This window comes from Mauremys mutica, chromosome 3, assembly GCF_020497125.1.
Source record: "Mauremys mutica isolate MM-2020 ecotype Southern chromosome 3, ASM2049712v1, whole genome shotgun sequence".
Lineage (NCBI taxonomy): Eukaryota > Metazoa > Chordata > Testudines > Geoemydidae > Mauremys > Mauremys mutica.
The window spans coordinates 157,128,351-157,416,708 of NC_059074.1; the positions used below are offsets into that span (position 1 = coordinate 157,128,351).

The window sequence follows — 288,358 nt, forward strand, 5'->3', positions numbered from 1 at the left end:
AGAAGATAAGGATATAAACAGCCTCAGCTGCCTCTAACTTCAACGTTAAACCTCTCTAGGGCCTGGAAGTGAGCAGGCGGGCAATGGGCTGACCGGACAGCTGCCTCATTAGATGCGGGCAGACGTTCCCCACCCTTGGGTGCCCCTGGGCTGCAGCGACTCACTCAGCAGCAGCCCCGCCAATGGGCGGTATATGCGGGGGGACCGTCCTCCCCCCACTATACTGCGCGGCTCGGGCAGGGGGCGCCACGTGACACCCTCTCTTCCCCGCGCGCCTCCGGGGCCGTCCCTCCTCCCATTGATACACTGTAGTGAGCCGGAACGTCCCGAGCCCTGCCAGGCAGCCTCAGTCGATCGCCGAACGGCGGCTCGGGCGGGTGGATCGCGCGGCACTCGGCTAGCGCGCCGGGCGGGAGGCGCGGCGGCGGCTGTGGGGCGGTCGGTGGCTCTCGGCGCTGCTGTTGCTGCTGCTGCTGCGCTGCCGGCTTCCCGCGCGCCCCCGGCCGCCATGGCGGAGCCGGCGGACAAGCTGTACCGGGCCGAGTACGCCAAGAGCGGCCGAGCCTCGTGCAAGAAATGCGGGGAGAGCATCGCCAAGGACTCGCTGCGCCTGGCCATCATGGTGCAGGTACCGCGTGGGCAGGGGAGCCGGCCCCGCCCACGGGCCCCGCGGCCGCCGCGCCGCCTTCCTGGCAACCCCCGGCGGGGCCGTGCGGAGCGGCCCCGGCAGCTAGGCCGCCGGCCACGTGTTGCTTTCAGCCGGTGGCCTGGGCCAAGTGTCCGCCCCGGTCCTTCCCCTCCGGGCAGCGCCGGTTGCAGAGCGGCCCGGGTGCGGCACGCGCCGGGCTAGCGCAGCTCTTGGCGGCACGCGCGGGGCTGGCCCTCCCCGGCACGGCGCTGGGCAGCTCGGGGAGCGGGGTGGGGGGATTTGTGCGGGTTCTGAGTCCGTTCGTTCGCCCCGACTTGTCCTCAGACGTCATCGTGGCAGGGATTTGTGCCCACGGGCCAGATGGCGGCTCCCTGGGATTTGGGGGGGGGGCCGCTGGAGATAATTTGGACTCGAATCTGAAGGAGTTGGGGCAGGGTGGTGGTGTGTGCTCAAGTGCGGGGAGTCGGTAGCGTGTGTGTGGGCCTGCTTTTGCAAGCTAGCTGCAGTGGAGCACATCTGCTCCTCAGAAGGGAACGCTGATGTGGTATGTGATCTTGCACATCAGACAGAAAAAATGACTTGATCGCCCACTACCCTTACTTGGGTGCATTCGAAGTGCATCGGCTGAAATGAGCAAGAATGCAATATGAAAGGCAGACAACTTATTAAAATCTTGCAAATGATTGCGTTGTCACAGCTTTATCTTGCTGTGGTTGTTTGATGGAAGAAAACAAGGAAAACCTTAAGTTATGTTCTAGATGGCTTCCATTTTAAATTCATCGTCCTGTTTGTTTGAATTTAATTACTTGAATTGAATTTGTTAGCAGATTTCGCAGGAAGATGCGATTTCTTGAGTTGGGGGAAAGCAATAGAAATTCTGTCCCTTGTTCTCACAGTCCATGTGATCCTGGGCTCTAACTGTTCATTAACTTCCTGTCTGGGGAATATTTGTCCATTTCTCCTCACTATATTGTTTTGTGAGTTGCTTATCATTTGCTGAACACATTACAATGCTGTTTACCTCAGTCTGCAGCTTGGAGACCTTTATGTGGAGATAAATAATTGCAGATGGGGAGGGCTGGAGATCAAAATGATGCATTCAGTTGAAGTGTAAGCTCAGTCTCCATTATTGCTGAAGAGCTGTGGAGGCTTTTTCACTTACATTCTTTAGTTTTCCTGGGCAGCTTAATGTGTGTGTTTGACAATGCTATTTGTTACTGGCCTAAATCTTCCCTCCTGTGAGTTTAACCTATTTATAGTGGCAACTTGCATGCACCCCTTCCCCCTCCATCTCTGCATTTTTAATGAAGTCTGCATCACCGCCCTAACAGTGCATTCTCACACCTTGCTCTGCTTTTCCTCATGGCCTGATGAAAAGTGTGGAAACTTGTGTTTGATTAATGTGGTTTAAAAAAACAACAACAAATCTGTAACTAGCCTTTCATCTCAGACCCTGTCTGTACTTTTAAACATAACCATGTTTAAATACGGCTTGCGTTCAGCTGCCTTATAGAATATTGCTTTTCATCTGTCTGGAAAGAAAAGAAACCTGTTGGGTAAATAAGTTTTAGCTTAGGGCTTCTATCCTAAGACTTTTTTTCTTGAAATTTCCCACCATTACCACCTCGAGTGCAGTTCTGCTTCTACTAGCAACAGTGTAGTGCAAGCGTAGGCCCAGTACTAGTATTATAAACACTGCATCATCTAGTCCTGCCTGGAGAAGTTTAGTGGTGATGAAAACACTAGTGGCAGCTGATGCCTTATCTACCAAAGTGCTCCCACTGGTGGTAACAACAGTGGGAACTAGTAAGGAGAAAAGGCTAGTACAGACAGACTTAGGAATTTACCAAGGTTAAAATATGCTTATGATTCCTCATGACTTTTTTCAGTCCACACAGGCAGGAGGAATACATATTAATAGGGCTGTCAAGCGATTAAAAAATTAATTGTGATTAATCACGCTGTTAAACAACAATAGAATACCATTTATTTTAAATATTTTTGGATGTTTACTACATTTTCAAATATATTAATTTAAATTACAGGAGAATACAAAGTGTACAGTGCTCACTTTACATTTATTTTTTATTACAAATACTTGCACTGTAAAAAACAACAAAAAAGATTTTTCATAGACTCATAGACTTAAGATCAGAAGGGACCATTATGATCATCTAGTCTGACCTCCTGCACAATGCAGGCCACAGAATCTTACCCATCCACTTCTATAACAAACCCCTAACCTATGTCTGAGTTATTGAAGTCTTCAAATTGTAGTTTGAAGACCTCAAGCTGCAGAGAATCCTCCAGCAAGTGACCCATGCCCCACGCTGCAGAGGAAGGTGAATAACCTCCATTTCAATTCACCTCATACAAGTACTGTAGTGCAATCTCTTTATCATGAAAGTTGAACTTAAAAATGTAGAATTATGTACAAAAAAACCTGCATTCAAAAATAAAACAATGTAAAACTTCAGAGCCTACAGGTCTACTCATTCCTACTTCTTGGTCAGCCAATCACTCAGACAAACAAGGTTGGTTACAATTTGCAGGAGATAATGCTGCCTGCTTGTTTACGGTGTCACCTAAAAATGAGAACAGGCGTTCCCATGGCACTGTTGTAGCTGGCGTTGCAAGATATTTACGTGCCAGATGCGCTAAAGATTCATATGTCCCTTCATGCTTCAATCACCATTCCAGAAGACATGCTTCCATGCTGATGATGGGTTCTGCTTGATAACGATCCAAAGAAGTACAAACTGACACATGTTCATTTTCATTATCTGAGTCAGATGCCACCAGCAGAAGGTAGATTTTATTTTTTGGTGGTTTGAGTTCTGTAGTTTCTGCATCAGTGCGTTGCTCTTATAAGACTTCTAAAAGCATGCTCCACATCTCGTCCCTCTCAGATTTTGGGCAGCACTTCAGATTCTTAAATCTTGGGGTCGAGTGCTGTAGCTATTTTTAGAAATCTCAGATCGGTACCTTCTTTGCATTTTGTCAAATCTGCTGTGAAAGTGTTCTTAAAACGAACATATGCTGGGTCATCATTGAGACTGCTATAACATGAAATATATGCAGAATGCAGGTAAAACAGAGAAGGAGACATACAATTTCCCCCCCCCCAAGGAGTATAATCATATATTTAATTGATGCATTATTTTTTTAATGAGCATCATCAGCATGGAAGCATGTCTTCTGGATTGGTGGCCGAAGCATGAAGGGGTATACGAAGGTTTAGCATATCTGGCATGTAAATACCTTGCAATACTGGCTACAAAAGTGCCATGCAAACGCCTGTTCTCACTTTCAGCTGACGTAAATAAGAAGTGGGCATCAGTATCTCCCGTCAATGTAAACAAACTTGTATCGGTTAACAATTGGCAGAATAAGTAAGACTGAGTTGCATTGTAGGCTCTAAAGTTTTACACTGTTTTGTTTTTGAGTGTAGTTATGTAACCAAAAAAAAAATCTGCATTTGTAAGTTACACTTTCATTATAAAGAGTTCACTTCAGTACTTGTATGAAGTGAACTGAAAAATACGATTTCTTTTGTTTATCATTTTTACAGTGCATAGATTTGTAATAAAAAATAATATGAAGTGAGCACTGTACTCTTTGTATTCTGTGTTGTAATTGAAATCAATATTGAAAATGTAGAAAAACATCCAAAATATTTAATTTTTAATTGGTATTCTATTATAAGTTCAATTAATTGCAATTAATTTTTTTGAGTTAATCGTGTGACTTAACTGCAATTAATTGACAGCCCTACATATTATGTCATAATCATAGTTTGGCCACATCCGTGATTAAACCTGGTTATTTTTGTAGCATAGAGGTATTTTATTATTCTTCTTTTCTTGGAATGAACACATTCCTAACTGGCTCTTCATTCCTTGTTTTTTCCTTGGTACCAAGTGCTATTTGTAGGCTTGGATAAGGCTGCCTTCTGGAATTAATGCTGTGTAATGTGCACAGTTAAGTTTCATATTAGAATATTATTGAAATTTGGAGGTCTTTTCCAGGGTCCTAATAGAAGGACTCTTTCAGTCTTTTTGAGAGCAAGCAGGAGGAATTGGGGATAGGATTAAAATACACTTAATTAATTTGACATTTTTGCACTATGGAACAGATATATCAGACTTTTGTCTAGAGCATCCATGTAACTTATAGTAGTTGGAATTTACAGTAAAACTTTACTAATCGGGACACTGGATAATTCACAGACAAATTAGTATTCTCCCTTCACGCCACAGCAGAGATTTAATAATGCCATAACAAAGTCTCAGTCTTAGTAATTAAGACTTGTGTTTTACAGAACACTCACTGGTGTGTTATAGAGTATTGCAAATAATTAAAACTAAACTGCAATTATCAGATTACAAAATAAAGTTAATGTAAAGGACTGTCCTCTTACATTTATTTGCTTAGTTGATAAGGGCTTTGTCAAACTCCCACAAAAGTCAAGGGAAAGAGTCCTGTTGACTTGAGTGGAACTTGGATCAGGCAAAATTCATTAATTCATATATAGCTTCTAATCATTAGTGGGAGTTAATGAGGTTGGACCATATTTGAGGGTCTTGGATTATGAACACTATTGTTCACAATAACTCTGAGGTAGAGTGTTATTCCCATTTTGCAGATGAGGAAACTGAGGCACAAGGAATGAGGGTAAGTGAGAGGGGGGCCAGAGGGCCATGGCCCTCCCACTTTTGGACAGTGGATGGACCAGGCCCGTGCGCTTTTTGCCACAGGACCCCACCTCCTTCCCCTCCTCTACCCCCTGAGGCCCAACCCCCCAGCCAGGCCAGGGCGCCTGGGCAGTTGTGGGGAGCTGTGCAGAACCTCCACCTGCCTGGGTTGTGGGGGGCTTGAGACTAGCCCCCGGCCCATGTTCCCGCCCCCAGGCTCCCTACCCAGGGCAGGTGGAAGGTCCATGCTGGCTCCCCACACCTGGGCTCTTACCGTGACTGGGCTGCAGCTCCAAGGCCCTGCCCCTTGGCCTGAGTCAAGTCAGGGTAAGACCCACACTGTGAGGAGCCTGCGTCCCTCCACCTGCCCTGGGCGGCTGGCTGAGGGGTGGGGCCTCCAGGAGAAGAGGGGGTGGGGCGGGGCCTCTGGGGGAAGAGAATTGGCCTTGAGGGGGGCTGGGGCCTGTGGCCCCCCCACTTTTGGGAAGGCTCCGCCACCCCAGTAAGAGATTTATCCAAGGTGTTGCAGCAGGCCAGTGGTAGAACTGGGAATAGAACCCAAGAGCCAGCTGCTAGACTCAGACCCCCATGATTCTGCTGGAAAAACAGTGGTATAAAAGGCTGGAAAGGTTCCAAGAGGCTTTGGCCATTCAAGGTGGCAGAAGTCGGTCAGATTTGGCATGTTTTGCCAAAATACGGAGAGGTAGGAAAGGCCTGGTATGAAAAGCACCATGATGAAAAGGCAGCTGCTTGCTTTGTAACTTGCAGGACATTTTAAAAATCATTCTGGTGTATTTTTTGGAAAATGTACTGTTACTCTGTGCAGCTTTCTTGGCTTTCTCAGACCCATTATGGAGAGAGGCCTAATTTCTGTTGCTGAGGCCACGCCTTTGCTTCTACTAAGGGCTTGGCTACACTTACAAGTTGCAGCGCTGGTGGAGGCTTTCCAGCGCTGCAACAACACCCCGTCCACACTTGCAGGGCACAACCAGCGCTGCAACTCCCTGGTTGCAGCGCTGGCTGAAAACCCATCCCGGCAGGGGTATAAGGAGTGCAGCGCTGGTGATCCAGCGCTGCCCAGCAGGTGTGGACACTCACCAGCGCTTTACCTGTCCTCCAGGGAATAAGTAGTTATCCCAGAATTCCTGTTCAGCCACTCTGCACATCAGTTTGCACTCTACTGCTCTTGCCTCAGGTGACCCGCCCTGTAAATGCCCCGGGAAATTTAAAAATCTCCTTCCTGTTTGCTGCAGCCAGGTGTGGAGTGCAATCAGTTTTAATCAGTTACAGGTGACCATGCCTCCACGCGGCAAACGAGCCCCAGCATGGAGCACTGGTGAATTGCAGGACCTCATCAGTGTTTGGGGTGAGGCATCTGTTCAGGCACAGCTGCGCTCCGGCCGTAGGAATTACGATATCTTTGAGCAGATATCAAGGGCCATGCTGGATCGGGGCCATGATCGGGACGCAGTACAATGCAGGGTGAAAATTAAAGAGCTGCGGAGTGCCTATTACAAAGCCCGAGAGGGGAATCGACGATCCGGAGCTGCTCCCACGACCTGCCGTTTTTACAGGGAGATGGATGAGATACTTGGGGTGACCCCACTGCCAATCCCAGGATAACGATGGACACTTCTGAGCAGGCTGGGGGACAGGAGGAGGAGGCGGAGGAGGCGGCGGAGGCGGAGGCGTGGGGGGGGAGGAAACCGCGAGTGAAGCTCCTGGCATGGGGGAAGAAACCGCAGATTCCCTGGAGGCATGCAGCCAGGAGCTCTTCTCAAGCCAGGAGGAAAGCACCCAATCGCAGCAGCCAGCAGTTGCAGAAGGACAAGCAGAGGAGCGTGTTACCGGTAAGCGGCTTTTATTTTCTGGGTGAAATGTTTCTGGAGAGGAGGGGGGGTTATGGATGCATGCATGCCAGCCTCTAGATGTGGAATAGCCCGTTGATGTGGTCTATCACGTCGCGGTAATCTGCCTCAGTTATCTCAGCAAAAGCTTCATCCAGAGCGTGGGCAATATGCCTGCGCAGGTTTATAGGCAGAGCCACTGTGTCCCTTGTCCCAGTGACGGTGACGCGTCCGCGCCACTCTTCTGCCAGTGGTGGGGGGACCATTTCTGAACACAGGCAAGCCGCATAGGGTCCCGGGCGGAATCCACATTGCTCTAAAAGAGCCCCCCGCTGTTCCCTAGTGACTCGCAGTAGGGAAACATCTTCCAGGATTAAGTCCTGTGAAAAATGTTGGGAGACTCTTTAGTGAAGAGATAGGGAGATAAGATCACCCCTGCATCTGCATCTTCATTTCACTCAACCCCTCTAGCACTCCAGATTACCCGAAGCAACCAGCTCCCCTCTTACACCCAAGCCCCACTTCTCCCCATATAAGCACTGCTCACTCACCATGTCGTGGCTTCTGTAGTGTTATGCGTGTGGGTAAAAGAATGCTTAAATAAGAACTCACTCCCTCAGTGTAACAATTCATGTCTGGAGATAGTGGATACAATGCTGCCCGTGTTAAATGTTGTCATTTCTGTTTCTACAGTGACCTTGACTACTGGACTGCCCAGATGTTCAACATCACAGAGGCTTCAAAATTTGAGAAAAAATCCCCGAAAGAGCAAAGAAGACATGCTGAAAACTGTTCTTAATCAGTCTGCTCGAGAGAGTAAGGACTTGAAGGATTGGCGAGAGAAAGAAAGCAGGACACGCAAGAGAAATGCAGTGGCCAAGAGGAAAACCACGGAGCGGCTGCTAAGCATCCTGGAGCGCCAAGCGGAGTCTATAGAGTCACTCGTTGCCATGCAAGCAGAGCACTACCGTGCTACTCCCCCAATGTCAGCTCAAACCACCTTTCCCCAGCATCCAGGTTCTTACCACCACCAGCTGCCTCCAACACCTGTATGTTCCCCAACCAGCCCTGATACCTACCACCACCCTTACCCTCTGCATTCAACCCCCATCACCATGCAGTATATGAACCCTGAAGTGCAGGATTCATTAAACAGCAATCCAGACAGGGCATATGCAAACTTGTGACTGTACAGTTCACCAACCCACACCCCTGCCCTCTTGTGTTCATGAAATGTTGTGTGTCTGTCTGTCTGTCAAGGAAGTTTTTTTCTTTTCAATAAAACAATTCTTGGCTTTGAAAACAGTCTTTATTATAGCAGATAGTGAAAGATACCTTAGCCCAGTAAAGAAAGAGGCACTACAAATCATATTATTATTATTATGGATAATAGAATAACAGTGTAAGCAGTGCAATTCACTCCCATGCAAGGCAGCAAACATTATTGTTGGCTTTCAGCCTCAAATTCTTCCCTCAAGGCATCCCTAATCCTTGTAGCCCTGTGCTGGGCCTCTCTATTAGCCCTGCTCTCTGGCTGTGCATATTCAGCCTCCAGGACTTGAAGGTGGTCCATGCCTCACTGAATGTTTCACCCTTCCCTTCACAAATATTATGGAGGGTACAGCAAGCGCATATAACCGCGGGGATGCTGCTTTCCCCAAGTCTAGCTTCCCATACAAGCAACGCCAGCGGGCTTTTAAACGCCCAAAAGCACACTCCACAGTCATTCTGCACCGGCTCAGCCTGTAGTTGAACCGGTCCTTGCTCCTGTCAAGCTTCCCTGTATAGGGTTTCATGAGCCAAGGCAGTAACGGGTACGCGGGGTCTCCAAGGATCACAGTGGGCATTTCGACATCCCCTACTGTGATCTTCCTGTCTGGGAAAAAAGTCCCTGCCTGCATCTTCCTGAACAGGCCACTGTTCCGAAAGATGCGTGCATCATGCACCTTTCCAGGCCAGCCTGTGTAAATGTCAATGAAACGCCCGCGGTGATCCACAAGCGCCTGGAGAACCATAGAGAAATACCCCTTCCGATTAACGTACTCTGATGCCAGGTGGGGGGGGGCCAGAATAGGAATATGCGTCCCATCTATCGCCCCTCCACAGTTAGGGAAACCCATGTGTGCAAAGCCATCCACAATGTCCTGCACGCTCCCCAGAGTCACGGTCTTTCTTAGCAGGATGCGATTAATTGCCTTGCAAACTTGCATCAAAACGATTCCCACGGTCGACTTTCCCACACCAAACTGGTTCCCGACCGACCGGTAGCTGTCTGGAGTTGCCAGCTTCCAGATTGCAATAGCCACTCGTTTCCACCGTCAGGGCAGCTCTCAATCTTGTGTCCTTGCGCCGCAGAGTGGGGGCGAGCTCAGCACACAGTCCCATGAAAGTGGCTTTTCTCATACGAAAGTTCTGCAGCCACTGCTCGTCATCCCAGACTTCCATGACGATGTGATCCCACCACTCAGTGCTTGTTTCCCGAGCCCAAAAGCGGCGTTCAACGGTGCTGAGCATTTCCGTAAATGCCGCAAGCACTTTAGTGTCACACGCGGCAGGCAAATCCATATTGATATCATCGTCGGAATCCTCACTGTCACTTTGGAGCTGAAGGAATAGCTGGACTGCCAAACGTGTTGTGCTGGTGACACTCATCAGCAGAGTCCTCAGCAGATCGGGCTCCATTTGCCACAGAAATCGCGATTCACACAGAGAGTAACAGAAAGACACTCACAATGGCGCCAAACGCTGCTGGAAAGAGTGAATGCTGGGATGTGAAGCGATGCACCACGGGGCGCTGGCAAACAGGAAGCGGAATGACCCGCACACTTCCTTCCCCTTCCCACAATACTCAGCGCCAAAACGGCGCCAAAACGGGACGAGGTGCTCTGTGGGATAGCTGCCCACAATGCACCTCTCAATACAGCGCTGGAAAGTGCTGCAAGTGTGGCCACACTGCAGCGCTGGTAGCTGTCAGTGTGGCCACACTCCAGCGCTGGCCCTTCCACAGCTGCATGACCAGCGCTGTAACTCCCAGCGCTGCAACTTGTAAGTGTAGCCAAGCCCTAAGTAAGATTACATTCCAGAGCTGAGCACTTCACAAATTCCTCAATAGGAGACATTTCAGATAAGTGCCAACTATCCTGGCTATTGCTAGTGTGATTGCATTTGGATCCAATGGAAGTAGCACAATAAGGAGATCTCTTCTCATTAGGGCATTGCTTGAAAAATCTGTCCTACACCCACTAGCCCAGGGGTTCTCAAACCGGGGGTCGGGACCCCTCGAGGGTTGCGAGGTTATTACGGGGGGGGGGTGTCACGAGCTGTCAACCTCCACCCCAAACGCCGCTTTGCTCCAGCATTTATAATGGTGTTAAATTAAAAAACACTTTTTAATATATTTATAAGGGGGTTCCCACTCAGAGGCTTGCTATGTGAAAGGGGTCACCAGTAAAAAAAGTTTGAGAGCCACTGCACTAGCCTGAGGACTGAGCCTATTAGCCACTGTGAGAAATACTTGCAGCCTTCTCCCACTTCCCAAGAGGCACCGATACACTTCTAGTCATTGCCATTAGATCTGCATATCTATTTTTGGTCCCATAGTAAGGATATTTGTATTTTAGCTCTGTAAAATACAAAACCTCAGTTTATTAAACTTCCTTTGCATTTTTTCTTTCTTCCTTTCCCCTTCACTCCTCTTCTTTCACTCCTACCACAATATAGCTTGGTATCTTTTCCACCGTCTCTTTTGATGTCTGCTCTGTTTCCTCTCTTGCCCCCAATTTATACCATTCCTTTCTCATTTTCCGCCATTGTTTGATGTACTCCCTCCTTCCTCCATGTTGTTTTTCAATCTTTACCTCTTCCCCATGCTCTTATTCTCCCCACTGTACTCTCAGCTTCCCACCATATGCATGTAACTTATTCACCAGCGCCTCATTCCGCTCCCCCTCCTCTACAGCAAAAGGTTCCTGCTTCTCCTTCAGTAAAACAATGATTAGAGCCCTGCTCCTCAGCAGCTCTTCCAGGGTCCCATCTCCTTCACAGCTCCCCAGCCTGGGTATCTTCTGGTTCCTGCACTTGTAGGGTCCCTGCTCCTGAGCAGCCCCATATGTTCCTTCCTAGCTCTTCCATCAGCTTGGGAGAGAGGGAGGCAGGCATTTATGCAGCTCTGTGCCCATACAGCCTGGTCAGGTGCCCCTTCTAGATCTTGCACCATGGACCAAGTGAGCTTTTTATCTTGTGCATTAGAGCGGTGCTACAAAAGGAACTTTTGTGGTTCATTCAAGAAGGGCTGCATTGAGGTGGGGTGTGCAACGAGCCCTAAGATTTCATTTCCCTTCATCTTCAGAATGGAAACTGCATATAACCCTGTGCTTCAGTCTGAGCCCACCTGTGATTAGATCACACTTGTGACATCTCCAGATGTCATGCAAATCCTTAGTGTATCATATGAGACGTGCCCCTTACTTAGCTTTCCCTTCCTGCTGAAGGGAACAGTCTGAGTGAGAAATGAAAGGAATTTAGGGAGGAGAACCAAGTCAATGTCAGCATCAGCACTTCTGCCATTGCAAGAAGTTCCCTACAATCTTAAACAACCATAACAGGACAGAATCTTAATTGCACATCCCATCCACAAATAGCAGCTCCAGAGTACAACACCTCATACCAACATGATACAGGTTGATTCACAGGCCTAGAAAACATGAATTATGAGGGAAGATTTGAAAAAAATGGGTTTATTTAGTCTGGAGAAGAGAAGACTGAGAGGGACACAGCAATTTTCAAGTACATAAAAGGTTGTTACAAGGAGGAGAGAGGTAAACTGTTCTAGTTAACCTCTGAGGATAGGATAAGAAGCAATGGACTTAAATAGCAGCAAGGGTAGTTTCGGCTGGACATTAAGAGAAACTTCCTAATTGTCAGGGCAGTTAAGCACTGGAATAAATTGCCTAGAGAGGTTGTGGAATCTCAGTCACTGGAGATTTTTAAGAGCAGGTTAGACAAACTCCTGTCAGGGGTGGTCTTGGGGCTTGACTACACTTGAAAGTTGCAGCGCTGGGAGTTACAGCGCTGGTCGTGCAGCTGTGCAGGAACAGCGCTGGTGTGTGGCCACACTCACAGCTACCAGCGCTGGTGTGTGGCCACATTTGCAGCGCTGTTGGGAGTGATGCATTATGGGCAGCTATCCCAGCGTTCAAGTGGCAACAACGTGCTTTTCAAAAGAGGGGGGTGGAGTGGGGTCTAGTGTGATAGGGAGCGGGGGGAGAGAGAGAGGGGGGATTTTTGGAGCCAACACTGTGTGTTTAGCTTCCTGCCTTGAAAAAATCAGAAAATGTTTCCAACCCCTTAGTCTTAACTCTTAATTGCAAACAGCCTGCCTCCAACACGACTCCCTGCTGTTTCACTCACTCCCTGCCTGCCTCTCATTTGATTGTTTACAGCCAGGTACAGATTGAGCAAAGCAAACAGGAGCTCTGTTTGTTTTTTTAGATAAGCAGCACTGGCAACGGAGCTCCAGCTCGTTCACAACAAAACAAAGAGAGACTGCATAACAAAACAAAGAGAGTAATTTAGTTAAAAGCATTCTGGGATATCTCCTAATACCCTGGAGGCCAATTAAAGCGCTGGTGTGTGGCCACACTTGATGAGCAGCGCTGGATCACCAGCGCTGCAATGCTTATTCCTCAAGCAGACCAGGTGTTCAGCCAGCGAGTTGCAGCGCTGGATGTGCCTTGCAGGTGTGGACAGTTACTAATTGCAGCGCTGGAAAGCCTCCACCAGCGCTGCAACTTGCAAGTGTAGCCAAGCCCTAGATAATACTCAGTCCTGCCTTGAGTGCAGGGAACTGGACTAGATTACCTGTCGAGATCCCTTCCAGTCCTACGATTCTGTGATTCCTAAATCATGTACAGAAACACTCAATGACTCATGGACACCTACAATGGTTCCTTAGAGGACTTTCTGTTTAAGCGCTGACCTGGCCTGACACTGCTTGGCAATCAGATAGTTTGTCTGGCTGAAAGTAAGAGACGCACACAACAGCTGATCAAGAACAAAATCCACAGTAATTATAATATGACTGCTATGGATGATATAAAAATAGTGTCCTCTGTAGAGATGAGAGGGGAATTCATTACTTTTAATTCCAGGAGGGAGCTGTGTAGAACAAATGGAGAGAGGGAACAGGGTCTGTTTGATGATGAAGGCAGGGACAACGGGAGTCAGGAGTCTAGGTTCTATTCCTGAATCTACCACTAATTCACCCCGTAACTTTAACTTCAGTGCCTCCATGCCCCATGAGGAAAACAATGGCTCTGTTTTACTGTATGAGCGACATCTGTAAAAGGGTAATGAAACACATTTCCCCCCCCATTCCCCCACACACATACAGCATGAAAAGCCCTACGGACAGTAAAAGCAAAGCATTACTGAGCAGATATTGATGTAGTCTGATGGTTTTAAATGGAAATTAAAGCTAATGTTGTTTGCAGAGGAATGAGACACAGTGCTTCTCAGATGTAAACCTCTCAGGTTAGGGATTACTTCCCAAAGATCACATGTCTATTTTGCATATTAAAAACCAATGGGCACCGTTACCTAAAAGTAAGGCCTGGTCTACACTAGGGAGGGTGTCGATGTAAGATACGGGAATACCGTAGTTGAAGTCAAAGTATCTTATTCCGACTTACCTCCTGTCCTCACCGTGCGGAATCGATGTCCACAGCTCCCTGTGTCAACTCTGCTACTGTCGCTCGCTCTGGTGGAGTTCCGGAGTTGACGGGAGCACGTTCGGGGATCGATATATCGTGTCTAGATGAGACACGATATAATCGATCCCCAATAAATCGATCGCTACCCGCCGATACAGCGGGTAGTCTGAACATACCCTGAGAGATCACAGTCTCCTCTTCCTGAGGCTGCAAATGTTGCCAAAGCATCCTCTTCAGTACTTAGCAGGGTGCTTAACAGTGCTGCTCTGGCAGAGTGTGGGGTAAAACCAAAGGGCTGTGAGATGGAGCCCTCTTCCTCAAATGCAAAATAATTCTGGGAGTGAAGATCTGACATAAGGGAGCTGGGTTGAAACCTCAAGGCACCACTGGAAAAAGGAAAAGTTTCACATCAGTGACAATCTGAAGTATACTTCTTATCTGAATACACTGTATGCATACAAAGTACTCCCCATTCACCTACCCCTGCACCCAATTAACTCACTAACAAGCTTGGAAAAACAGGACCCTCAGTTACTTTATGGGCATGTATGCAGCTAAGGCAGGTTGTAACCTCCCAGCTAAAATTAAGATCTCCCTGTTCATGGAGAGCTTGTTTTCAGATGGCTCTGCTGAACACTCCCCCAGGTGCCATTTCTCACTCAGGGTATGTCTACACTACGGGATTATTCCGATTTTACAGAAACCGTTTTTTAAAACATTGTATAAAGTCGCGTGCACGCGGCCACACTAAGCACATTAATTCAGCGGTGTGCGTCCATGTACGGAGGCTAGTGTCGATTTCCGGAGCGTGCACTGTGGGTAGCTATCCCATAGTTCCCGCAGTCTCCCCCGCCCATTGGAATTCTGGGTTGAGATCCCAGTGCCTGATGGGGCAAAAAACATTGTCGCGAGTGGTTCTGGGTACAGCTTCACCCTTCCCTCCGTGCAAGTAGCAGACAACCGTTTCGCGCCTTTTTTCCTGGGTGAACTTCAGACGCCATAGCATGGCAAGCATGGACCCTGCTCAGCTCAAGACAGCAGTCATGGACGTTGTAAACACCTCGCGCATTCTCATACAGTCTATGCTGAACCAGGACTTGCAAAACCAGGCAAGGAGGAGGCGGCTATGGCAGCGCGATGACGAGAGGGATGAGGATATGGACGCAGAATTCTCTCAAACCACGGGGCCCTGCGCTTTGGAGATCCTGCTGGTAATGGGGCAGGTTCTAGCCATGGAACGCCGATTTTTGGGCCCGTGAAACAAGCACAGACTGGTGGGACCGCATAGTGTTGCAGGTGTGGGACGATTCCCAGTGGCTGCGAAACTTTCGCATGCGTAAGGACACTTTCATGGAACTTTGTGACTTGCTTTCCCCTGCCCTGAAACGCCAGAATACCAAGATGAGAGCAGCCCTCACAGTTGGGAAGCGAGTGGCGATAGCCCTCTGGAAGCTTGCAACGCCAGACAGCTACCGGTCAGTCGGGAATCAATTTGGAGTGGGCAAATCTACTGTGGGGGATGCTGTGATGCAAGTAGCCAAAGCAATCACTAAGCTGCTGCTACAAAAGGTTGTGACTCTGGGAAATGTGCAGGCCATAGTGGATGGCTTTGCTGCAATGGGATTCCCTAACTGTGGTGGGGCGATAGATGGAACCCATATCCCTATCTTGGTACCGGAGCGCCAGGGCACCCAGTACGTAAACCACAAGGGGTATTTTTCCATGGTGCTGCAAGCACTGGTGGATCACAAGGGACGTTTCACCAACATCCACGTGGGATGGCCAGGAAGGGTTCATGATGCTCGCGTCTTCAGGAACACTACTTTGTTTAAACGGCTGCAGCAAGGGAATTACTTCCCAGACCAGAAAATAACGGTTGGGGATGTTGAAATGCCGGTAGTTATCCTGGGGGACCCAGCCTACCCCTTGATGCCATGGCTAATGAAGCTATACACAGGCAGCCTGGACAGTAGTCAGGAGGTGTTCAACTACAGGCTGAGCAAGTGCAGAATGGTGCATTTGGCCGTTTAAAGGCGCGCTGGTGCACATTACTGACTCGCTCAGACCTCAGCCAAACCAATGTCCCCTTTGTTATTGCTGCTTGCTGTGTGCTCCACAATCTCTGTGAGAGTAAGGGGGAGACCTTTATGGCAGGGTGGGAGGCTGAGGCAAATCACCTGGCCGCTGATTACGTGCAGCCAGACACCAGGGAGATTAGAAGAGCACACCAGGAAGCGGTGCACATCAGAGAAGCTTTGAAAACCAGTTTAATCACGGGCCAGGGTACGGTGTGACTATTGTGTTTGTTTCTCCTTGATGACCCCCCCCCCATTGACTCATTCCCTGTAAGCCACCCACCCTCCCCCTTCGATTACCGCTTGCTTCCTAAAGAAATAAAGTCACTCTCGTTTAAAAATCATATATTCTTTATTTATTAATTATAAAAAGAGGGAGAGACCTGACAAGGTAGCCCGGGTGGGGTTTGGGAGGAGGATAGGAAGGAAGGAAAAGGCCACTTAAAAAATTTCAAAATAATGACAGCCTTTTGGTTGGGCTGTCCACTGGGGTGGAATGGGCGGGTGCACGGAGCCTCCCCCCATGCGTTCTTAGTCGTCTGGTGGGTGAGGAGGCTAAGGAACATGGTGAGGGGAGAGGATGGTTATACAGGGGCTTCAGCGGCACTCTGTGATCCTGCTGCCGTTCCTGAAGCTCCACCAGATGCCGGAGCATGTCAGTTTGATCACGCAGCAGCCCCAGAGTTGCATCCCGACACCTCAGATCTTCCTGCCGCCACCTGTCCTCACGTTCGTCCCTCCTGTCCTCACGTTCGTCCCTCCTGTCCTCACGTTCGTCCCTCCTGTCCTCACGTTCGTCCCTCCTGTCCTCACGTTCGTCCCTCCTGTCCTCACGTTCGTCCCTCCTGTCCTCACGTTCACTGGCATCTTTCCTGTACTTTGATACCACGTCCTTCCACTCATTGAGATGAGCTCTTTCATTGCGGGTCACTTCCATGATTTCTGAGAACATTTCGTCTCGCGTCTTTTTTTTTTCCGCCGTCTTATCTGAGATAGCCTTCGGGAAGGAGGAAAGAGACTTGAAAAATTTGCAGCTGCAGGAGGGAGGGGGAAAAAAGGGAGAGGAGCATTTAAAAAGATAGATTTTACAGAACAATGGTTGTACTCTTTCACGGTGAACAACACTATTCACCTTAAATAGCACATGTGATTTCACTACAAGGTCGCATTTTGCATCTTAATATTGAGTGCCTGCGGCTTTGGTGTTAGAGATCACACAGACGCAGGTCTGGGCAGCAGAATTAGTCTTGCATGCGGCCATGGTAAGCCATTGTCTTTTGGCTTCTGCAGCCTTCGTATATCCAGCGCCCTCCTTTCCCAAATAGCAAGCAAAGCCCGTTGAGTGCTGCTTATTTCCTGTTAAACTGCAGCAGCAGAAACTACCCCCCCATCCAATTCTCTGGGATGATCGCTTTACCCTTCCCCCCACCGCATGGCTGGTATCATGGAAGATCACTGCTAGCCAAACGCAAAAAAGCTCAGCGCCAATCGCCTCCCTCTCCTCTTCCCCCCGCTTGGCTATGTGCAGGGAAGGATTTCTTTTAAGCCACAGGCAAACAGCCCAACCATCTCTCTCCCTCCCCTTAATTAAATTCCCGTATTTCAACCAGGTTACCATGAACGATATCACTCTCCTGAGGATAACAAAGCGAGATAAAGAACGGATATTGCTTGAATGCCAGCAAACACCGGGACCATACGCAGCTAGGCTTTGTCATGCAATGAACCAGATTACTTGCTACATGCATGGCGTGCTCAAGTGTCCTACCACGGAGGACAGAATAAAGCTGCGCTGCCCAGAAACCTTCTGCAAAGGCTTTTGGAGTATCTCCAGGAGAGCTTCATGGAGATGTCCCTGGAGGATTTCTGCTCCATCCCCAGACATGTTAACAGACTTTTCCAGTAACTACTGGCTGCGAATGCATCCCAAGTCCTCAGGGCAAATTAAAAAACGCTTGCTTTTAAACCATGTTTTATATTTACAAAGGTACACTCACCAGAGGTCCCTTCCATGGCTTCATTGTCCGGGATAGTGGCTTGGGAGGGCTGGGAGGGTAATTCCATCAGGGTGAGAAAAAGCTCCTGGCTGTTGGGGAGAATGGAGTGCTGTGTGCTCTCTGCAAGCTCGTCCTCCTCTTCCTCCTCCTCATCTTCCCCGTCCGCAGAATCCTCAGGCATGGCTGAGATTACCCCCGCCTCGGAATCCACGGACAGGGGTGGGGTAGTGGTGGCGGACCCCCCTAGAATTGCATGCAGCTCAGCATAGAAGCGGCATGTTTTTGGCCCTGCCCCGGACCTTCCGTTTGCTTCTTTGGTTTTCTGGTAGGCTTGTCTGAGCTCCTTAACTTTCACATGGCACTGTACTGAGTCCCTGGTGTGGCCTCTCACCATCATAGCCTTGGAAATTTTTTCAAATGTTTTTTCATTTAGCCTTTTGGAACGGAGTTCTGTTAGCACTGAATCCTCTCCCCATACAGCGATCAGATCTAGTACCTCCCGTGCAGTCCATGCTAGAGCTCTTTTTCGATTCTCAGGAGACTGCATTGTTACCTGTGCTGATGAGCTCTGCGTGGTCACCTATGCTGGTGAGCTCTCCGCACTGGGCAAACAGGAAATGAAATTCAAAAGTTCGCGGGACTTTTCCTGTCTACCTGGCCAGTGCGTCCGAGTTCAGATGGCTGTCCAGAGCGGTCACAATGGTGCACTGTGAGATACCGCCCGGAGGCCAATACCGTCGAATTGTGGCCACACTAACCCTAACCCGACATGGCAATACCGATATCAGCGCTACTCCCCTCGTCGGGGAGGAATACAGAAATCGGTATTAAGAGCCCTTTATATCGAAATAAAGGTCTTCATTGTGTGGACGGGTGCAGGGTTAATTCGGTTTAACGCTGCTAAATTCGGTATAAACTCGTAATGTAGACCAGGCCTCAGAATGGTGCAATCATGATTCTGTCAATGTTTTGTTTTGAGTAATGTGGGAAAGGGAAGAAAGAAGGTTAAGAACTAGTTGTAACATGAGTGAAGTTCTCCCTCTGTGAAGCCCCCTTGTGACCCTGCTCTTAGGTTAGGTCAGTGGTATTAGTGGTACTGACATAGGATTCTGAATTCTTGTGCCTTGTCCTAAATCCCTGCATGTGGTTAGAAAGAAAGTGTCTAGGGAAATATACAGAAGTGACTTTTTTCCTTTTGGTTCTATCTGAATTTTCTCACTTCATCCTAATGTTGCTTTCTTCTTAGTCACCCATGTTCGATGGTAAAGTCCCCCACTGGCATCATTATACTTGTTTCTGGAAGCGGGCCCGACTCGTGTCCCATGCAGATGTTGATGGTTTCCCTGAGCTCCGATGGGAAGATCAGGAGAAAATCAAAAAAGCAATTGAAACTGGAGGAGCTGCAGCAGGTAAGTGAAGCAAAAGTGATGTCTACAGAGATTCAAGATACCAAGATACCATGTCCATTTAGAACCATCCTATCTATACTTGAGGGGATGTGATTATGGGTACTGGGCTTTTTTGCTCGCTGGCTGTGATGTCCCTTCAGATGGCGAATCAGAACAATCACTGGAACTTTCCTAATTCTCGATAATGACTAGGAGACTGTGTATGCTGAACCCTGTGAAATAGTTAAAAAGTGACCAGTCAGTCTAAAAAGCAAGGACCACTGCATCACTAAATATACTTTATTCACTTACTTGACTAGTGTAGTTTAGCTTCAATTAGCTGATACTAGTAAATGATCTGTAATACACTATGGAAAAGTAGTGATGTCTCAGTAACCTGAGACCTAGTGTGAAATCATCACACCTACCAATATATCAGATCCAGAAAACATTAATAAGGATTGTATAAGCACTGTATTAAGAGTTCAGTGCAATTAACTAAATGGTCAGGGAAATTATCAGATCCAGATTAGAAGTGGTTGGGTATGTAGAGGGTTCCTAGGTGCTACAGTAATACAAATAATGAATAATAGAGCAGACTGAAGCCATCAATGTCCATACAACACAGGAATTGTGGGAGGTTTGTAGGTTGAAGTCAGTCTCTCTGGCATATAACATCATATCAAAGAAAATGCATCTTGTATATGGAAAGGGGAGTTCTGTTTGAGGTGTGGCTATTTGGTTGACGCCAGTTCTGGTCAGGTCTTCAATAGCAGTATTTATTTTATTTTATACTACTTCTAGAACAGACAGACAATGAAGAATAAATTCGCACTACTGGGGTTCTTTTGGGTAATGTTGATCACTAATTTGGCTCCTGGACCACTGAGGTCTGAGTATCACTGTTCTAAAATATACAGTTACATAAACAGACTTCCACAGTTCCTCCTTGTACATGTACAGAACACTTGACTTTTTCCAAGTGCTTTTTAAACATTAACTGGTTAATCCTCACAGTATACATGTGAGCTATAGTAGTTAAGCCATATCCTCTCTTGTGACATATGGGGATACTGAAGCACAAAGGAGGTGATTTACCTCAGAGCAGCATATTAGCTCAGTGACAGAGCTGGAATTAGAGCTTGAGTCCTCACTTTACTCCTTTGACAGGTCAGGCTTGTGTTCTTCATCTCTAATAGGGGTTGTTTTGTAAATGTGAAGTTGCAGGAACTAGTGTTGTTGCAGCATTGTATGCTTCTTGACAAGTGCAGGTGAGAGACTGAGATTGTCTTCCCCAGTAGTGAAGCCTGAGGTATAGGTGAGTAACCTTAGAAGTTTATTATGAGTCTGCAGAGTTCCTAACGCTTCCTGTAGGATTCTGAATTGCAGGGAGAGCATTGTGGGTTTTGTCACTATACTTATTTCTCTAAATGTACTGAGCTGTGGCTGATTTGGCTTTGTTTCACGGCTAGTCTCTCACTATATTTGTGCTGATTGCGGGGGATGATAAACAGTTGGGGAGATTTTTTTTTTTAAGAAATAAAATGAAGAACTTTAGAAGTTGAATAGTGTTTTTGCCTCTGTTCTCCAGGTAAAGGCACTGACCAGGAGGGAGGTGGCAAGGCTGAGAAGAGTTTAAATGACTTCGCTGCAGAATATGCCAAGTCTAACAGAAGTACCTGCAAAGGTTGTGAACAGAAAATAGAAAAGGTAGAGACACGCAGCTATTAGGTTGTGTTCCTCTTCCAGTCCAGGGTGACACAATTAATTCCATGAGTTCTGAACTATTGTTCTTTCTGTTGTTCTCCTTTTATATTATGGGGTTAAACGTTGCAGTACTTTCTCAGAAGAAATGCTCTGTTCTGAACAATTTGTCAACCCCAAGCTGTTCCACTGCAGTAAGGTCTCAAATGTGACCTCTTCAGAGCCTGGGATTTAGACTTGCTGACTCTTCCTTCTGTAAAGGAAAGAAAGCATTTAATTGGTCCAGGCATTGGAGCTGATTGGCAGATTACTGCTGGTATTCCTGCAGAGGAAAAGCCTGGAGAGAAGCTTTGGCGTACTGTAAATGTGTTTTTGTTTAGGAAGGCCAGTGGGTACTGCAGCTCTCCACTGACCCATCCCATCACTGTTTTGTAGGGTATGTCCTGTTCTTCCATATACAGGTATTTAAGAAATGCTGGCGAAATGAAGTTCTGAACCTGCAAGTACTTGTTAATGTGAATAATCCCATTGATTACTTATATGCTTAAATTTTCACGTGTGTTTGCAGGATTGGAGTCCAAATTTGCTTTTGAAATGAGGATTTCTGAGTGATTGTTTTGAATAGTATAGGCTGAACTGTAATTCAGAATATGATCTGATCAAAAATCAAGCTGACTCTGGGTCAGACTTCATTAGTCCTCACACATTAATTTCTGGAGAACCAAAGTTTTATAATTTAAAATTCCTTGCATGGAGCCTGATCCTGCAGGATTTGCTTGCTTGACCTCTGTAGGGCTACTTGCATGAGTAAAAGTTCTTGGATTGGATCCAAAATGTGGTTAGCTATTTTTGAGTTATTACTGAGCAAAAATTATTTGACTGAATTTTATTCTTTGCTCAGACTGGTTATGGGATTTCCCACCATTTTTTTAAAGAAGTAAGTATGGCTTGAGACTAAAAGTGAAAAGTTTAACTTAAAAAGGGAATTTTCAGAGTAGGGAAACCAGGGAGATTAGAATGAAAACAATGATGTAAATTTCAGCATGTGACTGCTAGCAGGCGATTGGTGGAACAGTTTTTGCTGTTCTGCTATTTAAGAAGCATTACTTTCATTATAAAATCACCAACTTATTTCTCTGAATTAACATTCAAGTCCTTCCCAGAGCGGCATCACACCACGCTTGTACTGTTTGTTTTTCTCCGCTTCAGGGCCAGATCAGAATTTCCAAGAAGATGGTGCATCCTGAAAAGCCCCAGCTGGGGATGATAGATAATTGGTACCATCCTGACTGCTTTGTGAGCCACCGAGCAGAACTGGGCTTTCTCCCTGCATTTGGAGCCAGTCAGCTCCAGGGCTTTGGGATGTTGAAAGCAGAAGATAAAGAAGTTCTGAAAAAGCAGCTGCCTGCCATGAAGAGTGAAGGGTATGTGGGGGATGTAAGAGAGCCTGCTGGCTAGAAGATCCATGAAGACACACTGCATGTCTTCACAAATTCCATGTTTTATATAGATTGGACTTTTTAACCTCTGTCATACCATTTATTGTTTGTATAGCAGTAGTGCCTAGAGGCCATAATCAGGGGGATTTAGAGCCCTGTTGCACCAGGCACTGTGCACAGATAAAACAAGACCCACCCTTGCCCTTAGGAGCTTGCAATCTAAGTATCTCCCTTGGATATACAGAGAGTGCAACAAAGCAACTGTGACTTTGAAAACTGATCTAATATTTTGTGCCATAAACTAGCAATCATGGGAATGAGTGACAGGGACTGGATCACTTGATGATTACCTGTTCTGTTCAATCCCTCTTGGGTACCTGGTATTGCTCACTGTCAGTAGACAGGATACTGGTCTAGATGGACCTTTGGTCTGACCCAGTATGACCATTCTTATGTTCTCGTGAGTTCAGTTGTAAAGACTCTGTGCTGCACTGTCTTGTGGTGGTGTTGGTGTTAATGTTGGTCTCTTTATTTCTGATCTGTTGATTGAGAAGTGATTCCTTAAACTTTTGTTCCTCCTGTGCCACTGACTCATTGGGCTGTCCAGTTTCTCCGTTGATTACAGTCACTCACTAGCTGTGGTACTTTTCAGGTGATGCCAGCGCATTCAGTATCTTCTGTCACTGTCATATGCCTGTTCTTCCCTGGCCTTCCTCCCTTAGGCATCCACTTCAGTACTTGCTTAGCATGTCTCCCATCTTCCATAGGGTGTATGTGTCCCAACCACCTGAGCTTTCTTTGATATTTTCTAACGTGCCCTGCTCTGTCAGCTCCCGTGCTCTCGCATTTGTTGTTTTGTCTTTCCATTAAATGTGTAGTATCTTCCTCAGCTCTCTCTGACGGGCAGCCTCCAATCTCTTCTTAATAGCCGCTGTCATTGGCCAAGCCTCTGCACCATACAGTAGCATGCTCAGTGCAGTCACATGGTATAATCGGACCTTTAGTTTGGTATGGAGACCTCTGTTTGACCAGATGTTGTTTCACCTTTCAAAAGTGGTGTTTACTTTTCCTAATCTTGTATGAATATCTTTATCGCACTGACCTTCAAATATATTCAGACTTCCAGGTGGTGGAACTCTTCTACCCATTGGACTTCTTTTCCATCCACATAGGCCTTTGCATCTGCTGTCCACTTTCCTACATTCATAATCTGGTTTTCTCTGCATTTACTTTCAATTCAATTGTTGCTGCTTCCTGTTCTACCTCTGGTATAAGGCAATCATTCTGTTCCACGTCCTGTTTGTTAAAGCAGTGTGACTGGGAAAGTGATGGTCGTGTAACTCATCTCTGCTAACTCATTTTACACCTCCTGCAATGTCTTTTGTTACCTGCTTCATCACCCAACCTATGGCTAATGCAAACAGGATTGGTGATAATGCGTACCCTGGCCTAACTCCAGTCACAATATCGAACCACTCCCCTGGTCTGTATCTGATCTTACTGTGCATCTACTTCTGTCATATAAACTCCTTATTATGTTGATCATAGCTTCTAGCAATATTCCACAGGGTCTCTCTGTGGGTATTATCAAAAGCTTTCTTGAAGTCGATAAAGTTAAGATGGATTTTTGCCAAGCAGTAATTTTTTCACTGATCTGTTGACGAGTGAATATCTGTTCGCAGCATGATCTACCTGGATGGAATCCAGTCTGTTCTCCTAGTAATACTTTATCCACTACTTTCTTCATTCTTTTCAGCATAACAGTAGCCAATACTTTGCACTGTTATCGATCCCAGGCAATAACTTTGCCAGTTAATGCACTGAGTAAGATCACCTTTTTTGGCAATGCCATGCTGATACCATCTTTCCAGTCTTGCGGCACTTGTTCTTTCACTCATATTTCATTAGAGTTTTGTTAGCTGCTGAGTCAGAATTTCACCTCCCACCTGTAATTCCTCTGCTTGAATTCTGTCAACCCCAGGATCTTGCCACTATTTGAGGCCTTGCATGGTTGCTTTAATTTCATCAGGTGTGTTTGGTCCCTTTTCCATTTTTAACTTTGCATTGGCATTTCTCTTGACCCTGTGTATGATCGTTGGCCTTGGAGAATTTAATATGGAATGAAAATGTTCCTTCTGTCATCTGGCTTGTTCTTCATGTGTTTTCAACATCTGTCCATCAGAATCTCTGCGATGGTTGGGTTCTTCGAAAGGTCTTCCATTATTCTACAGAGCTGCTTGAAATCTCCTCTCTGTGCTGCATCTTCTGCTTCTGCAGCCTTCTCCTGAACCCAGGCATCTCTGTCTTGCCTGCATCTCATCTTTTTTGTCCTTTTCTTTGTTTCTTGCATCTGCCTCTAAGAGTTCTGCCTGTGTCTTGCACTATTCCTTTTTTGCCTTAGAGCTTTCTGCTTCTCAGTTGCTGCCCATGTTCTGGGTGTAAACCATGCATCTTTCTTCCATCCTCTCCAGTAGTCCACTACTTCCTTTGCTGTCTCAACTACCATCTTCTTCCACTTCGACCATCTGTCTTCCAGACTTTCATCAGCCTGGTCCTGTAAAACACTGGAATGGTTGCTAAATTCAGTCTGGAGTCTGATCTGCGTTATTGTCTTTGAACGTCTCTATTGCTGTAACACTCTCTTTATCCATTTTCCTGATCTTTTTGAGTTTTTAAGCTGAAACGTGGCTACTAAAAGATTATGGTCTGAGCCAACATCTGCTCTTCTGACATCCCTCAAAGAAGGTGTCCGTTTCTTAGATATACACACGGTCTATCTGGTTGACAGTCGCATTGTCTAGTGATCTTCATGTAAGCTTATGAATCGTCTTGTGCTGGATATGACTGCCTCCTGTTTTAGGGTGTTTGTGCCAGAGAGAGTCAAGAGCTTGTTTGCCATTATTAGTTCAGATGCCTTCTGCTACTATGGCCTTGACTTCTTCCCAGACAGTAACGTCGTTGCCAATTTATGCATCAGAGTTGCCTGTCGTCAACTTGGAAGTGCCTAGCTATGACATCAAGACTTACATTCTACAAGCAGGTGCAGCATCCTGTTCACTGTCACCTGCTGCATTTTGTTGGTGCATGTTCTTGGATTCTTGTACACTGGACGTGTCTTGTTTGTAGCCTCGCTGTTGTTGTTCTGTCATTCACTGGTTTCCACGCCAGCAGAGTCTTTGCTGTGATTTTATCCAACACAATTCCTACACCTCTTTCATGTGTTGCTCCCCCTGAGTATAAGATTGTAGCACCATCAGACACAATCTTGCTACTCCCTGCCCATCTCGTCTCACTGACACCAAGTATGTTCAGGTGGTATTTTTTCATTCTTATTTCTTGTGTAACCTGTGCCAGCTTTTCCATGCAAGGGGACATTCATTCCACATGCCTACTCTTCTTCTAGATTTGATCGTCAGAATTTGAGATCTCAAGATCTCCGCTTCCTTCCAGCTTTCATTGAGATCTGTCATACTTGTGTCTTGGGCTCTGTCTACACTGACTGCCCTCAAGTTTTGGTTTCACTGAACTGTTTTTGTTGTGGATAGGTTTTACCTGAGGGGGGGTGTCACAAATTCAACTGCAGAACCTCCTCCTCTTTTACTGGGCTTGTAGTCATCACTGTTGCCAACAGAGGCAGAGTAGGAATTGATTGTCAGTCTTTTTTTTTTTTCCCCTCGATCACTGATTTGTGTGACAAAAATTGAATCTAATTAAATTTTAACTTACCTTGGGTAAGCTGGCATGATTAGACACACCTTTTTTTACTTACTCTTCAGTGGTAAGATTGAAGCATTATTACTCAGTATTCAGCATTCCAGTACAATACATATACAAGAGACCTTTTGAAAACTGATATCTAAAGGCAGAGCAACTGCCATTCCTAACCGCAGCCTTTGTGAGGAATGGAGGAGGGGAAATAACCTTATCTTACAAGTCAGTGGTGGGCAGCCTGTGGGCTTCCTATAACCTGTAGGTTGCCCACCACTGCTACAGGTAGTTCATAGGGATGGCTTGGCAGCACTAGGAATATGGTGTATGACAGGGGTTCTCAAACTGGGGAGCGCAAAGTTATTACATGGGGGGTGGTGAGCTGTCAGCCTCCACTCCAAACCTCCCTTAAGGGGGATTGTACTCAGAGGCTTGCTATGTGAAAGGGGGCACCAGTACAAGTTTGAGAAACACTGGTCTGTGCTATACATTATTTAAGTCCCTCCCACACCAGTCTGCTCACCTTCCTAACCAACGCTTTCCCAGATGCAGTGAATTCTCAGAATATCTGAGTTACAGCAAAAAGAACAGGAGAACTTGTGGCACCTTAGAGACTAACAAAGTTATTTGAGCATGAGCTTTCGTGGGCTACAGCCCACTTCATTGGATGCATGCAGTCGAAAATACAGTAGGAAGACGAAGACACACACACACACACACACACACACACTCTCTCTCTCTCTCTCTCCCCTCCCCCCCCCCCCCAAGAAACAATGGGTGTTACCATACACACTCTAACGCGGGGTCGGCAACCTTTCAGAAGTGGTGTGCCGAGTCTTCATTTATTCACTCTAATTTAAGGTTTCGCATGCCAGTAATAGATTTTAACATTTTTAGAAGGTCTCTTTCTATAAGTCTATAATATATAATTAAACTATTGTTGTATGTAAAGTAAATAAGGTTTTTAAAATGTTTAAGAAGCTTCATTTAAAATTAAATTAAAAAGCAGAGCCCCCTGGACTGGTGGCCAGGACCCGGGCAGTGTGAGTGCCACTGAAAATCAGCTTGTGTGCCGCCTTCGGCACCCGTGCCATAGGTTGCCTACCCCTGCTCTAACTAGAGTGATCAGTTAAGGTGAGCTATTACCAGCAGGAGAGAGAAACTTTTTGTAGTGATAATCAAAATGGCCCATTTCCAGCAGTTGACAAGAAGTTGTTAGGAAAAATGGGGGGGGATAAAAATATTTATTTCCTGAGTCCCAGCCCAGTGCAATCTAAGCACGACACCCGATTTTCTGAATGTGCTCTGGCTTTTCATTTCTAGTCTTAGGGGTGTAAAGTAGGTAGATTGATTTTCTGGACACGTTGCCTGACAATACCACATAGCAACAGCACAAGAAAAAGGTTGTGGCTGTGTGCTAAAAGGTTCACCTTGTAGGGAGCACTGATGCTTAGTGCTGAGGGCTACATTGGCAACCTGCCAAAAGTCTGTGGGCCACATCTCATTTAAACATCAGATAGCGTATGTTCTAAATATAGAAAGAGTAAATGCCCATAGCCCTAGAATTCTCTTGTACATTTATCTTTGTAGAGTAGAAATTGCTGTTTGTTTGAGGCAGCTTTTACTGGGGAAAGAGAGGCTGCCCTCCAGATGCCACCGGGCAGGGTTGGTTTAACTGCAGTGTTATATTAACCACTCACACAGGGAACAAGAACAATCAGTTGATGCTTTGAAGAGGGCAGATTGAGGTGATGGTCTTTGCATTTCTCCCTTTTCAGACTGGCTGCTGATTTTACCCCAGAATCTCCACTGCTGTTAGTATTTTTCATATGTTCTTCTCTCCGCAAGGAAGGTCTGAGCTTGGATCGCTGATGTGGTGATCAGCAGAACCAGGATACAGTATGCCAGTCCTTCTCAGCCCTCTTCCTCCATCAGCTTTTCAAACGTTTAAATAAACCCCTTATATCCAGTAGGAAGGTGAGGAGAAAGTGGAACGTTTCTGGTGGTGGCTTATGTCAGTTGGTCATAGGCGCCAGTCTTTTTAAGCAAGCCTCTTGCTATCTGCTGTCCAGATGTTAACTTATGACCCACATTAATTCCTCTACCAGGAGAGAGTAATCCAGTGCTGCATATGACTCTGAGGAGAACCATCCAAAGACTTCATTAGCTGATGGAATGTGTGGGCACAGTGCCTTGAATGCCGCGTCTTTCAGTGGTGTATTAGGCTTCTGGCTATTCATGTGCTGACTCTGATTGCGGGAGAAAGTCTGATTACAACCTAAGAGTGTTGCTTAACTTTCCCCTTGCCAAAAAGGAAACATTTTAGATATTAGCATGTTGATTCAACAAAGCACTTGAGCATGTCCCTGAAAGTTCAACACGTACTTCTTCCCTAGTCAAATAATGTAATGAGCTGAAGCACAAAGTGCTTTGCTGAACTGGGCCTGAGCTGATAACTTTTTGCACAGCTATGTTTGGTGCAGGTGACAATTTTGCAGAACTTCCAAAAGACTTTAATCGTTGCAGCTAGTACATAAAGCCTGCTGCCATGTAGGAGGTCACCAGAGAGGTTCCTGGCTTGACTCACTTGGTGAAGGGACTGGATGGACTTGTTCACTGTGGTGGCAGTTGAAGGCCAGGCTCTCTCTTAGCTTGTGCTTTTCTTGATATTCAGTTACCCAAGTGAGTGAGTCGCAGGGATGTTGGAAGGAGCATGTGGCTTCTTTTGTAAAACAAGTGATCTCCAGAATGTGGTGCACCTCTTCTGCCTCATTCTGGGCCTCCCAGCTGGAGGTGATGGTTGGTGTGCAGGCATTTTACTGTGTAGCCATCTTCTGAGGCCAACAAACCCTAGTCAAGCTAATGTCCTCACTTATCTGAACATACAACTCAGTTGGAGAGAAATTGAGAGGAAGTGAATGCTTTCACATGCTAATTTGGTAGACTTGGTGTTGAGGGCTCTGGGGATTAGCTATTTCCCCCACAAGTGTGATTCCTAATTAGTAACAGATGCTTTTTAAAGGGCTGCTGCTGAGTCACAGTAAGTGAAACCAAAGTTTGTCTAAACTGTAGATACTTGACAGGTTTTATAAAGTCTAAATGCAATGGAAATATTTCTATGAATCTTTGAATTTTCATGAAAATGGATCCTTTAATAAAAACATTTCCCTGCATTATTTATACCCCCAAACACTTCAAGATTGGGCTAGTTTATTTCCATTGTCAAAGCTGACAGAAGTGCAAAGAGAGTAAACCATGTAAAATGGTAATAAATAGTTTCATAGGGAATGTTAATTTCACAGTCTAGGGTGGTAGAAACACAGGTACAGTCACTTTGTTCTTAAAAATACAACAAACATGGCCTTGAATAATAGGGGACCTGGAAGGATTGAACCAAAGGTCAAAAGTACTGGTATATGCATCCTATCTTGAGCTCTGGTTATTGTGGGTCCCTCTCCCTTGAGCTGTGTGAAATCCCCCCTTTCTCCCCAAAAGAGCGAAAACACTCTGAATTTTGGAACATATGTCAAGTCCATCATGGCCAAGAAAATGACATGTCCGGATCTGGACATTTTGTAAATTGTCTTCTGTGGGGCCTTTTGTCCTTTTTGAAGTCCTCCCCAAGTCCTTTATTGGCTTTCTGAGCCAACATTGTATACTAGAATTCCCAACAGCCAGTGCAACTCCAGCCAACTTCAGTTACACTGTTTGTGCAGAATTGTGTCATAACACTGTGAGAATAGTGTCAACTTAAAACCAGGGGGCCAATATAAACTTTTTTCCTGTCAGATACTACATGAGTTTTAATCGAGGCCTTTGAAAGAAAACTGGCCTGCCAAGGTCATTGTGTTTGCCACCCTTGACACTTTAAATTCATACAGAGTCTAAAATGAAAAGCCAGGTATTGGTGATAAATTATCCATTAATGTCCCTACTCTAAGGAGTTGTATCTGTGCCAGTTATTACATTGATCTGAGAAAATGTATTGATTCCTACTGACTGTTTATTTTTTAAGTGAAGATGTTTCAGATATTAATCTGTGGCTGTATTAACTATCTCTGGAGGCTCTTGGGTGATGCAATTTAATTTTTTATATATACTTTTGCCAATCTGTACAGGTCTCCAGTGGAAAACTGTTTTAAGCAGGCATAGTCTGGTCATGATTTTCCATTGTGGAGTCTAGAATTTTTGAGCAGATGATGCATTTATATTGCATTTAAGATCTAGCAAGAAGGAAATTTTTAAAATTAACTAATGTTGCACAAATCAAAAAGTTAGTCTGTACGAAGTGTTCAGTTTCAATCCACTGTAATCAGACTGAGCTCTGGTAGTCGCTGCCAAACACTTATGAATGACTTCTCTTTGTGTGTGTTTCTCCATTAGAAAGAGAAAAGGAGATGAGGTGGATGGAAATGTAACCTCAAAAAAGAAACAGAAAAAAGAAAAAGACAGAGAATCCAAGCAGGAGAAGCTGTTGAAGGTTTGTTGTTTGAGCTATCCTAAACGTCTAAAACTTTCTTTCCAAAAGGGAATGTAGTGCTGTTGAAGGGTGCTGGGTTGACATGGCATGTAGAGTCCTATTTATTCACAGCTACAGGATCTAGAGTCTTATTTATTCACACAAGTAGAGTGTGAACCGCAGCAATGCAAGCATCCCTCATGCTGCCCTGTTAGTATGCTTCATCTGTAAAGTGGTGAGATGCTAGTTCACTATGCAAGCCCATTCAGACCTTGGCCCCTCAGAGATGTAAAGAAAAAAATTGCCAGCAGCTTTTCCTGAAATTGAAGTCTTAATAGTGTGGCCATAACATAGCTTACACAGAGCAAAAAGGCCTTTTAGTTGTCTGCTGCTTTATTTTGCAATTATAACTTATTACATCCTTAGCAGAGGACACTGTTTCATAGTCTACAGACCAGGAAGGTTTTAACTGCTACAGTTCAGCATTCTGAGAATCAGAGTTGGTTTTGGGTTAAACTCTTAAATTCATCATGGTTTTTGTTCTTAGTATGATGAACTCATTTGTCTTTTCTACTGAAACTAGAAATTATTTAACGTACATATCTACTACCCATTATCACCATGGCACAGAGAAAACCACACCTAAACACACAGATGACAAAAACCTGTGCATTATTAGAAATGTCTCAAGTGATATTTTAGTGTCCAACATTCTGTCATTATCCATCCCTTTTCTCCCTCTCAATGGAAAGCCCCAAAAGAAGAGTTTCTAGATTTTTTCCCTTATTGCCTGGAAGGCTGACCTTTATAGTCCCTTTTTATAGGGGAGTGTGTGTATGTGGTCTTGTAGCTTAAAACGGGCAGTACGAGTCAGGATTTGTGGGCTCCACTTCTGTCATGTGACCTGTTGTATTCATTGGGCCTAAAGAGTCAGGGGTGTTTAAAATGACCCCGTCACTGTCCAACATTAAACAAGGTTCAGGATTTGGTTTGCAGAAACCGCCGCCTGCTCAGTACTGCTGCAAACATCATAAACCTCTTTTTGACTTTTTATTAAAGATACAGAAAAGAAGGAAAAACAGTTAAAGCATTTGAAATGTGAAGTATTAAGTAAGATTTTCATTTGAACATTTATTGTTCCCTTTCCCTCCAGCTGGATTTTTAAAAGGACTCCCCTAAACCCCAATTTGACAATCTCTTAGATGGTATTAAAGATGGTGGTAACTGTCCTTCTGAGGAAAACAGCAGTTAGTTGAGATGGGCTGGAACAGTTGTTGTTGTTGTTAAAGTATGATCCCATTTCCTAGAAACAAAACGAGACAAACACACAGCAGGGGAGAGAAAAGCACAGCAGAGGGAGAAAATGCATCTTGTCTCTCTGGTGCTGACTTTCGCTTGCAGCCTCACAGCTGGAAAAACACAGGCACAGCACACAATCTCATCAGTCACACCGAAACCTGACAACTTGTAACCCCATCGGGCGGTTTGCGGGTGTTCCCTTTAGTTGCCTCTTTCTGGTGTGTGGAAAGCCTGACAGTAGCCTGCTACTTCAGGATTGCTCTTCTTGGACAGTGACTGCAAATATCCAAGCTGCCAGGTTTTCCTCAACAGGACCAGACAGAGTTGATTTGGAGCATCAAAGACGAGCTGAGGAAAGTCTGCTCCACTAACGACCTGAAAGAGCTGCTGATAGCCAACAAACAGGAAGTGCCTTCTGGGGAATCTGCTGTGAGTTGGGGTTTTATTTCTGTTATGAATGTGACTCTCTGTCTGTCTGAATCTGTGAGGAACGTTCGTTCAGAACCATGTTGCTAATGACAGCCAAAGGTCTGAAGCAAAAGCCTATTGTAAAATCTCAAGAACAGAAAAATCAGTTGGATTGAACACATGGCAGAGGTTTGCAAACTGCTCCATGCCCTGCTGGTGGTCTGTGGGGAGCAGGCTGGGCATGTGACATCAGATCTACTCTTTCTTCTCAGCAGTTTAATTACAGTAAAAGAAGCTAAAACTACATTTAAGACTTTCCTAATGTTACTTATTCACATAAATAATTACTGTAGTTGCCACACAGTGTTTTGAATGGGATAGGAAGTGGCCTTTGCAATCTGTGTTGGAAGGTCTGAGCCATCTCTGACATGGAATATTTACATTTCCTAAAACAGTGCTAAAGCCTCCAGGGTGCTTGGGCGGAGGGGGGAAAAACAGAGGGATCGGGGTGGGATGGCTACAGTAGGTCTCTAGGATTAAAATGGTCAAGGATCATTTTCCAAGGAGGAAGACTGGATTATTATGGACTATGCATTGACAGCTAAATACGGTGTAACCAAATGTAACACTCATCTTCCAGCAATGTTTTTAACTTATTCTAGGGGAAGCATGCTTAGCACTTTACAATAAACGTGCTAGCTCGGACACAGAGCAGAAGCCTGGTCCTGAGGAGATGACCGTCCACAGGCACAAGTGGGTGCCTGTGTGAGGGCAGGCAAACTTACTGACGTGGTCATGGCTTTGTGCCACAAGTAGTTTTGAGGACTGTGCTTTTATTTATAAGCTAGTTATAGATTCGACAAGTCACACTGTTTGTCTTCAGGCCAAGGTATTCAGATGTGTGCGAGTTTGCTGGACTCTCTGACACAGTGTGCTGTGTGTGTGCTTCCACTGTTATCCTGGCATGATTTGTTTGCTTCTCTGTTGCTTTAGATCTTGGACCGAGTAGCAGATGGGATGGCGTTCGGAGCTCTGTTTCCCTGTGAGGAGTGCAAGGGGCAGTTTGTGTTCAAGAGTGATGCATACTACTGCTCAGGGGACATCACTGCCTGGACTAAATGTGTTGCCAAAACACAGACCCCCAACAGGAAGGAATGGATAATCCCAAAGGTAGATGCAGCAGACTTGACTATCTAAAACTTGACCTTTTAATTCTTAAATTACTCTATTGCTCGTGGAAGGGAAGAATAAATATTAATGCCCACAGCTTGGTATTAGAGGGCAGGACATACTTCAGCTTCTGTGCACCTCTGCCTCTGAGAATGGGAAGAGCTGCTCATCGCTAATGCACAGGGGAGATTGTTGTACAGTAGCAGTGGGATGGAGAGATGTTATTTCTTCCATTCCAGAACTTTGGGCCTCTCCAATTTGTTCTGCTGCTGCAAGAGTGACTTGTGGTTTGTGTCTGTGATTTTTAGTGTAATTCCTAATGACTGGCTGATTTTGCTGTTTTAATTTTTCCTTTTCAACTGAGGAAAGCAATTCTAATTCTGCGCTCTCAGAATTTCAGATGCTAATGTCTGAATTCCAGAACACTGTAAGCAATTACCGTCTTAAAACAAACAGCTATGCAGTTTCCTCTGCTTTCCCTCTGAATTGGGAAACACATTTTCAGAGACGGTGTTCGTGACTTTTAATGATCAGTGCTTTAACCAGGGCTTTAAAAAAAAAACAACAACAAATCCTGCAGCAGAAATGTTGGTGAAATATCAACTGAAAAAATCAAGGTTTTTCCTCCATGTTTGTTTTAAACACTACATTGAGGAGAGAGAGCAAATGTGTCTGGGGAATTAGGTTTTTGTGTAATGGGAAGCAGTGTTCTGTAATAGTTAGGGAAGGGGATGGGGAAGTGCTAGGACTCCTGATTCTATTCCTGACTGTCACTAAATCGCTGTTTTGACCTTGAGCAAGTCACTTAACCTTTCTGTGCCTGAGTTTCCCAATCAGTAAAATGGGATAATTACCTACCTCGCATGGGAGGTTGTGTGGCTTATGTAATGAATTGATTGTGAACCATGTTGAGATCCATGTAAGAATCTTTCAGTAGTAAATGCCAAGATCTGACCAATAGTGAATTTAGTCTTTTAACTTTGTAACAGTATTAGTAGGTTTTAAAGTCTTCTTATGATGCTGCCCCCCAGGAGTTCCGGGAAATCACCTACCTGAAGAAATTTAAGTGTAAAAAGCAAAACAGAGCATTTCCTCCAGAGGCTGTGGCTGTGAACGCAGTGCTTCCAGCAGCAGCTTCTGCTCCTTTGACAGAGAAGTCATCTGTGCCAGCAGGTAAATGACTCGCTAGGCAATGTTCAGAGCCAGGAGAGACTGGTTTGAATGGGAATGTGTGTCTATCCAGTTGTTGGAGCCAAATAACATTCACTTTATGCTTTCCCTAGTGTGGCAGTGGGGAGGGAATGGCAGGTGTCAGTGCAGCCTATGGGATTTCTCCTGGCACTCCACTGGCAAGGAGGCATTGATTGGTTTTTTGAGAAGCCATGGCTTCAGTGTGTGACCTGCTCACTCTGCAGAGCTCCTTCCTGTTGCTCTGCTCAGTCACTTGTATGCCGTACTGCACTTCAGGATGGGGAACGTTGATGGCCAATCACATAGTGTCCCTGAAGTGCTGTGCAATATACTGTACCCCTCCTTCTACTCCAACATCAGGCTGAATCGCCATGGTGAGAAGCAGAGGCAGCCTCTTCTGTTCCTCACCCCGATGTGGATAGATCCCAGCTTCAGTCTGTGGACAAATGCATTTGAGATCCAGGTTGTGCTTTGACAAGTCACCTAGGAGTTTTAAACGTTGAACTGCCCCTGGGGATCCCCTTTCCCTATCACGTTTATAACTGTGTTTGTGCAGAGCTTATCCAACTCCTTGGGCAGTGTGATTAGGGTTCAAATGAAACATTTAATGAGGTGGCTTCTTGCTTGATTTTGTGAAGAACATTCATAGACCTTAGAATCACATGTTCCACATCCAACATTAAACTGTTAGGGGGGTAGCGTGTTTGAAATCATTTATTTGCACGTGGCTTACCAGTCATTGGCTTCTCTCACTTAATGGTTGTTTCCTCTAGCCTCTTGATCCCAGACTCCTCCAACATTCCCTATCTACCTATCAATAGTAGCTACTTTGATTTATTCAGCCCTCAGCACTTGTAACAGTCTTCAGTATTACTGTGATGTGTTTCAGCATTTGTGGCTGTCTAGACCGCAAAACCTATTACAGGTGTGTTTGATCTGTAACATGATAGTGCTAGAGCTGTGTTACCACTTTGATCCTGAGTGGTTACCGGGCTAAGACAGCTCAGTGCCATATCTGCTTCACAGTCTGGTCCCATCTCGACATCCTGCCTCTCCAGTTCCTCCAAAGCAGCTTTTCAATGAAGGAGGTGCCCTTTGTGGATTAAATGTTACCTTTGGGTTTCTCTTGGGTCCTCCCTTCACTGTACATGGAAAAGGGAAGCTGTGTTAGCACTTCATAGCCAACAGTGTGCAAGCAGTGTCTGCTGGGAAGGTGCCAGTATAGTCATGTCCTCAGTCTAAAACCCTTTGCATTTCTTCACCTCTCTTCTCAGGAAACTTACTGTACATTGGCTTATGCTGGCTTGTATGTTCTCTGTACTAGGGGAGGATGAATGGTTGTGACAATCGTTCAGAGCAGTATCAGATTCAGGATCTGTGGGTTTAGTGCTCAATGCTCTTTATTTATGTGATGTTTTTATTCCTGAACAACTAGATAAGCCATTATCCAGCATGAAGATTTTGACCCTTGGAAAATTATCCAGGAACAAGGAAGAAGTGAAGGCTATGATTGAGGACCTGGGCGGAAAGGTGACAGGGACAGCGAACAAGGCTACCCTGTGCATCAGCACACAAAGTGAGGAACCATGCTGTATCAACAGCAACCTTAGGGCTTGGGAGTTAGGAGATTATAAAGGACATAGTTAAAATCCTATGTAAAGGCTGGAACTGACATTCTGTTGAGTCATGTTTGGATAGTGGGTTTTTTTCATATTTTTGGAAAAGTGAATAAAAATATATTTTGTAAGCAAGACTTTCTATAGCGCTCTTAGTTCTGAGTGATCTAGTGTTTTCCTGACTGCAGTAGAGCTGATGTCAGGAATAGGTATATTTCCTGTTGTGGGTTTTAAAGGACGAGACTGTGTTTTAATTGTGAGGTGGCTTCTTTTATGTAATGGGTAGCTGAGGTTGATGTAGGTATCTGTGTGTCAAATGCGGGGTGCGGCGTAACTATTTAATAGCATTCATTCATAGCGTGGTTGTGACTATTTCAATGTTAGGTCCTGCTCCCACTGAAGTAACAGCAAAACTCCTGTTGACTTCAAAGGTGCAGTATCAAGCCCTTATGGTGTAGGGGAGAAATGTCCCTGATAGACAGTTGGCCTGGAGGGTGCTACAACGGGCCTCATCAGAGCAGCTCCCACCAAGCCCTTGGCTCAGTTGGGAGGTGAGGCAGGGTTTGAAATCCAGAAAGTCACCGTGCAACAGGTAACTTTGTTTTAGCCTAGACTAGGCTGTTGGGGAGTTTGTTTTGGGCAGGGTGTAGCACATGCAAAACACCTCCTTAAAACATTACAAAGCTTGCACCAGCACAGCTGGGCTAGAATCAGAGCCTCTCGGAAGAGCTCTGTGCTATCTGTGTCACTGGAACGTTTGCTCCAGGAAACTTGGATTACAGCTTCCCTGGATTACAGCTTCTTATCCCCCTCCTTGCAGAGGAAGTTGAGAAAATGACCAAGAAGATGGAAGAAGTGAAGGAGGCCAAAGTCCGGGTGGTCTCAGAGGAGTTTCTGCAGGACGTGAAATCCTCCAGCAAGGGCTTCCAGGAGCTCCTGTCGCTGCATGCGCTCTCGCCTTGGGGTGCAGAGGTGAAGCAGGAGCACACGGAGACGTCCCTGGGGGGAAAGTCCAGCGGGCTGCCAAATATGAAGAGTGCTGGGAAGGTCAAGGAAGAACTAGGTAAAAAAACACAATGGCTCTTGTCTCCACAGGAGTGTTCGTTACCGTGTGTTTAAGCTTTACCCTTCCTTGGCATGCCTCTTGTGTGAGGGTCTGAGGGCGAATGGGTGGGCTCCTCACACAGCACAGGTGCCCTGGCTACAGTCCAAACTCACCCCTTTCCCCAAATTGGGCCATTATTCTTTCTTCAAGTAACAAAGCCCCAAGGCCAGACCAACCTCGGTGTCCAAACTCCCTCCCAGACGGGCTGTTCGTAGAGTTTCTCCCTGCCATATTGCCTGCCCCTCTTCTAGCGCACTCTTGCCTGGGGGAGAGAGAGAGAGAGAGAGAGAGAGAGAGAGATGGCCTGTTGTATTCCTTAGTTTGAAATAATGCTGGGGGAGCCAATGAAAAAACTCTGCTTCTTATACACTGAGACACTCTGCTGGTATAAATCTACACAGCCCTATTGGCTTCATAGAGCGGCCCCATCTTACACCAGCAGAGAATTTGGCTCTGTCAGAATGCTCTGTGACTTACTCAGGGTCATATGGTGAGTGGCAGGACCCAAGATTCCTGGGTTCTCAGTCCCATGCTCTACTAGACACCCAAAATATAGTGACTCTTTCAACAAACTAAATCTGTTAATACTGGTGACAGTCCCCATCTGAGCAATAGGCAAGCTCAGGTACAAACCATAGGCTTTGGTACAGGGTCCAAGATAAGTAAGTAAGTTCAATGTACATAAATTAAACTTCAGAAACAATTGTACTGAGTTCAGTCTTGTAAATTATCATCATTCTAGCTAATGTGCGAAAGTTGTATGTGCACATTGTCGAGAGACCATGATCATGGAGCACATTTGAGACGGTTAAGGAGGTTTGTATAATGTGTCTGTTTAGAGACAGCCAGTGCTACACAATACCTTCCTCTTGCATCCATTTGTCTGGTGTGTGAATGTGCTGTCTCCATGGAGCCTTCCAACCTTTGATTGCTCAGAGGTGAGGAACAGAGTTTGTGACCCCCAAACTTAAAATTTCCACCACGTTATATGTTGCAGTAACAGCCTGGCCCACAGCGATAGAATCTGAATGTATCTTTCATAAACAATTGTCCAGGTTTTATTTATGAAAGCAACTCTCATCAAAATTCTAGCAGGATAACTAAAACATTCCACCTGTTTGATGCGGGGAGGGGAGAAGACAGGTGTCACCTCAGTAGACGGTCAGTCCCCAGGTTAGATCACGTAAGGTGCAGTGTAGCTGGAAGTCAAAGTGCAGTGACTTCTAACGTTGCTTTAAAAGATCAGTGTGTTTTATACAGGTGGAACCTGTTAGTGTGAATCCAGACAGGATGAAAACTACTCTCATGCTTTTAAAGAACTTGAGCATTTATTCAAGGAGAGTTCTTCAGACAATCCTGTTTTATCAGATTAAAAATTTAAGGTCTTCCCATCTCTTTCTTCAGGAACCAGCAAGTCTGAAAAGAAAATGAAATTAACAGTTAAAGGAGGAGCAGCAGTGGATCCTGATTCAGGTGAGTGCAGAAAACCAGCTGTGCTTCCAACCATCCTAGCCAGAGTCTGATCAGTTTGAATCCATGCGTTCCCATAGCACTCCCTGTCAGTACCCAGCCCTAACCCGGGGAAGCTAATGATCCAACCAGTGGACCAAATTCTATGTTTTAAATTCTTCTCTGCAAATGAACCATGATAGCCCAAACCTGAGACACCAGTGCTCTTTGGTTCCCACTGAGGTACCTAGGAGTTGTGGATTCTCAGCAGCTTTCACCCTGCCTCATAGAATAAACGTTTGCTTGGTGAAATGTTAAATGCGGGTGGTCATCTTGCATATGCATAGAGATAACAATGGCTTTTCCATTGTCTCCATGCATAAGAACGGCCATAATGGGTCAGACCAAAGGTCCATCTAGCCCAGTATCCTGTCTTTTTACAGTGACCAATGCCAGGTGCTCTAGAGGGAATGAACAGAACAGGGTTCTTTTTTGAACCCTGTTATAGTCTTGGCCTTCACAACATCCTCTGGCAAGGAATTCCACAGGTTGACTGTGTGTTAAACCTGCTGCCCATTAATTTCATTTGGTGACCCCTAGTTTTGTGTTATGAGAAGGAGTAAATAACACTTCCTTATTTACTTTCTCCACGACAGTCATGATTTTATAGACCTCTATCATATTCCCCCTTAGTCGTCTCTTTTCCAAGCTGAAAAGTCCCAGTCTTATTAATCTCTTCTCATATGGAAGCTGTTCCATACCCCTCATAATTTTTGTTGCCCTTTTCTGAACCTTCTCCAATTCCAATATATATTTTTTGAGATGGGGTGACCACATCTGCACACAGTATTCAAGATGTGGTTGTGTGATGGGGTGTCGACTCCCCACTGCTTGCGCCTCCCGCTGGTTGCTCTGGGAATTAGCTCTTGTCAGCTGCGGAACGCCCTCTGTATGTGGTGTCTCGCCCATCATCTGCTCTTCTGGTTTGGGACCCACGTTGCTCCCCGCTCGGCGGCATCCTCTTCAGGACACTGCCCTCAGGCAGTGCCCATTACTCCACTCTCACCCCTTGGGCGGGGGGTGAAATATAACGGCAGTCCTTCACCTCGCACCTGCCTCAGTGGCCAACCACAACCCCAAAGTCTATCCCCTCATTTCAGGAGGAGGTTGCAGTCTGTCTCGGCCCCACTCCTCTGTGGACAGGTGCAGTGCAAGGGGGGAATGGGGATACCCAGGCCCACCCGCTACTTTGGGTCCCGACCCAGGGACCCTCTAGCGGCAGCCTCTCTCTGCCCTCCTTCACTCCCCTCTTGTCCGCCTATCTTCCCTGGGCTGCTTCCCCTTTGGCCCCGTGCACATTCTTGACCATTTTTAGCAGGGGCCGCAGCCTGGCAGTTAACTGGGCCAGGGCTCTCCTCTGCTCCCCCAAGCCTGCCCAGCACTGCTTTGTCCAAGGTGCTACCTCTTTACCTCAGGAGCCAGTCCTCCTCCCTTGCTAGTCAGAGAGAGATTGCCTTCTCTCTTGCTAGGCAGCCTCTATATAGGGCCCAGCCCGGTCCTGATTGGCTCTCCACGGGCCTTTGCTGATTGGCTGCTGGCCTACACAGCCTCTCTGGCCTGTTCCAGCCCTTTTTTTCAGGGTGTACCACGGATTTATATAGAGGCAATATATTTTCTGTCTTATTATCTATCCTTTTCTTAATGATTCCCAACATTCTGTTTGCTTTTTTGACTGCCTCTGCACATTGAGTGGATGTTTTCAGAGAACTATCCACAGTGACTCCGAGATCTCTGTCTTGAGCGGTAATAGTTAATTTAGATCCCATCATTTTATATGTATAATTGGGATTATGTTTTCCAATGTGAATTACTTTGCACTTATAACCACTGAATTTCATCTGCCATTTTGTTGTCCAGTCACCCAGTTTTGTGCCCGTGTGTGTCTTAACATCTCTTGGTTAAGTCTGCATACACAAAATTAGTATGAATAAGGAAAGGAGATACAAAATGACTACCTCACCCTGGCTCTAATTCACTACCTTTCTTCATAGGTTTGGAGGACTCTGCTCATGTCTTTGAAAAGAGTGGTAAAATCTTCAGTGCCACGCTCGGCCTGGTAGATATTGTCAGAGGAACCAATTCCTATTACAAACTGCAGCTACTGGAGGATGACAGAGAGATCAGGTGGGTTTAATTACTCATAGAAATGCGGGGGGGTTTACAATACTTTTTTTTTTTTTTTTTTTACAAATGCCAAATAGAAATAGAAATGTCTTCATGACTTCTTAAAAAAAATTCTGTGATGTTGTTTTGTTCTGTATGGAAAAGTTCCTTTGTAGTTCTGGAAACCCAAACACAGCAACATCGCGTAAGCACATGAGAACATGGAAGTGAAACTGACCAACCTAGTTTCGTTTTTGCCGAACGGAGTGAGTTGAAAAAAGTAAACCTACAGGATGAAATGGAAATTAGGAATTGATAAGCACCTGAGCAAGTCTGGTTTGTGCTCAATTCCACTGATAGTGAAAACATCTCAGATTGAGCAGTTGGGGTTTTTTAGATATAGAATTAGGGTTAATTAAATGATGTACCACCCAAACTATAATGTACTGGGACCGGTGTCTCAGCTTTCAAGAGCAGCAAGGCAGGATTTGGCACGAGTGTGCCCATTTTAATTTTGGGACATTGTTTATGAAGAGATGTGCAGGTTGCATTTTTTCCCTCTAACTCCTGTTTGGTATGAGCTGACTGCAAAGCCTGTGGAGGCTAGCTCAGTTTCAGACTGCTCCACAGCTATGTAAGCATGTAGAAACCAGTACCCTGAGGCTTGGCAAGGTGCATGGAAAAGGGCCAGGAAGCATCATGCCCAGTCTTGGCCAAGCATACATCAGAATTGCTACTTCACCTATTAAATTGCCTTGTTTCTCTCCTTTGATGGTCAGACACTTTGGATCCTTTGTCTGTGCAGTCACAAGAGTTGAGGCTGTCTCTTCCTTCTCCCTCCCAACTCCCAAGAGCCACCAGAATTTCTCTGAATAACCGTCTCCTCTGGCTCCACTATAGGCCAGTTCAGCCTTGATGTAAGCAGGCACAACTCTGACTCTCTCAAATGGAAGTTGAACCCACTTACAGTGCTGCTGCTTATGACACACTTAATGAGTAGCGGTGAAATCTGACATTTGTAGCCATGCCCCTATGTTTTTGAGTGTGATATAAAGTTGGGCATTGATAACAAAAAAAGCACTGAAATCCTAATTAATTTTACTCTGCAGTATTGGCATCTTTAGCCCGCAGTAGAGCCCAGACATGTTAGTTGCTTGCAAGATAGAGGCTGGTCCCTTTCCCAAAGACATGTAATGTAAAACGACAGATGAATAAAGGGTGGGGAGAAAGGGATACAGCACACAAGCAAAGCAATCCGACTAATGTATCAATATTAAAGGTTTTCTGGTGTGTAGGTGGGAGGACTGGATGGCACAGGTGACTAGTGATGGACTATAGAGCTGAACTGGCAGACTAGAGAGGAGGTTCTCGTTGGTAGTGAGCAAAAGGTGTTCTACCATTTGCTGTTGTTGGGTGTCAATGATGAAGTATGGTTAGTTTCAATCCAGGTCCCATAGGTAGGGCCCTACCATATTCACCGCCATGAAAAACATGTCACAGACCGTGAAATCAGATCTCCCCCATTAAATCTAGTTATTGTAGGGGAGGGACACGGCTGGGGGCACCCCAGCTGGGGTCTCCTACTGTGCACCAGGCTCTAGCTGCTAGTCCCAGCAGGGCTGGGGCAGGACGGGATTTCTTCCCCTGTACGGCCGCACTCCCAAGAGAGACCAGACCTACCTCCAGGTACCTCCCTCAGCTTCAGGAAGCTACGCAGCTGTGCTGCCTTTAGTTCCCAGATCTGAAGGCAGCGCAGAAGTGAGGGTGGCAATGCCGCGAACCCCCTACAACAGCTCTACGACACCCTTTTGGGTCAGGACCCCCACAGTTACAGCACCGTGAAATTTCAGATATACACGTCTGAAACCATGAAATAGACTATTTTAAAAATCCCACAACCCTGAAATTAACCAAAATGGACCGTGAATTTAGTAGGGCCCTATCCATAGATCAAGTGCCAGCATCCCAGCCGCAATGGACACCAGGTGGCAACTTTGTTGGCGTCTCCTGAGATTGCAAAGGGTTGCCTGGCTCTCTGCCATAGGCTTGTCTATACACAGAAGCGGCTCTATTTTAACTATACCAATATTGCTAAAGTCCTCCCAGTGTGGACACCGTTATACCAGTATAAAGGCTCCTTTGTAATATAACCGTGTACCCCTTTGATTATTTCAGTAAAAAATCACCCCCCATCTGAAATAGTGAAATTAATACAAAAAACTGCATTAGACCAGGCCTTGGAGAAGGTCCCACCAAGTCAGAGTTGAAGCATGATGATAGGACAGTAAAGGAAAGCTTTCGCTGCTACCCTCACTTTTGTCTCCAGAGCTGTTAATCTAGTGGCCTTCAGTGTTACATTCACACATCAAATTCAATATTGGTGCCTATATAGTGTGCACACCTTTCTGTGGCAGCCACTTTTTGGTAGCTCTAGGCATTGATGTATAAAAACTTGCCCCATTATGTGTGTGTAGTCATTCCAAAACTAGAGAGCCTTCCATTGAATGATAATGCAGATGGATGATTCTGATACTATGCTTATATCCATGCAGTCTTTATTGAGGGATCAGATTCATTTAGAACTGAGATCCAGAGATCTTACTGTCCCCTTTTCCTGTTTTGTTTGCTTCTAGGTATTGGGTTTTCAGATCTTGGGGTCGTGTTGGCACTGTGATTGGGAGTAACAAACTGGAGCAGATGCCATCTAAAGATGATGCCATTGAGCACTTCTTGAATTTGTATGAAGAGAAAACGGGCAACTCCTGGCATTCCAAGAACTTCACTAAATATCCCAAAAAATTCTACCCCCTGGAAATAGACTATGGACAGGTAACTCCCTAATATTCCTGTGCTGGGAAGATAATTCTTTCTTACACAAAGGAAAATGCTTATCCTGCACTATCTTATTTGCTTTCTGAATGCATTTGTTCAACAAAAGGATAAGGTGCAGGAATCTGGATATTTTGCATTAGGCAGAGTGCTAAAGTGCTCTATGCAATGCAAGTGTAAGATGATACTGTGCCTACCCCAAGTGGCTTACCATGTAGATCAGGTGCAAACAACAGTGCATTTAAATAGATAACTAGTCACGTTAGAAAAGTGTTTAAACTAAAGTTAGCTCAGATGCCTTTGAGTTGACAGTGTGTGCCCACTTTTGGGACCTCTCAATTGGGGAAGTTAAAAGGACACCAATTTGAAAAGTTGTCATTTAAAATAAGTCAAAAGTAGTTTCATGTACTGCCCGGGTCCCCGAATCCCATGCCAGTTGTACATCACAATCTCATTTTCCTATTGGTAAGAAAGTACTTCTCTCCCCTACCGCTGTGTGAGTGACCCATACAAACAGAGGAAACACTAAAACTGGCTCTTCCCCAGAGTTCTGTCAAATGCATATACTGAACAGACCAAAAAAGAGACATCAGCTGTTGCAGAAGAGAGCTGTTTAAATAGTAAAACAAGAATTCTCCCTCTTCTGACCCCTGAGAACGTCTGTGAGTTTACTTAAAGGGATATCCTCAACTTGAATCATACTTCTGAGCGTTTTTTAAACCTACAGTTGTTGAACATGGCCCCTGAGATAACAGTAACAAAGCTAGAAAATATTTTCTAATTTTTATCACATATTCATATGGCCAAATTGTTGGATGTCAACTGAAATGTTAGAATATAAAAATAGGTAGCTTTAGCAAAGTAGTCTGCATTAATTCAGAATGTTACACTGATGAGCAGTTAATAAAATTACAACCTCAATGAACAATGAACTCTGTTTTGAAGTACAAGGCAGATGCTTTATTGATCAGGCTACAGCATCTTTGATCTATATCCAGGAGAACACACAAATAGTATTGTGGTCAACAGAAAACTACTGGATTGTTCCATGAATAGAAAAATTTACTATAGAAATGTATTGAAAATGATTAGTACAGGCTGTGAAGTTCAAACAAAGCACAGTCTCCTAGTTCAGACCAAGATCTACATACATGCTAAGTATTGTTGAAAAAGAAAATCTATTTAATATTGCTTTGGGTGAAGCAGCAAAATACAAGTGTGAAGATGAAAAATATGTTCTTCTAAATTTAACTTGCATTTACATGGAGCACCTCTTGAAATCACATATGTCAAGTTAACAATTATTCAGTTTTTTTTAATACAGACTTAATGACCCATTGCTTTGTATTCTCAGAGCAATACCCCACATTTCCCACCAAATTCAGGCATGTGTACAATAGTGTGCCCTCTCTAACTTGGCTTTGAGTTGTTACCATGACAGTCAATACATTTCCCTTATCCCTTGGCATGTTTGTATTTACTCTTTCTAGGATGAAGAAGCGGTGAGGAAACTGACAGTGAGTGCTGGGACCAAATCAAAGCTTCCTAAGCCAGTCCAGGACCTTATTAAGATGATCTTTGATGTGGAGAGCATGAAGAAAGCCATGGTGGAATTTGAGGTACTTGCACTTTTATTTAATGTTGCTTGTTTCTAGTCACTCCTTCCCACTAGACACGATAGTTATGCTGGCAGTAGCAGGCTGTTCGCACTGTGGATCTGATCCAGCACTGTCAATGGGAATCATTCATTGACTTTGGAGGACATTGAATCAGGCCCTACGATAAAGGGGTGTGTGTGGGGGTGGGAGATGTCTAACCAGCCTTTGTCACTAGTTTAAAAAAAAAACCCATACATGACACTTCAATCATAACTATACAAATGTCATCTTGGCGCATCTTTCATTAGTGATGTCTATATTGAATGTTCTCACTTGTAAATCTAAAGGAGACTTTTCTGTCTGTTCATCCTGTAAGCTCAACCTGGGATCAGGAAAATCATTCTGTATTCCTCTGTGTTATGCACATCATCACCATTAGTAGAGGTTTTGGAATCTTAACTCAGATGGCCACTGATACATGAGGCAAGAAACACCCTTCTGGGTCTGCAGCCCTGACACAAGTAAAACTATTATTAGTAAATGTAAATAACAGAGACCCTGGAGGTGCACAGAAAGCTGATATGTGCATTAAGGTGATGTTTTGATAAAGCCTATTTTCTACTCTCAGCCATGTTAAGTGCCAGATTCTTGTGTAATGTTTTTAAGGCTTGCTCTACACTACGGAGTTAGGTTGACATAAGACAGCTTATATCAACCTAACTATATCAGTGTCTACACTACAGTCTTGCTCGCGCCGATGTAAGTTACCCTAATACACCGACATAATAACCCCACCTCCACAAGAGGGGTAGGCCTTATGTCAGTGTAGTGAGGGCGACGCAGTGTCTGTGTACACTGCATTCCTTACATTGGCTGTGAAATTGACAAGAAAGCTGGCTCCCGAGCCGGGCTGCTGCAATCCAGGCTCCCCACTTCCTGCTGGGAGCCCTGCTGTTTCTGGGGTCCCGACTCTCCCCTCCCCCCTGGAACATGGCAGCTGACTGGACTCTGGGTGTGGATTTCCCCACCAGAGGCGAGAGGCCCCAGGCGGCTGCTCTCCGGCTGATGGGAGGCAGGAAGGCCCAAGCGGCTAGCCCCCTGCTCCCGACTGGGAGCTGCGCAGACCTGAAAGCCTTGGCTCTCAGCCGCCGCCCGCCCCACCCCCACCCCCCACCCCCCACCCAGATGCGCGCCACAAACAGAAGGAGGGTAGTAATTACTGTGGTGGCTGTATGTTGACCTAACATAGGTCAATTTAAGATTGTAGAGTAGACATGTGGTCAGTGGCTCACCGCTCTTTCAGCTGAGGAAAAAAACGCTGTGATTCACCCTTCTTCCCATGTCTTTAGAATAACATATAGCTATGAATCCAAACAGGTGGGGCTAAGAATGGTCTGGTAGTGCCTGCCTAAGGCCCTACTTAACTTCCAATATTGCGGAAATTGCGGATTCCTCAATATTAGGCTTCCACTGCAGTTTGAGAGTGGGAGCCCCGTTCTGCGCAAGACTGACAGTGGGGGCCCCAGGCAGCCCACAGCGGAAAATCACGGAAAAATAATAATGGGCTTTATTACTGCAAATAATAAGGTCCATTATTACTTTTCCGCAATTTTCCATGGCTTGTCCACAACTCAGCCACTATTTTTTGATAATCATCGCACAGTTGAAGTAGGGCCATATGCCTGCCTCGCTCCGTGCATAAAAATATGTGTACTAACTTTCATTTGCAGTCTCCAAATCTATTTTTAATGCTGTGGGTGAACTGCTGCATGTCAGTGCATCTGTAATGTTAAGCAACTTTTCTCTCTTGCTTTCTTTGGTCAGCCTATAAAGGTACTTTAATTTACCTAGCATAAAATTGCATATTGAAAGAGGTGTTGCATGCTCTCTGGGACATACAGTTTAATTTGCACACCACCTTTTCTACAACTACACTTCAGTTTGTCATGTGCAGTGAAACGCTGTATACCTGAAGTCCTTTTAATGTGCAAGCACATTCTGAAGCATCTATGATAGGAGATTTTCCTGTATATTCTGTGGCTTTTGAAAGCAGATTTTGGATTTAAAGCTTCTGAAATAAGTGCTAATGATTCTCCATTTCCAGTACTGTCTAGATCATCTGGAGAAAATTAGCTCCATTGGACCCATGCTCTAATTTGTGCCATCTGAGGATCTGTATGGCCCCTAGAGCTTGAATGGAGACTTGCTCTTCCTATTAGACTCTGGCTTCATTATTATCCCATGCTTGGGAGCAGCAGCTCTTTCCAATGAGGGAAGAATATTTGCCTCTGCTAGGGAGCCAAAAAACTGTGTGCAGTCTCCCCAAGGGGTTTATTAGGTCCTTTCATCTGCCTGATTTCATGTGCTTTTATCTACTGCACCGTATCCAGGCACTCCCAATGTGTGTAGATAGCTTTGGCAGCTTCAGGCTTTTTGCCGTTAGACTTGCTGTGATATAAAGGATCATTTTCATGATGGGGGTGACCTGAAGACTCTCTTCAGCTTTCTGATTCTGTAAAGACTTCCCCTCACTTAACCCTGTACCAGTCCTGTTACAATTGCCTTGTAGTAAACACCTGCTAAGTGGACTAGCTCCTGAACTACCCTAGTACTGTCCATTCTCATTCCTGGCTGGAGACCCTGACATTGAGCACTGGGGCGAAGTACTACATTACCCCTTCACAAAGCATTGGTATATGCTGCTGGTACTCCATGTGTCTGCAGCTTCTGTGTTCTTTTGTTGTCGTGTTCCACCTGGTGCATGTGACTGTACTGGAGGTGATTCTGACAATATACCTGATGCATTTGGCAGCAGTAAAGTGACTATATTATTGATCTAGACCTGATCCTTCATGATCTCTGTGCTGTTTTGTCCAAAGTTAAACAGATCAGATCCATGTTGCTTTGCAGCTTAAAATCAGTTTTACATCTCGTTTGCTACTCTACTTCCTATATAGCAGTTGGAGATTACCACTCCACCCTGGTAATGCTAATTTTAAGTGACTTGAAGAATGGGCTTCCAGCACTTCAGCCCAGACCTGGTCTCTTGGGAGGCTACATAACAATCTAATAGATCTTGCTATTAGGGAATGTGTATTGGTCTAGGCAGTGGCTAGCCTAAATTGTCATCACTGAGAATGTTTTGTCTGGTTATGACTATCTTTGTCTTATTTCTCCTGAAAGTGTATGTATCCCTCTACATGAATGTCCCCAAGATATCGTAAGTTGCACTCTGTCATATCTGAGGCTGTGACCTCTATCTCTCAGTCCAGCTTGGTTTTTCTTTATAGCTGGATTTCATCAGTTAGAGATGCAGCAGGAGGGGGAAGCAAATCTCTGTACCATGATACAAGGTGCAAATTATCTTGCAAATTACTTCAGCACTTGGGTGGCAAGGCTCACTGGTTCAGAAGAGAATCTCAAGTTCCTTTGCAGAAGGGGTGTGCATGTGTAGCTGAGAATTTTAACTTAAATTTAATGAATAAAATAGAATTTATCCAACAGTAAATGATTTGTGGAGTTTCCTAGAGGGTTCTGCCATTGAATCCTGTTTGGAACCAGCTGCTCTACAGTTTTCCTCTCTGGGATGAGGGTTTTGGATTTGGTGCCTGTCAGTGCTCTAACTACACAAATAGTACTGACCTGACAAGCTGAGGGGTGTTCTGTGAGGACTGCTAATGTCCATAGAGCATATCCATAACCTCTTGTAAAACATTCAGTTAAAATGGAGCTTTGTTAAATGCTGCCGCATACGTCTTCATTACAAAGCTGGTGTATGAAAAGGTCTAGATTTAAGCTATAACTCCCAAGCTCCAGCTGTTCAAAACTGTGCTACCAGACCAGAGAGATCTGGGAAGGTCTTGAGAGATGAACCACTAGAAGAATTAAGATCTGGGGGGTTTAATTAGTTTGCCCAAAATGTGGGGAGGATGAGATAGGTGGGGGTGCCAGGCAACATCTATTTCTAAAACAAATTAGTAAATAAAATGTGGAAAACAGAAGCATAACTTGTACTGTGAGATTACACTTTTAGTTAACATGTGCCTTGATGGGGCACTCTGTACGCAAAATACAGAATACAGCTTCCTCATGCTTTACTCTGCAGTTTACAGGTGCCAAGTGCAAGTGCTGAAAATGGAGTACGCTTGGACTGTTACTGCAGTCAAAATATTGGGCACATTATGTGATCTCCTGAAGGATATTTTATTCTGTTCAAACTGCCCTTTATATTGGTTTCTCCAGCAGCAGACCTAATTGTAAAAGGTCATGACTGCTTATGGCATTAGGTAAATATTAAACCTTAAACTGAAACACTTATTTTGTTCAGCCCAAGTACTGCACATGATCTTAAGTTACAGACATAATTTTGTCTCATTGGGAGATAACTTGTACATATTCTGGCTGCACTGCTCTATTCATTCTTCAGCCCGTGCAGATAAATGCCAGCTCTGAACTGTTTTAATTTTTATATAATATATTCTGTCTGGAGACTCAGATCTTTCTGGTGGCCAGATGAGAGAAACTATGGAGGTTTCATTGTAATGGAGTCCTGTTTTAATTGCTTCAACAAATCTCCTTGTTAGATTGACCTCCAGAAAATGCCACTGGGAAAGCTGAGCAAGAGGCAGATCCAGAGTGCATACTCCATCCTTAATGAGGTTCAGCAGGTAAGAACATAAGAATGGTGGTACTGGGTCAGACCAAAGGTCCATCCAGCCCAGTATCCTGACTACCGACAGTGGCCAATGCCAGGTGCCCCAGAGGGAGTGAACCTAACAGGTAATGATCAAGTGATCTCTCTCCTGCCATCCATCACCACTCTCTGACAAACAGAGACTAGGGACACCATTCCTTACCCATTCTGGCTAATAGCCATTAATGGACTTAACCTCCATGAATTTATCCAGTTCTTTTTTAAACCCTGTTATAGCCCTAGCCTCCACAACCTCCTCAGGCAAGGAGTTCCACAGGTTGACTTCGCTGTGTGAAGAAGAACTTCCTTTTATTTGTTTTAAACTTGCTGTCCATTAATTTCATTTGGCAGCCCCTAGTTCTTATATTATGGGAACAAGTAAATAACTTTTCCTTATTCACTTTCTCCACATCACTCATGATTTTATATACCTCCGTCATATCCCTCCATAGTCTCTTTTCCAAGCTGAAAAGTCCTAACCTCTTTAATCTCTCCTCATATGGGACCCATTCCAAACCCCTAATCATTTTAGTTGCCCTTCTCTGAACCTTTTCTAATGCCAGTATATCTTTTTTGAGATGAGGAGACCACATCTGTACGCAGTATTCAAATTGTGGGCGTACCCTGGATTTATATAAGGGCAATAAGATATTCTTTGTCTTATTCTCTATCCCCTTTTTAATGATTCCTAACATCCTGTTTGCTTTTTTAACCACCGCTGCACACTGCGTGGACGTCTTCAGAGAACTATCCACAATGACTCCAAGATCTTTTTCCAGATTAGTTGTAGCTAAATTAGCTCCCATCATATTGTATGTATAGTTGGGGTTATTTTTTCCAATGTGCATTACTTTACATGTATCCACATAAAATTTCATTTGCCATTTTGTTGCCCAATCACTTAGTTTTGTGAGATCTTTTCAAGTTCTTCACGGTCTGCTTTGGTCTTAACTATCTTGAGCAGCTTAATATTGTCTGTAAACTTTGGCACCTCACTTTTTACCCCTTTCTCCAGATCAGGTGAGCAAGAAACAGACTTTACAACCAGCAAGGGAATTCAGAAGTCATTCTGGGCTCAGAACACAGCTGGATTCCTTGCTGCATTTGTACTTTATAGAGGTTACACTTGTTTTGATCAACTAAAAGTTAATGGAGGAAGGGTACATACTTTAGGTTGCAGTAAAGGGGCTGCTTCATTCTTTTTGAATTAACCCGTTGCTGAGGACACTATTACTATTAATCACACCATCTGTAACTGAGGCTGTCTACACTTAAAATGCTATGGTGACAGCTGCAGTGCTTCAGTGTAGACACTCACTACTGCAACGGGAGGGGTTCTTCCATCACTGTAGGTAATCCAGTTCCCCAAGAGGCAGTAGCTAGGTCAACAGAAGAATTTTTTTGTCTACCTTTTGCTGCCTATTAGGATTAGGTCAGGATAGCTACATCTCAGGTGTGCATTTTTCACACACGTGAGACACAGCTTTGCCAATGTAAGTTTCCAGTGCAGACCAGCCCTAAGAGGACATATAATTACTTCAGAGTTGTAGTGTAAAAAAGACCTAAGTTGTTCTTTAGGAAGAATAGCATTTTAAGCATGTGGTAGGAGGAGTATGTAAAGTTTAAGTGTGGTCTACACTTAAAACTTAGGTCACCATAGTTACAGCGCTTGGGGTATAAAAAATCCACTCTCCTGAGCACCATATCTATGCTGACCTAACCCCTGGTGTAGATGCAGCTAGGCTGACAGAAGAATGCCTCTGTCGACCTAACTGCAGTGTCTCAGGGAAGTGGAGTTCCTACAGCAATAGAAAAACCCCTTCCATCACCATTGTCTGTGTCTACACTACAGGGTTACAAGAGGCATAGCTGTGATGCCGTAGCTATGCCGCTGTAGCACCCTTGGTGTAGATATTGCCTAAGACAGGACCAAATCCACTGCTGCTGGTGCAAATGGGGGATTAATCATTACTTCTGTTCACTGCATTCCAAGATGAGGTTCTAAGCTGGAAGGGGAGTGTGTTTGCTTAATGATATATTTAGACATGCTGTACTGCTCATCTGTTCTGGGTGCTATAAAGCACTGTTGCTCATGATTTGGAGCATTCTAAGGATCGCTAGTCAATATTGTCCAGAGAGCTCACAAAAGTCCTCTGTATGGTACCCAAAAGAGGCATGCAGAGGGGCACTTCCAGACTTAATGTAAATGCACATCAGCTGCATGCGCAACAGAATGATTCACTCCACTGTTCTCTAGTTCACTCTGTGAGCATGTCTGTGCTTACTGTTTTATTGTCGTTTGTTTTGGTGTACCCAGAACCTCAGGGTTTTTTTGAACAAGCTTATTCCTTTATCAGTTGTTCCTTTACTGGAAAATGATTGTATTTCTGTAGGTGTATTGATTTGGAACTTGGAAAGTGATTTAACAGGACTGTCCCTTTATTCATTTAAGTGGGTTTCAGCATTAAAATCACTTTGGTTGTGTTTCTATGTCCTTGTATTGGTAATGTTTCTTTTTACTAGTCTTTCAAAACAAGTACCTTGAGTGCATCTGTTGTTGCATAGAACTTTCTCAGAATTCATTTCTCCTTTTCTCATTTAGGCAGTTTCTGATGGTGGCAGTGATTCTCAGATACTGGATCTCTCCAATCGCTTCTATACTCTGATACCTCATGACTTTGGGATGAAGAAACCACCTCTCTTAAATAACCTAGAACATATCCAGGTATTAATGAAACTTATGATATTTATTGTGGAAAGCAGCTCTGGCACCTGATATTCAAATGTAGAAGGTTTGCATTTTGTTAAGTGTGAATGAGGAAACACCTTCTAGGAAGTTAACTAGGTCAACTTAAAAGTGACCATTGCTTCATCGTTTCGGACAGAACAGTTCGCAATCCTATTTGACACTGCAAGGCTGTGACTTATAGTGTAGTTTTGTGTTTAAGTATGTAGGCTTCTTTCTATGCTGTTTAAGTTGGCTTAGCTGTTACCCAGAAATGTCTGAAGAATTGTCCCCTGTGCTTTGCATAGCAAAGGCTGAACTAGCTCTTAATCATCACTTCACAGGCTTTGTGGCTTATATACAGCTACAGAGATTCTGGGCCAAATTCCTCCTCAGTATAAGTTGGGATAACTTTAGGTTTTCAGGCTTGAAAATGCTAGCCTGACTCCCGCTCATACTCTGTTGCATATCTTTGCCAAAGGATCTACTGATGTAAAGTTTTAAAGTAGCAAAACTGAATGGAAAGGGGAAAAATGAGGGGATTTGTTTTTAGCTTTGTGAAAGCGGAGAAAAAGGTCAAGCAGGTCTTAATGTAGGTTCTACACAATCCTCATGGATACTGAGCTGCTTTTGACATCACAGCCCGGGATCCACTTCTCTGAGAAATTGCTTCTCTCTCCATGACCCTCTGCAGAAGATGAATGAAGTCTGCCAGTTTGCTTGAGCTCTCTGTTCTGGAGTTTAAACTCTCCATAGCTGGCAGCAGAACAGGAGAGGGCAGCTGAAATCTGCACCCTCCTTTGGAGCCTGGGATGGTTTGCTTAAAGAGAAGTGTCAGATCTGTTTGCCCAGCTGCTGTATTGATTTTATAATGGGGATAGGTGGGTTTTTGTTAACAGGAATGTTCTATAGATAGCTTTATTGATGCGAGCCACTCAAGTGTTGTGGCCGTGGTGCACAGACATTTATAAATATCTCGGCATTAACATGCTCATAGCAACTGCAGGACAAGGTTTTAAGGCTGTAAAGACTTTCCTATGGGAAGAAAAATAATCTCTTCAAATTATCCAGGCCAAAGTGCAGATGTTAGACAACCTGCTTGATATTGAGGTCGCTTACAGCCTTCTCAGAGGTGGAAATGAAGATGGGGATAAAGACCCAATTGACATCAACTACGAAAAGCTCAAAACTAACATTAAGGTAAATGAAATAGAATAGTAGACTGTGGTCAGTGACTGTGAATATGAACTTGGCATCCATTCGTATGGAGTATAACAAATGAATAAGGCACTGCTGGTAAACTAAAAATACAGCTTTCCACTTTAGCAGGGAACAAATCATGCCCATATTGAGCTCCCAGTATACTATTATATATGCCTGTATTCACTCCACCATTTGTACAAAAATAGTCTCTTAATTCTAATGCCCTGTTTGTGTTCCTGAAGGGTGGAATGGGGGAAAGCCCATATATCCCGGTCTCTCCAAAGCCTCCTATAACAGTTTCAAGTATCAGAGGGGTAGCCGTGTTAGTCTGGTTCTGTAAAAGCAGCAAAGAATCCTGTGGCACCTTATAGACTAACAGACGTTTTGCAGCATGAGCTTTCGTGGGTGAATACCCACTTCTTCAGATGCAAGTCTTCTTGCATCTGAAGAAGTGGGTATTCACCCACGAAAGCTCATGCTGCAAAACGTCTGTTAGTCTATAAGGTGCCACAGGATTCTTTGCTGCTTTTACAATAACAGTTTGTCACCCTTCAACTCACACAGAGATGATTCTTTGATTTTGGCCAAAAAACAACTCATGATGCCCAAGGCAGGTCTGTCCTAGTGATAAATAAGAGATCTAATGGGGGGAGCTACCAACTGCAGGATGAATGTTTCAGTCCCCAAAATGACCTAACTGGATCACATTAATCTGCATTTTTAAAAGAAACCATTTGTGTTCTGCTCTTTCCTCCCAGGTTATTGATAAAGATTCAGAAGAAGCCAAGATCATAAAGCAGTATGTGAAGAATACACATGCCTCTACCCACAATGCATATGATCTAAAAGTTGTGGATGTAAGTTTTGAAGGGGTGGGGAGTTCGGTGTGTAAAATTGGTTTATACACCTTTGCTTTCTTCAGTGTCTCTTTTGTGTGTTGAATAACTACTGAGCTTCTGTTACAGAAAGTACTTGTTACATGACTGAATACAATAAAATCTCAAGGCAAGGAGCTGGGGAGGAATTTGCAAATCTGAGTTTTAAGACATTTCTTGCTGTCAAGATGTTTTTATTTTCATTTGTCTCTTAATAAATCCAGGGGGAAAAATCACTTTGGCCTAAGAGAAACCTGGAAAATTTCAACCTCAACGGAGAATTATTCAGAAAGTTGTGAGCAAGTAAAAATTAGAGGGGGGGTGAGGAACAGAGGTGGTGCTAGCCCACCCAGAGCCCTACAAAGGAATATTTTGGTGCCCCTTTTCCCCCAACACATACTAAAAAAGCAAATGGGGGCCCCCTTGAGTCTGCTTATGCCTAGCTCCAGCACTTAGGGGAAATAACTTATAATGAAATGTCCTGGTGTAACCTTTGCTATAGATAACTGGCAGCTGGAGTTAGATTATGACAGTATGAAGTTTGCTTCTCTTAGTATGTTAACTTTCCTAGCACAGATTAACCCATTTTCGAGATCAGACCATCTTGCCATGCACCAATTAACTATGAGATTTTTGTTTTCCTTTCTCCCTCTTTAAAATGATAAAGATCTTCAAGATTGAACGTGAAGGAGAAAATCAGCGTTACAAACCGTTCAGACAGCTTCATAATCGCCAGCTGCTCTGGCATGGCTCCCGCGCTACCAACTTTGCTGGCATCTTCTCACAGGGTCTCCGAATAGCTCCACCTGAAGCTCCTGTGGTATGTTAAATGCTACTTGTTAAACGAGTGTGTAACAGGTTGGACTCACCCCTGCGGCGCCTCCTGCTGGTGACTCTGGGAATTAGCTCTGTTCCAGCGTTCAGAGCGCCCTCTGCAGGCTGGTGATCCGCCTGTCTTCTGGCCCCCGTGTCCCTCCCTGGACCCGGTGCCCTTTTACATGGGGTGCTGCCCCCTAGCAGTAACCCCTTTCTCTTAGGGTCTCCCCTCCTCAGGGAACCCTCACCCTCTATCCCCACCTTGCCTCAGTATTTGGCTACTGCCAGTCATTGTCTAGCCCCACACTCTGGGGCCGACTGCAGTATCAGCCTACTCATCACTGGCAAGGAGGGTTTGGACCTGCTGCCTTGGCCTACCCCTGGGCTGCCCTCTGCAACCCCCAGTACCTGTTGGCCCACTGCTAGGCCGCAGCCTGGGGCTTTCTAGGCTGGAGCTCCCCAGCTCCTCAGCCTTCCCCAGCCCTGCTTCACTCAGGTATCCGGTCTCCAGCTCCTAAGCAGCCAGGCCCATCTCTCTCTATAGCCAGAGAGAGACTGTCTGTGCTTCTGGCTTCCCTGGCCTTTTTATAAGGCCTGTGGCTCAGTTTGGGGCGTGGCCTCAGCTGCAGCCACTTCCCCAATCAGCCCAGGCTAGAGCAGCAGCTCTCAAGCCCTGCCAGGCCATTTTTAAACCCCTCAGGGCAGGAGCAAGGGTTCACCCTGCTACAGAGTGCATAAAAATAATTGTTGTGCCACTCATCATGTTCCTCTTGATACCTTTTTCCCCCTCCGTCCATCTGGTCTCCTGTGGCCGCTTTTGGTAAGAGCCTAAAGAAGAGAATGTCTAGATAAGGAGGGGCCAGATGACCTTTGTGAACACGTAATGCTATTCAAGCTGTCCAGAAAGAATGGTTGCTGAGCAACATGTCTATGAGTTTGCCAATAAGTTACACCTCAGACAGTGCTTGGGGGTTGTTTTGTAGCATTACTCTTCTAGTTAATACAGAGAGAATTCCAGGCAGATGGTTTCAACATCAACTTGGTCTTTGAAGCTGGGATTTTATTTTGATAACCTTTTTCCTTTCCCACCCCCAGACTGGTTACATGTTCGGTAAAGGTATCTATTTTGCGGACATGGTGTCCAAGAGTGCCAACTACTGTCACACATCTCAGACTGACCCAATAGGCTTAATCTTACTGGGAGAGGTTGCCCTTGGAAACATGTAAGTAACTTGTATGTTGTTAACTGGCTCAGAGTTGTAGAAGGTAGCACCTAAGCCTCAAACCTCTTCATCCAAGTGACAATGAGAAGCTGTTGCAGTTTGCTTGGAAATCATTAAAAGCTTTCTTAAATCAGGACAATTTTGGAAACTCCTGAAATAAGTGAATAATTTGAGTAAAAATTGTGCTGCAGTTAGAGAATATTGCCTTAAAAAGAAACAGCATTAATAGTAATAACTATAAAAAGGAAGGAGAAACCACAGCATAGTATATAAAATAACTTCATAGTAATGTAACTAAATGTCTTTTATTTTTCACTAAGAAAGTTTTTTTTTAAACTCCTCCAGAAATGTTCTTCTTTCTACTTTCTAGGCATGAGCTAAAGAATGCTTCCCACATAACTAAGTTGCCCAAAGGAAAACACAGTGTCAAAGGTAAAGCTTAGTTGAGAAATTATCAGGGTGACGATAACTGTAACAATCTTTGCTGCTTCATCCCATGACAGCTTTTGCTTCGTGAAAAGAATAGTCTAGTCTTGTGCTATGGCTGTATCTTTAAAAAGGATTGGATAACGTTACCTTCAATAATGTATTTATGTATTTTCATGTGGGGAGGGGGAGGGACTCTTGTTTCATGCTTCATAGTGTGTTAGCTGGCTGTTTTAAGGTTCAGGCAGGAATTTTTCCCCAAGTGTAGCACTGAACAATAAAGTAGGTGTGTTTGGGGGCTTTGTACTTGCCTCTGAAGTATCTGGTATTGGGCATTGCTGGAGGTAGGATATTACTTGATAAACCAATAGTGTAAAGGATTTTGAATAACACTTTCAAAATGTCTTTAATATTCAGGGAATAAATAGCTGTTTTTGTCTGTTGCTGATAAAAGCTGGAATTGGAACGATTGCTGTTCTTACAATGCTACTAAAAAAAAAAAAGTTCCTGTTTTCTGGGGGATTTGTAGAGGGAATTAATAATTTTTGAGAATTATCTGCCCAGAGTTGGGGGAATAGTACCATTTGACAAATGCCCCTGATTAAACAAAGGGCATCACATTGATCTGAAAAGCATCTTTGATCTTTAAGATATAAACTCTAGTAAAGATCTGACTTAAGTATCCATTTAGGTATACAGTACATTAGGCCCCAAATTAACTGTATGTCAAGGAGGGGCTTATACAGGAGAACAGGAATTAGTTCATTATTTTAATTTCATTTAAATTTTACAGTTTAAATGTACTCTGTATTGGGAATGGTGTGAGAGAACTGGAAAGTGAATATAGTCTGTACATTGTCAGTGTCACTTTTAAGATCTCTTGGGATATAAATCTGTAGCTTACAGCAGTGGTTCTCAAACAGGGCTCTGGGGCCCCCTGGAGGGCCGTGAGCAGGTTTCAGGGGGACCACCAAGTATGGCCAGCGTTAGACTCACTAGGGCCCGGGGCAGAAAGCCAAAGTCCTGCCACATGGGACTGCAGCCCGAGGCACTGAAGCCCATCACCCAGGGCTGAAGCCAAAGCCTGAGCAGTTTAGCTTCGTAGTGTCCCGTGGTGTGGGGCCTCAGGCAGTTGCCCTGCTTGCTACCCCTAATGCTGGCCCTAGCTATTATATGCAGAAAAACAATTATTGTGGCACAGCTGGGCCATGGAGTTTTTATAGCTGGGGAGGAGGTTTGCTCAGAAAGAAAAAGGTCGAGAATCGCTGGCTTATAGTACAAGTGAAGCTGTGCTGAAGTGCTTGATTTCCAGTGGATGTAAATGGGAACTGGATAAGATCCCTCTGACTTCAGTGCAAGCAGAAATGGGCTCTTAATGCGCATGGGTAATCTGGCAATTGTACACAGTTTCATTTGAAGAAATAAGAAAATTTAAACTTCACGCCAGAGAGACTGGACATACCATAGGATTCCCCAAATGTCTTTTATGACCAGCCATTGTGAGTAGGGGGATGGTGTTTGTAATGGTCTGTAAAGTATCGTACACATCTATTGCACTGTATAAATGACTGTAACACTGTCATTAGTGAGAATTTTTCTAATACTATGCGAACAAGATTTTGCCTACATTCCAGACTTATAATTAACACTGTCTTTCTCTTTCATAGGTTTGGGCAAAACTGCACCTGATCCTTCAGCCACTATCAGTCTAGATGGTGTAGATATTCCTTTAGGGAATGGGATTCCATCTGGAGTTAGCGACACCTGTCTTCTATATAATGAGTATCCTTTACTATCATTCCACTTTAACTGGACAGCATTTCTCTGTATTATAACATGCAGAATTATTAGCAAGCACCATTACAGTAGAGGGAGTTTACATACAGAAGCCTTTTCTTTTAGATATTTTATGGAGTGGTTAGTAAGCTACAATTTGCAGAGTCCCTCTAACAATTTTAGAATAATGTTTAAAGAAACTGTCATTATCAACCCTGCATAAAAAGAAATAGTACACATGGTGAGTAGTTATGTTACCTACAGTACTTTGCACTTCTGTAGCACTTTCAAAGTTCTTTGTAAACAATTTAAACTTCACAGCACTTGAGGGGGGGAATTAGGCTTTTACTGTTTCTAGATGGATGGATAAACAGAGACCTAGAATTCATTTGTCCGCACTCATGGTATGTCAGTGATGGAACCAGGGATAGCACCTGTGTGTCTTGATTCCCAAATAGGTGATCTAACCACTAGATACACTTCCTCCCATCCTACTAAGCAAATAACTTTTTAAATTAACAATCTCTAGACCTGTCAAGAACTCAGCTGACTGCTCTTGGGTAAAGCTGCCTATCTTAAGAGCTGGCAACAGGGAGCATGTGGCAGCTTTGGCTTTTAATATCACTCCTTAGTTTAGTTGACAACTTAGTTCAGTTGACTGAAATGGAGTCAACTAATGTGCTACTCATTCGGCTTGTCACTTTTAGTTTTAATCAACATCAGACTTAGTGAGAATATGTTTAATCTAGTTTTAGGGCAGGTCTACACTACAGCCTAAGTCAATATAACTTACGTTGCTCAGGGGTGTGAAAAAGTGCACCCCCCCTTCCCCCAGCAATACCAGTTTTGTACTGTCCATACCAGCGGGAGATACTCTCCTGCCAACGTAGCTTCCACTTCTCGACAAGGGTGAAGTAATTACACCAACAGGAGAGCACCTCCCATCGGCATAGCACGTCTTCACCAGACGTGTTGCGCTGTGGTGTAGACTTGCCCTTAGGAGTCATCCTCTTAGAAGTTGGTTTGTAGCATTAAAAGTTGAAAAAATGAACAGACAAGGTGAACTGCCTTATTTTTCTAATGAAACTTAGTAGCATAATAACTATGATGCAGGCAGTCTCGGTCCATTTCAGTAATGCCAACAATTGCACTGTTTTTCATTTTCAATCCCCCTGTGAGGCTAGCAAGTATTCTCTATTTTTATAGGTGGGGAACTGAGACAGGTTAAATGGCTTCACACTGGAAAATAGTAAGAGAGATATGATTAATATTCAGGAATTCCTGATCCTTAGTCTCATGTTCAGACCACACCTTTTTCTTTGTCCCTGATATTTGGACTGAGCGTGTGACTTGGTGCCATGAGGTCCTGGCAGACAAGAATGGCATTGCATAAACATAATCTTCAGCAAACGTGGTCCCTGGTCCAAGTCAGTCAGTTTGTCTCTTGAGATTCCCATCACACTTTCTTTAGTGCTGCTCCTGTCTGGTAACTCTCCCTATTCCTGATTTTGGATCAAAGCTCTGAAGTAAGCAGGTTACAGGACAGACTCTGATTCAAAGAGGGGAATAAGGTTGTGTGGGGTCAGGAAATCAGGTGTGTCTAATTTTGGTGTTCAGTTCTGCTTTTCTGAGTTCATGATTCAGTTTAGGCTGCAGCTGATTTTCCTATAGTATGTGCAGAGTCTAGCACTTTTCCTTTTGTTTGTATTGTCAGAATTTTATAGAACACAGACTTCTATTTAACACATTGCAAACTAAAAAGGAAACAAAATGTGTGTGTGTGTGTGGGGGGGGGGGGGAAATGTTCTAATACTTAAACAGAAATACAGGCATGTACCTTGAATTTGACATCATGAGCTTGCTTTTACATTCAGATCTGGACAAGACTCAAACACTGTTGAAGTCCAAGTTATGTTTATATTGTTGTTTTATAGTAGCTGTTCCTTAACTCCCTGTTTCCTTCTCAGATATATTGTCTATGATGTTGCTCAGGTAAATCTGAAGTACCTGCTGAAACTGAAGTTCAACTATAAGACATCACTCTGGTGAACCCTATTTAGAAGCCCTGTTAACGAGTTATGATGTAGTTACATTCTAGTGCTGACTTCTGACGTGCTTATGCATTGACTTCCCTTATCAAGGTATCAAAGAGCTAAGATGCAGAAGAGGTTACTAAATCCAGATTTAGTAAATCACTTTAGTAAGAGGTTTTTATATAAATATGTGGCAGTACATGGAACTGAATTCTGATGAGAATGAATACCTGGTTTTGTTTTAAACCACTTCTTATTTTTGGGCTATCAAGTGTGTCTTTGAATTGATGATAGACCCCCCCACCCAAAAAAAGGAAGGGGATTTTAGCCAAATGGAGTTGGAGAGGAAAAGGAATTTATGAATGTTTACAAATAGATGCGATATTTAAAAATAAGTTGCCCACTTGTTTAAAATATCCTCTTCCAGTTTTGATTTTGAATAAATGTTAAACATGCATTTATTTTGAGGTAAAAATAAAAGCTAATTTCATACTAACAACTTTTATTTTTATGTTGCAAAATGATTGAATTGCTTTGTTAAATTGTTTCAATGTATTCTTTTGTAATGCTTTTAAACACGCCATGTCTCTCTAAATATAAACACTGAACATTAAAACCTGTGGACACATCTCACAATCATGTTGGAATGAAAACTTGGACTGCCCATTGAGATTTTTTTCCCCATGAACAGTCAGTGGTGGTAGTAGTAAGCAGTTTCTGATTAAACCAAGGCCTAATGTGGCAACTGTCCATGGAAAGCACCAACACGTGTTGCTATGTTTTTTTCAGTGTTGGCCTCAACAAACCTCCTTAAATACCATTTTTTCATGTGATGTAGGGGGTGTGAAGGTCGTTCCTGTAGACTGGTGTTCTTCTGATCCACAGAACCAATGTGTTGCATGGGTACAGCAGGCTTCGCTTGCCCTGACCTATGCTGAAATGCAAGTTCAGTCTCCATGGCCAATTTTGTCCTTGACCACTCTTGATAGACTGTCAACGGAAGGTGCCATTAGTTCTAAATATAGTAGTCTTTTGTGATGTGGGTATTTCTCTTGAATCCAGAGAGAGACCAACTCACTTCCCACAGACCACAAAACAACCTGGGATGTTTTTAAATGTATTTAAATGTTCCTTACCTAATGTCCTGAGCTATCCATTTCTACATTGTTTTGATAGATGCAGTGTAAAACATGGAGTAAATAACTAATAACCCTGCTTTTGTGACTCATTCACAAACTACACATGTTGAGGGCTAAAATACATACATTTTAAATGGGCTGAATCTCAACAGAGGAAAGTCCAAATTCAGAGCATCGTTCTAATATGTATATCATAATGCCTGCAGCCACAGAAATGAGAAAATGTTTGATTTTTAGAGTATGAACCAGATTTTTACATAATTAAGTTGGTGAGACTGCAATTAGTGTTCTAAGAACAGTGGCAGTTGCTAATGCAACAAGCAAGGCAAACTATCAATTGCTGCCTCTGAATTACTGGGTTTCAGTGCACAATGGTTCTGAGTAGAATTTAAAATTGGATTGTCCACTGGGATTTTCAACTGCTTGCTGCTGGGAGATTTTTTTTTCTGAAGTGTCCCATTGGGTTTGTTGCATTCCAGTCATTAGATACTTGTACTTTCTAAAACGTGGGGTGTCCCACTGCCTTTGAAAGAGGAGTTTCAAGGCTGAAGGCTGCCTACATGGCTACTTCTGCTGCAGCTGGGAGTGAATGAATAAGGGGAATGAAGAGCCAATAGAGGGAATATTGAGAGCTGCTGTTGCTCTGTGGGAAAGAAACGCCGAAGGAGCAGGTAAGTGATGTGACATAAGAGCCAATGGTACTGGAGGAGCAGAGTAGCTGGTACTGCAGGATTTTTTTTTGAGAGAGAGAAGGTGAGGAGAGTGGCCCCTGATTGGTTGCTCCTTTCAGAAAAGGAGGGGGGGGGAACAGTGCAGGTACATGAGGAACTGGGAAGCCAAGACCTTCCTCTGGGTGTAGCAGCAGCCTCTTCCCCCTCCCAGGGTAAGAGGAGAATTGCAAAGAGTTAAGGGAATAGGGGGAAAACTGATTCATTGGGGGTGGGGAGAAGAGAGATTGACACAACACAGGAGTGTCCTTTAGTGTAAGTCTTTGTTGGAGATTTCATTGGACTGAAGCCTGCTATTACAGACTGGAATTTGAGTTTAAAATTAATTCTCCAGAGCATTTCCTGTTTAATAATTGAAGACTTACAGCGTATTCCAACTATCATAAGCTTGAACACAGTGTATTTTACCTTGCAACTTCCTATAGGTCAAATCAAATGAACCGAACCCCTGAACATTGGTATGTTTCTGTTCTGAATAATTGGCTTTGTGGGGTTTCATGTTGACTGTCTTGACTCCATGCTAAAGTTGCTCAGTTCACAAGTTTAAAAAAAAAAAATTCCTAAACCTTAGCCTTGCATACCCAACCTGGAATCCGAAAATTGTCATGATTTTTGGGCTCATATCACCATCAGTGATAAAAGCTCTGTGCCTGATTTCTCTCCAGGTTCCTTTTACTCCCAGAGCAATGTGAAGGGCCTTAATGTGGGTATACATGTAATTATATTGCCAGCGTGGCATAAGAGTGCCTTAGTGTAAGTGATAAGCAGCCCTTCTTTGATGGTGTGAACCAGAGTGAGTCACTTTCCTGTAACTGTATTGACTCTGCAGGACTAACATGAGAGGAAAAACATAGACCTATTTTGTCACTAAAATACCAGATAAGATTTGGAATACACCTCTACCCCGATACAACACGACCTGATATAACACGAATTTGGATATAACATGGTAAAGCAGCGCTGGGGGGAGGCGGGTCTGCATACTCCGGCGGATCAAAGCAAGTTCGATATAACGCGGTTTCACCTATAACACGGTAAGATTTTTTTGGCTCCCGAGGACAGCGTTATATCGGGGTAGAGGTGTATATGCAGGGAACAGACTTGTTGAGTAAGTATAGGGCAGCACTTGACCATAATACTCTCAAAGAAGGAATATTAGAGTTAAATAAGGTGGTTTTTCGGAGGGTTAAGGAGTTTAGATCAAAATAGGAATGATTCCAGTTGAAATGTGCTGGGAAGAAATTATGTAAGTGTTAACAAATGAAGAATTTTCTGAATTAGGAGAACTACAGCAGAAGCCATTTAATACAAATAAATACCAGATTTATTCTTATGGTAGTGCTAGGAGGCCCAGGTCATTGAACAATGCCTCGCTTAAACACATGGTAAGAGTCTCTGCCTTTAAGAGTTTATAATCTAAATGGACAAGGCAGAAAGGGAAATATGTCCCTTTTACAAATGGAAACTAGACTGCAGAGGGTAAGTGACTTGCCCACATTCCCATGGGAAGTTTCCGGCTGAGAGTGGACTAGAACCCAGCTCTCAAGTGCCAGGCTAATACCTTAACCACACCTCCATCCTTCCCCTTTAAACCACTTTAGTACTAAAGCCTGTGAACAAAGAGTTTCTTTTAAAAAAAAAAAATCACTGTTCACATACATGAAAGGAAAAATACTGTGAGACTAGGCGACCTCCAACTCTGGCTTGTTATATTTCTTTTCTATATCTTGCATCCCTTCTGCTATGTCTTTGACTATAAAGAATGATGTTTCCACTGTGATGAACTACATCTGGGTTCTCAAACTTCATTGCACCGTGACCCCCCCTCCTGACAACAAAAATTACTGTATGACCCCAGGAGGGGGGTGACTGAAGCCTGAGCCTACCCAAGCCCCACTGCCCCGGCAACCCAATTAAAAGGGGTTCATGACTCACTTTGGGGTTCTGACCCACACTTTGAGAACCCCCTACATACATCTGGCCAGCAGCAAGCTTGGGTTTCTACCTTTGAACAAGTACCGAGCTACCTCCCAAAAAGTATTTCCATTTCATTCATACACTGGCATCTAGAAGACTGGTCAGAGTGTGTGGCTAAAATAACATTGCTATGGCAGTTTTCCTGCAGGCTGCTCTAATCTAAAAGCATGGAAAACCCATTTCACCCAAAGCCTGACCCTGCAATGTGCCAATATCACTGAAATCTATGAAACACAGAGGTTACTCTGCTTTTTGCAGGATTGGCCCCTGAAACATGTTTTTTGCATTAGAAGTTTTGGGCACAAAGTTCAATATTTCCACTGTTTTAGGAGTAAGAAAAGGGAAAGTTAGGTCTGCTCAGCTGTCTTCCCCACTCGTAAAATAACAAGATTAAAATATAAAAATTAAGCTCTAACTATAAAGACATGATTTGCTATTTTTGTCCTGACGTTTTTTGTTTTGTTTTTTGTCTACCTTCATGCACTGTAGTAAAAAATTTACTGTCAGGCTATTTTTTTCTTGGCTTTATAAAGCATCTGTTACCATAGTTTCTAGGTGGCATAAGCATAACACCAACTAAGAGCTAGATTTCATACCCTGTGCTTGTTTTAGTTGCTATTCTGAGTAGCAGAACTATAGTTAGACAGAACAATGCCAAGCCACTTTGTATCTCAATTGTGGAGGAAAAAGAGACCCTATGAAAACAAGAAGAAGCTAAAGTACAGAGACAGTGGTTCATCCTGATAATTTAGGAGGGGGGAATTCTACAGTGTGGGGTCTTCTACCAAGAATTCAGTGCTTACAGACAACTAGCTGCAATGTTTGTGTTAACTGCAGGCACTTGAGGGAGAGGCAATCAGAGATACTTGTCCCTAGTTCATTCAGAGCTTTTAAGATCAGGGTCCAACACCTTGAAGTACATCTGGAATTGGATCAGGTGCCACTAAAAAGTGTGGAGCACTGGTCTTATCTATCCCAATTTTGAGGCAGGATGCTGAATGATGAACTGGCTTCAGTTACTGTGTGGCGGTTACATTCATTTCTACTGAGAAAATGGTGCAGTAGTGCTAGAGGTGGCAAGCCTCTCCAGGAAAAGAGCATGGTCTGCTGGCTAGTCACAAATGAAACAAGGTATTTCTAGCCTCTGTTGAATGGCCCAGAACAGTGGTGAATACAGCAGGATAAAGAGCTTGCACTAGAATACCATCAAGAGTGCTGTTACTGACCAGAGAGCATTCAGTTCCTGACATGAAGTATGTTCCTCCTCCTATCATCACCTTCTTCCCAAGCGTAAGTGTTGAGCTAATTTTCTTCATCCCCTGGGAAATAGCATCATTTGCACTATATACAAAAGAGATACTTTGTAGAAACACTTTGGTAATAGTGAAATACAGTGATTTACATTATCTCAGTATCTTGCATACTGAGTTGAAAAATAGGAGTGATGAGTGGGCTCTGGGGGACTTCAGGATGATGCTTAGGCCATTAAGTTCAATAACCTGTTATGACCCTTTAGAGCCTCTTAAAGGAACGAGCAAAGCCAATTTAGAGAATCTCCATCTGTATAAGGTAGGTGGTCAGCAACATCTAATGATAGACTGGTAGGCTGCTAGTACTGTGGACATCTGTTTTTCAGTATAATGTGTGTCTCAGTACAAATGGAGCCATTGCCATGCCAGAAAGCTTGAATCTCAGATCTTCATTCAGGTTTTCCCCTTTCCTCTCCATGATCACACATGGTACCATTTGAATGTAAGCTATTGGCATTTTTAAATGCTATAAAAGGACATGCACAATCAAATAAAATGAATAGCTCAGGCGTGGGGCCTAAGAACTGCGATCATCAGATGCCAGCAGAAACTGCACCTGACCTGATTGATAGTATTTTTCTGTATATGTAGCATTTTGTAGAAAATACCATGTATACAAGAAATGAAAAGGCGTAAAATGCTTGAATGCACTGGTATAGTAGCTTTCTTGAAAGGCCAAAAGGTAAAAACTTGTTAATGCTGGAATCTAAATTATAAAATAGTTATTCTTTACTCTTGTGACACGCTGTGTAAAAGGGATGTGTTTTACAAAATCTGTAACAGCAGCAACTGCAGCTGAAGTAATGGAACATTAAAGAAATGTTCAACTGATTTGTAGCTTGTGATCTAATAACTTAAAGATGACCTGCAAAGGGGGATGTGGAAGCTCTGGAAGTGTCTTTTAAAAAGGGGTTTTAATCGTACTTCCTTTTTTTAATATTATAAATTAAGGTCCTAACAACAGTTGCAGACCATTTGGCTGTGTCTATGGTAGACTTTTCCCCCTAAAATTTCCCTCCAGTCTAGCTCCAGTGGGGGCTGGCAACTGCTGGTGTCTTTGCCACCATGTTTTCTAATGCTGTGGGTCTAGATGACACACTGATATAAATACCGGTGGCTGCCAGTACCTCTCCTATGCTAGAGCTCTCACCATTACAGCTGCAATGGAGGGGAAATTTTAGGCAAAATCTGTTATAGAGGTCTATGAAGATTAGTGAACTAGTCAAATATCTTAGGAGCCAAGAGATTGTTTTACAATTAAGGGGAAAGAATTTTTAATAGTTTTAAAATTTTCAGATTTTGCCTACTTAGCATTTGAAGAAAGTCTTTGTTAAAGACTCAATGTGACAGACTTAACAGAGGCCATCCCAGCAAGTCCTCCATCAAAACCAGAGTTGGCATGCTGATATTTCTAAGATGGCAAAGTGGGGGTGGGGGACCCTTCTTTATAAAAGAGAGGAGCAAAAACAAATTACAGGTTACCTTTTAAAATGTCGATTGGAATGTGCAAGTCCGTGCCTTCATTTTAAAAGAAGAGATATGGCACTTTTAGTTGCCTTGTAATTGTCTCCTAAGGGGGCTGGATGTTGTTCATAAACAAACATTATTTCCTCTACCTGCAATAGCAGGGAATATCATGCACAGGTGGCCAATCTGTGTGTGCCTTTACACTTAGTGCTAGCACCAATGTCCCTGTCAAACAAATTACTAGTGACTTTTTTTCCACTCCTGGGAATACAAATTCCTACGTCCATGAAAAATTTTGCCAGAAGTCAAGCTAAATTTTTATATTGGAAACTGCCAAGTGAATGACTTCTTCACTTAAGGCGGGCTATCAGTTGCAACTTAGAATTATGTTTCAACTGAAGTTTTTTCAAGATATTTCATTGTCATTAATCAAACATCTTATCTGTGTGAAGCAGTCAGACACGCTGCCACAATTTTAGCTGTCAACTTTTGGGTACAAAATCTAAGCCCCCATAGCATCTTTCAAAGAAAATTAACAGTACCAAAAAAAGAAAAGAAAAGGAAATTGAAGAAAAGTAGCTAAGAGCATAACTTAGCCCACACAGCCTAGGAAATCCTGCATTTAAAGTATACCGTTTATAGAATCCATTTTGCTTAGAAATTACATGTTTTACCAAACAGGGAACAATCTCATATTCCACACTTAATATAATAAGGAGGGGAAATGGTGAGGTATGGACAGTTTCAGCCTTAATTCTGAATTTCTTTGGTTCTAGGACAACATAAGGTATGTCTACACAGCTAGAAGCAGACCACTTGGCTTCAGAGTCTGCGCCTGAACGTTTACACAGCTATTTTTAACACTGTTGTGTGAGCCTGAGTCTGTAGACCCAGAGTCTGTGATTCACCACTACGGGCTGTCTCTCACTGCACAGACTAACCCACAGTCTAAAATCAAAGACTCTTGGTATCCTAAACAAGCAAACATCCATGCAGTGCTTGTCCTATAACGTCTAGGCCTGCAGAGCTTTGTGAACCTAAACTCAACATCTAATAGTGAAAATATTCTTACAACAAATCAAAAGAAACTGAACAGTATTTTGAATCAAAATATTGCTTCTGTTTGACCACTGATTTCTATATTCTGCTCAAGGTGATTCATTTGATGGAAAGTATTGTCTGCAGTAATAACCAGTGTAACTATAATGATCAGATGTTCTCTATTGATGATATATTTGATGAAAACACTTTATAAAACAATGCAGTTAAGCTAACCATCCCCATTTGTATCTCCAGCTGCAATCACTTTGTTTCATACTGTGCAATGTGGAATGCTTGTGCTGATACATCTCCATCTGGAAGATAAAGGGAAGAATGGCTGTTAAATAGCTCCCTTTTTAGATAAGCAATATTGTTTCTGAAATGTTAGATGGAGACTGGATGCTAAGTTTCAGACTATCATGTCTGTCCTGCTGTTTATTCTGCTCAACTAAACTGCATTTAAGCACACAGTTTGTTGGGAAAAAACCACCTATCTCCTTTCCAAAATACAGATCACAGTAGTTACTCTTACATACTGCAGAATTCTTCATAATTTTAGCTATTTAAGCCTCACATATAAAGGATCCAAATGTGTGAAATTAGGCAAGCAGTATGAATCCACCTTTTTTTGAGTGAGGTTCCCTACTGTATTCCACTGAGGGATATGCACATGCACCCGGAGCCAGAGCTTTTCAAAGCAGTATTTCAAAGCTCGTCAGTCTGCGCATGCACCCTTGCACTGCCATGTGGTTTCGCCCAAGGTGATAAAGAGCAGGGCAGACAAGACCATGTCTCCAGTTCCTTCTCACCACCACATGGCCCGCGTCAGAGCTTCTGCTGGCCTCTTGCCCTTGGTGATGCATTTTCCAAACTTTATAGAAAAACTGCTTTTACTCTTGTTCATAGTTAAGATTTTGTTTTTACAGTAATTTTCTAGTTCCTAGAAGTTTTATAGGATTGATTGGGGATGCCGCTTTGGCAGTTTTGGGGCCAAACAATTCCCTCCCACCCACTCCCCTTCCAGCACCAGGATCTGGGTACTGGATTATGCCAAAGATGTCAGGATTCAAAGTCTGTGCTTCCTGCCCTTGCATGTTTCCCATCAGCAACAAGCTCCAGCACTGTACTGTTTAGGGGAAGCCCACACTGCATCCAGGTGCAGTATCTGCCTCTTCTTCCCTGCTCCTACATGGGAAAGCCGAGCTCTTTGCCTCAAAAAGCACCTCATGGAGGTTACCATGGTGCCGCAATCAGATCCTGGCAGGGGAACACCCACCCTGTACATCGGCCTGAACAATCTCAGAGCACTCCCCCTACCATGGAGCCTCTGTCCAGCTCCGTTGGTACCAGTGCTATGGATCCCACAGTAAGTCTTCCTCCAAATCCAAGAAGAATGCAGCAGCATCCATGAGTTCTGGCCACGGAGGAGCAATGTATTCCAAGGCTTACAAGAGCAATAAGAGGCTGCTTATCTGTTCACTGGGTCCACCAGTCCTGGTTCTGGAACCATGTACCCGTCCTGCTTCAGCTCCACTGGCATCCTATGAATTGTTGGTCCAGAGACACATCCCTTTACCAGTTCTGGTCCCAGCCAGAGACTGGGTATCACTAACTTTGGGAAGACTCGGCAGTGCTCCCGGACCTCACAAAACTGCCCTGGAAAGAGTGAGGTCTCAGTGTGTTCTGGTGCGCCCAGCTGCTGGGAGGGCCCCCTCTCCCACATTAGATCTACTATCTGTTGGCCATAGCCCTTTAATACATCCCCTTCTGACGGCTCCATCGGCACCACAGTTTATGCAGATTCCAGTTTTTCTAAGTCTGAGGATTCGGCTGTTTGACATGGTCTGCCACTTCCGTTCCGGTGGGTTCCGGTGGCACGGTGGCAGTTCCCTCTTATCTCAGCCAAGGAGCCACTGGTAGCCAGTTCCTTGGACACTGACACAACGGGATCAACCACGATGGCCATACTGGAGCTTATGGCCTCACTATTTTGGCACGGGAGGACTCTCCTGTTTCGCCACCCAATCCTTTGTTGAGTAGACACTTGGAATCGGGGATAGGCAGTGCCAATGGACCTGGGGAGATTCCCTATGTTGGCCCTAGACGTGGCTGTGCCATCAACATCCTCTCACCTCACCTGATGACTATTGTCGGTTTCAAGAGCTACTAGGCAGGATAGCCAATGCTCTTGAGATACCCCTAGAAGTGCAGGACAGTCAGCACCCCTTACTAGACATTCTGCACACAGGGATAAGGGCAAGCAGAGTCCTCTGGATGAGGCTGAGAGTGGACCCTAGAGCAGGAGTTCTCAAACTTTAGGTTGGGACCCAAAAATGAGTCACAACCCCATTTCAATGGGGCCCCCATTAGACTTACTGGGAGGCAGGGCTGAAGCCCAAGTTCCACTCTCACGCAGGGTGGTGGGGCTCAGGATCTGGCTCTGCTCCCCCTGGGTCATGTAGCAATTTTGTTGTCAGATGGGGGGTCATGGCGCAATGAAGTTTGAGAACCGCTGTACTAGGTGGGCCATTAGACTAGCGCAGTAGGGCCACTTATCTTCTAAAAACTAAATTGATTCGACTGCCCTGCAGTGCCCGGTAGTAGAGGCGGACAGCGTCACTTGACAGCCTCATGTCAACGGGGCAAATAAGCTGGGGGGGGGGAACAGTTTGGAGAGGAGGGAGAGAGCCTTATTTGCAAAACTAGGGAATAAATAGGAGGGATGCTCAGAACAGGACCGTGGCTCTTTAGCGATAACAGTATGAAAAGCGGCGGCTCCCGTCCCCCTAAATTCAGGGTGCCCAGCTCCAAGGCAGCCTCCCTCTACAATAAAACAGCGTGGCTGGGGGGGACAGACCCTAGCAAAGTGTTGAGCGGGAAGGTGCTTACCAATAACAAGGCGCAGAGGAGTCCTGTAGCAGAGCCCTGCAGCTGCAGTGACGCGCTCGGGCTGAGAGCGGTGCACCGCCCGCTGCCTGCAAGCAGGAGACGCCGGGGCTGCTGTAGCCGGCTCCGCTGCTCCCCGAGCCCAACCCTCTTGTCTCGCCCGCGCGCCGCCGCCTCCGCCGCTGCAGCAGCAGCCCCGCGGCGCGAGCGCTCCTCGCAGCTTTCGAGCAGCCCGGGCCGGCAGCGCCGCCTCGCGCACGGCCCAGACCCCTCCCCACAATGCACCGCGAGAGGCAGCCTTTGAAAAAGCGGCGCGGCTCGTTCAAGATGGCGGAGCTGGATCAGCTGCCCGACGAGAGTGAGTAGCGACCCGCGCCCGCTCCCCGCCCGGCCCGGCGGCCCCCGGCCCCGCCCCGCGGGGCACCGCCGCTCCGGGGCTCAGCCCGCCCCCGCCTGGCCGCCGCCCCCGGGCCGGGCCCGGCTGCTGCGGGCGCTGCGCGGGGCCGGAGCCCGAGTCTCCTCCTCTTCCTCTGGAACCGGCCCGGCCCCCCCGGTCCCGCCACCCCCTGCCCCGTGCGGGCGGGAGAGGCCGCCCAAGGAGCGAGGCAGGGCGACCCCCGGGTTCCCGCCCCTCTCCTCCGGCGGGCGGGGCCCTGCACCCCGAGTTCGGGCGCAGCCTGACAGGCCGGGGCCACGGCCGCACCCGGGCCACGGACGGGCCGCACCCGGGCCAGGGCGCTGCCTGTCAACAGATAGGGACGCGCCGTGCAGCTGCGAGCGCCGATACTGCCCCTGGGCACGGGAAGCTGCTCCTGGACGGGGGTGCTCAGCGCCTGGGGCAGGAGCGCTGCACTGGGGGGATGGGACTCGGCCCAGGCAGAAGGGGGAGCACTTTGCACGGGGTGGGGGGGCACAATGAGTGCACTGCATTGAACGGACCATTGCTGTGCCCTGTATCTTGGGAGGTACTAATAGTGCACTTGGGGAGTGGGGGACACAAGGAAGTGTACTGCCACTAGGGAGGCTTGTGAGTGGGACATAATGACATGCATATTGTACGGGGGGGGCACTACAATGACCCAGGGAGATGGCGGGGAGCGGGGCGGACGGCAAAGACACACATACACTAAACGCTGTCTGACAGAGGCACCGGAGAAATGGGGGTCATGGAGACATGTAAACTGCATCAAGGCCATGCCAAGAACGGGGATACATACATGCTGGACAGTGACACACACTGCATGTGGGGACAGATGTGAACTAAACATAGTAGATGGGGATATGAAGGCACACATGCTTACACTATATACAAAGACACAGACATGCACTGTATATGTGGATACAAATGAACATACAGAGAGGTTGATACATATGCTGTACGCTGCCTGAGACTTGCTGCATGTGAGGTAATACCACATAAGGTGTGTGAGGTAGTATCTCTTGTATTGGTAAGAAGAGCTCTGTTACTCTGAAGAAGAGCGCTTTGTTAGCCTGAAAGCCAGGGGCGGCTCTAGGTATTTTGCCGCCCCAAGCAGGGCAGGCAGGCTGCCTTCGGCAGCTTGCCTGCGGGAGGTCCCCGGTCCCGCGGATTCAGCAGCACGCCTGCGGGAGGTCCGCCGAAGCCGTGGGACCAGCAGACCCTCCGCAGGCATGCCGCCGAAGGCAACCTGCCTGCCACCCTCGCGGTGACCGGCAGAGCGCCCCCCGTGGCTTTCCGCCCCAGGCACGTGCTTGGCGTGCTGGTGCCTGGAGCCGCCCCTGCTGAAAGCTTGTCTCACCAACAAAGGTAAGCGATATTACCTCCCCCCATATTGTGTCTCTATATCCTGGGACCAATGTGGTTACAACACCACTGCGTATACAGATTGTGGTCAAACAAAACTATAGGTACAGACAAATAGAGATGTATGCTCATTCATAAGAGTTGTGCAAACTATATACATACAGACATGCATACCCATACATATCAGAGGCCTAGCCGTGTTAGTCTGGATCTGTAAAAGCAGCAAAGAGTTCTGTGGCACCTTATAGACTAACAAACGTATTGGAGCATGGGCTTTCATGGGTGAATACCCACTTCGTCGAATGCATCCAACGAAGTGGGTATTCACCCACGAAAGCTCATGCTCCAATACGTTTGTTAGTCTATAAGGTGCTACAGAACTCTTTGCTGTTTATACTATACATAGATATACAAATAGACACTGAAGAAAGGAAGCAGGAAGGCACAGAAAAATGGTAGGGCTAATTGAAAAGGCACAAGAGTTTATTCTATAAAACATGTAAGTCTCTGCAAGATGTATCCATTAAAAAGGAGCATATGATAAAGCATGCAATTGAAACTAGGAGGGCTATTTGAGAATTTGAAGCACAAATCAAAGATATAAACAAGAAATTCTTCAAGTATCTCAGAAGCAGAAAGGCAGTGGGAGGATAGAGATTGCAAAGAAGCATTTGGACAACAGGCTGACAGATTAAGTCGGTGTAGAGAAGTGCAGGAAATGTACATCAGAAATAACCATTTGAGCTACTTGTACACACTAGTGGATTCTAAATTAACTGTAACAATGCAAGGGATGATCCTAAATGGTTTCATTTAGAACAGCCTGATGAAAACTGATGCACAGTGATGCTCAACTAAATAAGCAAAAATTTAGATTGGATTAAAACAAGGACAGAGCAATGGTTTTCAACCTTTTCCCTATGGGAACCCTTTCTTACAACAGAAAAAGTTTGGGACCCTCATCCCAGTTAGCCAGAAGAAAAGGAAGGTGTTCATGACCTCCAGCTTGAGAACCCATGGGATAGAAAACAATATAATACAACCGTAGAAATCTATGGCCTCACCTTCAATACATTGTTTTCCTATCTGACAAGATACAGCTTATGCAAGGTTACTACAGCCAGTCAGGAATGGAACCCCTGTCTCCAACATGGCAAACCTCAGTCATATCTACGGCCTGGTCTACACTAGGCGTTTAAATCGGTTTTAGGAGCCTAAAACCGATTTAACGCCACAGCCGTCCACACTAGGAGGCACCTTATATCGATTTTAATGGCTCTTTAAATCGGTTTCTGTACTCCTGCCCGACGAGAGGAGTAGCGCTAATATCGGTATTAACATATCGGAATAGGGTTAGTGTGGCCGCAATCGACGGTATTGGCCTCCGGGAGCTATCCCACAGTGCACCACTGACCGCTCTGGACAGCATTCTCAACTCGGATGCACTGGCCAGGTAGACAGGAAAAGCCCCGCGAACTTTTGAAATTCATTTCCTGCTTCGACAGCGTGGAGAGCTCATCATCACAGGTGACCACGCACAGCTCATCAGCACAGTTAACAATGCAGTCTCCTGAGAATCGAAAAAGAGCCCCAGCATGGACCGCTCGGGAGGTAATGGATCTGATCGCTATATGGGGAGAGGATTCAGTGCTAACAGAACTGCGTTCCAAAAGACGAAATGAAAAAGTATTTGAAAGAATTTCTAAGGCTATGACGGATAAAGGCCACAGCAGGGACTCCGTGCAGTGCAGAGTGAAAGTTAAGGAGCTCAGACAAGCCTACCAGAAAACCAAAGAAGCAAACGGAAGGTCCGGGGCAGGTCGAAAAACATGCCGCTTCTATGATGACCTGCATGCAATTTTAGGGGGCTGCGCCACAAGTACCCCACCCCTGACCGTGGATTCCGAGGTGGGGGTTGTAATCTCTGCCATGTCAGACGGGGAAGATGAAGAGGAAGAAGAAGAGGAAGACCTCGCAGAGAGCACACTGAACTCCGGGACCCCAGCAGCCAGGAGCTTTTTATCACCCTGACGGAATTACCCTGCTCCCAGCCCTCACAAGCAACTATTCCAGAGAATGACGCCATGGAAGGGAGCTCTGGTGAGTGTACCTTTGCAAATAGCAAACAGTGTTTTTTAAGCAAGCCTTTTTTAATGATTGATTTGCCCTGAGGACTTGGGACGCATTCGCAGACAGTATAGTTACTTAGAAAAGTTTGTTAACATGTCCGGGGATTGAGAGGAAATCCTCCAGGGACATCTCGATGAAGCGCTCCTGTAGGTACTCCAGAAGCCTTTGCAGAAGGTTTCTGGGCAAGGCATCCTTGTTCCGCCCACCATGGTAGGACACTTTACCATGCCATGCATGTAGCAAGTAATCAGGTATCATTGCGTGGCAAAGCATAGCGGCGTATGGTCCCGGTGACTGCTGGCATTCAAGAAGCATCCGCTCTTTATCTTGTTCTGTTATCCTCAGCAAAGTGATATCGTTCAGGATAACCTGGTTAGAAATCAGGAATTTAAGTAAGGGGGGTGGCCATTTTTCTACTGGGTTCGTGGAATGCAGCAGCTTAAAAAAAACACTTTCCTGCACGTAGCGAAGCGGGGGGAGGGGAGGAGTGAAATGCCGATGATCTTTTCTGTTTGGTCATCGGCGAGGCGATCTTCCCCAAGCTACCGGACAAGCAGTGGGTGGGGGGGAGGGGGAAGGTTGTTGATTAGCAGGGAGCTAGCGTGGTATTAGCCATGCGTTGGGGGGGAGGGGTAAATCACTGAGACAGTGGCTTACCATGGCCGCATGCAAGCTGAATCCTGATGCCTGGACCTGTGTCTGAGATCTGTAACCCAAGAGCTGCAAGCAGGCACTATTAAGATGAAAAATGCGACCTTGTAGGGAAATCACATGTGCTATGTAAGGTGAATAGTGCTTTTCACTGTGAAAGAGTATAACCATTGTTCTGTAAAATGTATCTTTCTAAATATTTATCTCCCTCATGCAGCTGCAAATTTTTCAAGCGTCCCTCCTCCATCCCAAAGGCTAGCACAGATAAGGCGGAGGAAAAAGAAGACGCGAGATGAGATGTTCTCGGATATTATGGAAGTTACACGCAATGAAAGAGGTCATCTGAATGAGTGGAAGGACGTGGTTTCAAATTACAGGAAAGAGGCCAGTGAACGTGAGGACAGGAGGGACAACCGAGATGAGAGGTGGCGGCAGGAAAAATCAGCGGTTGCGGCAGGAAGATCAGCGGTGGCGGGATGCAACTCTGGGGCTGCTGCGTGATCAAACTGACATGCTCCGGCGTCTTGTGGAGCTTCAGGAACGGCAGCAGGATCACAGAGTGCCGCTGCAGCCCCTGTATAACCACCCTCCCCCCTCACCATGTTCCTTAGCCTCCTCACCCAGACGTGTAAGAACGCGTGGGGGGAGGCTCCGTGCACCCGCCCACTCCACGTGGACAGCCCAACCAGAAGGATGTCGTTACTCTGAATTTTTTTTTTAATGGCCTTCTCCATCCCTCCTTTCCTCCTCCCAAAGCACACCCTTACTTCTCTCCCTCTTTTTATAATGAATCAATAAAGAATTCATGCTTTTTAAATGAGAGTGACTTTATTTGCATAAGTAAGCTGTACTCGAAGGGGGAGGGGGAGTTGCTTACAGGGACTGAGTCAATCAAGGGGGTTGGGTGTTCATCAACAAACACAGCAGTCACACTGTACCCTGGCCATTGATGAAGCTCGTTTTCAAAGCTTCTCTGATGCGCACCGCTTCCTGGTGTGCTCTTCTAATCTCCCTGGTGTCTGGCTGCGCGTAATCAGCGGCCAGGTGATTTGCCTCAGCCTCCCACCCGCCATAAAGGTCTCCCCCTTACTCTCACAGAGATTGTGGAGAATACAGCAAGCAGCAATAACATAGGGGACATTGGTTTGGCTGAGGTCTGAGCGAGTCAGTAATGTGCGCCAGCGCGCCTTTAAACGGCCAAATGCACATTCCACCACCATTCTGCACTTGCTCAGCCTGTAATTGAACAGATCCTGACCACTGTCCAGGCTGCCTGTGTATGGCTTCATGAGCCATGGCATCAAGGGGTAGGCTGGGTCCCCCAGGATAACGACAGGCATTTCAACATCCCCAACTGTTATTTTCTGGTCTGGGAAGTAAGTCCCTTGCTGCAGCCGTTTAAACAGAGTAGTGCTTCTGAATACGCGAGCGTCATGAACCCTCCCTGGCCATCCCGCGTGGATGTTTGTGAAACGTCCCTTGTGATCCACCAGTGCTTGCAGCACCATTGAAAAGTACCCCTTCCGGTTTACGTACTGGGTGCCCTGGTGCTGCGGTGCCAAGATAGGGATATGGGTTCCATCTATCGCCCCCCCACAGTTAGGGAATCCCATTGCAGCAAAGCCATCCACTATGGCCTGCACGTTTCCCAGAGTCACAACCTTTCGTAGCAGCAGCTTAGTGATTGCTTTGGCTACTTGCATCACAGCAGCCCCCACAGTAGATTTTCCAACTCCAAATTGATTCCCGACTGACCGGTAGCTGTCTGGCGTTGCAAGCTTCCACAGGGCTATCGCCACTCGCTTCTCTACTGTGAGGGCTGCTCTCATCTTGGTATTATGGCGTTTCAGGGCAGGGGCAAGCAAGTCACAAAGTTCCATGAAAGTGCCCTTACGCATGCGAAAGTTTCGCAGCCACTGGGAATCGTCCCACACCTGCAACACAATGCGGTCCCACCAGTCAGTGCTTGTTTCCCGGGCCCAAAATCGGCGTTCAATGGATAGAATCTGCCCCATTATGCAACGCTTCAGAAATCGACGCTAGCCTCGGACCATGGACGCACACCACCGATTTAATGTGTTTAGTGTGGCCGCGCGCACTCGATTTTATAAAATCTGTTTTACAAAACCGGTTTATGCAAATTCGGAATAGTCCCGTAGTGTAGACGTACCCTACTATACCACATTGCCTTTCTGACTGACTGTTCCAACTTTGCTTATCCTATTTCTAACCAATATAAACCACACTCCTCTGCCAGCTGGTAATTACTCCAGTAACTGAAATATTAAAGTTGTGAGCTGAGGATCTGAAGGTCATGGCATTGAAATCCTGCTGCTCAACTGTGAGAGGATGGCGTGGTTGTGTATAATTCACACATTAAGAAGACCTCTTTAAAACTGATTTTGCACAGTAAATTAGAGTGTAAATTGCCAAAATGCATTTTTCACATTTCAGTCATGTGTCACACATTTTGTTTATTTAAACCAGGGGTAGTCAATAGGCGGACTGTGGGCCAAATCCAAAGTGCCAGACACTTCTGAATGACCCAGAAATCTTTTTATATACTTATCATTGTTGGGTTTTTTATTATTTTCTCTGGAGTGTGTGTGAGAGAGAGAGCAAGACCTCTCGTTTGTATCTGATTCACATAGGGTAGAGCCTGTGACAGCTCCCAACTTGAAAGCATGGCTTTTTAGCACAAGCTGTAAAAACTCATGCCTTTAGCTCTGGAAATCTTTGGTTAATCTCTGGTGTCAGCCAAGGTGGTGGCTGTCACATATTGGCAGGTTTGAAGATGGAGAATTATGCTTTATAGTGTTAAGGTTGGGGGACTGAGGGGAGGGGGAAGCACAATAGGCAGACCGGCTGCTGCTGCTGCAACTCCCAGATTTATCTAATTTCCACAAGTCCATGAGAGGCTGAAGTATGTTTCAAGAGGTAGGCAGTGGTACAAACTCCTTCACAGAGGTTCACTCCAGCTGTTTGGTTTTGTAGCCACTGCTAAATATGGTGGGTTGCTCTTAGCATACTTAACTTTTTTAACAAGCATAAAATGATTATAAGAGATACAGAACTTTCTAAGGCTCGTTACAGTTTCTCACACCCTTCAGAAGGGTCAACACAGTTACGAAGGGTTGTGCAGTGCAGTTTCTCCTTCTGATTCCCAGGCAGGTATAGTTCCCCTTCTCCCTGACCCTTGGGAGCTATCCACTGATGTGTGTTAATTATTAAAAAAAAAAAAAAAAACACCTAGGAAACTAACACAAATAAAAACTGCTTTTAGTTTATAGTTAAGGTTGCATCAGTACACACACCATTCATCCAAAACCTTAAAAGTTTGAAAAGAAATTAAGGGATTCCTGTATTCCTTGCCACCCTTTATATTGCCTACAACACTGTCAATAACACATTTTAACACTTCATAATACTTTCACTTCCATCTCCAGCATAAACTGAAAAACAATATGTACCTCAACTTCAGCAAACTTGCACACACCTTATTGGCAATGTGGTATATTGGTGTATATTTTATGTGACTAGTTTGGCACATCTGACTGTTGCACAATCCACATATTTGGCAAGTTAATATGCTTTATGTAAGAGCTTGGTATTATTAATAGTGCTGAGTTCACTGTTAAGGTTTTGGGTTAGAGTGGAAGTTTGAAGATGGGATATGTATTGCTTTTCAGTATCTGTTGAAGATGGAAGTGAAAGCTTTATGGAGTGTTAGAATGTGTTATTGACAGAGTTGTAGGAAATATGAAGTTAGCAAGAAATGCAGGAGGCTTTTTTCTTAACTACCTCTTTCTGTGTTCTTTGGACTTTGTTGGCTGGGGTGTCACTTTAAGTGTTACTAAACATAGTTTTTGTTTGTGAATTAAGTATGAGACTGGAGGTGAATAGACAGATGTTAAGAGTCCTGGTTCTGACACTGATTTTCTGTATAACTGGATATGTCACTTAACCTTTCTGAGCTTCAGATTCTCAATCTGTAAAATGGAAGTATCAGTACCTACAAAATATTGTTGTCAATTGCTATAACAGTGCAAAGAATAACAGCAGTCAATGTCAGATAGGAATAGAATATAAGACCCCCATGCTTTCCGTCTTTTGCATGGCCCACTAACCCAAGTGTATTTCAGGAATGTTACATTTTGTTAGCTTTTTTTCAGAATTTACAGTTGTGAATTTTCATATAAAATAGTTTGTAGTTAAACCCCTTGTTCTCTATGGCAAGATGGACCTAAATTCTACTTCATGATTACTGGTTTTTGCACTAGATGAGAAATTGTGCAGCAGCTTCATTTTTTTTTTAATGGAAGTTTTTAAAATCAATTTAAATGTGGCATTGAATATAGCTGGTAACCCTGTTATTTATTTGATAAGTTCAATTTATTATACACTATTCTGACATTTTTCAGTTTTGAATATGCCAAAGATTTTTATCTCGACAGTGCCTAATTGCATTCTAGAATTTGTCAGGGGGCTGGGGTAACTGGGCAGGAAACATTTGGGACTCCAAACAGCTGGAGATATGTGGGTGGGGGGCAGTTTGAAATTGTAAGATGAACACACTAGGTGTATGCTTTTGCTAGAATTATCATAGGTGAAGTAGTTAAACTATTATCTTCAGGTTTCAGATTTAATATTCCATTGAAATTAACATAGGGAAACTCACACCTCTGATTCATGGGTTCAGACTGTCTGCAGACTCAAGAAGACAACAATGCAGCAATTTATACTCTTAATATTTTCAAGGCTTCACAGCTAGAATCATTTTTTAAATGAAAACTGAGACTGTGGTGCACATTTCTGTGACAAAAGGTAGAGTCAATGGCAGATCCTATAGCTGAAGAATCACAGAATACAAAGGGCCCTGATTATATTTCCTTAAAGATTCTGATCTGTAGCAGTAAATATTTCAGGCATAGTAGTCATTGGATTTGTATATTTAAGACTGCATTGTGCGCATAGTATGGCTGCTACCCAGGGAATTATTATGCTAATTTTTCTAAATGAATGCATTTGTTTTCATTTTATATCCTGGTAATTTTGGAACTCTGAGATAAATGTTTGATTTTGAAGTTCTGAATGTGGCATCAATTTCTATCCTTTTGAGAAGTAAGATTAAAAATAGCTGTATTCTTTAGTAAGATTGCTACACCTCTTGTCTTATGCTGCTAGTGCTAGTCAGTCTCATTTGTAAAATACTGTATACATATACTTGAGGCTGAGTGAATCGGGTGTTCTTTTATTACTGGGGTCCTTGAGCCAGTGTTACAGTCTCTTGGCTGAAAACTGTGGAAGTTCATGGGGAAAAAACAATTTTATGCTACCAGAAAGTATGAGGCATTGCTGCCAAGAGTACAAGTGCTACAAAAATAAATAAAATTTTACAATATTCAGCTTCTAAAATTGTGTAGTTTATTTAGGAAAATTTAAGACCACGTTGGGGTGTGGTTCCAAGTAGTTTTCTTTCAGTCCTTGTAAATATACATAGTAAACAGTTTTTAAGAAGACACTTACAATCCCTTACATGCTAGTATTAATATGTTGATTAATTTGATTAAAATTTGATCTATGTAAACATTGATTATAATATGATTGGGAATGTCCAGACTCTACATAAATATTTTTGTTTGATCCACCACACCTCTGTCAAATAATTTTAAAAGATACTATATTTGAAAAGCCTACGTAAAAGTTGTTTTAATGCACTTGCTTGCTCTTCGGATTTTGAGTAGCAGCCGCAAAGTAACAGGCTGTTCCTAGAGCTGTGAATAGTTCTGATGGCATTTCTATAGTGTGATGCATAAGCAAGGAAGTTGTGTACTGTCAGCTTCTGTTTTTTTCACAATGAATGTATTACTTTTTAAGTATGGTGGTGTGACAGTCTTATTCATCCTCAATATAGGTACATTACCAATAGCAGCATTACATCATCCATGTTCCTCAGCCACTTTTGGGTGAGATCATAGTTCAGTTTCCAGGTCTGTTCAGGCTTGGTATCTCTACTGAGGCTAGCCACAAGTGGTTATAATTAGTATTTACAGTGATGGTGGTTTGAAGAAATGGCCATCAGTAGTATATACCAGTAATAACTGAACTGATACCACCTAGCTACGTATTACTTTCCAGCCATCAAATTATAATAACTTTTGCCTCTGTCTACGGTACAAGCACAACCATGTTTTTCTAACTCTTTCTTTGACCTGCTTATAACACACATGGTTGAGTTTTGTTCATGTACACTGCTTTTCACAAGACAACTGTATCAACCCTGTTTGCATGTGCATAGCTGCCACACTGCCTGTGTTCGTATCCATGCATTCTGGGAAAATCTGGGAGCTATCCCATCTTGAATCACTAGGGCATAGGACTTGGAGGACATCTAACAGAGTGACACCAACAGTACATAGAACAATGCACGTTGGTTTATCCTCCAGCGCAGAGAACAGGGAGAAAGGACAAGCCAAACTAGTTGCACTGATGTGACTAGGGGATCCCATCTCTGATGCGAGGAAAAAAGCATTCCCACTTAATTACAGGAAGAGATCCATCTGAGGCCACTGGCAGGAATGAAACTCTCAGAGTTATCATGGTTACTCCTAGAGTATTACTATGTTGTATGTGGACAAAAAACATCTAAAGCCAACCATGACATTGATTACAAACTTATTTGAAAGTTGTAATGTCACTGCTGGTCAGGGCTGGATTCAAACAGGATAGCAACCTAGAGGGGAAAGGCTTTCCATCCTTTTGTCCCTCATCTGAATCCTATAGTCCCCCTTTTGGATTGTGCATGCATGTTATCTAGGTTTGCTAACAAGGAAGAACAAAAGCTGTAGATATTAAAAAGTTTATTTTCAAAGTCTCAGTTGGATATTACAAATGATAGAGAGTTTAAAACACTAGGAGGGCTCCTCCAAAACTATTTTTAAACAAGCACTCATCAGTATTTTTATTTTAAATAAACATGTAGGACCAGCTGTGAAAATGGCTTAATTTAAACTTCAAATACACTAGTTTGTTTCACATGGGTATAGGTAGAAAATTGTGTCAAAGCGTCTTCACTTTATGAACCTTCTTAGTTCAGTTTTAGGTCAAAAGGAGGAGGAGAAGGATAATCACTATCAAAACTGTACTTTTTGATTGAGGGAGAAGTAGTTTTAAGCAAGTCCTTTGTGTGCATCTTGGAATCTCAAAGACCCTACCCCACATTAGATCTGTCTTTCTTTCATAGAAGATGGTCCAGTTTCCTTCTGAGCCCATTAACGTTACTCACAGATCATCTTCACTGTAAGCCTTCTTAAGTGATCTCCTGGGCTGAGAGCAAAAGATTGGACCTAGAAACTGAACCTTGGTGCTGCATGTGGTATCTGAGATCGCTAACTTCAGTACTAATGGACCTGCCCATGAGCCCCATCCTGAATATAGGAAGAGCCATGCTGGATCAGACTAATAGTCCATCTAATCTAGTATTCGGTCTCTGATAGTGTACCAACTGTTTCAGAGGAAGTTCAAAAAACTTCATAGTGGCTATTAGGGAATAGTCCTTAGAGGAAATTTTTTTCTAACTTCCCTGTTAGTAGTTGGTAGGGTGAATAAAAACTGATGATTTAAAAACTAAAAAAAATTAAAAAGAAAAATGTATTTAATTTAAAGATATTTAAAATTTAAATTTGAAATTATAATAATCTACGTTAAGGCCAAAAAAGTCAAACTGCTGTACTGATGGAAATCCCTGGCTAAGTATCTGTAATCAGAGTTTGTTGAAATGCAACCAGCTTTTGACAGCAGTAGCCTCTTCTGCAGATGAAGAGAGAATATTTTCTTTCTTTCATTTTATTCATCTAGTTCTGTTCTGTGATTTGTTGTTCAATGTTAAGATACCATTTGGGAGTTGAAAAAGAAGGAAAACTTGTTTTCCTCTTCCAATCTATAAATAAAAGCTAAAGGCATGGCTACACTTGCAGATGTAGAGCACTTTGAGTTAAACCAGCCTTCATAGAGCGCAGTAGGGAAAGCGCTGCAGTCTGTCCACACTGTCAGCTTCAAGCGTACTGGCGGGGCCACAATTGCGGCACTTGCAGCGGCATTGGGAGCGGTGCATTATGGGCAGCTACCCCAGCATGCAAGTGACTGAAATGTGCTTTTCAAATGGGGAGGTGGGGTGGAGTGTGACAGGGAGAGCGTTGTGTGTATGTGGGGGGGGGGGGAGAGTGGGTTTTTGGGAGACTGAGAGCATGTCAGCATGCTGTCTTGTAAGTTCAGACAGCAGCAAACCCTCCTTCCCTCCCCCGTGCCTCTCTCGCTCACAGCATTCCACGCTAATGGTTGCTTTGTCTCGGCGCAGATAAGCAGCTGGCTGTCAGAAATGGAGCTTTCAAAGGGCATGTCATAAACAGATAGTTAAGGATTAATGCCTCTTTTACCTGTAAAGGGTTAAGAAGTTCACCTAGCCTAGCTGACACCTGACCAGAGGAACCAATGGGGGAACAAGATGTTTCAAAAGGAAGGAGGGTTTTTTCCTTTGTTTAGTTTTCAGTTTCAGCCGGAGTGAAAAAGATCAAGGAACCAGCCTCTTATCAGAGTAGTAAGTTTTAGAAAGGAATAAATAAGTTTGTTTATTTCTTTGTAACCTGTCTTGTGCAATTAGAGGTAGAATCAAATTGGGTATTTGGGTATTTTCATTGGTGTACTAAGTTTTTGCCCAGGGGAACATCCTCTGTGTTTTGAATCTGTTGTCTGTGAGAGTAGCTGGTATGCTAATCTCTCCCAGAGAGTTTTCTTTTACCTTTCTTTTCTTTAATTAAAGCCTTTTTCTTAATACTTGATTGATTTTTTCCTTGTTTTTAGATCCAAGGGGATTGGATCTGGATCCACCAGGAGTTGGTGGGAGAAAGGAGGGGGGATGGTTAATTTCTCCTTGTTTTAAGATCCAAGGGGTTTGGATCTGTGTTCACCAGGAAATTGGTGAGGTCTCTCAAGACTACCCAGGGAAGAAAAGTGGTGCTTGTGAGTGGTGGCAGCAATACCAGATCTAAGCTGGTAATTGAGCTTTGAGCTTCTCATGCAGGTCCCCCACATCTGTACCCTAAAGTTCAGAGTGGGGAAGGAACCTTGACAGGGCATATCCGCATTCCTGCTGCAACTCAAAACAAAGACAAGAGTGGCCACTTGACATAAGGGGATTATGGGACGTTTCCAGAGGCCGATCAGCGCTCAGTAATGCAACACCTCATTCACACTGGCGCCACGGCGCTCCAGCGGGGGCGCAGCAAATGTTATTCCACTTGCCGAGGTGGAGTACCAGCAGCACTGTAGTTGCAGAGTCAGAGCGCTCTATGTGCCTTGCCAGTGTGGACAGGTAGTGAGCTAGTGCGCCCAGGACTCCTTTACTGCGCTGTAACTCGCAAGTTTAGCCAAGCCCTAAATGTTGAAAAGATTGAGATCTACTAGTTTTAAAATTGTGAAGAACATGGTGACCAGAAACAATCACTTCAATTCACTATTGTTTAATACATCAGTTTTAAATGTAAAACATGTTTTGATAAACTTCCTTTTTTTATGTATCCAGCATATTTAAGATAGTTTTATTTAACTAATGAAAAACAAATTTAAAATGCTTTTTTGTGCATTACTTGACTTGCAATTTTCATCCAAGAGTTTGACATTAATTTTTTATTTGTGATTTATCACCTAGTAAATAAGTACATAATAAAAAAAGTAAATTAAACCTCTGAATAAATGTTAAGGTATATAATTACTTAAATAAATGTGTAGATATAGCGTAACCTCTTGGATAACCACAAAAAAAAAAAAAAGGAAGTGGCTATATTTAGGTGAAAAATCTAAATCTTTAGGAAAATAACTCAAAAGTACAAATGCAAAACAATATTAAAATTGATGATTTTGAATTAGATCAAGGTTTCTTGCTTGCTGATTTAAATCATGATTCAAAGTAATTTAAATCAATCCATCTGATTGGCTTAGGACCTGAAGTATGAGCATTCATATCCACTACTGAAAAAATATTATATATGATGTATCTTCTCATCATCCACATTAATGCCTAATCCCTTTTGAAATCTTGCAAGCTCTTGGCCTCAGTGATTTCTTGTGTTAGTGAGTTCCAGAGGTGAATTATGCATCTTGATGTTTTTATAATTCACAGGCAAACTGTCAAAAAACAGGACAGGTACCCCCAAACTGGTATATGTTCTATAATTAGATTTCTCCAAACTAGTGACAAATGTGAACTCCTGGACCAATATACCAATCTTACTGTGGAGTCACAGACAGTCCCCTAGATTCTCCAGTCTATCCTGCCACCCAGGCAAACTGAGCTTTGTGATAAATGAAAAACTGAACCACATCAGATTGCTCCCAGTCCAAAGGGACCAGTCACTTACCCCAGATCAATTGGTACTCCAGATCTTACACCAAAGACAATTGCTGGCAGCCAATTCTATAGTAAACTAACTATAGGTTTATTAGCTAAGAAAAGGAAATGAGTTATTGAGAGGTTAAAGAAGGTAAAATATGTTAACAGGTGAATCACAGTTTGTAATTCCAAATGGTAGCAATGATGTAATAAACTGCCAGTTTCCCAAAAGTGTTTTTGGGGCACTCAGATTATAATATATGGAGATATACCTATCTCCTAGAACTGGAAGGGATTTCATAGATTCATAGACTCTACGACTGAAAGGGACCTCGAGAGGTCATCGAGTCCAGTCCCCTGCCCTCATGGCAGGACCAAATACTGTCTAGACCATCCCTGATAGACATTTATCTAACCTACTCTTAAATATCTCCAGAGATGGAGATTCCACAACCTCCCTAGGCAATTTATTCCAGTGTTTAACCACCCTGACAGTTAGGAACTTTTTCCTAATGTTCAACCTAAATCTCCCTTGCTGCAGTTTAAGTCCATTGCTTCTCGTTCTATCATTAGAGGCTAAGGTGAACAAGTTTTCTCCCTCCTCCTGATGACATCCTTTTAGATACCTGAAAACTGCTATCATGTCCTCTCTCAGTCTTCTCTTTTCCAAACTAAACAAACCCAATTCTTTCAGCCTTCCTTCGTAGGTCATGTTTTCAGGACCTTTAATCATTCTTGTTGCTCTTCTCTGGACCCTTTCCAAGTTCTCCACATCTTTCTTGAAATGCGGTGCCCAGAACTGGACACAATACTCCAGTTGAGGCCTAACCAGCGCAGAGTAGAGCGGAAGAATGGCTTCTCGTGTCTTGCTCACAACACACCTGTTAATGCATCCCAGAATCACGTTTGCTTTTTTTGCAACAGCATCACACTGTTGACTCATATTTAGCTTGTGGTCCACTATAACCCCTAGATCCCGTTACTGCCGTACTCCTTCCTAGACAGTCTCTTCCCATTCTGTATGTGTGAAACTGATTGTTCCTTCCTAAGTGGAGCACTTTGCATTTGTCTTTATTAAACTTCATCCGGTTTACCTCAGACCATTTCTCCAATTTGTCCAGATCATTTTGAATTATGACTCTGTCCTCCAAAGCAGTTGCAATCCCTCCCAGTTTGGTATCATCTGCAAACTTAATAAGCGTATTTTCTATGCCAACATCTAAGTCGTTGATGAAGATATTGAACAGAGCCGGTCCCAAAACAGACCCCTGTGGAACCCCACTTGTTATACCTTTCCAGCAGGATTGGGAACCATTAATAACTACTCTCTGAGTACGGTTATCCAGCCAGTTATGCACCCACCTTATAGTAGCTCAATCTAAATTGTATTTGCCTAGTTTATCGATAAGAATATCATGCAAGACTGTATCAAATGCCTTACTAAAGTCTAGGTATACCACATCCACTGCTTCTCCCTTAGCCACAAGACTCGTTATCCTATCAAAGAAAGCTATCAGATTGGTTTGACATGATTTGTTCTTTACAAATCCATGCTGGCTATTCCCTATCACCTTACCACCTTTCAAGTGTTTGCAGATGATTTCCTTAAAAAGTCATCAAGTCCAGTCCCCTGCCTTCACTAGCAGGATCAAGTACTGAGTTTGCCCCAGATCCCTAAATGGCCCTCTCAAGGATTGAGCTCACAACCCTGGGTTTAGCAAGCCAATGCTCAAACCACTGAGCTATGCCACCCCCTATTATGTTTGGGGATTTCGGCTTTGCATCTGGTACACTGCCCTGTAAGAATCCAAGTAGAGAGAAAGGATCTTTCCATGAATCCAATTTATAGCGGCTTCTCGCAGAAACCAAGCAGTATCATTACCCACATGGGCTTTTCCTTTGATGACAATGAGTGAGGAATGCACTTAGAGTCCTTGACTTCAGTCATCACACACAATGACCACTTGCTTTGAAATTAGCATTTTATGTTGAAGTTCTTATTTGCATTCCAAAATATTTTTCTCCTTTGAGTTATTTAGCCCTGGTCTACACTATGAGTTTAGGTCGAATTTAGCAGCTTTAGATCGATTTAACCCTGCACCCATCCACACAACGAAGCCATTTTTGTCGACTTAAAGGGCTCTTAAAATGGATTTCTGTACTCTTCCCCAACGAGTGGATTAGCACTGAAATCGACTTTGCTGGGTCGAATTTGGGGTAGTGTGGATGCAATTCGACGGTATTGGCCTCCGGGAGCTATCCCAGAGTGCTCCATTGTGACCATTCTGGACAGCACTCTCAACTCAGATGCACTGGCCATGTAGACAGGAAAAGCCCCGCAAACTTTTGAATTTCATTTCCTGTTTGGCCAGCATGGCAAGCTCAGAGGTGACCATGCAGATCTCATAAGCAGAGGTGACCATGGAGTCCCAGAATCGCAAAAGAGCTCCAGCATAGGCCAAACCGGAGGTAGTGGATCTGATCGCAATATGGGTAAAGGAATCCGTGCTATCAGAGCTCCATTCCAAAAGATGAAATGCCCAAATATTTGAAAAAATCTCCAAGGGCATGAAGGACAGAGGCCTGCAGCAGTGACGTGTGAAACTTAAGGAGCTCAGGCAAGCCTACCAAAGAACCAGAGAGGCAAACAGCTTTTAAATGTCCAAATGCACATTCTACCACCATTCTGCTCTTACTCAGCCTTATAGTTGAACAGCTCCTGACTACTGTCCAGGGTGCCTGTGTATGGCTTCATGAGCCATGGCATTAAGGGGTAGGCTGGGTCCCCAAGGATAACTATAGGCATTTCAACGTCCCTAGTGGTTGTCTGCCATTGCTGTCACGGAGAGAGGGGTGACTGATGACATGGCTTACAGGTTTGGCTTACAGGGAATTAAAATCAACAAAGGGGGCAGGTTTGCATCAAGGAGAAACACACACAACTGTCACACCAAAGCCTGGCCAGTCATGAAACTGGTTTTCAAAGCCTCTGTGATGCGCAGCGCATCCTGCTGTGCTCTTCTAATCGCAAACAGCCTAGTCAGCAAACAGCACCAGCGGGCTTGTAAACGTCCAAATGCACATTCTACCACCATTCTGCACTTGCTCAGCTTATAGTTGAACTGCTTCTTACTACTGTCCAGGCTTCATGAGCCATGGGAGCAAGGGATAGGCTGGGGTAGGTGCGACCGCGCAGTGTTGCCAGCTGGGAGAGCAGCCTGAGGCAGAAGCCTCCAACTTGCATAATATTCCAGGCAGGACTGAATCTCCATTAGACGAAACTTAAAGAAGAGAATGACCTGGAGTCTCTCCTATTTATGTCCAGGTGCCCCTGACCGACCTCACCAAGGTCTGTCAGGAGCATCCAGGAGACGACGGCTAGCAGTTATACTGCACCATCAACTGCTGCGAGGGCAAGGAGCTGCTGCTGTGTAGCAATGCAGTACCGCGTCTGCCAGCAGCACGCAGGAGATGTACAGTGACAGTGAGCTGAGCAGGCTCCATGATTGCTGTGGCATGTTGTCTGCATAGGTAACCCAGGAAAAAAGGCGAGAAATGATTGTTTGCCATTGCTTTCACGGAGAGAAGGAGGGGGGCCTGACGATATGTACCCAAAAACACTCTGAACAATGTTTTTGCCCCATCAGGCATTGGGAGCTCAACCCAGAATTCCAATGAGCAGTGGAGACTGCAGGAACTGTGGGATAGCTACTCACAGTGCAACGCTCCGAAAGTCAACACTAGCCTCAGTACTGTGGACGCACTCCACCGACTTAATGCGCTTAGTGGGGAGACACAATCAACTGTATACAATTAATTTCTAAAAAATCGACTTTTATAAAATTGACCTAATTTCGTAGTATAGACATACCCTTAGTTACAGAGGTATACACAATGTAAAAGTTTGCCATTCTATTATAACAAGATATAGATAAGTGAACACAATACAAGTAATATTCCACTAGTTTTCATGAAGTTTAAACATCTGAATACACACTTATACATTTAACGTTTGATCTATACTAACACCCAAGTGAATTGGCCAGGGTTCAGACCTGAGCTGACCCATGTTTTGCCAATGTTGCAGATACCATCTTTAATTACAAGAACACATCACACTTTTTTTTTTCCATCAACCCTATCTTCTTTCAGTTTATGGGATGAACAGTTTTTCAGGGTTTTGTGTAGTGAATGAGACTGTTTTTTCTTTAGAACCCCTGCCTCATTTGTTGAAGAAGTTGGAAGGTGTGTAGCTAATGAGGCATGGGATTTCAGAAAGGATAGCTTGTGGTTAAGGCAGTTGAAGCCACCCTGGAGAATTTAATTCTATCCCTGCCTCTGCCACAGAATTCCTATGTGATTTTGGGCAAGTCCCTTAGGTAATAAAGGTAATAATTGGAGGTATACCAATCTCCTAGAACTGGAAGGGACCTTGAAAGGTCATCAAGTCCAGCCCCCTGCCTTCACTAGCAGGACCAATTTTTGCCCCAGATCCCTAAGTGGCCCCCTCAAGGATTGAACTCTCAACCCTGGGTTTAGCAGGCCAATGCTCAAACCACTGAGCTATCCCTCCCCCTTAAAACAAATTTTTACAGTTGACCAGAAATTGAGTGTCTTTTTTTTTTTTTTTAGTTCTTAACTTGAGACCTGTGACCTGATTTGTAGAAGTGGTCATCAAGTCCCCTCTGGGCCTTGAAATCTGTGAATCTATTGGATCTCTGGGAGGGGAGCATTGCACCACAGAGACAACTTTCCATCCCATCATCCCCCCGCTTGTTCCCCAAGATTGAAAAAGCAAAAGAAATCCCCCCCCTTTTTTTTTAATTTAATCGTGGAACCTTGGTAGGCTAAATTCTACCACAAAATGGTGACACTCTAATAAAGTTTACATGTTCTAAATAAAACAGTATGAAATATGTGCATCCACATGGAAATGTGTGTTTCAGATTTAAGGTTTGCCTAGAGTTGGCTACATTCATTTATATAGCTCTTGGTTCAAGGAGCATTGTGGATGTAAAACTAAAGGGAATAATTAAAATTTAAATATATGTCTTCAATGCTTACTGAGCCGTACCTCACAATACTGCATGTTGTGTTGTGAAGAGCATACTGGATTCACCCACTCAGTAGTTAAGGAGTTAATTTCAGAATAGTTCCCTGCTTCTGAAGAAAAATATATAATTGATATGTAGCTATTGCACCAGTTGTGAAACAACTTTGAAAAATACGATGTATATGGACTTTTTTTTTTTTAATAAATTGCAGGTTCTTCAGCAAAAGCACTTGTGAGCTTGAAAGGTAAGAAATAAATACAATGTATTCTTTAGGTGTGGTATAAATGAGAGATGTAAATTGACTTCAGATCATAACTAGAGTTTCTGGTTTCAGAAAGCCTCTCCAAAGGAAAATTATGAAGATAGTTTTTATAAAATATATGCTGATTGTTTTATTTTAGATATCTGTAGACTGAGTAGTTTGGTACTCACTAGTCAAACTCTACTTATATTGCAGCTTCTTTGGATGCTGCTTTTGAGAATGAGACCCTTTGGAGTGCCATTTCTGAAATAGGTGCTTCCACTTTAAGTACTGCCTAGGCATCAGGTCTGACATGAAATTTGAGGTAATTTTTTCTTTCTTGGGGATGAGATAGAAGGATTATCAGTGGGACCTTTACTTATGATGGAATTTATATTGTAAAGGAAATTTGTAATCTCACTGTCTTCTACCAATAACTAGTGGGCCAACGCAACAGAGCTATTGCTTATATTATCTTAACATTGGAGAAAAATTCTATACATGCATATTGCATCAACATTTAGAATCCTTCCACTCTTCCTAGTGCCAGAAATGTTATGTCATGTCTTATAAAGTCCCCATTTACATTAGGGAGAAAACCTGTTTACTGAACCAGTTTTAAACGGTCTAAATTTTGGTGCAGGCAACTTAGATCACTCAGTTTTATTGTACAGCACATGTCCATTCAAAAATCATTTTCTAGAGCACGTTTTGTAAGCAGTCATGCTGGGCAAATTGTGTTTATAGCCTAAAAAGTTCTAAACTGTTTAAAAACAATTTTGCTAATACCATTTTATTCCCAGCATAGATTAAAAGCTATTTTATAGCAAATGGAATGCCTAAGCATACTAATTTCACACTGACATGTTCAAAATGGATTCCTGGAATACTGTCTGTGGAAGAAATAAATTCTATAGTCAAATATCTTCTGGAAGAGCTTAACTTTAAAGGGAAAATGTCAATTAGTTACAGGCCAAATATTTATCCATCTTAAAATTATTATAATTAGATGTGAAATGTTCTCTAAATTCTAAATCATAGAATCATAGAATATCAGGGTTGGAAGGGACCTCAGGAGGTCATCTAGTCCAACCCCCTGCTCAAAGCAGGACCAATCCCCAACTAAATCATCCCAGCCAGGGCTTTGTCAAGCCGGGCCTTAAAAATCTCTAAGGAAGGAGATTCCACCCAGGTAACCTATTTCAGTGCTTCACCACCCTCCTAGTGAAAAAGTTTTTCCTAATATCCAACCTAAACCTCCCACACTGCAACATGAGACCATTACTCCTTGTTCTGTCATCTGCCACCACTGAGAACAGTGTAGATCCATCCATCCGGAGTCAGGAGATCCTGGAGAACCCTGGCTTCCATTTCAAACTTTAATATGTTTTAGCCCTGGGGGCTGGGACGTGAAGCTGGAGCCAGGTGAGCTCACAGCCCCAGAGGGACAAGCTGTGCATTAGCATTTCCAAGCTGGCAGTTTTCAGCCACTCTCATGGTTTTCAGAGCCTGATGTGATTTTCACCTCCCGGCGCTGCACACACCTGCTCCAGACCCCGGCAGGGCAGGCACCAGCCCAGGGCGGAGCAGTGATGAGCAGTGTTTCCCTGTCACCACAGCCCCCAGAGGGGAGCAGAGAGCACAGCCCAGGCAAAGGCAGCCCCTGCAGGGCCCTTGTTCAAAGTCAGGCCCAGCGCGCTGCATGTGGCAGGACGGAGAGGCCTGGCCTCGGGCACACCTGTGCCCCACACTGAGCCACCACAGACCACCATGGCACAGCACCAGTGGGGCCATCAGCACCTGACTGGCAGCTCATTAACCCCTCCACTGCCGAGGGAAGCTGCCAGCTCCCATGGAAGGAGCCCTGCCATGGCAGCTAATCCCCCAGATCCGCTGGCTTTCTCTCCTATTGGTCTCAGTTGCTGCCCAGCCCTGTCACTGGGCCAGCTGAATCCCACACAGCCAGCCCTACGGAGGGGCATATAGGGCCAGATAAGGCAACAAAGCAAACACTGCGGGAGGCTGATTCACACTAGCTGAGGATCTGACCCTTTGTCAATACTCTGCCCTCACGCAACAGAGCAGGAAACCCCAAACCTGCCCCAGGGGTGGTGTGCCTGGCTCCTGCCCCAGCCTAGCTGATCTGTGTGCTAGCGGGGCTGGCCCACAGCTGGCATGTCCTGGGGGATAGTGCTTCCCCCCCCGCCATCCCTGAGGATCAGTGATTTACCAGCCTTTGTTATTTCTTTAAAAATAAATGCACCTATCTGTCCTATAGAAATGTAAGTAATAAAACAATAGCCTCACCATTCATTATATAAGGCCCACAGTATATTAAATGGTGCTTCAAAAGTTAACAAACTATATTCCAAGAGCTATTATGCTGTCCTAATTGTTGAGCATAAACAAGGTAATAGTGGAAATATAGTCACATACAAAGGAGAGGCATCTTTCTGTAAAGATACCATCTGTGCAGGAGTATCACTCCTGGATCTCGTTTTGTAGTGTCAGATAGGTAGAATTTCCAACATTTGGAAGATTATTTTTGGCCCCCTAAGGAACATGGTAGAAGATAGAAGCATGAATCAGAATCCTATTCCTTTACTAATGATGCATGATCAACAATCTGTGTGGGGAAACAGAGGGCCTGGCTCATTCTCCTTCCTGTTACTGGTGTACTTGTTGAGCCAAAATTTTCAGAGCTTGGTAAGACCTATTTTTAAAAGGTCTTTTTTAAAAAAGACTTATCTGTATAAACTGGCTTTATATTCCAGTGTGGTTCTGTGGTAGATGCAACATAGCTATCAGGATGGGTGTCACAATGGAGTTGAAGCTAGATGGACGTCATGAGAGACAAACATTGTGGTGGGAAGAAATGTTCTGAATGTCTCATAGCCTGGTTAGTGGAGGCATTCAGCATAATTGGCTGAACATGATGGAGTTTTAAACCCATTAGCATTGCCATTTAAGAAGGCATTACAAACAGTGAAGGGAAAAAAAATCATTAAAGTAGTGTTTGAGAGTATACTGCTGCCATTTTGACAATAGTTAGATTTTAAAAATGCATTAATAATATGTCACTGTTCATGACAGAGGGAAGTTTATCCAGCACATGGAATGAAAAGTACAGTTCACTACAGAAAACGCCTATTTGGAAAAGCAAGAACGCTGGTTCTGCTGTAGAAATGGTAAGAAGTAAATATTTATATGCTTGTGATAAAAAAAAAAAAAGTCAATTAAGTTTAGGGTTCATGTAGTAACGGCATACAATCATTCATAGTCACAGATCAAGTGATCTGCTTAAAAATGTATTTATTTCACAATTTGTGAATATCATCTAAATGAATATCCTTTATGAATAAAGCAGCTTATACAACTCTAATGTGAAATGAAAGCATGTTTTATAAATAAATAAATACGAAAATTAAATTGGTAACCAGTTTCAAGTTTTAATGAACCATTTTTAATTATTTGCTACCTTTTTACAAGTGTTTATATGGAATGTGTTTGTGTCTGTACTATAAAGAACATAAGAATTGCCACTCCTGATCAGACCATCTGATCTGCCTAGTCTAATATTCTGCCTCTGGCAGTGGAGGGTTATTGGTGCTTTAGGAAAAGGTGGGAAAATCCTATAATGCACTTCCATTATTGTGCCATTCTATGGGGAATGTTCTAATAAAAATGAATGCATAGAAGCAGAGTTTCCTGCAACATTTGGAGGGATGGGGGGCGGTGTATTGGGAGAAGTTTAACAAGTTTAAAAATAACTGCTTTTTAAAACAAAAAAGCAAAACTGCTTTTATGAAATGTTTTGCAGCCTATAAGGTGACTTCCCTTTCTTTTGATCTGACCACATCTTGCCCTCTTTAAATCTTTTCCATTGCATCAAGTTCAAGCTTCTTGTGATCACCATCAACTTCCTACATAACCTACTTATTTTGTTGTGTACAGCATTGTCTCCTAACCCCTCTGAGTTGGCAAAGTTCATTCTGCCAGTGTTATCAGTCTTGATTCCCTGTTTGTCCATGGCACCCTCTCCCATATACACAGAACATCCTTTGTGAACTAGTATGCAGAGCCTCTTCTCTCTGAACTCCCTCCTGAAGACCACTTCCTCCACAACTACCACAAAAAACTAGCTGACTAAATTATCTATTTGTTTGTTTGTTTTATTTTATGAGTGAACTGCTCATTTATCTTGAGGGAAGTGATGTATTGTTAGGAGGAATTCTGTTCAATTCTATGTATAAACTTATACCACTCTCCCCATCATAGTAGGTCAAAAAATGCACCTTATTCTTGGAATGGAAAGTGATGAGGTTTGTGATAGTCCTTAGTTCCAGGGGAAGTTCATTCCACAGTCTCAGGCTGGCCCCTAAAGAAGCTGTGTCTCCTGCACAGATGAACTTTGCACTTATTGTGGAAAGTACCATTGTACCAGATGAGCAAAGTTGTTGACCCTGATTGTCATCCTGGGGCTTCAGGTGAACTTTTAGATATCCTGGATCCAGGCCCTTGAACACCTAAGAAGAAAAGGACTGAGACTTGAACTTGACTCAGTATTCTATGGAAGGTCAATGTAGAAAACAGAGAACAGGTTTGATGTGCTCACAGTAGCCTGTGTTGCAGAGGAGATGTGCTGTACTAGTTGCAGTTTCCTAAGCACTGAAGGGTTCCTGCCAACAACATAGTTCAGGTGAGAGGTGATGGAAGCATCAATAATAATTGAGGTCATGTCTTCCTCCAGGATGAGATGGAGTCTCTTTGCCGACCAAAGATGGTAGAAAGCATTACTCACAAATGCTGTTACGCAAGAGCTTAGCAGCAGTGAGGAATCAAAGATGACTCCTAAACTATTAACTGAATTAACCAGTGGAGGGTGGTGCCATCAACCAAAATAAACTGCACTATGGCTGCAAACTCTTAAATGCTTTCCTCTGTCCATCGGCGTAACTTCTGTCTCAGTCAGGTTCACCTTTAACCAGCTGTTCTTCATCCATTAGCTAATCTCATCCAAGCACTGGGACATCTTGGTGATAGTTACCAAATTCACGGCCATGAAAAATGCGTCATGGACCGTGAAATCCAGTCTCCCCCTGTGAAATCTGGTCTTTTGTGTGCTTTTACCCTATCCTATACAGATTTCATAGGGGAGACCAGCATTTCTCAAATTGGGGGTCCTGACCCAAAAGGGAGTTGCAGGGGGGTCACAAGATTATTTTAGAGGGGGGGGGGTCACGGTATTGCCCCCCTTACTTCTGAACTGCCTTCAGAGCTGGGCAGCCGGAGAGTGGTGGCTGTTGGCCAGGTGTCCAGCTCTGAAGACAGCGCTCTGCCATACCATACCATGCCACCCTTACTTCTGTGCTGCTGCCTTCAGAATTGAGTGGCCAGAGAATGGCGGCTGCTGACTGAGGGCCCAGCTCTGCAGGCAGAAACACAGAATAAGGGTGGCAATACCATACCAAGCCATCCTTACTTCTGTGCTGCTGCTGGCAGTGGCTCCGCCTTCAGAGCAGGCTCCCGGCCAGCAGCCACCACTCTCGAGCTGCCCAGCTCTGAAGGCAGTGCTGCCGTCTGCCTCAGCGCAGAAGTAAGGGTAGCAGTGCCGCAAACACCACTCCTCCCCCCCACAATAACCTCTTTGACCACCCCACAACTCCTTTTTGGGTCAGGATCCTTACATTACAACACCATGAAATTTCAGATTTATATAGCTGAAATCATGAAATTTACAATTTTTAAAATCCTATGACCATGAAATTGACCAAAATGGACCATAAATTTGGTAGGGCCCTAGTGATAGTGATATGGTCATACTTGGTGATAAATAGAACGGTGTGTCATCTGCATATTGCTGGCACTTGAGTTAATATTAGTACCCCTTTTGACCTGAGGGCTAGCCAAAAATTTGGGGTATACTAGGTTGTTCCAGTTAAGAAGAAAAATTGGTGATAGGTGTTTCTTAGGCCTTGTCTACGCTGCCACTTAGTGCTGAAACTTTCCTCACTCAGGGGTGTGAAAACTGTAAAGTGGCAATGTAGATAGTGCTACAGTGCTGGCCTCGTGGAACTGTGTTTTTTTTACAGTGCTGGGAGAGCTCTCTCCCAGTGCTGGAGCTACGACCACACCGCAGCTGTGTAGACAAAGCCTCCGATGTAGTTTTGTTTATTTACAAAGAATGTGCCTTTGTCCCTGAACACAGAAGGAATCGAATAGCAGGAAACGGCTTCTTTGGCTCTCAGCACCAAAGACACTCTTGTCAGCCAACACCTCTGAGCCAAAGAACCACTCTCCAGGTTTCATTCAGGGTCACACACTATTTTCAGCTGCTCCTATAGGCTAGCTCTCTGGTCCTCAGTGTTCTGCCTACTCACTCACTCACTCACTCACAGACAGACTTACTCAGCTAAGGCCCTCTACTCACACAAAACTCCTGGCTGTATTCACAAAACTTACCTTAGGTAAGGACTTGTGATTCATTTATCCTTACAGTTATATTAATGGAAGGGTGAGTTCACACTCCTCAATCTCAGATTGATTTTAACATTGAAGTTTTAAATTGTCCCATAAAAGGTTTCACCCAACTCATAACAGTATCATCTGACCAGTTTACCTGATGGCTGCATGTACTTGTTGAATAGGATTGGAGAAAGAATTGATCCTTGTGGACTCCACAAGTGAAAGGTCTAGTGGTGGAAGTTCATTGGGTGTGTCCCTTTAGGAAAGACACAAACCACTTTATTATGTTGGACTCCTGCCAGCTCTCTTCAGCAAGACAGAAGTATCTGATGGTCAGCAGAGTCATTCAGTCATGAGAGGCCTCAGTTGCTCGTGCCTCTCTTTCACAAGCCAGGAAAGATGAGTGTCAGATTCACGGGTCTTGAGTCGAGACTCTTTTAGAGTGTCCAGAATTTCTCGATGAGTGAGTGTACCGATTATTAGTTCGTGAGTGTGTAGGCAAAGCAGATCCAAGCTGTTTGAGAATCCTTCTCAAATATGCACAATTTTATCAGCAAAGCATGATGATAGTTCGCAGCATTCAGCACCCTGTTCTGATGCAGGCTTCTAGACACTCAGGATTGAGGAAACAGTTTACCGCCCTGGACAGCTCCTTGGGGCAAGATTTGGCAGCATTAGAGGAAGGTGGTGATAGAAAGGTTCTCTTGGCCTGGAATACAGCCTCAGCATAGTAGTGTTGCCAGTTTGTATTGGATGTATTCCTGGAGGTTTCATCACATGACATAGTCTTTAATTAAAGATTCATCTTTAATTCCTGGGGACTCCAGGACAATCCTTGTGGGTTGACAACCCTATAAAACTTGGAGGAATTTGTTGTTTCATCTGGTCTATATTAACCTTTGTTTTCTGCCATTGGCCCTCGAGTTTCTGCCTCTCTCTTTATCTGGCACAGGGTGTCAGAAAACCAAGGAAATCAGTGACATCTGAATCCAGCTCAATCTCTTCCTCTGTAAGTAGTTTGCATTCTAGGAGAAGCTAGCCGGGTTAAGTCCCTGTGCTAGGCAGAGTGCAGGGACTGGCTCCTGCATTGGGTCACCAGATGTGTGAGAAGGAAGCTCTTTGCACTCATCACTCCCGTGCAAGAGTGAGCTGCAATTTGTCATTCAGTCTTCAGTTAGGACAATTTTCTTTGACATATGAAGAAATTTTCTTAAGAAATAACTAAAATTTAAGTGTTTGAAAACTTCATGCCACAAATTTGCAATATATGATTTTCTACTTTTTTTTCAGCAACCTCCACTAATTTTATTGCAACTGTAGTATCTTAGCACAGTAAAGGGTTACAGTTAGCATTGAACAGCCTTAAATTTGAAATTCCTTCCTCTCTTATGTTAGATCTTTACATAATTTGAACATTGTGTATGATGGTTCAATTTCCTCAGTTTCTTAGCATTTTAGGGTGTGAGGGAAGTTTTTATGGTAGGAGTTTTAAAAATTATCAAAATATTTTGATACACAAGTGATCCTTGAAACAACATCATGAAGTATTTTGTAATAATCTAATGTGTGACACCATTATGGATGACATTACATACAGTAATGTCCATTACACACAGACACATCCATTACAGTGCTGGGCAGCAGCACATGTTAAAAATACTAGTAGATGAATTTATTTCTGTAAGTAACTGTTCTATCCAGCTTGGCTTTTTAATGAGAATTTATCAAAATCAATAAATAGATTGTTTGAAAGCCCTTTCTTTTTATTTTTAAGTCAAGGGCAAGCTGTTTAAAAGACATTTTATAAACAAAGAAATAATTAAATGAATGGATCTTTGACCATAACTGTGTTATGAGGCACTTAAAGTGTCCAAGGTATCTAGATAGCAAAGGAAAATAGATTATATTTGTATTATTATGGGTTCTGTATATCAAAGAAAGAAATGAGCTTTTTCATGTAATTGCTTCCTAATTTTGATATATATAGGCCTTCAGAAATTCAAAACGGAGTCGTCTCTTTTGTGAAGAAGAAGACAGACAGTTAAATACAAGGTCCCCCAAAAGAAATCAGAAGATTGCAATGGTTCCACAGGTATGTATGTGTTATGCTGAGACAATTACCAGAAAGGAAAGCAAGCCTTTAAAATAAATTGTGTTTTCTTCTCAATTTACGTCATAAGTTTATGAATTTTGGTTGGGGGGACCTATTCCTAGGTAAAGGCTGTGGCTCAAAATAGATTAATACATCCCTTTTCCTACCCAGAAGTAGGTCCCTCACTGAAACAGCTCTGTTCATGCTGATCCTGTACCATTGAGTCTGTCGGGGAAAATGATGACTGGTGCTCCACCATACCTAAGCACAGGCAGAACTATTGGAACACTCATCCTATTAGCACTCTTTACTGTATCAGGCAGAGTGGAGAACACTGACTAAATGGACCCAGCAATGTAGGAGCTGCCATGAGGTTAAAAAAAAATACCACCAGGAGCTGCAGGCACCTTATGTTGCCACTGAACTGCCTATTGAAACATAGTTCTTGTAGTGTAGATGGGACCTAACGTCTTGTCCTTACTATAGCTTGTAAAACAGTTTTCAGACACAACCTAACATGGTTTGTGTCCACACCAAGCATGGTTATCAGTTATTAAAAACTTATTCAGAAACTGTGCTCAAGGAGGCCTTGTCTATATTATGCTTATTTCATTAAAATTTCTGGTTCAGTTTGAGTGAACAATTATGTTCATGTAGCCATGCATGGAGAAAAGTTAGATTAACCTTAAAATATCAGGGATTACCTGGAGTCCTGTCCATATGAGTACCACCACCACTGGAGCTGAACTGCTGGTGGGAAATTTTCACAAAAAAGCCTAGTGTAGAGACTCTGACCAGCTAATAGTGTGGGGCATGATCTCTGCTAGCTCTTGGCATCAGTTGTGTGTTTTATTATATGGTTATAATCTTTGCCATTTTATATTAGTATTATCTTTGTAATAAAAATTAAAGAAACCATGAAACAATACATTTGAATTAGAACATTTCAATTGCTAATGTATTCATTTTTATCAAGAAAATGAACTTTGCTTATCTAGTTAAAGAATTCTGAATATTTAATAAACAATTGAAGAATTTGAGAAGGCTCCTGTTTGTTTGATTCATTGTACTGTTTAGCACATTTAATGCTGCAAATGCTTTCATTTTCACTTTGGAAGTTCAGCTGCTGGTAACCTCTCCTTTATTTTATTGCTTAGAAGTTTACTGCAACAATGCCAACGCCAGACAAGAAAGCATCACAGAAGATTGGATTACGGTTACGTAATCTACTCAAACTTCCCAAAGCACACAAATGGTGCATATATGAATGGTTCTACTCAAATATAGATAAGTGCGTACTATTTCTTTCTTTCTTATTTTATTTATTACTGTAGAAACTAAAGTTACTCCCTGGAACTGACACTTTCTCACAGTGGGGCAGCCTTTGTGTCCCTGATTGCCCAAGAATGTGAAGGGGATGCTGAGTGGCTGGAGTTCTCTTCACTGGGATCCTCTTTTTCCCTAAGCTCTACCAGTTTTATCGGTTCCAAGTCAGCTCTACCCTGGGTCTCCAAGGTTCCTTCCAACAAGTGATCAGCCCAACACTTCTACGAAGGATTCCCCATCCTGGCATAGGATGAGTGGATAAGCAAGTCTTGGGGTCAGTCCTACCAGTAGAGATCTACTGTCAGCTCAACCTGCTGGATGGAGTAAACGTCACATACCCATGGACACAATGTGAAAAAAAAAAAAATCTCTGGGGACCTTCTCTGAGCCAATCAGCTGGTTGCAGAGCAAAGTCTGGCTGTCAGTGACCAAGATGTGGGCAGTCATGCCTAGTGGTCAGAGCAGGAGCCAAGTATAATAGTTGGAGAAGGAGTTGATAACCAGAAATCAGAGTGCAGGGTCAGAGCTGGAGTCAGAAGCCAGATGTCAGGGCCAGAGGCAGGACTTGGAGCCCACAGTTAGAATTGGGTTACCTGGAGTGAGGCAACACAGGAGCAGGGCTGGGTCCAGGCAGGAGCTATTGCAGCTGTGGTTAAATCCTTTGAATAGATGCTGAACTGCTCTACCTCTGCTCAAGAGCGGATCTGCTCACCCTTTCAGCCAATCAGGCAGCGTAGCCAATCAGTAAGCCTACTGCAGTAAAATGCACTCATTAGATTACCCAGAGTCTGTCTCTGCTGCAGGACCTAATTCCTGATCCTGGTTACACCTCAAGTCCAACATCTCCACCACTTCCATTCCATTCACCTGCAATTTAGCCTAGCTTTGCTTGCAGGCCCACAGTCCCCACCTCTCCATATGCACAGTCCATAGAGCCCCTGTCATGTTGGGGGGGTTGTTGTATCATCTGCGCCTTCTGCATCAATCTCTGCCAGATAAGGACCACTTGCATCTGCCAGTGCGGCTTTGCTGTCTGCTGCAACAACTGCAGTTTTCCCTCTGGAAATGGGTTCAGATCTGACTGGCTTCTAGACTCCGCCTCAACCTTGTTAAGGGGGGTAAGGGATTTTTTTTTTAATGTCACACCCTTTAGCAGGGCTGCAGAGATGCCTACGTTCTCCATCACTTGTGGCAAGGTGACTTACCAGCTGGGGGGCACTTTGTGGCTAGGAGCAGCATTAATTGTAGTCCTGCTGCCAAAGTCTGATACTGGTCCCCTCTTGCCTTGTGATGCCCTTGTGCCTAGAGTCTTCTGGCTAGTCCTCATGGTGAGGCTGTAGGGGAATCCAGTCCTTCCCTCTACCTTAGGTTCCAGCTGAATGAGCCTTGTGGCAAGTGGTTGCAAGCAGTTACGGTCTGTTTCATCAGACCTCTTGTTTCTTCCCTAAGCTGCTTCCTACAATGTGGCCAGCTTCTCCTCAGAGGGCTCATATTCACAACCCCCTAGTCTCAATCGTCAAGGTAACAATGGAAGAGAAAATAAATTAACAGAAATAAAGAGCTCCTCCAGCTTCTGTGCCCCACCTCGATCTTCCAGCTGTCTGTCCTGCTTTTCTGAGTTCACAGTCAGTATAGCTTGGTTCTCTGTATGGGAACTGAGGATTACAGATCTGTCCACTGCCCCAGGCTGGGCCTTCTGAATTGAAAAGGGAGAAATTCAGGTCTTCTCCAAGATTGGCATACCTCGCAAGGGCAGTGGGGCAGAGCTGTGTGAGCCCAAAGCTGCTCTTTAACCCCTTCTTGCCTACTGTGTGGTTTGTATATCCCATCACAGATTTGTAACCGTTCAAATCTAAATGCGAGACCATTGGAAAATTGGTCAGTAGCAGCTTAGAGTGTTGTTCAAAAACTGGTGTGACCCGGCAGTGAAACCAGCAACCCACCATAGGAAAATAAGCCAAAACAATACTTTGCCACTTTTTATTTTAAAAGACCATCTCGTCATTAACCAATATTTTTCCGTAGCATTTGTTCAGGATACATACAGGGGCGGCTCTAGCAATTGCGCCGCCCCAAGCAGGGTGGCACGCCGCAGGGGGCGCTCTGGCGGTCGCCAGTCCCGCGGCTCCGGTGGACCTCCTGCAGACGTGCCTGTGGAGGGTCTGCTGGTCCCGCGGCTCCGGTGGAGCATCCACAGGCGTGCCTGCGGGAGGTCCACCCGAGGCGCGGGACCAGCGGACCCTCCGCAGGCATGCCTGCGGCAGGTCCACCAGAACCGCCGGACGACCGGACTGCCGCCGGCTTGGCGCGCTGGGGTCTAGAGCCGGCCCTGGATACATAAATGTATTCCGGTGTTCAATCAGAATAGCTTCTGTCAGGATTGTTGAGACAATATTCTCTGAACTCAGCAGTCAGGCACAGCAGAGAAAAAGAATTATGTATATGCCTGTCACAGGTATAAAAATTACACTTATTTAATTTGCTTTAAATTCACAGCATACAGGGTTGTTGTTGTTTTGTTTTGTTTTTCCAACAAATGGTCTTGTTAAATGTATTACTGGGATACTGGGAACAAATTACTGTTATATTTTTGCATAAGTAACATTTGTATTCCAGCATCCTTGATAATGTCCCTTTAAGAACTTTTTTAGCTTATACTAGTAATAATAATGTATATCATTGTTCAGTCCGTTAGGTAACTGAAATGTGAGGTATGTATTAGATAATTCCCCAAAGTCTCCTAGCTCTGAAAATGGTGATTATCAAAATAAATTTGTCACCATTTGAAATAAATACTAATAATATATATGACCATCCTATAAATTTATTAGTGCCTCAATTGTAATTTATTTAGAAACAACTTATCTTTTAACAAACTGTGTAGAATGAGCTATTTTGTTATGAATGATATCTAGACCTTTCTTTTATATAATAAATACTAATATAAATATTTTCTATGAAGCAAGAATTAGAAATTGCACAAATGTCTTCGTCAAGTACCAATACATTACTCAGTATACAACCATTGTTAGTTATTTTAATCTAACCATTGTAAAATATTTTAATCCAATTTAAATGGGCTACATCAATTTAAAAATCGTATTTCTGTTTGCAAATTTTTACTTTTTATTGATACAAGAAACACGTAAGATTACAATAACTCAGTGGTTCTCAGTTTTTTCATACCATCCATGACCCCCCATTACAATAGATAACCCTTTCCTTCTAACCATAGAAAAAAGCAGGGTAGTCTCAGCCCTTTTGGATCTGTTTGTGACCCCAAGTTGAGAATCCATGCTATATTTGAAAGGGGTTGGAATAGAAAATATATTTTTCTTTCTCAGTTTATTTACTTATTGCATATAACAGCACCTTGTGCATAGACATTTTCATACCTCTTTTGTGCAAGTCACTCATTTTCCTCTAAAATCTCACTCCTTTACCGTGATTTGTGCAGGTGGACTGCTGCACTTGTATGGAGTCTCACTGACTTCAGTGGGGGTCCACCCAGATTTAGCAATCCATGTGCATGGGTCACAATGGACGTTCAGGGCCTCTATTTCTGTGGGTTTTTCCACACAGCAACAAGGGAGAGAAACATTTTAAAAAGAGAGAAGATGTGATTCATTGTAACCCATATATATTGGTAGGAGGATTCAAGTGCAAATGTAACTCCTAAAACTATTTTGTACACTTTTTTTTTAATTGACTTAATTTCAAGTTGATAAAGTATAAATTGCTCTGCAAGGGACACTAACATTTTCAGTAACTTTGTTCCACACATTTCTTCTTGTGAGGATGGAGATTTCTTAGCTCCTCATGACAGACATTTTCCGGATGTAGTTAACAGGTTTGTAATTAACAGAGTGTCACTTGTGTTTTAACAGACCATTATTTGAGGGAGATAATGATTTCTGTGTATGCCTGAAAGAATCTTTTCCAAACCTGAAAACCCGAAAATTAACAAGAGTGGAATGGGGAAAAATCAGACGATTAATGGGAAAACCACGAAGGTAAAAATATATATATTATTTTACTTTTAATTCATTTTTCTGAGGATTAATATTTTTTCTTAATTGTTTCTGGATCATCTTACTAAAATATGGTTGCATCTCTTTTGAATATAGGTATCATTGCGACTAAAGCAACATACCTTTACCTTTGTATGTATGAAATGAATATCGGAATTGGTATTTTTTTAAATTCCAAGTAAGTTATTTGAGTATGGCCAGCCCATACAATGCTGCCAAACCTACAGATCATTGGGCCCTTCCGAAACAGGATGAAAAAATAGTGGAATAATTATCTCTCATGTTCTAGTGTTATCTGGTAATGGAGCCCAAGCTGTTTTCTACAGCATAACTTCTTAAATCTCTCCATATATGTGTATTTTCAGTTTTGAGTTTAACTATGATGTTAAACAGCAGCCACTGAAGTTAGACATTTTTAAATCAGAAGATCCAAATAACTTGCATCCAAGAGTTTTAAAAGAGCTGGCTGTGGAACTCATTGGGCCATTAATGATTTTCAGTAAGTCTTATAATACTGGGGAAGTTCCAGAAGACTGGAAGAAATCTTACGTTGTACCAATATTTAAAAAGGGTAAACAGGATGACCTGGGTAATTATCAGCCTATCACTCTGACTTAGCTCCTGGGTAAAATAATAGAGTAGCTCGTATGGGATTTGATTAATAAAAAATTAAAGGAGGGTCATATAAATGCCAATCAACATGGGTTTATGGAAAATAGGTCTTGTCAAACTAACTTGATATCTTTTTTTGGTAAGATTGCAAGTGTGGTCGCTAAAGATAATAGTATTGACATAATCTTCTTAGATTTCTGTAAGGTTTTTGATTTGGTACTGCATAACATTTGATTAAAAAACTATGACAGTTAAATGCTGGCTAACTGTTAGATCTCAAACATGGAAAAATGGAAAATCATCATTGAGCAGGTGTGTTTCTAGTGGGGTCCCAGAAATATCTGTGCTTGGCCCTATGCTATTTACCATTTTTATCAATGACCTGAAAGAAAACATAAAGTCATCACTGATGAAGTTTGCAGATGACAAAAAAATTGGGAGAGTGATAAATAACTGATACGGTGCAATCTGGATCACTTGGTAAGCTAAATGCAAGCAGATAACATGTTATGGCTAACTGCATACATCTAGGAACAAAGAATGCAGGTCATACTTACACATTGGGGACTCTATCCTGGAAAGCAGTAACTCTGTAAAAGATTTGGGCGTTGCAGAGGGTAATCGAGTAAACATGACTCCTCAGTGCGATGCTGTGACCACAAGGGCTAATGTGATCCTTGGGATAAACATGGGAATCTTGAATAGGAAAACAGAGGTGGTTCTTCGAGTGCGTTTTCATGTCAATTCCAATCAGGTGTGTGCGCCCGCATGTGCACAACAGCCACAAGAATTTTCCCCTAGCAGCATCTGTCTGGTTAGTCCACACACCCCCTGGAATGGCGCCTTCCTGGCACTCAATATTGGGCCCTACCGACCCACCACCCACAGTTTCTACTTACCACCAGTGACGGTTAGCAAGAACTTCCCCTTGCTCTTGTCCTGACAAGCGCATTTAGCAGTCTGTATATAGTTAATCAGTTTTTGTAGTTAGCATTAAGTAGTTAGTAGGTACTCTACTTAGTTCTTACGTTTCCTTTGGGGGTGTGTGGCGGGGAGGGGGAGTGTTCCCCTCCAGCACTATCCTGGCGCTAGGGCATGCTGCGGTCTCCTGGCTTCAAAGCCTGTGAAGTCTGCAGCAAGTGTATGCCCAGAAGCAAGCCTCACACTTCATGGATCCTTCAAAAGGATCGCTGTAGGATCTACAGGGCGTTTCGCCCCAGGACACTGAAAGATAGAGATCAGCGCCTGAAGATCCTATTAATGTAAGCAGCACTCTGGCCCCAGTCTAACTCCAGATCGGCGGACCTGGCACCACTTAGCTCCTCCTCAGTACACAGTGCCCCGGCACCATCGGCACAGGGATTGGTATCAAGTAAAGACAAGGACTCTCAGCACCATCATGGCTCCACTCACGCCTCACATGCCACAGGCAGGCACCAGTCTCAATCGCCAGTGCCGCAAAACAGGAGGCTGGAGAGGGGTCGTTTTCTCTCTTCCCCCCCACCCCAGCTAGACCCAAGGAGCTGGCCAGGTGAGACCCGAGGTCGGGCCTCACTTCTTCGGCCCCACTGCCAGAGACAGTCGACTCCTGCCCCATGGAAAGGTGGTTGAGTCCAGACCTTTCTCACTCACCGAGGCCAAGCTGACAACTACACCTCCCGTCAACCCCGGAGACGTTCAAGGCAGCCTGGGACCTGCTCAAGCTCGTGGCACCGTTCTCCCTGCCTAGATGGGGTAGGTCACCGGCACCGATCGCTCCCCCGGCACTATCAAGGGGAAAACCCGCAATGATGTCCTGGCATCTCATCCCTGGGGCACTGCTTCCCAGTGCCAGAACAGCGTCAGCAGCCTTGTCAGTCCCCAAGCCCTCGGTGCAGACTCTCGGCACCTTGAAGTACTACTCCTCCGTGATCCTCCTTTTTGGAGACGTCGGAGTCGGACTCCTAGCGATCTCATAGGAGCAGAAGCAGGTGGTCCAGGTCATCATGAGACCTGCAACCTTACTTGGCACTGTGGCCCACATAGTGGCAGCCCCCAGTACAGTGGCCCTTTTGGACTCCCTGGACTTTTCACCAAGCCCAAGGGTGGAGCCAAGGGTCACATTCCAGGGTGGCATCAGTGGCCTGAGCCACTTTCGTACCGCCTCCGGCACCATTGGCATTGGCAGGATTTGGGGTAGATCCATTTCTCCCTGATGCCACCATCTCATCCCCTGCGGTATCAGCACCAAAGACTTGGCACTGACAGCAGCTTTGACATCATCGGTTTTGGCTTCGACAACCTTGGCACCGAGAGTATGGCACCGTTCGCGTCAGCTCCAGCGCAGGATCTCCAAATGCCACGGGACCTCTTGAGCATGGGGGGAAGAGAGCAGCCACTCCTTGCGGAGGTCTCTTCCTCCTCTTCTCCAGATGAGGCATTGGCATGCAGTTTGGTAGCTCCAGCCCTGGAGGACAACAGAGTCCTACAGCAATTGCTGAGGAGGGTTACCCAGAGCCTTGGCATTTAGGCGGAGGAAGTAGTGGAAGACACAGATCCAAAGGTGGATATTTTCGCCCCCTCCAGACCTGCACGTATTGTTCTACCCCTCATAAAGACCACAAAAACCTTGGGGCAGACCCCAGCTTTGTTGCTCCCTATGGCTAAGCACAATAAAAGATGCTATTTTGTGCTGTCCAAGGGCTATGAGCACTTGTATACCTATCCTCCACCAGATTCCCTGGTTGTGGACTCTCCTAACCAACATGAGTGCTTGGGCTACCAAGGCCTCTCCCCAAAGAATCAGCGAAACAACGTGACCTTTTAGGGAAAAATGTCTACTCCACTAGCGGCTTGCAACTCCGCATTTCTAACCAGCAGGCCATTGTCAGCAGGTACTGCTACAATACATGTGGGACAATACATGTGGGGCAATGGCTAAGTTCGCAGAGCTGCTGCCGCAGGACTCCCCTGCTGAATTCTTGGCTCTGGTTGAAGAGGGCAGGTTCATCTCCCAAGCTTCACTACAGGCCACCCTGGATGGGGCTGATGCAGCTGTTCGCGTGATGGCTACCAGGGTTGCCATGAGACGGGGTTCCTGGCTCCAGGTCTGCCACATGAGGTCCAGCAGACCATTCAAGATCTCCCCTTTTGAGGGTTTGACTCTGTTCTCCAAAAAGATGGATAAAAGGCTACATAGCCTAAAAGACTCGAGAGCCACCCTCATATCGCTGGGCCTCCACATCCCCGCCACATAGTGGAGGCATTTTAGGCTGCAACCTCCTCGACGGTTCTACCAACTGCAGAAGCAGCAGGATTGCTCATGGAGGAGAAACAGGAGTGGCAGGAAAAGACCGCATCTGTCCTCAGGCCAGGGCTCTGGCCCGTCCAAACCTTCATCTGGCCAGAAGCAGGCATTTTGAAGGTGCAGATGAGGATGACGCACCAGCTCTTGGACTGGATCCAACCCACCTTACCTTCTCATCCTGACTATCCCCTTTCTACCCTGCGTAGGCCCGTATCACATCGGACCGCTGGGTGCTCCACATGATAGAGAGGGGATACTCCCTCCAATTCTCTGCCCTCCCGCCCTTCCACCCCCCTTCCCCATCCCTCTTCAGGGACCCTTCTCACAAGCAACTCCTTATACAGGAGGTGCACTCGTTCCTATGGCTGCAGGCAGTGGAAGAGGTTCCTCAGAAGCTGAAGGGCAAGGGCTTCTATTCCTGGTATTTCCTAATACCGAAAGCCAAAGGCCCATCGTAGACCTGTGAGAGCTCAACAGGTTCATGAAGAAACTCAATTTCCACATGGTCTCCTTGGCCTCCATCATCCCTTCCTTGGATCCAGGGGATTGGTATGCCGCCCTCGACTTGAAGGATGCATACTTTCATATAGCAATTACACCATTCCACAGAAGGTACCTCAGGTTTGTGGTGAGCAACAACCACTAGCAGTTCACAGTCCTCCCTTTTGGCCTGTCAGTGGCACTTCGTGTGTTTACCAAGTGCATGGCAGTCATGGCCACATTTCTACGCAGGCACCAGGTACAGGTATTCCCGTACCTCGATGACTGTCTGATCAAGAACCGCGCCAGGGCTCAAATGGAGGCACTAGTCAACTTCATGAGAATGTCGTTTGACGAACTGGGCCTTCTCCTCAACTTGAGGAAGTCGACTCTGTCCCTGGTTCAGTGGATAGAGTTCATAGGGGCAGTGTTGGACTCAACACAGGCCAGGGTATACCTTCTGGAAGTGAGGTTTCGGGCCCTGGGTGACATCTTTCTAAGTCTCAGGGCAGCTTCCCACCACCACAGCAAGGAATTTCCTGAAACTTCTAGGGCACGTGGTCACTTGTACCTTTGTGGTGCAACACACCAGACTCACACTCTGGCCTCTCCAATCATGGCTAGCCTCAGTATATTGGCCGGCTCAGGACAGTTTGGACAGGGTCATGACTCTGCCTTGCCCATTCCTTGACTCCCTCCAGTGGTGGCTCGACCCACAGGTAGTGTGTGCAGAGGTCCTCTTCACCAGTCCTCAGCCATCCCTCTCGCTAGTGACAGACGCATCATCCTTGGGCTGAGGGGCACATCTGCGAGACCTCAGGACACAAGGCCTCTGGTCTCAGGCGGAACTCGCTCTCCACATCAATGTCAGAAAGCTGAGAGTGGTGCACCTGGCATGCCGGACTTTCTGAGCCCACTTGACAGGGAGAGTGTATCAGTTATAACAGATAACAACACAGCAATGTTCTATATCAATAAACAGGGGTGCACGCTCGTCTCCCCTGTGCTAGGAAGCCCTCATGTTGTGGGACTCAACACACTTGAGCATTCCATGTTGTGAGCATTCAATACACTTGCAAGCATCACACCTCCCCAGGGTACAGAACGAGTTGGCGGACTATCTCAGCAGGTCGTTCCATGGCCATGAGTGCTCCTTATGCCCAGACATCGCGAACTTAATCTTCAAATCGTGGGGCTTTCCCCAGATAGACCTGTTCACCACACGACGCAACAGTAAGTGCCAGCAGTTTTGCTCCTTCCTGAATCGCAGCCCAGGCTCCATCATGGACACGTTCCTCCTCCCATGGGAGGAGGCTGTCTCCTGTATGCATCCCTGCCCATCCCTCTCGTTCACAAGGTGCTCCTCAAGATACGCAGGGAAGAGGCTTCAGTGATATTGATAGCTCTAGCCTGGCCCCACCAACACTGGTACACATCTCTCCTGGAAATATCCGCGGAAGCCCCAATCACCTTGCCACTCCTCCCGGACTTAATAACTCAGGATCACGGCTGTCTCCAGCACCCAAACCTCGAATCATTGCACCTCACAGTGTGGAAGCTCTGTGGCTGAATCCCATGGAGCTCTCCTGCTTGGACCTGGTTAGACAAGTCCTCCTTGGCAGCAGAAAACCCTCCAACAGGGCTACCTACCTTGCCAAGTGGAAGAGATTTTCAATCTGGTTGACACAGCATCTTTAGTCCCCGACGCTCGCCTCTATGCCACTCATACTGGACTACCTTCTTCACTTCAAGCAGCAAGGACTGTCCATGTCATCAGTAAGGGTTCACTTGGCTGCCATCTCTGCCTTCCATCCAGGTGCAGAGGGTCAGTCAGTCTTTGCCAACCGTATGGTCAGCCGTTTCCTGAAAGATCTCGATAGGCTATACTCACATGTCTGACAACTGGGGGTGGCGGTTTGGTAGGGCCCTATTTTGAGCACCAGGAAGGCGCCCGGACCAACCCAACAGATACTTCTAGGGGAAAAATCTTCCAGCTGCCATGCATGTGTGCGCGCACACACCTGGTTGGAATGGACATGAACAACACATCTCGAAGAACAACAGTTACGAGAAGGTGAGTAACCGTTTTATATTTTACTGCTATATTTGGTACTGATGCAACTGCTGCTGGAATACGGTGTCCAGCTGTGGTTTCCACTATTCAAGAAGGATGTTATTAAATTGGAGAGGGTTCAGAGAAGAGCCACCAGAATGATTAGAAAACGTGTTATAGTGATAGACTCAAGGAGCTCAATCTATTTAGCTTAACAAAGATAAAGTTATGGGGTGATTGATTATAGTATAGGAGCAGGATTTTATAATGTCCCATAAGAATTAATGTATGATTTGATTTCATCCTGTCAGCCACCCTTTTTGAATAGCAGAAAGAAATAAGACCAGAACAATCCTTCTGACTAATTATGGTCACCCTTTTTTTTAGGATGAGTTATAATGTCTACTATGGTTTCCTATACCTATTACAAATTAGGCACTCTAGTTAAATATACATTTATTTGTTTTAAGGTTTTAGTAAGTAAGAGACAGGATCTTATATTGTATCTATATTAAGGAGATTAGAGAAATGCTGAGGGCCTGAAGCCCCAATGTGAATTGTTTTAGTTATAAAATTTAGCAAGACTTGATTTACAATGTATTCTGCTGAATATACAATACTGCTGTCTGTATACCTTTGAAGGTTTCTGTAAGAGATTGTTTGTGTAAATGAGGAATGCATGCATCAGGAAAAGATATGGTGTGAAAGCCATCACAAATGTCCAGATGGTCAAGAAAAAGTAAGAAACTTGGAAAGACCAGGAGACAATCAGAAAACATCCATTGTATCCGATGCTAAATACATTAGCATCATTGACGTTGACAACCTCAGAGATGAGGCAGGCACCCCCGAAGGCGAGACGACAAATAGAAGATAACGATGGGAAACCTGACAATAACCATCAAATGATAACCATCAAATGGCAGGAGAGTGTGTGTGTGTGTGTGAGAGGGACTGAAAAGCATATGCTAACTGTTGTATTTTCAATAAATGCGTATTTGCCTTCCTCTATAAAGATCCTGTGTGCTTTGTATGAGCATAACATTTTTGGTGGAGAATTGCGAAAGAGGGAAGAGTAAGTGTGCGGTAATTATTGACAATACTGCTAAGTGATTGATCATTCAGGTGTGCACATAGAGATACTGTGCAGTAAAAAGTAATATCGTATTCACTCTTGATATCTGATGAATTGAGAATTTGTTATGATTAAAGCTATACACACCCTCGTTCGTAGCAGGGCTGAGAGACAGGAGAGAGGTTTAACATCCCTCTCTCCACCCCGGACTGCTGGAGGGAAGTAATTGAAGGTGGGTATATCCCTGGTCGTAGAAGTGCCGGGCAATTGGCGGAGGATTAGAGTCCTTGCTCCGACCCGTTTGTCGGGGAAAACTATAAAAACTATAGATGCATACACCCTTGGCCGTAGCATGACTGAACATAAGAGGAGAACTTAGGGTTTCTCGCTCTGCCCCTAGGAGGGGTTTTTATATTTGGTGTATGAACCCTCGGTGGTAGAAGGCCGAACAATACAGAGGGAAGCTTAGCGTCTCTCCCTCTGGCCCAGAGTGGGTTAAAATCATAAGCCCCGACACTGGCACAGGCAAACATAAGATACAGATCTTGTTCTGTTGAACCAAACTCTGAAGGATATAGGAGTTTGGGCAGTGTAATATTTTTTGTGAGTGATATTGTGGTAATTTCACAATTTTAAAGGAAATGATTAAGGAAAGGAACCAGGAAGGGTGGGGGCTAGTTAAGGAGCCCACCTTCCTTGCAAAATTGGTAGTGGAACAAAGCTTGTGCCCATGGAAAGGAATGGTTAATTGGAAAAAGCAGGATTGGGCCCAGGCAAGCAACAGATCGAGAACTTGAAAAACAGGTTGGAAGCCCTACAGGCATAGTGGCAGGAGTAAGAAAAGCAGTAAGTGCAGGCATGAATCCCTGGGACAATACTTAAAATGGTGAAATCTAAGCTGATAAAGGTGCCATTTTGGGAGATAAGTAATTTAAGGAAAGAAAGTGAAAAGTTAACTCTACAGAGGCTGGAGAGAATTAAGCATTTAAACTTTGTGAAAATGTTAAAAAGGACCATGTTAAAGAGAGAGAGAATTCTTGGTTTCTTTGCAGCCATTCTGAAGGAAAAATGGGCCCTTTTCCAAAAGAATGTCTGTAAATAATCCAGGTAAAGAGACTATCTGATTGACATCATTTGACTATGGACAATTTAGTCAAATTTGCTAAGAACATTGGGGGGTTCTACTGGAACTTAACTGACCCAAATGTATAAAGGAAATAAAATCTATGTACATCTATGTAAAAACAGATCAGTGTAGAAGGAATGTTAAGGAAAAGAAAATGTGCACGTATCTATCTGTCCGTGGAAATATGTGAGGTTCTTAGAACCTAAACCAACACATCTGGTTTGTAAAACTCCTATTTTGTAGTTTAAGATAAATTGGTTTTGTTTTGTAATAATGCCACTAAAAATCCATTTGACTCTCTTTAATTCAAAGTTGCAAAACTGACAGACCTTTTTGCCAGACACAAGTAATTAGTGTTGTTTGGCTTTGGGATTTGGCATTTAACCCTTAAGGGGTAACTTGATTCTTTACAAAATTTAAAATGTTTTTTAAATAAAGACCAAGTCATGGCTGCATCAGGGCAGTCAAAATCAGGAGAATATGGAAAGATTCTGGATTTTGTTTGTTTGTTTGTAACAAAATAGCAGATGAGATCTGTAGTACAAAAATAAGAAATTTAAAGCCCAAAAATAACCATCAAATAATAACACCACTTAAGGACTAATAATTACAAAATAACATTTCAAAATGCATGGACTCAAATGGAAATTTACAACTATAAAGCTGGGGTGTTTTGCCATGGAACTCTGGGTTCAGTCCTGCAAAGCCTTGGAGCATCGGATAGCGACCGAGAAGAGCCCAGCTCCACACTCGTGCTCAATCTAACTATAAACATTTGTGTGTGTGTGTGTGTGTGTGTGTGTGTGTGTGTGTGTGTGTGTGAAAAGCATATGCTAACTGTTGTATTTTCAACAAATGCTCCGTATTTGCCTTCCTCTATAAAGATCCCGTGTGCTTTGTATGAGCATAACAATAGTCTGTAAATACCTACATGAGGAACAAAAATTTGATAATGGTCTCTTCAGTCTAGCAGAGAAAGGTATAACACACTCCAAAGGCTGGAAGTTAAAGCTAGACAAGTTCAGACTGGAAATAAGGTGTAAATATTTAACTGTGAGGGTATTTAACCACTGGAACAGTTTTTAGCAAAGATTGTGGTGTATTTTCCATTAATGGCAATTTTAAAATCAATATTGGATGTTTCTCTAAATATGTTCTAAGAATTAATTAGAGAATTTGATGGGCCTATTTTATACAGGAGGTCAGACTAGATGATCACAATGGTCCCATCTGGCCTTGGAATTTATAAATATATAGTTTTACCTATTTGTATTATAGATGTTCTTCTGCATTCTTTGAGGAGGAGAGGTCAGCATTAAAACAGAAACGGCAGAAAATCCGACTTTTACAACAGCGGAAAGTTGCAGATATTTCACAATTTAAGGATCTTCCAGATGAAATTCCATTACCACTTGTTATAGGAACAAAAGTTACAGGTAATTTTTAAAAACAAATATTTTTGCAAATATATCAGTAAATACTGCCCACTAACACATAGCTCAGATAAGTTAATTATTTCATTTTTTGAGTGAAGATTTTATGTTTTTACCTTTCTTAATTCACTGCAGGAAGTTTTGAGGATTAGTTAATGTTTCTAAAGAAGAAGCATGGTTTGAAGATTTAAACATCATATAACTAATAATTTTATTACTACTACTATGTCAGTTGTAAGTGATCTCATTTATTAAAAATCCACAGAGTTCATCAAATCCTGAAAAGACAACAGTTTAAATACTTATATCTCTGCAGTCCCTAATCTGGACCTTAAACATTAAATCTTAAACAATCCATTACTAGGTGTCATTATCCAAACATTGACTCTTGTTGAAGAGCAGGCACACAAGAACCAATATAACACCATTGGGAGGCGTTCGCATAAACATCTACAAAGATACTTCATTATGTGCCTTCAGATCCCTCTTCAAAACTCTCCTTTTGTCATGATACCTACAAAAATTTGACAATGGTTAGGCTGCTGGTGTGCAGAGACCGTCTATCATGCTGACCAATATTGTCTCGTTGTTTCCTTATACTCCATGGTCATTCTGTTTGTATCCATCTGTTGTCTCTTGTCTTACACTTAAATTGTAAGCTCCTTGGGGCAGGGAACATCTTTTTGTTCTTTGTTTGTACAGCACCTAGCACAATGGGGTCCTGGTCCAGGAGTAGGACTCCTAGGCTCTATAGCAATATAAATAATAAATAATAACAAAAATAACATTATAGTAGCCATTTCCATAGTCTCCTGTAACTCCATCCTGGAGCTGTTTGCTCCCTAGTGCTTACATAATAACTTAACATAATTCTTAATTTTAATTTAATACATTGTTATTAGTGGCAGTGAGCAAAGGGGCAGAATTAGTGTTCTAAAACTTTTAGAAATCCATTTTTTCCATAAAATCAGAGTAGTAGATGGTACTGGTTATGAAGCAAAATTTCTTTTCAAATTGATTCCTGTGGTGATTATTGTGTTTTTTATATATTACATTTGACCTGTAAAGATAAATTATGATTAAAGCTTGACAGTATTTCTATTATATGAATTCTTTTTCTGAGTTTACAGTGTTTTTCGTTAATGTGTATCTGTTGTACTGAATATGCCATCCAAGGTATTCTGTATATTGCCAGTGCTTACTTGCAAAAGACTTCGTAACATCTATCTTCCTCAAATAAATATTTTTGATATTTGTGTTTCCTTTCATAGCACGGTTGCGTGGTGTCCATGATGGACTGTTCACTGGACAGATAGATGCTGTAGACACACTTAATGCTACTTACAGAGTAACTTTTGACAGGACAGGGCTTGGAACACATACAGTCCCAGATTATGAAGTTCTTGTAAGTATTATTTACCCATTTGTGAAACTAGCTGGAATGTAAAATGACTTTTTCCAAAATATGTCAATGTGTATATTTAAATTAAGCAAAAGATGGTACACGAATAAAATCCAGATGCTATTGGCCATAAAGCAAAAAAAAGACAAATCAAACGCATAGAAAATGACCATTAAAGTATCTTTTTGTAAATAAATTCTTGCTATTTTAATATCTTTATTGAGAGTTGCACAGATATAATTTCAGGTTCCCCATTCCCCTGCTGTCTGTCTTATGGCTGTCCTTGCCCAGGGAGATGTGCGCAAACCTTCAGGTTGAGACAGTTGTGTGTAAAGGCTTAAACCTTGACCTTCATTGAAGGTCAACAGTTTTTCCTTTAAACTTCCTCATACCCCATTGTAATAGGGCACTGGGCCTTGGGGCAGATGCTTGCACCCCAGTGTACCTGTTACAGTCCTTAGGTCCTTTAAGACCAGGCATTCTGGTCTGAACATACTGTAGTCATATGACCATGAATCAGGTGATCACATTTGGGAACTATGTGTTATCCTAAGCTCAGTATGAAGCAAAATAAGGGTTACAATCATGAGCGGTGGGTATAATAGGCATGGGGAGGCTAAGCCTCCCCTGATGCAGCCGCCGTGGACCCCACTGCTGGACACCTGGGCCATGGTGGCCCCACCTGCGCTCCCCCTCTTCCCCTCCCTGCTCTGCCTCTTCCTTGAAGCCCCCACTAATCGTCGCTGCCTTGTGAGTCACTCCTTTCCTCCACCCTCCTCTCCCATGAGACCCCCCCCGACTCAACACATCCCTCCTCCACCTCACACCCCTGCAAGACCCCCCCACCGCGTCCCTCCACTTCCCTCCCCCACGAGGCTGCCCACTGCATCCCTCCTCACCCCATCTCTTGGGGCTCGGGCCAGTGCTTGGGTGGGCCCGGGGGTTGGGCTCAGCAGTTCAGCTGGGGCACCTCCAGCCACAGGGAGGGGGTGGACCTCTGGGCTCCAGCGGGTGAGAGGTGGGGCCTAGGGTGGAAGGGTTGGAGCCAGGGCTAGCCTCCCTGAAGGGGGGTTTCACCCATCGCCCATGGTTACAATAAAACCTAAAAGGGAGTTCTTCCATGGGATTCTGGCAGACATCCTAGGGGGTATTCAGGAAAGGCTACACAATGGGAAGGCTCTGTCCTGTCCTTTCCTGTCCTCTCCCAACTTACTGAAAACTGGAAATGCCTCTGATGACTGGGACCAAGTGTTATAAGTTGTTTCGCTCTTGTTTCAGATCCTTTTGTCACAATAAAAGTGCTTTGGACTGAAATGTAATTCGGGGGTTATCTTATCTTACCTGACTGGTGTACCTGCAATTAAAGGAATTCTCCTGCCTTATGAGTTGATCTAGACTAGATTGTAAGATCTTTAGAACAGGGACCATGTTTTCTTTTGTATCTTCTAAAGTGTCAAATGCAACTGTAGGTGTTTAACAGATCAGGTTCTGTTCTGGCAGTCTTGAGCATCTTCCTACTTGTTGTCAGTGTTGATCTAGGACTGCTCCAGTGAGGAAAGTGGAGCATCCTTTCAAAATATTATTGCATTCCCTGATGCAGTGCCACATATCCCCTTTTATTGGGAAGGAAAGGTTATCTATGTGATGTTCTCCATCCATTGTAGCCTGGAAGCAAAGGATTGAGGGAAGAGATTATCTTAAGCTTGATCTTTCTAAAGCAGTGTATTACATTAATGCTAGCCTACCAACCCTTTTAACATGTTTTAGCCTAAAATATAAATCCATGGGTTTGTGGTGTTCAAGAGGTGTGTAAAACTTTTAGTCTCTTTAAAGTCACCCTCGCATAGTTGTCTTTTCCTTTTTCTATCTTAACAGAGCAATGAGCCTCATGAAACTATGCCAATTACTGCTTTTGGACAAAAACAACGGCCTTCTAGATTCTTCATGACCCCTCCTCGATTACACTACACACCTTCTCTCCAGTCTCCAATTACAGTAAGTAATATGTACCAGAAAATGTCATTGCTTAATTCAATATATGAAACATTAATATAGTAATTCAGTATATTATTGAAATAAATTACCTGAGGATATTTAACAAGATAAGTTGTTTGTTTTTTTAAATCTTTCTAGAAATAAGTTGTTAAATGCAACTTTCTTTCTTGTATAGGACAGTGATCCTTTATTAGGACAATCCTCTTGGAAAAACAAAATTTCAGGCTCAGATAGCGAAACACTAGGTGGTTTTCCAGTAGAATTTCTTATCCAAGTGGTGAGTGTTAACTGCTCTTCTTTTAATTGTATGTGCAATGGCCTTTTTACATCTATTGTGTTGAACTCTCATGTGGTTAACTCACACTAGATATTAATTCATAAGAGCCTTGCTAATATCAAAAAGGAACTTGTCATGAATTTAGTCAAAATCTTTGTTTTGACATGCTGATGTTTTTTTTCCTTTATGTAGAACTTCTTTGTATGTACTGTTTTGTCAGTTACTGCTTTTTAAGATTTTAATTTTCACATTGCATGGTATTAATATATCCTTTTTTTAAAAAGTATTCGACACATCCCATCCACTAAGCCAGGACAACTAGTAGGATGTCCTGCTCACTTTGAGAACAAGAGAGGCAGCTCTGCAGTCCCAAAATCAAAGGGAGTTGAAAAAGATACGTCTAAACCAAACACTTCCTATCCCTCAAGATATAAATTCTGGTGTTCCAAATCTATCTTTATCCTCCTCTTATGTGTTTGAAGATAATAGTTTAGCTTATTCTGAGAATGTGTTCAGCGAAGTGTGAAAATGTAATACTGGGAAGTGGCGATTCAGGAAGCACAGAAACTAATCTAAGCAGGTTTTTCTAGATAACAAAACAATATTATTAGTAAGGTCAACTTTATAATGAAAGAAGTTAAATTCCCTTATAATTTTTGCAAAAACTAGCATAAAGTAGAACAGGCTATTCTCGAATAAGAACTGCAGGAGATTCTGACAACGTTCTTAAAGATTACATAACTGATTAAATAACGGAATTTTATCTTCAATTCATATAAAATATATTTGTTTTGGCCATTCATCTTATGGTGCATATTACTTGCAGTAGATATTGCTTGTCAGAGAGCTTAATAAAACTGATCGATTGATTAAGGCAGGGGTTCTCAACCTTTTTCTTTCTGAGACACCCCCACCCCCCAAACCTGCTATTAAAAACTCCAGGGCCCAGCAGAGATGGGGCCTTGGGCATAGGCGTAGTTTGACGTCTATTTTGGGAGAGCAGGGGCCAGCGGGGCTCAAGCCAGCTCCGCACGGCGGGGTCCAGGGACGGAGCAGCACCTCCACCCCCTGGCTCACCTCAGCAGGTCACCCAGCCTGTCGGGGGGGAAAGGGGAGAAGGAGGGGAACCAAAACTTACAACTCAAAGTGGGGGGCTTAGCTCAAAAAGTTTAAAAACAACTCAGGGAGGGGAGTAGCTAGAGGCTGTGTGCCAGGAGGGCTCCCCTGCAGTCCCTGTTCCCCGAGGGCTCTGCCAGCCACGGAGCCGGATACCCCAGACCAGGCGGCACTTACCAGCTGTGTGAGAAAGTGGGGTTGGGAGCTGAGGAGCAGCTTCAACCTGGGGCACCAACAGGAGACAAGGGAATGCTGCAGGTGCCTGCCCTGCTCCATGGCACCAGCCAGAGTAGCAGCTGCTTCTCTGAGAGAGTATAGAGAGGCTATCAAAATTAAGAACCCAATAATAGTGGGGGATTTCAATTATCCCCATATTGACTGGGAACATTTCACTTCAGGACAAAATGCAAAGATAAAATTTCTTGATACTTTAAATGACTGCTTCATGGAGCAGCTGGTACGGGAACCCACAAGGGGAGAGGCAACTCTAGATTTAATCCTGAGTGGAGCGCAGGAGCTGGTCCAAGAGGTAACTATAGCAGGACCGCTTGGAAATAGTGACCATAATACAATAGCATTCAACATCCCTGTGGTGGGAAGAACACCTCAACAGCCCAACACTGTGGCATTTAATTTCAAAAGGGGGAACTATACAAAAATGAGGGGGTTAGTTAGACAAAAGTTAAAAGGTACAGTGACTAAAGTGAAATCCCTGCAAGTTGCATGGGCCCTTTTTAAAGACACCATAATAGAGGCCCAACTTCAATGTATACCCCAAATTAAGAAAAACAGTAAAAGAACTAAAAAAGAGCCACCGTGGCTTAACAACCATGTAAAAGAAGCAGTGAGAGATAAAGACTTCCTTTAAAAAGTGGAAGTCAAATCCTAGTGAGGCAAATAGAAAGGAGCACAAACACTGCCAACTTAAGTGCAAGAGTGTAATAAGAAAAGCCAAAGAGGAGTTTGAAGAACGGCTAGCCAAAAACTCCAAAGGTAATAACAAAATGTTTTTTAAGTACATCAGAAGCAGGAAGCCTGCTAAACAACCAGTGGGGCCCCTTGGCGATCGAAATACAAAAGGAGCGCTTAAAGACGATAAAGTCATTGCGGAGAAACTAAATGGATTCTTTGCTTCAGTCTTCACGGCTGAGGATGTTAGAGAGATTCCCAAACCTGAGCTGGCTTTTGTAGGTGACAAATCTGAGGAACTGTCACAGATTGAAGTGTCACTAGAGGAGGTTTTGGAATTAATTTATAAACTCAACATTAACAAGTCACCGGGACCAGATGGCATTCACCCAAGAGTTCTGAAAGAACTCAAATGTGAAGTTGCGGAACTATTAACTAAGGTTTGTAACCTGTCCTTTAAATCGGCATCAGTACCCAATGACTGGAAGTTAGCTAATGTAACGCCAATATTTAAAAAGGGCTCTAGAGGTGATCCCGGCAATTACAGACCGGTAAGTCTAACGTCGGTACCGGGCAAATTAGTTGAAACAATAGTTAAGAATAAAATTGTCAGACACATAGAAAAACATAAACTGTTGAGCAATAGTCAACATGGTTTCTGTAAAGGGAAATCGTGTCTTACTAATCTATTAGAGTTCTTTGAAGGGGTCAACATACATGTGGACAAGGGGGATCCGGTGGACATAGTGTACTTAGATTTCCAGAAAGCCTTTGACAAGGTCCCTCACCAAAGGCTCTTACGTAAATTAAGCTGTCATGGGATAAAAGGGAAGGTCCTTTCATGGATTGAGAACTGGTTAAAGGACAGGGAACAAAGGGTAGGAATTAATGGTAAATTCTCAGAATGGAGAGGGGTAACTAGTGGTGTTCCCCAAGGGTCAGTCCTAGGACCAGTCCTATTCAATTTATTCATAAATGATCTGGAGAAAGAGGTAAACAGTGAGGTGGCAAAGTTTGCAGATGATACTAAACTACTCAAGATAGTTAAGACCAAAGCAGATTGGGAAGAACTTCAAAAAGATCTCACAAAACTAAGTGATTGGGCAACAAAATGGCAAATGAAATTTAATGTGGATAAATGTAAAGTAATGCACATTGGAAAAAATAACCCCAACTATACATACAACATGATGGGGGCTAATTTAGCTACAACGAGTCAGGAAAAAGATCTTGGAGTCATCGTGGATAGTTCTCTGAAGATGTCCACACAGTGTGCAGAGGTGGTCAAAAAAGCAAACAGGATGTTAGGAATCATTAAAAAGGGGATAGAGAATAAGACTGAGAATATATTATTGCCCTTATATAAATCCATGGTACGCCCACATCTCGAATACTGTGTACAGATGTGGTCTCCTCACCTCAAAAAAGATATTCTAGCACTAGAAAAGGTTCAGAAAAGGGCAACTAAAATGATTAGGGGTTTAGAGAGGGTCCCATACGAGGAAAGATTAAAGAGGCTAGGACTCTTCAGCTTGGAAAAGAGAAGACTAAGGGGGGATATGATAGAGGTATATAAAATCATGAGTGATGTTGAGAAAGTGGATAAGGAAAAGTTATTTACTTATTCCCATAATACAAGAACTAGGGATCACCAAATGAAATTAATAGGCAGCAAGTTTAAAACAAATAAAAGGAAGTTCTTCTTCACGCAGCGCACAGTCAACTTGTGGAACTCCTTACCTGAGGAGGTTGTGAAGGCTAGGACTATAACAATGTTTAAAAGGAGACTGGATAAATTCATGGTGGCTAAGTCCATAAATGGCTATTAGCTAGGATGGGTAAGAATGGTGTCCCTAGCCTCTGTTCGTCAGAGGATGGAGATGGATGGCAGGAGAGAGATCACTTGATCATTGCCTGTTAGGTTCACTCCCTCTGGGGCACCTGGCATTGGCCACTGTCAGTAGACAGATACTGGGCTAGATGGACCTTTGGTCTCACCCGGTACGGCCATTCTTATGTTCTTATGTTCCAGCTTCCTGACTCTGACCTGGGCAGGGGGCAGGGAAAGAAGGTGTGGCGGGGGAAGTGTGCTGCTGCCCCCGGGACTATCCTGCCCTTGCACTGCAGTTTGGTGGGGGGAGGGGCAACGCCCTTCATGTCCCCAACTCTGCCCATGGGCCTAGGGCTTCTGCCCCACAGGGAGCACCAGGGCTCAGGGCTCCAGGGCTCAGCCCCCCGCCTCCCAGCTTCAGCCCTGCAGGGGGCTCCGGGGATCGGGGCTTCAGCCTCAGCTTCAGACTTCAGCCTTGGTGGGGGTGCTGGCCTCGGGCTCTAGGTTTCAGCAGCGGAGCCCCGCGGCCCCCTTGAAAGAGATCATGGACCCCCATGGGGCTATAGATCCCCAGTTGAGAACCACTGGATTAAGGGAAACGTAATGGCCAAAAATAGTAATAAGTAGGTTAAGGTAGTGTTTTGTAAGGTCAAGAACATTACATTAAATACAATTACAGTAAAAATAAGGCACTGATATATGAAGATTCATTAATTGCAAGGCATGTGATTTGTTTTTACTGCTACACCTGATCTGAGAGTTATCCTCTCAGTCTGATTCATCAACATGTTCTAGGGAGAATGATCTCCAAAACTGTGATAAGGCCAAACTGACCAAGAAACTGAAGAGCCAGTAAAACTCAGTTACCCAATCACAGTTGATTTGTGTGATGTTGATGCTGTATTTTAAATCAGAAAACTTTCAAATTTCAACTAATATTTGGTTATATTCACCTACTCACGTTAAGTAAACTGACCTTACAAAGCATGGGTTCCTTGCCTGTGATGCTTCTGAGTGTATTTTTTCAAGGACACTGAACAAGCAAAAATAGTGCTATTAATGCTGAAATTGCCAAAATGTGCCTGAACAAAATCAGAGCAAAAATTTCCAGTGTGGACTCTTGTCTGGTCATTTCAGGACTGCTCAATTCATGTTTCTAATAAAGGAATGAGAAAAGGGTTTTAAAAAAAAGCTCTGCTTAAAGGCCACACATTATATTTAAGCCTAGAGTATGAATGACTTTTATTTGAAGATGTTTGAAGCGGTGTTGCAGAACTTGTGTTGCTATGAAAAAGCTAACACTGGTTGTATTATAAGTGAATCATTTCTTTCACATGATGCCAGATGCCAGCACTGTTGTGAGAGTAACAGAAACATATAGTCTAGGTACTGTAATATTGTTATGTTAAAGGTTGATTACCATTATATGGCTGGATCTTGGACCGAGAAGTTACTACAGCCTTGCTGCAAAAATGGAACTTGCCCTTTGCTCTTCTCCCTGCATTTATTGCTCTTTTCAAGCTATAATTACAATGCTTTAGTCATGTGCAAAGGGAAAATATGTCCTCTTAAGTTCATAGAAAATCCCAAAGAAGCTTTAAGAACATGCTTAGGGCTTATAAACTGCTGAAATTTCCTCAGACGGGACAACAATCAAAAGTTTCATTTGCACTTTATATGGAAAGTCAGACATGAGAGTCATGATTGATACATGATTCGATAACACAAAAGAAAGTACCAGATCATTAGAGATCCCCCTTATAGAATCCCATGCTGTGACCCAAAACTTTTACCTTCATGCAAACCACAACTAGTAGAGAAAATCAGGTATACAATCTGTGGCACTGGTCTGGAAGAATGCAGACCATACTAGATCCTGACACACCAGATTTTGTCAAGTTCCATCCAAAGGGCAATGGGTGGGTACATAAAGAAGGTCAGCATATTTTAAAGTGGTTTGTAGACCAGATTCCTCAAGAAATCTATAGGGAGCTTGATAGAACTATGCTTCACAATGATGGCAGTTATATCAATCATATTGATTACCTACTGATTCAAAATCTAATGCCTCAAATTGGAATGTGTTTACAAAAATGAAGTATCACTGTTAATGTTATGCATTTATTACATAGTGGTTATATAAGTATTCAAGACAAGTTATTTAGTAAAATTTATTAAATTCATTGGAAGATTTCAGTTTGAAAAAAATAAATATAATAGGTTATATATCTTCAAAGGGGTTTCCACACAGCCTCTAATTTTGTGCCTGCAATTAATTGTGGGAACTAATTATAATATTTAGATGTCTAACAGTTGATTTGTGGTCACAATTAGATGATTAGATGTGAGGACATCATGACCTGCACCAGTAATTTTGCACCCTCAATTGATTGTAAGCGAAAATTTAGTCAGTGTTCAGTAAAAGAAATGTGGCCCAAAATAAGGCCTTGTAAGACTGATTTTTACCATGAAGACTGACAGGTCCCACTTTATAAAATCAATATGTTCATTGACCGTTCTTCTTTTGGTATTAAAATGATCTTTAGTTCTTCTTTATGGACTGCCCTGTGGGTGCTCCACTTTAGGTGTCTTGGCGCCCTGCACTTATAATCAGAGATTTGTAGTAGCAGTGCCCCAGTTGAATGTGCGTGTCAGCCGTCCCCCGCCGCTCTGAGCGGCTACCTCGCATGCACAGCCAACCAATCCCCAGTTCCTTCTCTACCGCCTTTGGCTTGAGTCGGAGCAACAGCAGCACCCATGTCTATTTCGTAAATAGTTTATATTCCCATCTTTATCCTTTTTTGTCAGTTTTCTTCCATTTTCCCGTCATTTACCCACTTTAAAAAAAAAATTTACTTTGCTCTCCCTCCCCCCCCCCATCCCCGCCACTGGTGGGTCTCCACCATCAGTGACTGAACTATGACCGTTTTCTGTAGACCTCGACCTTCTCAGGCATGCCAGGTTCCCCCAGCTTTAAACGGTGCCTGACCTGCAGACTATCAATTCCTGTATCGGATGGTCATGCTCAGTGCATCCGCTGTCTCGGGGAAACCCATGTACCACAGAAGTGTCCACGCTGCAAGAAATTATCTGCCAGGACACTGAAAGCCAGAGAACCTCCAACTAAAATTACTAATGATGGAGAAATCCCTGAGGCCAGCCTCCAACCCAGAGTCCAGGACTCCTCCTGGCCAATGGTCTCCAGCAGCAGCCTCAGGCAAGGGCTCCACACAAACCATGTCTAAGGATCCTGCACCTGAGAAGGCGACCAAACATCGATTGCAGTTATCACCACAGGGAGATCCCCCTAGAAAGAAGCTATCTCCTGGCCAGAAATCTGCCCTGGTACCGATGGCACCAAGAACCTCGGACCGAGAGGCACCGGGAATGTCCAGTACCGAGACATCCCGAGGACCCAAGGCACCGACATGGCCAGGCTCTCACTCAGGTGCATGAGCTAAAGCTGAGCTCCCTATCTCGGCACTGACAGTACAGAAGAACGCCTCTTCATCGGCTAGTGTAATGGCTCCACCTGCTGCATATACACAGCCTAACAAGACCGCTGCACTGTCAGAACATAGTACACTGCCATCCACGGCACCAAGCTTCCCAGTACCAGAACCCTTTACCAGACAGGCAGACCTGGCAATCTCCTCCACGCCAGGAACCCCTTCTCTTCGGCAATGACGGTACCCGTCAGACCAGGACCGAGCCGAATAGGCACTCCTAGTGGATCTGCACTTCCACTATCTAGTGATGAGGATGAAGAGAATCTTTATACCCCTTGTCATTCCTCCCAAAAACCATGACCCTCTCACCAACAGCCACCTATGCAAGGGCAAAGCTGGCAGGCACAGCCATGGATGCCACCGCCTGTTATGCCACCCAGTTAGCCATACTCGGACACATTGGGCAATCTCCAGAGCCCAAAATCTTAAATCCCCCAACCCACCAACATCAAGGGCCACCCAGTCCCCTTCACCCACGAACCCACCACCATCGGAGGCCCAGGAAGAAGAGGGAGAAGAGCCAGAAGAGGCTCCTGAAGGCAACACACTGCCACTCACCCATATTTCATCCTCGTCCCTGGACGAAACAATTATGCCACAGCCTCCCACCACAGGAGATGACTTCAAGTCCTTCCAAAAGAGTTGCAGAATCCCTAGACATCTCTTTAGCAGAGCTGCCAGAGACCCAGCACAAACTTATTGACATCTTGCAGGCATCACCATCAGCAAAGATAGCTCTGCCCATCAACGCTACTATAATGGATCCTGCAAAGACAATATGGCAGACACCTGCCATTGTCCCACCCTCCTGTAAACACTCAGACAGAAAATATTATGTACCAGCGAAAGGGGCTGAGTTCTTATTTACTCACCGGGCTCCAAATTCACTGGTCATAGAGGCAGCAAACCAAAGGGAAAACAGCACTAGTCAAAAACCACCCCTTATGACAAAGACTGGAAAAGGCTTGACCTCTTTGGATGCAAAGCCTGTTCCTCGGCCTCACTGCAATTTCGCATAGCAAACTACTCTGCTCTGTTGGCAAAATGCACTTACAACTCATTTAATGAAATTACATCTTTTATTGAACAAATGCGGGAAGAATCAAAGGAGCAATACAAAGCTAACATTGTGGAGGGCTCCTTAATTGCCAAAACAGCCCTGCAGGCCTCCCTTGATTCCGCTGACATGGCAGTTTGTTCTATTGCCACATCCGTGGTCATGCATTGAGCATCATGGCTCCACTCTGGATTTCCTAGGGAAGTACAAGCCAAAGTTGAGGACCTGCCCTTGTGGGGGGGGGATGAAAACTATTTGTGGAACACACAGATGCATCTCTACATACCTTAAAGGACTTGAGAACCACCACAAGAAAAAACAGAGCAGATTTTATACCCAAAGCACTACAGACAAATGAGTGCTGGAAATTGTCCAGAAGGTTTACTTTATCCCATTTATTTCTATTCCCCCTACCCACCCACCTTCCCCATCCCTCTTCAGGGACCCCTCTCACAAAACCCTGTTGAACCAGGAATAAACTATGTCCTGCAACTAGGTGCCGTGGAAATAGTACCATTCCAACACAGGGGAAGAGGGTTTTATTCCTGTTATTTTCTCACACAGAAAAAGAACAGTGACTGGAGACCCATTCTGGATTTATGCAAACTTAACAAATTCATAAGGACACAGCACTTCAAAATGGTTACCCTGGTTAGAGAAAGGAGATTGGCTCTTGTCCCTCAACCTACAAGACGCCTACTTTCATGTCACCATTCATCCAGCACACCAACGGTTTCAGCGCTTCACACTAGGCAATCAGTATTACCAATACGAGGTACTATCCTTCAGCTTGTTGACAGCCCCAACGTTATTCTCCAAAGTCCTAGCCGTCGCCGCAGCTCACCTCTGCAGGTTAGGGGTAATGATCTTCCCATACTTGGACAACTGCCTCATAAGAGCACCAACTCAGCAGATGGCAGTACAAGTTACACAAACCACTATAACCCTCTTCACCAACCTTGGGTTTCAAATAAACATCCAAAAGTCCACCTTGGTCCCTGTCCAGCAACTAGAGTTTATAGGGATTTATCTCGACTGCCTCTCAGCACAAGCGAGATTACCCCAATAGCGATTCCTCAACCTAACCAGGCTGATGATAACAATGTCAGACAGCCCCCAAACATCCGCCAGGACCTGCCTACAACTCCTTAGGCATATGGCTGCTACAATTTATGTAGTCAAACATGCCAGACTGCATATGAGATGCCTACAGGTCTGGCTCCGCACCTGCTATATATCACACAAGCATTCCCTCTACAAACGGCTCACTATGCCCCGCAGAGTGAAGGACTCCCTCAAGTGTTGGATGCAACCGCAAAACATCTGCTCGGGATCCCATTTCAACAAAAAGCTCCCACTATAACAATCACCACAAATGCCTCCCTCGTGGGATGGGGAGCCCATCTGGACAACACCACCATCCATGACGCTGGACCCCAGCAGAAACCAACCTACAGATAAACCATTCTAGAGCGCCAAGCAGTTAGAAAAGCATGCAAACACTTCCTTCACCTTATCCACAACAATACCATCAAAGTCCTCATGGACAACACAACTTGCATGTTTTATATAAACAGACAGGGCAAAGCTCGATCATACCCTCTCTGCATTGAGTCACTACTCCTTTGGCAATGGTGCATATCCAACAAGATAGACATTTCTGCAGCTTACCTGCCAGGACTTCAGAACACCACAGCAGACCATCCGAGCAGACACTTTTCACAAACCCATGAGTGGGAGATAGACTACCCAACCCTTGAGTATTCAACCAGTGGGGATTCCCTACTGTTGATTTATTCGCAACAACTCACAATACAAAATTGCTCCCGAGAGGGGCTCGGACACCACTCACTGGGCGATGCCCTCTTCACAAAATGGGAAGCACCACTAATGTACATGTCCCTCCCCTCCAACCCCCCCGATTCCTCTACTGAGCTGGGTTTTACACAAAATCAGACAGGACAAGGCCAGGCTCATGGCCCAGACAGATGTGGTTCCCATACTTAATACAGATGGCAGTGAAACTTTCTCGAACCCTTCTCAACTTCCTCACCTCCTGACACAGAATGGCAGCCGTGTCATTCAGCCCAACCTAGTAGTTCTCTGCCTCAAGACCTGGTTACTCCATGGCAACAGGGCTGGATCAGGATTACTCTGAAGAGGTTAAAGACATTCTCTTGAAAAGTCGCAAACCAAGCACAGGCAAAACACATGCTTCTGGGTACATTTCTGCACCTGGTGCAAGGCTCACCATATGTTTCCTTATTCTGCCTCTCTACCCAGAGTCCTGGACTATATATTATGCCTAAAAAAGGCAGGCCTCTCCAATAGCTCCATAAAGGTACACATAGGAGTGATCACCTCACTACATGATAAGGTAGATGGAACCACGATCTTTGCTCATCCAACAACTAAACAATTCTTAAAGGGCATGACCAACATCTACCCTCTCCTAAAACACCCTATTCTTATATGGGACCATAACCTCATGCTGTATACCCTCATGGGCAACCCCTTGCGATTTGCTCATTGCTACATCTATCAATGGAAGGTCTCCTTCCTTATCGCAATCATTTCTGCAAGAAGAGTAGGGGAGCTAGGGGCCCTAATGGCACACCTGCCGTATACCACATTCACGCTGATCCTCTGGGCTAGAGAAGGAACTGGGGGTTGGTTGGCTGTGCATGCAAGATAGCCACTCAGAGTGGTGGGAGATGGCTGCCTTGCATGCGCAGCCAACTGGGGCACTGCTGCTACAAATCTCCGATTATAAGCACAGGGTGCCAAGACACCTAAAGTGGAGCACCCAAAGGGACAACCATCTCGAAGAACCTCAGTTACTGCACAGGGTGAGTAACCTTCTCTTTTATTATGGACAAAGTTATGTATATTAGAGAAATGATAGCTCCAAAAGGAATTTGCTATAATATCAGTTGACCATCTCTTGTACATTAATATTTACATCCAATCTAAATGGAATACTGACAGAAATCATGACAATATTTTATCCTCACATACAAGATTAAATGTTTCTGGGGATACTGGATTCAATTTTAAATCTATTACATTTCAGTTCAAAACTGATGGATGGGATTCCCTTTTCACGGGGTCCCAGTTTGTCAGCAATGTTAAAACCTAGTTTTCCAAATGATTAGCAGTATCCTTCTTTTTTTGAGGAAGAGTTAAAAATTAAGATATAATAAAAACAGAATGTAGACAGAAATTACTTTTCTTTTCTTTTTTAAACTGTGCTCCTGCATGTCCAGTAGAGGGAGCATGTTAACTAACATAGTATTTTCCCAGAACTGTGCATGTTTTCCTCACTGGTGTAAATTAAATACAAGGAAACAAATCTAAATTCTAGTTTAAATGGCGGGGAGGGGAGGATATGTAAAACAAATAGGAAAATACAAAATTGGTAGAAAAAAATGGATATTTTTCAAACTTCTCAGAAGATATTGCAGACAATAAAATATTTAAGCACTAAAAGTACTTCGGTGTCGCTATAAATGTTCTGTATTAACTCAAATTCAAGTATAAATTGCTAACTCAAAGAAACATACACTAATTCAGCCTGTTCCTGTGTTCCTTTCCTTAATTTCAGTGGTAGTTCTGCCTACATGAAGAGGACTACAAGATTAGGAACTGAAAGTAGCTAGTAAACTGTTTAGTACTAACTTTCATTTAGTCCTCAATTATAATATATCACTGAGAAAATGCTGGTATACCTTTGTTCCCAACTGCATTGAATTCCAGTATAGGTACCTTCATCATACAGGAGGAAATTCTATCCCTATTGAAATCAATGGCGTAATTCCTGTTGACTGCAGTGGCACTAGGATTACACCCATGGGTCCCAGCTGCAATCCACACTTCTAATAGTTAGATGCATGTTGGAAAAAATCTAGCAGCCTCTTCTGTGGGCACATTACACCCCAAATGCAGCAGATACAGAGCACTTCTGTTTTAAAGGAAGAGTCCAAGAAGTGGAAAACCTCCAGAGCCCTCTTGTTTGCTGCAAACCCATGTTGTGTTTCAGCTCTTGTTGCAGGAGTGCACACACTGGGTTTGTGACCAGTCTGGGACATGACAAGTGAGTCCATCAACAGGGTGAAAACCTTATCGGGAAGGCGATGGCAAAACAGCTAATCTCTACTGTAGCCCATGATAATTACATCCACAGCCTTGCTGTGCAAAAGTCCTATGTTATATCTTCATGCTGTAGGGAGGGAAGGGTTCTGTTCCCTTCATCCTCAAAATATGTCCACAAATCCTATTTACTCAGTCTTTGCGTAGGGAATTTCAACCATTGTGCTTTGGCTTCATTCAGGTAAGGTTCCCTGAAAGTACTGTTTATAATTTCCTTGGAAAAAAATTATTTTATATATCTTAATTTGTAGTCAGTCTGAGAAATATCTTTACACTTTTAGCAAAAGGTGTCTGATATTTTTCAATAATTTTATAATTAATTTTAAAACTGTTTAAAGATGTTTGTCCTAAAAAAAAATTCCTCTCTTTGTCTATAGACCAGGTTATCAAAAATCCTTATGATTAAGAAGGAGCACATCAAGCAGTTAAGGGAGCTGAACACAGAAGCAGAAAAGCTGGTAAAAACATGTTATTTTTTCAGTTCTTGAATGGGTTTTGATATCCTGTTTTATAGGTATCTGCTACAATGAAAAATAATCTTCATACAAACAGAGACAATAGTACTAAAAATCAATGAGGAATAGATTATCATGTGGTTAAAGCACAGGTCTGGGTTCTATTTCCGCCTGGGTTCCGCCTGGGTTCTATTTCCGACTTTATACAAATCAATATGGTCAAAATTTTCAAAATGTATTTATCTTTAAATACAACTTCCTGAGCTTACAGAGGCTGCCTAACTCCACACACAGTGATGATCTGGAAGAGGCACAGCAGCTCCCATATAAGCTTTAACCTAATGGTCAGGGTACTCACATGTGATGTGAGAGACCACTGGCTTAGGTCACCCCACTGCCTGATGGAGAAGAGATTTGAACAACTATCTACAACCTCTCAGGGGAGTGTTCTAACCACTGGACTGTGGGATATCCTGATGTGGAGCTATCTCATTCTTGCCTGTTGAAATTGTTTCATCTTAGCTAAATAATTAGATATTGACTGGGACAGAGAGCAAGTGAGAATGGTTCTGTAGTCCAGTGGTTAGGGCACTTGGCCGAACGGTGGCAGATCCCTGTTCAGATCCCTTCTCCTCATGAAGCAGAATGTGGACTTGAACTAGTGCTCTCTTACGTTCTAGGTGAATACCCTATATGTTGCCCTATAGGTTATATGGGAAGGCCTCATTCAGCTGTTTTGTGTAAATCTAAGCAGCCTCTGAGGACGCCTTCCAGATCAGGCCCAGCATCTGAGGTACGCAGAGGGCTGAGGTTACACCATTCTCATAAGCATCTCTCATTTGCTAGCTTAGGCAGCTCCCCACCTAGCATGCTGGCTTTTGTAAACCACATTCTAGGCCACCTATCACTCCAGTTGCATTGTGTAGGGAGCCTAGACATCTAATTCAGGCTTTGGTGATCACAACGTTATCCCTATGATTAGCTAGGTGCCTAAAAGTTACAATGCTGAGCACTGCAATGCTTAATGCCAAAGTCCCTTTGGGGACCCAGACCTAAGTGCTTAAAATTTTGCACAAAGCATTTAAGGTTTTTAATATGGATAAAAGATTGCTTCTCTCTGCCCCCTTCCTGCCCCATGGCCACCTGTGGGCACAAGTACGCTCACTCTCTCTCCATTCTCTGCTTCCCCATTCCTGTGTCCACCGTCCCCTTCTCCTACCCCACACCCACATCTCATTCTTCAGTGCTGACATTATTATTTCACTCTCCTGTGCATTAACTGTGCTTTCTCATAATTTTTTTAAAGAAAATTGTTTCTGCTGTACAGTTTAATCATTAAAATCTATGCAGCTATAGCAGAAAGGATTAAAATAAATTACATATAAAGTTTGTCACTATTTTTAAATCTAATGCTGAAAAATATACCGCTTTTTAAAGTTTGTTTTAAAAATTTAACTAAAAGTCTGACACTTATACAAAAATAAACTATAAAAGCCTTCTCTCATTACAAGAAGGTGACTGCCTTAAAATATGAACATAACTTAAATACTAAATCACAAATTAAACTTAATGAGGACAGAAGAAATGAGAGGCATCAGAAGGAAAATAAAGAATATTGGGACAAACAAAGAAGCAGCAGGAGGGAAGGGGAGCAAGGATATATATTCAATTTGATATATTTAGGTCTGTTTAGCCTAGATAGGGATATGAGATATTTTGAATCTCCTCCGCTATTCATTACTTTGTAAATAAGCCTCTTATACAGTAACTTTTGTGAAAGTTCATGGCTATTCTGATAAAACTAAAGGAGGTGATACCTTTCCAGTGGGCTACGTTCTTAGTCTGTCTTCAGTCAGTTTCTGCCTTTAAAATAGATTTCATTTAATCAAAAATCTTTTCTCAAACACTTGCCACTCTTGAACATGACCAAAATAATATACAGATTTAAATACTTTTGTGAATTATTTGAAGCCTTTATCAATTAGCTAATTTTGATATAATAATTTTTGGTTAAAGTGAAACAGAATGACATGGTGGGTTTTGGTTAAAGGGGAATCCTTTTGTACCATGTTATAAGTTAGTGACCAGTTTAATATATAGTAAGTGGAACTGCTTAACCAAACTCAAAGCAGGTCCTAAATGAGTACATTAGTGTCTGGCAATAATACTAGTTTCTAAATGACACAATGCAAAGGGTTCCTTAACAGGGGTTACTAATGCACACAACTGTACATTTTTAGTTTCATTGTTTTGAAGGGAACAGTTAGTTGTATCTGCCACAGTTATCTAAACAATACATAAGCCACTTAAATTAATTTAGCTAAGTACATTAATGGTTTTCAACCTGTGGTCTGCAGACCATTAGGTGTCCACAGACTATGTCTAAGAGGTCCACGAAAGGTTACTGTTACCATAGAACAGTAATTTTCAACGTGTGGTCTGCAGACCCTTGTGGGTCTTCAGACTATGCCTAACATCTCCAAAGGGGTCCATACCTCCATTTGAAACTTTTTTAGGGGTCCGTAAATGAAAGAAGGTTGAAAACCACTGAGCTAAGTTATTTGTATTTTGGAGAAATAGTAGAACAAATGTGGGTGAAAAGGATTGGTGTATAAATTCTTCTACTTAAAATTGCACAAGAAGGACAAGATAAAGGTGATAGTAGTCAATTAAGGGAAGCATCTAGACAGTAAAGTGCAACTTTAGTAAATACAGCTGTATAGTGTTTGTGATTTATAAACTTCATATGCTTTATTGTCTTCTCCACAGAAATCCTATTCTATGCCAATCAGTATTGAGTTTCAGAGAAGATATGCAACTATTGTTCTAGATCTAGAACAACTGAATAAGGATCTAAACAAAGTTTTGCATAAGGTTCAACAGTACTGTTATGAGGTAATATGTTGCTAACCTCTTAGTTTATTTGTGTTGTGTTTAACATATAAATAAGTCAATTGAAAAGTCATATATAGAAAAAGACCATTTAGAGACAAGTGCCAAACTTTAAGTAACTGGGGTCGTATTTGCTTTCACCTCTTTCTTTCCGAATATCAGTAACTCTCACTGATTACAGTGGACAGTTTTGGTTAAAAGTATGAGGGCCTGGTTATTTCTGCAGGCTCTTCACTTATGAAACTCCCTTTAAAGTTGATTACCAGTTCACACACACAACAGCTGTAGAATCAGAGCCTGAATCTTTACTTCTAATTATATCTGTGTAGCTTGCTCCAGAACAAGGCCTCCAGCCTGCAGACCAGCCAACAGATCTGAGGCGCCGATGTGAAGAAGAAGCTCAGGAGATAGTTAGACAAGCAAATGCATCAACAACAGGACATCTTTGTGTGGAAAATGAAAACCTGACAGATCTAATCTCTAGACTTACAGCAATATTACTGCAGATTAAGGTAAATTGTTTACTAAAAATTTCTAATGTTTCCTCTCAAATAATAAACAAAAATTTAAAGCCTTGGCAACCCATAGGCATCAATCAAATTTCTCTCTTGAACTAAGTCAAAACATAATTGTATTTGAGAGAAATTACAATTATGTAGTAGAATTGTAGATTAAATTCTAAATTTGTTTCTTAATTTTCTCTAGTGTCTAGCAGAAGGAGGTGACCTGAATTCCTTTGAATTTAAATCACTAACAGATTCATTAAATGACATCAAGAATTCAATAGATTCTTCTAATATCAGGTATTAACTTTTAATAATGATACATACATTTTTTTCCTACATGCATCTTTCATGATTAGCTATTCTTAACACACTTCAGAGGTTAAATGTTTCTGTATTTATATAATTGTCTAATTCTGCAGTTCTTATAAGAATAGTCCTATTGAAAAAGGCTACCTAACTTCTCTAGATATGAAAAGAATATTAAAAATTTATTTAAATCGATCCAGTATAAACTAGAATCTCCTTTGCCATTCAGTCTTTCAAAATGTACGTTTAATTTGGACAAGTAATTATTGATGTATGTAATTGTTTTTAAAGAAGATTTAAATTAGGGCTGTCAAGCAATTAAAAAAATTAATCACGTGATAATCCCACTGTTAATAATAGAATACCCTTTAAATATTTTTGGATGTTTTCTACATTTTCAAATATATTGATTTCAATTACAACACAGAATACAAAGTATACAGTGCTCACTTTACATTTATTTTTATTACAAATATTTGCACTGTAAAAAACAAAAGAAATAGTATATTTCAATTAACCTAATACAAGTACTGTAGTGCAATCTCTTTATCATGAAAATTGAACTTACAAATGTTGAATTATGTACAAAAAATAACAGCATTCAAAAATAAAACAATGTAAAACTTTAGAATCTACAAGTCCACTCAGTCCTACTTCAGCCAATCACTCAGAAAAACAAGTTTGATTACAATTTGCAGGAGATAATGCTGCCCACGTCGTGTCTACAATGTCACCTGAAAGTGAGAACAGGCGTTCTCATAGCACTATTGTAGCCAGCATCGCAAGATATTTACGTGCCAGATGCGCTAAAGATTGATATGTCCCTTCATGCTTCAACCACCATTCTAGAATATATGTGTCCATACTGACGACGGGTTCTGCTTGATAACGATCCAAAGCAGATCTGACTGATGCATGTTCATTTTCATCATCTGAGTCAGATGCCACCAGCAGAAGGTTGATTTTCTTTTTTATTGTTTCGGGTTCTGTAGTTTCCGCATTGGAGTGTTGCTCTTTTAAGACATCTGAAAGGATTCTCCACACCTCGTCCCTCAGATTTTGGAAGGCACTTCAGATTCTTAAACCTTGGGTCAAGTGCTGTATCTGTTCTTAGAAGTCTCACAATTGGTACCTTCTTTGCGTTTTGTCAAAACTGGTGGGTCATCATTCGAGACTGCTATAACATGAAATATATGGCAGAATGCAGATAAAACAGAACAGAAGACATACAATTTTCCCCCAAGGAGTTCAGTCACAAATTTAATTAAGGCATTATTTTTTTAACAAGCATCATCAGCATGGAAGCATGTCCTCTGGAATGGTGTCTGAAGCATGAAGGGGCATATGAATGTTGAGCATATATGGTACGTAAATACTTTGCAACGCCAGCTACAAAAGTGCCATGCAAACGCCTGTTCTCACTTTCAGGTGATATTGTAAATAAAAAGCAGTCAGCAGTATCTCCCATAAATGTAAACAAACTTGTTTGTCTTACCAATTGACTGAACAAGAAATAGGACAGAATGGACTTGTAGGCTCTAAAGTTTTTTACATTGTTTTGGTTTTGAGTGCAGTTATGTAACAAAAAAATCTACATTTGTAAGTAACACTTTCACGACAAAGAGATTGCACTAAAGTACCTATCTGAGGTGAACTGAAAAATACTTCTTTTTATCATTTTTACAGTGCAAATATTTGTAATCAAAATAATAATATAAAGTGAGTACTGTGCACTTTGTATTCTGTGTTGTAATAGAAATCAATATATCTGAAAATGTAGAAAAACATCCAAAAATACTTAATAAATTTCAGTTGGTATTCTATCGTTTAACAGTGCGATTAATGTTTTTAATCGCAGTTAATTTTTTGAGTTAATCGCATGAGTTAACTGCAATTAATCGACAGCCCTAATTTAATTTTTCTTTTAATATTTATCACTTTTTTCCACTAGTAAATGTATTTTAAATTCTCTAAAGCATAGAACACAGTACAGTGGTAGCATTCTTTATTATAGTAGTTTTTTCTCCTTTGGAAAACCTGCACTCTTAACTAAACTTCACTATAAGCAGAATTACAAATCACACATTGCAGTGGATTTAAATAATTTGAGGCTTTCCTTCTTTATACTTCATCATCAGAAACCACTGTATTCATATATTTCCATGAACTCAATCATGCAAAGGCCAGTGTATAGGTTTTCTAAACTTTTACTACTTCCTATTTCATACCTTGGCTTGAAGACAGTTGGTGTTCATTATAGTCATGTTCAGGTGTGATAAGTTAATAAATTGAGTCTTAAAATGTAAGATTTAACCATTCTTTCTTTTCTTTAGTTGTTTTCAGAATAATGTTGAGATCCATGTTGCACACATTCAGAGTGGCCTGAGCCAGATGGGAAATTTACATGCCTTTGCAGCCAATAACACCAACAGAGACTGAAAAAAGCTGTCTATTTCAAGTGTATAGCATGTAATTCTGTGAAATCCTCTTCCTTTACATAGGCTTCACCAAATATCCTAACTTCGGGAAGATAAGGGAAAAGAAAACCTCTAAAAAGGCCATTTTAGGTAAACTGTACTGCTTCTTAAGAAACCAGCATTACTGGCCTGCGTACATTAGATTTTGCCATTTGTTATATACATACAGTAGTTTTACTAAGAGCTAACTTCTATTAGTAACTGCATTTTTTATTTTAAACTGAAAGTATATGCATATGCTTTCATACAATTTCAACTAAGAATATATCAACTTTATTTTTTAAAGTTTGGGTAAATTCTGCCCAACTCATGCAGATGACTTTACTGATGTGTTGAAGACAATGAAGAGGAAATGGTACAAATCAGTGGCTGTCTGGCAGTCCTTTGTTCTTGAAAGCTACAGTTCTAGTACCTGTGAGTCACCATCTCAGACTTTAGTCTACAATGTGGTGAAGCAGTATGTGTATTCCTGACCTTAAGAAACAGCAGCAGAATATGGACAGAAAATAAATGAGAGTGAATAGATATTGTACACTTGGATACTGGCTGCTCTATAAATCAGTTAATATCTTTTTGGAATGTTTAATTTATCATAACTTATATAAGGAGTCTAATGAAGGAATAGAAAAACATAACTGCTAAATTCCCAGGAACATATGTGCTATGGCTTTTTCCCTCCATACAGGGCAAAAGGTCCTGTAATTGATATTTTATACAAATGACTGATAACATATTGGTTTTCCATTTTTTATTGTTTGCACAACTTTCAACTTAGATAACTGGTTATTCAACAATACCCAACATATATAAATAAAAAGATTTTGATAACAAATGAGATAACCAGTGTTGTGAACTGTTTTTAAAAAATGCCTCCAAGTGTATTCTGGAATGTTAATCTTGTAAAAAGTGGTTATTGGATTGTTTGTTTAATAGTCTTGTAAAGCTTCAGTGTAATAAATTGTTTCCAGATTTGAATTTTCAGAGATAGCTGTAGAGATGTTTTGATTCTTTTGGATGCCTCATGAAATGAGGTCTTTTATATGTTAATGTATAAAGAGAATGTAAACATTATTTTCAATTTTGGAATTTTGTATAGTTTAAAAAAATGCTTCTGTATTGTGATGGTATTGTGCCACTGCAAAACTTTAGTGCAGAGTTTATATTTAGCTAAATTTGTTCTGTTAATTAAGAAATCCATAAATCTTTTACTCTCAATTACATTTCTAATTCTGAATAAATTGACCTATGAGAGTTGATATATTTTACAAAAATGCAAATTTCTTGCACATAAAGGTAGGTCTAATTTCATTTGAACAGAAAAAATGTTGATAATTAATTTATAAAAATGCAGCATTTTGTTTGCTTGGCAAGGTGTGTGTTTTAGGAGAGATTTTTAAAACTACAAGGGAAATTACAGAGGAGTACTAAGTGGTAATCCCGATGAATTGCACATGAAAATCTACAAATCTAAATCTAAATTTCTCATTTTATGAGGATTTACCCTAGAATATTTTTATATGCTTCCCCTTTCCCCCCTACTTCCCCGTTACTTTGTGGTGTTATCTTCCATCTGGTAAAGTGTCCTCTGCCAGAACCAATCAGCCACATTCTTCGAATTGATAGTAGGGTTTAACCACAAGGTGCTCAGTCTTTCCCACTGCATCAAGGTACTTACTGACTGATGTCAGTGGGACTACTTGCATGCTTGGATCAGGACTTTAGTATACTAAATATCAGGCTGCCAAATAGGCAATGTCTACATAATATAGATGCTCTTATCAAATATAAAGAGAGACATATTTTCATCACAATACCACAATCTTATCTCTGAGTGATGATAGCATTTTTATATATTATCTTGATTTTGATGTCGAAATATGTTCTTTCAAAGAATACAGAAAATATCAATTGAAAGTTGTTGGGTTTTTTTTGTTGAATTACCTATAATTGCTGTGGGATGGAGTAATATGTTTATTGTAATAGGAAAAACTGTATAATATCGATTTTTATGGTAAAACTATGCATGTGCACTTGTATTTGGAGGTTGAACAATGTGTGTACTTAAATGTGAACTTAAATGAATTTTGTACATTGCTCTTCCAAAAGGATGTCATGTTTAAATCTTGAGATCACTAACGTAAGAATAATATTTATGTAGGATCCGATTGTTGTATTGTGATGAAATATGCATCCTAGAATTCCCCCACAATCATTAAGAAATGATAGTGCCTCTTCCCTGTAGGGTTTTGAGGTGGTCATGTGTTGTTGGGGGCTCTGGCCCTAAGACCCACCACACTTTCCACCACTTTAAGTTCTCCCTGCAGCAGTGGAACAAGTTAGTAGTTTGGAAGGACTCACCCAGTTTGCTTTATACCTTTTATTTTTATTCAATTTTCAGGCAGTAATGATCCCATTTCAATTTCTAGTCTTCCTCTTTCCCTCTTCTCCATTGTGGGATTGCCTGTGCATTGAAGCTTCAACCCTCTGGGTCCTCCAGTTCAATACCTCTGCTGGGCTGTCTGTGCCCTCCACTACAGAGAGTACACGGCAGCAGAGAAGCACCCACGCTCAGTCAAGGCCAACAGAGCCACATACTTTCCTTCCTTTGCATGTTTTTATACTATAGCTGCAAGGCTGATAAGGCAAAACAGAGGAAGAAGGTCCCAAAACTAAGGGGAAATATCTGCCCTCCAAACAGAATTTGAAGCTGGGCTTCTCCTACTCTTCTCTTTAGTGGACCTCATGCGATGTGTATTGGAACAGCAAGTAACACTAAAATGTTAAGTTAAACCACAAGGAAATCTCATAAGTTACAGGAACCATCACTGGTACCAAAGGGTGGTACAGCAGTTGCTCCAAAGATGAAAGATGTAGTCACCCTTTTAGAAAGGGACTTATGCCCAAAAGATCCCATAGTCCATGAGACTAAGGGTAGTCTGTACAGTTTCCCAAGCTTTGTAAGCAGCTAAGCAGGCATCATTAGCAACATGGATCAACTTGACCAAGGGGGAGTGGTATTCTTCTGAGTTCTGCCCACTTAAGACTCCGAAGTGAAATGCCACTTAGATCATGCAAATGTTCAAAATATTATTAGGTGGCCACTGCTGGGCTCATCTTCCTCTCAGAGTGACTCAGATTACCTGCTGGTCTCCTTGGGCTTAGCTCACCCTTACAATTACCTTGCAGGGCTTTACTGGATCCCCTTGCTTGACTTCTCCTTGGTGGGACTTGGATGCCCTGCTGTGCTCTGCAGGATTAGCTATCCATTGGTAATGCTCAGATTATTTCCTGGGCCCCTGCTTTTTCCCTCTGACTTGTTGGAACCACAGGTCAGACTGTGGGGTAAATGTAGGGCTTATCTAAAGAATTTAACTGTATTGGTTAGAAAGTGAAATAGTTGCAACCTTTAATGTGGAAACCAATAGCAATAGAAAAGTGCTTATTGATAAAGCTTGTTTCAGTAAATGTACTGAAATTTAAATATTGGTATAACTGCATCTACAATAGGGGGTTCAACTGATATAAGTATATCAAAGAGTCTATGCACCGTTTTTGTACTGATTTAATTGTAGTAGTCCAATATAGTTACATCAGTACAAAAAGTGCATTCAAACCAGCCCTAAGTGGTGGTACTCTACCAAGTGCAGTCCACTCCTGATGCCAAAAAAGTTGTCTTTCCCAGTACTGCAGATCTTCATATGACCACCTCTCTCTTTTTCTTACATGCTTTGACCAGCAAGGAAATAGAAATGTTCCCATTTAAATTGTCATCTTTGGACATCTGAATTAACACCTAAATGAAATTAAAACTAAATGAAGTGAAAGAGCTCTTAGAGCTATTGTTTCAGGCTTTCTGACATACTCAGGTAGGCGTTACTGCTTCAGTTTACATTTAGTTCACATTTGGAAAAATATCTCTTCAGTCATGAGGGCTAGAGTTTTTTTTCAAGAAAGCCTAGATTCTGGGGCACAAAATAGTCAAAATTTACTGGGTCACCAAGCCTCTACAAGCCCCTAATTCAAGCCCTGAGTAAAAGCCTCATATCTTTCAAGAAGAGCTATACCATGGAGTGACAATCTAAAGACCAAGAATTAGACTTGTCATTGATAAAGATCTGCTTGGTGGAAACCAAATAGCTTGGTTGCTTCCAAGTAGCTTGCTTGGTCTACAAGTCTGATTCTCACTTTATGTACAAGAGGTTCTAGGTTCAAATGCTTGACAACTCCTCTTCATTATGCGTATCGGTCATGTTTATCTCATTCCATCCAAAACACCAGGGCCTCAGCCTCAAAATGGCCCTTCCCAAGACAATTAAATCCTGCTTCACTTGGAACACTCTGGATGATCTGGTGGTCCCTTCTGGCCTTAAACTATATGACTGTGCTTCTGGGAAGTCCATTCCCTGAGGAGAATCAAGACTCACTCTACAAGGCTCCTAGGGGACAATGAACAGGAAATGTGGAGGGCATGGATCATGGTATTCATTCATACATTTATTGAACTCTACAAAGGAGGTTTCTCTTCTTTTGTGGAGGAATCCATTTGGGTACCAAATAATTGCTTAATTTTAAAAAGTGTCTTATGAAGGAATTTATATATTTTATTCTACCTTAATGAAAACAAAATTAATAATTCTGCTTTACTTCTTCTCTCCTCACTTACGTGATACACTGTTACCTTCCACTTGCTATTGGATGGGCTGTATAGTAGAATGGAAAATTTCTTACCCAGCAATTTCCTTTCTTGTAATTCCATCTCAATCTGACCTATCCTAGCAGTTGTCTTGATTGCCAGAATGTGTTTTAGGTTTCCAGGCTGTTATGAAATTGTGTAAAGGTAAGTGCATTATTGATTATGTTAATATTGTGCTTAGCTATCTTGAGTATCTCTGCAGCTTTGGAAGAACTCTTCTGGTGGCAGGAAGTGAGGGACAGATTTTATTCCTGGAGCCTCTGACAAAAAAAACTTCAGAATTCTGCAGAAAAAAGGCTTAGTCCATTCATTATGGATTCTGGGGGATACTACTACTAGAAAGAAATGATTGGGTAAGAAATCTTCCATTTCTTTATACTTAATAAAACACACACTAGTCTTATCATGTGGGAAGTATAAGTTTAATGATGTCCTTACCTACTCATTTAATTACTTTTAAGTGCCTGGGCTTTCTAAATGATGTGAGAGGTTACTATAATATTGTCACTTAGCAATTGTTACTGGTATTTTAAACAAAGTTAATTGATTTTGAAATTTCCACAGATTTTTTTTGATATCCTTCATTTTTTCCTGCTAGGTAAGTAAATGAAGACCATTTCAAATAGATGGAATGCATGTGTTATAAGATTACTAAATTGAATTAGCTCTGTTGCCAAAACTACTAATGGCTCCTAAAGAGACCTGCCTCACTCAGTGTACATTGTACAAAGCATGTTACTATGGAACTCAGGCCTTGGTCCATACTGGTTTCCAGCCATGAACAGCCAGCAAAAATCTCTGTTAGTGTAGATGCTATAAGCCACAATTTTCACCCAGGTGGTTTACCCCTGCTTGAAACTGGGGTACATTGTACCATTGTAAATTGCTGTTTATAGTAGCTTTACCTGTGTAGCCTCAACTGGCAATTTATTTTTAAATCAAGATTGAATGTTTTTCTAAAATATATACTCTGGTTCAAACAGGAATTATTTCAGGGAAGTTCTATGGACTGTTACACAGAAAGACCAGATGATCACAGATGTCCCTTTGGCCACAGAATCTGTAATCATTTACATAGCACAGCTACACTGGCGGCTGGCCATCAATGTCTACAGCCAGGACAAATTACCTATGTAAACAAAGTAATCCCCTCAACAAATATCTCTAATAATGCTCTGTAATTACACACGGCTTTTCCATCTGTAGGTTTCAGAGTACATTAGAAAGATAAGCATTATTTTAATTTGGCCCAATTAGGTACAGAGATTTGAAGTTGTTGCATAAGCAGTACCATGGTCTAGTGGATAATTATGGGTCTTCAAACTGATTTCTCAGGATGTGTTACTAACTCTGCCACCACCTGCATGTGTAGCCTTTGGCAGGTCACTTAAAAATGTAGACCCAGGTTCTCTGTTTAGCAGGACTACCACATGTCACAGCAGAGGAGCAAGAGAGTCATCGGAGACAGTTGTGACTTCTTGATTCCCTGTCTAGTTCTCTGCTAGCCCCAACCTCAGTGTAGTTTAGAGCAACCCAGGGAACTCTAAACTATGCCACATAGCAGTAGTTCCCAAAGAGTCATCAGCCCTCCAGGGTTCTTTGGAATGTAGCATGCTACAGAAATACTGCCTCCCCTTGGTCCAAGAATGGGATTGCCATAGGAGCTATCTACACTGGCAACAGAGTTATTAGGGGTTCCCCCACAAGAGGGTCATCAAGGCCTCTTTGTGCCAAAAGAGTGGTGGCAAAGCAAAGGGGACAAAGTGCAAGAGAGACTCTAGCCCTTCCTTTATTCCTCACTTACTCCAGCAGGTAAAAATGAACCTTGTGCACAGTCACCCTAGGCCAGGGGTGGCCAAACTGTGGCTCATGAGCCACATGTGGCTTTTACCATTAGAATGTGGCTAGTGGAGCTTCCCCCCCATCCCCCCAATTCTCCACCTATTAGACTGAGAAGGGAGCTTGGGACCTCTGCCTTGTAGCAGGGTGGTGGGGTAGGGGATTCTGCCCAGTGGGGGGGGGGGATTGTTTCAGGGCTTCAGCCCAACAGGGCACACCTGCCAGGGTGTGGGGCTTCAATAGCAGCAGGGCTGAAACCCCAAGCCCCATCAGGCATCTCCTGCAGGGCTGAAGCCCTGACTTGCAAACTTCTGAAGATTGGTGTATGTGGCTCAGAGGGCCAGTAAGTTTGGCCACCCCTGCTGTAGGCCAAGATATGATTTGGGTGGGGAATGTAGCAGAAGTAATGTGATCCTGGAGGTTTTTTTCACTGCTGAAAAGCTCCCCTGGGCCAGTTTGGAGGAAAGACAGGTGACAAAATTCCCAGTCACCTCATCTGAGGTAACAGGAACAGTTGGTTGACCTAGCTAGCTGCTATTACAGATCTGTTGTGGGAAATCTTCATTAATTATTGAAGATATTCTGATGTTTAACATTTTAAACTTAGCATTTGCTTTAAGCATAGGTTCAGTTTACACTGGCTTTTCACCTGTGGGTATTCTCCCCATACTAGTTGAACCCCAGTTTAGGTTCCAAGATTCTAAATCTGAAAATTATATAGTCACATGAAAGCAGGCGACTAGCACTATCAGAGTAAATGGGACTATTCAGATGCTTAAAACTTAGATTTAGCTATGTTTTAAGTATTTGCAGGAGGTTGGAGCCTTCTGAAGAGTTTTGTATAGCCTTGCAAAGAAAAAGAAGAACAGGAGTACTTGTGGCACCTTAGAGACTAACAAATTTATTTCAGCATGGGCTTTTGTGAGCTACAGCTCACTTCTTTGGATGCAGAGAATGGAACACACATTCCATTCTATGCATCCGAAGAAGTGAGCTGTAGCTCACGAAAGCTCATGTTGAAATAAATTTGTTAGTCTCTAAGGTGCCACAAGTACTCTTGTTCTTATTGCGGATACAGACTAACACAGCTGCTATTCTGAAACTTGCAAAGAAAGCTTACTACCACCCCTGTTAAGAGGACCCTAACTGAAGAAAGATTGATGTATTTTTATGTGGTTTGGTTAACATCTAACTTAATTCATGGAGTAGTAGGGCACTTTAGATTTACATCGTTTGCTGGCTCAACGTTTCAAACTTTTTTTTTTTTGCACACTGCTAGAAGGGCAGTTAAGACTTACATTCTCCCTCCCAACCCCTGACCCCCCAGCAACATCTGTGCTAAATCAAATTATGACTCAGAGGTAAATTAACACATTTTGTTGACTGTTGTTCAAACCTGCTATCTAATTCAATCTTGCGCTGCAATTTATCAAAAACAGGTTTCTTGACCTAATTTAGCAATAGAAGCTGCAGATCGGATACTCCAGTACCTCTCCCCTCTTAGACTGAGTCTGCTCCATACTAGAAATGCAACATAGTGGAGGAGTTGATCCCTGCCTTCAGGAATTTAGAAAAATGGCATATAAGGAAAAGCAAGGTAGTATAACAAATTTATTTTTCTTCTCAAAAAGAAATGTCACAGGTTTTCCAAAACATAGAACCAGGTGTTTCCTAATCCTTCTACAGAAGGTTAAATAAAGATGCAAAAAATAAATAAACTAGTGGAATTAAAAACAAAACAAAAACACACTAGCCAGTTTATCTTCCTTGCTAGGTCAACTGAGTATCAGTCTGTTCTTATTTTAAAAGCTGAGCTGTATTTTCATCCGTTGGTAGTTTTACAAGACTCATTTATTTAAAATAAATAGGTAAAATAAAAAGTTTTACTATTGCACATAATTTCATCCTCAAGCGAGAGAATAGTTTTGTATGCATCATGGTAATTTCTGTTATACACACTTTCACTGTATTCAAATGACACTTGTATGCATCTCAAGGGAGGGAGGAGGGTGGAACCGCCCAGAAATATTGGGTCTTCTCTACACTCCTAGATTCGTTGATATTGGGTGTAATCTTAACTATGAAGTAATCTAAAGTCTTACACATTTAAGAAGACTAAGCTTCATTTAATTACAATGAGGAGATAACATTGCACATAGTACTCTCTTTCCAACACTGTTTATGCTTTACTAACTCTATATTACACAAACCAGTGACCTGGGTGTGACTCCGTCCCTCCCGTCTGGCAGCAAGGAGTTTTAGGAACCTCTTAGGGTTCAGTGAAAGACAGGCATTCTGCAACATGTTATTCAAGGGCTGCTGCTAGGAAACTTTTAGTAAGAGAGGTGAGAGGGAATTGGGTTTTAAAAGTTCTAGGATTACGGTAACCTCTAGCTTCCCTCTTGGTTAGTTTAACCAGTGGCGTTCTCAGTGGCTTTGTGCAAACAAGATACGGCGTTGTGCGAGTCACTCCCCTTTGCCTATTAGGCTACAAGTAAAAAAACCCAAACAAGTGTTGTTTATCTGTTAGTTTCCTTATTTTTAAATAACTTAAGAAATTGCTTTCTACTTCTTTCACAGTCACTAGCATGGACTTAATTCTTGCCATGTCTCCCTTTCCTGGGGAAAATAGATTGGATTAGGTGGAGGTTGTCTGGCTGATAAAATTACACCACGTAGGTGGTTGGTTAGCTGTTTTGTGTGCCAGACGCCTGAGCTCACAAATAAATGCCCTTTCCATAAGAGACCTGTGGCTTACAAGACTTATTTCTATCACTCTAAAAGATACACCCGAAATTCGCCGTTTTCAAAACTCCATGATTACAAAAAGTTGCTTAAAAGTAACTTTTACACGTATTTCCTTTTGCCTTCCCCTACCCCCGCGCGGATCTTGAATGGTTTCTTCAGATTCCTCTGAAGGCACTGAGGGTGCTCTCCTCCCACTCTGAACCGGACTCGGAATAGCCGCTGGTGTCGTCTGTATCAGAGACGGGCGAATATTGTCCACACATGGTCTGCGGCGTTTGGGCGTGAGGACCACACAGCTTCCCCCTGCCGCCATGTCTACTCGCCCCGGCTGAAAGGGGCAGAGGGGGCACTAGAAAATTCATTTCAGATCCGATAGCCCTATTCGGAGGGACGCTCTCAAAATCCACCCCGAGCCCAGGCTGTAAGGGCATTGCGGAGGGCCACTTGTACGGACCCGCGTTTTCCTCTTTTATTTGAATGATCTGGGCTACTCCCGACAGCGCGTAATGAGGCTGCTGATCCTCCAGAGCCTTTACGCTGGTGCTGGGATGGTTGCTGGGGAAATGAGGCTGGGTAGCGTAGGCAAGCCCTGCAGGACCCCCGGGGGCCTGGTAGTAGTGGTGCGGCTCTGTGGGTGAGGTGTGCTGCTGAATGCCCACCGCTGGATATGCATTTTTGGCAGGAGCCTTGTGGCTAGGGAAAGGCTCTGCAGCTGCTGGACTGCTACAAGGTTTCCCTCGCTGCCGCCGGGATTTGGCACGTCTGTTCTGGAACCAGACCTGGGAAGAGATCAATTGTTAGCCTAGGGATGTGGACATGTGTCACCATCACCATGCAGCGTTATGAAGCCTAGTGAGCTGCGATTGAGAGCTGGCAGGATCAGGCCCATCGAATAAGCATGTTCGCCGCTGCAAAGAGCTGGTTATCTCGGGGAGAGGGGGGGTGTTAGATTAAACCAGCAGGGTCGGGCCTGATGGCTAATGATCGAGCGATTTTGTTCCGTTCTTAGCAGGGAGCAGCGTCCCGGGGCTCAAGGCGGAGGAGCGAGGCCAAGAGAGCGCGTCCTGTGTGGCAAGGCGAGGGAAGGAAGCGCGCACACGAAGGGGCTGGGGAGTTTGGAGACGGACAGTTTGCGGGATCCCGGCCTCACCCTGACAAATGACAGAGAGCCCTAGTCTCCTCCTCACCTGGATCCTGGACTCCGGGATCTGGGTCATGTCGGCCAGCTTCTCCCTCAGGTAGATATCGGGGTACATGGTGTCGTTGAAGACCAGCTCCAGCGTCTCCAGCTGAGCCGTGGTGAAGTTGGTCCTTTTCCTGCGCTGGGAGATGGAAGGCACCAGCTCAGCCGCGTCCCGAGGGAACGGGGCAGGCAAGGCAGCGGCTGCAGTGGCCGAGGCGGGCGGGCTGAGATCCTGGGACAGGGAAGGGCAGCCACCTCCGGCCACTTCACTCCTGTCTGCAGAGACACAATGCAAGTCAGCCGCGGGTGCCTGGGCCGAGCTAGGGCTGAGGTGCAGCGGGGATCCTGTGGCGAAGGCGCTGGGGAAGCGGCCCTCCGGCGGGGCAAGGCCTCCCCTGTGGGCTGCATTTTGGGTGGGATAGAGATCCATGGGGCTCCGCCCAACGTGCGGGGTGCGCAGCGCTGCCGTGGCTGAGAGGGCTGGAGAGACCAGCGTGTTTGGGTTCCCTGGCCGCCTCCCCACGCTCCTCTTTATACTGGGAGCGCAGAGGCCAGACGCCCCGGGGGTGGGTGGAGGTTGGTCTCGGGTGATCAAAGGCTTCCCGAGCCAGCCGGTCTCTTTAGGATGCAGGGGGGGGGGCGGGAGAGAGACAGATGATAGTCGCTTCCTTAGGACGGAGATTGACTCAAAAGGAGAAAAGTGCGAACCTATGGTGCGCCCATCCCCTGCGAGCTTTATTCCTAGGGGTCTTCTCAGCAATCCAAGCTGCTCACACTAACACTGGCGTGTGGGCAGGAGGGATGGGGCGCCTGGACGTGGAAATAGGTTGAGACACGTAGGGTAACCAGGCTGCCCTGTATTCTGCACTCCCGCCAAACGGGACGCTCGGGAAGGGCTGTAGAAGAAAATGTTTCGATTTGTTTAACACGCAACTGTGTGTGGGGGGGAGGTTAGAGGAAACAAAACCCTTCAGCTGGTGCCTGAACGATCCGAACGTTGATACGTGCCGAAAACAGTCCCTCTTAATAAAAGAAACGATTGGAAACCAAGCTCTCTGGGGCGGAAATTCAGAGGGGAAGCTCTGATTTCCGGGTAAGGAATTGTACATGTGGGCTGGCCCGATACAAAACATTAGAAATCTGGACAATCCTCAGGTGGAATATGCAAATCATTATTTAATGAAGTCCCTTCCTTTACATCATGATGTGCTAGAACTTTTCCCTTCGACAATGACATGCATTTGAAAGAAACTGGCTTTAATCCATCATAAATAAAAGTGGTAACTCGAAAGCGTAGTCACCTGATGGTTGTTTGGTGGAGTGTGTGTGGGGGGGGGGGAGGCAGTCATCACAAAACCCACCAGAACACTTGACTTGTGTTGTTTGTTGTAATTAACAATAGTTAACGAGTCTCCTTAGACATTTGGTTCACATGACATGCCTTTGCCTTCCTTTGGAAGGGTACTCCCTGAATAAAATAGTTCTCAGGGCTTGGAGGCTTTTAAATGGATTGTTACTGCACTGTTGTTGAGCAATGTACTTTACCCATTGGGGTAGCCGTGTTAGTCTGGATCTGTAAAAGCAGCAAAGAGTCTAGTGGCACCTTATAGATTAACAGACGTTTTGGAGCATGAGCTTTTGTGGGTGAATACCCACTTCGTGGGATGCATGTAGTGGAAATCACCACAGACTCTTTGCTGCTTTTACCCATTAAAGTACACAGTGACCCTTCTTGATTGTGAAGCTGGTGGGTTGCCCTGGACGTGCATTCCTCCTTGAATCTTGCAGTTCTGGCCATGCCCCTACTGGGCTTTTAACTATTTAAACCACAGCGCCATCTAAATAGGCATCCATAACCGTTTATAGCATTGTTTGTCTCTATGTACATTTACCAGCAAAACTGTGTGCCTTGTTTCAAATGACTGTAAACACTATTCCCTAACAGGCATGGTGCATTTATACTCTGTCTTTTGGCCTAGCTTTCCTTTCCTTTCCTTTCCTTGCTTATTGATTACAGGCATTTCTTTGCAATCAGTTAATCTATTCAGTCATTTGATTTAATGCACAGGTGTCCCCAACTCCAGGTCTTCATTGATAAATTGCCAGAGAGCCATGCATCATTGTAATAGGTGTGTGTTCAACTGCAGTTTAATTGCTGGTGATCAGCTCTGTTCTTGCTTTGCAGTTATTACAGAGAGGAGGGCAGGGCAGAGCAAGGGCTTCATTTTAAAGCTCTATGGACCACAATACGGGCACACATTATGGGCTCAGTCCTGCAAATGCAAACAAGCATCTTATGCAGTGTTCTCGCAGGCCTGGGCCTTTAATGAGTCCCTGTCAAGTTTGTTAGGCCAGACACCTTGGCACTTATCCCTTCTCAAAACATTCTCCTGGAATTCATAGAGGATGTAGCTTTTCTTTTCCTACCAGTCTTTAGCGCTTGAGTACATACACTGAAGGTACACTTGAGTGGTGTGGAGGGACCTTATGTACCTTACAGACTGAGAAATGGTAAATAAAGTTATCTCCTATTGATCTTTTCTCCTGTTTTGTTTAGGGAGCATCTCGCAGAAAATTGTGCTTGTTGATTTATAACATACCGGCTGCAGCAAAGATTTGTTCTCTGTTTTTAAGATATAGGCTACACACATCTGGAAATTCCTATAGCAGAGGCCAGTGTCACTAAAACATCTCTTCTCCCACTCCCACCCACTCACGACTAATGGGTGTAATTCCTCACAGTTGAGTACCAGGGGCAGGGACGTCTGATAAATGCTTCCCAGATGGAGGGGGATCAATGTAGATTTAATGCCAAAAATATTGAAAGTTGCTTCAGGTGTATACTGCTTACTCAGTTGTCTGGGAACAAAGAATGTAGGCCATATTTACAGGATGAGGGACTTTATCCTGGGAAGCTGTGACTCTGAAAATGATTTGAGGGTTGTGGTGGATAATCAGCTGAACGTGCGCTCCCACTGAGATGCTATGTCCAGAAAAGCTAATACAATCCTGAGATGCATAAATAGGGGAATCTCACTGAGGTCATTTCACCTCAGTATTCTGCACTAGTGGGACCGCTGGTGGAATACTGTGTCTAGTTCTGGTGCCCACAATTTAAGACAGAGGTTGATAAACTGGAGAGGGTTCAGAGAAGAACCACAAGAATGATTAAAGGATTAGAAAAATGCCTTATAGTGATAGACTCCATGTCAATCAATTTAGCTTAACAAAGAGAAGGTTAAGGAGTGACTTGATTACAGCCTGTAAGTACATGGGGAACAAATATGTAATAATGTTACAGCTCCTCAGTCTAGCAGAGAAAGGTACAACAATGGCTGGAAGTTGAAGCTAGACAAATTCAGACTGGAGATAAGGCATGAATTTTTGGAGGGAAATTAACCACTGAAAGAATTTACCAAGCATTGTGGTGGATTCTCATGGACTCACAAACTTTAAGGTCACAAGGCATAGTTTGACTTCTATATCTGGGGCAGGGAGCTTAATACTATTAATAATAGGTATTAATCTAACTTTTGGATTTACTGATTGTTAGTGGTACTTAAATTACGGTGTACTTAATGAGTGAGGCAGGGGTGAAGGTGGTGCTCCTTCCCCGAGCCCCCCAGTGTGGGGCTGACCCAAGCCTCTCCTCTCTCTTCCCCTAAGGGGCTGGCCCAAGCTGCCTGGCTTTGCCACTTGCCCCCCTGAATGTATACCAGAGGTTTTCACACTGTGGGGTGTGCTCCCATGTGGGGGCCTGGAGGAACATTTAGTGGGGCAAACAGCAATGCCTGGCAGCATGGGCCAGCCATGCACAACAGGGCTCACCCCTCTGAACATTCCTCTGCACCCCCTTTAGGGGCACATGTCCCACAGTGTGAAAATCTATGGTATACAGTTGGGAGGGTGACACCTCTACATGCTCCCCCCAATCTCCACCCATGCCAGAAGGTACCATCATGATCATCTTGTCTGACCTGCACATCACAGGCCACAGAATCTCACTCACCCATTTCTGTAGTAAGCTCTGGCTGAGATACTGAAGTCCTTAAATACTGATTTAAAGACTTAATGTTACAGAGAATCCACCATTCACTGTAGTTCAAACCAGCACCTCACCCATGCCTCATGCTGTAGCGAAAGGCAAAAAACCCAACAACCTGGGTCTTTGCCAATCGGACCTGGGGGGAAATTCCTTCCTGACTACAAATATGGTGATCAGTTAGTCCCCCCAAACAAGTTGGCAAGATCCACCAGCCAGACACCTGGGAAAGAGTCATCTGTAGCAACTCAGAGCCCTCCCCATCTAGTGCCCCATCTCAGGCTGTTAGGGACAGCAGTCACAGGTGGGCCATATGCCATTGTAGGCAATCTCATCATACCATCCCCTCCATAAACTTATCAAGCTCAGTCCTGAAACAAGTCAGGTTTTTTCCCCCAATGCTCCCCTTGGACAGCTGTTCCACCACCTCATTCCGCTGACGGTTAGTAACCTTTGTCTAATTTCAAGCCTAAATTTATGATGTCCAGTTTATATCCATTTGTTCTTGTGCTAACATTGGGTCTTAATTTAAATAACTCCTGACTCTTCCTGATGTTTATCCCTCTGATGTATTTATAGAGACCAATCCTATCTCCCCTCAACCCTTGTTTTGTTAGGCTGAACAAGCCAAGATCCTTAAGTCTCCTTTCGTAAGGTAGGTTTTCCATTTCTCTGATCATCCTAGTAGCCTTTCTCGGCATATGTTGAAATCTCCATCACTGACAATTTTTAAATCAAGATTGGATATTTTTTCTAAAAGATATATACTCTAGGAATTATTTTGGAGATGTTCTGTGTTCTCTCCTATACAGGAGGTCAGACTAGATGATCACAATGGTCCCTTTTGGCCTTAGCATCTCTGAATTTATGACAACACCAACACATAATTTAAAAACAGTACTTCAGTTTCCTCAATGCAGTTATGTAAAGACTCCTTTTCCCAATGATACAAAATAAAGGAGGGACTAAATTCTGTTTACATCTTTAATATACAAATTGTACCTCCCCCATATACTCATGCAGGCCCATTTATTCCAGAATAAGAGTGCCCCCACAACGTGTTATTCTGGAATAACCAGAGTACTTTAAATTGACATCCTACCTTATTCTGGAATAATTTTCCTGTTTAGACAGGCCCTAACTGATTAAAAGACATTCTGCCTGAACCTGCAAAGAACATGACACAATTGTTCAGAGAGGTGTTAACTGCCCCATTCATCTAAATGAGTTGTTAACTTCGAACCCTGCTACTCAAGGGGAGATGACTGGGAGAAATGGAAATCTCATCATGCTCTTGTCAAGGGGTGGGGCTGAGTCTTCCTCTGGGATGGACACTAATTTGCCTGGTAACTGGGAGTGATAGTTTCGAGATGGGGGAGGCCCAGCTTCTCCACCAGCCAGCAGATTTGAGTTTTACCCTTGTCACTGTTAATCCTAGTCATGGACCAGAGTGCCATTGTGCAAGCAGGGGCAGGACCACAAGGGTGTGGGGAGGAGAGCGGTGGGGGACCCACCTGGGAGTGTGCCTAAATCCCCATTTGCCTCAATCCAGCCCCACTGTAACTGAAGGCAGACCTTGGACCTACATGCTTCCTTTTCCAGGTCAGACTTCTCATGAAGACAGACATTATATCAATGTATATTGAAAACAAACCCAGGAAAGAGCTAGTATTGGGAGATAATGGACCTATTCCCTACCTGTAGATTTGGAAATGGGCTCAGTTCTTTGATCTTTCAGCACTTCCCTTGTAAATTGTCACTTATGTGACATCCTTAGGGCAACAGAGATTCCATGGGTTCTCTTGCACTTTCCTGCATCTTGATATTGAAAGGGGGAAGGAGGAGCTCCAGTAACTAGCTTGTAATGATTAATATACTTTTCCTAAAAAATGAAATTATGAGGGACCTTTCACAGACTTCAAAACTTTAATTAGGAGACATAGATAGATGATATTTATATAGACTATAAAAAGAGGGGAAGGCAAATAAAAGAAAGATGGAACAGAATACATTATATTCTAGGTGTGGCACATTTTGTAGTCTGGATTCTACTTGGCTGCTATCTCTGCTGTGGTTAAGAATAACTCCGCATTTCCTTTATAAAGTGCTGTTTTCACATCTTAATAACATCCTATAACATACAACTCAGTAACTTGGGCCCTGATCCTGTAATGAGCTTTGTCTACAGGTTCTCTGCCAATCAGAGCTGGGGGAAAATTCCTTCCTGACTACAAATATGGCCATTAAAACTCATCTCTCCTGCCACTCACCACTGCTCATCTTTCATGATTTTGAACCCTGTTTCCACGAGGGACACTTCTTTGCTGTGGTGCCCATGATTGATCTAGTTGGAAGGGGAGAAAGGCACATTTAAATCTGGCTCCTGATGCTTCCCTCTAGTGCTGTCTAATTACTAGATCCCAGTTCTGTAAACCTAGCTTCCCCTGCTCCAGCCATTGCTGCTTTCCACTAAAATCATTCTTCACTGTGGTCTCAATGCTAGCAGCTCTTGCTAGAGAGAAAACAACTGGACTATTGAAGGGCAGGAAAATGCTAAGGGGTTTAGCTTTTATGGTAACATTATTGCATTGGAAGAGTGTAGTGTATTTTTTTCCTTCTGTTTTGGGGGCAGTATCCAATTTATTACAAAAATGTTCCATAAGCAAGCAGAACACCAACAAAAACTGATGAAGCTTTCTTTGCAATCCGGAAGAGATCTGAGGAGAGGGAGCTCTCTTAATACCACTCTAGATGCACATGTAAAATCTGTAATGTAATCTTGCAATATTTTTTCATTCTCTTATGCTTACACTAATTTTATTGTCCTAATAGGAATAGTCCAATGTGAATTTATTGACAGCCTTCTTTACGTAAGTGCTTTTCTCTAAAAGGTATGTATTTTAATTTATTTTTTTTTTTGCCACCACCTGTGCGCTATATAATTAGGTGTGATTCAAGGAGTAAGGCAAATATCAATGAAGTTAACTAACTAGTGAACTTTGGCTTATGCAAAAGATTTTCACTCTTCTCCTATATTATTCTAACATGTAAAGTTTACCGTGTAATTTTCATAGATATTACTTTCATGGACCGTTGGGCATCCAGAGTACAGTACATTGCTACAAAATGCTACGCACATTATTGGATGTAGAAACAACTGTGGAATAAGGCAATAGCATGTGAACCTGTAACTAAAGACTGTACCATAAACAAGTGCCAGCACCAGGTGAGTTCTGTGATACGCAAGGGAATGGTGAGTGTATGACTCCTCACAGTCTCACAGGGCCCACAGAGATAGCCCACAATGTCTGTCAATATCTCTCAAAATGCCTTGTGCTGGGAACAGTGGTACAGGTTGCCAGAAATCATTGCAGCTGAATTGGTCTAGCTGACTACTAGTGCAAGCACAGGGCAAAACTGCAAGTGTCATTATCATGATAACAGCATGAGGAGTGTGAATGGACGTAATCATTTGTGCTTCAGTTAGCGTAATGCCATTGATGAATTCATTTACAATGATTGAGCTTTCCAGCAGTTTAACAATGATCAGCTGATACAATTCTAAGCAGCCCTTATGTGCACTGAGTGGTACCACATATTTGATGTGGACCTTGGGTGAGTCACTCCCCTTCTCCGTGCCTCAGTTTCTCCTTCTATAAAATGGGGATTATGATACCTCCTTTATAAAGCATGTTGAGATCTAATGACAAAAAGTGCTACATGAGAACTAGAGGGTGTTTATTACTATGTTTAATATATACAACAATGCCATTTCCCAACACTGGCAAACCCTCCTAGCGTAGATGCAGCTTATACTGCCAAAAGAGCATTTGCCAGTATAGTTTATACCAATTCCCCAAATGAAATAAGCAATACCAGCAAAATCTCTTTTGCCAGTATAACTGCACCTATAGTAGGACTTTCGCCAGCATAAAAATGTCATAAAAAATCACGCCCCTAACCAACATTGTTCTATCAGGAAAAGTTTCTAGTGTAGAACTGGCCTTAGTTTTCCTCTTCTACCTAAGGATTCAGTTGGACGCTAAGGACTTCCTCTTCTTAATTTCTATCCCATGACTCCTAGTTACTATACAACACCCTAAACAATGCTTCTTACTACGTTCAAATACTTGCAGTTGGTTATCAGATTTCCCTAACAGAAACACACATATGTAGAGCTATAAATTGAGGCATAGGTACAATAGGCTTATAGATAGGGTCCTGGCTCCTGGAATCTCATGTCGTCATGCTTCTAACTATAAGCTTTCATTTAAAAATATTTATGTTTTGAACCTCATCCTTGTGAAGAAGAAAAGCTTGAAAATGTGACTTAAATATAACAGAGAGGGTGACACCTGCCTGAGTTTGCAAACATCCTGAAACAAAAGTTCTGAGAGGTGTGAACAGTTCTGTCCATCTTGATGGACTATGAACTCTGTAATCCTTGGGGGTGGGTCACCAGCCTTCATTCTTAAAGAAAAAGTAAGTAAAATGTAAGTAAGTTTCTAACTCTTGTAAGTTAGAATGTGACCCTAGTGCACCCTAAAGGCTCAAAAAGCGGAAGGCAAATAAAAAGAACACCAAGTCTATTATTTTTACATAATTGCATGATTTTAAAGCCAACCTCATGATTTTTGGTGAGCCTGTCCCACGATTTTTTAGCATTTGAGGTTGGCAATACTGCTACTTGGTCATCTGTGATAAATAAGGTGCTTTATTTGGATGAAAAGCACAGCTCTGACTCTGACCTGTTTTATGTTCTTGGACAAGTCACTTCTCCATATACCCCAGCTGCAAAATGGAAATAATTATGTTTACACCCCTTCCCCCCCCCACCCCTTTATAAAGTGCTTTGAGAGCTACAGAAAAAGAGCACTCCAGAAAAGCCAAGAATTGTTGTTTCTTGGAGCTAAAACTATGCCATCAGCACATGATGACGACAATCCCACAATCTACAGGTACCAATACAAGAGACTGTCTTCTCCTGTAACCTTGCACAGTTGTTGCAGTGTCAAGCACCGTTACAGTTCACAAAGCACAGGCACAATTCTACCAGCCAGTGATGTCCAGGGCTGCCAGGACTGGGCTGTACATATGCAGATTAAAATAAATATGGTGCATCAAGTATTCATGCCCTTTCCAAAAGGTGGAGACTTGATCTCCATTGGTTAGAGCTTGATTATATCTTGCTTCCATCCATAATTCAAAACTCTTTAAAAAAAATAAATGCCTCAATCTTATTAATTTTGTTCTTTGGCCTTAGCAGTAAGGAACAAGTAGAATCTTGTGACTTGAGCCTTCTGCTTAGAAAGCAGATGTGACCTGGGACCCAGGAGGTGTGAGACATGACATCAGTCTCCCATGGTACCAATAGTGTATTCTGTTCCAAAGAGTTGATAAGAGCTTCAGACATAAGGAAGACCTTAAAAAAAAAAAACAGCAGTGGGGGAGGCATAAGAATCCAAGAGCTGCATATGAAAAGATCAAGGAGCAGCATTTTCTAAACCTCAACAGGGACAGATTTGAGATCCCAGGTTTGGAGGGGACCCAAACGGAGCAAGAAGGCAGGAGCAAAGTACGTCTGATTGCTGGCAGCTGGCTCCCTGCTTCACTTGCAAGGAAGAAGAATGACTCAGGAGTAGGAGGAAGATCAGAGCATATGGTGGGGGGGGAGAACTAGTAGGAAGCTGTCTTGAGGTGGAAGGGGGTTAGGTCCATTAAGGGGAAGAGTCTATCTAGAGTGAATGAGATTTTTGGTGAATCTGGGCTCTATTAAACCTTATTCTGGCTTTGAAGTTTGAGATGCTTTGGGAAAGACCGAACGTACATAACTGACAATCACTTGGGGCCCATCTTGTTCCTAACGAAGTCTATGGCCAGAATCCCACTGACGTCAGTGTCAGCAGGCTTGGGCCTTTGGGCACTTAAAGTGGGTTTACCCACAGCCCATCCTGAGACAGTGATTTTTAAGTATTAGTTCTGGATCCAGCTCTCTAATTTTATAGGACACAAAACTGAGAGAACCAGCTCCCACCACTTAGAATGGATAAACTACATTGCTTAGCTCATTACCATGGTTTGCAGATGGAATACAGGATCTTGCCAATAACGTATTTTATGGGTGTTTTCTTTAAAAGGGGCTATTGTAATAACTATCAATCTAAGATATGTATAAGGCCCCTGTGACAATAGTGCACAAGCACCTCACAGTCCTTAATGGGTTTAGCCTCCAAATATCCCTGTGAGGTAGGGAAGTAACTGGGTCCCAGTAAATGAATTACAAGGGAAGTAAAAACAGAAGAACTAAGGAAAGGGACAAGAATCTTGTCTTCCTATGATTCTATGATTCTAATATAAATACTAGATAATAAATATTCAAACCACATCTGGAAGGCCGCTCTCAGACCCTGTATTCCTGCTGAAACTTGCAGTAGATACCAAATACAGTTTTAATTAAATATCAGAATGAAAAGTCACAATCCTACTGATACATTCACCGTCTGTCCTAGAATCAAGAACTGTGAGGAGAAAGTGAATGGGGAAGTATTATTTACCCCTTCACATAACACAAGAACCAGGGGTTACCCTAAGAAATTAATAGTCAGCGGGTTTAAAACAAATATAAGAAAGTATTTCTTCACACAACCTGTAGAACTCGTTGCCAGGGCATGTAGTGAAGGCCAAGAGTAAAACTGGGTTAAAAAAAAAATAGATAAATTCATGGAGGATAGGCCCATCAGTGGCTATTAGTTAAGATGGGATGGGATGCAAGCGTTGGGTGTCCATAAACCTTTGATTGCCAGATGCTGGGACTGGATGACAGGGGATGAATCACTCAATAATTGTCCCGTTCTGTTCATTCTCTCTGAAGTAGCTGGCACCATCCATAGTTGGAACACAGGATACTGGACTAGATAGACCATTGGTCTGACCTAGTATGGGCCATTCTCATGTTCTTAGTCAAAGCCTTTTAGTGAGCTGCACCGAGTCTTGGTTTATATTGTTTTTTAGGGGTAGGAATTAGCACTGTTATGGTTATACCAGTACAAATTTCCCTACTCTAGATAAACTCTGAGTTACTATAGAAAATAATTATATTCCTCGGTATGTAGCCCTCACACACATGCAGTCGATCTAATAATCCCTCCTCAACCTTTTTTCATTTGCAACCCCCCTAAAAATTTTCAAATGGGGGTGTGGACCCCTTTGGAAATCTTAGACATAGTCCGAGGACTCCCAGGGGTCTGTAGATCACAGGTTAAAAACCACTGTTCTAACCTTTCACAGACCCCTTAGACATACTCTATGAACCCCCAGGTGTCTGGGGACCACAGGTTGAGAACCCCTAACCTAACCCACTCTCCCCCCATCCCAACCAGCTGTATCTGAAACTGATCTTCCATTCAGCTTCCAAATTTTCCTGCTATTCCCATCATCTGACAAAGAATGTGGTTTTAGCACAAGTCTCACAATATTTGGTGTCCATCTTAAAGCCACAGCTGCTGGAATTAAAGGATTGCATGGAGCAGTTCAACTATCGCTTAAAACAAAAACAACCAGCAGCCATTCTGGTTGTGGAGGAAGCTTGATCATGTGGAGTGAGTGCACCCTGAAGGTTCAGAAACCAGACAGAACCCACCATGGGTTTTGTATTATTTTCAATATCTCACAATTTTAAGCCAGTGTCATGATTTTTGCAGCCTGACTCATGATTTTTGTACAAGTCTGGCAATATCTCCATCTGTTCCATGCACATTTGCATAGGAAAGCAACCCCCTCCTCCCACCCTACCTCCATCTCTCCAGACAAGCAATATGATCCTTCCTCTCCACAAACACCAGTCTGTACATCTACGCTACCTCCCCACCATACACAACCTACTGAATCAGGTGCCCCATCCAGATGTCATGCTTTCTCCACCTGGAAGCATTAGGAACTAATTACAACAAAAATGCTTCAATTCTGATCATTCCTTTGAAGTGCCTCTCTTTATCCCCCCCTCTCATTTCAAATGATTCCCCATTATTCATTCTCTTCTCTTCTTATTTCTTTTGTGCTAATTGTTATCTGTTTTAGCCCTGACTTTTGCCAAAGGAACACCATTATCACCTCTTTAGTCTAATCCACTCCTTTGTTGTCTAAAGTTTTCCATCTCCCTCTCCCTCTATTTACTATTCCCCTCTAGTGCCCCCTGATTCTTTCCTGTGGCTTGTGTGTGTGACCAAGGCTAGCCCATCTTCTACCTACCTTTTGTGTGCCTCACAGGGAAACCAAGAATCCTGAGTTTTCTCCCCCTTTCGCCAAATTTTCATCTGCCACTTGACACGTGCTCAAATTATCATCAAATGCATTTATTATTCTAAATCAGAAGAATAACAATCCCAAATCTTGAGCCAATACAGACCCAAGAACTGTTTTCTACAGCTATCTTAGAAATGCTCCTTCTTCCTATTGAACATAGTTTTGTGGTAGTACTGCCAAATGCAGAGTTTTGGGAGGGCTGTGGGATAAAACAGAGTACAGGGGTTTTGCCAGAGTTAGATATAAAGACCTCAGTGCTCTGTCCACATTAACACATCCACTATTGCTAGCACCGGGGCTGTCCCATGATTACACCATTAGTGGCAAGAGTGCCCATGTGAGAGGCTTTGTCACTAGTTAAGTAGCAGGAATCTACAGAACTGAATAGCAGATGAGTTGGCTGCAATATTACCTGGCTGTTTTGTAACATGTGACTTGTTCAGGGCCAAAATAGTGTCATTCAAGGTGTTCATTTTACAGCATTTCCGAAGGCTGTCTTCCCTGCTGCATTACAAGGAGGGAAAAACACACGCTCTTCAAAGGGAGAAGGTAAGAAGATGAGGAATTTCCCACTGGTGTTTGTTCCTTGGCTGAGATATCTTCACATTTAGGCCTTCCCCATTGGATGAAACACCAGAGATTCACGGGGAGGCAGGAGGGAAATTCAAATAATCCCAGGGTTTACTTGCAGAACTCAACGTCAGTGTTTAAGGGCTTGCTCATGCTCCCATTCAAGTTAATAGTGAAACTCCCATTCACTTCAATGGAGCAGACTCAAGCTCGAAGGGAGTTTCTAGCTCTCGGATTTGTAAGAAGGTCCTATACAATATAATTCAATGCACTGTGGTCTTGTTCACTTCTCATATTAACAATAGACTCAAGGTAGGTGTGAACTCTAACCATCTTCATTTTAATGGCACACTTCAACTTTCCACAACTGGGCTTCTTTATTAATAATGATAACCATTTCCTTGCTGGCCAACTAGATGCATCAATTACCAAAGTAATCTTCATGTGCTAATATTACAACTGTACAAGGCGTTCATAGCACCCTGGAAGATCCACATTTGGTTATGTCTCGTTTGTTCCAATGCAAGATAGCTCCCTGCAGCCTGTTCTTTAGTGCTTTATCCAGTCTAGATAGAAATAACGGATATGATCTTCCCTTTGGTTAAATAAACAAGCTGGGAAAGCTATTTTCAGATCTGGTTTTGATTTAGGACTGTGCAAAAACTGCAGACACACATAGCTAATGGAAACTCAGTGGCGGTATTTCTGAGGTGCTTTTTCTAACCTGTACCACATTTAACAGGTTTAATGCTTAAACTGCTGTCAATGTTATTCAGCAGCTGCAGAACCCTCTGAGCAAACTATAGAAGAATGAATGACTTTTTTCTCCCTAAAAAGGAGATTCTTGCATAGATTTTCTTCCACTTCTGTAGATCTTCATTGCCTTTATTTTAACTCTCCACATTATGCAAACTTTTTTTCTTAAATGTACACACACGAATAAAAGTCCTGCAAAATTAGTTGTTATAGCTACATACGCTAATGCAACCAAATCACATAGAGAAGTCCAAGGGAAAATATTTTTTCAGTACTGCTGCCAGTGTGTTCAGAGAAAGCACATAGGGAACATACTCACCTATCCTCATAATTTTGTCTGAGACTCGAGCATTTCGGAAATTTCCCAGGCCCTTGGAATTGCCTGAAAACACCTGCAAAATAACTGTCATTGGTCTTAAAAGTGTGAAGGGAGGAGCTAAGATCAAGGGAACGTAGCTGCCTGTAGATGTCTCTTGGGGCTCACTACAGCAAAGGCTAATAGAACAGTGGACTGGGAGTTCTATTACTAGCTCTGCCTGTGCCTCACTGTAAACCCTGTAGGGCAGGGGCTGTCCCTCACTATGTGCTTGCACAGTGCTTTCACTTTGGGGTCTTGATCTTGCTTGGGCCTTTCAGTGTTGCTATAACATAAATGTACCATAGGGCACTGAGGTGCAACACCGAAGGGGTGGGATGAGTCAGGGAGTGTTGAAAGGGAGACTTATTTTTGGTATGTCTTTTGTGCAACTGATGCAATGTAACTCACAGGTGCCTTTAATAGCATAAAAGTGGCCCAATGTCCTAGAATTTTAGGCATGAGCTTTTAAAATGAAATCTATTTAATAAGCAAAGGGGTCATTGTGAAAGGTAAATAGATTTAAATGCAAACATATTTGAAAGTTTCTCCAAGTCCCCCTTAAACTGTTTTCTACTTTCCTGGAAAATGTTTGTCTACTGAAAGTTTAATTTCTATACAAGGGAGCAATCTGTTTCTGAGACTGTTGTCTTAGGAACATTGCCCACGGGCTTTGTTAATGCAGAGTTAAGGTTGACTGACAGAGCCTAGTAAAGTTCCAAAATGTTGAATGTACCTATACTTAAACTGCTGAAAAAGCAGGAAATAAAGAGTTAAGGTACATGCTAACTCTGACCTTAGCTCTGCCCCCTGGAGCTGGCTAGAGCCACTCAGGATAAGCTGTAAGTGTCAACCAGGACTGCCTTCCAATAAGCAGACATAAGGAATGGTGTCATTTTATGTCGTGTGTTGGGTTTATGGGCAGTGAATTTCCCTTATTTTCTGAGGAAGTAACAGTAGTGAGAGGAGCACCTGGGGTGGCACCAGGAGGATTCCTGGGAACACCTCCCTGCCACTCAACTCCCAGGTCTGCCCACCTCCTGGCCCCTTCTTGCCCCCAGTAGGGCTGAAGGGGCCATAAGGAGGAAGGAATGGGGGTAGTCGCTGAGCTATGAGGTGTGCATCTACCAGCTATGGTGCATATGGCTATGCGGTGCCTATCTACCAGCAGCAAGGGGAACTTAAGGGCAGGTCTACGCTTAAAATACTGCATTGGAGCAGCTGCGCTGATGGAGCTGGGCCGCCTAAATGCTTTAATGAAGACGATCAGTCTTGATTACATTACATTACCCAAATGCAATCCTTACTTGAGTCTTTCATCTTCCCTCCATTTAATTAATGCTGTTTTCTTTGACAATACTGCTGAAGTTGAAATCTGCGCTCTAGCTGGGGCCTGGGCTCCAGGATCCAGAGCTCTGGCTCCAGCCAAGTCGGCTGGCATGGGCCAGCCGTGGGTGTCTAGCTGCTGTGTAGGCATACCTGAAGTGTGTATGTGGACTTGAAATACCAGCTCTTAAACCTGAAACTTTGGTCTCATGGCAAAAATTACAGAAGGGGCCCTCACAGAATGCAATTAATGTGCACAACACACACACTCAGAAAGCTGCCAAGGGTAGGGCCCAGAACCATGGTACATGGACCTGCTTGTGTTCAGTGACCACAGCATTTCACCTTGAGTCACCCACTTACTCTGACATCAGGTTACCTGCAAACACTCTGGCTTGTAATAGGGCCCCAGTCCTGCTACACTGGGCACAGACGACTGCACATTCAGATTTTATTCTGAATAACCTTTTAAATATTGTCTTTCAAAAGAGGCAGTGGATGCTGGACACTCGCTGAGATCAGTCCTGAGCAGGTGATCTCAAGTTTGGGAGGATCAGAGTCCTAGTCTAAGCCCCAGGTATATACAAAAAATATATAATAACTATAAAATGTTGACATCATATGATTTTTAAGGAAGAGTGTGGATGTATTGCAAGAACCCCTGCTCAAACAACCTCAGATATGGATCACTATACCTCCCCCTGATTCCCATGAGGCACAGCAATTTTTAAGACAATAAATGATATGGATTTTAGAGCATGTAGGAAAAACAGCCGTTAAGTAGTGAACTAGTCTCACCCTTAACTATGGTGGTCTATTAGCCCACTCTGATCTAGTAACAAAAAGGTCCAGATTTCTTCATTTAGAGCCTGGAAAAAGTGCAGGAAGATGTTCAAATATGAGTCACTTAAACACACGAGCTGAAAAATTGTTCTTATACAAAGAGTAACGTACATTTTCCAATGGAAAAATCAACTAGAAAGAATAGCTTAGGGGTTTAGAAATGAGATGCAGAGTTTTTCACTGGGCGAAACCCACACAAGATAGTCAGTGACCAAAACTTGTCAGTGTTTTCTGGGGGTTCAGTGGTCTGTATAGAAAGTGGATTGGTCTCAGTCCAGTTCCCAGTGGAGAAGTGTCTGCATATCATACCCCAACACCACCAATGACACTCATTGGCAGAGTTGGCTGATGCCGGCACTACTGTGGCTCTTGCAAAGAGGAGTTCTCTCTCCAGGCCTATCAGTTCCGCCAGCAAGAAATTCACTTTAAAAAAACTGACTAATTAAGTGAGAGGAAACCAAGAAACCACAACAAGCTGATGGTCAGTCAGGAATAAAGGCCTTGTCTACAGTGGGAATTTTCCCCAATTCCAGCAGTCAATAACTAACCAGTTGAGCCTACTCTGTTTCATGCAGCATTAACCAGAACCATCTAACATGTCTTTAAACAGTGCTCTCTTTGCCAAAACTAAGGGCGAAATCATGTTTATCATAATGCTACTTGTGTGTTGGTTTAGCTTTTTGAACGCGAAGCATTTGTCAACATAGACAAGCCTGTGTTCAAAGCAGTTTACTGGTTAGGTCAGTGAAATGGTATCTTAAAACTCAAGGGTCTTTGGACAATGGCAGCATGTTTTGTAGAAGTGGTTGGGGCCAAAACAAAACTCCTCCTTCCCACACTGCAGCAGAAGTTCACATAGAAAGCTACTTTTCAGTGGTGCTGCCGCACCTGTGCATAGATACACTTCATAGTCCTTCAATATATACTGTAACTGTTATAGAGCGCTCCTCATTGCCTTAAAACTGGAGTGTGAAATAGAGCACATCGGGAGCCTGGTGTCACCTGGGCATTTTCACTGCTGTGGTGTCTGTTAGAACTTCAAAGTAGACTGTAGCTGAGAACTGATCGGTCTTTGATTAGAAACTCAAAAGGGGAAGAGTGATACGTGTTTCCACCTTGGGAAGTACCTCAGCAAGCCCAGGGCATTTATACAAGAATTGTGCAACAAAGTTTTGTTAGGTATTTGCAATATTCTCACTTTCCCAGCTCATCACCGTCTGGCATGTATACACCTTGGCCACCATTTTTTTGATGATGGGGCCAGCTAATCAGATGTTTATAGCCCCCCTAAGGTTTGACACGTTCACGCCCACCTCCCACCAGCTCGCCTCTGTTGGGAACGTGTGGGTGTCCCCACTCTGCCAGGATATTGTCAAGGCTAGATCACATAATGCCAGTATGCCCAAATCATTGCTCTATGTCTTATTCAGCAACACTTGATATCTTGATGCAATTGCATTGTTGCTCCAGTTATTACATGTGCTGTTCAGAAAATAACACAAACAGGGGATAAAAGGAACTAAATAGAGGGTGTCTTGAATTTTCTCCCAGAAGAGAATCACTTTAAAAAGGGGGAAGGTTGTTCTTAAGTCTCTGTTCTCAGCGAACGAATGAAATGACAGAAACTGAAATGGGCAACAGGGGATGGATCAAGTGGTGATTGCTTGTTCTGTTCATTCCCTCTGGGGCATCTGACATTAGGCACTGTTGGAAGACAGGATACTGGGCTAGATGGACCTTTGGTCTGACCCAGTATGGCTGTTCTTATGTTCTTATAATGAGATTTTGAAGAAATGTTAGCAACAGTTTGTATAGTTGCCCAAAAAACCCACACCCCACCCTATTTGATGACTGTGCACCATTTCAGCCCTGTGGACCACATCCCCCCCAGTGCTTAATTGTTAATGAAAGAGGTGCTGAGGCTCAAGCAATTTTTTTTACTTTCATAACTGACACGGCAAGCCCAGAAGTGCCAGGGCTCTGAACTGCCAAGCCTAGAGCTGTCGGGGCTGATCCCCACTCTGATGCAGGAACAAGGAGGAAACAGGTTGTGCCTCCTCTATCCAGGAGGCTGCCCTAACTTACACTCCTGCTTCAGTGAGCTCTATTGGGTTTTGTAGGAGGACATGTCTGCTGCCCTGGCCCCGACTCCTCCTCCCCCAATGTGCCTAGAACGGGTGGCGAAGAGCTGGCAGAGGCCATTCTGCATCTGAGTGGCATTGGGGTATCGCGCTTGTCTGTGGCCCATTTGGGCCACCCAAGCTAGTGTAAAGGGGCCCCAAGGCAATACTGAATCAAGCCCTCTGGACTTAAGTGGGGCACAGGCCTTGTGCAGATGCTCTGCAAAGTGGTGAATTCACCATCTGTGAAAATTATTCTGTTACTCCAACTGCCTCCACATATCCACAAGGCAGGTACAGCCTGGGCAGCAGCAGTTCAAGCTTCCCTGTCAATGGCTTTCACTGCGCTACACCATTTTTTTTTTATGAGCCTTCCAGCATAGCCAGGAATTCAGGGCACAGACATTAGTATTGACAGTGTAAAGGGTCTAATGTGTTTCCAGCCTATTGTCAGCTGGACCAGCCCTACACTGGGAACTAACAAAACCTCCTGGTCGTTAGATTACCAAATGGTAACAACTTTTGGTCACTGCTGACAGAGGCTGCCTTTGAACCACAGCTCTAGAGATGAAAGACTTTACTCCTGAGGCAACCAGTCTCCCTGGATAAGTCTTTCACAGTGCTAATCATAATAGATGCGGACCCTGAGTGCGGGGAAGAGAAAGGAACAAATGCATAAGTTTTACTAGCCTATGTCACCATACAGAGGCTTCCTATGAACCTCCTTCCTGCTAGCAATGCATGAAGGTTGCATGTTGTGGATGGAATTTATTTGAGGACTTGAATCTTTTTATCAGTTATGTCAGTCTGCAGCCAGACTTGAAAAAGATCAATAATGCTCTTTGAAAGCGTAACAGCTGCTGCTCCACACACACTCTGGTGCATTATCAGTCAGGTCTACTTCATGTGAACACAAGCAACAGAAAATGTTATAGCAGTCATCTTATTCTATAACTCAAGGAATTCAGAACACAGACGCCTCTTTGACAAGCAGGAATCCAAGGTTGTATCATGTCAATCCAAAAGTAATTTCTTCTAGATTTGTAGAAATCCTCCGATTTTACCTGTGATCTGGGCACATGGTATAAGCAATCCCTGTGTAGTAACATAGAGGCCGGCAAATGTATCATTTCTGTAGCTTTGCTAACTGTTAATACTGGACAAGTATAAACTCATTTAGGCCTTGTTTACACTGGAGAAAATCCATTATGTTAGAAAACATGTTAACAAACACGTTCAACAGGATTTTGCCCATAGAGTAGACAAGAACAGTTGTGTTTAAAAAGGTTAGCTGGTCATAGTTAACCCTAGGCTTCCCCTAGTAGCAGGATCTTAGAAGAACTTGTTCATTTCTGAAATAGAATTTACTGATTTACAGTTAGCATACTAGTTCCATGCACCTGGAATTCTGCTAGCTGTGAATACCAAACACACAAACAAATTCTTGTCTGGAGTAGGTGGCTGATCTCTAACTAATGAAGCTGGAGAAGACCCAGATCTCTATATGCTGTAGTAAAGCTCATTCTTTTGTAAATCTGAACAAACATTTGGCTAGAGTAGGTGTTAGTCCCCAGGATTTAAGATGGTCCCTTAACAATTTTTTCCCTTATATGGCAGCTTTCAGTTGAGGATCTCAAAGCATTTTCCAAAGCTAGCTATGTATTATTGTCCTCATTTTGCATATAGGGAAATTGAGGCACAGTGGGTTTAAGTGACTTGCCCAAAGTTGCACAAAAATGTCAATGGCAGAGCTAGGACTAGAAGCCGTGTGTCCTGACTCCTAGCCTCTTGTTCTAGCCACTAGACATCACTGCCTGGTGTCCTGATATTACAGGGTCTGCAACTCCTTGATGATGGAATTTTATTAGTTCATAATCAACTGGTGGGGCCCAAACAATGTGCAAATATTTTTGTAAAGCTATTGCTTCTTTGGAGGAGGCGGCAGGAAAGTGTTTTCAAAAGAAATAGTATGAGAGCTAAGAGGAAATGCTTCCAATTAGCCCATTGGGAAATGCCATCTATCAGTTGCTTATTGGCCAGATTAAAGGCTCCAAACTGTGACTCATTAGCAAGGAATAAGATGATTGAGAAACCCAGGAGTTCATATTGATAAACCCACAAGTTTCATTTGTAACCTGAAATGCAAACCCATCCAATGCCCAGTGCACACACTCCCATGTTCTAGGATGAGAGTTGTGGCTCTGTGGGAGGGAGGGTATGGAATCTTGAAAAGATCAGGTAATTTACGGAGAATATCCTGGGGGTGGGGAGTGACTGATGCTGTGTTCCACATTTAACTAGGAAGCACAGCAAACTTGGCAAGATCATTGCCAGATGATTGACCTACCTCAAAGCTAGTTTGCCTGTGGGGCATGGAGCTGTAGTCTTACACCATCTCCCCCAGCCATAAGCAAGATTCAAAGAAACATGCTGTAGCAGTTGAAAAGAGGGAGTCCATCTCCAATCAGCCATGTGTTTGTCTATATTAAGCATTCCTAAGGCCCCAATCAACTTGCTTTCTAACCACCCGTGTGAATTAGATAAAGCACTCGCTCTCTCAGCTTGCAGTGCAGAATGAGAACAGACCGAACCATGCTAAAGCCATGGATGAACCTGCAAGACAGAGCCGCGTCGAAGGCCAATGGTGTTGTGTCCAGGTTGGTTTTGGTTTTTTGTGGTGTAGCTAGGGCCTTTGGAGCATGGCTGGAAAATGGTGCTGCCAATGTCTAAGCAGCATGTAAAGTCCTTTGACAGGGTTTGAAGTGGTGGAATGCTTTGAGAGGAAATGGTCAAGTGACAAATACTAAAGCAGCCAGAGGTGACGGGGGCAGTTAGGCAAAGAGAGAAATTATTATTATGCTAAAGAAGGAGACCCAGAATGTGACCGGACACGATGTGATCCTGTCTGTGCTACATAGAATATCAAGGTTGGAAGGGACCTCAGGAGGTCATCTAGTTCTAGTCCATACATCTTGGGTTGTGCTAAACAGGAGTGTGTGCTTATTAAGTTGTCTCTTACAACACAGTGGTGCCATTGGTGTGGATGAGGTATAACTGCCCCTGTAGTAGTGGTCTATAGTCAGATTCTGTTCTCCACTACATCAGTGGAGCTGTGACAGCATAATTGTCTTGAGATAGCTGGGGTAGCTGAAAGCTGACTGTGGCCCCCAAGTCTTTAGAATAGTAGTTATTTTACTTGTAGGCATTTCTATTGTGCTTACCTACCTGTAGCCACAGTGTGAGAGTGCCTAACACAAGAACAGATGGGGAAACTGAGGCACAGAGTGATCAGGTAATTTACACAAGGTCACATAGGAAGCCTATGGTAGAGCCAGAATTGAACCTAGGTCTCCTGCATCTCAGTTCAGTGCTTTAAACACAAGACCATCCAATTATTTTGGAAATAATTTACAAAATGTCAGCCCCTCCTCACCGTCTCTCCAGCACAATCATTTATGTTTTTCAGAACTGTTTGTTATCCCTGCTGGAAATGGCATGAGAGCAGGGTTGGGCTATTGCAAAGCTCATTCCTGGGCGAATGGATAAAATATAACCATAGTTATCCTCTTCCTGCAGTTACATTTCAGCATGGCTAGCATGTGTATTAAAGGGGGCAAAGAGAAGCTCTTTTTTAAATGAGTGACTCTTTGCCCAGGGCTCTGCCTCTCTCTCTACCATATTGGTCCAAATGGTAGATAGGACTGTGTGGCACCATAGTTCTACATAAGGTGCTGGTCTGCTCTCAAAGTCATGCTGTTAAAATGGCATTGTGGCATTCTGTTCATCTTCAGATCCAATGTGCTTAGTGTAAGAGTAAAGAGATTTTCTCCCGCCCCCTCCCCCATACACACTGTAATCTCTGTAAACTCCTGCTGGGATCTGAGAGCCAAGCTGGGTTATTTCTGCCTCCTGCACCATCTCCAGTAAATGAGTCCTTCTCGGGATCAGAGATGTTATAAGCCGGGTTTACTGGACAGTTCTCTTGATGCATGCGCCAACTCCCTAATCAGCTGTGAGTCTGAGAATACACAAGAAAGGTGCTATTTTCACACAGCCACTTTTCGGACCAGCGCCACACTCTCCAAAGTCAAGACAGGGCTGCTGGAACTCTGTATCACACTACAGGGCTCAGCTCTTTGATTGGACAGGAGTAACAGAAGCATCCTAGGTGTTGTGGCTGCACCTGCAGAGCTTAAAACCCAAGCTCTGTTCTGCTCTGGGTGGATGTTAAAATCCTGATAACACTGTCAATGAGAGCAGACAAAGGGCTTGTCTATACACAAAAGTTGTTCTGCTTTAAGCATGCTGGTATAGTTAAAGAGGTACAACCCCTCTAGTGTGGACGCAATTATACTGGGAAAAGGTGCTTTTATATTGGCCAGTGGTTCTCACAGTGGTACGGCTGACCCTTTTCACACATCAAGCATTGGAGTGCGACCCCCCACCACCACTTTATAAATTAAAAACACTTTTTTTGTATTTAACACTATTATAAATGCTGGAGGCAAAGCGGGGTTTGGGGATGGAGGCTGAGAGCTCACGACCCTCCAGGTAGTAACCTCGCGACCCCCTGAGGGGTCACACAATCTCCAGTTTGAGAACCCATAGCTATTCCCATATGGGAAGGGCAATAAGCAATACCAGTAGGCACATTCATACCAATATAACTGCATCTACACTATGTATCACTATTTGGGTAAAAAAAGCACACCCCTGACCAAAATAGTTATATTGGCACAAAAAACTTTGTATGCTAGGCTGAATATTGCAATAGCATGGACTTTCACCAATATCTTTGGTCAGCATTCTCCCTTCCTGCACTATGGTGCAGCAGACAGTTGTGTTCCTCCCCAGAGGTGGCTGCATTTCAATGGTGTTCTATGTATATAATTTAGGAGTTGCTTTAGGATCCTTGAGCTGAAGGGTGCTAGAGAAAGTTACTGCTATCAAAGAGCAATTACACCCCTTGCACAGCAGATAAGGTTTTGTTCCCAAGAAAACAACAGACTGCTGCTAATGAAAAGTGTGTCTTATGTGGTGGGGTCTTGTTAGCACAGCCCTGTAAATGAGATTTAGAGTAAAATTTTCAAAATCCCCTAAGCGATTTAGGAGCCTAAGTTCCAGTGCCTTTTGATGAGATTTAGGGTCTGAAGTGCCTAAGTCACTTTTGCAAATAGGCTTTAGGCTCCTTAGTTACCTGTTGGCCTTATCTACATTGGGGTTTTAGCCACTGGTGCGGCTGCAACAATGTATGATTTACACCAGTGGCTAACACTCCTGCTTAGATAAGGTCTAAACTGAAGGCAATGAAAGTGCAACTGACCCTCACAGAACTCATCCTGACACTCTTGTTCACACGGAGAGGTATTTATTCTACCAGTAGTTCCACTAGTAAGCTCTTTCATGAGAGTTTGGCAGAATCAGGGAATGGACACACACACACACACACACACACACACACACACACTGAAGAATAAGGGTGTGTTGTGTCAACAGTGCTGGGTTAAAACTGAGTTTGTAGCCACATGCTCTCAGGGAACTGGTGCACTGCTGGGGTCCAGTGATCCATACAGAATAGGATGAGAGGGGAAGCTAGGCTGCTATAGAACTGTAGGACATGGAGGGGGAGGGTTGCTTGGTTGGTTGTTTTTAGGACACTGGGAATAAGTTTTGTGCATTCAATAACCTCCCAGCCAGAGACTGTTCTCATCCTCCCATCTTCTGTAGATTGTTCTGAGGCTGGCATTATCCTCTGATAAACATGGGCTCCATCCTGCAAGGCGATGAGCTCTCTCCGTTCTAGTCCCACACCTGGCAGGGATAGGGCCCAGTACTATGATGCTCCTCCATTTACCTCAGTCTCAAGCATTGAGGCACCAGAATGGCTTCCACACTCCTCAAAATGTGACGAGTAAATCATTGCCTGTGGGGGCTGGTTGTCCTGAGAAGGGAAGACAACTCTATTGACATTCTGCAGCAGTGATAAGGGGAAGGTGTCTGTCTGGTACAATGGCCACAGTATGCCAGAAGCCTTGGCTTCTGATCCCATGTCTGTGACCCTCCACACTGATCAGGGAACCTATTTGACCTTTTCCGTGCTCTTATGCAGGCTTTGTATGTAAACTGGCGATTCAGAAGGATGGTCAGATTCATTGTCCCTCCACTATTTAGGTTTGTCTACACTGTAGTTGGGAACGTGCCTCCCAGCCCGAGCAGACAGACTTCTGCTAACAGGGTTCAACTATCATGCTAAAAATAGCATTGTGGACATTATGGCATGGGCAGTGGCTTGGTCTAGTGGCATGAGGCCAAGTGCACCCAATCCCCTGGATCCTAGCTCAGGTGGCTAGCCAGAGCCACCACCTGTGCCGCAACAACCACACTGATATTTTTAGCACACTACCAGTGCTGCTTTGTGGCTTCATCTGTTCCTGTTTTGTTCTATTCTGTACAGGTTCTCAAACTATCCTAATCACTGTAGTACTTGAGCACCTTCCAATAGCACGTGAAATAACATGGCAAAGGCCACGTCTATCCTAGGAGTACGGTACCGGTATATGACACGGGCAAAGTGCCCCTAGGGTGGATGCAGCTATAGCAGCAAAGCTGCGTTTTGTACCTATAGTAAAACCACCCCCTGTGAGCAAAACAAGACAGTTTTGCCAGTATAGCTGCATCTACACTAGGGTCCTCTGCTGGCACAGCTATGTCAGCCAGGGATCACAGCTCATCACATCCATGACCAACATAGTTATGGCAGCAGAAGTCTGTAGTGTAGACCTGGCCTAACATTTGTCAGATGTAATTCAACAAAGACAAATACGAGGAGCTACACTTAGGGAAGAAAAATTGGCGGCAGCAGCACTGCTGAGAAGGATCTAGGAGTTGTGGTGGATCACAACCTCAACATGAGTCAGCAATGTGATGCTGTTGCAAAAAAAGCAAATGCAATTTTAGATTGTATTAACCGAAGCATAGCATGCAAATCATGGGAGGGGATAGAACCGCTCTACTCGGTGCTGGTTAGGCCTCAGCTGGAGAACTGTGTCCAATTTTGGTCACCAGTGTATAGAAGAGATGTGGAGAAACTGGTAAGGATCCAGAGGTGAGTGACAAAGATGATCAAAGGGATGGAACACAAGCCATATGAGTAAAGGCTGAAGGAACTGGGTATGTTTAGTTTGGAAAAGAGGAGATTGCGTGGTGGGGGAGGGGGATATGATAGCAGTCTTCAAATACTTGAAAGGCTGCCATAAAAAAGATGGAGAAAAGTTGTTTTCTCTTGCCACAAAGGGCAAAGCAAGCTGCAGTGGGTTCAAACTACAGCCTAGAAGATTTAGATTAAATATCTGGGAAAACTTCCTAACTGTAGGAGCAGTAGGACAATGGAACAGGCTGCCTAGGGAGGTTGTGGAAGCTCCTTTTCTGGAAGTTTTCAAAAGGAGGCTGGATAGCCATCTGTCTTGGATGGTTTAGCAACAGCAAATCCTGCATCTCGGCAAGGGGTTAGACTAGATGACTCTTGCAGTCCCGTCTGACCCTTTGATTCTATGACGCTTTCTAGCTTACAGTCCCCGGGGAGAGAATTGTGTGTGCAGTGTAGGGTTTTGTTTTAATAGCGTTTTTTAAAAATCTGAGCAGGAGCTGCTAGTTCAGACTACAGATGTGCTCTACTGCTCAGCTGTAGATGTGTTGCTGCTCTAATGCCATGCTGGGAGGGGTAGCCGTGTTCTCTTAAAGAGGGACATCTGCTGGCCAGTGAAGGGCGGTGTTAATGGAGCAGCATGCACACACATACAGAAGTGACCACACATCTTTCAAGGGAGGATCTCAAATTGCTTTGCAAACATTATTTCACTAAATCTCAGAACACCTGTGTGAGATAGGGTGTCATTATCTCCATTTCACAGATGGAGAAACTAGAGAGCACTGGGTGGTTAACTAACTTGCCAAGGCCACTCAATGAGTCAGGAACAGAACCCAGGTGATCTGACTCTTGGTTCCCTGCTCTAATCACGCAGCATGTTGCCTCTTTCCACCTTGTTGTCAGTTCTCTTTGATGGGAGGGGAATTATGATCCTTTAAGAAGGAAAAAGTGAGTCTTGTCAAATGCTTAGTGCCCTTCATTTTTTATTTTTATTTTATTTAATGTTTCCCAGAAACTTATTGGTGTTTATTACTGCAACAACAAAAATAGATGAAAGTTGGTGGGGAAAAACATTCATAATTTTTCTGGGTAAATATCGGGGTTTATTTTGGTGGATGGAAGGATGAGGGGAGGGGGAGTATTAAATAGATTGAATTCCATTCATCAAAGCATTAATGTAGTTTGCCACAGAACTAAAACAGGACTCAAAACACAATGCCACCTCTGCGTTTAAAGAAAACAATATATCTCTAATCCCCACATACAACTTTTCATTTGAATAAACAGTTTACTAGTGCAGACTTAGAACTATTAGCCTATAAATATTTACATTTAATTATTGGGCCCCACCATTTGGACTGCATACGCTCAACTCCATCCTTTTCTCCTGTTGTGTTTTGTTTTGTTTTTATAACTTTTTTGAATACTTCCGTGTGTTCTGAAATGTATTCTGATACACTAAAATGGGAAGAAAATGAAAATCTGTATCAGATCTTTAAACAGTTATCCGCTACACATTTCAAGCTGTGAGGTGGTGGGCGTGAGATTCATCAGTACGTTCAGATATGCACACACTTCAGAGCTTGCGTGCGTGCCTGTTCGTTTTTTGTGCGTATCTTCTAGACTAATCCATAGCCTTACTTCAACAGGCAGCTTTTCATATACACACAGACTAATGTATTATCAGAATACATATATCTCATGCAATGTATTGTATTTTCCTAATAAAACAAGTTATTTTTAATATACATTTGAATGATACAAAAGAAGGGTGAAAACTGGAAAAAAAACAAATAATACTTTTTGTAAAACCTGGGATTTTTTCAGTAAAAATTGGTTTAAACTGAAAATGAAAGGACTTTTACTAATGCTGTAATTGGGGAGGAGGAAGGTGGGGGGGGGGGAAAGAAATGTTGGTGTCAATTGCCTGATCAGTGTGATGGAACTATCTGGTACTTGACTCATTCAAGTTCTCCTACTGCATTTCCAAAATTTTACTGCTAGCTCCAAGATCTTCTTGTCATGTCCTCATGCTGCTTTCCATCATGTTTGTGCATATTTAATTGCCCGATCATTGCATTCCACCAAGTCACTCAAGCAGCTGGCACTGCAGGAGATGCCCCATCTTTTGAGGCGCTCTGCCACAGTCCCAGATATTGGGGCCAATGAAGTAGCCCACTTGATCATTGCATTTCTAGACTGTCCAACTCCAGTGTGGAGTCAATTAAAGCAATGCCTTATAGTCCAGGGCTAGTCTGCACTGGGTGGTGGATGCTTGACTGGGAACTGGATCACACAGGCTACAGGGCCTTGTTTGTCATAACTGACCCCTTGTCTGTTTGTGTGACAAATCGAGGGGTTTAACGGTGGCAGGAGAACTTTGTCATGACTTCAGTCAACTCAGCATCAATGTTATATCATATAGCGGATGTCTTGGATCTGTGCATTGCCTTATGTGCTCAACTCTATTAGCAACTTCCCAGCATATATCAGGAGGAGCAAGGATGTAGAGGCTGTTGATGTGGATAGACTTAAGGCGTCCTGTAATATAGCGGCAGGCAGTGGTAAGTACAGAGTCTAGCTTCTTTGTGTGAGGGGATCCTGCCCACACTACGCAGGTGTATTCAGCAGAGGAGCAGCAAAGTGCTAATGCTGTTGATTGCAGACAGAGTGGGTAACCAGTTTACTGAGAGTGTTGTTTTGCATTCTAACCTTAGCTTTCTCAATATGGGCTCTAAAGGAGAACGTGCGGTTGAGAGTAACACCAAGATATTCGGGATTTATAGAGCGAGTAAGTTCCGTCCCAGCCCAGCTGATACTGAGTTTGTATTTGGCCTTTGTTTTTGAGCTGGAATGCACTGACTTGTGTCTTTGCTGGGTTTGAACGTTGTTGTTTGGCGGCGTAATACCTTTCTAGGATGTTATGTGCATTCACCAGAGTACACTCTCTCTCACACCAAACTCCTTGTGTTGTGTGGTGATGCAGAGATAATGCACCTTGTGCCAGTGTAGCTTGGCTGGTTGTTTGTGTCTATGTTAAATAATGTAGGTGCTAAGACTCTATCTTGGGGGAGGCTATCCTTCTGTCATTGTCATTGGCTCTGTTTTCCACAAAAGTTCATGAAGAATTTTCTGTTCTCTAGTGTGGTCTGCATTAGGTTTATGAACTGGTGGTTCTTTGTCACCATTAGTACCTTGGCAAGAAACTTACAATGATTGACTGAATCATAGGTGGCTGAGAGATCAACAAACACTGTTCCCAATCAACCCACCTTCAGTATGTTGTGTCAAGTTCAGAAGCTGTCCAGTCCATCACTGACCTGGGTGAATGCCAGCCTGTTCACTGATAAGCAGTGGTTCAATAACTTGTGTAAGGTGACATGACCATAACCACTCAGACAATTTTAAAATATCACACAGGAGTGAGATGGGTCAAAAGTTTTTTGGGGCTGGATGGTTCCATACCAGGCTACAAAAGGGCTGCTAGCTTGGTTTGCCACCAGATTTTCGGTATCTTGAGCTGGATGAGAGAGAGATTGAACACATTTAGGAGCCACTTCCATGTGTGAGGGGTCGACATTTTTGATTTGTTTGGTTTGGATGTCATTTAAGCCTACTTCTTTTCCCATTTTCAGGGAACTGATGCCAGCGTCCAGTTCCTCCATGGTGAAGGGTGCTGTAAGATCTAGATTGCTGGATGTATCTGGGGGCATTTGCCTAAGTGATGACTAGTTGGTGGTAGTCTGCTTAACCTGCCTATTGAGTAGCATTTGGTGGGCAATCCGACCAGTCGAGATGTTGAAATATCCACCTATCTTTGTATTGTCAGAGAGTCTGTGTATGGTCGACCAGGCTTTTTTGCTGTGTGTGTGGAGTAATGCTGAGAAGCACTTTTATTTCCTGCTGGTGAGAACATGGTCATCTATGGCTGACAAAATACTGTGGGGAGAGCAAAATGTTTAGTAACTTGACTATGTAAATACAGTAATTGAAGGATAACTAGTCGGGTGAAGCCACTTCTCAGGTTTTGTCTGCACCAATGTTTCTCAACCTGTGATTTGTTTTATAATTATATGGTCAAAATGCAAAAGTAAGCCATTTGTCAGTAAGAGGGAGCTGTGACACCTCTATGCTTTTAAGTTTGATTTTGTAAGCAAGTCGTTTTTAAACCAGGGGGTACACAAAGCAAATCAGCCTCCTGAAAAGGATACAGTAGTCTGGAAAGGTTGAGAACCACTGGTCTGTACTACAGAGCCTTGGCTGGAATAGCTATGTTGGCAGAGCCCCCTAATGGAGATGCAATGTATGTCAACAGAAGCACTTTTCTGTCAGCAGAGTTGTCTACTCTGGGGGTTTTGCAGGCATAGCTATGTCAGCTGTGTGTGTGTCTGTGTGTGTGTCTGTGTGTGTGCGTGTGTGTGCTTTTTTCACATCCTTCACTGACGTAGCTATGTCGGCAAAACGTTATAGTGTAGAACAAGCCTCAGTTTACAGAGAAGAAACAGAACTAGTGTTGAATGGATGGGAGCCAGGATTGGTTGTACTATCCATCTCCATTGAAAATAACGAGGAGTCCACATGCCCTTGCAGTCATTTTACTGGAAAGGTAAGAGCTGTTAGGCCCCCAGCCAAAGGAGAAGAGGGAGGTTCACTGCAGTAGCTAAGAAATGTTTGCTAATTTTTACTTGCCTGAAAGAGGGGGGCGGGGTGTATAGTATAGACTCATAGACTTTAAGGTCAGAAGGGACCATTATGATCATCTAGTCTGACCTCCTGCACAAAGCAGGCCACAGAATCTCACCCATCCACTTCTATAACAAACCCCTAACCTATGTCTGAGTTATTGAAGTCTTCAAATTGTGGTTTGAAGACCTCAAGCTGCAGAGAATCCTCCAGCAAGTGACCCAGGCTCCATGCTGCAGAGGAAGGCGAAAAACCTCCAGGGCCTCTGCCAATCTGCCCCAGAGGAAAATTCCTTCCCGACCCCAAATATGGCGATCAGTTAAACCCTGGGCATGTGGGCAAGACTCACCTGCCAGCACCCAGGAAAGAATTATCTGCAGTAACTCAGATCCCACCCCATCTAACATCCCATCACAGACCACTGGGCATACTTACCTGCTGATAATCAAAGATCAATTGCCAAAATTAATTGCCAAAATTGGCTATCCCATCATACCATCCCTTCCATAAACTTATCAAGCTTAGTCTTGAAGCTAGATATGTCTTTTGCCCCCACTACTCCCCTTGGAAGGCTGTTCCAGAACTTCACTCCTCTAATGGTTAGAAACCTTCGTCTAATTTCAAGTCTAAACTTCCTAGTGTCCAGTTTATATCCATTTGTTCTTGTGTCCACATTGGTACTAAGCTTAAATAATACCTCTCCCTCCCTAATATTAATCCCTCTGATATATTTATAAAGAGCAAGCATATCCCCCCTCAACCTTCTTTTGGTTAGGCTAAACAAGCCAAGCTCTTTGAGTCTCCTTTCATAAGACAGGTTTTCCATTCCTCGGATCATCCTAGTAACCCGTCTCTGAACCTGTTCCAGTTTGAATTCATCCTTCTTAAACATGGGAGACCAGAACTGCACACAATATTCCAGATGAGGTCTCACCAGTGCCTTATATAACGGTACTAACACCTCCTTATCTTTACTGGAAATACCTCGCCTGATGCATCCTAAAACTGCATTAGCTTTTTTAACGGCCATATCACATTGGCGGCTCATAGTCATCCTGTGATCAACCAATACTCCGAGGTCCTTCTCCTCCTCTGTTACTTCCAACTGATGTGTCCCCAATTTATAACTAAAATTCTTATTATTAATCCCTAAATGCATGACCTTGCACTTTTCACTATTGAATGTCATCCTATTACTATTACTCCAGTTTACTAGGTCATTCAGATCTTCCTGTATGATATCCCGGTCCTTCTATGTATTAGCAATACCTCCCAGCTTTGTGTCATCCGCAAACTTTATTAGCACATTTCCGCTTTTTGTGCCAAGGTCAGTAATAAAAAAATTGGTCCCAAAACTGATCCCTGAGGATAGTATCAAGCACTATAGCCCAACCTCTTCCAAGAGAGGGGGTGGGCAGAGATTAAAGTAAGCCAGTACAGTGTGGTACAGCGCATCGGCAAGAGCCGGTACACAGCTGACCATACCGGCAGGGGGAAGCCTCCCCAGGCCAGCAATTTAAAAGGGCCCTGGGCACCAGGCAGGAGCAGCTGGAGCCCTGGGCCCTTTAAATTGCCGCCAGAGCCCCACTGTCAGAGCCCCAGGGTAGTGGTGGCAGCTGGAAGTCCCTGGCCCTTTAAATCGCCGCCAGAGCCCTGGTGCTCCTGGCCACGTCCGCAGCTACTGCTACCATGGGGCTCTAGCAGTGATTTAAAGGCCAGGGCTCTGGTGGTGATTTAAAGGGCCCGGGGCTGCCGCTAATGTAGCCGGAACCTTGGGCCCTTTAAATCTTGATTTGAAGGGCTCGGGGATTTAAAGTCTTCTGGTTGAGGCCCCACCTCTTGCTCGGGACCCTAGCCCTGCGTACCTGTAAGTCCTTTAAGGTACTTTCACCCCGGGGGTGGGGAAGCCACTAAATTATCACTCAGCCATATTACGTATACTTGTATGGTGCTTTGCAGTCAACTATGAAGAAAAAGTCTCTACCCTGCAGAGTTTATAATCTGAATTTAATTAAAAAGAAAAGGCTACAAAGAAACAGAGTACAGGAGAAAAGAAGAAGCAAGTGCAAAGAAAAGAGTAGGGAAGACATGTTTGAAAGCTGCTGTTTCTGGTACCAGGTGTTGTGTGGAGACCCCAGATGCCAGAGTGAGTAACTAATATCCTGTTGCCATGCAATCTAGGAACGGACCCCAAAGGCTGTGAAACTTTTCAGCCCTGGCCAGCACCAGAGAAGTGGGCAACTCCCAGGAGACTGTGGAAGCCAAGGACCTAATGAAAGAGGAGCTGTCTGCATTTACCATGAAGGAGATTATAGTAGTGTTGTCCCAGCAAAGCCACTTCAGATGTTCTCTTGACTGCCCTTTTCAAATCCTGTTGATGGATGCTGTAAAAACCCTGCCATGCAATCTTCCTTGATGGTCCCTCCTCCTCCTCTATGAGCAGAGATTTATTCAGATCTTTCAGGGCACAAACATGAAATTCAGGTTAGTCAATGAAAACAAGTGGAGGTGTCACGCCCCTTCTCAAGCTAACCCTGAGCCAGCACAAATGTGTCTCAAATCAGCAACTATAGGTGCTCAACACTTCAAGGGTGGAGACCATTTCCCTGGCTATTGATTCACAGAGTTGTTTCTGAGACAGATAGCCAAACTATGCACTTGCTAACAATATTCATGTCAGTACCCGCTACTCCGTAAAGTCAACTCTATCAGAGGAGCTTCTTGCCTTACGGGAGTGTCCCAATGTGGTTAAAACATTGTTTGATCTTGTACTTGTTTAGCAAACTTCCTACCAGCACTAGCAACATTAGGCTTGTCTACTCTAAACGCTACAGTGGCATAGCTTCCCCCAGGGGTAGCTCTGTTTTTTGCCGCCCCCAAGCACGGCAGTCAGGCGGCCTTCGGCGGCATCCCTGCAGGTGGTCTGCTGGGGACGCAGATTCGGCAGCGTTTCTGCGGGTGATCTGCCGGTGCGCCTTCAGCGTACCCGCCGCGAGGCTGCAGGACCGGCAGACCTCCCGCAAGCCTGCCGCCGAATGCTGCCTGACTGCTGCCCTCACGGCGACCGGCACGCCGCCCCAGGCATGCTCTTGCTTCCCCACTGCAGCTGTGCCGCTGTACTAATTCATTGTAAACACTTCTACATATCCTGGCAGGAGGGGTTCTTCTGTCAGCCATGGGCGCCAACTTATATGGGCTCGTGGAGCTAAAGCCCCAGGAATATTCAAAATCAGGGGCTCTGCTCCACCAATATTTGGAGCTAGGTTTTGCCCCTTTAAATCCCAGCCGCGGCCGGGAATCAGAGGGCTCTGGGCTGCCCGCTGCTGTGGGGAGCCCAGAGCCTTTTAAATCCCAGCCGCGGCTGGGAATCAGAGGGCTCTGGGCTGCCCGCTGCTGCGGGGAGAACAGAGCCTTTTAAATCCCAGCCGTGGCTGGGAATCAGAGGGCTCTGGGCTGCCTGCAACCACGGGGAGCCCAGAGCCCTTTAAATCCCAGCCACGGCCGGGAATCAGAGGGCTCTGGGCTGCCTGCAACCGCAGGGAGCCCAGAGCCTTTTAAATCCCAGCCGCGGCTGGGAATCAGAGGGCTCTGGGCTGCCCGCTGCGGCAGGGAGCCCAGAGCCCTTTAAATCTCAGCCGCGGCTGGGAATCAGAGGGCTCTGGGCTGCCGGCAGCAGTGGGGAGCCCAGAGCCCTTTAAATCTCAGCCACGGCTGGGAATCAGAGGGCTCTGGGCTGCCCGCTGCGGCAGGGAGCCCAGAGCCCTTTAAATCTCAGCCGCGGCTGGGAATCAGAGGGCTCTGGGCTGCCGGCAGCAGTGGGGAGCCCAGAGCCCTTTAAATCTCAGCCACGGCTGGGAATCAGAGGGCTCTGGGCTGCCTGCAACCGCGGGGAGCCCAGAGCCCTTTAAATCTCAGCCGTGGCTGGGAATCAGAGGGCTCCAGGCTGCCTGCAACCGCGGGGAGCCCAGAGCCCTTTGAATCTCAGCCGCGGCTGGGAATCGGAGGGCTCTGGGCTGCCCGCAGGGGCAGAGAGCCCAGAGCCCTTTGAATCCCAGCCACGGCGGCTGGGATTTAAAGGGCTCAGGGCTCCCTGCAGCTGCCAGCAGCTCAGAGCCCTTTGAATCCCAGCCCCTGGCTGTTGATTGCCCCCTCCCCAGACCCCTGCCCCAACTGCCTCCCAGGACCCCCACCCCCTATCTAAGCACCACTGGTCCTTGTCCCCCGTTACCCACTCCCGAGACAACTGCCCCTAACTGCCCCTTGGGATCCCAGCCCCTATCTAAGCCTCCCTTCTCCTTGTCCCCAACTGCCCCCTCCTGAGACCCCACCCAACTTCCCCCCAGGACCCCACCCCCTACCTATCCCCTGATAAACCCCCTGGACTCCCATGCCTATCCAATTGCTGCCTGTCCCCTGACTGCCCCTCCGAACCTCTGCCCCATCCAACCCCCCCTGCTCCTTGTCCCTTGACTGGCCCCTGGAACCCCCTACCCCTTCTCCAACCTTGTAATCTTGTGGCACTGACGCGTTGTAGCTTCATTTTATATCGGCTTACAGGGCGGGAGTGGGGGGGGCACCACCATTTTGGGCCCCACCAAAAATTATACAAACCTGCCGCCTATGCTGTCAGCATAAGGTAATCCACCTTCCCAACAGGCAGTAGCTAGGGTAGACGGAAGAACTTCAGTCAAGCGAGCGCTGTCTCCACAGAGCATAGATCAGGCCATAGGAAAGTTTTACCAAAATGACTATGTCAATAACAGGTGTGGTTGTTTACTGACTCAGTTATGTCAGCAAAAGCCAGGGTAGAGCTTATTTCACATGGCCAAAGCAGACTAAACTATACTGGTATAAACAACAAGGAGTACTTGTGGCACCTTAGAGACTAACAAACGTATTTGGGCATAAGCTTTCGTGGGCTAGAATCCACTTCATCAGATGCATGGAGTGGAAAATACAGTAGGCAGATATATACACAGTACATGAAAAAATAGACATTCTGTTGGTATAACTATCAGAGGGGTAGCCGTGTTAGTCTGGTTCTGTAGAAGCAGCAAAGAATCCTGTGGCACCTTATAGACTAACAGACGTTTTGCAGCATGAGCTTTCGTGGGTGAATACCCACTTCTTCAGATGCAAATCTGCATCTGAAGAAGTGGGTATTCACCCACGAAAGCTCATGTTGGTATAACTGTGTCTACAGTAGGGTTCTTTTAAGAAAGGCCTTGGTGTAGATAGTTCTCCAGCTCCAGCAGCTATGTGCTGCACTGTGTAAATTTACCCCATCTGTCTGTGTTAAGGGACGTGGTATTGAAAACTGTTGCCAGAGCCTGAAAGTCATCTACATAACAATGGTGATTCTTCTGCACCTTGTGAGACCATTTTCACTAGAGCAAAGTGATAGGGTTACCCAGACATTGCCTCTTCTTTGAGCCTCCGTCCAGGCAGATTTTTCAAATAACAGAAAATGTCTTGGATTTTTGCAGAGTAGTTGCTGCAGCTGAGAAAGAGCCCCGCTTGGTCTGCTTCCCGATTAGTCCCTCCCCTGAATTGGCAGCTGATTGGTCCATTCCCCTGCAGCCACAGCTGCTGGATCCCACCCACCTAGGCCCCAGCTACCAAACCTGGGGAGGGGAATCCCGCAGGTAGGTGCTGACTGGTGGCTGTCTGTCACTGCGTCCTGGGCTTGCACTAGCTGCCATGCCACCATGACAGGGAATGATACTGCCCCCCACCTCCAGTGAGTCCCCCTGCTGCAGGTATCCCCTCCAGCTCCTCCACCTATGCTCCTCCTCCAGCTCCCCCTCTCCCCTTCAGCCTCTCTCCTCCCATAGTGTCCTCTTTTGGGGAACCTGAAATATGGTAACCCTAGGAAGTGGATGCAAAATGCTTATCTGGTAGTGTTTTACACTCATTTTGCATTGACCTAAGTGAGTACATGAGCAGGGCAACAGTAAGACTGAACAGTGCTACCACCAAAATAGCTGCACTAGTGGGAATTTTGTCCTTGAATTTCCTCCCTAGAACCCAGAAAGGACTGAACTATGTTGTAATTATGTTTTGATCTGTAGTACAGCCTTGCAGACTCCAAAGATGCAGTGTGATGCAGAGACACTATTAAAAATACTCTCCGATCTCATGTACAGTGCAAGACTAAACCATGCAAATGAACATAAATTAGGGTTGTGCACTTTTTATGCTTCTACATAGACGCTCCTCCCTTTTTTTCCCCCTCCCCCTGCTGTAGCTTATTTTATACCTTAGTAAAATCAGGATTATTGAATCTGGTCTTTCCATGTTTTGCATTAGAACTTGTTGGAGGTTTCTGAGACGTGGATTAGGAATTCCCTCAGCTTTAATTGAGAAGTAAGAGATGCTGCATGTTTAACAGACTTATTTTTCTCCCCAAGATTTGTAGGGCTATTGAATTAAACGGGTGTTCATGAAAAACAGAGATTTTAATTCCTCTCAATCAAGTTTCACTTCTTTGGTGCTGTGATCTCATAATCCTAGCAGTTTTCCAGTAGCAGAAATCTTTCCTATGATAGTCTTTCAAAGTGGGGAAATCTAAATTTCTTCTTTAAAAAGGCAGAAAAAAAATACTTAAAACAACTGTTGTTTATACACAATAAAGTAGCTTAGGCACAAACTCAGTTTGTCTTTGTTTTGCATCTTCAGTAGTCTTGGGAGCCTGCCATATTGTAATAGTCAACATTGTTGATTTTACAGTATAGTTGGGACCTATTTCCTGCAGGGAAGGGGCACATCGAATTCAGGTGGATAAAAGATCTAAGACCTTAGGCTCGTCTTCCTAGTCTAGATTGTGCCCACAAAGCATAACCCTCGGGACAAACAAACTAAACAAAAAAGAAACAAACAAAGAAAAACAGAAATATCCTATAGGAAGGGGCAAAACCTTAATGCTCTGGAAGAAGGTAAATTCTGCCACCACTCAAGTGTGACATTTAGCTGCCGGGCTTCCCCCCTTTCATTTAGTTTGAGTTTCTATCATAACGGGGCGGGGAGAGAGGGAAGGGCACTCTGATTGGCCAGAACACTCTCATTCAGTGGAATCTCTTGTAATAAAAGGTACTAGTCTAGAGCTTCCTTCTTGCATTACTAGAGCTCAGGCCTGGCATAATTCCAGTGCTGCTAGGAACATTGTGTTCATGTCTGTCCAATTACTAAGGCTGGGACAAATGACTGTGCCATAGCAGCTGATCATCAGATTTCCCCTGTGAATGACTGACTGACTGACTGCCTCAACCTCTTACTGTTCTGAGCCTGCAGCAGAGGCTGGCTGTTCAGAGATGTGCATTTGAGATAATAAAAATACTTAGGGTTGTCAACTCTGACTGAAGCTATTCCGGGAGATTTTTTCCCCCAACATGACATAATGTCATTTTCTTAAAATATCCTATTAAAATCTCCTGGATTGCTTTCAGTAGTCGCTGGGAGATTAATGCCAATTCTAGGAGACTCCAGGCCAATCCTGGAGAGTTGGCAACACTAAAGATACTTAGCTAGTTTGCTCTAGCAGAGCTGACATATTTCTTTTTCCAGGGGAAAGCACGAACGCAGTCCCCCACTACCACAAATTATGCAGTCAAGTTTCCCGCATTTGGGGAAATCGCAGGGGTCAGCACACCCACAGTGCAATGGATGAGCCTCACCCTGGGAAAACCACCTTCATGATCATGGTATCTCCTCTGCCAGGTAAGTACATATTAAATCACAGGAGTACTTCATGTCACTTCTTGTGGGGTAAGAGGAGGTCTAGACCCCTCCTCTGTTAGAAATTGCTGGATGAGTGGAACATATCCCCCTTCCTTGTAGGAAGGTACAGACTGGTGGAGGAGCCAGTGTGTTCATTCTGACTGCCTTGGGAGGAGGGGCCTTTTACCTTTAAATACAGGGCTTTCTTCTGTTTTCCCCCAATCTCACTGTCAGGAGAGTCATTTGGTGGAGTGAGGCAGTCTTGTACAAAGGTATTTGATGGGATCTTGGGATGGAGGATGGGGGGGCTGGTCCCTTGATATAAAGCACCTAGTGAGCCTTTATCTATTATCTGTTTATATAATTAAATCACTTCTTTTGTGTTACATCTTGTGCTTTTCTATGGATGCCCCTGCTGTTGCCCCCAGATCTCTCAGAGACTCTGATCTCTTCTGCATTTCTTTTTCTCTCCAGGATCAGTGATTACTAGAGCCGAGGGCATAATGTATTTGGTGGATATAGCCTTTCTATGCTATTTGTGAATTAGCCACCAATTGCTAATCATTTCCTCAAATGTATAAACTATTTGGAATTATTTTGTCAGATATTTATGGCAAACATTTATTAATTGTAAGTGCTTGGTATATGAAATTTGAGTTCTGTTATTTATGGCTGACTGGATACATAGCTCTCCGGGCAGCTTTATATTCCCTGACTGTATGATGTAACGTAACTATTAGAATTTTGGTGGGTTTTAGCAAAAAATGTGCATGTCCACGAATTGAAAAATTCACCTCAGGAGAATATTCTCACCAATTTTCTAGTGCCAGTAGCTTCCTAAACTCTTTCATAATGTGAACCTGCAGCTTAATACCATATTGCATAGACACTTCTCCTTCTCTTTATAATTGGACAGATCCCCTGGTCACACAGTTGCAATTGCATAACATCTGCGGGGCACCTACAGCAATTGTTCACATGGAAGTGTAACATTAATAATTCCTCAATGTACTTTTACTTTCTTTAATGTAATTTAGCAGCTTGAAACAAAGGGGCATTAACTCAATGTGACCAGTAAACACTCAGTAGCTAGTTGGAGGTTTACAAACTACTAAAAATTGCAGAAAGGAGACAGAAGGGTGCATCTTCACTAGGAAAAAAGGGTGTCGTCTTCCCTCATGTCTTCAGTAGGATTTTATCTTGGGTTAGCTGACAAGGCAGTTTGTACTTTTAATGAGGTGGCAGGTCCAGGTAAATGTTAGGCTTTCTTTAGTCTTTACCATGACCTCCTAATGTGGGAAAACTACAAATCGCTTTGTCTTCACTAGGATTTTATCTTTAACTAACAGTGAGGTAAGAACACAACTTTTTTTCCTAATGTAGACAAGGCCAAAATGAGCAAGGAACCAAACTTATCTAAGAATGCAAAAAAGTATTTCCTCCCCTTTGAATAAAACATGGCAAACCTGACACGTCCAGTCACAAATTCAGTTCCTTTTACACTGAGGATGTGTTTTACAATAAGGACTTCAAAGTTTCTTACACCAGACACTTAGCTTAATTTTTAGAAGGCTTAAGTCCTGCAGCTGCTGCATAATAAAATATGTATGAAACACAAACACCGTGAATCAAGCACAAAATGTGGCAGATCAAAAACCTGAAAACTACATTTTATTACACTTAGTTAATAGGGTAGTTCAGCCATAAAATCATCAACAAGAGAAGCTGGCTCTGACGCTGACATTTCAAACTTGTAAAGCGCAGTGTACACACGTGTCACCTGTACTTGCAAATCAACTAATGTGCGCCCCCCCTCCCTCCTTCCTTCCCTCCCTCCCTCCCTCCCTTAGCTCAAGGAGCGCGAGCGCAGCTTCACAGGCAGTAGGTGGGTGACAGGGCACCGAGAGAACGTTTGAAAGCGGAGATGGAACATCACCCGCCTCAACTCCCCCCCCCCGTTGTAAACATTCACAGCAGCCCACGCCCCATGGAGCAGGGAGTGGGGGCGGGGCCCGCGGAGCCGCGCGCCGGTACCGGAAGTTCCGGGTCGGAGGGGACCGGAAGTCGGGACGTGGCCGCCCCGCCCCAGCTGAGGCGAGCCGGAGGCTGAGGGAGGGAGGGAGGATGGCGGCGGCGGTGGTGGCGGCCCTGAGCTCGGAGCGACTCGAGGTCTCCATAGACGGGCTGACCCTGAGCCCCGACTCCGAGGAGCGGCCCGGGGACGCCCAGCCGCGGCAGCCGGATCCCCGGGCGGGGAACGCGGCGGGGTGGAGCCGGCCGGGCCCCGGGCCCCCGGAGGAGGCAGCGGCGCTGAGTCCGGAGCAGCGCTGGGGGTTCGGCCTGGAGGAGCTGTACGGCCTGGCCCTGCGCTTCTTCAAAGGTGACTGACCCCGCCCCGGCCTGTCCCGCCCCGGGACCCCGGGCTGCCGCCGAGCCCCGCCGCCTCCGGCCGGGTGTGCCCCCCTCCCGCGCCCCGGGGAGCGGCGGGCGAACGAGCTCGCCCCGCGCCCCCACGTGCGCTGGAGCCCCCGAGCAGGGCGCGCGAGGCGCCGGCCGGGTCCTGGTTGGTGGGACCGGAGCCGCGGCCGCAGCTTGTCTCGGACTCGGAGCCTTTGCTCACAACTTGGCCCACGGATGATCCCTACTCAGCACCTTCTGGTGCGGGCCGGGCCGGTGGGGCACGGAGACAGCGAGGAGCCCAGTGCGCGCTCGGGGCGGGGAGGGCGGGCAGCCGTCTGACTTAGCTTGGACTTAAAAGAAAACTACCGGTAATAGCATCCGTTGAGTGTTTCTTTGTAAACCCTATTCCTAACACCTCAGGTTACCGCTCTAAATATTGTAACACTAGAGAAGGAAAGAGGCTACGCTATAGTAGTAAATTTATATTAATAAGGATTGTAACAAACAGTTCTAAAATTGAGGCTTTTTTTTACTTCTTTTGTTTGTTTTGTTTCATGTTTAAAATGAAATTGTAGCAGCAATTTTATCTGTATATTAGGGACAGAAGCAGTACTGGCTCAAGACAACAGGCGCTACTGGCTCATATTTAGCCCTCCAGCTCCTGGGGTCATGTGATGTGTTGGAATTTAAGTTTTAACTTTGTTTCTCATCTGCATGATGGAAAGAGAACCTTGAAAACGTGGACTGAGCATCACTATCTCAATGATGGCTGCTTGAGTTTGCAGACAGCCGAACTATTGCTCTGAGGGCTATGAACTGCCCCATGCATCTCAAAGGGGTGTTAACTCAAAGGCTCACTACTCTGGGTGCCCTGTGAACATTGTCCCAGGAAATAAAGTATGGCTATGCTACACACTTATCTTCTTGGGTAAGTACTGGGGGACCCTTGATAGCACCTCTGCCTATCTGGAAGATAGAGACGAGATCCCTGTTGCCATCTTTATTGCTCCCAAGGGCAGAGGTTCTATCTTGGGGAAGAATGTAATTCTGCACAAGTTCTTTATACCATGATCATCACCATAGTATCTGAGTGCCTTCCAGTAGTGCATTAAGTAATGTGACAAACATCTGTCACATGTTTGTTCTATCATCCTCTCCCTAGGGGGAGGTGTGTGGAGTGGAGCGTTTTGTTTTGTTGTTTTTTAATAAAATGTTACTGTATGTTAGAGAAGGCAAGGTCAGAGAAGTACTCCTTGCACATAGAATGGATGGTGGTGATGTTTGTGGCGGTCCTTAGTTCCTGTGTGAGTTCACGGTTTCATGCTAGCCCCCAAGAAAGCTCTGTCTTCTGGACAGATAAGCTTTAACCTTATTGTACAAGTTCCATTGTGCCAAAGGAATTAAGTTGTTGAATACAGTCTTCATCCTGGAGCTTTATTGCTGATGCCCATGCATCTCTTCTAGGGGCCTGTGTTCTGGGCACTGCATTGCTTTAGGGGCTGGTCTTCACTAGGGACTTACATCAACTCACTAGGTCTCTCAGGGTGTGAAAAATCCAAATCCCAAATATGTAGCTATGTTGACCTAACCCCATGTGTAGATAGTGCTAGGTACCTGCACCCACAGGTGAACTCCTCCCATCAGTGTAGGTAGTGTCTGCTGAACTGAAGCACTGCTGCAGCTGTAGTGTTTTAAGTGTAGACATACCCTCAGTCTGACCTGGGGAAGGAGATGTAGTTCTGCAGTGTTTTTCTTATTAAAACAATAACAAGTAGAGGCATTTCCTTAATTCTTTAAAATATGAGAGGCAGACAGTTTTTATCTAATTGTAAGTTTGCATGAATTGGGAATCAGGACTCCTGGGTTCTATTCCTGAGTCTGTCACTGTCACTCTGTGTTGTCTGGGACAAGTCATGAGTCCTGCCTTATTTCTACCTGATAAAAAGGATACAATACTTAACAAGGTTCTTGTGTGGCTTGTTGAGCACTTTTTAAAGTACTTTGAAACTTGTGTGGAAGGTATCTTATCTTTGCCTTTCATTCTTGGCTATGGTTTTATTACTCTGCGTTTCCCCAGGCTATTTAAAAGACATACTGTAAAATCATAAATTGTGAACAAGCTTACGTTTAAATCACCAAATGTAATGCATCAGTTTAAAACTATTTGTCAACTTTTCCACTTGTGCTTCAGTTATTTTTTCGAAGAAAGGTAAATCAACATGTTTTAATGGTTATAACTAAATAGAACTTTTGCGCTAGGTTTGATGCATCTTTTGCTACCTAGGATGGTACACTATAAATATATACATTTAAGCAATTATATAGTTCAGTATTTTCACATTCTTGTTACTTGTACATTTTAGTATGTTAGAAAATAGTGAAAGATTTACTAGATAATTAACATTTGGCTCATGATTTGTGTCAAGCTGCATTAGGATGGTAACTGCAATTTAATTAAACACAGAACAGGATATAAAATGTATTTTATTAAACATAACAAGCCCTTAATACAGTACATAGCCTATTGTGCCATATTTATAAAGCTTGACCTAAAAAATTAGATTCCCCCCCCCCTCCACCTGATTCTTTGTATAGGAAAGCAGCATTTAAGTCCATTTTTGATAGAGGCTCCTGGATTCAGCATATTTATTTATTTTATTTAAATGTTTTAAGAGATTATAATAAATTTATGCCTTAACAGCATTTTAAACAGGTTTATGTAGAGAAAAAACACTAGAATTTAAATAACAAAAAACTTTTGGTTTTTATCCACCCTGTGTGTTACTACTAATGGCCTACTGTCTTAAAAGTGATCTCTCTCAGAAAAAGACACTTATTTATGCTCTTAGGTACTGAGTACATTTCTCAGTTTGGACAATGGAAAATTAATTAAGCCAGTATCATTTTTGTGTTTAGTGTCTGGTTTCTTGTGTTTGAACTTTCAATATTTTTCTTGTTGGCCTTAGGTTTGTAAAAGCTTAATTTTGTAAGGGATAAACTTGGTTCAGTCTAAACTCATGTATTCTTTTCAACCAGCATTCATGGTTTAGTCTGTACTGTGGGATTTTGTTTTTCTTTAAAAAAACAAAACCAAGTCTAGAGAACCACCTCTGTCTAGGCATAGGGATGAACTTCATGACCTGAGGTTCCCCTTCTCCCTCAACCGCTGATGATTTTCATTCTAAGTCCAAATATTCCCTTGCAGTCATTACTACTCCTTTTTTTCTTTCCAAAACATTCACCATAATGTAGCAGTCTGAACATTGTCATTTAACATTTTAGTAATTGGCTACAGAGACTCACGTTCAGATCAATGATTCAGATATGAAATAGGATAGTGACTATGGAATGACTGAAATGAATTGGTCTCGGTTCCATTCCCAGTGGCTTAGGTATCCACATCGTAAAACACATTTTCACATTGGCACCATTTATTGGTAGTCTCAGAAAAGGGGCTAACAAGTGAATGCACAAGCTGTTGCTCCAGGTCAAAATTGAGGCATGCAGGAAGGCTAATGTTAGGAAGGCTATGTTGCTTGCGATCCCTCTACAAAAGCTATACTATGTTGATTTAGAGAAGACTTAGGTGGTTGTTCTAGCAGTTTCCATGAACACTGAACTCTTAGGGAAAACATCTTCTATCCCTCTCTGAAGACTTGATGATAAGACGTCGCGGCCCATGATGCTCACTGTTCACACACCCAACACAAAGCAGGTAAGGGCAACCTTGTGTCATGAATTGCTACTCTTGATGGCACTGATACGGATATTGGTATGGAGAGGGCATAAGTTGGAATACCAGGGAAGTTGCCACAGGAGGCCAAAGAATAAGCAACCCTAGAGAATAGGAAATTACTTATCCCAGTGTTGCTCCTGATTGTACATGTCTGGTACATGATTAGCTAACCCTGCAGTCTTTGATTCTTCTTACCATAAAATTTAATATTGATCAAAAACATCTAAGGTACATCTGCACTGCAACTGGAAGGTGTAATTCCCAGCTCAGGCTGACGTACTTGTGCTAGCACTGATCATGGTAGTTTACCAAAAATAGCAATGCGGTCGCAGCAGAATGGGTGGTGGCTGTTTGGCTAGCCACCTCAGCACATACCTAAGGTCTCAGACAAGATTGTACTCAGGTGGTTGCCCATATTACCATGATCAGACTGCTGGTTTTAGAGCATTCGCTTGATCAGAGCAAGTGTGTTAGGCCAGTTAAAAAGCTGCAACTGATGCAGCTGTGCTACTGTAGCACTTTAATGAAGATGCTCTAAGCTGATGGGGGAGAGCTCTCCTGTTGGCATAGTTAAACCAACTCCTCGAAAGGCGGTAGCCATGTTGATGGTGGGTTAGGTAGGTATAACTAAGTCATTTGGGGGTGTGGATTTTTTCGATCCCTAAGCAATGTAGTTATACCAGTGCAGGTCTGTAATGTAGACTAGAATTTAGTCTCTGAGCTGGGAACTATAGCTCCCTGCTACAATGCAAATGTACCAATTGGGTAACTACACCTCTATCCTGAGTAATGTGACCTGATATAACACGAATTTGGATATAACGTGGTGACGCATCGCTCTGCGGGGGCAGGGCTGCGCGCTCCGGCGGATCAAAGCAAGTTCGATATAATGCGGTTTCACCTATAACGCGGTAAGATTTTTTTTGGCTCCCGAGGACAGAATTATATTGTGGTAGAGGTGTACTTATCACCATGATTGCCAAGGTTTTTCATTGTTGTGTGTTTATATAGATCAAAAAACTCTACCTGTATTTGTGATGTGATAGTATGTAATTAAATTAAGAGTGGTAAGGATTAAAATATTAAAGGCAATTTTGTTTACTCTTTACCAAAGAGAGACATTAGGGATGGACTAGATATAATCCCTTTTCCATCTCCTCTGTTACTGGCAAAATTGTTCCCTGTTATACTACTGTATATTCTACTGCTTTGTCCAATCTACTTTAAAATTACTCCTGTGTTAGGGCTTCCATCACTTTCGTTAGAAGAATATTCCATATTCCTAGGCCAGGTCTCCACTCAAAATCTTTGTCAGTATAGCAATGTCAGTTAGGAGTGTGAGAATTTTGAGACACCTCTGTTCTGGCAAAAGCCCTAGCATGGTCACCATTATACTAGCATGAAAATGCTTCTGCCAATGTAGCTTATTTCACTCGCTGAACTCCTGTAAGCCATTGGTTCCCAAAGTGGGATCCCTGGATCTTTGCTGATCCATTGTTGTTATGTGAGGATCTGTACTTTGAGCCAGGGCCAAAACATTCTGGCACTTTTGCTATATGGATGATGCCATTTTATTCTCAAAATGGCATCCTGCACATAGCATGACCTCTCATGCACCAGGCATGAGTGGTGGGAGCATTCCAGTAGTACTGCCCTTGCCCATTAAGTATATGACACCCCCTCACTCCCCTTTGAGGGCTTAAAATTACTTTTTCTGCCACAGATGTCAAGACTCAACACTTCTACAAGATAAGAAAGTAATAACCCATTTAGGGGAAACAAATACAGATCAAGTGAAGTAGGGTTTCAGGACTCTATGGTGGATATGGGAACTGAGCCCAGGGAATCCTGAGACCAGTAAACTCAACTGTGTGTGGGCTTGTGCATTTGTGTCATAATAAACCTAGCTAATATACATAAGTTTCATGTTGTTGTTTTAGGAAATGAAAGGGATCTAGGATATTTAGGTGCCAAAGGGGACCTTGGTGAAAAAAAGTTTGGGAACCACTGATATATAAACTATATCAGCAAAAGACAAAAGCTCTTTTTTGCCAGTGTAAGCTGTATATATGTTAGGAGGGTTTGCCAGTGTAACTGCACCAGCAAACCTTTCTAATGTAGACTTGGCCTTATGGGATGGAAATCTCTCTGCCTGAAATGTCCATCTTTTCCCCCTAATCTTCAGTATACACCAGTCTGAGAGGAAGAGACTTGGTGCTGTTCAGCTGATCATTTCCTGAAAGATAACATCTATGCATAAGGAAACAATACTCATTTTACTATCAGGAAGCTACAGTGATATCCCAAGGCCTGGTCTGCACTTAAAAATTTGATCAACTAGCTGCGTTGCTTGGGTGTGAGAAACCCCTTCCGTCACTGTAGGAAGTGCCTTCACCATGGGTTCTGCAGCAGCACAGCTGCAGCAACCGTGATGTAGACGTGGCCCAAATCTGTTTCTTAATGTCATCTGACCACAGCTGTCTGTTCCCCCTTGAATCATGCTAAAGAAGTTCTGTCTCTGTCTTTAGACACACCCAGAGGCTTCAGGGCAGGAGGTATGACCTGGTCTGTTCTGTTGCTTGGCATATAGCAATTGGTTACTAAAAATGGCTGAATTGTCCTGCCAATGAATTTTGTGGGTACGTTCTTGTTCTCTGGAATTTGAAAAGTGCTATCTGCTAGAGATCTACAGATGTACCGTGTATATACTTGATCATAAGCCGGTTCGTTTATAAGCCGACTCCCCCAAGATGGATAAGTAAAAATGGAAAATTTTTATGACCCATTCGTAAGCCAACCCTATAATTCAGGGATCGGCAAACTTTGGCTCCCGGGCCATCAGGATAAGCTGCTGGCGGGCCGAGACGGTTTGTTTACCTTGAGCGTCCGCATGCATGGAGGTAAACCTAAGTAAACAAAGTGTCCCGGCGCACTAGCTGCTTACCCTGATGGGCCGGGACAGCAACTGGTGGGGAAATTTGGGAGGGGGGGGGAAGAGAAGCTGAGGGTCAGGGGAGTAACCCCTGTGACCACCCCCCACATGACCCCACCTCTAGCCTGGGACCCCACACTCTCCCCATCCCATCCCTTCCCACCTTAGCTGGGGCATGCCAGGGGGCGGGGCCTGGCGGTGTTGCAGCAGCCTGCTCCAGTGGGCAGGGCCAGGCGGAGTGGTGGCAGCCTGCCAGCCACAGAGCTGCAGCTGCTTCAGAGGCTGAGGGGGAGAGCAGCATAGCCAGAAGCGGAGAGACTCTGGCTCCACCTGTTCCCTTCTGTCTCTGTTGGCTGTGCTGCTTCTCCTTGCCCCCTCTGCTGGATGGAGGGGCTGTGTCCCACCTTTCCCTCTCTATACCCGTTCATAAGCCAACCCCCTTCTCTGGTGATTCCCTTTTTTACTAAAAAAAATTCGGTTTATGAACGAGTATATAGGGTAAGTGGAATGGTGCTCGGCCTAGTTGATAACCTTGATTAACTTTCCCTAACTGGGATTTTTATTTCTGCTTTTCTTGCCTCCTCAACATATTCTGGAAGGGTGAGTGCTAATAACTGTACATAGATTAGACAGTAATTAGGTTTTAAGTCATTCTTGTAATGTTTTGGTTTGTCACTTCCAAAAAACACCAAATGAAAAACATATTTTTGAGGTGGTACTAACAACTCAGAATTAACTGTGTCCTATGGGACTCCTCCTTCCCATAGAATGGATGCAGTAATTGAATAGAAGCCTGAGAGGGAGTGTTATGAGTATATTGTGCAATGTTTCTCGGTGAAGAATTTTCAATATTTAAAGTTATAAAATGAAAAGCAATGGTCAGTCGTGATATTTAGCTATATATATAAACAATATGCCAATACTCCTTTCTTTAAGCATATTTCATTGCATTCTTTCTCGAGTCTTAATTTGCCAGCATATATTCCGTTTTAGATATACTACTTGACAATAATGAAACAGTAAATTAAATTTTCTGTGATTATAAGGGAGACAGTTATTTCTGTGTGTGTTGCACCTTCAACTGCTTTCCATTTCTAGCTCATTTGAATGGTTTAATCTCTCTCTTGGTTATGCCATACTTGCAGACTAATATTAAACAGTCTTGCGTGCATTGTTAATAGGCCTGGCTTTAACTTTAGCCTAGAGCAGGGGTAGGCAACCTATGGCACGCGTGCCGAAGGTGGCACACGAGCTGATTTTCAGTGGCACTCACGCTGCCCAGGTCCTGGCCACCAGTCTGGGAGGCTCTGCATTTTAATTTAATTTTAAATTAAGCTTCTTAAACATTTTAAAAACCTTATTTACTGTATATACAACAATAGTTTAATTATATATTATAAACTTATAGAAAGAGACCTTCTAAAAATGTTAAAATAAATTTCCGGCACGCGAAACCTTAAATTAGAGTGAATAAATGAAGACTCGGCACACCACTTCTGAAAGGTTGCCAACCCTTGGCCTAGAGATTAACCTGTTTGAAGAGTTGTCTCAATGGACAACTCATTGAGTGTTCAGTGGATTTCTAGGGTATTATCACTTAATCAAGATGCTAACACAATAAAGAAAAGCTGTATGGAGGATTAGATGGCTAGGGGATTGGTAATGGCCAGTTACACAGAGCTTTTACATCTTAAACATCAGTTAAGTCAAGTCTACGTTGTTAGTGACTGAAAGTCACTACGTCTGGCGTTTGAGTGGTCTGAGTAATTGTTGGGTCTCTGTTCAGTTCGTAGTGGACAGGGGTAGACAAAGATGACCATATCCTTCTGCCATCCTTGGAGTAGTTTTCCTAGGTCATAGTTGAGGTATATCAATGGAAATGGATGGGGAAGCTTGTAGTGTTGCTGACTTCTGTATGTACCTCCTCTGGATAAATAGGGGAACACATTGTCCAGTGTTGGTCTGGAACCACTCACATGCACTAAATATATATTAAATTGAAACAAAAGTTTCATTTTACCATGTAGAGATGTCCAGTAATTATATTCAGGGCTGTCAAAGGTTTGTGACTCATGGATGCTTGACAAGCCTGGCACTGAAGAGCCTGTTTGGTAAGACTCAAAGGACTGGGGCTCTTTCCATGCGCTCTGGTGCAGACAGTTTCAGCTGCTCAATTTCATCATCTGATACAGTTTAACTGTTAAGGTTCTAAGGCCTTGTCTACACTGTAGAGTTTTGTCGACAAAAGTTATGTCACTTTAATTAAAGTGCTCCTTGTGTCTGCAGAGTGTGTCGACGCAGAGAGAAGTGCACTGTGGGTAGCTATCCCACTGTGCAAATGGCTGCAGGGTGCTTTGGAAAGGATTTGCAATGCCTCATGGGGCAGGTACAGCAGCACATGTTGCAGGTTTCTCAATCCCATTGTTCCTTGGGCATCCTACTAGATTGCCAGCTGCTTTTCAACTGAAGTGTAAGTGGGGGGAGGGAGTGTGTGACCGGGAGCGTTTGTGTTGTGAGAGTGTATATGTGAGACAGTTTGTGTGTCTGTTGAGGGAGAGTGTCAGCATGCTGTCTCTAAGTTCAGACAGCAGCCTGAACTACCAATCTTGGGGGAGGAGAACACCCTCCCGTATCAGCCCTCCCTCTCCTGCCCTTGCACAGCAGAGCAGTCTCTCTCCTCCCCACACCCTGCAGCAGCAGCAGCCTGCTCTGCCTGCCTGCCAATTCCACATTAAGGGTTCTGTGATTCACTCTGAATTCTCCCACAGCCTTCTCAGCAGCTCTGTGAGCTTTCCAGGCTGAGGAATGTCAACACTTTCTGAAGCTTTGAAAGGGTAGGAGTGCATGCCTGCAGGGTAGCAGAGTTCAAAACCATGTGCAGAGCAGTCACAGTGGGCATTGTGGGATACTGGGGGAAGCCAGTTATGTCTACTAACGTAATGAACCGCAGCGTCTACACTGGCACTTTCACAATACTTTGTGCAAGAGGGGCCATGTCTCTTGTCAAAGTGGTTTTATTTTGTCGCCAAAAGTGGGATTGCAGTGTGTACGCCTCCACTGTTTTACCTTTTGCCAACAAAACTCTGCAGTGTATACAAGGCCTAAGTATGATGGGTGGTTAGAGCTTGAAGCACACAAATGATTAAAACAAGAAACAGCTAGCATGTAATCTAGAAGCTCAGATTCTCTTGACTGACTCAGAAGAATACCATTTGCTAGGTACTTCCATTTATATTATGAACAAGCCACTGAATATTCTCCTCCCCCCATCCTCTTAATCTCTCAGTGGAAAGTTGTCTGATCTTTTTTTTTCATTTAGCTTTTTATTTCTTTCTCCCTTGGGGAACTTTCTTTGTCAATACAGATTTCAGCTTCGCTTCATATTTGGAGCTTGGTCATTAGAGGGTTTATCTACATTGGGAAAATGTAGCTCTGTAATTCTCGACTCCTTGTAGAAATAGGCTTTATCAACCCTGCTCTGAGCTGGGCTCAGATATTAATTCTAAGGGCAGGGTTAGACAATATATGGTAAAAACACCCACAATCTGTCTATGCTACAGCATCCAACAATGAAGAGTTACAGGTACACAGTTCCCCATTATTAGATTTGCCCGTGTTGTTTAGTGGTCTGAAAGTGTACTTTGCATATAAACCTAGACATAATGTTAGCTTAGTGCCCTTGTCCCTACCATGACCAAGGACAGTCATCTCCATTTAAATTAGCTTGGATTTTCTGATCATTGTTGTATGTAAATAGCATTTTCAACATGAGTATTCACACTAGAAACCTGTTAAGAGTCAAATTTACTTTATCTATTTTAACATTCAAATACTTGCAATAAAGTGCTCACAAATGATCCATGAACCAAGAGCTATTTTCAGAAATTATCTGGTGGATAATTACAATTAAAATCATATAGCTGGACATAACATTTAACTTCTGTTTTTCCTACAGTGTTGCCTATCACAGGGGTATATCAGCCATGGTTCTCGTTTATGTTTATTTAAGAAAAAACAATTTCACGGTAACTGAACTGATTTGAAACTGTGGGCATGTTTACACTAAATCAACCTAGGTTAGGTCAGCTTACAGCAGGGGAGGGCAAACAACGGCCCGCGGGCCAGATCCGGACAGTCAGGGAGCCTGCCTTAGCCCCGCTGTGCGCTGCTGCCACCCAGAGCCACTAGAGGAAAGCAGCACCAGGCTGGAGCCTGCACCTGAACCCCTCCTACACCCCAAACCCCAGCTTCCTGCCCTGAGCACCATACCTCCTGCCGCACCCATCCTGCACCCCAACCCCCTGCCCTGAGACCCTTCCTGCACACCCCACCCCACACTCCCTCCCGCATCCCAACCCCCCTGCCTCAGTCCTACATTCATGGCCCTGCATACAATTTCCCCATCCAGATGTAGCCCTCGGACCAAAAAGTTTGCCCACCCCTGGCTTACAGCCACTGCAGTAATTACTGTGGTGACTGATGTCCACACTACCCTCCTTCTGTCAGTGGTATGTGTCCTCACCAGGAGTGCTTCCACTGACTAAAGAGGGCCAGTGTGGGAGGCTGAGAGCCAGGGCCCCATGCAGCTCCCCGCCAGGAGCTCAGCTTCCCTCCTGCCAGGAGATTGGATAAGCCACCTGGAGTCCGATCAGCTGCCATGCTCCTGGTGGGGAACTTACAACCGGGAGCTTTGGGCAGCTGGGCTCTGAGCCGGAAGCCGTGCTTTCTTGTCAATTTCACAGCTCCAACCTGTAAGTACTTTGGCTGCAATTCATGACTGTACAAGCAATACCAGTAAGCACAGGTTTTGAGTGCAGTAGGCCTTTCACTTGAATTCTGTATTGTGGTTATCTACAGTAATGGCTCCCTTATACTAATCTTTCTAAAAAGAGAAAGATGTCATTCATTCGATCTTGTGTAAGAGGAAACAAGTCTCTTCAGCAAGCAGTATAATTCAAAGAATGGGTGTTCCTTTGCTTTGTTTTGACAGCTAGTGAAACATGCTGGGATAGTCCTAGTTGACTCTTTGTTTATAAATCTTCCCTGCAGCATTTTTCTTGTCATAAGTAGAGCCATGCGTGGATACAAAATTTGTATCTGCAACCATCCACATACATGGTTCGCTAATATAAAGCAGGTATCTGCAGATTTGCATGTCTCTACTAATAAGCGTTCAGTGTGATTGGACTAAGACAGCATCAAGATGTGATATGCAGAATTGATACAGAATCTGAAAGTTTTGAAATTAATTTTAATGCTATTTCTCCTCTGGCACTGAAATCCATTCAATTTAAACCTTGATAATTGTCACCTCTGGCCTCTTAATTGTGGAGTAGTATCACATTTTGCCAATGTGGCTGGAGTAATTTAATTGCCTTAAGCAAGATTTTCCCCTTAAATTGTGGATTGTTTACTTTCTGCAGTCTTCCTTGATGTAGCATAAAGCTGTGTGCTGGGGGAGAAGCAGAGCCCTGATTAGGGTGTGGGGCTTCTCTGCTTAGGGATCCTATAAAGGTAGCCAGCCAGGCAGCAGCATAGACAGCTGCGGTGGCACAGGAGCCAGCAAACAGAGCTGTGAACAGGGGAGTTTCAGTGAGAGTTTGCAAGGGGAGTTTGTGGGGGAGATTAAGAGAGCTAGGCAGAGGAATAGACAGGCTAGTGAAGGGAGTGGGTTCTGTTCTGCCGGTGTTCTGGTGCCCGTTGGGAGTTTGTTTTGCTATGGGTGGTTGTGGTTTGGTTTGTGTTTCCTAGAGTAACAGGTTTTAGGAGGGAAGGTTTATGATGGATATAGAGGCAGCAGTGAAAGACACAATGAGGATGACTGGATGAGCTGTGGTATATACATGATCCTGGCAGGGGTACCTCATAAGAGTTTCATCTTCATGAAGTGCTGCCTGATGGAGCTGATGGAAGAAAAGATCTGAGGACTGGAGATGCAGGTGGAAACTCTGGTAGAGTTTTTAGAAGGGGGTTCGAGCAGATGATGGAGCACAGACATGAGGAGGCTGAAGGGAAAAGCTCAGACTTGCAGATGGAAGCAGGACCAAAGAATTCTGAGGGGAAACTGCTGGGTGAGGAAAGTGGACAGTGGAAGCATGTGAGTAAGAGAACCAGGCAGAGGAAAAGATGGGCTAATGAAGGAGAAATAGAGCTCAGGAACAGGTTTGCGGAGTTGGAAAATGAAGAAGGGGCACAGCAGGTGGTTGCTGAAGGTGAGGGCAAGAAAGAAGAAACGAACAGCTAGTCCTGTAGGAAGAGAGGAAGAGTCAATGGAGATAACACCAAATATGAGTCCCAGGAGGATACGGGATGGGTTGCAGAGGATTGCAAGGGACAACAGAAATTGAGAGGACTTGCAGCCAGAGGGAACAGGGGATAGACCAGAGAATCGCACCATCACCAAGAAAAGGCAGGTCTATGTGATTGGGGACTCCTTACTGAGAAGAGCAGACAGGCATGTAACTAGAGCTGATCCGGAGAACAGAAGGGTGTGCTGTCTGCCAGGTGCTAAGATACGGGATGTGGACCTGAGGCTGAAAAGGATCCTAACGGGAGCGGGAAAGAATCCGCTGATTGTCCTTCATGTGGGAACAAATGATACAGCTAGATTCTCGCTGGAACATATCAAGGGAGACTATGCCAGGCTGGGGAAGACACTTAAGGAAATCGAGGCTCAGGTGATCTTCAGTGGGATTCTGTCTGTTTCTAGAGAAGGGCAACAAAGGTGTGACAAGATTATGGTGATCAACAGATGCCTCAGGCAGTGGTGCTATAAGGAGGGCTTTGGGATGTATGGCCACTGGGAACCATTCATGGACAGAGCACTGTTCTCTCTGGATGGACTTCACCTGAGTAAGGAGGGAAATAGACTTCTAGGATGGAGGCTGGCATAACTGATTAAGAGAGCTTTAAACTAGGAATTTGGGGGAGATGGTTGGGAGATGTCCAGGTAATCTCCACGCCAGAATTTAACATTGAGAGGGAAGAAAACAAAGTAAGAGGGGATACAGCCGTGGGCATGAGAATGGACATGAGGAGGAAGGGTAGTGTAGATACCAGTCTAATAGGTGATACTGGTGGTAGAATGTCTGTGCCTAATCGGGTAAAGAATTGTCAGTGAAGCCAAACGGCAAAAATTAAGATGTTTTTACACTAATGCAAGGAGCCTAGGTAACAGAATGGAGGAACTAGAGCTACTGGTGCAGGAAGTGAAACCAGATATTATAGGGATAACAGAAACATGGTGGAATAGTAGTCATGACTGGAATACAGGTATTGAAGGCTATGTGCTGTTTAAGAAAGACAGAAATAAAGGCAAAGGTGGTGGAGTAGCATTGTATATCAATGATGAGGTACACTGTAAAGAAATAAGTGATGGAATGGATAAGACGGAGTCTGTCTGGGCAAAAATCACATTGGGAAAGAAAGCTACTAGAGCCTTCCCTGAGATAGTGCTTGATGTGTGCTACAGACCACCGGGGTTGGATTTGGATATGGATAGAGACATCTTTAATGTTTTTTATGAAGTAAACACTAATGGGAATTGTGTGATCATGGGAGACTTTAACTTCCCAGATATAGACTGGAGGACAAGTGCTAGTAATAACAGGGCTCAGATTTTCCTGGATGGGATAGCTGATGGATTCCTTACCCTCTTGTTGGTTCTTCAGCTACTTGGTGATGCCATTTTAGATTTGGTTTTGGTGAGTAGTGAGGCCCTCATAGAAGAAATGGTTGTAGGGGACAACCCTCTTTTGAGTGATCATGAGCTAATTCAGTTCAAACTAGATGGAAGCATAAACAAAAATACATCTGGGACTAGGGTTTTTTATTTCAAAAGGGCTAACCTTAAAGAATTAAGGAAATTAGTTAGGGAAGTGGATTGGACTGAAGAACTTGTGGCTGTAAAGGCGGAGGAGGCCTGGAATTACTTCAAGTCAAAGTTGCAGAAACTGTCAGAAGCCTGCGTCCCAAGAAAGGGGGAAAAATTCATAGGCAGGAGTTGTAGACTAAGCTGGATTAGCAAGAATCTCAAAGAGGTGATTAAGAAAAAGCAAAAAGCCTACAAGGAGTGGAAGATGGGAGGAATTAGCAAGGAAAGCTACCTTATTGAGGTCAGAACATGTAGGGATAAAGTGAGAAAGGCCAAAAGCCATGTAGAGTTGGACCTTGCAAAGGGAATTAAAACCAACAGTAAAAGGTTCTATAGCCATACAAATAAGAAGAAAACAAAGAAAGAAGTGGGACGCTAAACACTGAGGATGGAGTGGACATTAAGGGTAATCTAGGTATGGCCCAGTATCTAAAGAAATACTTTGTTTCAGTCTTTAATGAGGAGTTCAGGGATTATGGTTGGATGACAAATGGGAATGAGGATATGGAGGAAGATATTACCACATCCAAGGTAGAAGCCAAACTCAAACAGTTTAATAGGACTAAATTGGGGGGCCCAGATAATCTTCATCCAAGAATATTAAAGGAACTGGCACATGAAATTTCAAGCCCATTAGCAAGAATTTTTAACGAATCAGTAAACTCAGCGGTTGTACCGTACGACTGGAGAATTGCTAACATAGTTCCTGTTTTTAAGAAAGGGAAAAAAAAGTGATCCAAGTAACTATAGGCCTGTTAGTTTGACATCTGTAGTATGCAAGGGTCTTGGAAAAAATGTTGAAGGAGAAAGTAGTTAAGGACATTGAGGTCAGTGGTAATTGGGACAAAATACAACATGGTTTTACAAAAGGTAGATCATGCCAAACCAACCTGATCATCTTCTTTGAGAAGGTAACAGATTTTCTAGACAAAGGAACCACAGTGGATCTAATTTACTGCTATTTCAGTAAGGCATTTGATATGGTTCCACATGGGGAATTATTAGCTAAATTGGAAAAGATGGGGATCAATATGAAAATTGAAAGCTGGATAAGGAACTAGTTAAAGGGGAGACAACATCAGGTCGTACTGAAAGGTGAACTGTCAGGCTGGAAGGAGGTTACTAGTGGAGTTCCTCAGGGATCGGTTTTGGGACCAATTTTATTTAATCTTTTTATTACTGACCTTGGCACAAAAAGTGGGAATATGCTAATAAAGTTTGCAGATGAGACAAAGCTGGGAGGTATTGCTAATACAGAGAAGGACCGGGATATCATACAGGAAGATCTGAATGACCTTGTAAACTGGAGTAATACTGTAGTAATAGGATGAAATTTAATAGTGAAAAGTGCAGGGTCATGCATTGAGGGATTAATAACAAGAATTTTGGTTATAAATTGGGGACACATCAGTTGGAAGTAACAGAGGAGGAGGAGGACGACCTCGGAGTATTGGTTGATCACAGGATGACTATGAGCTGCCAATGTGATATGGCCGTTAAAAAAGCTAATGCGGTCTTGGGATGCATCAGGTGAGGTATTTCCAGTAAAGATAAGGAGGTGTTAGTATTGTTATATAAGGCACTGGTGAGACCTCATGTGGAATATTGTGTGCATTTCTGGTCTTCCATGTTTAAGAAGGATGAATTCAAACTGGAATAGGTACAGAGAAGGGCTACTAGGATGATCTGAGGAATGGAAAACCTGTCTTATGAAAGTAGACTCAAAGAGCTTGGCTTGTTTAGCCTAACCAAAAGAAGGCTGAGGGGGGATATGATTGCTCTTTATAAATATATCAGAGGGATAAATATCAGGGAGGGAGAGGAATTATTTAAGCTTATTACCAACGTGGACACAAGAACAAATGGATATAAACTGGACACCAGGAAGTTTAGACTTGAAATTAGACGAAGGTTTCTAACCATTAGAGAAGTGAAGTTCTGGAACAGCCTTCCAAGGGGAGTAGTGGGGGCAAAAGGCACATCTGGCTTCAAGACTAAGCTTGATAAGTTTATGGAGGGGATGGTATGATGGGATAGCCTAATTTTGGCAATGAATTCATCTTTGATTATTAGCAGATAAATATGCCCAATGGTCTGTGATGGGATGTTAGATGGGGTGGGATCTGAGTTATTACAGATAATTCTTTCCTGGGTGCTGGCAGGTGAGTCTTGCCCACTTCCTCAGGGTTTAACTGATCGCCATATTTGGGGTCGGGAAGGAATTTTCCTCCAGGGCAGATTGGCAGAGGCCCTGGAGGTTTTTCGCCTTCCTCTGCAGCGTTGGGGCACAGGTCACTTGCTGGAGGATTCTCTGCTCCTCAAAGTCTTTAAACATCGATTTGAGGACTTCAGTAACTCAGACATAGGCTAGGGGTTTGTTACAGGAGTGGGTGGGTGAGATTCTGTGGCCTGCCTTGTGCAGGTCAAACTAGATGATCATAATGGTCCCTTCTGACCTTAAAATCTTTGAGTCTATGAGACACACAGAACAGTATTTAAAACTCTATGGAATGTAGAATTAAAATCTTAGTTCTTTTATACAGAAACCCATCCCCCTGCCATTATAGGGGACTTGGGAAGCATACTTGTGAAAAATTCACAATAAGAAGCCTCTTAAATATTTGAAAACTATAGAGCCATATGATTCAATGTTGGTCTATGTAACTTAAATATTTAGATGTTAATTACCATATTTTTGCTAAAGATGCAATCTAGGATACATTGTTTAAAATGCTTTATAATTATGTTGCAATAACTACAGCTGAGTGTTTCTGTTCTGGACAAATTTGCTTAATTTTGACCAAATAATGGGACTTATGACTTATATTTAACAAGTCAAGGGGCAGATAATTTCCTCTGGGGCAAAAAATTGAGAACACTTAAGTGATAGGTTACCCTATCCATTCTGTGAGGCTTTTTCATATTGGTGTAAATGTATCTCTTAATAAATAAATTGTAATACCAAATTGTTCTCTTTGCTTTGGCAGAGAAAGATGGCAAAGCCTTTCATCCAACATACGAAGAAAAACTTAAACTTGTGGCACTACACAAGCAGGTTCTATTGGGACCCTACAATCCGGACACTTGCCCTGAAGTTGGATTCTTTGATGTGCTGGGAAATGATAGGAGGTAGTTTTTTGTCTCTTTCATTGGCCTATACTTCAAACAGACAGTGAGAGAAATGCAGTTAACATAATCTTGGTTCAACAGTAGCAAAACAAATATATTGTACTGTCTGGAAATGCAAATAAATTGGTGGAAGGGGGAGTTCTTCAGATACATGCACCTGACATCTGAGTTACTAGACAAATATAAGAATAGAATTGTTTAGACTTGAAACTCAGCATCTTCTAATTCTTCATGAATCTAATGAGATTTTGGGGCATTAACTAATCAAAATAGTGACATGTTTTATAATAGAAATGGCTTAGATAAATTGTATAGATCGAGCCAGTTGAAGATAATCAGTCATAACATAGAACAGAAGCAAGAGGGGGATAATACATCAAATGCCCGTTTCCAGTTTATCTGAATTTTGGAACTTTCAAAGTATAATGTGAAGTTATAGTTAAGTTTAATGGTGTGCGTTAGAGAATTGCTTGCAATATTTTAATAAAATCCCTTCATAAACGTTACACGTTAAAAAAAGGGATGAGCAGAAAAAAACCTTGTAGGATAGGGAGGAAAAACAGCTATGAAGTCTTCTGGTTGAAATGTCGTCAATTGTAAGAAGAAAAAAACTGTTTTCTCCAGTTAGTATGAAATAGACACAGTTGGTCCCAAGTCTCTTGTGCACCATAGCTTAAAATGTGACTAATTTCAGCCTTGGTTCCTTTTGTGTTTATTGGATTGGGAATTGACTAGTAGCTTGAGAAGATGGTTGTATGTTCTTCTAACATTATATGCTCTTAGGCGTATTATTTTTTGTTTCTCCCAGGAAAGAATGGGCAGCCCTTGGAAACATGTCAAAACAGGAAGCCATGGCAGAATTTGTACAGCTCCTTAATAGGTGTTGTCATCTCTTTTCAACATATGTCACCTCCCATAAAATAGAGAAAGAAGAACAAGAAAAGAAAAGGTGAAGTTGTGTTTTTGAGGGAGTTTTTTGTGTGGAAGGGAGCTGACTTCCTCTGTGTGCAGGCAAAGCTACAGCTAGCTTCAGTTGCAGGCCCTTAGCTTTGTCAGTGATCGGCTCCCAAATTGCCTTGTACCATTCACACTCCTTAACCCTTTTTACCATTTCAGTGATAAGTGAGTATTTGAAGGAAGGAGGTAAAAAAACTAAACCTCTCTAGAGTGTCTTAGGAGTGCCTGGCTATTTCTACTGACATTTGTAATATCTTTGTGAGGATCTGAGTCTGTCTAAAAATAACTTTCCAACTATCTGACACACTGAACAACTAGAATATAAAATAATGAGCAAATGCCTAAAATCTCCTATCCTACCATTCTCCAGTGGGCATGGGTGGCAGCTGAAATCCCTCTTTGGGGAGGCTAGTCCACCGGGCCCACCCCTACCTTGCTCCTTCCATCCCCCCATGGCCAGGGGATCCCAGTCTGGCCTGAGCCCCACCCTGGACTGCTGGCCTAGATGTCTGCCTCCTAGGGTGACCAGATGTCCCGATTTTATAGGGACAGTCCCGATTTTTGGGTCCTTTTCTTATATAGGCTTCTATTACCCCCCACCCCCAGTCCTGGTTTTTCACACTTGCTTACTGGTCACCCTACTGCCTCCACGCCTCCCCGACCGCCAGCTTCCAAGGAGAGGGGGGTGACGAGGAGGTTACGCAGCGTGTGGTTTTGCGAGGGATGAGGATGGAGGTGAAGAGGGATGTGGCAGGTGCGGGGGTGGGGGGTAGTGGAGGGGAAGAGAGGAGGGACAGACTCACCTGGTCAGTGGGGTCTCGGGGGAAAGGGAGTGGAAGAGGCAGAGCGCAGCAGGGCCTCCCGGCCTATTGGGCAGCAGGTTTATACAGCAGCTCGTGTGTTATTAAATAGACTCTGTAGTAGTTTCTAAGTCGTTGGCAAACATAGGGGAGGGAGGAGTGGTTGTGGCTGAGCTCAAGTTTCCCGCCATTTAGCTTCAAGTTCTACCACAGTTTGCTGACAAAAGTAACTTAGTGGGTTAGAGTGATCATCAAATTATGATTCTAAATTTTACCTGTGGCAAATCTGGTGACAGCTGAGTAAAGCTCAGACAAAAGAGTCTTTCTTCTCCATATCTTCAGAAAGATGTTACGCCTGTCAAGTTAGAGGGGATGGGGCAATATGTGAAACACTGAATGCCTTATACATATGAAAAGGAACACTAAGCCATGTACCCCAGTGAGGGTCATGTAGACATAATATTTGACTTTCCCGCAGATGACAAAATGGTAAAAGTAACTAAATTTAGGATTGTGGAGATGCTGAAGTGTCATTGAATGGATGTCACAGGAGGGAAGAGGAGGAACAGAGGCGTCGTGAAGAGGAAGAGCGAGAGCGTTTACAAAAAGAAGAAGAGAGACGTAGACGAGAGGAGGAAGAAAGACTGAGACGGGAAGAAGAAGAGAGGCGGCGAATAGAGGAGGAAAGGCTCCGGATGGAACAGCAGAAGTGAGTTGTTGGAATAGACAAAATTTAAGAAAATTGCTATCGATGCTATTGGAACAGTTGCCTTTCATTCTGTGCTTGCTTTGGAATAGTTATACCATAAACAAATGCCAAAAGTTTTAGTCAGGAGCAGTCTGTGTGTGGATCAAATATGGCATATGGAGTTCTACAATGAGAACTGCAGCTACGCATCTTACAGAGGTGCAGATTTGCAAACATTGCAGATCCCAGCATGCAGTGCTGCGTTTTGAGCAAAATCACTGTTTAGTTTGCCTTAAAAACAAGATTTGAACTATTAAGCATTTAACCCAATGGTAGATGCCTTGCCCTCTTAATTTGACATGGTTGCATCAGTGGCTCTACAGAGAGAATGAAGGGGGAAAAGCAGCTGTGAAGAAGGGTGATTCATTCTGGGCTCTGTAGTTTCATGGGCTGCATTTTATGCAAATTTGCAGCCCTCTGGTTCTTGGCAAGTTGCTAATGCTACCAACAGTTGAGGAAAGTTTGAGTGTCCCTATGAAAAGGTTCCTTGAATTGTGATTTGAAGCCCTGTCTATACTAAGTATTGAACCCAGGTTGTTAACTTTCAAGAGAGTGTTATATAATCATGTTTCTCAATTTCAATTCTGTGCATATGTGCACCAAAATTTTCAAACCTTGTTGCCTAAAATGGCTTGATTTTTTCAGGGGTGCTGTGTCTGCAGCTCCTGTTTACTTACATCGAATTTATGTGTGCTCGGTACTTCTAAAAATCAGGCTACGAAAGAACTGAAACTTTGTGCCCAAGATTAAAATTTGGTCAAATTCTATGATGTAAAGCTTTAACTTTTTTTAAAATGCCAATATTTCATTGTATTTACCAGCACAAACGTGTTGAAATCCTCAGAACATGGATCCATCCATCATATACTCAGGGCATAAGAGAATACTAGTTAATTAAAACTTCTTCCCCTCTCTTTGATTAAAAATGTCTAATTTCGTCATGCCTCCGTGTTCTGTACAAGGTTCTGTGTTTAATATATTTATGACTTGGAAAGGGGAGTGAATAGTGAGGTAGTAAAATTTGCAGATGTCAGTTATATAGGTTAGTCAGGACCAGAGCGGACTGAGAGGAACTTCAGAGAGATCAAAAAAGCTAGGTGAATGGGCAACATGACAAACAATATTCAGTTTCCATAAATGCAAAGTAATACACGTTCGAGAGAAAATTTTTCAAGGCCAGGTCTACGCTACAGGCATATGTTGATATAAGTACATCACTCAGCGGTGTGAAAAATCCACACCCTGAGTGACAGTTATACTGACCGTAATTCCTATGTGTAGACAACGCTATGTTGATAGGAGAGCTTCTCTCGTAGACATAGCTATCCTCTCTTAGGGAGGTGGATTAACTATGGCGATGGGAGAGCAACTTCAGTTAAGCACTACAGCTGCGCAGCTACACCAATGCAGTGTTTTCAATGGGGACCTGCCCTGACACTTTACAGGGTTCTAAAGTAACTGTTAACTCAATCGCTGTATATGAAGACCTCTGCTCACTGTGCAGCTGTGGTCAAAAAGCAAACGAGATGTTGGGATACATGAGGAATGGGGTGGTGAATAATAGAGATAATTATTATGCCTTTATATAAGTCAGTGATACAGCCTCATCGCATATGCTATGGGCAGTACTGGGCATCTATTTCAAAAAGTATAATCTAGAAGTAGGAGGATTTAGAGAACGGTGATGAGAATGATCAAAGGCCTGGAAAAATCTTTTGTATGAAGAGACTGAAAAGACTGGGATTGCTCATCTTACAAAGGAGGCAAATAAGAGGGAGCATCATAAAAGTGTGTAAAATGATACAGAGAAGTTAGATCAGGAGTTTGTTCTCCCTGTCTCATAACCCAAGAATAAGGTGACTTTCAGTAAAATGTAAAGTGGGAAATTCAAAACCAGTAAAAGGAAATCTTTGGTTACATACCATGTAATTAAACTGTGGAACTCATGGCTTCAGGAAGTTGATGCAAATAATTTTAAGGGGGCAGGGAAAAGGAATTGAACATGTATATTGATATCAAGAATATCCAGAGGTGTCAAACATTTTGTGGAAGAGACATTAACCTCATCCTTCAGGGTTTAAGTCAGTCTGTAACTATTAGAGATCAGGATGAGACCTAATGGGTTGGGGCAAATTATCCCATGTCTGCCTACTGCCAGGTTCTTTCACCTTTCTCTTGAAGCATCTGGTGCTGGCCACAGTTGGAGACAGGATATTGGACTAAATGGACCGTGTGTCTAATCAAATTCCTATTTAATTCCTGTAGAAAAGGAAGAAAGTACAAATCCACTCAGAACTAACCCATGTAATAATCCTAAAGTGTTACCAATTAAACCTGCTATTGTGTCAGTGTTCCATCTTGCAATGTTCTCTGTCCTCCCCTGAATCTGGCCAGTCAGTTATACTTTCCCTATCTGGTTGAGTACAGGTTGTCCAGAGAATTTGAGGCAGATCTAGTATCACAATGTATGTTCTCCTTTTGTACAGAACTCTTGTCTTCACCACAAAGCATTGACATAGGACTACTTTGGCACTCTGTCCTTGATGCCTTCTGTGTTGGAGGACTATTGGGATTGTGTGTGTATATTTGAAGACCAAACCCTTTTTTCTGGCCTCAGAATCTGAAAAATGCAATATTCTGGCTTTTTAGTGCTTCCTTCTGGTTTATTAGACTTCAAATGGTGACTCATGGTGTGCCTTGCAAGGCAGCTCTTGATTTAACACTTTAAATGGGGTTTTCAAGCATTCAGTAGAAAATAACAAGCTGGCCTCTTGCTAATACTTTTCTCAACTGGCATATTTTAGATGGGAGAAATCTCACTTGCATTATTTCCTGGCTTTGTCCCATCTGTATTAGTTGGCACAAGGAATTGAGTTCACTGTATTTGAGGCCAGTTAAAAATAGTGAACTTGCTGATACCTCCAGCCATTTGTAATCTTCATACTCTGCTCCCGACAATTTAGGCAACAAATAATGGCAGCACTGAACTCCCAAACTGCTGTTCAGTTCCAGCAATATGCAGCCCAGCAGTATCCAGGCAACTATGAACAGCAGCAGATCCTAATTCGCCAGCTTCAAGAACAGCACTATCAACAGTACATGCAGCAGTTGTATCAAGTCCAGCTTGCACAGCAACAGGTAAAGTAGAACATTTTGAGATATACAGGGTTATTGGTATCCCTGATCCAACCTTTCTATCAGAGGTGCTAATGCACTTTTGTTATCCTGGGTCAAAGAGGTAGTGACTCTTAAAGTTTAAAAGGTGGCGTTTGGTTGGCTGACACTGTATCCGATTCAAATACCGGAGCTTCTTTGTTAATCTCTTCCTGTAGTTTTCTAAAACAGCCATTGACTGACTAAAAATATTCTAAGTAGACAGTTTAACCTCTGACTTGTCTGAAGTGACTTTGCCAATCACTTAATCCTTGTTAGAGTTCTTGGAGGTCAAATGTTAAGCACTCTGCAATAATGTGTATACTTCAATAGTTTAATGTGCCCGTATCAATGTTATCTGGGCTCAGATGGCAACAAATATACATTAAAATGCAGAAATTATGGAAATGTAAGACATTAGTTCAGACCCATTCATGGGAAAGTCTTTTAAGGAATTAGAAGTCAGATCACATCTCTGTTGCTAGCCATCTCTTGTTTTTCTTTGCTTTTCATAAAGGCTGGTACCATATGAATCTGATCCCTTGATCAGCATAAATATAAATACATCTGCTCTTCCAACCAATTATAGAATTGGTGGGGTTTCCAATTTTTCTTCAGGAATAAACCTTCCTTGCTAAATCCAAAAGACTTCCCCACTGGCTAATTCCAAATGTAACTATAAATTATTTGAATTATTGCATGGTACAATTCTCCCTCTCTTTCGGTGAATTAAATCATTTGCAAATGGTCCACACACAGTCTATGTACCACTTTCGTCCCATTGAGACCTTTTTTGAAGCTGGTAAAGTGCTTAGGCTTTGTTCTGTGTGCAAAGCATCCTCAGTCTGTGCCTTGGAATGCCATTTTTCTGGCTTGATTTCCATAGCTGCTCTCCTTTAGTTCTGTGGGCTTCTTTTGCTCTTAGTCTCAAATTCACACAGATTTGATATTGTAAACCCACAAACTGGCAGGGGATTTAATATAGCCCTCAAGTACTACTTCTGCTTTTAAAAAGTTGACTAGATTTCAAGATAGACCCTTTCAATAGGCTAAATAGTAAAGGCCAGTAAATATGTAAATGTGATAAATTCTGTGCATGTTTTCTAAAAACAATTTTTTTGGTGAGCAGAATTACTATAATAATTACTAAAAAAGAACAGGAGTACTTGTGGCACCTTAGAGACTGAGAAATTTTTTTGAGCACAAGGTTTCGTGGACTAAAGCCCACTTCATCATTTCTCCAATTAGGTGTGAAAACAAATTACCACTAGCTGCCTCCAGTCAATCTGAAAATGGTCAACGTTTTCAATTGAAATCCTTTTTTCAGCATCTGGATCCAAATGACCTGACTTCAGAATGCCTGACTCCATGTAACTCACTGATTGCAATGGGAGCTGTGTATGCTCGGCACACCTGAAAATCAGGCCACTTGATTTAAATGCTTAACTTTAGGTCCCCAGATTGGAAAAATGTTGGCCTACATTCTGAAATGTTAATTGGTTAAGATGTTTTGATAGTGAAGGAAGAACTCCCAAGACAACTACCTTGTTTTTACTGAGCTTAGTGTCTCTAACTGTAGGCAGCCTTACAAAACCAGCAGGAGGCAGCAGCAGCAGCAGCAGGGGCTTCTATGACAACCATGCCAAAGGTGAATGCAGCTGCCCCAGGAGAAAGCCCATCTATTAATGGACAAGCCAATGTTCATACAGACAGCCCAGAAAAAGAGTTGGAGCCAGATGCTCTAGAAGAAACACTAGAGAATGGACCAAAAGGTATGACTAAAACTAGATTCCTTAATTAAACAAGAAACCAGAGACTTTTGTTAGAGCCTAGTTCTTTGAGTGTTGGTCCCTATGTGTATTCCCCTGTGGGAATTCCCCTGTATTCCCCTGTGCTACATGCACCTGGAGTTGGAGAATTCCTGCAAGCAGCATCCATTGGTTGATTGGTTGATTCCTGCAAGCAGCATCCATTGGTTGAGGAGTGGTTGATACGCTGGAGGGTAGGGATAGGATACAGAGGGACCTAGACAAATTAGAGGATTGGGCCAAAAGAAATATGATGAGGTTCAACAAGGACAAGTGCAGAGTCCTGCATTTAGGACGGAAGAATCCCATGCACTGCTATAGACTAGGGACCGAATGGCTGGGCAGCAGTTCTGCAGAAAGGGACCTAGGGGTTACAGTGGACGAAAAGCTGAATATGAGTCAACAGTGTGCCCTTGTTGCCAAGAAGGGTAATGGCATTTTGGGTTGTATAAGTAGGGGCATTTCCAGCAGATCGAGGGATGTGATCATTCCCCTCTACTCAGCACTGGTGAGGCCTCATTTGGAGTACTGTGTCCAGTTTTGAGCCCCACACTACAAGAAGGATGTGGATAAATTGGAGAGAGTCCAGCGGAGGGCAACAAAAATGATTAGGGGGCTGGAGCACATGACTTATGAGGAGAGGCTGAGGGAACTGAGATTGTTTAGCCTGCAGAAGAGAAGAATGAGGGGGGATTTGATAGCTGCTTTCAACTACCTGAAAGGGGGTTCCAAAGAGGATGGATCTAGACTGTTCTCAGTGGTAGAAGATGACAGAACAAGGAGTAATGGTCTCAAGTTGCAGAGGGGGAGGTTTAGGTTGGACATTAGGAAAAACTTTTTCACTAGTAGGGTGGTGAAGCACTGGAATGGGTTACCTAGGGAGGTGGTGGAATCTCCTTCCTTAGAGGTTTTTAAGGTCAGGCTTGACAAAGCCCTGGCTGGGATGATTTAGTTGAGTTTGGTTCTGCTTTGAGCAGGGGGTTGGACTAGATGACCTCCTGAGGTCCCTTCCAACCCTGAGATTCTATGATTCATTGGTCTGTGCATGCACCCTTGCTCTCCTCATGCCTCAAACTGAGGACATAAAAGGCAGAGCAGACCGACCGCCTCTCCAGTTCCTTCTTGCCACTGCATAGCCTGGGTCAGAACCTCCTGGGTCCAGAGCTGCTGCTTTGTCATTATTCTTCGATCTGTAAATATTTCAAGTTTGCCTTCAGTGAATTTTGTACATTATTTTTACAAAGTTAATACTTTGAGTTTTTCTAGTTTGATAGGTTCCTTGCCTTGGGGAAACTTCCCATATATCCCATTACAGGTATTGGACTATTCCCAGAACTCTGGGCTTCAAGCATGGTTTCCTGCCCACATTCTCTGTCAGTGATGACCATCATGCTGCCTTTACTGTCTTGGCGAGGCACCCATCGTGGCTAGGTGCAATATCTGCCTCTATCTCTCTTTACAAGTGAGGCGTAGGAGCTCTGCTTAGAAAGCACCTCATGGAGAAGGCCACAATACCTCCCACAATGAGGTCTGATGCTGGTGTTCAGGGAATCCATTCCCACAGACCCTTGTCAGCAGGCAGGAAATGCTATCACAAGCCTAAGAGCAGGTCTTCCTCTAACTGTGCTTCAGATGACCACTGCATCTCTGCTTAAATTGAGCAAGTCTGCGTATTCAGCCTGTGACGACTTAGATCATCCTGAGGTCCCAAGATCATGACACTAGAGCCCTGGTTCTATGGGCTTTTTCAGTACCAGACCCCATACCAGTGACACCAATTTCACTGGTACTGTCCAAGCTAAAACATCTACTGGGGGCAATTATGCGCCAAAAACTAAAAATTATGTGCCAAAAAAAATTATGCAAACAATATTTTAATATTCTGCAAAAATCTGCATATTTTACCAGTTTCAATTATTTTGGTAATTTATTTCAATATATCTGTCAGCAAGTATGTCTGTAATAATACAGACAATGAAAAAGATTCAGGAAATGTTTTTTAAACAATAGATTCCTTACTAGCATATTAATACAGAACTCTGAGTAATAATTCATTTAAACAGAACCGTATTTCCCATACCCCTCAGAAGCACTGCAAAGGCTTTGGGGAGTCAAGGGTAACGGAGGAGCTGAGGGAGAGGGAAGTAATTGCTGGGAAGGAGCTGGGTGTGAACTTGGAGGGTTGTTTGTTATGGGTGGGAAAAGTATGGAACAGGTTTGGTCTTTTTATGGGGAGGGGGAAGAGGGATCATTAGGGAGCTTCCCCCCTGCAGCCCCTGTCTGACCCCTAGCCTCTCCAATTCAATCAGGCACATCTGTCCCTGTCCTCGTGTGTCTGTGCCCCCACTCAGGCACCTCCCTGTCCCTCTGTGGCCCTGCACTCCCTCTTCCAGCCCCTGCCTCAGTCTGTCCTCCCTCATTAGCCCCTGTCTGGCCCCCCAGCAGCCCCACACTGTCTCCCCATATTCCCTGTCTCTTAGCCAGGCCCAACAGGCACTATGAAGAAGGCAGGCTCTTTTCTGCATAAATAAATAAATAAATAAGTGGCACATGAATTATGCACATACGTAGTGGTGCAGAATTCCACCAGGAGTAAACATTAGGATACATCAATTCCAGCAAGGAACACGTGACCAGAGCCTCAACCACTGATGGTACCTTCCCTGTCTCACACAGTGCCTCCTTCCTCCAATCCCATCAGCACCAGTGGATCAGACCCTTCACACCCAGGGAGGGCAGAGATTTATACTACACCAGAATGTGTTTTGCTATTCCCATGCCTCAATTTCCCCCATCATCTGGACCGTCTCTCACTAGGGAGATTTTAATTCTACCAGGGGATGTTGGCTATGGCAGAAGTCTGTCCCCTCTTCCATCTACCGATCTGGCTTTTACTCCATTGGAACTGTTAGTATCACTGATGAATCCGTACCCAAATTTCTCTTCCTTGGGAGTATCTGAAACCCCCAAGAAAATCTAGCTCAGGCAAGAAATCCAGAGCTTCTTGGTACCAACCTCCACTTTGGCATTTACCTCTGAACTGGTGGTACCCCCATGCATTGAGGACCTCTGCAACCCCTTCCTGACCCAATTTATTGGTCAAACTGGGGAATATGGGACCCAGATGCAGAGCCTGTTTGTCCTATTAGGCAGTCACTCCACCATTCCCCTCCAAGGGAACATTTAGAGCTTCCTCGTGACCCTATGGAAGAGGAAGATTATGATCTGATTTAACTGGTTCTGCTGGTAATGACAAGATTGTCATCTTCATCTCCTGATGTAGTCACTCCAGTGTCTCCATCCCTTCCAGATGACCAGAAACAGTTCCAAGAATGATTGTGCAGAATGACAAAGGAATTCCTGATCTTCATAGTAGAGGTCCAGATCCCTCAAACTCTTGGATATACTGCAAACTACTGGATCTGGTCAAACAGCGCTTCTAGTTAATGAACCTGTTAAGCAATCTGGCATGTACCAGCCACATGCACCCCTACTCCTACGACGGCAGAGGAACAATATTTCATTCCAGCCAAGGGAGCCAAATTTCTTTTTACCAATCACATACCTAACTCTGGTCATCAGGCTGCCATCAAGAATCTAGATGACAATATTCAAAATCCTTCTGACAAGGAGGCTAAACATTTAGGCTTGTTGGGAAGAAAGGTATTCCCATCCACTAGCCTTCAGTTCAGAATATCAAGCACTGTTGGTTAAGTATGACTATCTGAACTATTCCAAGTTTACAGACTTTGTAGATGAGCTGTCATAGCAAGACAGAGCTTAGTTTCAAGCACTTCTTTGAAAAAAGATATGCTGGTGGCCAGAACCACACATCTATCAGTGGTTGATGCCACAGACACATTATCAAGGTTGATGTTAACAGCCATTATAATGTGCTAACTCATAGCTAGACACCTCAGGATTTTCCAGGGAGGTGCAAAACGCTGTAGAGGACTTGCCTTTCAACTAAGCCCATTTTTTCAATGAGAAGACAAATGAGTCCTTACTCTAAAGGACTCCAGAGCCACTCTTCACTCCCTGGGAATCTGTACTGTCATGCTGTCTGGAGTGACTCACGAATGTGAGTGCCAACCTCAGGGCAGACACTTCAACTGGTGGTATGTTCTTTAATTAGATTTAGTCAACCCAGTATCAAATGTGAATTCCCAAAGTAGTCTTACAACAGTCAGAGTCCCGTTAGACACTATCTTGCCACCCAGGCAAACTGGACTATGTGATAAATGATCACACCAAAAATCACAGAACTTTCAGGTTACACCTAGTCCCAAGAGACCAGTCATTCACCCAAGTTGATTTGCATCCCAGCTCTCGCACAAAAGACAACTGTGGTATCCAGTTCTATAGTAAACTAACTAAGGAAGGAATGAAGATAAGAAAAAGGAATGAGCGTTATTGAAAGGTTAAAGCAGGTAAAAAATACATATACAGTTGAGAGAGTTTACTATGTCTCTGCTACTTTTTGGAATTATAAACTGCCAGCTTCCCATAAGCCTTTTAGGGCTACCCAGAGTAACTTTGGGGAATTCCGTCTTCTCGTTTCTTTATTCTGCCCTGTTAGAATCCAAACAGTCCAGAGATGAAGAATTCTTCCTTGTGTCCATATGTATAGCTTCTTCTCTCAGAAACCTAGCTGACAGCAACAGTTGTTACACAGATCCCTTCTTCATGAGAGGTTGAGGGAGGAATGCACTTAGTCGTTGATCCTTGAACTAGCACAATGGCTCACTGGTATTTAATGAACAGGATTTAACATCTTTTTAAGAGACTATTTGCATTACACAAGGCTTCTTTCTTGTTTGATGGGTTACTTAGTTACAGGGCTCTATAATACAATGCAAATATTTGCTGTTATAATATAACATAGGGTATAGTTGAGTGAGAACAATACATGCAGTATCCTGTAAGCATTTTATAAAATATTAAGCACATTCTTATCAACTTAACATCCAATATTTATTTTGATAATGCTAACACACAGGTAAGCAAGACTGGTTTCCAACTATGCATTTAAGTGTTCAGTGAGGCCTTGTTATGAGCTGGCAGTTGGCCTGCCAGGATCATATATGCACCTGCCCCAAAGAGAAAATATGACAGGCAGCCGTATAAATCTAGATCAGTGACTTAACATTTTTATCAGTGATTTTATGATACTCCTCATAAGAGCCAGAAGATGCAGAAGTCTCATTCATTTCCCTGCACCTCCCATATCTTCAGTACCATCTCAATCCCATCCCCTGGCTAAAATATATTTTTGATGTCCGTTTAAGAACTGCAAACTCAATGATGCCACCACTAACCAATGCCCACCTGTCCTTCAGGAGTTGTTTGGCAGTTTTTCAACAACTGGAGTGCTGTAACAATAGATAAATGTGTATTAAAATCATCCAGTCTGGCTAAGCAATCAAGTTTATTGTTCTGCTTCCTCTGAAACTCCCTCTTCAGGGATCATTCTCACAAGAGTATTCTCAGGCAGAAAGTGGAGTCCCTCCTCCAACAAGGAGCAATAGAGTAGGTAGCTCTCCAACACCAGGGAAAAGGCTTTTTACTCAGTGTACTTCCTTGTATCCAAAAAGAAAGGATGATTGGAGACCCTTTCTTGATCTTTACAGTCTCCACCACTTTTTTCTTAAACTGAAATTTCACATGGTCACATTGGCATCAATAATCTCATTCCTGGAACAGGACATTTGGTTTACAGCTCTTGATGTGAAGGACACATACTTTGTGGATGTTCACCCAACCACAGGCAGTTTCTCAGATTTGTGGTGGGTCCCAACCATTTCCAATATAGGGTGCTCCTATTCAGCCTTGCCTGCACCCCAGGGTCTTTACCAAAGTCAGCTCACTGGAATGGCCTCACTGTCTTCCCTTATCTCAATTATTTGCTTCTCGTGAGGACACGAGGCCTCATTAATGCTTCAGCACCTATCCTCTTTAGGAGTCAGTGTAAACTTGGAAAAATCTATCCTCCCTCTGACATACACCATAGACTTTACAGGGGCGACCCTGGATTCAGTCATGGCAAGAGTTTATCTACCAATGGATAGGTTTTGCTCCATGAGTGACCTGATAGACCAGGTTATGCGCAAGTCTTGAGCACCACTCAAAACTTGTATTTCCCTCCTGGGGCACATGACTTCATGCACTCGTTATCCCATTCACCAGACTCTTCTTACATTGCCTACAGGCATGACTCCAAACAGCAAGTTCACCAACCAAACACAACACACACATCTTAATGACAGTTCCTTCCAGAATAACGTCATCTCTAAATTGATGGAAGGGATCCCAGTCAAGTACGTGTGGGTGTTCTCTTCCTATACCCCACACTGAAAGACAGTCATTAGATGCCTCCCTCTTGAGATAGGAGTGGGGGCCCGTGTGGACAGCTAGACAGCACAGGGCAGTTGGATGTCCCAAGAAGCCAGGATGTGCATCAATCTCTGGATCATCGTTCAGTGCAAGAAGCTTGCAAGACCTTTCTGCAACTTATCCAGTCCCAGCATGTCCTCGTAATGTCAGATAATATGGCAATTGTCTGTCTTTTACATCAGCAAACTAGGAAGGATAAGATCCATTTCTCGCTGTGTGTAACCTATGGAACTGAGGTGTCAGGAATCAAATTACCTTGTTGGCAGCTTACCTTATGGGAACTCAGAATGTGTTGGCAGACACCCTCACAGTCGGAACTGAACGATTCAGTAGTGAACAGTATCTTCACTCAGTAGGGAAGTCCCACCTGGGATCTGTTTGCCTTCAAACCAAATGGAAATGCAACATTTGCTGTTCCAAAGGTGTTCTAGAGCTACACACTCAGGGCAATCCTCTCCTTCTCCTCTGGTCAGGGCATCTGGCTGTGAATTTTCTCCCTTACCACTCCTACATTGAGTCCTATGGAAAATTCGACAGGACAGGGCATGAGTCAGCCTCATTGCCCCCAGTTAGCCCAGACCATTTTGATTCCCAGATTTCCTTATATCATATCACCCTCTGATCAGCATCTCTTGACCCAGGAGAAGAGCAAGATCAAGCATCCCAACCTATCTGATGGCTTGGTTTTTGGATGGGCATCAACCTAGAATGTTCTTGCTCTGAAGCCATGCAAACCATCCTTAGCAGCAGAAAAAAGTACACTAAGAAATGCTGTTCAGCCAAGGGGAAGTGTTTTCCCATATGGATACAAATGAAACACATATCTGAGTCAGCAGATATTCCCCTTATTTTGAGCTATCATCTCACTCAAAACTGGGCTCTTGCTCAGTCCTATAAGAGTCTACCTGGCAGCATTAAGTGCATGCCATCCACCCTCAATGGTTACTCAGTTTTCACTCACCCATTGACTAACAGATTCTTGAAAGGCCCAATCAGAACCTTTCCACCAGTAAGGAAGCCTACCCTTCACTGGGACTTGAACCTTGTTTTCGGCACTCTGAAACCACTAGAAACACCCTTCAGACCACTAGGAACATGTTCCATCTATCACCTATCAATAAAAATTATGTTCTTTTTGGCCATCACCTCAGCCAGAAGGGTGGGGGAACTCAGAGCCCTAATGGTAGATCCGCCATACTCTATATGCAATAAGGACAAAGTCCTATCATGACTACATCCGAAGTTCACTGTCAAGGTGCTTTCGGAGTTCCCCATTAGCCAGTAAATCAGCTGTGGTTTTCCATAACCACATACATCTGAGGAAAAGACAGCATTCTGCTGACATTCAACAGGCCTTGGCTTTTTACCTACAAAGGACAAAACCAACTAGAAAATCTAAGATTTTCTTGCTATAGCAGAATGACTTTGAGGCCACGCTGTGTCTTCCCAGCGGATTTCTAAATGAATCTCAGGCTGTATCCTACTCTGCTACCAGCTGTCACTTCTTCTTTCTCTTCCTCCTGAGGTAAGGGCTCATTCTACAAGAGCACAAGCTACATCAGTGGCAGTGGTTCAGGAAGTACCTATACTGGATGTTTGCAAGGCAGCCACATGTAGTTCCAGCCACACATTCATGAGACATTATGCTCTGGTACAGGACACCTCCATTGATGCATCCTTTGGGAAAGTCTGCTGTCTGCATTCTCACACCCTCCTCCTACTTGAGTACTGCCTGACAGTCAACCACAGCAGAATGCACGTAGGGGCCAGCACTGGAAGAAAAATTACTTACCTTATAGTAACTGGAGGTTCTTTGAGAAAGTTGGTCCCTATCTGTATTTCACATTCCCCTCTGCTTCGTAGCATTCCTGGATTCATAGTAGAGAAGGGACTGGAGAGGCAGTTGGTCTGCTCTGCCCATTATATCTTGGTCTGAGGCACAAGGAGAGGAAGGGCACATGCATGGACCAACGGACACTGCTTACAAGAATCCTCCAACTCGGGATGCATAGAGTGCATGCGCCCCTACAATGGAATACAGATAGGGACCACACAGCTCAAAGAACTCCCAGTTCTATAAGGTAAGTAACTGATCTGTTGCTTTCTCTCTCTTTCTCTCTCGTATTGTGGTTGTGGCTCTGTAGTTAGCACTCCGTACTACCATGTCAGAGCTAGATTTGGTTCTTGGGCCCACTCTCTCCCTTTCCCAGAGCAGTAGGGATTGGGTATAAAGGCAGTGTGCTCAGTTCTTATGAAAAAAGATGAATATGCAGCAACTCCAGTACCTAAACTAGGAGAAGGCTGGATGGGTTCCAAAGAGCCCCATCCAGTCCTCTTCGGCTGAAGATAACTGACACACAAGACCATAGAGGGAAGGAATGTAAGGTAGAAGTTCTGTTGCAGAGCTTCTTTCTGTATAGGATAGATTGCACAAGTGGGTCTTAAGGGGGTAGGGGCCTGTTGGTTGAATGTGCCAGGGGGCATATTTTCATGGACACTAGGACCAAGTGTCTAAAGGGAGTGACTCTAAAGGAGTAACTTTTGTTCTCTCCTTTCCGCCTGCCGCTGCTGCTCTCTCCATGATCCAGATCCATCCTCCTTCCAGCCAAACAGACTGCAGCTCCTCACTGTTCCCTGGGCTCGCAGGGACAGCCCTGTTGTAAGAGTCTGTGGAGCTGGAGGAGGAAAATCAACTCACTACCAGCTTCCCTCCCCCACACCCCAGTTCTGTCTATCACTATTCCTGGCCTTATCAGTGGCACTTGCCCACCTTCATCCAAAATCCTTGCAAGATTTGGGCAGGCCCTAGCAAGAAACTGGGGGGTGGGGTTTGGGTCCTATGTGAAAAAAGTGGAGCAGGTCTACTGAACACATATCAAATAAAACAGCTTGCATGTTTAGGAGTTACATTTCAAGGATTTGTTTAAAGGGTTTATGTAACCGTGTGTAGCTGTCATAGAAGCAGTGCCTTTGACTGAAATAGTAACCCGTATTGCTCTGCACTGAAGTGATGTCTTTGAATGAAATTTTGCCTGAATAAAGATAGATAGTATTGTCAGTCAGCTTAGATGTGCAGGCAGCTGCAAATTGAATGAAACGCTCAGCCAGACTTAGTTCTAAGGGGCAGATTTGTAATATGTACAGTGTTACAATGCAGGCTTCATGATGTATTGCATGTGAGTTTGCTAGACCTCTGTTAAAAGGGCATTGTCCTGTAGTAGCATGAAAGCTCAATTTAGGAAGCAACCTCTGGAGACTTGTCCTGCAGAGGCTGCATGGTGCCATGTCTTAGGCCTGGTCCACACTAAAAAGGGGGTTCGAATTAGGGTACGCAAATTCAGCTACGGGAATAGCGTAGCTGAATTCGAAGTACCCTAATTCGAACTACTCACCCGTCCAGACGCGGCAGGGTCGAACTCCGCGGCTCCCCCATCGACTCCACCATTGCCGTTTGCAGTGGTGGAGTACCGGAGTTGACCGCGGCGCTTCCGGTGTTAGAACTATCACGTCTAGATCAGACGTGATAGTTCGAACTCCGAGAAGTTGAACTCACCGCATCGACCCGCGTGGTGAGTATGGACCTGCCCTTACAGAAGTGACATGTTATTACATAACATTAAAATAGCTGTATTTTTAGAGGCAAGTCATTCACCTTCCATGCTTTTTCCTTCCTTTTTAGAATCTGTTCCAGTGATAGCAGCTCCATCCATGTGGACACGACCCCAGATAAAAGACTTCAAAGAGAAGATCCGACAGGATGCAGATTCTGTGATCACAGTAGGCCGAGGAGAAGTGGTTACAGTCAGAGTACCAACTCATGAAGAGGGGTCGTATCTCTTCTGGGAGTTTGCTACAGACAATTATGACATTGGTTTTGGGGTATATTTTGAATGGACAGACTCCCCTAACACTGCAGTCAGTGTGCATGTCAGCGAATCCAGTGAGGATGAGGATGAAGATGAAGGTATATTTGCTTATTTTATATACGCTTTTAATGGTGTCTGTTGGCCATACTCTAATGTAAGGGTCTTGTGTGTGTGTGTGTGTGTGTGTGTGTGTGTGTGCACGCGCGCACTCTGCAAACCTGGTGTCCCTCTAAAAACGAAATTATCCCTTCCAAATCTTAGTTAATAGTTGTTTCAAGTACCACATCTGCCTGGGGCCAGGCTAAGGCAGTCATGGCCCTAGTTGCATCCACATGTGTTGGTCCCCACAACCCCTTGGCAGGGGCCACCCATATGGCTCAGGGAGGAGTCACTATTACTCCTTCTTCTGGCAAGATAGAGCCTCCCTCCTGTCCTGACCGCTGCTCCTTAAGCAGGCTGGGGAAACTCCCAGAGGAGAGAGGAATGTTCTTACCCACCCAAGCAAAGAGGTCCTGCCAGCAACACCCCAACAGAGCTGCAATGTGGGCTGACAGCAAGGGTACTACACAATGCTCAGTGTGTAGGGCGTCGTCCCAGAGCAGTAGGGCTTTGAAAGTTAACACCCCATTGGAATAAATGAGGAGGTTAACACCTCTTTAGAACCATTTCTTCAGGCTGTCTGCAGACACCACTGCCGTGGTTACACTTGGCTTACATTTCAAGCTTTTATTTTGCAACCACAAGGTCTGAAATACAACTTTTGAAAGTGAAAACTTCAATTCTGGTGATTGTTTGGCTTCAGGAGCCATGGCTCTGTGCGTGTGTCTCTGTTGTGCTTATGCCTTGGTCCTGTTGCCAGTTTTTATGATTCTATTTCACTATCTTGTCCTCTTCTCTTTTGGTGTGAAAGACACACCAAGGGAAACAAATGGTGCTGCTATTAAATGCTCAATTGATAAGCTGATTTTTTTTCTCTAATCTGGGGGCTGTAAGAGAAGTGATTTAAAAAAAAAAAGTTCCTTAAACACTGTAGTGGTGCTCATGTAGACTGTGGGAGTTGGTATGCTCCATCTTGAACAAGGTGCTCAAACATTGCATGCTGGGGTGGAAGGATGATCTTGGTCTTGTGATCAAGGCAAAGGGGAGAGGCCTGGATTTTGTTTCTCATCCTGATACTTTGTCACCTTGAGCAAGTCACTTAACCACTCTCTTGACTTCCTAATCTGTAAAACATACTGTCCTGGATGTGGGTATTGAGAGGCAAAATTATTTCTGCACTGAGAGTTCCTTGATAGAAGGGGCTGTCAAGTGCAAAGCCTGTAGTGCTGGGCTGATGCTGGAACCTGCGGGGCTGCATCTGCACATTGAAGGTTAAGGGAAACCTTTGTTTTAGGACATGAACTTTAGGCTGTTGAATTTCCTAATATTTGACTATATGGTAGGCAAATCTGGACATCCCTGCTTCTGCTAGATACCAACCCAGATAACACTTGATGCCAACTAGGGTAATAAGATAAGCCACTGCTAAGTGAAACGCTCCTTCATGGAACTTAAAAAAAAAAAAAAAATCTTAAACACAAAAGGTCACAATGCCAAGTGTCAGTTTGAGAAGTAACTACACAGTATGGTGAAAGCATTCTTTCTAATTGATCTTTGGACATTGCTAAAGCTGATGGTTTCCTGCCTTTCCCTATTGGCATTGTGGGCCTTATGTGCAGCGATTTGAAACCTAGAAAAGGAGCCTTTTGTACATGTTCACATAGCAATGGAGGTTGGGTAGAGAGGCCCCTTTGAAAACTTCATCTGTAGATGATATGGCATGATTAAAACAGGTGATGGTGCAAGTGAGTTAAAGTAGCCTGATGTGAGGGAGAATGAGAAGTACCACTCTTAAAAGTCAGAGATGGAAAAGACTTACTAGGTTGTCTTTCACTCTCCTGTCTCTGATGTATGAGTATTCTTTACTGTCTAGTCTCCAGTGCTTTGTCCAGTATCAAATGACTCAAGCAATGAAATACCCACTTCCACTATTCTATATGTTAGACCAAAACTCAAGACATGGTGGTGAAAGTCTCCATATATCTTTAATACTCCCCTAAAGGATGCAATTCCTGCCCTGCTGACATATTTTCCAGGAAGGAAATTAACCTCAATATCCTCTCTTCCAAGGCCTGATGTTGCAATGACCCGGATGGCCAAAGGCTTGGACCCAGGTCCTTTCCTTCAGCCACCGGGGAGTCTGGCATGCCATTGCAGGAGCTTGTGACCCAGCCATCTGTCCTCTGCCACTGAACTGCTAGGCCACCTTTGGGTGTGCTGTATCCTGCCTGTAAAAATTGTGCACAGGGATTTTCTTGCAGGTGCACCACTGCTCTGCATAGACAAATGAACAAAATGACCTGTGAATACTTTACAACTGAGTGAACCACATCTGGAAATGCCTCAGGCTATGACCTTAATTCAGCCAGCTGTGGTCTAGTCATTAGGTTAGGCCACCCCACTGTCCTTCAGCTCACATGAATAAAAGGAGGTCAGCCACCCTAACTGTTGTCAGGAGTTCAACAGTTAGCTCAGCTAATCTTTATTTTACTGTGCCAACAGTTCCTGAGTCTTTTCATTATGTTCTATTAGCTCTGATCTTGAGCAAAAGCAGCTCTCAAGAGAGTAGTCTGAAATAGCTGGGCTTTGAGATCCTCTGACAAGAAGCTGTAAAATTGCTTATGATTCAACTCTGAGATGCTGAGCACCAGTTGTTCTCATTGACTGTCATGGAAGCTGTGGTGGCTCAGGACCTTTGAAAATCAGGCCTTGGCTCTGTTTATCATTTAACATTAGTGGATTCATAAAGTGCATGATTGATGAAGAAACCCATGATCAGACTGAACTAAAAGCTGGTTTTCCCCTTCTTAGCAATGTAATGTCACCACAAAGTACCACTCATTCACTTTTGTAAAATGGATAGAGACTAATTTTCATGCTTCATTTTAGAAATCTTACCTCTGATCTTCCTCATGAATGCTTACTTCCTCAGTCTCCCTCCTCCCCCTAAAAAATAAATTAAAAAAAAAAGTTCCCAAATAGTTAAACATACTTCTTATTTTGTTACTGAAATAACTCTGATTTGTGTCTTCCTGGTCCCTGTTGACTTGCAAAACAAAAAACAAGCCAAGAATTTTTTTTATTCTTTCTTTATTTGCATAAAATCCCCCAGTATATTTAATGACTGATCTTTATTTTTCCACTACAGAAAACAGTGAAGAGAAAGCCAAAAAGAATGCCAGCAAGCCTCAGCTAGATGAAATAGTGCCTGTATACAGACGAGACTGTCACGAAGAAGTGTACGCTGGCAGCCACCAGTACCCAGGGAGAGGAGTTTACCTCCTTAAATTTGACAACTCCTACTCATTATGGAGATCAAAAACAGTTTACTACAGAGTTTATTATACTAGATAAAGGTGTTGCAGTGTTGGAGGCTGGGGCTGTGCAGAAGACATCATTTTATTCGGAATTTTCTTCAAACATAATGGATCTTTTGAGTCTGTATTTTACCCTGTCTGGTGTATCTATACGGTTTGTGTGTGAACTTTAACATTAGAAGCTGGGATTTTTCTGCTGCACAATTGTAATGAAGATCATGTTGGGCTTAGCACAGGATCTCCCAGCCCTTAATGGCATCAGGAGGTTAGCCAATGAAATCACTGGCTCCCAGTGCTTAGACTAAAGTCACACTAACTGCATATACAAAACCTCCAAACTGTTACTTACACACGCAAGCACGTAGTGTCTGAACAGTTGTTGGTATGGTGTTGCCTGGTCTATGTGCTTTGGGAAATTATGATAATTTGTTATTAGAGGGGGTCTCATCCTTAATGGGCAGAATCAGATACGATTTGCAATGTAGCAAGTCTCTCCCTTAAACTGTATTCAGATGTCAGATTTTTACACCATTAAAATTTGAAACAAGTTGTCTCTCTTCTGTTGTCATGCAAGAGGTAACTTATTCCCTCTCCTAAAACAGTGTAGTGAATAAAAGATGAATGGCATTTGTTTTCAGTGGGGCTGCATAGTCTAGATCAATACAACAGTACTGTAAAAATGGAGCCCCTTGTCTGACTTCAAAATTGGAAGATATACCCTGGATAGCAATTGAAAATATATGTAACTAGTGACACAAAGCAGAATCTGAGTGCCCCCTCCACCTACTGCTAGCCCTGGTGGGATTCTGGCACTGAACCAGGGGATGAATAAGTTCTTACCTTGTTTGCTGATTTGCTGTACGGGTAGACTTCAAAGTGAAATCAGTTTTCTGCACAACTCTCAGCTTTGCTTTGTGTTTTTTGTAAACCTAAATCTGCACATAGTGCATTTAAACAATTATCTGAATCATTTTGGTGAAGTGTAGGGATTAATGTTGCACTAATATTATGGAAATCACTGCCAGGAACAACCCATTTTAGTTTAATCTGGGGGTACTTGTGTGCAAACCCTCCATGCTTTAATTCTAGTTTGTAATTATGTTTTTCAGGGAAAAGCAGAATGTCCCTGCAGATCCTTAACTAGTTTAGCTTTAATCTCTCATGCCATATTTCATAGATACTGTTGAAGCATTTTCATAGTTTGTGCTCTGAAAACAAATACCGATGGTTAACTGGTGCATATCTGCAGTAACAGTGCACTTTCTATGGAGCTTTGCTTTGAAGGGGTGAGAGGGGGTTCAGGTATGCTAAAGGTGAACTGCGCATTCTGCATGGGTAATACACTTGATTACTGTTGCATCTTTCTCAAATCACTTATTGCAGTAGGATTTCCATTGATTAGTTGCAGCTTGTACAGTTCCATAACCAATAGGGATGGTGGAGTTTGTGGGGGGTTTTGTTTTGAATATGTGGTTTGTATGTACATGAGTCACTTTTTTTTCTCATACCAACTGTGGAGAGAGAAGCTATAGAATGCTTAACTTGTCTTGGCATTTGGTTCAGCAACACACTACCAGCTTATAGCTAGCTAGTGCTGCTCCATCCAAAACACTTGTAAAATGTTCTGCTCGTGTACATACAGTATATAGGCCATGGAGTTAGGAAGTACCTTGCTTTTTAAAAAAACAACCTGTATTTAAAAATGTAAAAAATAAAGGCAGGCACTAATATTTCTTCCAGTTTTTGATTTAGATTTTGTCCATACAAAAAAGTTGGACTTTTTTCTCTAAAATAAAAAAAATATAATTGTTCTTGGGAGCGGTGTATGTCGCTTTAAATGGCAGCATTTACTGTCACGTGTTGGATGTCAGAACTTTTCAGTTTCCGAACTTTTTTTATTGCCTCTGGCTGTTTAGTACAGTACAAGTGCGATTTAAAATACCTTGGAATAATATATTTAATCTTAATTAAAATACATTTATCTGTAACCTTGTTGGTTTTTTATTAACTTTACCACTGTAGATGGCTGTTCAAGTAGAACATGCTAATGTTTTTTTTTAAATGCCCTTCCTGTCTATAAAGATTCACAGTATACAGCAACCTTTTCTCCCCTACTCTTCAGTTCTGCTATACTTATACCCTGCCCCGTGCCTGCTAATAGTTATCAATTAAAAACCACAAGGCTGTGTGGACAGTTTGCTTGAGGATGTGCATTGGAGAAGGTTAATGTCCCTCTGGGGTGGAGCTTGTCTGCACATAATGAGTATTTTCATTACCATAGTCGTGGCTAGGGTGTCCTACTATGCTAGACACTGCACCAACCATTCCTGCCTTGAGGTGTGTAAAGTCGCTAGAGACATGGATCTAACAGAGTAAACATGTGATGGTGTCAAGTAGCATGTTTGTACCATAATTTTTTTAAAAATGTTGAGTGGATTAGGCAAAGGAAGGGAGCACGAAGGGCTCACAGAGTGCGGTTAAGATGAAGAGAAACTGCTTTGGGAGGAGGGTATAAAACCAAGCCAGAGTGTCTCTCCACTTAAAACTTTTCCCTCCGATTCCGTGCTCCAGCACCTTCTGGGGGTACTGTACCTGCTCTTTGCCAGTGTGTCTGAGCTCTGGCACTGAAGCCTTGCTGGAACTTTTCTTCCCCATAGCCCATATTATCTTAAGGAAGTAGCACTGCACACATCCTAGTTTGGTTTTGAAACCTTCTGTCTCTTTAAAAAAAAAATACCCCAAGTCTGACTCAGCCCCTCATGATTCAGCAATCGAAGTTAATGTTTCTACCCCAACATTAGCTTAAAACCTCTCTGAATATGAATTTAGAAGGACTGCTCTAGTATTGAAAAACTTGTCCTAAAATATATATTTCTCCAGCAACTGCTAATACTACTTTGTAAGTAATTGAACCAAAATTAAAATGGTTTTCTGTAGATTCTGCTACCTGAAGAGATACTTGTGCAAGACACTGCTGTGAATGAGGTGAGGTTAGTTTTTTGTGTTTACTTCCTATGAAACAATGTCAAACATACTGAGGGCTAAAAATATATGTAGCTTTGGGGGGATTAAAATTACATAATGTAAAGCAGAAAACTTCCTCTGTATCTTAGCTGATTGGATTGATTCCTGCTGTGTACAAACTTGATCACTGCTCTAGCAGGTACCCAAAGAGAAATATCTGCTTGGAACTACTCCTTTTCAATTGCCTCTTGCATTATGCACCATGATGCAGTGTGATCCTCTAGCTTACCTTGCTTCTGTATACATGCTCAAGCCTGGCCTACACTAGCAATTTACATGGGATAGCTGTGTCTCTCAGGGGTGTGAAAAATCCACACCCAAGAGATGAAGCTATACCCACCTAACCCCCAGTAAAGACAGTGCTACATCAATGATGGAAGAATTCTTCCATCAGTCAGTCTACTACCTCTGCTGGCATAGATAGTGTCTACACTGAACCAGTGCAGCTGCACTACTGTAGTGTTTTTAAATGTGGATATACCCCTAGTGTATGTGGCTCCAGCCCCATACTTCACACTGAAGCCTAACCTTGTCTTACAGATTTAACATTTCCATGAATAAACTGACTATAGCCAGTTTGTGTTTCACATTTATTGATGACAAGTCTGAACCAGTGTCTCAATCATCCTATTAAAACTCAGTTCAGTAGGAAGCAGCACTGTCTGGTAGTTATAATGCAGGAGTCCTAGCTATGCCCAGCCTTAATGCAGCTTTCATGTATTAGTCACCAGCTTCATAAATGGATTTGGGCATCCACCTCCAAAATTTAGAGCCTCAAAACTCTTCCTTAACTACCATCTAACCCTGTAGGCATCAAAATTCCCTAGACCCCCAAGGTTCTGCTGGTGGACATACTATGGCACCTGATCCTGGTAGGTGTTCTCAGAGCCCACTTAAGAGCATGCCTTGTGAATTAGGTCCTACACAAAACCTAGCCGGGGGAGATGGAGGAGCCCCACCACTCTCCCCTTTCTGGGCAAAACCCTTGTGCTCACCCAGGACCTAGGAGACCAAGATTCAGATCTTCCCTCCTCTGCTCTGGAGCAGGGTCTTGAACCCAGGTCTCCCACCTGCCTGGGTGTCCTTGGGTAATCTCACTGTCTCCTGTTGAAGCTGTTCCAGATGTATAACACAGACATTGCTGCTGGGACTGGAGACAGGTTTCCTGGGAGTGTACGCTAATCACTAGACTAAAATCCATCCCTCTGTATAAATTAGTCATTGGGCTGAAGTGGAGCAGCTTCAATAGGAGAGCTTGAGAAATACCCTCTGGCACCATCATTCTTCATGAGAAAGGGCTGAGCTGGCTTAGGTACCTAAATCTGGGACAGGGGTCACAGCTATGATCTCAGCATTTCCTACTGCCTAGCTTAGGCAGCTGCCCAGTCAGCAGGCTGGCTTGTGAATCACTTTCTCATAACTCTGTCCATGCAGTGTACAGGGAGCCTAGGCCAGGGCTGAGGGGTCCACTGGCTGGCAGGGTACCTGTGGATGCAGCTCTTGGTAACACTAGCTCCATTTCTCCAACTGTAAAATGGGATCAACAATAGTCACCTCCTAGGCGGCTTGATTGGCTATTTGCTTTGAGCTCGTTGGATGGGAAGCACTATAGAACTAATGTGTGTTTTTTATCTACCTACCTAGTAGATGGACCACCTCCTGTGGCAGATAATTTTACTGAGGTTATGGCTGTATGTGGAAAGACTCTTCATGTTTGCTTAACATTGTAATTATACAGAAGTCCAGCTAATTCAAGAGGCAGGCAGTAAACATTGGTGGTTACAATGCACTGTGAAACATTGTGGCTAAAAATTGAACGGAAGTGACTGACTCAGAGGTCCCCCTGAAAGTGACCTTTCAGTCCCTCCCCCAAGGGAGCTGAAGAACAGTTCAAGTTGATTCTACCCAGTAGTTGTTAACCATGGGCTGGCCCATGGATAATGAGTTGGTCTCAAATTCTTAGTAGACAAACTTGTATCAATTAAATGGCCAATATTATTTTGAATCTATATAGGCTCATCCTTAACTGTGGAGCTGCCACTAGTGCCTCCATAGTTAGAACAGCTACATTAAAGAGGATAGAACATTTTGCAGAAGCAGTAAAGGCTGATGGCTTCAGGGCATAAGCCGATGGCTTCAGGGCATAAGCCAGCCTGTAAGGGAAAGTTGTTAGTGGCTACCAGCACAGCCAGGATAGTGGACTGGAAACGACCACTGCTCTGAGAGGACTGAATAGGCCAAGATGTTGAACTATCCTGTCATCCCTTACCTGCCCTGGCTCAGGGTCAGGCATTCTGACAGTTTCTGCACAGTAAAGCCAATTTTTAAACCCTGCAGGAGGGCCAAGTTACACCCAGGATGTGCTTGGTCCAGCACGGATGGGAACCTGTGTTGATACCATGTCCTTTAACCAAGAATGTGTTTACAAGGGCTGACGAGTCATTTAGCATTCATAACTGAGCCAGAAACTGCAGGCAGATGTAATCACTAAATAATTTTCACTATAACCCTGATCCTGTGACAACTGAGGTCACCGGTACAGGCTCAAACCCTGAGAGCGCCAGTCTCAATCCTTCAAGAGGCAGGAGGAGCCGGAGGGTCTCGCTGCTCTGTAGGCTGGCCCCACACTAACCAAAGTCCAAACAGTCCATAAGGTATTTCTAGGGTGCCTATCACTCTAGGTGCCTCATATAGATGAAGTTTGTGCAACACTCCTTTCAAAACCAATCAGAGTTGGAGGGTGAGGTTAAAAATGTAACACTTTAGTTTTAGTGTGTGTGAGAGAAAACTAAAGATTGCATCTCAAAGCAGAATAGCCTTTCCTGTGACAGAGACAAATCAAGCTGCTTTTTCATTGTGCCCTATACTATTAACTCATTGAAAGAGATCACCTCCCCGCCTCAAGCTGTCCCTATCAAAATCCTCTCTGAAAGCTGTTGGGGGAGGGACAGTCTAACTCCAGAAATACAAGGAGTAGTTTATGGTAAAAATACAGATTAGAAAATTACAAATAGACCAGCTTAAAGCCATAAATAAAACGTGCAAAAGTCTTTTTTGGCAGAAAGCCTAAAACTGGATTCCAACATTCAAAACCGAAAAGGCTTCTCCCTTGGGGCAAGAAGCTCAAAGATTAATATCCCAGCGATAAAGATTTAAATAATGTCCCCAAACAGCCGGGGGAGGAATGACCATTCTATGTAACCATAATAGGGTGAAACTGAAGGAACAACTCTCCCCCCCCCCCAAATCTGCATTTATACACAGCTGCATTCAAAGCATTGTACAAACCAACCAATTTTTTTTTTTTTTTTTTTTTTTAATACTAGTCGCCTGTACTTATTTGATGTTATTCAAGGCGAAGGCACTGAAGTACAGATATTCTACTCTTAACATGCTGAACTGTCTCCTGAAAACTGCATGAATGTGCTGCCACCCAGGGATTCCCTTTTGGAAAGGGCCATTCCCTGCTAGCCACTGAGGCTGGCTTTCAGGTTCTTACAAGAATCTAGCCCTGTGTGTACAGTGAGCAAGAATTAGCAATTTTATCTTGCACCTTCCATCTTTTGTCTGGAACACGTTCGTGTTGGGCACACCACTGAGTACACTACTTTGCCGCTTTCGCCTGCTGAGTAACCTACAGCACTGACTTGGCCCACAGACTTGGAGAAAGGTTCTACCCACTTAATTCATGGTACTACCCGTGGCTCCGTGGGTATTTTGCCAGGGTAAAAGCCTGCTGCAGGACTGGGCCCTGAAGTTAAAACAGCTTTCTGGGCCTGGTATAATCCTCACTGTCTGTGGAGTTACACCCGGAATGATTTGGCCACACTAGTGTTTCATTCCTTTTACCCCAACACATTATGTTTGATGCAAGTTAAAGGGGAAGACTGTCCCTTGACACAATCCTATCTTGGAAACAGGCAGATTTCAGTACTTCTGTTCCTTACAGTTCCTCTGAGAGAGACAAGGTGGGGGTGAGGAAATATCTTTTAGTGGACCCACTTCTGCTGGTGTGGGAGACAAGCTTTTAAGCTTCAGGTCTGATGAAGAGCTCTGTGCGGCTCAGAAGCTTGTCTCCCTCACCAACAGAAGTGGGTCCACTAAAAGATATTACCTCACCTACCTGTCCCTTCATATCCTGGGCCCAATACAGCTACAACTACACCCCAAACTCCTTCAATAGCAAATCCTTAAAAGCCAGCCTGTCACCATTCGTTTGTTTACCTTTTGCCTTTTCCTTTCCGCATGAAAGTCAGCAAGGTCAGTCTCCCTTTTGTTTATCAGGAGTTTGGCTTGCAGGTTCTCAGGGCTATAAAAAATTCTTCATATACTGTCACCAGACTGACCAATCTTGATAACACACATTGCTTTACACCAGGGGTTCTCAGCCTGGGGGTCGGGACCCCTCAGGGGGTTGTGAGGTTATTACATGGGGGGGGTCGCGAGCTGTGAGGCTCCACCCCAAGCCCCGCTTTGCCGCCAGCGTTTATAATGGTGTTAAATATATTAAATAAGTGTTTTTAATGTACAAGGGGGTTGCACTCAGAGACTTGCTATGTGAAAGGGGTCCCCAGTATAGAAGGCTGAGAACCCTTGCTTTACACCTTCAAGGCATTTTACCCATAACTACTTAATGCTACTCCTTTACCTTCTTACAGGTATGATTATCTCCATTTTACAGATGGGAAACAGAGAGGGATTAAGTAATTTGCCAGACACAAGGGACTGAGCATTCAAATTTGTGAATTCCTGTCTCTGATCAAACCATTTCTCTAAGGTCCACATGACTCAGACATGCCATACAACCCTGCTGCCATTAACTTCAGCCCCAGTGTCAGTGCCTGGAGCCCATGTGAGCCTGAATGATGCTCTCTAAAGGCCACATGACCAGCATGGAAATACACTGCTATTCTTGGGAAAGAATTACAGGTAAGCAGTAAGACTTCCCCTCATTCCCAATCCCAGCTGTAACTGATTGGTACTTATCTCTGCTCCTGTCATACTGCAGAGACAGCTTCAGCTGATAACGGAACAAGCGTCAGATATTTATTACACAGGCAGCATTTTGTCTTGTCTAAAGCCAAACATGGAAGGTGCGTGCCTGTGATAGCTGCTTCTAGAAGCCTGCACGCTGCCCTCTCGCCATTCCTCCCCCTCCCACACCCCCTGCTATGAACAAGGAGAGGCCTTTCTGGCTTCTCCATCTAGTGAATACCTCCACTGGCTCTTCCTTTGGCTGCAGCTCTTGGCACTCGCACTCTTCCTCTGCTGGAAGGAGCAGGCCAGCAATGCCACTCACAGCTGACAATGCTCTCGGCCATCAGCAGTACAATACCCTCCTCCCCATGGGACCCAGGGAGATCAGAGTCCTCTACCATAAAAATGGCTTGCTTGGTGCCAGATACCCATGTCTAGACCCAAGCAGCAGCGCAAACTTGTGGTCACTGTACCCCCCAAGCTGTTCTCTGCTGAAATTTATTCATTTGCACTTTGAATCCTACTTCTGTTGAAGTCAATAGGGGCAGGATTCAATCCTTCACTTTACCCCTTGGTCCATTAGTTTCCAGCCGCCAAAGGTGAGCTAGCAAGCAGTTAGGATGGTGCCTTTCCTTGCTTCTTTAATTCATAGTTCACAGCCACAAGGAACCATTAGATCATCTAGTTCAGTGGTTCTCAACCAGGGGTCTGGGTACTCCTCGGGGTAAGCAGAGGTCTTCCAGGGGGTACATCAACTCAACTAGATATTTGCCTAGTTTTACAACAGGCTACATAAAAAGCACTAGCGAAGTCAGTACAAAACAAATATCATATAGACAAATGACCTGTTTATACTATTCTATGCCCTGAAATGTATGCATAATAGTTATATTCCAATTGATTTATTTTATAATTATAAGGTCAAAACGAGAAAGTGAGCAATGTTTCAGTAATAGTGCGCTGTCACACTTTCAAATGTTTATGTCTGATTTTGTAAGCAAGTAGTTTTTAAGTGAGGTGAAACTTGGGGGTACGCAAGACAAATCAGACTCCTGAAATGGGTACAGTTGACTGGAAAGGTTGAGAGCCACTGATCTAGTCTGACCTCCTCCCTAACACCCAGTTAGCCCTGTATTACGCACAATTACTTGTGTTTGACGAAAACCACCTATGTTTGGCTAAAGCATATCTCCGAGAAAGGCATGCAGTCAATTTGGGGACAGCAAGAGACCATCAAGTCCACACTTCACTGGGTAGTTTGTACCACTGGTTAATCACCCTCACTGTTAAGAATTTGTGCCTGATTTCTCCTCTTTTTTGTCTGACTTTAGCTTCCTGCCATTGGTTCTTGTTCTGCCTTCTTCTGAATTAGAGACATTTAGGGTATGTCTACACTGCAATTAAACACCTGCAGGGGGGCTGGTAGCTGACTTGGGCTAAGAGGCTATTTAACTGCAGTGTAGACATTTGGGCTCAGGCTGGAGCCTGAGCTCTGAGACCCCCAACAAGCAGGGAGGGTTCCAGAGCTCGGGTTCCAGCCCAAACCCAAACGTCGAATTAAACAGCCTCTTAGCCAGAGCCTTGTGAGCTCAAGTCAGCTGACACAGGCCAGGCACAGGTGTAATTGCAGTGAAGACATACCGTTCAGAGTCAGTATTTTCTCCTTGGGAAGGTACTTACACACTGTAATCAAGTCACCTCAATCTTTTGCCAAACTCACAGACTGAGCTCCAAGCCCCTCGCTATAAGGGGTCATCTCCGGCCCTTCAAGCACTTTTGGTGGTTCTTTTTGGTACACACTCCAATATTTTAACATCCTTTAAAAAATGTGGACACCAGAACTGTACACAGTATTCCAGTATCGGTCCCACCTATGCCACACACAGAGGTAAAATCACCTCGCTGCTCCCACTTACCATCCCCATTCACGGATCCAAGGATCGCATTAGCCTTTTTGTCACAGCAGCACACTAGGCGCTCATGCTGAGTTGCTTGTTCGCTAAAGGCTGGGATTCCCGCGGGGCACTGTAACACTGAACACGGCATTGCCTGACTTCTAGGTGCTCTGGGGCCTAGTGGACTTCACAACCCAGTTTAGGCACCCTGACAGTTCACGGGGAGAATTAGGCCTTTAAGAATGGGATTCAAAAACGACAGCATGCTGGGCAGGGAGCTGCCTAACCTAGCCAATAAGAAATCCTGAGGAAAGGGGTGTGGCCTACACCCCACCCCTCAAAGGGAGTTAGGTGCCTACCTCTGGGGGCCAGAGAGAGGTGCCTCCTCCTCTCAGGATTTACAGCCTTGAACCATCTCCTGGAGTGAGTTCCTGTGGGGATCGGGGAATCTGTCAGTGCAGCTTATGAATTCTAAGTGACATTACAAAGTTATTATGGAATTGCTGTATCATGGAACACCCCGGTCTCAATAAGTATTCACCATTGCTGACAGGGCCTGTAGCAGGTACACACAAACTGGAGGCCAGTGAGGGGAACTTAACTTTAGCAACTGGGTTTTGACTGGATGATAGGTATGCTAAGGGAATTTGCTTGAGCTGGAAGGAGACTCATCCTTCTCTGTTTGATGGGAGGGAGGAAGTGAAGCAGTGGAAAGTTTCCAAAGCAGGAGAAAGGGAGCAGGTGATGACTGAAGCAAAGGGTTATGAAAGCACTCACAGGAAGAAGACTTGGAGAGACGTGCTCAGGAAGTCTGGGCAGGAGGAGGGAAGCAGACAGACTGACCAAGGTCAAAGGAAGCAAGCTGACCTGGGGGAAGAGAAGGCTGCAAGTTTCAGAACACAAGCCATGCACTGGAACAGAAGGATGTTGGACAGAGCAGGCCTAAAGGACTCCAACCCCAGCCTCAGGACTTCCCTGGAGCGGTGAGGAAACCGAGGCAAGGAAATGCATGTAGGGTTTATTATTCTTGTGTAGATCTGCGTATTTCTCATATGATTAAGTAAAGAGCAATAATGTGTTAGACTTCTGTGCAAAGTGTGTGTGTGTGAGTGAGAGAGAGAGAGAGAGAAACCAATAGTCTGAAATCTTTGGATGAAGTTCTGGGAGAAGGCATGTTTAAGCTACAGGGGGAGGCGGAGGAATCAGCACTACTTCCAGAGAGTGAACAGCGGGACTGTGTAGTCACACTCTAAGGAGAGGGTGCTAGATAAAAGGATCTTCTCCCCAAACTTGTGCCTTGGGACAGTGCCCGGGCTCTGTTCTGACCTTGGGGTTTAAAACACCCAGGGATTCAATGACTTGATCCCCTCACAGCAATCCGGTGAGCCATGAACAGTGGGTGCCCAACCAGGTCTGTGACAGGTGATTAAGCCAGGTCATATATATCATACACAAATTATGGAGGAGGAAGTGGGAGCAGGGCCAGCTCCAGACCCCAGCGCGCCAAGCGCGTGCTTGGGACGGCGTGCCGCAGGAGGGCAGCAGGCGGCTCCGGTGGACCTCCCGCAGGCATGCCTGCGGAGGGTCCACTGGTCCCGTGGCTTCAGTGGAGCATCCGCAGGCGTGCCTGCGGGAGATCCACCGGAGCCGCAGGACCAGCGACCGCCAGAGCGCCCCCCGCGGCGTGCCACCCTGCTTGGGGCAGCGCAATTCCTAGAGCCGCCCCTGAGTGGGAGGAGTTACAAAGGGATCTCACAAAACAGGGTGACTGGGCAACAAAATGGCAGATGAAATTCAATGCAGGTAAGTGCAAAGTAATGCACTCTGGAAAAATAATTCCAACTATACATATACAATGCTGGATTTTAAATTAATTTTCATTATGCAAGAAAGATCTTGGCATCACTGTGGATAGTTCTCTGAAAACTTCCACTCAATGTGCAGCAGTGGTCAAAAAGGCCAACAGAATGTTAGGAAAGGGATAGAAAATATCACAATGTCGTTATGTAAATACCTGGTGAGCACCTCCCCTTGAATACCGTATACAGTTCTAGGCACCCCATCTCAAAAAGGATATAGTGGAAATGGAAAAGTTTCAGAGAAGGGCAGCAGAGGTGATAGAGTCTGGAACAGCTACTACAGAGGACAGAGGATAAAGATGAAGGCTGTTCAGCTGAGAAAAGAGATTACCAAGGATGGATACCACTGAGATGTATAAAATCATGACTGGTGTGGAAAAAGTGAATAAAGACATGTTATTGACCCTGTCGCACAATACAAAAACTAGCAGTCGCCTGGTGACATTTTTAGGCCGCAGGTTTGATACAAACAAGAGGAAGTACTTTTCACGCAGTACATAACTAATCAGTGGAGCTCATTGCCACGGGATGTTGTGATGGCCAAAAGTGTAAGTGGGTTCAAAAACAGGACTGGATACGTTCATGGTGGTTAGGTCCATCAATGGCATTTATCCAAGATGGTCAGGGATGCAACCCTATGCTCAGGGCAACCCCCATAATGGTCCTGTTCTGTACACTGCCCCTGAATCTCTGGTACAAGCCACTGTCAGAGGCAGGATCCTGGGCAAGATGAAGCATGGTCTGACCCAGTATGGCAGTTCTTATATTCTTAAGTGCCACTGTTCTTTTACCTAATAGCTTAGTGGTTAAAGTACGTACCTGGCATGAGGGAGACCCAGGTTCAAACATCTAGCCTTCTGAATTTCTTAGAAGCGTGATAATGTTGTGCCTGTATTCCAACAGGGCAAGCAAGATGACCCCAGGCAACCATAGGCCAGTCAATCCCAGGCAAAATAATGAAAAAGTTGATAACAGATTCTATGAATAAAGAATTAAAGGATAGCACTAGAACCAATGCCAGTAGACATGGTTTTATGGAAAATGGGTCTTGTCAAATAAACCTGATTTAATTCGAGATTATAAATTTAGAGGATAAAGGTAACTGCATAGATGTCATATGTTTACACTTCTTAAGGCCTTTGACTTAAGGAATCATGTTTTAACCCCAACAGACTGAATGTCACGGGTTTATAATAGAGACGTTAAGCACATTTTGCTCCTCCAGCGCCTAGAAGGTTGCTATAGTCCAGTGCACTATTTTTCTCAGCACTCAGAACTGTTGTGGAGTAAATCACATTGCACTCAGTGTTTTTCCTATTAATCCATGCCCACTTTTCCCCTTCACTGCATTCTATAGCCATAAAGACTTGTTGCACCAAGACAGGGGAAAAACCAACTACTCCTTCCTTCTCACTGTTTCAGATTTAATAGGCTCTGCCTTCCCATTTTATTAAACAACCAGTGGCATAAGGCCAAGAGTTTGTTTTGTCCAAGAAATACTGGGTGGCAGGTTATTCACTTTAAGGTCATTTACCACAAAGCCCTGAATCATATCCAGAGTATGATTTGAGGGCCAAACAAGAAACAAATGACATCTATAGTATTAATACCTTACAGTTGGGTACAGTGTTCTCGCTAATTTTTTATGTTCATGTGTGGAATGAATTTTGTTATGTGCACCAATATGGAGGTGATGTGTCACACAGGCCAATTGATTTAGTTAAACCAGTGGTCCCCAACCTTTTCGTCTGGCAGGCGCCAGACGAAGGACCAGGGCAGCAGTGGAGCATCCGTGGAAATGCGGCCGAATTTCAGCGGCGTTTCAGCGGCGGCGCCTCTCGATGATGTCACTTGTCACCGCCAAGTGACGTCATCGAGAGGCGTCGCTGCCAAAACGCCGCCGAAATTCGGCGGCATTTCAGTGGATGCTCCACCGCCGGCCAGGACATGGGTGCATTTAGATGCCCCTGCGGGCGCCATGGCACCCGCAGGCACTGCATTGGGGACCCGAGTTAAACCATTGCAAATTCTGTTAGACAAACTTTGCTTCTTCCACCTCTGCTGGAAGAAGTCGCACCTCACTTTTGCTCAATATTTCTTTGCTTCCCTCACAATGTCCAGGAAAAAAAAATGTTTTCCTCCTCTGCAATGCTCTATAAACAAAAGCAACTTTCAATACTGTATTGCCAAAATATCCTGTTATGTTAGCTATGAGCAGCAGAGGGCGCCAGTGTTATTCTTACCTAAGGGACCAGGCGACGTTCTGTGATAAAAAGTGGGAAAATGAGGGTTGAAGAAGTAATACCAGAAGAGTTTGTGTTGGTGGACGTGCTGCAGAGTTATTCCAAGGCTCAAGATGTATAATAAAAGTGTAACATTCGTGGTCACTTAGGAACTTCACAGCTGTCATTATACCACAGACTGTGGCCACCAAAATACAATGGCAGGGCTAGGATTCAAATCACCCTGGTCCTAAAGCACAGACCTCTGCCATCGAAGCTAAGGCAGCTGCTCTATGAGCAGCATCAGTGCTATGGCCCAAAGCCGAGCACATCCAGTTCTAACAGTCTGGTAGTACGGCACATACCACATACCCCCTATGCAGCTTGTCACATACTCTAGGATCTGTACAGCACTTTCATGTTTGTAAAGCACCTATGAAAAAAAAATCTAACCAGTTAATCCTCGCCACAAGTCTACAGCAATTGATTAAACCCATTTTTAAAGAAAGATGACATTCCCAAAGCTGAGCCCCTTAGCCTGGCTTTCTGATCAACTCATATTTCATTGAGCCGTGATGATTTCCCCCTCTTAACTTGTTCATGCTGTCGCTGCACACGGCTCAACCCCTTTGCCATTAAATACAGAAACAAAACAGTCTCCACCTCCAGGACAAACTTGCCATCACCCCATTGTGATTTGACAATGAAACATTATTGTAGTTCCCTAGGAACCTTTTGGGTCCTGCAAGCTTGACCACTATTCCAAAATGGAGAGGATCTCGGAGGCAGAGGAAATGGGACAGCTGGCAATCCAGGTACATTGATAAATGGGTATCTTAAAGCAGACTGCAAGATCTTCTAGGGAACTGATCACCATCAACACATTACCTGAGATAGCCCTTGAATGTTAAGATAAGAGGCAATGGCTAGGGGTTGATTAAGGGACTGATACACAAAGCTGCAGTCAGGATTTCTTTACACAAAGGTTGCTGAACAGAGAACCAACAGTCCAAAGCAGTCTGTGACAGAAATAAGCAGAGACAAAAGTGAAGCGGAACAGAGGTTTGGAAATAAGGATAAATTAGCCCACTGGGTCTCTGGATGGAGGAACCAAAGGTGGGGGGAGTGGGAGAATTAGATTTGTACCTCTCACCAAAAACTGTGTGATGTTTGAGAGACTTCGGTTACCCCCCTTCCACTCACTCTAGTATTTTAACATTTCTGGACCCTTTGAGTGTCTGGATTTAGTAGAGCTAGAAGCAGAAGTATTGAAATACCACAAATAGGGCCGTTAAAGAGATTTCCCCCACGGTCCCTCTCAGTTTTGAAGACCGGAGTGGGTTAAAGTTTTCAAACAGTGTATCCCTGGATAGGTCCCACTGGCTTTTATAAATCTTGTATGGCACCTAGATAAGCAATGCTTAAATAACCCAGCTGAACTCTATCTATATCTCCAAGCTTTTGTGATGTAGGGGAGTATGTCTTGGACCCATACACCAGCCTTGATGGAGCTTAAAGTCATGGCCTGGTTCTGGCCCTGCTAGGGACTGTAATTTAACTCTCTCTTTACTGGCACGCCTATACCCAATCTTTGGTTTAGCCAGCAGCATGGAATATATTATTCTGGCTGATACTTCGATCCTCAGAAATACACTCGAGCATGCTAATGTGGAGAGAGGATTGGGGAAGACCAAGCATTTCCTGGGCACACCTGGGGAATTTCCATTCTTTTGCTCATATAGCAGAACATAGTAGCCATGAATACGGCAAAGGGAGACGACTCTGCTGCTGCTGGCCACGCATGTCTTTTTGCCCACTGAGAAAAGGACACATACTGGATCTTTTCATGGCAAGGGGAGTATTATAATTGAAAAATCTCAGCACACGTTAAGGGTCCTGAGTTTCTACCATGATTTCGGAGAAGGGTGGAGGTAAGCTAGGAAGTGCTCTTGCTGTGGGAGAAGTCTTTTCTAAATGTGATTAAAAAGTAAGGATATTTTCAGACCATATGCTATGTAAAAATGGCACTATTGAACTCAGCATATCTGCTGCCTGTGGATCCGTGGCATGTGGCTAGACATCAAGTGGATAATCAGTTCAAATTCTTTTAGGCTGGAAGATCTTCCGGGAAGGGAATCTATATCGTTGATGTTTGAACAGGGCCAAATAGTCACCATATAATTAGTATCTAACTCACTTTGCTAACACAAACTAGAATTAACCGCTGTTAGCCCAGTAGGTGCCATGCAGCTATGGGAGAGCAAGGAGCTCTATTCAAGCTTTCACTGTCCACAACATTCCAGTTAAGTTCTGATAGCTGAACTTCGGCACTAGGGAAGAAATCTGTGGTGCTGGAAGCTAGAAAGTCAGGCTTTCACTTGATACAGCGATACAATGAGTGTCTTGCTCTAATCATTTTTCCAGTTACTTTTCTGACATAGGCCTCTGTTCAGCAAGATGCTCTCAGCACATGCTTGACTTTGGCTTCATTGAGACGGCTCATGGGCATGAAGATGGGCGTGTACTTGAGCACCTTGCTGAAATCAGGGTCCATAAGTCTGCTTTAAAACATTATTATAGACCCATATTTATCAGAGATGGAGAACTACACGAGCGCCAAGCCTTGCCTACGCACACAAGTTGTACCAATGTGACTAAAAACTAGTTAAATCAGCGTAGTCCACTTGTATGAACACTAAGAAATGGGATCACTTTCTAAAGCTATTTTGTTAAATTGGTACATGGCTGTGTCAGTGAACATGTTTGCAGGGCTTATCTAGACCAGGATAAAAGTGCATTTCTGAAACATGTTAGTTAAAAGGCATTAGCTAGCTTGTCTTTATACACACTCTTACAGAAAGGCAAGTTATAGTTTAAAACATGTCTGCTGGTGGAGGTGAACCCTCCGAGGTGGAGCCAGTGCCACAACGTGACCAGCTAATGCGCGTCAAACACAAGTTGCCTGTCTATGCTAAGGTATTAAAACTTATTATTTAAAACTCTCTCTTATTGTAGTCTAGACAAGCTCATGTATATAAAATAGTAAACTAAGGGGTAGTTCTGAGATGGAGGCTCTTCTAGTTTTCTATAGGTGAAAAGCTTATAGCCGGCTTTATAAGAAGCTGACAGCATGAATACAGTTGGCACTCTGACAAATATAAAAGGAACAGCTGTGCATAAACTTTCCAGTGTACACTGGTAGAGAAAAGTGCTCTGAACTAGAAGAACTTCATTGTAACTCTTTGCACTCTCAGGCACATGATAAGGTGCATACAGCAAAGTGATCAGAAAACTATTCTCCTGCCATCCCAATTCTGAAGTAACGCTGGGCTGACTCTGATGCATGGCTGCTGCCATAGTTGGGGTCGCTAGCTGATAAGAAGTTAACAAATAGCTTACCAATTTTTCTGGTATCAAATACACCATGCTATCACTGTGAAGAAATTCTTAAGTCTGTTCAATGTAATAGACAACCCAGTAGAATATGTATATAAACATCAACAGTCAATACCAGACCATGGCAATTACATTTTGTAGCGGCTTTTTTGTAATTGTCTTATAATTGCATAATATCACTGTAGATATTTGGTGTTGAACACAGGCTTCAAGTGAATTTTAAATCTCGAGTTACTCAGCTGTACAGACAAGTGCCTATATAAAGTTTTTGTTTCACAAACCTAACTTTGCAATGGGCTCATATTTATTTTTTCACAGTAGGTAGGTAAACAGTTGATTTCTACAAACATCTGTTGCTCTTTGCTTGGGGGGTTGTGCTTGACTGACTAAGTGGTGTTCTTAATATAGTGTTGAATGTACTTATCTCATAATAGGTCTCCAGAAAGAGTTACATGGGACTAGGGATTCCCATGCCAATTGGAGTGCTGAAAAGAGTGCCCATGTTAAAATGTTACAGTTCAAGAATGCAAATTTTTTTTTTTTTAAGTAATTGCATGTCTTGCTACTTCCATTTTATAACTTTTCAGTTTTGGTGGTAGCGTAACTTCTTGCGGTGATGTAATTGAAGAATTTGATGAAACAGTATTTCTTTGAAAAGTACTCAGAAAATCTGTATCTGAGGGCTTGATGACTGACATCTTTCTACAATTCTAACAGTAAGTGGAGTGCTACAGTTAGGTATTATGGGGAAGATGACATTATCCAGCATCAAATGGTAGATCTCCAAATGTAATTGTAAACGGGGATTCTTGGAACACGTGTTTTTCTAACAGAGTCCCACAGATATCGATGCTTGGCTCTACACACTGTTTAATATTTTTATCAATGACCTGGAAGAAAACAAAATCATCACTGATAAAGTTTGCAGATGACACAAAAATTCGGGGGAGTAGTCAATAATGAAAATAAAGGATCACTGACACAAAGGGATTTGGATTGCTTGGTAAACTGGGCACAGGCAAACAATACGCATTTAATAAAGCTAAACGTAAATGTTTACATCTAGGAACAATGAACGTAGGCCAAACTTACAGGGTGGGAGAGACTACCCTGGGAACCAGTGACTCTGAAAAAGATTTGGGGCATGCTGGACTATCAGCTGAAAATGAGCTCTTAGGACTTTGTGGCCACAAAGGTTTTTATGTATCCAAGGCTCACAAAGGGGAATCTGAAGTAGGAGTAGAGGGGTTATTTTACATCTTGATTTGGCACTGGTGTGACCGCTGCTGGAATAGTGTGTCCAGTTCTGGTGTCCACAATTCAAGAAGGATGTTGATAAATTGGAGTGAGTTCAGAGAAGAGCTGTGAGAATGACTGAAGGATTAGAAAATATGCCTTGTAGCAACAGACTCAAAGAGATCCATCTAATTATCTTCATAAAAAGAAGGTTAAGGCAGGACTCAATTACAATCTGTAAGTAGTTACATGGGAACAAATATTTAATAATGGGCTTGATTTTTAAATCAAGACTGACTGTTATTCTAAAAGCTCTGCTCTAGGAATTATTCTGGGGAAGTTCTGTGGCCTGTACTATTCAGAAGATCAGACTAAATGACCACAATGGTCCCTTCTGGCCTTGGAACCAATGAATAACTGAACTCCAAGACCCCAACTACTCCCTGTACCAGTAAAGGTCTGATTGAGATTGAAACTTTCACAACATGACCTCCCCACTCCGCACCCCCCCTGGTTTCTAAATTTTAAAGGTATGCAAGGCCAGCTATATTCTGGATCCTCAACATTTCAATACATCTGAAGCTCTAGACAATCATCTAGGCAGCTGTCTCACTCCAGACCAAGGAGGAAGAACAAATATTTTCAAGAAAGTATTTAACTGAGCAAGCGTATCACAGGGCTGCATTTCAGTGGCAGATGACGTGGTCTGTAGCTATGGTTTATGTATAAGAGTTCAGGGATCTTTTCGAATGGAAGGCATTACCTACGTGTAAGATATTAGGATATGACATCTATAGCCTTTTACCACTGCTAGTCTGTTTTACTGCAGCACTTAAGCACCATGCAAAAGGATGAAGGAAAAACATGAGTATCCTTAAGACAGCCCAAATCTGGAATGCATCAAGCTTGTAACCCCAGATATAGAGACAAGTAACTCCAGAAGTCAGTCCTACAGTCAAGGCAGAGCTGTATCCCATTATTAAAGGGTGCTCAATGGTATATCTGATCACTTTATAATTCCACTGCAATCATTTTAAAGACAAGCCCCAAGTGAAATCAAAAGTAAGGGATAGGAAAGAAAGAAAATACATCCAAGCCCTTTCTCCCATTAATGAAGCACATGATAGGTTTGCTCCATTGGGAATCCCCTCAAAGGACCTATTCAAAAATTGCTGGACTCAGTTTCTCAGAATCTGAGCTAATTTTTTCATAGTGTGAGTTGCCAGCAAGATGCATTTGAAAGGATTCACGATCCCATCTTGAAATACTTTAACCAGAGCCCAAAGGAAACACAAACAAGAAGAGACAACTACATTATTTGCATGAAGAAGCAGGGCTCTAGAAGTTATCTATGTGTTAACAGAGACGACTTGCATGCCCTTTTAGCTGTAGCATATGTACAAATGTAATTCAGGTTGGATTTGATCTGTTTTTTCCTCGTTAGGAATGCTGTACACTCTCAAGAGTTCTTAACTAGAAAGAACCACCAGTTGGATTTACTAGGGAATAGCAATTGTGGAACCGAATATCACTTTCTTTCTTTAAACATGGCATCCGTCAAGCTGTTTCAACTGACCAATGACATTTCAGTGGGCATGTGAATCAAAAAATCCTTAAAAGGACAAGGAAAAAAGCATTTGGAGCCATTTCTAGATTTGAGATCTGAGGGCCAGAATCAAAGAGATTTTCTTTTTAAGCTTTCTAAAGCAAGACAAAAATCAGGGATAAGTGTCTCATCTCCAACGTGCTTCTTGGGTTTCCCTGTGTAGCCTGCAGTCTTTCCACTGATATCCATAGGAGCACTGTATGCACACAATAAAATGGGGCAGAGGAGTCCACTGTGTGGCTTAGTGAGCTGAAGGATGGGAAGAGACGATGACCCTGACACAGAGAGGCATATGATATTTAAATACAAAAACCACTGCTATAGGGAGAAGATATATTTTGTTTTGTTACTAAGCTTCATATGGAAGAGACAGGAAGAAAATGTTTGTGGGGGGAGCGGGAATTATAAATATTGCTGTGCTCTTCAGTGATATAAATATGATCAGTCTAATTTGTAATGCACCCATCACATGGTATCTGAGTACAAGATTTAAAATCACAATGTGTTCTAATGAGTCAAAGTAGAATCTACTGCCATATATTTTCTCAAACGTAATAAAGTTCCCCCCCCCCCATACTGCCCTCTCCTCCCCCAAAAAAGAGAAGATCCTTGATTGGCCTATTTTCCTTGGTCTTGCAAGCTGAAAAGTGAATGCCCTGTAGTACATACAATGATCCACGAGATGTCTCTATAAGAACCCAGTATTGAAAGGCAGAAGAAGATTGGGTACAGAGATGTTACTGGAAGGAAACAGAGTGGGAATATGGCTAGTGAGTCACGAAGAAAAAGCCGAATCAGAACCTGGACAGAGTTCTAGCTCTCACCAAGGTCTGGCATCCCGTGTTCATCAGCAGATACAGCAAGACTTTGCCACTGAAATCTGTAACGCAGCATAGGGCATCGGCATGAGGGAAAAGCCCTGTTACAAATCATTTAAAATAGCTTATTGCGGTGGTGCTCAGAAACTCCGGCCAAGATCAGCCCCCCCTTTGTATTAGGCAGTGCACAGACACATAGTAACAGATACTGCAGGCCCCAAAGAGCTTACTACCCAAGAAGAGGGTGGGCTGGGAAACACACACAAATCATATCAGAGATGGCCCACTCCATGAAGTGCAGGGCAGTTTAGACTCATAGACTTAAGGTCAGAAGAGACCATTATGATCATCTAGTCTGACCTCCTGCACAATGCAGGCCACAGAATCTCACCCACCCACTCCAGTAGCAAACCCCTAACCTGTGTCTGAGTTACTGAAGTCCTCAAATTGTGGTGCAGGGGAGTTTAGATGCAAGATTTTGGTTCAGCCCATTACAGATTTAGCCCTTCCCAAGGTCAGATTTGACCATACCCACAGCGTGGGAGTGTTTAGAAGTCAGTGTTTCGGTATTGCTTACTGCAACTTTAATTTCTAACTCCCTGTGGGGCGGGAGGAGAAGGGACAGTAGGAAGGGCACAAGTGCTGCAGAGAACAAACGGTTGCATGGCTTCTGCTGCAGAGAGAGCCCAGCGAATGACCTAGTGCTCCATCCAGGCACCCAGAGATCGGTGCCAATGTTAAGGTGATTGAAGGGCTTCACACCCATCCCCAGGGTGGAAAGGAACCCTCACCCCTCTCTCATACTCCATACACTCCTCCAGTTTCCCCCAACCATTTATCCTGTCCCAGCAGGCCCAGGACAACTAGAAACACTGTACATCTGCAGCAGCCTGGACCTTTGAAAGTCCTTCATGGATAGAAAAAGTGAGGTTTGCTTTCCACCAGGACTCATTTTCTTCCGGTGAAGAATGGCAGTGGGAAGCAGGCGCGCTCTGGGGAGTTTGTCCCAAGAATTGACAATTTCAGCTAATACCATCGTCCATTTCAGTTACTTACAAATTACATCCCAAGCCAGAGCCTGCTCCCTTCAAAGCCAATGATGGTGGTAGGGCTCAGAGAGTCAATTAGAACAGCAGAGTCGGCCAGCATGCCATCTCTGAACACACAGACGTAGTACTTATGGAGTTTACACCAGTGGGTTTTAGAGGAAGATGCATTTAAAAATGAACCCACAGAACCCTGGCCCATGTCTGTAGCAACGTACGTTATTCTGCTCTGTTATGTCAGAGATCCAGGATTTGGAACAGACAACGCTAGTACAGGGTGACAGAATCAATGGCTCAGGTTGTTCCCTGCTGTGTTAAACACCACGTCACCTTTTCTGGACAGGAGGTGAGGGGGTTACCACCCCAAAACCAGAGAAATGTCACCCCCAACACTGGATCCTCAGGAGGTCTGGGGCGTGCAGAAGCTTTGTAACCCCCCAGCTGTGGCTCTTGTGATCCCCAGCTTCTGTACAGGGAGGCTCCATGGGAACCACATTACCAGAGACACCCTCACCAGCTATCCCCACCTCTACCTCCTGCCCCAGAGCAGCTGGAGATGGAAAAATCAGCCCAACAGGAAAACCAAGCTCTCTTTCCACCCAGAAGGGACTCATCCATCCACACATGGATCTAGGGGGCATGAACTGGACTAATAAAGTGAAACCCTAAAACTTGAGTGAATGTTAAAAAACAAACACACACAAACACTCTTACGTACAGATCACACAAAGATGTCCTTGAAATAGTTTTCCTCTTGTGTCAGCTACATCCATGAGCCAAGGTAGCTCTTCATAAACTCTCACAGAAGTCAGAATTGGAAAAGCCGTGCTAGGTCCACCAATCAGTGTTTTCGCCCACCTAGCTTGTGGTCAATGCAGGATTGCTCTCTCCTAGTACTTTGTGCAACCACACACAAGAACTTTGGGCTTAGGTGGGAGGGACCATGGGCAAGAATGCGTTCCAGCCATACATGCCCTACAACCATACTGAGGGGAACAAACAAGAGTAAGCAGTTGGAGTCAATGTTGCCAGCACCTGAGTCCTACCATATTTGGTGTTTCTCCGAAAGCCCCAACTCCTGGAGTGCTGAGAGACTCAGATTTCTTCTTCTTTTTTTAATTTCTAGCCCTCATGGTAGGGGAAAAAATCTGAACCACACTTTGACCCACGTGTAACCTATGGGTTCAAAATGCAGGAGGGAAAGAAAGGGAACCCAACAGGGATTTATAAAATAAATCAGGATTTTTAAGCTTGCCTCACACTATTGGACGGCTTGGGGTTGGCAGTACCAGGACATGGCTCTATCTAAGGGACTTGTATAGCTCCATTGTTGTAGTAACTGAGTGCCTCACAATCTAATTTATTTACCAGCAACCTGTAAGGGTACAGTACAGTACCATTATCCCCTTTTTACAGCTGTAACAGAACAAGGAATTGACCCCAGGCCTCCCCAGTCCCAGGCTAACACTCTAACCATTGGGCCATCCTTCCTCCTATCCAGGCTTTGTCCAGTCTTGTTTAAATGGCTTCCACTCCCCTTTGTAGACTCACAGACTACGATCTCTGTCTCTCTCCACTACTGTGTAAAGAGGGGAAAGAAACCAGGGGTGGTTGGGTTACCTGCAGAGTCCCTCCTTGGGCTGTTCTAGATGCCTATGTCCCAAAGACGCATGTATTCATGGGCAGGCAGGGAAAAGGACTGGCGATCGGTCCTGTTTTACCCATAGTACCCTGAGTAGGTGGCTAGTCTAGTCCTGTGCTCAGTCTGTGTGGCTGAAGATAGGGGTGAAGACAAATCTGCTGCTGTGCAAATGCAAAGACCACTTACTCTTGGGAAGCATTTTTGTGGGCCTCCTCGACAAGTCTTCTGCGTCAGGGAAATCTCAGCAGTACCCAGAGAGAGGCGACTCTGCCAGGTGCCAGGAACCTTTCCTTCAGTTTGGAGACAGAGTTTTAACAAGGGGCTCCCTCCTGCACATTTACTGGGGTGAACAAAAGCTCCACAGAGTGTCTCCCCCCACACCTCTCACCCATGTGGGGCAGCTCAGTAGATGCAGAAGGGACGTGCAGCAGAGAGCAAAGAAGCAGCCCGTCTCCACAGCATGCTTCCCCCCACCGCAAACACACAGCACTGGCATTCAAGTTACTCCCAGCAGCATTTAATACCATTCCATGCCTGCACCTCAGCCGGCAATAGTTTTGGCACCCAAGGAGGATGTGCCGCCCATAAGGCAGGGAGACCCTTCTAGCGGGTTGCTCTCTCCTTCCCCCAGAGATATCCCGCGTTTGGATGCCACACCCAACCTTCTTGGCAGCCTCTCCCTCATGGGAAGCATGGGAAGGAGACTCAGCATGGTTCATCCTGCGGATCCAATAGCACCACTGGTAGGAAGAAATTCCTGATATATTCAGCCTAAATTCCCCTTCCTTTAAGGTAGCTCCCCTCCTATCTATGTATGGTACTTACATGACCACGGTAACGTAGCATCTCACAGTCTGTAATGTATTTACCTCACAACACCCCTGCGAGGTAGGGCAGTGCCACCCCGTCAGACAGACAAAGTTACACAGGAAGTCTGAGAGAAGGCACTTGAACCCAGATCTCCCAAATCCTAGGCTAGTGCCCTAAACACTGAATCAACCTTCCTCCTCCCCTCCTGGGGCCAGATTTTTTTATTGTTGTCCAAGATTTGGTCTATACGTAAAACTTACCCTGGCCGAGCTATGCCGACAAAACCCTCAGCGTAGACACAGACAGAAGTGTCAGCGTCATTCGGGGAGGGGATGCTCCTACTCCGGCAGAAGAACTTCCATTGGTGTATGTATGCTGTGTCTACGTCTATGTATGCAGGTATCTACAGGAGCTGCAAACGCTCCCCTGGCTGCCGTGTAGACACACCCCTTGTGTGAGCCCCTGTAAATACACCTAACTGCAATCACAAGGTGTGACTGCAGCTCATGTAGAAACACCTGAGCTAGCTTTAATCTAACTCGTTATGCATCGTGGACTAGCCCTGCAAGTACATGGGGTTCTGGGAGGGCTGGTGCCAACCCCCGCTGACATGACGCAGCTTCATTGCTCAGGCGTCTGAGCTGGGCTGGCTAGGTAAAACTAGCTCAGGTCTGTCTACACGAGCTGCAATCACACCCCATGATTGCCATGTAAACATACCCATTACACGAGGCCCTGTAAATAGCACAAAGAAGCAGTCCAGGCCCCAGACAGCTTACAAAACGCTAGATCTTGCTCCTATTGAAGTCAAAGGGAGCTTTGCCATTGAGTTCAGGGGAAGAAGGATCAATCCCCCAGGAGGGAAGAAGAGCGCAGGGTGGTGCAGTGGGGCATGATTACAAGCAATGGGAAAACATGAAGCACCCAATCCTACCACAAGTTCCTCCACGTGAGAACCAGGATCCTCCTTGCAGGGCTAGTCCACGATGCATAACTAGTTAGATTAACAGAACTCCTTGCAGGGATCCAGGCTTTACACTGCGCTTCCTAAAAGGCTTCTTAGGCTGCGCAATGGCCCAGCCGAGGGAAGAAATGCAGGCCTCGCTGCATGGGATATTTAAAAGGAGTCCAAGGCGAACACTAGAAACAATCCTGGTTTTGGCAGGAAGAGGGATGGAAGCAAATCTTTAAATCAGTCTATATCGTAAAGGGACATTGGTCAGGTAGATTGGGCCCAAGATTTAGGTACTTCTAAAAACCAATATAAATAGACATGTTTCTAGGATATCTACAAACCCAGTTTGCGCATTACTTAGACTGTTCCCCTGGGGTGCTGTATGGTAGAATCTGCTAGTGAAGGAGAACTGGAATGTTAATCTGTCCCCACTCAGATCCCTGCCCCTGTACTAGGTCCTGGTGGTGCGAGGGGATACAATGCCACAATGGTTGGTGAATGCTCTTCTATGCAGGCAGGGGGGAGATCTGTATGCAGGGCATCTCCCACTCATGCACAGGACATGATCTGGCCCAGGAGTCGGCAACCTTTCAGAAGTGGTGTGCCGAGTCTTCATTTAATCACTCTAATTTAAGGTTTCGCGTGCCGGTAATACATTTTAATGTTTTTAGAAGGTCTCTCTCTCTAAGTCTATAAACTATTGTTGTGTGTAAAGTAAACAAGTTTTTTAAAATGTTTAAGAAGCTTCATTTAAAATTAAATTAAAATGCAGATCTTATCAATTTAGTGCAGTGGTTCTTAACCTGGGTTGCACGCACCCCCTGGGGCAGGGCCGGTGCAAGGATATTTTGTGCCCTAGGCAAAACTTCCACCTTGCGCCCCCCGCCCTTGCACATCGGTTCATTGAGGGGCAAATCCCAACGAGCCTTTATAGACCCCAGGGGCCAGCCATGCCCAGGGGCTGCTCCCCAGACCAGGTTCCCCCCTCCCCGCCCCCTGAACTCCCCTGGAGGGTGCACAGCCCCCCCATGAGCCCTCCCCACCCCACCCAGGTGGCCCCCCTCCCAAGTCCACTCACTGGCTTTGCTGGGCTTGGGCCGCTGCAGCAGCTCGGCAGGGAGGAGCCGCCTTCCAGAGGCACTGGAGAGCCAAAGCGTCCCGCTTGCGGCAGCAGCGAGCCCCAGCCATGGAGGAGCCGGTGCGGTGCAGGGGGGCAGCAGCCCTGCAAAGGCGGCAGCGCTGCTAGCGGGGAGCAGTCGCGCCCCCCTGCCTCTCCTGCCCAGGCTGCGGCCTGGCGCCCCCCCCCCCGGGGGCTCCTGCAGGCTGCAGTGGATGTATGCGGGCATCAGCCCCCATGCGCCCCCCGGCTCCCCCCTTGCCTAGGGTTACCATATTTCAACAATCCAAAAAGAGGGGAGAGCCCTGCCCTAGCCCCTCCCCCATCCACTCCCTCCCACTTCCGACCACGACTGCCCCCGTCAGAACCGCCCCCCCGCTCCTTGTCCCCCGACTGCCCCCTCCTGGGACCCCTGCCCCTAACTGTCCCCCAGAACCCCACCCTCTACCTAAGCTTCCCTGCTCCTTGTCCCCTGACTGCCCCCTCCGGAGACCCCCCTCCTAGCACCCTACCCCCTACCTGTCCCCTGACTGCCCCAACCCTTATCCACACCCCCGCCCCCAGACAGACCCCTGGGACTCCCATGCCCCATCCAACCACTCCCCCCCCCGACAGGACCCCCAGAATTCCTGACCCATCCAACCCCCCCCCCGCTCCCTGACTGTCCCCCGGGACTCCCTTTACCATGCCCATGCCGGTCAGACGCTGGCTCCACGTGGAGGCAAAACACGCTGCCGGGCTGCTGCGCGAACAGCCCCTCCCCCGCAAAGTGTTGAGGCAGCAGGTGGGGGGGCAGCGGTGGTGGTGGCTCACACTTCCGGGAGTAGCAGAACCCGAGCGCGGTGAGGGGAGAGCCGGGGTGCGCGCCTGCCCAGGCTGTGGCCCGGTGCCCCCCCCGGGGGGCTCCTGCAGCGGATGCCTGCGGGCGGCAGTCCTCGTGCGCCCCCTGGATCCACCTTCACCATACTCGGGCTCTGCGGCTCCCAGGAGTGTGAGCCGCCACCACCGCCCCTCCCGCAGCAGGCTCAGGGCTCCATGCCCCGGCGGCTCACACTCCTGGGAGCCGCAGAAACTGAGCGCGGTGAGGGGGGAGCTGGGGGGCTGCGCCTGCCCCCGGTCTGGGGTCCCGGCCGCCGGCTCTGCTCACCCTCCTGCCGGCCTCGGGTTCCGTTCACTCAGCTGGCAGTGGGCTGAGCAGGGACGGCAGCCGGGACCCCGTCTGGCAGCCGCATGCCAGGCAAAAATCGGCTCGCGTGCCACCTTTGGCATGCATGCTGTAGGTTGCCAACCCCTGATCTGGCCTGTAGTTTGACATGTGGGAAGTTCAGCTCTGCACATGAAAGCATGAGAGGTAGGCAACTTTCAGCAGTGCTGCAAGGGGAGTTGCAGAGAGAGAGCGCGAGAGAGAGAGCCTTTCTGAAATTAGCCACTAACCCAAAAATAGATTTTACAACAACACTGTTTCTCATGCTCAGCATCACTTCCTGTGTCTTGAACTATGCAAACCAGCCATACTGGCATCAGAAAAGCCCGCTGGGAGGGGAAACTGAATAGGAAACACAGAGCATGGGAGGTTCTAACCATCATGCCTCAGGGAGACAGAGGATTTCCTGTCCCACCTACACAGAATCTAGGGATCTGCAGGGAATTCTGTAATCTCATAGGACCTTCTGTTAGGAGAGCCAGAGTACCTGCCCAACCTGTATCATTTTTGAGTTTCTAATTTCCTTGGTGCAACATATATTGGGTCAAACCCTGTGCCCACTGCACAGCCTTGGCAATCCAGCTGTGCAATGGGGCAGGCGTGTGCATATGAGTGAGAGAGAGAGAGAGAGATACACACACCTTTAGCAATATCTCTGGTCTCTATGCTTCACGCTGGGGGATGGGGGCAAATAGCCAGTGGATCCATGTCACCTGGGTCCATTGGCCCTGCCCTGCACCTAGAGTTCCTCCTTGCATGTTGGGGCACAGGAGGGCCCTGCAGAGCTCAGCTCCATGGGGCGCGGTACAGGGTGCATGGGATGGTCCCTACTCCATCAGGTGCAGGAGGGAAGGGCAGACTGGATTTGTCCTATTGTAAGTAACAAGTCTACCAAAACCAAAGCTGCCTGGAGATGGACTAAAGCCAAGCTCCAGATGCTGCTCTAGCTAACTGCTTGAAAGGCTGCCATTTACAATAAAGAGTGCCTGCCTCTCTTGTACCAACAGGAGTCTCTAAACTGCTGCCATCGCTACTTAAGAAAGGTCTGTAGATAACCACTGCAAGGGATGCACTGGAAATGCAGATAGCTATGTATTATCCAGCTAGGATAGGCCAAGTGGAGGAAGAGCAGATGTCCATAAAGTACACAGATGGCTCATGAAATCTGCTCTCTTATTAGCCAGGGTGGCTATTACATTTAGGAAGGAGAGCAGGGCTGTAGATCTGTACGGAAGAGGCCCTGTTGCCTCTCGGAAGCTGTAGGGCAGTGTAGGCTCTGCCATACAGTAAGTGCTGCCTGTAGCTATCACAAAAGCCAACTTCTGCTTTGCCCGTAAAGCACTAAAATGCCCCCCCACACACGCTGCCAGAGCCTGTTGTCCTTGTATAAGCTCCCAGGGAACCGCCTATAATACTGCCATTAGCCTCCATGTTGAAACGCATTGGATCTCAGCCCATAAAATTCAGATAGGGGAAAATTCTCAGGCCGCTCTCACATTTCCTTTGTTAGATGATCTGCAGCCAAAACTATCTTTCCCAGCAGAAATCTGATATGAAATATTTGGGCTAAATTGTTATTCCAGGATTTAAAGAAGAGGTCCCCAAAGTGTGGGGTGCACCCCTCTAGAGGGACGTGGAGGACCAGGCCAGCCCCCATGGGGGCAGGGAGGAAGTGCCACCCAGCCCCTCTCCACACCCAGCTCTGCTCCGGTCCAGCCCTCAGCCACGTCCCTGGCTCCTGGCCCCGTCCCCAGACCACAGCTCCATTCCCAGCCCGAGGCCAAGGCTGGGAGTGCAGCCACACCTGGCCACAGGCCTGGCTGCTGGCCCCCACCACAGCCCGGCTGCAGCTCCGCTCCCACCACCAGCAGCGGCCTAGCAGCAGCCTCAGCCCCCTTACTCCTGTCAACATCCCCCCGGCTCCTGGCCCTGGCGGGGGCACGGCCCTCAAAAGTTTGGGGGCCGCTGGTTTAAAGGAATGGAGCTCATTCTAAAAAGAGAGGTGTTTTTCTGTTTTTTAATCATTGAAGCAAATAACCTGCTTTTAGTTCTTTATACTGGGATGATCATGTTTGTTATTACCGTTTATTTAGGTCCTAATGGGAAAATAAGAGGTTGGCTTGGTAATGCAAGAGCAACACTTTGCAGCATGTGAGATGAGACCCCACTTCCAGACAGTATTTAGGGCCTGGATCCGGTGGGCCCAAATCCAGCCTCACTTATACTGATGGACGTCCACTGACTTCAGCAGAATTGGAAAGCAAGAGGAGAATCCAGCCAGGAGCAAGCACTCAGCATCTCTTCCCCCCCCCCCCACGCCCCCCAACATATGCTTTACAGAATGCCAGACTGTGAGCATGTCATAAAAATGAGAAATTGCTCAGCTGCTGGAAGAGCCAGGGAAATGTTATGGGGTGGTCTAAACAGCAGCGCCAACAGGGGACACAACTCCCCACATTGCTGCGGGAGATCTGGCTTCAGCTAGACACTGGCCTGAACCAAAATCCATCTATAGGAATTGGGTAGTCTCCCTTTAAACATGTTGTAAGCATTCTAGTGGCCTTCACTCTCTTGTGTGTTTCAGAAGCCCCCGGAGCCCTGGCAGAACAGCAGGGTATATCTGTAGCTAGGCCTTGCATATTGCGTTTAGTTAGTACATTCAGTTATTTGGACCCCACTGTGCCTGGATGGTTTCTTCATTTTATGTTGTGTAAAGAGCAAAAAAAAAACACCACCAAGGATCTTCCATACTGTGCAGAAATGGAGACAGAGGCAGATTATGGCCAGTTGTGGACTGGACCAAATCATGGGGTCCCAGATATGCTCACGTTGTTACCTATCAGCTCTGTGTTCTTGGGGAACTAGGGCGCAGTACCCAGCCTGTCTGACTCATGAAAGACCTTCCCCCCCAGGCTCTGCTTGAACCAAAGCCGATCAGAAGAAAGACTTACAAAAAGCAATGAAAAGGCAGTGGAAGATGCACCTAAACCCCTCTGGACAAGCAAACTCCCCTAGCCTCATTTGCATCGAAGATGGGACTGGGAGGCATCCCTATTAGCATACAGAATGGAGAACAGAGATTCCAAGGCAAGAACTGCATGGAACTCTGGGACCAGGAAAAGCAGGGGAGCATGGCATGATGGGCGATCTCTGCTCCAGATGTTAATGAACCCACACCTGCACATACCCAGCTCAGTAGTTATCAGACCAATTCTAGTAATAAATCCTTTATTGGTATCCAAAATACTGAAGCTGCGTAACTGCATTGTGGGCTCCCTTGAAGGAACAACGCCCAGGAATAATCAGTTCCTATTGTCTAGCCTGAACAAAACAACTTTGGTATACTCCCTTGAGCCAGTGCTGTAACAAGGGCGAGGCGAGTGAGGCACTTGCCTCGGGCGCGCAGAGCGGAGGGGCGCACCTCTCCTGCGATCGGTGGCACTTCGGCGGCAGCTCTACCACCGCCGCTTCTTCAGTGGCAATTCGGCAGCGGGTCCCTGAGTCCCTCTCGGAGGGAAGGACCCGCCGCTGAATTGCCGCCGAAGAATGAATGAAGCGGTAGCAGCAATTCGGCAGCAGGTCCTTCCCTCCAAGAGGGACTCAGGGACCCGCTGCTGAAGAGCCTGGAGCCGGCCCTTGCCTCGGGCACAAAAATTCCTTGTTACGGCTCTGCCTTGAGCCATCAGTTTACACATAAACAAACCTAGAGTTTTCCCTTGAATCATTGTTCTTTCCCTCCAAAACCCCCTACCCATGCTCAAGTAAGTGCTCTGATGCCTGGATCCAAAATCTGCATCAGTTCCATTGGGACTTCACCTTCTCCTGACTGATCGTGCTGGGGGCTCTGCCTGTCTCCAGCACTCCAGACCCACATCCACCACCACCTGGGAACCCCAATCAATTCAAGCTTCACAGAGTGGTGAAAACCCAGTTCTCTCTCTCTCTCTCGGTACAGCCTTCTGACCCTGACTTGAGTGATCAGTTATAGTTTTTAAACCTGACTTTTATAATCAAATGCAATATTATACCTGTTCTGTTTGTTTGGCTCTCCTTGTATGGTTATTACCTGGCAATAAATAACTTACATGGTTAAGCTGGTTGCTTCTCTCTCTCTCCCCAACCCCTCATGGGTGTTTTCTTTGGCTTCCCCATTTACTCTGCAGCAATGCTCCTCGTACCTAAGCTAAAGATCCCTGCAGCGGCCAAAAATCCTGTGGGGGTTTGCTCATCAAGTGGGTTACTACCAGAATAACTGTGATGTGAAAGTGGGGATAGGACCGTGCTGAACCTGGGGAATATGAGGGTGGCAGCTTGGAAGTGCTGCTCAACCCAGTCTGCTCTATTCTGGTGTGGCGCCCAGGGCATATGAGGGTGACAGCTTGGAAATGCTGCCTCACCCAGCCTATTATGTCCAGGGACATATAAGGGGGCAGCTTGGGAGTGCTGATTAACCCAGTCCTCTCAGAGAGAGAGAGAGAGAGAGAGAGAGAGAGAGAGAGAGAGAGAGAGAGAGAGAGATTCTGGGGCTGGAGGAACCCAGCCCTAGGGAACCTAGGTCCTGCAGGATAGCTCCATTGGGAGGGAACTGGCAGAAGGGAGAAGTAGAGCTGTGTATGAGAACACAAGTGACACAAGCAGTACATTGATAGAATCACAGACATCCTATCCCCCCCGAAGAATAACCCTAATAAATGAACATACCCCAAAGTAACAGGCAAATCTGGTAACAACATATTTCCAGGAAGGGAAATAGCATTGAAAGAAATAATTGATGTAATTCTGGGGAAGTAGCAAGCTAGGGATGTAAATGCACATCAGTAATTTAAGAGTGAATTTGAAGAAATTACAGGCTCCCTTTTGGAAAAATCTGGGGACGCCCTTTGGAAATGGATTGGCAGATCTACTCCAGCCCTGTCTTGAGCACTGTGCACTCTGGACGAAGGGCAAGAGCTCAATGAAATTGATCAATTGGTCACTAAATGGAGGAAGAAGCCCACTCTAGAAAGAAAGGTAGTAAGATTTCAGGCACTCTGAGCAAGAGATGTTTGAGTCTGGAGGGCTGGGCCAGTCTCTGTCAGAAACCCTTGTGTGTTTACATTAAGCAACACAAACCACATCATAACAATGCTATTTCCCCTCATTTGACCTGGATAGGTTAATGCCCCTTGGGCCATTCAGAGAAGAGACATGCCAGGCCTGAAGCCTTCATTAGTGCAGTCATCCAGATCCTCAACAAATGTCCACTCTCCACAGCAGATTTAACTGGCACTACCACAGACTACAATCTGTTCAGGGAGTTTGATTGTTTTTATTTGCAGAACCTAGTATCAGAGTTTGGATTTGATGAATCCTCCCCATTAACGTAAAGGTTACAGCAAGTGGCAATGGTGCGTTTTTCCTCGAGTGCATTTTAACCCCTTTTACATATATGAATCTGCCACTCTAGGGGCTGGCTTGGCTGGGTCTTCGCAAGACCATATTCCATCAGCATATAGGCCTCAGAATTCCTCCTTGAGTCACTCACCGGTTCAGAATTTCCCATTAAAAATAAAGTAGGTTTGATGAGCAGCTAACGAAGTATAATACGGAGGCCCAATTCTTTATGATGTTGAGTGCCCTTAACTCCCACTAACTGCAATGGGATCTGAGGGTGTTCAACACCTCCCAGGAGACACTGGATGAGACTGGAGAAAAAATCCCAATCAGGGGCCCTTTGCATTAAGTGCATAGTAACAGACAAGGCCTGTCAGTAATTACCTGCACTCTAAGTTTAAGAGCTGATACAACAAGTGTGTATAATCAACAAATGGAAGTGGGCATGGAGCTAAGGTCCTTCTAAGCTGCGTGGCCACACAGCAGGCTATCAAGGGTGATGCAGGTGAGGAGAAGCACCTCTTCCCCGGCCCCAGCCCCGGAGCTGTCCCGGCAGGGAGAGGTGCTCTCTCCCTGCCACAGGCTGCTGCAGCAAGAGAGGGCTGGGGGAAGTCCTCTCTCCCCACTGCAGCCCCAGGACAGCCTGTACCCCGAACCCCTCCTCCCTGGCCCCACCCCAGAGCCTGCACCCCCAGCCGGAACCCTTATCCCCCCCACCCCAACCCTTTACCCCAGCTCTGAGCTCCCTCCTGAACCCCAAACCCCTCATCCCTGGCTTCACCCCAAAGCCCACACCCCCAGCCAGAGCCCTCACCCCCCATACACCAACCCTCTGCCCCAGCTCTGAGTCCCCTCCTGTACCCCAAACCCCTCAGCCCCACCCCAGAGCCCACACCCCTAGCCAGAGCCCTCACCCCCCCATACACCAACCCTCTGCCCCAGCTCTGAGTCCCCTCCTGTACCCCAAACCCCTCAGCCCCACCCCAGAGCCCACACCCCCAGCCAGAGCCCTCACCCCCCCATACACCAACCCTCTGCCCCAGCCCTGAGCCCCCTCCCACACTCTGAACTCCTCAGCCCCACCCCCACCACATATCACCTCTATATTGGTACACATAAAATTCATTCCACACATGGATGTAAAAAAATTAGAGGGAACATTGGCATGGATGGATTTTTGCATAGAAGAGCTGCACTACACTATCTGAAGGTACTAATATTTTCATCTTAGTAATAGTAATCTGCTGACTGGGAAAGAAAGTCCCTGCTTGTAGCTTTCTGAACAGTCTTGTGTTCTTAAAGATGTGAGCATCAAGGCACGTTCCCTGACCAGCCAACCCTGATGTCGGTGACTCATTCCCAGTGATCCACCAGTGTTTGCAAAACCATCAAAAAGTAGCCCTTTCTGTTGATGTACTCTGTGGCAAGGTGGCCTGGTGCCAAAATAGGGATATGCTGTCATCTATCACTCCCCCACAGTTCAGGAACCCCATTGCTGCAAATTCATCCACTATGTCCTGCATGTTGCTGAGAGTCATAGTCCTGCGCAGCAGGAGACAATTAATGGCCCTGCACACTTGCATGACAACGACCCATGCAGTGGATTTTCCAATTCCAAAATAATTTCCCACTGACCAGTAGCAATCCAGTGTTGCAAGGTTCCACAGTGCGATAGCTACTCAGGTCTCCATCGTCAGTGCAGCTCTCATTCTGGTGCCCCTGCGCTGAATGACGGGGGGTGAGCTCAGCACACAGATCCAGAACTTGGCCTTGTGCATCCAAAGTTCTGCAGCCACTGCTCATCATCCCAAGCCTGCATTACGATGCAATTGCACCAATAAGTACTTGTTTCTCAGACCCAGAAGTGTCACTCCACCATTTGCAACTGCTTTGTGAATGCCACCAACAACCTTGAACTGGCTCTCGCTATGTCCCACAGCAATCGGTCCTCCAAAGAATCATCATGTTCCCTGCTGATTCAGTGCTTCTTACAGCTCTGCAAATACCAGAGGATCCTGTGTCCTGTGCTTGTAACGCTTATGACAATAGTGCAGAGCTGAGCAGGCTCCATGCTTCTGTCAGAGATGGCGGACAGTGAGAAGGGCCACATGGGTTTGTGGGATTTTGAAAAAAGGCACAGAAGTTATGGGCTAGAGATGACTTTATAGGATGGAGTCAGTTGGACCCTGGGAAGTTGACCCCTTTCTCCCAGTCACACCTGTGCAACTCTTCTCCGTCCCATCATGCATTGCCAAAGCTTCCCAAAAGACAGTGGGCTGGACAATGGTGGGATATACAGTGGGATACCTGCCCATGGTGCACTGCACAGTTCATCAACACAAGCACTCCTGGTGAGTTCATGGAGTGCTGACGCAAGGAGTCATGTATGCACATGCACAAGCAATATACTAACTACAATGGCTTTATGCTGATGTACCTTGCGTCGTCCAAAGTTTGTAGTGTAGATATGACCTAATTCCAGCAGAAGAGGGACTTTAGTTTAGCTTACATCCTTTCCAAAGTAACATAAGCTATACCAGAAGGCCTTCTTATACTGAAATTAGAGTGTCCACATGGGGAGTTAAACCAATATAATTATATTGGTATAACTAGATTAGTCTAATTGGTAAAAACTTTCTGTGTAGACAAGTGTAGTGAGGAGGCGTGGCTTCCCTCACAGAGTGACAGAGAGGGACAACAACAGGCCCCTGGGTGGGCCGAACCAGGAGAGACACCTCCGCCCCGCCAGAAGCGGAAGGGTAGAACAGGAAGGGGCAGTACAAAAGGCAGGCCCTGCAGCTCAGTTGTGCAGGAGCCACCACAGGAGATGGACGCATCCAGCCTGCTGCTGAAGCCTGCAGAAGAGCTGCCGGGGCTGCCCCCTGAGGACTGGCCAGAGCTCCCAGGACCGCTGGCCAATCAAGATGCTGAGGAGTTGCCGGGAGTGTAGGAAGCAGCCCAGGGAAACCAGGCAACAGTCTGGTTGGGAGCTGGCCTGATACTAGGTCAGTGTGTTGCGGGCAAATCCCTGCTGACAGACCACTCTGCCGCTGTTAGGCCCTGGGCTGAGACGCAGTGGAGTTGGGTGGTTCCGCATCCCCCCTGCCATCATACCCCTGGGAAAGCAGCACTCCCCCTCCATAGGCCAGGAGGCCTGCGCCACCCGAGCCCCATAGACCCTTTTGGTGCTCAACCCTACCTGACCCCATAGTCTTTTATTGGTGCTTACCCTTCTCTGAGCTTCTAGACCAGGGGTTCTGAAACTGGGGGTCGGGACCCCTCAGGGGGTCATGAGGTTATTACATGGGGGATTGCGAGCTATCAGCCTGCACCCCAAACCCCGCTTTGCCTCCAGCATTTATAATGGTGTTAAATATATAAACAAGTATTTTTAATTTATTAGAGGGGTCGCACTCAGATGCTTGGTATGTGAAAGGGGTCACTGTACAGAAGTTTGAGAACCCCTGTTCTAGACGTTCTTGGTGCTCACCCCTCCTGGGGCTCGTGGGCTGCTTAGCTGCTCTGCCCTGACTGCAGGCCAGAGCCCACTCATTGCTTTGCTTTGCTGCCCTGCCCGGGCCTGGGGCTCATAGACTGCCCATACCGTTCTGCCCAGCTGGCAGACCGGAGCATTAGGTGAAGCTAATTCCCCTCTTTGAGCTCACCTCTACAGGTACACGACAGCGAGGAGGCATGACCTCCCTCAGAGACTGACAGGGAGGGATGGCCACGCAGCCTACACAAATCCTAAATCAAGTTTCACTTGCTTGAGTCTCGGCTGTTTTATGACAATTGGTTGCCCAGTCCTTCATAAAAGTCTTCTGGAAAAATAAGGTAGACAAGACCTGACTTTCTAATGTTTTCTCTCTCTCTCTCTCTCTCTCTCACACACACACACACACACACACACACACTCACTCTACCTGCCTTAGAATCAAATTTCCCATCATTCATAGAGCATCTTCAAGATGAGAACAGGTGATGGCAAACAAGGGCAGGGTAGGGCCTTCTGATTAATACACGTCTTGAGGTGTTGGGTGTCAATGGTATAAGCATATCACACAAACTGCAAGCACTGCTATAAAAACAGTAACTGTGTCCTGGCACTTCCAAGAATGACACAAAACAAGTTGTTTGCAGTGTTGTAGCCATGTTGGTCCCAGGATATTAGAGAGACAAGGTGGTGGAGGTAATATCTTTTATCTCTAAAAAACACAAGGTCAGAGAAAAATCCATCCAAAGAAGTAACAGTCTCCTACCAGAGAAAGTTCAAATTACCTCAATTAACAGAACAAAATGCTGCATGAAATAAGTCTGAGGCTGACCAGTTTTATGATGAAGCACTTTTAAAGAGGAATGGTGCCGTAACCAGGATCTATAGGTTACCTTGATGCACATTAATCCTCATTATTTTTTATCTTGGTGCTATTAATATCACAGAATTCCTTAATGAACCTCTCCCCAGCCTTCTGCTGCTGTCATATGCGAACTTGGCTTGTGCTGATGCTTAGAAAGTTCTGTGGCTAACGCACAAGGCAGGATGTAATAAACGAACAAATCTGCAATTAGGGTACAGTGAGGTTTCTCTCCCCTCCCACCTCCCAAACTTCACAAAGCAATAAATTCACAGCACTGCTAGGTTTCCACTTAAACCAGCAGAGAATGCAAAATCCAGATTTACCATTGTTCAAATAGGGGTTCACAGCTTCCAGGGAAGGACTGGAGGGAAAGGGGGAAACAATCTAATTCCTCACCCTTGATGGCTCTTTAATTTCATTCAGTGAAAATTAGGTTTATTTAATCTCACACACAAATCAAGCCCCTATTATCCCCAATTCCCACTCTCCTAGCCCTGCCTGTTGATTTGTGGTTATCCTAACAAACTGGGTGTCATCCAAGCTGTTCAGATAATCAGGATTCTGCTGTCGATATGCACAGCATGCCAAGCATTTGTGACAGCAGAATAATATAGAGATGTGGGGAAAAGCTTACAAAGGGCACGGGGTAAATCCCATCCATTTCTCTTTAGGAAGGAGTATAAACACAGGGGGAGTTGATGTGTTTCTACAACACTTTTTAGGACAGCTGAGCTCCAAAATTTGGATTTTGGCTATCCCGGTGTTCAGAGGTGTTTGGCTCTGGGCTGTTGCATCAGCCCTTACTGACATTTCAGGAAAGCTGAGCTTTTTTACAATTCTATTTCCAGATCCTACAGCAAGGAAGGTGGTTCTCATGCACAAGCACACAAAGACAACAGTAATACTCATATGTGCTTTGTGAAGTAACTGGAAGCATCACTTAGAAAATGATGATGGTTTTGAGGGTTTTTAAACAGGTGAGGAGATCTGGGCTCTACGTCCAACTCTGCCACATACTTGTTGTGTGACCTTAGGCCAGTCACTTTACCCATGTGCCCCAGTTTACCCATGTGAAATGATTCCTCACGAGGTGCTTTTAGGCTTATTTCATTAATGTTTGCACAGCATTCTGACTCCAACTTAGCTTGTGTGTGATCTTAGGAAGTTCATATGTTGCCTTTCTATAACACCTTCCACCAGAAGGATCTTGGCATGAGTAGCAGTGTCCTTGCAAGTCAGAAGAGGCTGAGAACAGTCAAGAGTGACACATTGTTGCAACTAATGTTTTAGTCTGCACCTGTGTTTAATACATTACTGTTCTGCTCTCTCAGCCTTTGAAAGCTCTTCTGTTTGCTGAACTCTTTGGTGAAACAAGTACCTGAGAGTCTGCAATACACAAAACAAAGACAGGAGAATATGCTCCAAGAGGATACAGGACAAAGCCGTCCATGCAGCATTCCCTATCCTCAATCATTTCTCATGTTCTTTAATCTCTCTCATTGCCTCATTTGCAGCACTGGACAGAATTTTTGAATTATAGGGAGATTATTATTCCTCCATCTTGTGATGTCTTCAGCTCAAGCCTGGATGCCTTACAGCAGAGGTTTTCAAACTTTTTTTCTGGGGACCCAGTTGTAGAAAACTGTTGATGCCCATGACCCAGTGGAGCTGGGGATGAGGGGTTTGGGATATGGGAGGGGCTCAGGGCTGAGGCGGAGGGTTGGGGTGCAGCGGAGAGGGCTGCAGGGTAGGGCAGGGAATGAGGGGTTCAGGGTGCGGGAGAGAGTAAGGACTGTGGGCTGGGGGTGCAAGCTCTGGGGTGGGGCCGGGGATAAGGGGTTTTTGGTGCAGGAAGTGTTTTGTAAAGCCTCCACTCAAATGCGATTGTAAGATCTGTAACTTGTAGCATTAAGTTCTGCAACCTTTTTGCAGACTTTATAACTTCAGTGATTGTTAGCATAGTCTTTTACGTTTTGTAACCTTTGCAAGCTCTGTAACCGTTTCAAGTTACCACTTGTATGAACTTCCAAGCTGTGTAATATCCGATCACTCAGTCAAAGAGAGTGTGAATGAGGGAATGTGTGGGGAAGATAAGGGAGTGTGAACAAGGGAGTGTCGAGAGGAACTGCAAGGAGAAGAGAGCCCAGAGACAGGAGCCAGGTGTGCCTGATATAATCTGCCCTGAGAAGGCAATCACAGAGTGCTGTAAAGAAAAGATGCACGAAAGGAACAGGGACCGGGAATGCTTCTCGGTGACGGACACAGAAGAAAAACTCTGTGTATGTGACAGGCGCACCCAGTTCCAAAATAAAAGGAAGCAGCCACACACACAAGCAGCTGCTCCTTGACCTGCTCAGCAGCCTGGATTCGTGACCACAGGCGGACACACCAGATCTACCACGCTTCGGTTTCTCGGCCTCCATGCTGTCTCTGGTAACTCTCTGCCTGTGTAAGTGTATGGGTGCATGAGGGTATGAATGCAGTGAATGTGTGCATGTATGAATAAGCTCCATCTCTTTTCTATCTGACCTAACAGTGGCATTGTAATAAAACTAATACAAGTGTGACCCTTGGTTGGTTCTTAGGGAACAGAGGTAACAGGAAGGGGCTCAGGGCTGGGGCACAGGGTGACCGGGAGCCACTGGAGGTAAACGGTGCAGCTGGGGTGCAGAGGCAGGCTTCCCATGTGTCCTGGCACCACAGACCATGCTGCACCCCAGAAGCGGCCAGCAGCAGGTCTGGCTCATAGGTGGAAGCACACAAGCAGCTCCGCGTGGCTCTCGCCTGCAGGCACCACCACCCCCAGGTCCCATTGGCCAGGAACTGGCCAATGGGAGTTCAGAGCCGGTGCTTGGGACAGGGGCAGCATGCGGAGCCCTGTGGCCCCCTGCCTAGATGCCAGACCCACTGCCGGCCACAGCATGGTATCAGAACAAGTAGGTACTAGCCTGCCTTAGCTGGGCAGCACCGCCAACAGGACTTTTAATGTCCCGGTCGGCAGTGCTGACCAGAACCGCTAGGGTCCCTGGGTGCTGAGCAAGGCAACCCAGTGCCTTACCTGCCACGACCCAGTATTGGGTCGCTACCCAAACTTTGAAAAACACTGCCTTACAGGAAGATATGCCTTTGCTTATAGTCAGACATAAGTTATTAGGCTCAGTACAGGAGTAACTGGGTGAAATCTAATGGCCTGTGATACACAGGAGGATCAGAATAGATGATCCAATTGTCCCTCTGGCCTTAAACTTTGAGTTACACATCAGTGGAGCTATAGTTATAGTATAGGGCTTTATGGTAAAGTAAGGAGACAGAGGCTTTGCCTCAAGGGGTTTAAAACCTGAAGGAGACAGTGACCTAAAGCAGGGGCCGGTGCTAAAGGTTGCCGATCCCTGACCTAAAGGGAGGTAAGATGCAGGGAGAGGGGGAATGGGACAGGCTGCTCATGAGAAGAGCATTATGCAGCAATGCCAGCATGCTCAGTGTGTGTCTGTTTCATGTTTGCCATGGTCTGTGTGTGTTTAATGGGCCATAATCAGGCCTGAGAGGGGACTGGGTAGCACCACAGCAGAGTTCAGCAAGGGAAAAGGAACTGAAAGCGAGCGGCTTTGTGGAGGGATGGGAGGAGCAGGAGGAGGATGGTGTGCACAGAAGAGAACAGGTGCAGGTTTATATGTCTCTATGGGGCAAATCAGAGCCATGCAAAGGCTTGAAGGCCACTGAACAGCTGTGACTCTGCTGCCCGGAATGGGAATGCAGGGTGGGGCAGCTCCACTCCTGGTTGCCATAGAGCAAATCTCTGCATGAGGTCCCCAGCTGCAGCATGGCTAGAAGGTGTTTACAAGCAGGACAGGGAGGAACCGGAGTGAAAAGAGCATAACCGCTAATACTCGAACTCACTAGCCAACATGACACTTCCTTTCCCCAGCTTGGCTGTTCCTAGGATTTCCCTTTAGGACCCCTCCATCCCACACTCTAGCACCCTCTCTCCAGAGGGTCTCACCCACCTCCCTTACACGTCCGATGCAATGAGTCAGACTGACTCAGCTAGCATCCCCCTGCAAGGTTCCTACACCTGCAAACAGGGTGAGGCAGCAGAAGAACTTGTTACCCTGTTAGGCCTCTCCTGCTCTGGCATTGTTCTTCAGATTCCCCACTGGTACAGCTACCCCAGCGGCCATGAGGAGAGCTCTAAGGGGGAGGATGAAGCCTTAGGACCTGTCTGTGCTACAGTTGGAACTGTGCTAGCAATAACCATTGTCATGGACAGTTTTCTTGCAGGTTCCCCCCCCCCACTCTGGATGAAATGGGCAAATTCTCTGCTGGCAGAACCCCACTGATTTCAATGCCAGCAAAGAATTTTGTCCAAGGGTCATAGTCTAGATCTAGACTCCTCGGGGGAGGATTAGCTTGCAACGGGGATTTCTCAAGCCACTTTTGCACCACCGGGATTCTGGGTTGCTACAGAGCCAAATCGTCCCCTCGTGTAAGTTAGATCAGCCCTGGGACTGCTTTAAACTCACAGCCTCCCACAATCCCCATAGTGCCTAACACTATATTCAAACCCTTTATGCTGGGTCTTCAAGGGGGGAGGTGTAGCATAAAGCTGCCCACTTAAGTCTTACAATGCGCCTGTACCAGCAAAATTCTCCCCAGTCCCTTCGGCTCATTTTCAGACCCTGTTACAAATAAAATTAAATGCTCACTTTGAAGCCTCAAGAACCTTTGGAGAAGTTCAGATCCAAGTCCAAAACTTCCCTGCTGACTAAATCCCTTGGTGACAAGCATCGGAATATCCCTGCTCTTTGGCTCCAGTTCCAAACTTGGCAGCTTGAGCCCCCTCTCTGTTTATACTATTTTCAGAGGTGTGAAGACAGTCCCCCCACATTCCAAGGCTTTAATTATTAAAGCAAAAGCTGCGCCCGCAGTCCACTTCACAGCTTCTATCAATCTAGAAAGCAGAGTCAGGTAAAGCCTTCAGGCTGCGTTACTGCCAGCCAAGTTGCTGTTTCCTGACAGTTGCTGGAGGAAGTGCGACCTCTGGGGGGAAAAAAAACCCAAAAAAACCCCACCAGCATCGCAAGGAATAGCTCGATGCATGGCCCGAGTCCGAGGCGTGGCCAAGCTTTGTGGCGGCAGCAGGAGCAGCAGTTGCTGCCTCTGCCTCAAGCCTTTGGAACATTCAATGCACCAGACTTGGCCCTCTAGTTATTTTACTGACACTTACTCAGAACAGCAAGAAGCCCCAATTTAAGCCACACGGTGGGAGCTGGTTAAGATAATCTCACTGCAGATATGTGCATCAGCTGGAATACATATGAAGTCTTACAAGACTTTAAGCAGCAGCAGGTTGGATACCACCAGGAGGCGGGGCCAGGTGGGAGGCAGCATTGTTTAAAGTTTTGAAGAGTCAAGACTCCCGGGTACTATTCCTGGCTCTGAGACCTCAGGCAAGCTATCGAAGCTCATATTTGAAAATGAGGGTAATCTCCCGTAGCTGCTGGGGGTGGGGAGGGAGAGAGAGAGAGAGAGTGTAAAAGCCCTTTGAAGGACTCAGATGAAAGAGGTAAGAGAAGTACAAGTTACTGCTATTGTTGGAAGTCAGAAGACCAGTCAGCAGTTGGGGTGTTTTGTTTGTTTTAAACATTCTGTGCCATATTTAACAATAGAACAAACCATGACTTTAAGGAAGCCCATCTGTCTCTACACTCACATATGAAGCTGTTCTTCCACAGTCCTCTAATTCTCGCAGCATGCATTGCCCTGGTATCGCCAGTAACCCCTCCAATCAGCACTGGAGTCTGCTAACTGCCAATGGGGGAAGAACATTTGCTTTTGTCCAGAGTTTCAAATTTTCAGTCTAATTTCATAGACTCAAACATGCGAATGCTCTCTCTCTCTCGCTCTCCATTCTAAGGATGAGGCCCATTGGCAGGGAATGCTAGGGACAGACTGAACTGTCACTGACTATCCTGGAGACAGAAATAGTCTGTTGGTCCACACAGGAAGCTGGATCTCAGGAAATCCGGGGCAATACAGTAATTCCTCACTTAAAGTTGTCCCGGCTAACGTTGTTACATTGCTGATCAATCAGAGGACATGCTTGTTTAACGTTGTGCAATGCTTCCTTCTAACATCATTTGGCAGCCGCCTGCTTTGTCCACTGCTTGCAGGAAGAGCAGTACATTGCAGCTAGCTGGTGGGGGCTTGGAACCAGTGGGAACCGGCAGCCCCCTTATCAGCTCCCCCACCCCTAAGCTCCCTGTGCAGCAGCTGCCCAGCAGGCTAGCAATTGAAGCTGTCCCTCCCCCCACTGCCATGTGCTGCTCCTGCCCTCTACCTTAGAGCTGCTCCCCGAGACTCCTGCTTGCTGTGCGGGGGGAGGAGAGGAAGAGGGGGACTAATGTCAGGGTGTCCCCCTCCCCCCACTTACCCCATCTTCCATAGAGCATGGGGGACACACAACAGGGCTCAGCACAGAGGGAGCTTGCTGGCAGCAGCTGTGGTCTGAGTAAGCTGATCTAATTAACAAGGCAGTGTACTTAAAGGGGAAATGCACATCTCTCTCTCGCTCACACACAGGGTGTGTGTCTCTGTCTGCGATGCTGTCTCCCCTCCCTCCATTCCTGTTGCCTTGTAGAGTGTGAGAGTTAACCCCTGAGGGCTCACCCGAGTGCTAGTTCATCATTTAGCAGTAAGGCATTTCCTGGGAAATATCCCACCCTCTGACTCCTCCACCTCAACCAAGGTAGAGGGGGGTGTGTGTGGGTGTGGGTGTGGGTGTAATATAGTCTTTTGTCTGGTGAAAAAAATTCCCTAGAACCTAACCCTCTCATTTACATTAATTCTTATGGGGAAATTTTAAGCAAAACGATGTTAAGCCAAACATTGTAGTTAAGTGAGGAGGTACTGTACAGACCAGATTTCTGCTATAAGGGACAAACTCTCCCCTAGCCCAATGGAAGCATTAAGTCATCCCAAACAGATTCTCACAGGGTTTTCTTCTCCCTTGTGCCCCATCCTGTGGGTTTTTCCAAACAATCCAGGCTCCAGAAAGGATCATTCTAGGACATTAGTGATGAGGAAGCGAGATTATTAAAAATGTTGTTAGGATGGAGGTTGGGTGAAACCTTGTGGAAGCTGGTGGCATGATACCTGCCCTTTATTCAAAACAAAATGTAAGAAACAGTTACGCTCATTTTTTATTTTTTGGAGTAAGACAGGTGAAACAATAGCAGCCACCGCCCACAACAGTAGCCCCATGGAAGGCCGGTCAGAAGCTGAGACATGCAGGCAGCGGGGTTTTACTGAAATGGAATGCAAACGCAAGGGACTGGGTGTGGTTTGATGGAAAGGAGTCCGTGAACAGAAACATTGAGTTGCAGCTGGAGGAAGCTAGATAACAGGCAGATGACAGAAGTCAAGCAGTTAGCAGGAGAAACACTGGAAACAGGACCCTGAGAGAACACGAAGTGAGCACCCTTTGGGGCAGAGTGCTGGCTGGAAAGAGGGTTGGCACTCTGAGTCGAGGAAATGCCTCATTTCTACTGTGTTCAGGGAAACAAGACTTTGTTCTATTTTGGTAAGTAAACAGGATTGCATTAAAGAAATACCTGACTCCATCATCAATTTCTCTTCCTAATAGAAACAGCCTGCAAGATCCTGAATACTGGCTAACTGCTCGGGTCAAAAGGGATAACAATACCTTGCACCTCCCACTGGAGGATTTCTAAACACTCTACAGTCATGAATTAAGCCTTAAGATGCTCAGGACTAAATGCTAACATTGTGCCAATATTTAAAAAGGGTAAAAAAGAGGACCCAAGTAATTATAGGCCATTGAATCTGACATTGATCCAGGGCAAGATAATGGAGCGGCTGATAAGAGACTCAATTAATAGAAAGTTAAAGGAAGATAATTAATGCCAATCAACATTGTTTTATGAAAAGTAGATACTGTCAGACTAACCTGCTATCTTTTTTTAAATGAGATTAGCAGTTTGGTTAATAAAGGTAATAGTGTTGATATTTAGACTTCTATAAGGGGTTTGATTTGCTACCACATGACATTCTGAAAAAAGTTGATTGATACAAAGTTAACATGGCACATACTAAATGGACTTAAAACTGGCTAACTTACAGATCTCTAAATGTAACTGTAAACAGGGAATCATCATCATCAAGCAGGTGTTTTTCTAGGACAGCCCCCAGGGATCGGTTTTTGGCCCTACACTATTTAACATTTTCATCAATAACTTCTGCATTGCACTCAGTATAAAGAGGCTTGCCTTCCCCACCAGGTGGGTACATAAGTTCTTCTAGTATTTCCCTTGCCCCCATTGTACAAGTGTTTTATTTTCCTCCAAAGCAGGTTTGCAGTGAATTGCTAAACGTATCCTCAAAGGGAATAGGCAGGTTATACAGAGACAACAGTTGGCTATGATATTCCATTCCAAGGTATTCTAGGGCAATATTATATATGTCTATTTCTTCTGCTCCATATAGTCCAGGATACACTCCACTTAATCTTCCATATAATTGGTTATGGTCAATACAAACACAATCCCTTCCCTCACCCCCTCAGTTTCTGTTCCTATTCCACAAGTCCATTTGAGAGTATTCCAGACTACTGTTGCAATAAGCAGTTTGGTTCCAGGCTCATTCCCTCCTTGAAGACTTTAGTGATGTTGCTGTTGCCTTATTGACTTTCTGTTCTAATAGCTGCTTCTTTGGGGCATCAGAATAGAGTCACCTTCTTCTGGCCAGTGACTATTCTAGGGTCAATGGCTTCATCCATTGTTACCAAAGACAGTGAATCAGCAACAGCTGCTTTTAAGGCTGGAGAGAGTGTGCTAGAGTCGCATCTTCTACTTTATACTATACTCCAAGGAGTCTCATCTGTATGGCTCAAGGGATTGGTAACAGGTAATTTGCAGTCAGCCTTTAATTCAACTGAGGGATTTACCAGGAGTAGCGTGGCTGGGCAGGGGACCAGTGAGTACGGTCAGTCATCAACCCACAGCTGGATTGTCAGCCAAAGACCTTCATAGCAAGGGGGGCAGGGTGAAGACATTTCTGAAAATGGAAGGCTGGAAGAGGCATGGGGGGGCCAGGTACAGAAGGAACTTCCATCTGAAGGAGGAGGCAGCTGACAGCTGTCAAGGAGGGAAGAGCTGAATGCATCAATGGTACCTGTGTGTTGTGCACATCCTTCCCCCTGCCACTCCTGTCATCAAGCCTCAGTTAACTGAGGTATCAAGAGTAACATCACTCAACTTCTGCCTCCCTCAAGCAATCAGCTGAAGTACTTTTACCTGTGGATGCATTGTAATCAACTGGGGGACATTGCAATCATTTGATCTCTCTCTAAAGCACCCAAGCCCAAAGTTCTCTCTCTCCCATACTAGCCCTACTAAGGTATTCCTTTCAGCTGGATGAAGGTCAAACATCGACCAATGTTACTACAGGCAACTGGAAGCTCCAGTGATGTAGAGGTCTGCATTCAGCACAGAGGATGCTGAATTCTCTGTCTCTATGCCAAGTGTGTACATTTTAGCCAGCAACCTTTTCCAAAGGGACCAGTGACTCTGAACACTCAGCTTCAGACACCATGTAAGAGCCTGATTTTCAAAGGGTGGGTGCTCACAACTTTGAGAACCCTTTAATGTGTCAATTTGAGTATCTAAAAAAATTGAGGTACCCAAAAATCACTAGTCACTTTAGAAAATCTTGGCAATGGTGGCTTGGTTGTGATTATGAATTTGCTACACTACGTTCAGGCATTAGTGCCTGGACACACATAGAGACTTTGGTGTCACAACACTCAGTGTTGTAACATCTAACTTGTAGGCACATTGGAAAAGTCACTGGAACCTACAAACTCTGGGTTAGGCACCTAGACTCCCTGTATAATTCATGGGAAGATAAGCACTTGAGAATTGGATCCACAAAAGCCAGCATGCTAGCCAATGGGAGGTTCCGACAGGAGGGGTGTGTCCTAAGCCCTGGCCCTCTCACAGAGTTCAGTGCCTAAGTCCAGGCTGCAGGGAGACACCTATCTCTGCTTGCAGCCCACAGCTGGGAATCCACCTTGCCTGGAGTCAGGCACCTAAGGGTATGTCGGCTCAGGATAGTAAATCCAGGCTCAGATTCAGGTTTAAACTCAAAGCCCCCTACTGTCTACACACAGCTCTTTCTGACTCAGGCCTGTGGACCCACCCTGGGGTTTGGTTCCAAGCCAGAGTCCTGCTAGGACTCAGGTCCAAGCCCAGTCATTTTGCCCAGCTCAAGCTTGGGTCACCGGAGTCATGTCCAGAGAATCCACCAATGCTATCCCACAATCCCTTAGGCCGGTGTTTCCCAGCCCTTCTTTCCCAAAACATCTCACTTGATTCCCAGGAACCGGAAGCGACCTCCTGGTTCAAACAGAGCTGTGTGGCATGTAACCCTTGCTCTCCATGCTGACCACACAACTGGAAACACTTAGCACTGTCCCACGTTATCTACGGCCAGCGCTGCTAAGAAGCCCTACAGTAACCACCAGGCTAAAGACTAGAAGGGAGGCTGCCATCTCCTCAACCCCTCCCACCAGCCATTAGGCATGCTCTGGGCACAGATCGTGCCCTGCAAGTGAGACAAATAGGGGAATGCCTATCTGCACCCGATTTGAGGATCATTCTGGGCTTAGGTACGAGATAGGCATCCAGGCACCTGCCCGACGCAGCAGCGCACATGCCCAGAGGAAGAAGCTTTAAGCACTTAGGAAACTTTTACAGTAAAGATTTAGGCACCAAGTGAGCTTAGGGGCAGCTGAGCAAGGGATCACAATAGTGCCTAAATCTAGGGCTTAGGTGCCTAAATTCCTTTGTGAAGCTGGGCCTATGGCAGTAGCTCTGAACCTTTCCAGACACTATTTGTGCCCCTTTCAGGAGTCTGATTTGTCTTGTGTATCCTCAAGTTTGACCTCACTTGAAAACTACTTGCTTACAAAATCAGATAGAAAAATACAAAAAACGTGTCACAGCACTCTATTACTGAAACATTGCTAACTTTCTCACTTTTGCCATGGAACATAAATAATTGTACTTACATTTCAGTGTATAGTATAGAGCAGTATAAACAAGACATTGTCTGTATGAAATTTTAGTTTTCATCGACTGCACCAGTGCTTTTTACGTAGCCTGTTGTAAAACTAGGCAAATACCTAGATGGTGGTACATCAACTCAACACCCCCCCGGAAGACCTCTGTGTACCCCCAGGAGTACGTCTGCCTCTGGTTGTGAGCCACTGGCCTATGGTACCAAAGCATGGATGTGGCTAGGTTTCTGAAGTACTGGGTCTTCCAGTATTGTTTAAGTTTTCTTTTTAAATTGAATTTTCAATCCACAACAAAGGGAACTCCAGGAAGAGCCTTAACATTGACAGAAAGCGACAGTATCTTGGCAGTGCACTTGATTTGCAGCCTCACAGCTGCCAGTTCTCTATTTGAAATTAATTATTATAGACAATAAAGAGGAAGTAGAGCCAGGCCTTTAGCCTGCATTGAAACGCACTGCACTTCAGGAATTGTTTGGAGGGACAGAAGGGGAGGTGGGGAGATACTTTTCCTCTAGAGAATAAAAATGTCCTTCAGGAGGGACAGTTGGCATAAACCATACTTCATCATGCTGAGAGCTTAACATCTCGCAGGGTAAAGCAGGATCAGAACTTAAATCCGAGACCTCTAATGAGCCCCTTGTGCTGCAGAAAGGACCGTTGGTCATTTAGTGGGTGGTACTCATCTCTCTTAGTATTGAAACATTCACCAGCCTGGGTTTAGGCTATAATGAGGCTATTATCTTTCATATGGTATCAAAAACGGAGGCTCAGTTTTGTCTGAGAAAGGGTATTGACCCTGGTGTCCTGGTTTAATTCTACTTCAGGCAATTACATTCTGCTTCCTTATGTTTCCTTCCAGTTTGTTAGATACAAGAATCTTCTTCGTGTCCTACCTTAAGTTTTTGTATAGCATTACTGGGGGCTGTCTTCCACTCTAGCAGCAGCTTCAATTCACACATTCAAGTGTCAGAGGGGCAGACGTCTTAGTCTGGATCTGTAAAGGCAGCAAGGAGTCCTGTGGCACCTTATAGACTAACAGATGTATTGGAGCATGAGCTTTCGTGGGTGAATACCCACTTCGTCGGATGCATTCTTCAAGTGCTTCACAATGAATGGCCCTAAATCTGAGTTCTTATTTCTACCTGATCCAGATCTTTAATCTCTCATTAAAATCAGGCATACAAGACACATTACCATGATTACAATATTGATGTCAAATAAGGCACACTCCTTTAACTGTATGTCCGCAGCATGAGAATTAAGTTACTGTACTAGCCACCTTAAAATAGTAAAACTTTCCATCCATTTTACTTTCAAACAGTAAAACGGAAGTTGTATGTTCCTTGGGGACCTGTGTCTTCTGTGAAAAGCCACACAGTGGCTCTTAAATATGTCCTATAATCACTGGTAACTTACAGCGTGATCATTTTGCATTAGGCAAGACGCAGGTGAGACACACGGACTCAAATATTATCTGGTCACTAAAATGAACGGATTTTCCACTATGTGCAACCTGGGTCGGGCCACAGAAATCTCTTGCCGTCTTGCAGCACCAATGAGAAGGTCACTGGACATTCATGATCTGGGCCATGATGGGGGCTGTCATTTATTGTATGTTTGTATCGAGCCCAACACAGCTGGGCTCTGATGCAGTTGAGGCCTCCAGGTGCTACCACAGTATAAACAATAACTGTAATAAAGGGTAATGAAGCTACACTATAGCCTGAAAAATTCACTGCAGGCCAAGAGTTAAGCAGGAGAGAAGAGCGGAAGTGGAGGCAAACCGGTGAAGAGGGGAGAGGAAACAGAGAGTTTCCTCAGCATCCTCGAACAGTTTTCCGCTCATTGGAAGCCAGGAAATATTTACTGAATAACAGCTCAGCTCTGGCTAAGTATAGTATGTAAATCTGAAAACAGCGCTTCTTAAACAGTGCATCATTCAGGGGACAGTTCGGGTCATACCAGAGTCTACATGATTCAGGAGTCTAGTACCTGCCAGGAACTGTGCACGCTCAGTTCCCAGGACATTCAGGGTATGTCTACACTGCAATAAAATACCCACGGCATGGCGTCTCAGATCCTAGGCCAGCTGACTCAGGCTCACCGGGCTACAAGATTGCTACGTAGACACTGGGCTCCGCCTGGAGGCCGGGGCCCTAAGACCCTTGATGGGGGAAGTCTCAGAGACTGGGCTCCAGCCAAAGCCTCAACATCTACACTGCAATTTTATAGCCCCACAGCCCGAGTCAGCTGACTCAAGCCAGCTGCCACCATGTCGTGGGTTTTTTTTATTGCTGGGTAGATGTACCCTTAGTAACTCACAACAGGGCTCTGTGCCTCACAAGCTTCGCACCTCAGCACTTAACCAGAGACATCTGCCCTTAGCTGAAATTTGCCATATTCGAATGGGACAAATGAAAAACTTTTGTCATAAGCTGGGGGGCGGAAAGGGAGGAAGTTAAACTTTTTAAAAAGAAACTTTGCCTGCACTTTGTGCAGGTGCCATTAAACAGCTGGGTTATTCCTGAAGGATCTGTGAGGATTCCCCCACTCTCGTTCTCCCACCCCTCAGCTAGCATAATCTCAGGCTAAGGAAGACAGCTAAACAGGTTCCCCCTTTATAGTCAACCACTATTACTTCCACAGTATACCTCTTTTGCCAATATTTATTGCCTCTAGGCTGCAGCCACTGCCACCAGATGAGGGAGGAAGTGATGTTAGTTGGATTGCAGTAATGTCTAGAGGTCCCTATTGAGCTCAAGGCCCCCTCACTGTGCTAGGCACCGTACAGACATAGTAACAGTTAATCTAGTACAGGAGAAAAATATTACCCCTATTCTATGGATGGGGAAAATACTGAACCACAAGTTTCCCCTGGCCATGGAGCAAGTAAAAGAATAAAAGCTAGAGGCTCATGTGAGAAAGTGTGGCCAGTCACTTCCCTATAGGCACAATCTTTTTACCTTCTCCATATTAACCTCCATAAAAGCAATCACTGTGGGTTAGTTATTATGAGCCTGATTTTTCAGAGGAGCCAGCACCCAAGGTGCTCATTGGTTTCAGCTGGAACTCTTGGGGCCTAACTCATCCCTGGTTTAGGTCTACTGACTGCAGTGCAGAGATTTCTGGGATAAGTTTGACTCCTAGGATTCAGAAGCTCTGGAAGGCAGGCCCTATTTTACAGGCCTGCTGAAAACTCACTTACAGGGCTGCAAAGCCTTGGGCTACTGCTACATGAAAACCTTTGCTGCAGTCAGTCTAATTACCGTGAACACAAAATCATATCCAGAAAAAAAAAGTCCCTTAAGAAGTAGAAAAAAAAAGGACAATCTTTGCCTATGCTCTGATGTCTAAATTGGCCCAGTCAGCAAATAAATAATAATAAAATAAAGCAGAGCCTGAGTCAGAAAGCAAGGATCCAGCAGAGAACTTTCTCCAAGTTTGTAGGCACTTGGGTCCAGTCTATTGGCTTGGGCCCCACCTCTAAATATTCAAAACCATCTTGAATAGCTTACTTGCCAGTTAAAGATTTTGGCAACCCAAATGGAGCCCGCACCTTGAAGCGGTCACCTAGAAGAGATGCCCCAAAACACTTCAAACACCAGCCACGTTTCAACTGCTTTGTTGGTTCATTACAAGCTCATCCCAGGTTTGTCAAAAGATTCCCTCAGATTATGATGGGACCTGAGGCTAGTGCACAGTTCTGCACTGAAGCATGAGAGAACCTGCCTAGGTTTCCAACCAGGTCAAACGCTACATTTGTAGCAAAGTTCCACTTGACTTTTGGTGTTTGTCCAAATCTGAAATGCCAGGCTGGCAAACCCACACAGACTGAAACCAGAGGAAATGCATCATTTACTCACCAGAGGCCAGATTTTCTCTACTTCTGCTGAAAATGCGGACAGAAGAGTCTAAACAAGATAGTATCAACCAGCCTCTTGGAAGAGGTGGAATAGCAGCACTTGATATAATTCCTAGCTCCACCCAGAAGTCCTTGCACTAGGTCTCCATGGCAGATAGACTTATGAGAATTCCAGGGCAGCAGGGATCACCTGCTGTCCATTATGTTCTCCATTCAATCAGGTTTGAAGGCTGTTTGAACTTAAGCAGGATTAACATGCACAGAGAACCCTCTACAGCTGCTCCTCTGCAACCACAGGCAGAGTCAGCCACTAGCAGCAGCACATCTCCTTTCAGATCTCCTTGCCCCTCTCCTTTAGAAGCCATGTTGCCAGGAGGAGAGAAGGCCAACAGGATGGCTGGGTGGAAGTACAGGCTCTCTGTGTATCTTAGGAAATCCACCGATTTAGGTACTGAACACACTTGCCTGTTCTAATGGTAATGATACTGAGCACTCATACAGCACTTTTCCTCCATAGAATGAAATGTGCTTTACAAAGATAAGAGTTTTCAGTTTGATAGATGGGGAAACTGAGGCAGGGAGGAGTTAAAGGAAGTGTCCAGGGGCAGATAGCAGTTGAGTGGCAGAGTTCAGAAAGGAAAGCCGGTCTCCTGGCTCCAAGCCCAGTGCCCTATCCACCGCACTAGGTAGAAGCTCCTTCACTTTCATGTGACACTGCTTCTGGTCCAGCCTATCCCATCTCCTGCATCCCCTGTGTAATCAGCTCATAGAGGTCCACATTTCTACAGCTGGTCAGTAGCTGTGCCTGCACAGCCTCTTCTCGCCACAGGCCCAGGAGATCCAGTATCTCCCATCCACTCCAAGACAGAGCACGTGCAGAGCTTGTAGCCAGCATGGTCAGCTGGGCAGTTGCACTCAACAGAGGAGAGCTGCTAGGTGTGTTCGTCAAGCTGGGAAATCAGGAAAAGTCACTTCAAAAGTTTGCAGGGCTTTAAAGGGGAGGGGAACTTCGAATCGCTGTGACCCCTGAGCAGTGAAGTTCACAATTGTGACCAGAGCAGTCAGTGTCAGGAATTGCGGGATAGCTGCTGGAGGACTGTCAGGGTCAACATAAGTAATGGAGTGCCTACACACCCACTGCATTGACCTCAGTACATCAACCAGGGTTCAATGCCACTCATGGAGCTAGTGTTACTATGTTGGCATAAACAGACAAATTTAAGTGCACCGACATACACCTAGGTCAATGCATAGCAGCTTACAATGACCTAACTTTGTAGGGTAGCCACAGTCACTTTTACTAGTCCTATTCTGTCTGCTTCTTTGTAACCCACCTGAGGCACACACAAACCCTGTCCCCCACTAGTCCTCTCCTGCATTGTGTGCTGTTAATTACATCCATTTCTATTGCCAGCCCAGGTAGAACCTATTTAATTGCTGACAGCTGGTGGCTAGCTGAAGCAGTCTGAAGAAAAAGAAAAAAAAAGCAGGCCTTAATAGAAGAACCTTGTTTCCCCAGCTTAACCTCCCTTCTCCCCTTACTTCTAAGTGCACTGGGCAAAATTAGCCATGTATAGGAAGTCCCACTAGCTGAGATGCAGAGGGCACACAGAAAATTCTAGGTAGCACTTTTTCCTGAGTTATCACCAACTGGTCCTAACGCCAAGAAATTCTTTTTAAAAAAATTACTTACATGCCATGTGCAGTTAGAGGACTTAAATGCCAACCCTGCAAAGAGCTCTGCATAACTCTGCAATGAGCTCACACAGAGTCCCATTGTCTTCACTGGTTCTCTGTGCAGGGGGGTCTACCTGCCTAGATCATAATGTAAGGGCAGGGCCTTATATTACAAGTATTATGAGATTCAGTTCATATATTTTAAGGGGATGTTGCCAAGTTAAGCAGAAGGGCTTTCTAAAAATGTTTAATACTTTTAGAGTATGAACAAATCAATTTTTTAAAAATTGTTTCAGACCTTTCACAGCGTTAGCAACTCATAATTTTTTTCGTGAGCGAGAGATTTCAGATGCGGCTGGAGCTCATTTTGTGATTGCACAAAAAGCTTCAGCCCCCTCACAAAGTTCAGCCTGGCCAGAAGCCATCAGTCTCTCTCCCCTCCTCTTGCTGTTCTCACAGAAGAGGGAGCAAAGAGCTCAGCGACTCCTCCACCTCCCATCTGGTGAGCGACAGGGACAGGCTGGTGCCTCTGCTTCTCTGCAGCACCTGGAGTTGCCCCCCAGCCAGGGAGGGAGGCGAGGAGATGCTGCTGCAGACTTCCAGGCCTGGGAGAAAGGAGTGAAGAACCCAGAAGGAGCAGAAGTGAAGCTGGAGAGCTGAATTCATGGGTGCTGGAGGACAGGATTAATTACTGCCCATTCCCTGTCCAGATGTGGGGGTGAGAGCTCCTACAGTAGAGGCCAATCTCACCCTACCCACTGAATTTGGGAGAGAGGCCAACACTAAATTGTCTCTCACACATGCTGAGGGTGAGCAGTTAAAAAAAAATGGAGACACCAAAACACTTTAAAAATCTCATGATTTTTGGGTGTCCTCTTCCTGATTTTTTAATCGCTTTAAGTTGGCAACATTGTTTTCATTGTGTATTGTTTACTTTTCTTCTATTTTATTAAGTTTGAACAATGAAACTAAACTGATCAATTTCACTTCCTGGTTCTCCTGCTCTAGCAGTGTGATGGTAGCATTTCTGGAGAATTAAAGTTTTGGTTGAGTGCCTTTAAATACAGAATCTGATATGAAGAGATTTATTTAATATGTGTTTGGGATTTATACCTAAATGAGAGCTGGCAGCACCCCTTTAAACATGTTAATTTCATCCTGGGTTTTCTGGTTTTATTTGTAATATATTCTCACCTGAGTTGATGGAGGGGTCATCTTTTGACTAAGAGATAAAAATCAAGATCCTGATCATTTTAATGACTTCAAGACATCATAGGTAGATCTACTGCAGTAAGACACCCAGGGCTGGCCGGGGCCAGCTGACTTGGGCTCAGGCTGAGGGCAGTATAATTGCAGTGTAGACATCTTGGCTCAGGGTGGAGCCCAAGTTCTGGGACCTTCCCCCCCACCCCATCACAGGATCCCCAAGTCTGAATGTTTATACTGAAGTTTTGTAATCTTGTAGCCGGAGTGCAAGTCAGCTGCCCTGTAGATATTTTATACAAGATCCAGGGGGTCCTGGCCAAAGTTCTGTGGTTTTAACTGGATGCAGTGCACTTCATTTCTTGACCTAAACTGCTGTGCCTTGTTTGCTGTCAGCTTTTACAAAACCACTGCATCCTTCCATCCCAGAGAAGGCTGCTTTTCAGTGACTGGCATTGGGCAAAACTTACAAAGCACTAGATGCTTTGTAAATATAACAATCAAGATATAGGCATACTACATTGGCCTGTATCATTTAGAGACTTAATCAATGCAGAATTTTTACAACATACTTCATAGTACAAAACTTTCTGCCAACCAGTGACCTGAGATTCCCCCTGAGATGCTTTACAGTAGACTGTTAATACATGTCACAGAAAGCATTTAGTTTTACAGATCTGTATTGGTTGCTAAGCATTCCTATACCTGTGATTTCTTCAGTGCTTATATATATATGACACTAAGCTGATAGTTCCATGGCCTTTTTTTTTTATATTATTAAATAAAGCCATTTCCCACATGCAGTGCTTAAACCATGCTGCCAGGAACTGAAATATTAATAGGTAGAACTTCCTGGAATGATTTTAGTGTCACTGCTAGAAACCAAAAAAATTAACAAGCTATGAGGTAATAATTGTGAACGGTTCAGTTACTTTAAAAAAGTTTCTTCACAGTTGTTAGCGAATGAGGAACATAAGATTATGCTGTGGACCCACTATATTACCTTAAGGCCCTGATTCTGCAAACATTTACGCAAGTGCTTAACTTGTAAAGTCCTGGGACTGGTCACAGTAGTAAGTGATTTCAGGATTTGGGTTCAAATCTACCAGATTACAGATTTTGAATTAAGGGTTAGAAAGTGAAATCTGGTACATTTTAAGTCTGTTTCTGGGTGCTCAGCACCTTGCAGGACTAAGTCCACTTAAGGTACATCCATACTACCTGCCCGGATCGGCGGGTAGCAATCAACTTCTCGGAGTTCGATATATCGCGTCTCATCTAGACGCGATATATCGAACTCCGAACGCGCTCCCGTCGACTCCGGAACTCCACCACCGCGAACGGCGGTGGCAGAGTCGACGGGGGAGCCGCGGACGTCAATCCCATGCCGTGAGGACGGGTAAGTAGTTCGAACTAAGGTAGTTCGACTTCAGCTACGCTATTCGCCCCAGTGTAGACCAGGCCTTACTTGCTAAATACATGAGCTACCAAAGCTTGTCCCACTTTAAGTTTACCATTCTCTCTTGATCAGAGTAGGGTCAGCTGTATTATAAAACCCATTGCTAGTGGCACGACTTAAAAAAACGTAACTTCTTAGCAAAAACTAAGCTTTTTTTTATTATTGTAATAATGCCACGCTTGGTTGGTACAATTGTCAAATAGCTGCATCTGCTTCAGCACAATGCACCCAAGAACAGGAGTGCTGGAACAATTTGTCTAGGGGGTGCTGACAGCCATTGAACCAAACTATAAACCCTGTGTATGGTGAAATCCACTTCAAGACAGGGGGTGCAGTAGCACCCCTAGTTCCAGCACCATGGAGGGAGGGATAGCTCAGTGGATTGAGCATTGGCCTGCTAAACCCAGGGTTGTGAGTTCAGTCCTTGAGGGGGGTCATTTAGGGATCTGGGGCAAAAATCTGTCTGGAGATTGGTCCTGTTTTAAGCAGGGGGTTGGACTAGATGACCTGAGGTCCCTTCCAACCCTGATATTCTCTTCTATACCTAAGGAATGTCTTTATTTTCACCATAAGCAAACACCTTGTCATCTTTATTGCTTGCACAAATGGCTCAGCAACCTTCAAGAAAAGGAACCATACAACTGAGAATAAAATTTAAACTTTCAAATGTAGTCTGCTCCACTAAACAGTGTGTGCGCGCAGAGGACTGTCCCAAGGCAAGTTATATTACAGAACCAAAGCCTATACCCAGATAGAAGGCTGGATTTGGATCCCCTTTATTCACATTGAATAGTGCCTTACTCCCCAAGTGGGCCCACTGAAGCCAATGGGAGTAAGGTGCTCCTCAACATGAGTAGGGGTGGTAGAATCTGGACCTGAACGTGCACTACTTCACCTTACATGCAGATTATTCAACAGAGAAGAATCAGGCTCTTAACGATTGGGGGGGTTTGTTTCTAATCATTTTTTTCCTCCTCCCCTTACCCTTTTCTTCCCAATCTTCTCAAGTTCTTCTGCCAGCCTGAGCTGGTCCTGTTCATATTTGTTCTCTTTTTTAATGAATTCAGTGCTCATTAAACAGGCTGGATGGACAAGCCTAAAGAGTCAAGTTTATCCATAGAACAGACATAGACAACACAATCTTCTTAACACTATCCCATCAGTGTGTCAGCTATGCCCTGGAAGGAACTCCATGCAATGGGAGTTGGATAGCTCAGTGGTTTGAGCATTAGCCTACTAAACCCAGGGTTGTGAGTTCAATCCTTGAGGAGGCCACTTAGGGATCTGGAGCAAAAATTGGTCCTGCTAGTGAAGGCAGGACTCCATGATCTTTCGAGGTCCCTTCCAGCTCTAGGAGATTGGTATATCTCCAATTATTACCTTAGTCCCCATGTCTCACTTCATCCTTGTACTTTCCTAAGATTGCCTATTAGTGCCAAATAGGGTGATGGATTTGTGAGATGGACATGTGCCTACCTGGAACTGGAGCGAGATCCACCCACTCATTTCATATAGGCCACCTTACCTTCTGCTGGCTGTTAAACTTTTAGTTCATAGTTATTGGAGATGGATTTGAACTAGCCACTTATGGGTAAAAATCTCCTCATGGAAATACCATTAGCCCGTGAGCCATCCACTCCTCAGTAGCACCGAGGATGGTTATTCTGGAATTGCCACCACTTTTTTTAATGTGGTAACTGACAAACTTCTTCTACACAAGTGAGAAATGGTGAAACATAAGTTTGGAAGGGCAGACTTAGAGAACCTACGGAACACATCACCAAACCTCGCCTCCTCCTTTCGCCCACATCTGAGTGCTGGGCTCTTCACCTTATAGGAAGACATGACAACATTTGCACCGTGAGACGGTGATTCTGTCCTGGAGGGACAAAGTCTGAAAAGTGGTGAGTAGAGTTGGATAACCACCACATTTCTTTTGTTTCCATGAACCAAACTTTTTCTTCTTTTTAAAAAAAAAAAAAAGTCATGGTTTGTGTGCGCTCAAATTCATTCAGAAACCAACCAAAAATTGTCTGAATTTCTGGATGAAACAAAGTTGAAAACTTTCATTTCAGGTTGAATAAGATGTTTCATTTATTTGTTGGGAGGTTTCAGACATTTAAAGTTGTGTTTTTTGGAATTTCCCTACATTTAACAAACCACCTTTTTTTCAGAAAGATGAATCTAGGTGTTTTGGTTTGGAAATGTTGAAACAAGCTGTTCTGACTTATTTTTATGGGTAAAAAAGTCTTTGACCAAAACTGACCCAAATCTACATTTTTCAGCCAAAAGCTATTGGCTGAAATTTTTCATGCAAACTGTAGCGGTGAGTATCCTTGCATGTGACAGAACCTGACTAGCAATGTCCAAGCTGGGATGGTCAGACTCAAATTGCACTCACTTGAACCATTTGTGTGTGTTTAGGTTCTTATATGGCCCCAGTCATTGTAATGTTCCCTCCGCCTCACTACACACATCTCCAAAGCTGCTTGGAAGTCAGTTCACTTCACCACCCACCGAGTGATTGATGGTGATTTTACATAGTGCCTTAGCATTTCTGTTGTGCCCAACAGCTGCCAATAACACCGGAAAAGATGGTGATGATTTACTGCCTGCTTCTGTTGGGACTGGCAGAGCTGCTGAATAACAAAAAGCAAGACAAACTAGAGTCCCAGTGAAAATGAAGTCATGGGCACTCAGATGACTCTAGACTACTTTTAAAGGAATGTACTCCGATATGGCAATAGTCAGCAATACAAAATCCGTAAGATACATATGCTAATGATCCACATCTGAGCTTTCCCAGAAATGTGGCCTGGCTGGTAAGGAACACAGACATGCATGGACATGTGACTCCAAAACTCCATCTTGGAGATGGATTTTGCATAGGAGAGAGGTCTCCACCCACAAGAGAAAGTCTATTTAAGCCCCTGGGAGACCCTTCCATTTTGTCTTCAGCTGGCTCAAGAGATATCCTTTGGGGGTGGAAAGGCTACCTGAAAGAAACTGGAACAGAGGGCAGTAACCAGACTAGAAGGAGGCTAGTCTGTAAAAGAAGCTTACTGAAAC

At 44.3% G+C, this 288,358-nt stretch overlaps 4 protein-coding genes and 1 non-coding gene across 7 annotated transcripts; 3 read left to right on the forward strand and 2 right to left on the reverse strand.

Annotated features, from left to right (window-relative positions):
• Positions 1-439: 439 nt before the first annotated feature.
• On the forward strand, positions 440-62,483 carry PARP1 (poly(ADP-ribose) polymerase 1). The gene is made up of 23 exons (XM_045011437.1): positions 440-628; positions 19,219-19,381; positions 20,952-21,070; positions 22,274-22,488; positions 30,595-30,691; positions 32,282-32,398; positions 33,371-33,547; positions 34,579-34,720; positions 36,174-36,314; positions 37,175-37,417; positions 38,864-38,932; positions 40,960-41,092; positions 43,705-43,900; positions 45,391-45,519; positions 50,082-50,165; positions 52,794-52,916; positions 53,988-54,116; positions 54,878-54,976; positions 55,662-55,814; positions 56,906-57,033; positions 57,404-57,465; positions 59,127-59,241; positions 61,203-62,483. The coding sequence occupies exons 1-23, from the start codon at positions 509-511 to the stop codon at positions 61,282-61,284; spliced, it is 3,036 nt and encodes a 1,011-aa protein (XP_044867372.1). The 5' UTR covers positions 440-508; the 3' UTR covers positions 61,285-62,483.
• A 9,610-nt stretch (positions 62,484-72,093) lies between these two features.
• Positions 72,094-139,903, forward strand: LIN9 (lin-9 DREAM MuvB core complex component). 3 transcript variants are annotated; one of them, XR_006577706.1, is made up of 16 exons: positions 72,094-72,174; positions 92,033-92,065; positions 95,156-95,250; positions 100,515-100,619; positions 101,777-101,910; positions 105,833-105,958; positions 115,887-116,044; positions 117,313-117,446; positions 119,319-119,438; positions 119,614-119,715; positions 132,664-132,744; positions 135,511-135,636; positions 135,963-136,145; positions 136,339-136,436; positions 138,779-139,012; positions 139,209-139,903. XR_006577706.1 is itself a non-coding variant. In XM_045008543.1 (16 exons), exons 4-16 carry the CDS (start codon positions 95,248-95,250, stop codon positions 138,882-138,884), a joined length of 1,476 nt encoding a protein of 491 aa, XP_044864478.1. In that variant the 5' UTR covers positions 72,119-72,174; positions 92,033-92,065; positions 92,279-92,387; positions 95,156-95,247; the 3' UTR covers positions 138,885-139,903. The 3 variants fall into 3 exon arrangements, 2 of the variants coding, with proteins under 2 accessions (XP_044864477.1, XP_044864478.1); XM_045008543.1 differs by adding an exon at positions 92,279-92,387 and having other exon boundaries at positions 72,119-72,174; positions 138,779-139,903; XM_045008542.1 differs by having other exon boundaries at positions 138,779-139,903.
• Positions 139,904-146,931: 7,028 nt separating this feature from the next.
• MIXL1 (Mix paired-like homeobox) lies at positions 146,932-150,260 on the reverse strand. The gene is made up of 2 exons (XM_045008828.1): positions 149,390-150,260; positions 146,932-148,981 (listed from the first exon to the last, which is right to left on the reverse strand). The coding sequence occupies exons 1-2, from the start codon at positions 149,813-149,815 to the stop codon at positions 148,358-148,360; spliced, it is 1,050 nt and encodes a 349-aa protein (XP_044864763.1). The 5' UTR covers positions 149,816-150,260; the 3' UTR covers positions 146,932-148,357.
• A 36,828-nt stretch (positions 150,261-187,088) lies between these two features.
• On the reverse strand, positions 187,089-187,252 carry LOC123367743. The gene has a single exon (XR_006578625.1). It is a non-coding gene; the product is annotated as a U1 spliceosomal RNA (small nuclear RNA).
• A 2,004-nt stretch (positions 187,253-189,256) lies between these two features.
• On the forward strand, positions 189,257-230,443 carry ACBD3 (acyl-CoA binding domain containing 3). The gene is made up of 8 exons (XM_045011021.1): positions 189,257-189,624; positions 207,173-207,314; positions 208,123-208,263; positions 209,622-209,780; positions 212,783-212,957; positions 214,552-214,744; positions 224,853-225,137; positions 228,287-230,443. Exons 1-8 carry the CDS (start codon positions 189,369-189,371, stop codon positions 228,490-228,492), a joined length of 1,557 nt encoding a protein of 518 aa, XP_044866956.1. The 5' UTR covers positions 189,257-189,368; the 3' UTR covers positions 228,493-230,443.
• The last annotated feature ends 57,915 nt before the right edge of the window (positions 230,444-288,358 follow it).

Coding starts and splice junctions, on each gene's coding strand:
- PARP1 (XM_045011437.1), top strand. CDS start 509: ATGGCGGAGCCGGCGGACAAGCTGTACCGGGCCGAGTACGCCAAGAGC. Junction 629..19,218: donor GCCTGGCCATCATGGTGCAG/GTACCGCGTGGG, acceptor CTTTCTTCTTAG/TCACCCATGTTCGATGGTAA. Junction 50,166..52,793: donor TCCTTAATGAGGTTCAGCAG/GTAAGAACATAA, acceptor TTTCTCATTTAG/GCAGTTTCTGATGGTGGCAG.
- LIN9 (XM_045008542.1), top strand. CDS start 72,096: ATGCACCGCGAGAGGCAGCCTTTGAAAAAGCGGCGCGGCTCGTTCAAG. Junction 92,066..95,155: donor AGCACTTGTGAGCTTGAAAG/GTAAGAAATAAA, acceptor TGTTCATGACAG/AGGGAAGTTTATCCAGCACA. Junction 136,437..138,778: donor ATAGATTCTTCTAATATCAG/GTATTAACTTTT, acceptor TCTTTTCTTTAG/TTGTTTTCAGAATAATGTTG.
- MIXL1 (XM_045008828.1), bottom strand. CDS start 149,815: ATGGATCTCTATCCCACCCAAAATGCAGCCCACAGGGGAGGCCTTGCC. Junction 148,982..149,389: donor TCCCGGAGTCCAGGATCCAG/GTGAGGAGGAGA, acceptor ATCTCTTCCCAG/GTCTGGTTCCAGAACAGACG.
- ACBD3 (XM_045011021.1), top strand. CDS start 189,369: ATGGCGGCGGCGGTGGTGGCGGCCCTGAGCTCGGAGCGACTCGAGGTC. Junction 208,264..209,621: donor GAAGAACAAGAAAAGAAAAG/GTGAAGTTGTGT, acceptor TGGATGTCACAG/GAGGGAAGAGGAGGAACAGA. Junction 212,958..214,551: donor TCCAGCTTGCACAGCAACAG/GTAAAGTAGAAC, acceptor CTCTAACTGTAG/GCAGCCTTACAAAACCAGCA.